Source organism: Platalea leucorodia, assembly GCF_965183815.1.
Source record: "Platalea leucorodia genome assembly, chromosome: 5".
Classification (NCBI taxonomy): Eukaryota; Metazoa; Chordata; class Aves; order Pelecaniformes; family Threskiornithidae; genus Platalea; species Platalea leucorodia.
In genome coordinates this window covers 2,488,113-2,723,499 of record NC_138827.1, presented here as the reverse complement: position 1 = coordinate 2,723,499, position 235,387 = coordinate 2,488,113, and the positions used below count along the sequence as shown (strand labels likewise).

The window sequence follows — 235,387 nt, the reverse complement described above, 5'->3', positions numbered from 1 at the left end:
GGGGCCGAGCCGGAGAGGCTGCCTGGCTCCGCGGTGCCAGCACGGCGCGAGCAGGTACGGAGAGCACCCCGTGCCTGCCAGCCTGCTGGGTTGAGGACCCTCTCTGATTTTCCCAGGGCGCACCGTGCTCGTGTGCCCGGCTTTGCCGACAAGCCCCCTCCCTGGCAGAGCTTTAGCACTTAGCTCCGACCGGGTACGGCTTGCACCCTGCCCCAGTGCCGGGAGCAAAGGAGCAACGAGAGCATCGGGGATCGACTAGGTGAGCAAGTACCCGGAGCACAGCCCTGGCTTTGGCCGGAGCTGGGGCTGCAGCTGCAGCTGACGCGCAATTTCCATCGGCTGCGATGGGTCAGAGGCAGCTGGGGCTCCTTTCCTCCCCGCTCGAGCCCGCGCCGTCAGGAGCTGTGGGCAGGATTAAGGAGAAAAAGCAACGTATGGGTCATGGGAAGAGGGAAAACAGAAGCAGCTCGGCCACCGAAGAGGAAACGGTGGGACACAGATGTCGGTGGAAAGCTGAAGCCACTTACAGAGGATGCATTTACTCTTATTTCCTTCCACTACGGTTTAATTGCAATGTTTTTAATGACAGATAGGACAGGAGCTGGGCTTCTGCCTAAACACTTCTCCGTCCTGCATAAAAACGCTGAATTTAATATTAACAACAATAAATCACAGCTACCGGGAAGCACCCAGCAGCGTTCCCCATCCCTGGGACCGCTCGGTTCGCATGCTCAGCCCCATTAATCCCCACCTCCAGGCAAACAGCACTGGAGAGTCGCCGGGAAGCAAGGAGCTTCCCCATCCTGAATTTAGACCCAGAGTTTAAGTTGTAGCGGCACCGGCAGCCCCTTCCCATCCCCTCTGACAGCCTTTGCTCTGAATACGGGGTGGTTTCGGATGCCCCTGGGTAGGAAATGGCCGCTCGCCATCAGCTCACCCACTCGCGTCTCATTTTCTCTCCCTGCGCCCCGAAAAGCCGCTGGGATAATTCCAGGTCACGGCGGGCTGGCTGGGCTAGGTTGGATCTCAGGTTTGCTGGGACGTTGCTGTATTTTTCCTGTTGTCGCTGCCACGACTCCCTCTCTCATGAGTAGCACTAATTGCTCATTGCATATTTTGCATATGTATATTAGTCTTTCGGAACAGCTCATTTTTGCATCCTGTAATTAAATGACCACTAATGAACGCGTTAGAAAAGGAACGGCCAAATGAAATACCGCGTGCGGGAGAGCTGGGCATATGTATAATAATTGCCTGGGAATGACTGTAACGTAGCATCTCGTCTTGGCCGGGAGAAAGCAGTGTGTGAGCACCCTGCAATCCCTCCGGGCTCTCCTCGGCTTCAGTGGACCCCCCCAGGTCCTGGCCCACCTCCCTTCTACCTCTCGTTTCCAGCATCCACGTGAGCGTCTTGGTTGAACCACTCACCACCAGCCCTCCGTCCCCCCATTTTGCAGGGGTTGCGCTTGCTGGACACCCCGTGGGGTGAAAATAACCTTCCCAGGGCTCCGAGCTGCCCTGGCTCCTCCGCCTCGTGCCCTGAACGTCACCCAGGCTTCCTAAAGCAAACGGTGACCTGTTGGGGCCAACATCCAGGCTTTTCCCATCTCTCTCAAGGTGTTGATCCTCTAGGGCATCGCTGGTCACCCAGCTCCAGGCTCTTCCCAAGGCAGGCATCCCGAGCGGTGGGCTTGCTCCCCATCCTTCACCTCATCTCCACCGGGAAGGGCCAATGGCACGTGCAAACCCCAATTCTGGATCCCAATTCAGCCTGCAAATGGGCGATCCTCCTGCCGTGGGTACTGACCGAGGGAAGTGTCCCCAAAGCACCCGCACGCCCTTCAGGACAAGGCGTCACTTGCCCTCACGATTCAGTGTCCGGCACATACACGTGTTGGGCAAAATATATTGATTTTGGGGCTCTCCACAGATGTAGTGCTCTGGCTTGAGACGGGGGGGCGTTCAGCTGATGTGACCTGAAGCCACACGCTGCTCATCAGCGCTTTGATGTCGAAACTCTTCTGACTTCGAGCAGTGAAGTGGTGATGAAATCTAAACCTGGCCCCTGCCACGACGCCCCAGGGAGGGGACACCCCAAAGGCTGGGGATGGTGTGAGCCAGGGCGCCCTTCGGGCTGCAGAAAGTCCCGAAAAGGAGGGATTTGCATGGAAAGGCTGTTTCGTTTGCTCTGGGGCCCGTAAGTGGCGGCTTGAGCCGATCGGGCAAGCTGCCACCGGCAGGGTGTGTGCAGCGGGGAGGGCAGCGGCCCCAGCTCCGTGGTGGACAACCGGGCTGGCAGATTTTGGGGACCACCTGGGAAGGGAGCGAGAGGTTTGGTAAACATGCCGTGTCCCCAGGGATCTTGTGATTGCATTTCAGGGGCAGGGTTTGGTGGGGTTTTGGCCCCCGCGGGTGCTGGGTGTGCTCCCCGCCACCCATCAGGTGTGTGGGGACAGCAGGGGACAGGCTGGACGGGGATGGTGGCACCGGGGCTCCCCCACAGTTCCCGTCAGACCTTTCCAAAGGTTTTAGGTTCTTTTCCGATGAGAGGGGCAATGAATCCCCACGTTCCCTGTGCGTGGTCAAAGGCAGGTGCTCTGCCACGGGGCGGTGATGGCTGGAGAGGTGCGGAGTTCGGCTCATTCCCGCAAGAAGCTCTGGCCTTGAGCTCACAGTGAGAAAAATCAATCTGCTCAGCATCCCCTCCTCGTCTCTCCCTGCAACATCTAATGCGGTGCCTATAAAAAACCAGAAATCGAATCGACATCGTCGCAAACGAGCCGCTGGGATATGGGATATTTTCATCTCTGAAATGCAGAGATGCTGCCGAGGGGTTGAGGCTGTGGAGGGCAACCAAAGCAGCGGGGACCATAAACCCCTTGGCTTGTGTTTGAATCTTGGCAATGCCACCGCCGGGCTTTGGGAGACCTTTGCGAAACCTGCTCGAGGTTCCCCTTGGCGGGAGCACCCCGGGCGCAGGCAGGATCTGGCCGCTGCAGGGCTCTTGGCAGCACCGGCGGCTCTTCCCCAGCGATGCCTCTAAGATAAATGTTTGTCTTTTCCGTCCAAGAGATACGGCAGCGCCGCTGCCGGCACCGCGTCTCAGTGGAATCAGTTTTCGTTCTGCCAGGAGCGTTACCAGCTCATGATTCACATCTTTACAGCAGCTTTGGAAGCAAAATGTGCTTCTCGCTAGGCAGACCTTCACGCACGGCGAGATGCCACAGTTTTTCCAGACTTTCCAAAGGAAGCCACGGCCGAGTGAGACATTCCTTCTCCTCTTCCAGCTTTCTTGGAACAACCTCTTTTGATTAGCGAGACAGATAGTTGGAAAGACAGACAGACAGACAGGCCAGGCAGTAGGGTTATAATAAGCAGTTTGCATGAGCCCCAGCCTCTGGTGGGATGGTGCCTCCATCCGCCTCTCGCTGGGTGGCTGGCGAGAGCCCCTGGGGTTTGCCGTGGTCCCAAACCCCCTGCCCTCCTCCGTGGTCCTCCACCCCCCGCCCTGTGCCGTGGTCCTTAACCCCCTTCCCTCTGCCATGGTCCCCAGCCCCCTGCCCTCCTCCGTGGTCCTCCATGGCTGCGGGTGCTTTTGCCAGCACGAGAGGACAGAGGCCGCACCCGGCACCCGCAGGGCTCGGCCAGGGCATCCCCGCGGGGCTCTCCCGAGGCAGCAGCCAGGGCAGGCACGATGCGAACGTGATGCCGGAGGGGGAGAAGCAGCCGCCGCGCAGAGCATCCCTGCGGGCTACCAGCCCACCGAGGCGGGCGAGCCGTGCGCGGTGCTGCCGGCGAGGCTGAGTCACGGGGCGGCCTGCCTGCCGCGGCACGTGTGGGCCCACGGCCGTGACTCAGCCCCGCAGCTGCCAGCGCTCGCCGCCGGCCCCGTGGCTCCTGCTTCTCCCTGGGGCTTTTTGCCGAAGCCCCCGCGGGTGAATCAGAGCCAGCTTCGTGCCGGGCCCCGGGGGACCGTGGTCCCCGAGCGGAGGGAGGGTTGGCTTTTCTCTCCGAGCACTCAGCATGGGGGGGCCTCTGCGAGGGGAGGAGGAGGAGGAGGGGGACCACACACAAAGGGGGGTTAAGAGGCATCTCCTGGTGCGGGTGGGAGCAAGGATCTGTCCCACCAGGGAGGATCGCGCTGCCCTGAAGCACAAAGCAAAGGAGCTGGGGTTCGCTTTGCCGGTTTGTATCTACGGCACGGGAAGCCAGGTTGGAAAAAGCAACCAAATGGCTCAGGCGTGGCCGGCGGGTCCCGCGCGAGGGCCGGGTACGAGGCTGGGGTGCGGGGAAGGAGATGGGAGCTCCTGCCTCGCTCTCTGCAGCCGCAGCCCCAGGGCCACCCCAGCCCCGGCGCTCGCACCGCACCGGCAGGAGAAACAAACCAAGCATCTCCAGGGAGTCTGTTTGGAAAATACCAGGTTTTATTAGACAGGCTGGTGTTCAAGCTGACAGTTTTATCCCAATGCACATGATCACGGGCATCTGCGTGGGCCTGTGTCCCAGCTCCCTCCCTCCTGCGATGCTCTCGGGCGAGATGCTCACCCCCCCGGCGCCGCGGCCGCGGGAGCTTGGGGTTTCTTGGCAAAACGAAAAGGTCTCCCTGCTCCCCATTTCCACCCCCAGGTTCCCAGAGCTCTCCTAAGAAAGCTGGGAGAGAGCTGGGCTGGGGACCGCAGTCCTCTTGGGACCGACAGCCACATGGATCCATGGGAGAGGAAGCACCTCCGTGTCGGCATCTCCCTGAGCCAGCACGGAGCGGAGTCAGCGCACGTCACAGGCAGCAGAAAACCCAGCTTCGGACCACGCTGCCATCGCTTTGGAAAGAGAACCCTAACGTACGATATCGGGGAAGGAAAAAAGGTTTTGGCTGTCACAGAGGAGCCCCATCCGGGACACCCAGGGCTTTGCACAGGGCGTGCGGGTGCTGAAGGGAAGAGAAAGGGAGGAGAGGAGGCAACGAGTGCTGGAGAATAAAGCAAAAGAAAAGGAAAACAGAGAAGGGATGGGGCGAACGATGGGAGCGGCCTGAGAGCAGAGCGATGGTGCCTTCGGGTTCAAGGCCATAAGGGAGGGTCAGAGCTCCTTCCTGGGACAGGGACCTTACCCTGGGTACCCCAGAGCCCACGGGCTTTGGGGGGACGGGGCAGCAAGGAAAGAGATGGTGCGATACGGTGCTTGCAAATAGGAACGTTTGATGGCCGTGACAGTGACACACAGCGTGACGGCAGGAACAGTGACAATATTAGCCCGTTTCTGTCGGCGTTTCTATTCCATTAGCTCTTAAGAAAACCATGCAGACTAGCCCGGCGGCGAAGAGTGAGAGGCGAGGAGGAGCGGGTGAGCCAGAGAGGGACGCCGATGAGCAGCGGGATCACGTACAAGAAGGAAGAAGGAGCGGCAGCGGAGCGGGGCAGCGGCTCTGGGGCAGGTTTGAAACCTCGCAGCGCTGACTCATGAGCACATCACTTCTCTCCGGGCTGTTCTGGCTGCTGCTGGCAGGCCCCAAGTTGCCCCCGACGCTCTGCTTGCCTTCATCGTACCACCGGTCCCCTCTGCGCTGTGGGCAAAATCCCCCTGTATGAGCCATGCCCCTTCCCATGCTTGGACGTAGATTTGGGTCTCATCTTCATTAGCTCAAAGGTAGGGTCCTACCACGAAGCAGAGGCAAGGAGCATGGAAGTCCCTTGGCGTTCCCCCAAACTCACCTGGACTCGAGGGGACCTCTTCTTCGCAGCACCTGGCCTCAGTGCCGGGGACATGGAGCTCCCTTGGACCTTCTGCCTTAGCCCACATCCCGTTGGGCACATGGAGACGATGGGTGCTGCCCTTCACACCCTTCCCATCGCAACAGAGCCTTCCATTCCCAGCTTTCTCTTTCCCTCTTTCATTCCTTTTGCCTTTTTCTTGCCTCACGGCACCTCCACGCCTTCTCGTTCCTGTCAAAGGTAAGTCCCTCTGCTCCAGAGGTTTCCTGGAGAGCAGCGCTGGCTGTGGTCGTTTGGCATGTTGTTGGTGGGCTTGAAGGCACCGGTCTCCATCCAGGACAACGTTTAGCTCTTGGTTGGTTTGTGCTTGGCTCGGCAGCCGTGCTGGCCATGAGGGCCAAGTGATGAGGCCACCCCTAATCCCCCGGCTTTTGCTGCCAGGTTTCAAGGTCAGCTGTCCATGGGGAACCTCACCCTGCTCGGGTGCTTCCAAAGCAATATTCCTTCTCCTCCCAGGACTGAGCACCGATGCACAGAGACGAGCCAACCAAATCATGGCTAAAATGGGGGAAGTTTGGCGAACAAGCCGGACGAACCTGTCTGGGTTGTCCTAGGGAGAACAGATCAGCCCATGGGCAAAAAGCATGCGGCTAGGGACCCCCCCGTTCCTGCCTCCCTCCACAGAGCACAAAAACACGGGGGTCTGACTGAGAAATCAGCAACACGGCCTTGAACAAGGTCAAACTGCCAAACCCTTCACCCTCGGAGCCCTGCTGATCCTCAGGCTTGACTTGCCAGCGTGGGCTTTTGAGGTTGGTGGCACACGCGGGCACCAAATGCCCTGTCCCTGTGCTGGCCCAGGGGGAGGAAAACCTGCTCATGGCTCCTTGTGGGACTCTGTGATTTGGGGTGCTGGCCCTCCTCCTCCAGCACAGCCCAGCCAGTGCCGGCAGCTCCTTTCCAGCCCACTTCTTCCTCTGACATGGACTTGCGAATTCCATCATAGCTACCTGTCTGGAGCTACAAACGCCCCTGCGAAAGCCCCTTCTTAAGGCGAACACCCAGGTGAAGGCTGCAGAAGCTCAGCTCAGCTGTTATGCAAAAGGAGAACTCACCAGGCGACCTAAAAGCCTCGGAAAGAAAAATAAGAACAATTTTTTGTAGGATGTTTGTGCCTGAAAACAGCAGCCGGGACCTGGCCTCTCTTTCCCTGCCCAGCGCTTTGCCCCCGGGGCTGCCGGTGATGCCCCGGGTTAGCGTGTCACCGCTCTCCCCTGTGCTCACACGTCGAGCCCTCGGTCTCGCTCCCTGCCGGCTTCGGGGATGCAGAGGTTGAAATTCCTGTTCACGCATTCTTGGCACCAGTGAAAAAGCAGCTACAGTTCTAGCTCACCGTGCATTGCTCATACTTACAGCTTAAACATTGCCTTCTACTCGAAAGAACAAAGATAAAATGTCAGGAATTCACAGTTTTTATTCTCTTTCTTATGCCCACCCATCTTCCCCTGCCATCGATGTCAATGACTCAAAGTCCTCATCGTACAGTAGCCTTTGCCAGTGTGGCACTCAAAGGGTTAACAAACCGTGGCTTCTTGGACAGATAAGACATAAGCTCATTCACCGGTAGGAACATGTGGATGGTTATATTACAGAACACCTTAGGGCTTCCTGTAGCGATTCTTTGGGGTTTCGCCACAGCCAGTGATGTCGCAGGAGAGAACGTTGGGCTTCTTCCCCAAGCCGATGCTTCCCAAGAGATCGGGAAGCTCGCGAGTGATGGCCTTCTCGATCTTCTCTAGGAAACACCCTCCCATGTAGGAACACTGCTGAGACAGCAGCTTAAAACTGGTGATGGGGTTGATGCCAAAGAAGTCCTTGTAAGCCTCGCGGTTGGGGAGGTCAAATTTGCTGACATTGGTCTTTGCCAGAATGGACTTAAAGATAAAGAACTTGTCAGGATCTTCCACAATGTCCCTGAACACCAGTTCTCCATCGCTAAAGAAGGTCATTTTGTCCTTGTAGGTCTGTAGATAGCGATCGACCAAAAGGGCGTGGATGCGCACCCGGATGGCGTGCTGGCGTATGAAGGCGATCTTATTCTCCATCCTGTTCTCGATCACCTGGTTGAGATCTTCCAGGAGCGATATCTCTTCTTTGAGGAACAGGTCTTTGTGGGTATCCGGATGGTACTCCTGGGGCCAGAAGGAGCTAACGTACACCCTGGGTGGCTCCGTGACATTGATGAGAGGAGCCAGGCTCCAGAATAAGGCACCGTAGACTCTCATGAGCTCCTGGGTGGCCAGGCTGTCAGCTTTGTTCAAGATGATTCGGATCTGAGACTCGCGGCCCTTCAGCTGGCGAAACAGCATCTCCAGCTCCAAGCCCACATCCAGCTTCGTAGGGTCAAAGACAACGAAGATGAGATCAGCTCTGTCAATGAACCATTGGCACACGTCGTTGAACGGGTAACCTTGAGGAGAGGAAAGAGAGAAATCCAGCAGAAATGGCCAGCACAGGATGAGTCCCTTCAGGTCAAGGCATAGATAAACCTTGAGCCTGCCAGGTCTCACGCCCCGTCTGGGTTGGACAGGGTGTGAGACACAACGGACTTCCCATGCAGCCCAGAACCTGTTTCTCATGTGCTGAAAGCACTTCAGAATTTCTTGGCATGAAAACCCATCCCTGTGTGGCTGGGCCCGCGTGTCTCCCTCAACCTCACCTCCAAACCTTCCTTCTCCCTGCTGCTGGCCACAGATTCCCGCTGCTCCTGTGAGCAGATATCGGCCCCATCATTGCTTTCCCCAGTGAGCACCAAGTGGGTCAAGAAGCCCAGCTGATCTGTCCTGGCATCCCAGGTGCTGTGGGGATGGTGCTTTAGCACCAGCCATCGGCAAAGCCTGGCTCCAAGGGTGACAAACAGGGCATTAAATGCTGAGCCAAGGCAGGCAATCAACAGCCCGAGGAGTCCCCAGGAAACACCTTGCCAAAACGCCTGACTGTCACACCTCCAACAGCAGAAACGGCTGCTCTAGCTGATGACAGTCGGGTATGTTCCCCAGGCCCCAGCTGCTGCCATGGGCCATGGGCAGACGAACGTCACCATCCCCTCCAACGCAAGACCCCTTTTGTAGCCCTACTTCCCCGTTGTGCTTCAGCCATCTTTGTCATCTCACATCGTTATGACACGTTTTCTGGAGTCCCTTAGGTGAACCCAGGAAACCCCTACCTCGTTCTTGCTGCTTGCGGTTTTCAATGATGCCTGGCGTATCCACGAAGGTGACTCGCTCCAGCAGTTTGTGGGGCACCTCGATCCCTATCAGCTTCTCCAAGAAGTTCTGCCCAAACTTCTCCAGGGGTGAGAAGGAGCGGGCGCTGTCAGCAGCCATCACGATGCCCTCGATGGTCTTCAGCTTGGGGCCATGCATGATGACGGTGAATTCGGAGGTGGTGGGTTCTGCCCCTGCCCAGCAACGAGAGGAGCAGCAGAGCTGTGAAATCCATGCCGGGCAATGGACATGACAGGGCTGGCCTGGGACTAGCCGGGGAGCTCAGGAGCATCACTCGCTTGCCAAGAGATGCCAGGGGAAGGCAATCAGCGGGGCCATGAAATTCTTGCCAAACCTCTTGAGAACATGCTAGCAGGGCTGTTTTCTGCGGGGACTGGTTGTTCTGGAAGTGGCCTGACTGCACAAGGCGCCCTGGAGAACCACCTCCCGGGAGCCCTCGTTACCCCGGCACAGAGCTGGCCACGGACATCTGCCCTCAGCTGCAAGATGACATCCATAGGAGCAGGGAGGAGGGAAGGGGAATGGCTTTTCTCCTGGGAGGGTGAATTAATTGGCTCCACGTGAGGAGAGGAGGTGAGAATACAGGGGTGAGTTGCCCTTGCGACGTGATCGCTGCTCTCGTGGTCGGGGTCAGAGGCGGTGAGCCCTGTGCTGCGGGATGGGGATGATGCAGGGTGAGATGCCCTCCTCCTCCCCAGGGAGGGCGGACAGGCCCTGTGCCACGGCAGGGAACCTCTCCCTCCATGTGGCACCGCAGCTGGGCGGCATGGACCCCAATCACAACCTCAGAGAATCATAGAATCATAGAATCGTCAAGGCTGGAAAAGACCCTTAAGATCATCGAGTCCAACCGTTAACCTGTCACTGCCAAGTCTTCACTATACCATGTCCTCGAGCACCACATCTATCCATTCTTTAAATCCCTCCAGGGATGGAGACTCAACCACTTCCCCGGGCAGCCTGTTCCAATGCTTGACCACCCTTTCGGTGAAGACGTTTTTCCTAATATCCAACCTAAACCTCCCCTGGCGCAGCTTGAGGCCGTTCCCTCTCATCCCATCGCTTGTTACTGGGGAGAAGAGACCAACCCCCACCTCGCTACAACCTCCTTTCAGGTAGTTGTAGAGAGCAATAAGGTCTCCCCTCAGCCTCCTCTTCTCCAGACTAAACAACCCCAGCTCCCCCAGCCGCTCCTCCCCAGCCTTGTGCTCTAGACCCTTCACCAACTTCGTTGCCCTGCTCTGGCCACGCTCCAGCCCCTCGATGTCCTTCTTGTAGTGAGGGGCCCAAAACTGAACACAGTACTCGAGGGGCGGCCTCACCAGCGCCGAGTACAGGGGGACGATCCCTGCCCTGGTCCTGCTGGCCATGCTATTCTTGATACAAGCCAGGATGCCACTGGCCCTCTTGGCCACCTGAGCACAACCTCCCTGCCGTAATGGGGAGGGATCGAAGAGATGCGGCCAGGAATTGCTGACCGCGCGGGTGCAGAAATGCAGGTGCCAGCACACCTTCGGTGGAGCAGGGAGGGAGCGGCGAGCGTGGTACCTGTGTAGAGCTGGTAGGGAGTGTCGTCCAGCCCAAGGAGGTAGTTTATCATGGAGGATTTGCCGACGCTCCACGGTCCCAGGAATAGCACCATTGGCTTGGAAGTGATCTCCCCATCTGCGGAGAGGGGAAATAACAAGAGGAAGTGAAGAAACAATAGCCGTCGCCGCCGCGCGATTAACTCCCGGCTGTAACGAGCATCCCATCTGAGCGGCACGGTGATGCTGCCGGGGAAACAGCCACCCTTTTGGGGCCACCAGCCATTCGCGAGCCAAGGCATCGCCCAGCGACCGGCCCCGGTGTCTGCAGGAGCGGGACGTCACCATGCTCTGCAGGAGACCCCATTTCGCTGCAGCAAGAGCAAACCTTGTCTGACCTTCTCTGAGGTTTAGTCTTCCTTAGACTACAGAATGATTTGAAGGTCTTTTAAACCTTGTCTTGGTTCGGTTCTGGTTTAGCCAAAGTGAGTTTGGGGCTGGCTGGGGGGGGAGTGTTGTTCGAAGGCAGCCGCCGCAAAGCACGGGACATGCGAAGGAGGTGGCCATGCTGCAACCGGGCGAATGCCTCGTGCAAAGGGAGCTGGCGTGGTTTAAGGAGCAACACTGTGGCGCGGTGCTTGGTAAGCGCGGTGCGAGCCTTGGGCCGGCTGCCTGCGTTGCATTTCCACCATACCCTCACAGGGATCTGCCCCTCAGGTCGTGGCTCCCAGCCCTCCGGTCGAGCAGAGGGTCCCTGCTTTGGGCTTGGGGAAAGGCAGGAGGAGAATGAACTACAGTCCCCATCCCACGCTCTGCAGGTCCTGCAGTTTGCTAAGGGGCTCAAGGACGCTGGCGATGGGCCCGTAAGGACCTGTCCTGACGCCACGCTATCGGTCTGGGAGCTCGGAGGTTGCCGGACACACGCGGCCACTGCCCCAGGAGCAATCCCTGCTCGAGCAGGACTCGTGCAATCAGCCTGTGCCCACACTGCTGGACCTCCCCAGCCCCCAGGCCACGGGGCAGGCAGCCGGCAGAGCCAGAGGAGCCCCCGGCCTGTGCCAGCCCCCAAGCCGTGCCCAGGATGGCCGGGAGCCTGCTAGTCAGCTCAAGCCCAAGTCAGGCCAGAAATAGAAGTAAAAACGGGATGAGTGAGTTCCCGTTGGTGGGAACCTTCCCCGTCCCCGTTCATGTACCAGCACTGATGTAGCCAGATGAAGCCGGTGCCAGGAGAACCGCGGTGGCAGACGGCAGAGGGCAGAGCAAGCTGCAGCCACCCTGCCACGACATCAACCCAGCAGAGCCCCCGGGGCGTCTGCCCTAGGCGGGGACGTGCCCGGCAGCAGGGGCTTGCTAGCTTCCCCCCGTCCCCATCCTGTGCTCAGGGTGGGAGAGGCTCCGTCCCGCTGCTGCCGGCAGGAGTCCAGGCAGAGGAGGGGCTGGATGCCACTGGAGGAGCTGGGAGCTGCTGTCCCTCAGCCAGAGCTGAGCCTTCCCCTGTGGCCCAGGGTCCCCTGGGGGACCCATGCGGCCCTCGGTACCCTCCCTTTGGCCCCACTCCTAAAGCAGAGCTATTTTCCCCGCGGTGGCTGGGAGACCCTGCTGCTCCGTGGCTGCTGCCCACACAGGAGCCAGCAGCTTTCCAGCAAGCTGGGGATCCATCTCCAAGGCAGGGGAGCCGCAAAGCCCATGTGGCGCTGAGCTCCTGCTCCCAAGGGTGCTGGAGAGCACTGCATGGCAGGTCCGCACCGAACCCATCTGTGCATGGGTGCAGGAGTCGGGCAGGGCGTGCCAGCCTCCTCCTGCCTGCATCTCCCCATCGCAGGGCCACCATGTCACGGCTGGGGACGGGAATGGCCCGGGGACATCTCTCCATGGGGCACAGCTGCGGCTCAACCCTCCTCCCCAAAGCAGGGCAGCCACATGCGAACTGGGGGACGGCCCTGCTCCCTGCCTGCTCCCTGCCTGCTCCCTGCCTGCGAGCCACGGGGATCCAACGTCGTCTTCTCACACGGTACAAAAACAAATGTTGAAACCTCGGACTTTTGTTATTAATCATTCCTCTGTGCCACTCTATCGCTGCTGCTCTGTTCGCTCGCCGGCTTTAATTGGGTTTCGGATGATTATGATGATGATGATCCCCTGTGATGTTGTGCCAGAGGGTTGAGGCGGGTCCCCGCGTGCTCTTTCGTAACAGGTTCCTGGCCAGGCGTGGCTGTGTGAACGCAGGCAGCCCGCGCGCCCCAGCTCCACTTCGCATCCCCACCTCTGCCCCGCTGTGCCGAGGCAGGCAGCGACGCCGGCAGCCCCCCTGCCGCGTCACCGACAGCTCGCCGAGCCCATCTCCACCCCTTGCTTTGGGAACGGGGTGCTGGCACCCCACGGGCTTTGCGGGCAGTGCCAAGCACGGGATCCTTGCAGCTCTCTGGGTAGCACAGCAGCTCCAAGGATGTGAGGCCATGCATGGGCCCTCCTTGCTGCTGCCCGGGGCATGGGGCTGGGGGACGAGAGAGCATCTCCCACCCAGGAGGGTGACATCTGTCCCTGCTATGTCCCTCCGCTCTGTCTGTTCAGCACCGATATGGGTCACCTTGATGGTCTGGCCAGGGGTAAAAAGAGCCGGTCCTTGCCTGCTGCAGGGCAGGGGTGGCAGCGGCTCCATCACAGCAGCTCCATCACAGCAGCTCTCTCCAGCCACCCTGTGGCTGCTCGCTCCCAGCCCAGCCTGCCTCGCTCCCAGCTCAAGCTCACCCCAGCTCAAGCTCATCCCAGCTCAAGCCAGGCACGTCCCAGTGGCATTCGCAGAAGCGGTCGCATGCTGGTGCATGATCAGACCCTGCCTGCAAGCCGGGGAGGTCCTCAAACCTTGCACCCCTTCATCGGTGGTCCTGCTTAAAACACAGCAGCTTAAAACACAGCTTCTCTAAGCTGCCAGGTTTGCAGGGAAAAGAGCATGCTGTGATCCCGCAAAGCACCTGGCAAACAAGGCCAGGAAGGTCACGTCTCCCTCCGCAGAGCCGGCATTTGTCTTGGACTGTTCAGCTCTGAGCTAGGAGCAATTTGGATGCCCAAAAAGGTTTTTTTTTCCTAGAGCAGCGGCTTTCTGGGAGGTTTTTCCATGCTGCTTGCAACGCCAGGCTGCCCTTGGATGGGAGCACTGCTGCTCTGGGCTGGGATTAACGCTGGGCCGGGTATTCTCCCTCCTTGTCCTCAAGGCCGGCAGAATTGCCTGGTGTCGGCTCACCCCCCGTTGTGCCAGTCTGTCCTGAGGACGCTAGGCAAAGTGGAGGACGCGGAAAAACCTCCTTCTTCTCCTTGTTCAGACTGAGGCACGGACACAAAGGTCTTGCTCTGTCCTCAACTGACCCGGGAAGGCTAAAACACCTGGGGAGACTCTTCCAGCATTGCCCACGCTGCCACCCCGTCCCTGTACGCCAAACACCGCCGGCCGCTCTGCCTACGGCATGGATGCGCTGCCCGGCGGCCCTTGGAGGGCTGGCCAGCTTGCTCGCGAAAAGCCGCGAGTATCCGCACAGCACGTGTGCCCGCAGACGGAGGGACAAGCCACACGTGGCTGCAGACCGCCTGCGCCTGCCTCCGCGTCGTGCTCCCCGCGCGCGTACGCCCACGCAAGCAGCACGCGCGCACGCGTGTGTGCGCCTGCAGCTAGAGATGCAGATAAGACAGCTATCGAAATACGCTATATATATCTACAACCCTCTCCGCTGCCGGCACGCTGGCGTGACAGGGAGCCAGAGGCCCTCCAGGCACTGGCAGGGCTCTGCCGCGTTCAGGACCGGGGTGTGGAGGAGCCCGTTTTGGCAGGATCCGGCAGCGGGGCCGTGGGGTAGGACAGAAGGGCCAGAAGATGGGATTTCCCTGCCTCATATCGCAGCAGGGACATTGTCCCCACGGCCCAGCACCGGACCCGGGGGAAGGGCTGGGTGTTCGCTGGTGCTTCTTGGCCCGTCTCCCATCTCCTGATTCTCCGGGGGGGACCTGGCAGCGCACCCCGAGCAGGACAGGCAGGGAGAGGAGCCAGCTCTGGCTCCCGAGGGGGCTGAGGCCGCCGCGCAGGGGCCAGCCTGTGTTACCGGGACAGCTGCTGCGGGCTCATCGGCTTAAACTGCAGCCAGGGAGGATCAAGGGTGGACGTTCGGGAAAGTTTCTGCATGTAGGAGGGTGAAGGGTGGGAAGAGCTCCCCTGCAGGGTGGGCTATCTGCTGGGCTCCTCCGGTTCACGCCGTGGGTGGGAGATCGACCCACAGGTCCACCACAAACGCCTTTGAACCATCGCTAGAGGAATACGCAGCCTCTTGAGTCTTAACCCAAGAGGGAAAGGTGTCAAAGCCTGGGGGAGCTGGGGTGCACAGAGTCAGGCTGGGGACAGACGAGTGAAGCGACACGTGCCGAGCTCTGGTAGGGCCAGGGACGCCGGCTCCAGCGGGTGCCACGGGATGCCGATAACCGGGGTCTGCTCAGTGCCTGGGACGTGTGAATAGGTGAATAGGAAAGCTTGAGGCCAGCAAAGAGCTCAGGCAGCGCTGGCAGCATGCAGGTAGCAGGCAGCGATACCAACCTGTGGCAGAGGAGCCCAGGGTGCGTCCAGGGTAAGCTGTTAGCAGGGGACACGGGGAGAGAGAAAAGGTACCGTGAGTCGAAGGAGGGATGCGGCTGCCTGGGTCTGGCCCAGGCCGAGGAGGGAGCTGAAGACTGGCCCTGGCCTTCTCGTGGGCAGGAAAAGCCAGCGACGGCCACATTCCCAGCAGGAGAGAAGGAGTTACAATCTGTGAGCAACGAGACCTGCAGCTACCAGGACAAGCGCTAAACCCCAGTCTGCCCTGCACACCGGGAATGCGGCTTGGGGGAGCAGCCCCAGGAGAGCTGCCGCATCTGACACAGCGCCCCAACCCTCCTGCCCCGCTTAGCAGAGTTATTGCCTTCCCCAGCAACATTCACCGAGCAAACAGAGCCCAACAAGCTGTGGTTAAGGCAGCAACCAACCCCGACAAGTGTCCTGACCACCCCAGTGGTGTGGTTACCCGTATCCAGCCATAGGGTGGCTGGTGATGGCAACTGGGAAGTCATTCCCTATACGGACATGCTAATCAGCGCATTTACGGTAATTAAGGCCACCAGCATACACCACAAACAGGCACGACTTCAAAGCAAGCTTCCCATCACCAGACCGGGAAAGTCCCTCACCCCTGAGCTAGGGACGGTCCCTATGGGGTGACCAAGCAGACAGGCGGACCCAGCCGGAGCGCGCACGCACCCAGGTGGGATGGCAGAGCGGAGACACGGGAGGGCGGCAGGCGGGGAAAAGGGGATGGCACCTGCCAGGCTTGAACACGCTGTAAGCAGGGGGTGTGGGGTGAGTTTTCTGGGATGCACCCCAACAATTCAGGGTCTTAGGTTGACGGTGGCGGTCGCAGCTCCCCCGGGACAGGTGGCACTCATCTCCCCGGGTGTTTTTGCGAGCTGCGGGGAGCAGAGGGGCTCCTTGGATTACACCGGCTGGTGCGCGCGAGCGGAGCCGATGGGAAGGGAGACAAAATGGAGGGCTGCCGTGTAATGGAGGGGCGAAGGTGCTTGCGACGGCACCCCTCTATATTGGCTTACACCTCCAAAGGTCATACATATTCCATGACAGGCCTGCCCTGCCGCTCTCCCAGCTGTCCCGCTCCTCCCGGCCAGCTGAGCCGGCAGCTCTGCACCCTCCAGCCTCCCCGCTGCCACGGCGGTGGGCACAGGGGGAGAGGTTGGGGGCATCTCCCGGCTTGCAGGGGCACCACCGATGTGATGAACCCGCTCAGGACAGGGCCACCATGCAGAGGAAGCGGCTGAGAAGGCTCCCTCAGCCCCACCATATCCTCACCTTGTAAAGTCAAAGGGGATCCCTGGGTCAACCCTCTAACTAATTTGCAGGTTTCTCTAATTACACTGCTAATGAGGGATTGGGAAAAGCTGGATCTGTGATTATTAAAGGCAAACTGCCGGGCTTTAGATCTCCAGGCTGAGGTTGTATGTGCCAGGGTATGGTTGGGGTGGCAGAGGTGCTTCAAGGAGTTTGGTGGTAGGAGAAACATCTCTGATGAGAGTATGACCAGGGCCTCTTGTGGTTGAGACAAGGGCTGCAGGCAACGCGGTGTCCGTGTGCCCTTCCCTGGTCTGTAGGGTGTGTGCTGGGAAGCTGCGACCATGGGTTACCAGCTCTGGGATTGCATTTGTGCTGCTGGGAGGGTGCCGTGTGGGACACCACAGGGTGAGCTGGGTGCTCATGCTGGGAGCTGGCCTGGGGGACTGTCAGTGAGGGATGGTTGTTCCTTGGGGTGAAGGAGAACAGGCTGCGGAGAGTTGTGAGGTGAGGCTGAGGAACAGCGGGAGCTGCTGTCTGTGGTGAGTCCTGCTCAGGAGCTGGGTTTGAGAGTGGCCTTGGGTTGGGAGAACACAAGGGTTGGTGGCTGTTCCTCAGGAGCTGGGCGGGAGGAAGGCAGCAGGGGCCTGAGGAAGGCTTGCTTCCTCCCAAAAAGGGAGCAGGGAGGTGGCTGCTCGGGTATGGGATGGCCGAAGGGCAGGGTGGGATGTCCTGAGCACAGAAGTGTGCTGGGAGCTGCATCTGGCACTGAATGGCGAAGCGAGCGTTAGAGGCTGGGAGCTCACCAGCTGCCCCTGTAACCCCAAATGTTCTCCTAAGCAGCATCCCAGGATGAGCTGACAGTAAATGCTGATGCTTGCACTGCCACCAACATGGACCAAAGCAGCTTGGGGAGGAGGTCAGGGTGTTGCTGAATCTGTGAGCTCCAGGATGGGGACAGCTGGCACAGGGCATGGCTGGGCCCTCCTCGCTGCACGGTGCCGCTGCCGAAGAGGCTGTGGGGCTGCGCACCGGGGTGCTGGCCCTACAGCTCACGGTGCTCCGTCCCATGGCACGTGGCTGTGCCGTGCTGGCTGCGTGAGGGAGGGGGCAGGCCGGCACACGGGGTGGGTGACAGCAGCTGGGGGGTGAGGGTCCGTGGCGCACCCCTCCTGTGCTGGCTGCAGCATGGCGTGTTGCTGTGACCCTCCCAGTTGCTCTCCCCCATGGCAAGCAGATCGTGGTCCCCAGCTGCTGGCAAGCAGCACAGAGCGAGGCAGGCACAGGCAGCGACACGGGGCTGGTGTGGGAGGCAGCTGGGCATGGCTCGTGTTCAATGGGACCTACAAACGCCCCCTCCAGAACCCCTGCGGGTGGGTGGTGGATGATGTCCAGGGTGCTCTGTGTCTTGAGAGGACAGGATCTGGACTGGTGCTGAGGACTCTACAGCCTTGTCCCTGCCTCATGGGTCCCCTGTTCTCCCCACTGGCCTTGAGCTGGAGATGGGCCGGCTGGGTATGGAGATGTTCAAGCCTGCTTACAAAATGTCTGATGCTAATTTAGGAGTTGCAATGGGGGTGTCTAGAAAACAGGGGTCCTGCTCTAAGGGGATTTGTCCCAGGGGTTTGCCCAAATGAACGTAGGACCCATGTGCTGGTGGAGCAGAGGAGCCCAGCTGCAAAGAGAAGGTCTGTGTGGTGCGGAGGGTGTAACTGGGTCCTGCCTCACCAAGAGGGAGGCCATGGCCGCAGGGGGTGCGAGGCCAAAGCCCAGAGGACGCCTGGGGAGAGAGGCAGAACTTAGGACAAGGAGGGGCCCTGGCAGGACGCTGATGTGGGCATACAGCCCACAGGCAGCAGGGACTCGGGCATCCCCTGCCTGCCCAGCCAAGGCACAGGGGGCATCTGGCCCTGGCTCAGGACAGGGCTGGAGTCGGGGCTCACAGGGGAGTTACCCTGGTGAACAGGGACCTCAGACTTGGCCTTGAGCCACCTGTGCTGGGAAAATGGGTCTGCTTGTGTCATATGGGTCACAAGAGCTTCCTGTAGCTTGCGAGCATCTTTGAGGCCAGGGCTGCACTTTCTTCTTCTGGAGGGACACATGTACTGCTGGGGCTCAGCCCAAGCCAATGTCCGTGGCCACGGGGACCTGCTCACCTGGTCCAATGTGTCTGTAATTGCCAAGGGGTGGCAACTCTAACTGCCAGGGTGAGTGAAGGCTGCCGAGCTTGAGGGATGCCCTGCCCGCATGGCTGTGTCCTGTACTGAGCAGGAAGGGTGCCAGCTCCAGCCACCCCCAGGAAGCTCATCCCCAGCCTTGAGAGGTCCTAAGCTTCCTTGCCAAGCCTGTTTCGTTGGGTCATGATCTCTGCTTGGCAGGGGTACAGGGCATTGATGTTGAGCAGGTGGAGGACCCGAAGCAGGCAGGGTTCAATGCTCAGCCTACGCAGATGATCCTGACAGCAGATGGGCTAAGGCAGATGCAGGAATGCCTGCCGCTGGGTTCACTAGGGCACGGCCTCTAAGCCCAGCATGTTCGTGGCCTTCTTGGGAAGCTGCAAAGGAAGACGAACTACCCGAGCCTTTCCACGATCTGCTCTCTGCGCTGTTATCTGCATCCCAATGACCTGATGGTGCTGGAGACCCCGGTGCCCGTGGCATTACCTGTGATTTCGTGCTGCCTCAGCTCGTTGTATCTGTAGGACTGCTCCAGGGGCTTGATGGAGGAGTGGTAGATCTTCCTCAGCCGCTGCAGTATTCCTGCAAGGGCAGAAGCATGCGGACGGGTGAAAGGCAAACCCCACCACCTTGGTTGAGTCCCTCCTAGGTAAGCTGCCGGGCATTTGCTGCAGATCTTGAGGGTGACTCAGCTGTGGATCAAGGGACTTGGCTCACACTTGAAATCTTGGCCAAACTGATCCCAGTCACGCATTTTGATGCCCCTCCCCTGCTGGGCACTGTCCCCATCTGCTGCCAGACTTGCACGTGCCAGCAGCTGATGGAAGGAACATCTCTCGTTAATGCGGTTTAGCACTCAACACCCGTGATCCCAAAAAGCCCTCCACCCCGATGCCAGGGACCCCTGGCACAACCCCTAAGCTGCTTGCTAGAAGAAAGAAGGAGCTTTTTCCACAGATGGCTTTTATTGCTTTCTTTCCTGTCCAGACTGCCTGTGGGGCCAGCAGAAGCAAGCCTTATAATAGCAAAACCCAATAAATAATTGGAATAAAAATCCCAACCCATTATTACAAGTTGCCCCAGGCTTCTTTGGGCAGGGATGTGTCTGGCTTGGGCTGATTCACCATCCGCATCTTGTAGCCTCCTAATTCTTGTACACCTTTGGGGCTGTCTTTAAAATACCTGAAATACGTTAACCCAAGAGCAGCAAAAGGCCTCTTATTGAAGATATGGTTTTGCTGGACCTACGAGAAGTAAGATTAAAACCGAAACACTCTAGGGAAGGAAAAACCCATCCGTGCTCTTGGTGCAGCAGAATGGTGAGGAACCTGTTCTACAGGGATCGCGTGGATTGAAGGAGAAAGGCATACGTGGCTCAGTGCCACCCAGGCCCCCTCACCTGAGAAATCATCGGCAGGTTTGTCCTCGTTCAGCTTGAGGGTGCTCTCCAAGTGGGACCGGTCGCGCTTGGTCGGCTCGCTGGCATCTTCAACCTCTTCTGCAGGAAAAAGGCAAGGAGACCTGTTACGGCTGGAGGGGGGAATCCACACGGGAGCTCACACAAGCGACTGCCAGGGAGAGGGCATGGGGGAGCACGCACCCCCCGAGCCCACGGACCCACCGGGTGCCTCAGCAGCTGCCGTTGCCTTTGGCGTGCCGCACGGTTTCTCTTTTGCAAAGGCTCCTGGAGGCTTGGTGGAGGCTGCCAGGGCTGTGGCTGCTGGGGGAAGCATCGTGGGCAACTGCTTGGCTCCGAGGAGGGGCCGGCGAGGGAGGCACGCCGTGTCTCTGGGGGGAGCGAGGGCTGGCCGCTCGCGGGGAATGCGAAGGACGTGCCTGGAAGGGGCTCCAGGGCTGGGGCGTAGTGCGAGCACGCACGGCACCTGCTGCCCGATGGGGCCCCTGCCTGCCCCGGCGCTTCCCCCGGCAGCTGCAGCTCCTCCAGGGCTAAGCCTCGACTGCGGGCGCACTCTGCTCTGCCTCTCCATCTGCCCACTCCCCCCAAAAACTGCACATTGAGCCAGAGACATGAGGATGTGCAAGGCTAGGGCTGGCTCTTGAGAGACTGGCCAGTTTGACCCATCCCAGCTGCCTCGCCTTTGCCAGCGGGATCGTTCCCCCCTGCTTCTCCCACCTCTGCCCCTATATCAGGCTGGAGCCCTCTGCGTGGGGCCCTGGCTCGGGGTGGCACTGGGGACCCCATGGCTCTGTGCCAGGCCCTGGGAGCTTGAGGCAACTGCTTCTGCCTGGGGTAGGCACCCCGGTGTCCCCAAGACAGGGAGACAGAGGTGTCCTCGCCCTGGAGGTGCTGGCACACCAAGGGCCCCATGCAGCTCCAAGTCCTTTTTGATATCGGGAGCTGGATCAGGCTTCAGTGGGGGTTTGGGGACAGGTCTGGGGACAGAAGTGTGCTGCCTGGCTGGGCTGGGGATGCCTGGGCCAAGCGGGACACCGCCAAGCCCTGGGACTGTGTTGAGTGTCTACCGAGCGTTGGGCTGAGGAAGACCTTTTGACTTGCCAAGTAAAGCCACAGAGACCAAACTGGGTTTCCCTTTCGGCACAAATGGGAACTTTTTGAGCTGGGACGTTACAGATGAAAGCAGAAAAAGACTCAGCTGGGTCCAAAGGTCGCTGCCCAACCCGTGGGCCAAAGTCCACAAGCGTTTCTAGGAAATCGTGGGGGGGGGTGTCCCTTTTCCTTAGCTAGCCTTTCACTGACCGAACGTGGCCAGAGACAGTGCTTCGGCAACTCATCGGTCTGAATTAGCTCTTCACGTCTTCCCTACAAGGCAAGGGCTGGTGGACAAGAGACCCACCAGCCCAGGCAGCACGCACCAAGAGAGACAGGGGTCTGGAGGACTCTGAGGGTGGAGGATAAAGAGCCTTTAAGAGGTCTGTGGGTGCTGAAAGGGGCCTGGGTGTTAAAAATCTTATCCGTGTCCACAGCCCAGAGAAGAAATCATGGGCTTAAAGTGCAGCGAGGGAAATGTCGGCCAGCTTTGGTATCTCTGCGATGAGCGCTTGCATCGCAGGCGTCCACAGGCTCCTGCCTGCACCCTCGATGCCCGTGGCCGGCCCAGCTGTGCAGCAGTTAGGGGCAGGCATAGGAAGCACAAGCGTTAGGAGAGGGCCATGCACTAGGCGCGGTTTAATGTGCCAAGCTCAGCTCCGCCGGGGGTTGATAGTAGGTCACTCTCGCTGCTACAGCACACCGACAAGAAAAGACTCCAACCTATCTGGCTGTGCCGGGGCTCGGCAGCAGCAGGGTGGGTGCTGTGGCCAGGTGGGCTCTCTGTTTCTGCCAGTGATGGCTTGTCTGCAGGGGGGTCTTCTGCTGCAGGGGGGTCTTCCACCACTGCCGGTGGGTCTTCTCCTGCCGGCAGGTCTTCCACCGCTGCCGGCGGGTCTTCTGCTGCTGGTGGATCTTCTGCTGCTGGTGGGTCTTCCACCACTGCTGATGGGTCTTCTGCTGCCGGTGGGTCTTCCACCGCTGCTGCGGGGTCTTCTGCATCCCCGCAGGGTGGGTGATGGCAGCTGGCAGGGCCATCCCTGGCTTCTCCCTTGCCGGCAGCTGCTGGTTTGCCACGGCCATTTTTGCCCGAAGGGCCGGCCGCCTCCTTGTCAATCCCTTCAGCTCTGTCCTCTGGCCCCGCTGGCCCAGCACCATCTTCCTCAGTCTCTTCCTCCTCCTTAGACTCTCCCTCCTCCTCGGACTCTTCCTCACCTCCATCTTCCTCAGACTCGCCATGTTCATCTTCCTCAGACTCCTCCTGCTCATCATCTTCCTCTGAGCTCTGCTCACCCCCTTCTTCTCCCCCCTCAGGAGCAGACACTGCTCTTGGCTCCTCCGTTTTCTCTTCCCCAGGCTGCCCTTCCTCCTCAGAGGCTCCTTCCTTGCTGCTGGGCTCCTCATCCTCCTGGGCATGGAAGCCATCTTGAGGGCCAGGCCGGTGGTTCCCTTCATGATGTGCTGCCTCAGGGGTGCCCAGCATGGCATCCTCACCGGGCCCTTCCTGGCCCTTCTGCATGGTGGTCTCCTCCAGCTGGCCATCCCCTGGCCCCAGGTCCCCACTCAGGCCACCCGCTGGCTCTTCCTCCCCCTTGCCACGTCCCTCCTCAGCCATGCCAGGCAAGGAGGCGTTGGCAGGGCTGCCATCTTGGTCCTCCTCAGGGCTGCCGTCGGCTGCCTTCTCCTCCAGCCTGGGCTCTGCGGCTGGCAAGGGGCTTTCGGCAGCACCGCCGACATGGTCCGTGCCGGGGCCGTGTGGCTCTAAACGATGAGAACAGCTCAGTCAGTCTTACCCGCGCCGGCGCGTGGCTACCGGGGCACCCGCCAGCCCCCCGTCAGCACCGGGGGGGGCCCTGAGGGAAGATTTGTGGCTGTTACCAAGAGGTTTAAATTCTTTCCTAAACTTTCTCTAGTTCCAGCTCAATTTTCTGGCCCTGTCGCAAGAAGCTGGGTGCAAAGAGGTGTTTGGGGGGGGGGGGGGGGCAGAGCCGATGCTAGCAGGGGCCCTATGGCCGCGCTGGCCATGGCTGCCCAGGGCTGTGGCTGCCGCCCGCCGTGAAGCGCTGCAGGAAGGAGGCAAAGCAGCCCTAAAAAATGGGGGGGAAAAGGAATAACGGAAAGCGTAGCTTGAGGGGCTGCGGGCACTTGGCAGGTTAAAAGGGTCCTTCCCCAGCCCTGCCTCGGGAGAGCATCACCAGCACCGGCCACGGCGGGTGGCTAGGCGAGAGGGAGGAGGAGGAAGGGGCGATGGGGAGGAAGGTGCGAGGGGCTCCCCGGCGCAGGGCCCTGCCTTTCCGCAGGCAGACGGGCGCAGGCAGGGCCTGACCCCAGCAGCAGGGCTCAGGAGCTATTTATTGTGAGCATCCCTTCACTAGGAAAGCATTTGCCGCGCTGTGCGGCTGGCGGGGACACAATGAGTTTGTTCTGCAGCCCGGGAGAAGCCATCCGTATTTTCCATAGGCCTCCGACTGCAATTTAACATTAGTCAACGGGTGCCAAAAATAAAAGATCACCAGCTATACTGTCTCCGTTACAAACAGTTGCTGCTAGTCTAAATAATCCCCCAAAACGTCTAATGCCTGCATACCAGGGAAGCATTTCAGAGGAAAATAATTCCTTTGTACTCCAGCTGGCAAGCAGATGCCAACCGGGAAAAAAATGCCACCTCCACCCAGGCTGCGGGGCGGAGAGCGGGCAGCGCTGGGCACGGGCAGCGCGGGGCATGGCCCACTGGCTGGCAGCCAGCCCTCTCCTCCGGCTCCTGCACCGCATCCATGCCGGGGAGCCGTGGGGCCATGTGTCCTGCAGAGAATTGGCAGGGCCTTGGCAAAACCACGGCGCTGGGGCTCGTTGGGCTTGGCCATGGGGGACCGCGGTGGCCGAGCACAGGAGCGGAGCCAAGGTCGGCGCGGTGCCAGGCCCAGGCCACTCAGCCCACTGCAAGCCAGTTTACTGTGGCTGGGGATGCGGGCAAGGGGTTGCATCTCTATCCGTGCCGGGGCCGGCAGTGCTGTTAGCCGGGAGTCAGGCGGCAGCGGCGGGCTCGCACCGGGGGACGAGCCGTGCCAGCGGCAGGCAGCTGGGAGGGACGGGGCACGCCTCAGCCTGCCAGGGTTTCCAGTCACTCTCATGTGCAGCCTGGCACGGCGGAGCCGCCGCCGTCCCCGCGGCCCTTCGCCCTGCCGAAACCGGATGCGCAGGTCACCCTTGCTCTGCCCTCGCCGACCTCCTCCGTCCCTTGCTGGCCCGCAGCTCGCAGGTGCCTCCGGGCTCCAAATTCAGCTCCCAGCAGAGGGAGATGGGTTCCACGCAGCTCCCGCCCACCTCCCTCCCACCCAGAGCACCCCTCTCCTATGGGTCCCCTTCCCCTGGGACCCCTCAGGGTGCCCAGCTTGCCAGGTGCTACGTCTGACCTGCAAAGCCCCAAGTGGCCGGGGGCCAGCGTTCCCCTGCCTGGCCCTGGAGACCAGCCTGGGTCTCCTGAGGGTCCCCTCGACTGACAGGGATGGGGATATTCTCAGTTTGGCCCCAAAATATCCGGTGACGTGGAGGGCTGGGAGGGGAGTGCAGCTCCTCGGGCGGGCGTTTGGGGAGGGTCAAGGCGGGTGGGGGGTGAGCAGGACCAGGCAGAGGAGACCCCGCGCATCCCGAGGGCTTTGTCCGGGCTCTGCCTGTCCCCTCTGACCCGATGCAGGGGGACAGAGGGGCCGTCACCCACCGTGGCCAGACACAACGGCCACCCCAGCACCCACCGTGAGCCATCCCTCATGGGAGAAGGGAAATATTCCCCAGGCGCTCCGACTGGGATGTTCCTGCCGATGTGCTGGTCACGGGCTTTATTTTGTGTGACCTTCAAGGTCTTATATAAAGTCCCTCTCCCCTCTCCACCTCCTTCTCCCTCCTGTTTCCCCTACATGGTCTCCAAATCCATCACAAGGCAAATTGTGCTGATCTGCAGATGGCCGGCCGATGAGCAGCGAAATGGGCCGAAGGTTACGGGCTTAACACCCTCCGCGCGTCCGCCGGAGGCTAAAAATACGGCCCAGCAACTGTACGGGGGAATCAGAAGGAGCAGCTCAGTGGGGTGCAGACGGCGAAGCCCCAGCCCCCTCGGCCAATGGCCCCAGCCCCTCGCCCCGCTGCCAGCCGAGGGTGATGGCCGCACCTGGGACCCGTCCTGCGGGTCCCTGTGGACTCCGGGAGGGAGTGGAGACAGCCACGGTGTAAAGTGACACCGGGGCTCCCCTTGTTCACACCCTGCATTGTGCCAAGCAGCCCGGTGGCATCGGAGAGGAGCCCTTGCCCCTCTCCTCTTGGGGACCTGACCTCCCAGCAGGTCCCTGACTTGCGCTGGCCCCAAATCTCACGCCCATCTACAGGGGCTGGGGGGGCTGTCAGGACCTGGGGACCCTTTCCCCCGCGGTGCCAGCACCCTGGGGCACAGCTGTGGTGATGGAGAGCTCACGGCGGGGCTCTGCGTGCCACAGGATGCCACAGCTGGTTTGCACCCAGGAAAAGCCCGTGCGGAAAGGATGGAGATGGCTGCCGGAGGCTGAACGTGACCCTGCCACGGTGTCCCCTCCATCCCTGCACGGGAACGGCAACACCCCAGTGCCAAAATGGGTCCTCCAGGAGGGACAGCCCCCGAGGACGGCGCCAGGGCAGGGGCCGGCTAGGAGGGACAGATGGGCACAGGTGGCCCTGGGAGGGACGCTCTCCCCCTCCAGCAGAAATAGGAGCCCCGAGCGTGGGGCCGGCGATGCGCAGCGCTGCGGGGATGGCTTTTCGCACGCCCCCTTCCCCTGCCCGGATCCCAACCCCTGCAGCGCGGAGTTATCCACCATCTCCTGCAAGTCCTGCTCTCCCCTTGTCCTCCTGGTGGGGTTTTGGGGGGAACTCGCACCCCAAACCTGTCTATCCCTTCCTTTTCAGGGAAAGGCAAGGCTGAAGGAAGCCCGAAGGCTGTGCTTTGTTCTGATGAAGCCCTTTAAAACCTCAGGGAAAGCGGCTGGACCCAAAGGAGCTGCAGCCCCGTGACACTTGGCCCTTGCCGGCCCCGGCCATGGGCTGCCGTGCAGGGGTCTGCCAGGGAGGGGGTGCAGCACCCCGGGATTACGATGCTCTGTGCTGCTGCCAGCCAGCAGCCTGGCTGCTGGAAAAAGTAAGTCAAGGCGGATTAGCCCCGTGAGCCTGACCTTTCTGCAGCCGGTAACCCTTCCCAGGCGGGAGGCAGAGCCCAAAGCAGCGGCCGTGCCCCTCACCCAGGCTCAGGCCTGGGCACCCCAGCCTTGCAGCCCACCCACTCGGCCGGCGCATGGCAGAGGACGGCATCTCCTCCCTGCTCTTCCCGTGCCTCAGTTTCCCACTCTGCACCATCCCGGCAGAGCCCGGTGCCGCTGCCGAGCCCCGCGGAGGAAGCGCCGGTGTTTTATGGCCCACACGTTTCACACGGCAGCTCTTTGGCAGGCAGGAGCCTGGCTCCAGCACCAGTTTGGAGCCAGCCAGGCCAACACCTTCCCTGACTGGGAGAGGAAAGCGTCCCAAAGTGGCTCAAGCAGCCCAAAGGACACAAGCACGAGCACGGCCAAGGATGGGGTTGGCTCTCCAGACCCTTGTGCACACCAAAGCCCAGGACACCCGGTCACAGCATCCCAGCCCAGAGGCTTCGTGATCCCAAGGCACCAGCAAAAACCAAATATTTTCCAGTTTTTCAGTGCGGAGCCCAGCAGGGGTATAGGAAACAGCTTTGTCAGACTAACTTGAGCTCATTTGTAGGGGAGATCTTAAGTTTAATTAAAAAAAAATAAATAAATTGATTTGATTCCTGTAAATAGTCGGCTAGAACTGCATGATATTTTGATTAAGAAAGGGTAAAGAAGCCTCACCAGGAGGCACCAAAGGGATTAAAACCAGGCTTGGAGCTTTCTAAATTGAGAGATGAAAACGGGGAATCACTTCTGCGGGGTGTTTTTTCGCCTGTCTCCCCACAGGGCACCCACCCTAAAGATCTGGAAGAAAACCCGAACTCCTGACTTGCAGAAGACACGAAGATCAGGGCGGTGGAAGATGAAGCACTCGTCACTCCCTGGCCAAGGGAGATCTGGGGCCGTAAGGGAGCAGACAGCAAGAAAACACCGTGTATTTTGGCACAGGTAGATGTCACGCTGTACATCGAGGAACATCTACCCACGGTGTCCCTTGGGGGGGGTCTGCAGCCCGGGGGGATGCTGACGGACATGAGGGAAGCGTGGTGCCATGGCTGGGGCTGTAGGAGCCCCTTCCCCCAGAGGAGGGACTCCTGAGAGGTCACACTGGTCCTGTCCCTGGGCCTCCAGCGATGGGAGGCTTCACCAACCCACCCAGGGCTTCCCGGTGGCCCCAAGGGACATCCTCCATGTGCTCAGTGAGAGTCTTCCCGGGTGAAGACTCCCCATCCCTCTTCTTTGGTCATCCCAAGGATTCCTGGTCACCTGGGCAGGACAGGGAGACCCCTTGGACTTGTCAATGCCTGATAATCCGTTGTCCCACAAGATCCTCAAATCCTTGGGAATGGCCAAGCAGAGGTGCTGCCTGACCATGCCAAGCAGCGGTACCCAGCCCCGGGGGGGTCTCAGCCGTACCCCCAGCAGCAGGACGGGGGATCCCAGCTCAGCCGGCGCACAGGGATGGGGCCACGCAGCTCCGAGCCCTTTTCCACGACGTGCCCCCACGAGCTGGGAGGTGGGCAGGGTCGAGCCACGCGCCCGGCTGGCACCGGGGCCGTGCTGCCGCTGCCAACACCCCAGCCTGGCTCGGGGTGCCCGGCTGGAGACTCCCCGGCCCCTCCGCCAGCCCCCACCGGCACACGAGCTCGCAGGCTTCCTTGGGCTATCACTTACAAGGGAAATGTCCCCGCGAGCTGAAAATAGCCCGGCGGAGGCCTGCCAAGGCACCAGGGCCTGCTGCTATTCCTGCAGTGCCGGGGGAACGGGCGATTTTATGAGCGATTCGGTCACCCTTGGACCCGCCGGCCGGGCTGGGGTTTCGGCACCCCGGTGAGCCCGTGCTCCCAGCGCAGGGAGCTGGCGCCTGCGTGGGGCTGGCGGATCAGCGAGCAGGGACACGGCAGGGACGTGGCAAGAGTGCAGCCCGCTGAGTGTTGTCCCCGGACACAGTGCAGCCGTCCCAGCCCAGTGCTGTCTCGTGGGGACCTATTGGTGCCCCTGTGCCACTGGGGCCATGCACATGCAAGGTGTCCCGGCCGTCATGCCCTGCTGGCTGTCACCTACACACCGGGACAAGGATGGCTGATGGGGGAGGGTGTCACAGAGCAGCCAACCTCCCCAACACCTGCCTTGCTTTACTCAGCCAACAGGAGAGAGATGGGGCACCCACGGGGGCCGGGGTCTCCTCCAGGCAAGGTACCAGGGGTGTGGCAGGGATGTAGGTGGCACAAGCAACCAAGATCCATGGGTGCCTGCGGCACCCCAAGCCCCTTGCCTCACTGTGGCCACCCCCGCACCCAACGGCAGCGGTGCCCGTGGTTGTGCCGATGCTGGGGCGGGGTGGAGTGAGTCCAGTGGGGTGGGATGGGGACACAGAGGTTCCCCCACCTCTGGGGAAGCTGGTTACCCTGGGGGGCATTTGCCTGGGATGGTGAGGGTGGGGAGTCCCCATGGCTGCTGGGTCCTGGGTCCTGAGCCCACCCGAGGTGACACAACTCCGGTGGTGGAGCCCACCCCAAGGTGTTCTGTCCTGGGTGAGGGGGAACACCCCAAGATGCCATGAGGACATGGTGACGGAGCCCATCCCGAGGTGGCACCTCCCAGGCTGAGGCAGGATGAGGAGTCCTGGGGACGGTGGCCTGCGCTCGCTGTCACCAGGAGAGGTCTGTGCCAGCCCCGTGGTGCCCTCTGCGCTTGCTGCAGGAGGATGCCAGCGTGCCAGGGCTTTCCTCGACTCCTCACCCAGCTCAGAGGTGGTGCCGGCACAGCCTGGCACAGCCCTCCCACCCAAATCCGTGATCATAGAATCATAAAATCGTTAAGGTTGGAAAAGACCCTTAAGATCATTGAGTCCAACCGTTAACCTATCACTGCCAAGTCCATCACTAACCCATGTCCTCGAGCACCACATCTATCTGTCCTTTAAATACCTCCAGGGGTAGAGACTCAACCACTTCCCTGGGCAGCCTGTTCCAATGCCTGACCACCCTTTCGGTGAAGACGTTTTTCCTAATATCTAACCTAAATCTCCCCTGGTGCAGCTTGAGGCCGTTCCCTCTCGTCCTAATGGCTCAAGGAGGCCAAGGGCTCCCCAGGGCAAAGCTGTCGAGTGCGGTGGCTGGGCACTGCCCCACCAGTGTGCCCATGGCCCATTCCTGGTGGCCACAGGGACTCACTACGGCCACCCAGCCTGGAAGGGATGGCCGGGCTCTGCCCGAGGTGCAAGTGCAGGGAGAAGGAGACCTTCCCCTGGGCAGGAGCAGGGATGGAGTGCCCTCACCCTGAGCCATCGCCCAGCCCCGTGTTGGGTGCTGGCCCCCGCCAGGGCTCCCAGCCGTGCCAGGGAGCTTTGCCAGCCCCAGCCACGTGGGCCATGGGCCGTTTTGGCGGGGCTGCATGAGTGTGGGCGCAGGGCACTTCCCACCCCTGACGTCTGGGAGTGGTGACAGGATCCCAGCAGCCCCAGGCATCACCAAACCCTCCAGGCGCTGCGGCCCTGGCAGCATGTCCTGGCGCTGTGGTGCATGGCAGAGGGGACGGTGCCTCAGCCGGGGAGCCAGGGGACTCTGCACCCTCACAGCCAGCCACAGGGACCCCTGGGGACCCGACTTTCCCCCAGCCAGGGACATTGCTGCTGGAGGGGGGATCCAGCTTTGCACAGCCCCGTGTGTCCCTGTCCTCCCTCCCCGGAGGGACACCGTGGCCAGAAACCCGGCTGGGCTCAAGCAAACGCCAGCTGCAGCCACTCTGCCATGCGGGGCGGTGACCCTCCACTTCCATGCTTGGCCAGTAGCCACAAAAAAAGAGCAGCTTTACCCCGGAGATCCCCCGCTGGGCCGAGGTGGAGGTCGGGATGGTTAACCCGGCCATGCTCCCGCGCGCTGGAGGAGCCACCCCAAATCCTGCCCTTGCCCCCAGGACTGAACCCCTCCACGATGCATTGGTGAAGCTCCCGGTTCGCCACTGGACTCCCCCAGCCTTCTCCTCACCAAAGCGGAGTTAAATGGGAAGACAAGGCCCAAAAATGGGAAAACATCCCCCCCCAAGCCACCTCCTGCACCCCAAAGGAGCCCGGGTCCGAGAGCCCAGCTTGGTACCAAAGGAAAAGCAAAACTTATCATGCAAACGGCACCAGTCCCCATGGAGCAGAACCACGGGCGGGAGGTGTGCCACTGCTTTTTCCCAAACCTACAGGACCGGGGTGAAATACGGGACCCCCCGATAAGCAGGAGACACCGAAGGTGGGGACCTGGGGGGCTCCAGCTGCCCTTTGGAGCCGGTGCCGGGGCTGCAGACCCCAATGCGACTCCTGGCCCTGGAGCCTCCTCCAAGGCGGGGACATCCCGGCCCTGGGCTGAGCAGGGTGCTGGTGACCAGGTGCCCAACGCCGTGCCCAGTCCCACGGCATCACCCAGGCTGCTCCCTCACTGTCAGCCGGAGCTTGGGCTATGCCAGTCTGCATGCCGGCCTCAGCACAACCAAGAGCTGGGCCAGTGATCACCCACCATGGTGACAAGCCCCTGATGACCCACAGGGTCACCAGCCCAGCCTAGGGTGGCACTAGCCACCAGCCATGCCTGTAGAGGACCTTCCCATCCCGCCTCATCCCCAGACCCAACCCACGGCCCCGCAAAGGTCACCCCATCACCGGTGGGATGCGTCGGTGGCCCCAAACCCCTTTTATTCACAAGAATGGTCCAAGATGCCCTTAAAAGGCCAAAACTCGGCGGGGCTGGGGGTGCCGGGTGCTGGAAGGCGGCAGCTGCGGGTGCCCGCGCGCGGGGCCGCGGCGGCGCAGCGCAGGGGGGCCAGCGGCCGGGGGGGGCCAGGCCGGCTGCAGGGAGCACAGTGTCCCCTTACACGGCTGTTTCCATACTTAGCCACCCCGCTCCCAGCAGCGCGGCCGCCGGAGCCTGGCCAGGCAGAGAACCGGCCCAAATTAACTCAAGGGCAAGCAAGGGTACCGATGATGCCGCCCCACCGTGCGGCCCCAAGGGACGCCCGGCTGGGGACAGGGGTGCTCAGCAGGGACAGGACGGCTTGGGGAAGGGGTCCGGGGCCACCCAAAGTGCTATCTTGCTTGGGAGGTCCTTGGGTGGGGGGGAGACCCCCAGGGCAAACAGCCCACCCCATCCTGCTCCAACTACGGGGTGCCCCGGCAGCCCCCCCAAGTCCCCGCAGCCCAAAACCAAGCCACCTCAGCACCTATGGGTGACAGTGACCCCAGGTATGTTGGCGGCAGCACAGCCCCTGTGCCCACCCTGGCTCCGGAGGGGGACCCCAGCCCGTGACCCCCTCCAGCCCCTCCTGGCCACGGCCCCCCACTGTGTTTCTCTGCACATTGTGGGGTGACTGCAGCCCTAGCAGAGCTGCCGGGGAGCCTGGACGGCTGTACCCCTGCCACCCCGTCCTGCTCCTCCTGGCACCCACCCAGCCCTGGGGTGCCGGCTGGGCTCAGCAGGCACCCCAGAGCCTCACTGGCACCCGCAGCCCCGCAGGCACCCGCAGCCCCATGGGCACCCACAGCCCCAATGAGCACCCGCAGCCCTGTGGGCACCTGCAGCCCCATGGGCACCCCAGCCCCAACGAGCACCCCCAGCCCCACAGGCACCCCCAGCTCCATGGGTGCCCACGGCCTTGCTGGGTGCCCATACCCCACAGGCACCCACAGCTCCATGGGCACCTGCAGCCCCACTGGGCACCCACAACCCCATGGGGACCCGCAGCCCCACGGGTACCCACAGCCCCAGTGAGCACCCATAGCCCCAGTGGTCACCCGCAGCCCCGTGGGGACCCCGCAGCCCCGTGGGGACCCCGCAGCCCGGCGAGCAGCCATACCTGCAGTGCCGAGGAGCAGGAGCGAGGCCACGCAGCAGCAGAACAGGTTGAGGCCCTTCATGGTGGCTGCCAGGAGCTCCCTGCCGCTCGCTGCCTCTATTTATACGGCGGCGGCGGGCGCGGGGCAGGGCAGGCAGGCAGGCAGCTGCCGGCACAGATGCTGCCTACGCCACTTGCCTGCTCCTGGGGGGCCCCGGGGACGGGGCTCGATGGCACTGCTGCTGCAGCAGCGGCAAGGCTTGTGATGGCGTGGGCCACCTCCTGGTGTGGGGTCCCTGGGGTGGCACTGCCCACGCGGGGTCACCGTCCCCGTCATGGCATCCCGTTGGCACGGGGTCGGTGCCCGCGAGCTCCTGCAGCCCCTCGGGGCTGTCCCCAGCCCCTGGCAGCCCCTTTTTGGCAGGAGCAGGATTTCATAGGGGAGGGAAAGCCGAGCATTGTGGGACTGCGGTGTCCCCAATCTGTCCCCAAGGGCAGGTGGCCCCTAGCATCTTGTCCTGGGCTGATTTGGGGCACCCTTGAGCCACCATGGGATACCAACCCCGGGTGTGCCACGTACCCTATAGACAAGGGGACACGTCCCCTCCATGCTGGTGGTGTCCCCAACATCACCAGCACCGCGCTGGCAGCATGGCACAGGGGATGGTGGCAGCCGGAGGCGCAGGGTCGCCAGCTCCCGTCACCCTCGCTTGCGGGGGATGGCCACCCAGCGCTGTCCCCAAAGCCCGGCCATGGTGGAGGACGCGTCCTCAGCACTGGAGGGTGCCCCCCCCCCAAAAAGCCATGGGGAGAGATGGGTGCCCCCATGGCTGGGTGCCATCCTCAGGGTCGGGGGGACACAAAGCCTGACCCCGGCCCCCCGCGGCCAAGCGGCCTCCCTAAAACCATTCCCAAATCCCCCATCTCAGCGGTGAGCTGAGCCCCGACGCGCTCGTAGCACATGCAGGCAGGGCTGAGCCTTTAAATATAGCCCAGCCGCTCAGCGGGAAACCTCGCCAGGGCCAGCATCCTTCTGCCTTTGCCTCCTGCCTGCTCCCTGCCTGCAATTCCCAGTGCAGGCAGCACTCCCCTGCCCACCCCGCAAGTCCCAGGTTCCCCGAGAGGGTCCAGTGGCCCGCAGGGGCCGGATCCAGCCCCGTCCCCGTCCCCCCCCCTCAGACGTTAATGCCGGGACCAAGCTTCTAAAAAACCAAGTACAAACTTTATTTTGTTTCTTTACAAAGGCACGAGCCTCTTTTTTTTTTTTCCACTTTCTTAACAAAATAGAATAGCTTCTCAATCAACACAAAGACCTGAAAATCGTAAAAAAAATACAAAAAAAAAAAAAAATGGGAAAGGAACCGAGAAACAGCTGCGGCTGGGGGGGAACCTACCAAATACCACCGAGGCTCTACACACGACTGGCCTAAAACCCTACAGCCGGGCGGGGGGGCGGCGGGGGCGAGGGGGGGGGGACGCACAAAATGGGGACCCCCCCGCCCGCCACGACAGACCCAAGCGACACAATCACAAAATAGAAAAGCTCTTCGGAGCTGACAGACCCCGCAAACCGGATTAAGTGCTTAAAGGAGGGATGGGAGCGGGATGGGGGGGGGGACAGGGATCGGGAAGGGACGGGGACAGGGATGGGGGTGTAAAATCAGCCCCCAAACCACAATCCCCGTGCTGGGGAGGCAGGCGTTGGAAATGCCGGGCAGGTGACACGTGCCGGCCCTCCTGCCTGTGCTCCGATGGGCATAATCCCGGGATTTTTTTACTCTCCAAAGGGGTTTTCCCTGCCCCATGTGGGGTGCGGGAGCCGTGGTGGGGCTGGTTGTACCCTGAAGCCGGGGGTCCCTGTCCCACCTTTGCTGCCGTGTCACTTGGCATCTCCCCCCTGCTTAAAAACGAACATTTAATTAAAAAAAAAAACAACAACACAAAAAAGGAAAAAAATGAAATTAAGATCCCAACCGAAGGCCCCGGCCCAAGGGAACATCATCGGGAACGCCGGGGCTGCTGCCGGCTTGGCAGGATTCCCCGTGGGTCGGCGGGGGGGGGTGGGGGTGGTGATAAAACGGGGTGGGTGGCTGCGACCCCCCCATCCCCAACACCCCCCCGCCGCCATCCCACTGCGCCCCGAGCCCCCCGCGTCCCGTTGTGGCCCCCCTCGAGCGCCCGCCCCCCCACCGAGCCGCCCCCCCGGGAGCTGAAGGGTGACCTTTGCCTGCTTCTAGCACTCTGCTTTACAGTATTGGAAAAAGGTCATAAAAGAGACCCAAATCGCGTTGTATTTTTTAAAAATTTCAGCATATTCTCTGACGTTTCCCCCCCCCCGCCCCGGCTCCCCTCCCCGGCTGCCGGCCAGGGGGTGTCAGGGCAGCTCCCCGTCCCCCGAGGGCTCTTCTTTGCTCTGGTCCATGGAGTCACTGTCGTTGCCCTCGGTGTCGGAGGCGGTGTCGGAGGCGGAGGGCTCGGGGCAGGCGCGCGCCGGCGTCACGATGACAGCGCGTCTCTGCTCCTCTTCCTGCAGCTGCTTCTCCTGCGTCCCCTCGATGTGCTGGATCGCCTGCCGAGGGCAACCACCGGCCGTCAGGACATCGCATCCCCCCCTCCGACGCACGCAAGGGGGGTTATGGACCCCCTAAAGCCCCCCTGCCACCATCCTCCTCGGTCCCCCCCTTACCTGAACGATGGTGTCCAGGTTTTGCCGGGACGTGGAGACTGTGTTGATGACCGAGGACGGGCCCATGGTGACCACGGTGACGTGATGGGAGGGAGGCGGCGCTGGAACGATCACAGTGGGGTGGTGGGTGGGCGCTGGGGGAGCGTGTGATGGCAGGAGCTGGGGAGAGAAGCAAAACCCCCCCTGGTCAGCTTGATCACGCTTGTTTACGGAGCCCAAACTCCTTCCAGAGCCCATAAAAGCTGAAGCAGCAGCTCGGCTGCTCCAGTTCACCCATCCCAGATGGACGCGAGAGGATGCCAGCTGAGAGTGCCATCACCTTAGCTTTGGCAGAGCGGAACGTGAAGCATTCCCCGTATCCCGAAGGGGGAAAGATTTGGGCTTTTAAGCCAGGAGAGGCAAGTGCCAGCCCTCCCCCCTGACCTGCGCAGCCGGGAACCCGCCGCACCCCTTGGAGATCCTCATTAAAAGAGCGGATGGGAAGATCCGCCCTAGCAGGAGGCTAAGGAGAGTTCACCTAAAAATAGGCTGAACTTCCCCGGGAGGCGGCCGGCGGGGATCCTGCGGGGACACAGCTCCGCAGAAGCCAAAGGAGGGAGGAAGCTCGTTCTTCTCCCTCCCTTTGAAGCTCCCCAGGCCGGCGTCCCCCCGGGCTGAGCTTGAGGGCGGCAGCGAGCAAGGACCGGGTGCCGGCACCGCGCTCGCCTCCAGCACCAGGTTGGCGTAAGGCTCCCCCCACCGTCAGCAAATCCAACTGTGCCGGGGGGAAAGGCTGAAGGCTCCCATCCCCACAGTCCTGCCCGGCAGCGCTGCCTGCCAGCTCGCCTGCTCCCCTTTCCCAGCCTGGAGGGTGGCAGGGAGGAGTTTGGGGGTCCCCAAAACTCAGCGGGAGTCACCCAGCGAGAGGTGAACCCCCAGGGATGGGGTTGGCATCCACGCCACTGCAAACCACTCACTCCGGCACAGGGAGCACGAGCTGCATCAACCGCTGGCGGTGGTGCCGTTGTGACTGCTGGCATCACCTGCGGACGCGAAGGATGCCCGTTCATCGCCCGAGGGCGAGGAAACGTGGCCAGCGGGAGCTGGAGCAGGACTACAGCTCACCGGAGCGGGAGCTGCTCTCCACCCGTGCCCAGAGCCTAGCAGGGAGGGATGTGGCACCATGGAGGGCGAGTTGGGGGCGGACAGACCCGGCACCTCCCGGCACAGCCTTGGAAAGCTGCGGGCTCGCTAATGCCAAGCTGAATCCCTGCCCACCAGAAAGCAACCTTCCACGTACAAAGCCCTCCGTGTCAGGGAATGGAGCCGCTTGGAAGCCGCCACAGCATGGTCCAAGCCATGATCCCCCCACAACACATGGGGTGCCCATGAGCGCAGACCCCTTGAGGGCAAGGGCCCAATTCCCTGAGGGTGAGAGCTTTGCCGGGACACCGGTGTCCATCCCAGCCAGCCCTAAGGGACGGAAGGTGCCAGGCACATCACCAAACCGCCCTGAACCCCTGTATTTCACCACCCACTGCGCCTGGCTGCACTGCTCGGGGGGCGGGAGGCTACCGTGTCCCCACGGGTGGGCTACGGCCAGGGTGGGTTGGGGCGGCGTCCGCGCACTCACCTGGGTTCGGATCTGCTGCTCGCGCTCTAGCTTCTCCTGGTGCAGCAACCTCACCTGTTCCTGCTGCTGCTGGAGCTGCACTTGCTGAGCGATCACCTTCAGCTTCTCGGGGTACATGTGGGCCTCCAGGGAGCGAACCTGCCGGCCGAGAGAGCCCTGATGTCGGTGGGGAGCCCAGCCTGCTCCCGGCACGGCACCCCCTGAGCCCCACCGGGCAGGGTCCCCGTGGGGTGGACGCAGCAGAGCCGGAGAGCCCATGGCCAAGCATGGAGCTGAGGTAGCCAGAGCAGATGGCCCGTGACACCGCGACAGCGCCAGTGTCCCCAGGGGGCTCCAGCACGGCTGTGGCACAGCCCGCTAGAGGGCGAGCCTGCCCTGTGCACAGCCAGCGCGGTGCCGCACAGGCGGCAGTGCCGCAGCCGGATCCGGCCCCGCGTGGTCTCACCTGCTCCTCCAGCATCATGCGGACCGAACGCTCCTTGTCCAGTTGCTGTCGGAGCTCGATCATCTCCCGCCGCAGATCTTCGGCCTTCTCATCCTCCCAGATGTCCGGCGAACCGATCCCCTCGTCTTTGTCCTCCGCCCGTCGCCGTTTCGGGGAGGAGCCGCTGAACTCCTGCCGTGGGGATGCAGCGTCAGGGGACGGGGGACCGGCCCTGATGCTCTCCCCACCATCCAGACCACGTCTGGGTGATGCCACCCCCTCGGCCACCCCCCAACACAGCTCCCTGCAGGGAAGGGACTCCCTGGGGACACGGGCAGCACAAGGGGTCGATGCCTTCATCTATAGGGGCGGCACAGCCTGGGGGTGAGCAGGCTCCTGCACCCTGTGCGTGCCCACCCTCCTGGTCCTCACGCCCCGCCAGCCTTGTGCAGACCCGCTTCTCACACCGTGGCACCCAGGGCGGTTCAACCAGGCCACCCCAGAGCCAGAGATGCCACCGGGCCGTACCCTGATATCCCAAATAGAAAATGGGACCCCAGCCCTTCTCTCCCTGCCAGGTAAGGGATGCCGGGTTGAACAGGGCTCCCCTGCCCTGCCAGGAGGGTGTGAAACATCTCCATTTCCCGGCTTTAGGGCAGAGGGTCTCACTCTGACCCCAAGGAACAGCGATGACATCTCCTCCCTGGCCAGCTGGGACTGTCCCGTCCCCTCCCGTCCCGTCCCGTCCCCGGGGCGCGCCAGCAGGCCCTACCTGGATGAACCGCTTGAGCTGGGTGTTCTGCTGCAGTAGCCGAGTCTTTTCCTGCTCCAGGGAGAAGATGTACTCGGCCGTCTGCTGGAGGATGGCTGCCTGCGGGAGAGCCGGGAGGGGCACGCTGAGGCAGGACAGACCCCGGTGTCCCCCCAAGCCCCGCTCCTACCGAGCTCCCTCCCTGCCTGGAAGGCAGCAGCACTGCTCCTTGCCTGGCCCCCGCATCTCCATCCAGGGTCTGCTTCACCCCCGGGTCTCCCCTGGGATTTCCACCACGGTGAACCTCCAGTTCACGCATCTCGGGAACCCGATCGGCTGCCGAGTGCCACCTCCTCACCCCGCTCCCCTCCGCAGTGGGGCCACCTTGTCACCCAGGCACAGGCCACCCTGCTCCCGGGGTGCTGTGACACGCACCCAGCCCGCTCCAGGACGCCAGGTTTGCGATGCACACCCACTCCCACCGAGGAAACCTCCTCAGGACAGACCTCCATCGCTGAATTAACATATGCAAATACCCCCAATTACTCTTACAGCCCTGTCCTGCCCAACAAGCAACACCGAAAACCTCCACATGCAGGACCGGCATCCGCATCACCGCAGCCCCGGTGACGTCCCGCTCACCTTGCTGAGCTTCTCCCCGTCCGTGTGTGGGATGAGGGTTTTCAGAGACTGGAAGCCAGCATTGATGCTCTGCATCCGCCGTCTCTCGTTGCTGTTCGCGATTTCCCTGCGTATCCGCCGCTCCTGGTCCCGCTGGGTCTCCGGAGTCAACGGGATGTTGGCCAAGCTGCGAGAGAGGCACGGGGTTAGGGAGGAGGGGGCTGCACCCCTGCCGCCGGCTCGCCCCCGATGTGTCCCCCCTCGTTTTGCAATGACGATGCCAAGCCACCACGAGAAACACGGAGGGGACGATGGCCGCGGCACTGGCGAGCACAAAAGCAGGTGGGTGGGTTTCTCCAGCCCTGTATCCAAAGCTCTGGGGGATGCATCGACCTAATGGTGGCCCCGCTGCACCCCCCGGCTCCACCGGGCTCGGACACGAGCGCCGGCGGCAAGCCTGAGCAAGGGGAGCCGAGGGGAAGGCAGGGCACGGCGGGGACCCCCGGGCAGGCGAGGGAGGCTGCGGGCCAGCCGGCCGCGTCCCCGCGGGGCCAGCCGGTGTGTGTGGCCCCGGGAAGGCGGCTCCCTCCCTCCCGCCCCGCTGATGGCTTCCAGATGACAGCTCCCAGCAGAGAAGCCCCCGTCCCACCCCAAGCCGCAGCTCCTGCCTGCTTCCTGCCGCCGCCGCCTCCTCGCCCCCCGCGCCCTCGCCCCGCAGATGGGCCGGGAAATGCCTCCCAGAGCCGGCGACGCCGCCGGCAGCAAGCGGGGATGGCGGCGGGGAGGGCTCCGGCCGGCCAAGGCCAGCGCCTGTGGGTCCAGGGCACAGGGCCCCCCAAGCACAGCCCACCGCTGTGGGGGTCCAGCTTCTTCACCCACACCCCGCTTTTGCCCCGAGACAGCCCAAGGAGAAGGGTGACCGAATCTTGGCAAGGGTTTTGGATCATGGGGATGGCGAGCCCGCCAGGCAGTGGCCAGCGCCGGCAATTAGTAAGCCAAGCACCGGGGCAATAGCTGGCCATTACGCCGAACTGACGCGACCGGCAGCCCCTGCCACGCCGCCGGCCATTTCGCCTCCCCGCTGCTGCCAGCGGCAGCATTCTCTGGGGTGCACGCAAGCACCCAGCACCCACCGGCTGCAAGTCAGGCCGCCGGCGCCAGGGATGCCGCGAGGCACCGAAGACTAAACACAAGAGCCGGGCTGCCGGCGCGAGGCGAGATAAGATGGGCTTCGGCCTCCCGCCCAGGTGCCCGGCGGCTCCGGGATGGGGAGACAGGACCGTCCTACCCAGCGCCTTGCCAGCACTGGGCTGGAAAGCAAAGCCTGGTGTCCTGCCCTCCCTGCCGTCCTGGCGAGGCCATGGAGGAACGGCGGAGGTTTGGGAGGTCTAAGGTGCAAAGCCAAGCCCTGCTCGCAGCACCGCCGTGTGCCCAGGCAGCGCCCGGGGGCTCCCAGGCCACCCCATCACCTGATGCGACCACGGAACGCACCGCAACTCCTCCGAGATACACGGGGACGGGGAAAGATCCCAGCTCATCCTGGAGGGATGGGGACGGATCCCGGCTCATCCTGGAGGGATGGGGACGGATCCTGGCTCAGCCCGGAGGGATGGGGACAGAGAAGGATCCCGGCTCAGCCCAAGGGGGACGGGGAAGGATCCCGGCTCAGCCCAAGGGGGACGGGGAATACATCTATCCCCAGCCGCCAAGGCAGTGTCCCAGTGCAGGCTGGCACCGGGTGCCAAGCACCCGCTGCACTGGATCCCTCCCGTGCAGCTCCCAGTGGGTGTCCAGGGGGGTGCGGAGCTGGGATGGGTGCCTGGGGGTCTGCCCCACTCGCGAGGAGCAGCCGTCTGCCGCGTGGACCAAGAGCTGCCTGCGGTGGGATGGAGGCACAGGGCTCCCATCCGGTGGTGGCCGTCCCCGGCCAAAAACCAGCCCCAAACTCATCCCCAAAACATGCTAAACCCCGGCAGGTCTCGGGGACGTCGTCCCTTCATACAGGCAGGATCTGTCCCCCGTCTCCCTGCAGTGGTGCCTGCTGGGGCTGGGGAGGTGGCCGGAGCACCGCTCCGGGATGTCGGACCGCCAGCCGTGGCCGTGCGAGGGGAATGGGACGGAGAGGCCCAGGACCGGGCAGCGCGGAAGTGGTTTCTTAAATACCGGGGAAGGAGGAAGAGCCTGCTTCCTCGCCGGCAGACCTCCCGCAACCTGCCTCAGCTGCTCTTCCTGGGAAGAGACCTGAGAAGTGACAGCGAAATACGGAAAGGGGGAAAAAAACCATGGATTCAGAAGCTGGCGTGGCACTCAGCACCGCCAGGGATGGGGCAGGACAGAGGCAGGGGGAGCGGGTGGCACCCATCGGAGCCCTGGCACAGGAGAGAAGCCCCCAGGCCAGTGCCGGTGCTGCGGGGTTTGGGTTGGGTGAGTAGAATTTGGTCCTTCCCGCCCCGGCACAGCCGGCGGGGACGTCACGCTCGCCTGGACCTGGATGGAAACAAACCCACGGTGGTGTCAGAGCCGCCGCTGCCTGGCGAGGAGGCTGGGGGCTCGGCAGGCCCGTGGCAGACGCCTGCTCTGCCCGCTGCTGCCCACAACTACCGCTCTGGTTTGCGCTGGTGGGCAGGGGAGGCACGGCCGCGCAGGTAGCGTGTCCCCAAGCTTGCAGGCAGGGTTCCCCGAGCATCTTGAGGTGACAGGCAGGACGTCCCCAAGCTCACAAGCAGGGTATCCCCGAGCTCGCAGGCAGGGCGTCCCCACGCTTGCACAAAGGGCAATCCCCAAGCTCACTAAGCTTGCAGGCAGGCTGTCCCCGAGCTCGCGGGCAGGGTATACCCAAGTTCACAGGCAGGGTGTCCTCCAGCACCCCGGGCTCGCAGGCAGGGCAGCCCCCAGCTCCGGGGGCTCGCAGGCAGGGTGTCCCCACGCTCAGGGGCAGGGTGTCCCTGAGCTCCCACAGCTCCAGGCAGGGCGTCCCCGGGGCTCGGGGCGGTGGAAAGGCAGTGAGGCTCCCCCCCCCCCGAGCTCTGCCCCACACCGGTGGGGCCACGGAGCCCCCCAGCCCTGGGCAGGATGGCGCCCCATTTCCCCGCCCCAGGCGGTTGCCCTCCCACCCAGGCTACGAGCCCACCGCAGTGACTAACGTGGGGGGACCCCGCCGAAGCCGCCCCGCGTCCCTGCCCCACAGCTGCACCCACCGGGGGCCCTCAGGCGTGGGCACCCCGAGGCGGGGAGGTGGGGCAGGGCCGCGGGGGGGGGGGGGGCCCGTGGGGCAGGGCCGGCCCCACGGAGGAGCCTGTGGGCTGGGCCTGGAGGGGCCTGGGCCACCCCACACGTGGAGCGGGGCCTGGCTGCTGGGGGCTGCCCCACACCGGGCCCCGAGCTGCCCCACGGCGACCCCACGGGGACCGCACGGGCCTGGGCTGCCCCACGGGGCGTGGGCCTGCCCCCCCCCCCCCCCCGCCCAGGCGCGGCAGGGCCCGGCCGCTCGGGGCCCCCCCCGGCGGGGCAGGGCGCGGAGCGGGGCCGGGGGGGATCCTCGGCCGCCCCGCGGGGCCCGCAGCACCGGGGGCCGCCCCCCACGCGTGGCCGGGGCCCGCCCGCCGCCGCCTCCCCGCCAGGCCCCGCGCAGCCCCGTGGCTCCAACCCCGTCCCCGGGGCCGGGGTGTCCGTGTGTGTACGGGGGGGGGGGGGGGGGGAGTCCCCCGCTCCAGCGGGGCTCCCCCGCTCCCTCTCCCCGGGCTTTGTGCCGCCGCCTCCCCGCACTACATGTCCCGGCAGCCCCGGCCGCGACCCGCCTCCTCCGGGAGGGCTGCAGAGTCACGGCCAGGCCCGGCAGTAAACACACACCCCCCCCACCCCACGCACGCCCCGCCGGACCCCCCCCCCCTCCATTCAACACCCCTTCCCCCCCTCCCGGGGCCCACCCGCCCCCCGCGGGGGCCGCGGGCCCGGCCCCGCTCCCCCCGGCCCGGCGCGGCCGCCCGGCCCCATGTGCGCGGCCGGGACCACGTGCGGGCGGCGGGGCTGCGGCGGCCGCGCCGCTCCCCCCGCGCCCCCACCGCCATCACCCCACCCCTTCCAAACCCTCCCAAAAATCCCGTTTTTAAGCCCTTTTCCCCCCCCCCCAAGCCGGGGGTGTCCCCCCCCCCCCCCGTCTCCCCCGCTCCCCCACCTGCAGAGCCCGCCGATGACCTCCTTCTCGGATTTCCTGAAGTGCTGCAGGGAGGGCACCTTCTGGGCCGGCACCATGAAGTACTCCATACCGGGGAGGAAGGGGAGGGGAGGGGAGGGGGGGGAAAGAAGCAACCGGGCCCGGCTCCGGTTCCTCCGGCTCCGGCGGCCTCTGCCTGCGGCTCAAGGCGGGAAACAGCTGGTGCGAGCGCGGCGGCTCCCGCCCGCCCGCCGCCGCCTCCCCCCGCCCCCGGCGGCGCCGCCTCCGCCAGCACCGGCCCATGTAAACAAAGGAGGGCGCGGGGAGGGGGAGGGGGGCGGGGAGGGAGCGATCCCGGCACCGCCACCCCCCACCCCGGGCACGGGGGGGGCTCCCGTCCCGTCCTGCCTCCTCCCAGCCCGCCCCGACCTCTCCTCTCCCCGTCCCGTCCCATCCGACCCCAACCTGTCCTGTCCCCATAACGTCCTATACCCATCCCACCTCACCCCATCCTGCCCCGGCTCCATCCCGTCCTGTCCCAGCTCATACTATCCCATCCCATCCCGTCCTGTCCTGTCCCCATCCCATCCTATCCTACCCTATCCCGTCCTATCCTATCCCCATCCAATCCCATCCTGTTCTGTCCCTATACTGCTCCATCCTGTCCTACCTTATCCTATCCTGACCTGTCCTGTCCCCATCCCGTCCTGTCCTGTCCCCATCCCATCCTATCCTACCCTATCCCATCCTATCCTATCCCCATCCAATCCCATCCTGTTCTGTCCCTATACTGCTCCATCCTGTCCTACCTTATCCTATCCTGACCTGTCCTGTCCCCATCCCATTCTATCCTGTCCCATCCCATCCCATCCTGTCCCCATCCTGTCCTATCCTACCCTATCCTATCCTATCCTGTCCCATCCTGCCCTATCCCCATCCAATCCCATCCTGTCCTGTCCCTATCCCATTCTGTCCTGTCCCTATCCCATCCCTATCCTATCCCATTGCTATCCTATCCTATCCTACCCTACCCTATCCTATCCTATCCTATCCTGTCCCATCCTGTCCTGTCCCTATCTCATCCCATTCTGTCCTGTCCCTATCCTATCCTATCCCATCCTATCCTATCCCATCCTGTCCCTATCCCATCCCATCCTGCCCTAACACCATCCAATCCCATCCTGTCCTGACCCTATCCCATCCCTATCCCATCCCTATCCCATCCTGTCCTGTCCCCATCCCATCCTATCCTGCCCTATCCCCATCCAATCCTATCCTATCCTATCCTATCCTATCCTATCCTATCCTGACCTGTCTTGTCCCTATCCCATCCCCATCCTATCCCTATCCTATCTTATCCTGACCTGTCTTGTCCCCATCCCATCGTATCCCATCCTGTCATGTCCCCATGCCATCCCATTCCATCCTGACCAACCTCATCCTACCCTGTCCCATCCCATCCTATCCCATCGTGTTCTGTCCCCATCCCGTCCTATCCTACTCTATCCCATCCTATCCTAACCCGTCCTATCCCATCCTGTCCCCATCCAATCCCATCCTGTCCCTATCCTATCCCATTCTGTCCTGTCCCTATCCTGTCCTATGCCGTCCTGTCATGTCCCCATGCCATCCCATTCCATCCTGTCCAACCTCATCCGAACCTGTCCCATTCCATCCTGTCCTATCCTGTCCTATCCCTATCCTGTCCTATGCTATCTCATCCTATCTGATCCCATCCCATCCTGCCCTATTCCCATCCAATCCTGTCCTATCCCATACCATCCTATCCTGATCTGTCTTGTCCCCATCCCATCCTGTTCCGTCCTGTCCAGCCCTATGCTATCCTATCCCAACCTGTCCCATCTCATCCTGCCCTATCCCATCCTATCCCATCCTGTCCTATCCCTAAGCTATCCTATCCCATCCTATCCCATCCTGCCCCATCCTATCCCTGTACCATCTTATCCTATCCTATCCTATCCTATCCTATCCTATCCTATCCTATCCTATCCTATCCTATCCTATCCTATCCTATCCCCATCTCATCCATCCTATCCCCATCCCATCCTGTCCCATTCCATCCTGCCCTATTCCCATCCTGTCCCATCCCATCCTAGCCCTTTCCACCCCATCCCACCCCACCCCACCCCACCCCATCCTGGCCTGTCCTATCCCCATCCCACCTGATCCCATTCCATCCCATCCCATCCTATCCCATTCCAGCCCAGCCCAGCCCAGGCACCCTGCCCAGCGCTGCCTGCGCCCTGGGGCTGCCATGGGGCTCAGGGGTTTGGGGTGACAGGGGTGACGTGGCTGGCAGGGACTGGGGGGGCTGGCAGGGACCGGGGGGGCTGGCGGGGAACAGGGGGCTGGTGGGGGGCTGGCAGGAGCCATGCGGGACCTCGGGGACCCCCCGGGCCTTGCAGGGGGCTGGGCAATCCCTGCTCCCCCCCTGCCCAAATCCCCCCCCCCAGCACTGCCTGCGTGGGGCCAGGGCCACCGGAGCGAGGACACGGGGAGCCACCGAGGGGGGGGGTGGGGGTCCCGGAGCCGGCCTGGCCCCCTGGGTGGGCAGGATCGGGCCCTGCAGCGCAGGGTGGGCTCAGCACCCCCCCCCGAGCCCCCCCGGCCCAGCCCCGCTCCGGAGCTGGCAGGACAGGTTCTGCCTGGTCCCTGCCCGTCCCCATCCCGCTGGGCCCCTGCCCGTCCCCTCCGTGGGAGGCCTCGCCGTGGGGGGCTGGGGTGTCCCCCCACGGTGCGGGGACACCCGTGTGTGTCCCCCCCCCGCCGTGTCTCCCCCAGGCTGGCCGGGGGCCAGGCGTTGGCAGCCAGCGTTCCGGCAGGATCCGGCCAGGCCGCGGCATCGCCCGGCTGCTCGGCGCGGGCAGTGGGCCACCATCCGGAGCTGGGGGGCACGAAGGGACCCCCGCCCTCCGCCATGGCCCCCTGCCACCCCCTGTGGCCTCCTGCCACCCCTGGACCCCCCCCCACCGCTGCCAAGCAGCCGGAGGGGTCTCCAAAACCGTGCCGGCGGCCATCCCTGCCCTTGTGCGGCGGGGGACGGGGGTGTCCCCGGGGTGCCCCCCACCCGGGGGGGCTTTGGGACGGGGGGAGCGCGGTGATGCTGGCGCCCGGTGGAGGGGCACCGGTGGCCCGAAGGGAAGGGGACACCGAGCCACCCTGTCACCGCCGCATGTCCCCGTCCCCACCGGGGCCACCGCCGCCGTGGGTGGCATCCAAGCCCCCCCTGCACGCACCCCCCAAACCCCACCTCAGCCCGGGGGCAGAGACATGGGGGTTCACCCCCCCCCTCCATTTTGGGGGAAAAAAAACTTAAAAAGAGGAATAAAGGATGAAAACGTGGTGGCAGCGGCCCGCAGCCGCCGGCCCGGGGAGGAGGGGTCACTGCTGGGGACACAGCAGCTCCCCCCCCGCAAAAAACCCAAACACGAGTGGGTTCAGCTCCCCCCCGCGTCGGCCAGCGCCGCCCCCGCCGTGTGTCCCCCCCCATTTTGCGGCGGGGCTGTTGGGGGGCCATAGCCCCCCCCCCCCCCTCGGGTGGGGCGTGCCCCCGGCCACCCGCGTGGGCCAGCGTCCCCCCGCCCCCGCGGGCCCCGGGGAGGGAGTTCCCCCCGCCGGGGCGGGCTGCAGCATCCGGGCCGGCCCCGCCACATCCTGCCGCCGGAAGGAGCCGCGGCCCCGCCGCCCCGGGACACCCCCCCCCCTCCTCCCCGTCACCCCCCCCGGGTGACGTCATGCAGGGAGGCCCCCGCCAGGCGTGACGCCAGCCGCGCTCTGTGACGTCACGCGGCGGGCGCCGCTCTTGCGGGGAGGGGGATCCCCCCCCTCCGGTGTGACCACCCCCGCACCCCCCCGCCGCCGGCCCCGGCCGCTCCGGTGGGCGCCGCGCCCGCCCCCCCACCCCGCCACGTCCCCGGGGGGGGGACACACGGACACACCCGGGGGGGGGGCACCGGCTCTGCCGCAGCGCCGGGGTGACCTTGGGGGGGGGGGGTGTCCCCGCGTGTCCGTGCGCGCCCCCCCCCCCCCCACGGGGCGGGGTGTCCCCCCCCCTCCCCTCCACCGTGCCCCCCGGTGCCCCCCGCGGCGGGGAGGGGCCGGCCCCGGCCCCCGCCCAACTCCCGCCCGCAGCCGGGGCCGGGCCGGTCGGTGCGGAGCGGCCATAAATCACGGCGGGCAGAGCCCCCGCCCCGCCGCCGCCGCCCTCCGCCGCCGCCGCCGCCACCCGGGGGGGGGGGAACCGGGGGGGGGGGGGGCAGGCAGAGCCCCGCTGCCGCCGCCCCCAGCCCCTGCAGATGTGGCGGAGCGGCCCGGCGGCCCGGCAGCGGGGGGGCCCGCTCCGCCAAGCCCCGCTCCCCGCCCCGCTCCCCGCCCGCCGCCGGCGTTGAGCCCCCGCCGCAGGTACGATCGCGCACCGGGGCCCGGCGCTTTGTCGCGCCGCCGCGCCCGTGGGGAGGGGGGGGAGAGGAGGAGGAGGAGGGGGGGGTGATGATGATGATGATGGTGATGATGATGATGCCGCCGCCGCCACCACCGGGGGTGGGGGGGACACCCGGGGACCGCCGGGACCCTGCCCCGGGGGGAGCGGGGGTCCCTGGCCGGGCACCTGCAGCCCCCCCGCCATAGGGGGGGTTTGGGGGGGACATGGGGACGTGGCCCCGCTGCAGCCCCGGGGCACCGGGGGGAGGCGGTGGGGGCCCCCGGGGGGGGGGGTGCAAAGAGGGGGACCCCCCCCTGCTGCCCACTGGTGACAGGGGGGTGGCTGTCACCCGCCGTCCCCCCCGTGCCCAGGGCGGGTGTCCTGACCTTGGCCGCGGGGCGGGGGCTGCGGCGGGGACGTGCTCGGTGGCTTTGCCCCCGGTGACGGCCACCCCTGGGGACCCACCCGTGTCCCCGCCGTGTCGGGAGGGCGAAGGGGTCCCCGTCACCGGGGGCTGCCGGTCCCACGGCCTCGTGGGGCGGAGGTGTGGGGTGGCTGAGCGAGGGTACGCTGGCACGGGGGGGTTTTGGGGGACCTGGCTGGGGTGACCCCCTCCCTGAGGCACCAGCAGCGGGGGCCAAGGGCTGCCACTGATCGTCCCCAACGTCCCCGAGCGCTGCTGCAGGGGCTCGTCCCCTGCCCCGTGTGGAGAAACCGCTCCGCAAGCGGCCACCTCCCCTTCCCTCTGCCTTTGTGTCACCCTGCTGTGACCGCAGACCCCCACCCGGCGTCCCCCTGTCCCCCCAACCCGGGCCTGTCCGAAGGTCTGATCTGTCGGGTGACTGGGGACCCGTCCCCGTGCCGTCCGGCCGTGTCCCCGCGCGGAGGTGACAGGGTGTGTGACACTGGTGGCACCGCTGTGGGGCCGCTCCCCGGGGAGCGGGCTGGTCTCGGCCCCCCGCCAGGGTCCCCATGGCCGCCACGTGCCTGGGAAGGGGGGACCGTGGCACCGGCCTCGGCTTGGGGACCAGGGGACAGAGCCACGGCCGCTCCTGGGGACGCCTTTGGGGGCTGCCATCAGCGTGGGTGGCGGGTGCCGGGGGGACGGTGACAAGCTGGAGCCACCAGCAGGATGTGGCCCCCCAGCCCCGGCGGGCACCGGTGGGCTCCGGTGAGGAGCAGCAGTGCCAGTGCCACCGGCGGTGGGACGAGATGGGGCGGCGGGTCCCGCGGTGACCGTGTCCTGCCAGCGGCCGTGGGGACGGTGACCCGGGCAGCGGCGATGGCGCAGACCCAGGCAGCAGGGCCGGATCCTGCGAACCCACCCATGCCACCCCGGCACGGGGGGCTCCCGGTGCTGCCCGACCTTCGTGGCGGTGCCAGCCTGCCGCTGCCAGCCCTGCCAAGTGCCGGCAGAGCCGTGCCGCCACGGCGAGGGGGGGGCCGAGCCCTGCCTGCCTGCCCGCAGCACTGGCACCGCTCCCGGCTTGCCAAGCCCTGGGGTCACCGTCCCCTCTCGGGGCGACGCGGGCCTGGCGTTGGCATCCCTCGCCGCTGCCGTCCCCGAGCCCACCGTGCCGCTGGGACGTCTCTGTCCCGTGGCCGCCCGCGCTATTCCTGGCGGGTTTTGTGCCGCAGCTGGGGCCGAGGAGGGGGGACACCCCGGCCATGCCAGCAGCAGGGTGGCCCGGAGACCTGGCACCCTGCCGGCTGCACCGGGGTCACCCCAGGTCCCCCGGCCACGCCGGCTGGCCGGGCAGCGTGGGGGGCCTGAGGGACCCCAGCCTGGTCGGTGGAGCCGAGGGGGCTCCCCCCACGCCCGGGCTCCGTCCCAGTGGCACCCGCCTGGACTGGGAAGCCCCTGGGCCCAGCACCACGCTGGACTGGTTTGAACTGGCGCGGCAGGGGGGGCTCGCTGGGCGGCCGGAGGGGAAGCTGGGCCGGGGCCGGGCTGGCAGCGCCTGGCGCAGGCAGGAGAGGCCTTGGGGCGGGGGGGAAAAAGCAGGCAGGAGCAGGCAGGGGCCTCGTGCGGGGGCCGCAGGTGCTGGGGCGTCCGGCCAAGCCACCGCGGGGCTTGTCCCCGTCCCCATCCCGGCGGGGCCCCCGCGACGCCCCGGTCCTTGAGCAGGGCTGGTTCCCAGGAGCGCCGGCGGCGGCGGGGCCGCGTGGTTTGGCAGCTGCCTGCTTGCCCGCCCGCGGCCGCGCTGGGAGCCGTGGCGTCAGCGGCTGGAGGCCCCTTTCCCACCCGCCCCACCCGGGGCTGGCCGTGGCCCCCCACCCGGCACCGCCCGTCCCGGGACCCCCCAAACTCCATCCCTTGGGGATGTGGGGACACGGCCGCCGTGGTGGGACCAGCCCTGACGCCTTGCCTGGCCCCCCCGTGGGACCCCCGTCTCTGGGGGGCTGCCGGAGCCCTGTCCCGCTTCCTCGGCTGGGGGTGCCGCTCCGACACCCCAGCTGTGGGGTGCTGCCGTCCGTCCGTCTGTCTGTCCTCGAGCTGTGCCACCAGGCTGTGGGGCGCATGGGGGGTGGCTGGAGCCTGAGAAGCACGGGGGGCTCGGGGTGGGGACCCCTTATGGGGCAGGGAACCCTGCTGTGGGGCGCGGGTGAGGCCCCCCTGGAGGGCAGGGCCCCTGCTGTGGGGCAGGCCCCATAGCCGTGGGGGGCTCGGGAGGGCGGCTCTGCCACAAGGGCTGGGCCCCTGCTATGGGGCAGCTCCTCCCGCCATGGCAGCTTGGACCAGGGACCCCCCCATGGGGCCAGCCCCACGGCCGGGACGGGGGCACCGCTGCTGGGGGTGGAGGGGTGCAAGCGGGGGGTCCCCAGCCCCGCCGGCCGGGCCCCACGCCCCCCGCGGCTCCTCCGCATTCCTCAGCGTCTGAGCCGGGCTGGACCCCCGCCAGCGCAGGGGGGCCCCGCCGGCAGGGCAGGGCGGGGGCCGGGGCCCCCCGGGGCGGGGTGGGGATGGGGGGGGGGGGGGTGTCCCCCGCTGCCACGTGTGCTGGGTGCGCCGTGCCCCCCGACACGGCCCCTCGGGTGCCCCCACCCTGCCCCGGGCATGCGGGTGGCCGGGGGGGGGTGGGGGGGGGGACTGGATCAGCGCTGCCGCGGGTTGGGCTTGGGCGCTCACTCCTGCACCGAGCTGCCCGTTCTCAGCCGCCTGCCGGATGTGTGGCGGCCGAGCCATGGCGGTGGCGGTTTTGAGGGGGGCGGGGGGCAGCCTAGCACTGCGGAGCTGTCACCCTGGGGACAGTGGCATGGGGGCGTCGGGGTCCCCCACCATGTCCTGGGAAGTGGGGGTTGCTTGCAGGCAGCAGTCGCGCCACGCCGTGCCGTGCCGTGCCGCGCTGTGCCGCAGGCAGCCCCTGCCCGGCCCCGGCAGGCAGCGGCGTTGGCCGGCGGGGAAGGGGCCCCGGCGGGGGAGGAAGCTCTGCCGCCTCCGGGGCTGGGGCCAGCGGGCTCGGCCGCCCGGGTCACCGCCGGGCTGGTGGCCGCCACCGCCCTCCTCTGCTGCTGGGAAAGGCCTCGCTGGGGCAGGCCCGCAGGGACGGACAGACAGACCGACGGACGGGGCGGGGGGGGGGCAGAACGGGGACACTGCAGCTCCAGGGCCGTGGGTGCCCGGGGGATTTGGCAATCCCAGGCAAAGTTTGGTAATGGGCCAAGGGGCTGTGCTGGCCCTGGGGCTTGGCGACACGGAGGGGACACGCTGGGGACACCGAGGGGCCGGTGGGGGGGCCCCCGGTGCTGTGCCCTGCCCTTTGCCCGCCGCGGGAGGGGGCCGCGGCAGGGTGGCCGGAAGGGACGGCACCGTCCCCGTGCCAGCGCCGTGGCCGCCAGCACCCACTCGGCCTCCGGCCCAGAGCAGAGACGGGCATTGCCACCCACGGGACAGGGCTGGGGTGATGCTTCGGGTGGCACTGGTGCCCCCCATCCCCGTGGTGACCCTCGCGTGTCCCCCGCAGCGCCCGCCCCGGCACCATGCATTCGCTGGAGGAGCCGCTGGACCTCAAGCTGAGCATCTCCAAGCTGCGAGCCGCCCGGGAGAAGCGGGGTCCCCCCGGTCCCCGACCCCGCGGTCCCCAGCGCCTGGACGCCCCGCCGGCCGGGGATGGCCGAGGAGGGAGCCGGGGGGGTCGCCGTGCCGTGCCGGCCTCGCCGTCCCCCGGCCTCCTGGCACACTCCAGGCTGGTGGAGCCGCGGGACGGACACTTCCCCGCTGTGCCGGTGGTGGACCTCAGCCTCTCGCCCCGCTCCGGTGGGGAGTCTCCGGCTGGCAGTGCCTCGCTCTCCCCCGAGCGCCAGGGCAGCGGGGACCTGCCCGGACCCCTCACCCCCCATGTAAGTATGGCTGTGTCCCCCCCCCCCGCGTTGTCCCCAGCGGTGGGGACTGTGCCCAGGATGGGTGCTCCCGACCTCGGCGGCATGCCCGGTGCTGCCGGTGACACAGCCCCGCTGCAGTGTGTACACACACCCTGGGGTCAGTGTCCTGCCTGGCCCCCCCATGCACCCCGATCCCAGTCGCATCCCTGGGGGGGGGAGTTGTGGGGGGAAAAGGGGGGGGGCTCTGGGGGTCTCCATCCGGCTTGGCCCCATCCCCCACCGCCCTCCCTGGGCTCTGCTCCAGGATTTCCAGTCCCTGCGCTACATCGACGGCCTTCCCAGCTCCTTCCAGTTCTTCCTGCCGCTGGGAGCAGGGGGGGCCCTGCACCTGCCCCCCGCCGCCTTCCTACCCCCCAGCAAGGAGAAACGTCTCCCCCCCGAGCTGCCCCTGCCCAAGCAGCTCGTCTGCCGCTGGTCCAAGGTCAGCAGGGAGGGCTGGGGGGGGCAATGGGGGGGCTGGAGGGGCTGGGGGGTGAGAGGGAGGGGTTATGGGGCGGGGGGGTTCCATGCAAATGCTTTATAGGGCTGGGGGTGGTGATAGGGGGACTGGGAGACCGCGCAGGGGAATTGTGAGGATGGGGGGGACACGTAGGGCCATTTTAGGGCTGGGGAGGGAATGGGGGGCTGGAAGGCCAGGGCAGAGCTCTATGGGGCTTGGGGGGGGATATGGGGCTGAGGGGGGTGATGGGGGCCATGTAGGGGGGCTGGCGGGGGTGATAAAGGGCTGGGAGACCACGCAGGGGCACTGCGAGGATGGCAGGGGGTGGGAATGGGGGGGACACGTGGGGGCATTTTGGGGCTGGGGAGGGGATGTGGGGCTGGAAGGCCACGGCAGAGCTCTATGGGGCTTGTGGGGGGCAATGTGGGGCTGGAGGGGGGGTGATATGGGGTTGGGGGAGTGTGCAAAGGGCCATTCCCATCTCCCCAGATGCTGCTGCTGCGGGTGGGGTATGGGGAGGAGCTGGGGGGGTGAGGGGCAGGGGCTGGCCCTGGTGGGGGTCCCGGCCCCCCCCCATGCTCACCCCCCGCCTCCCACCCACAGTGCAACCAGTTCTTTGACCTCCTGCAAGACCTGGTGGACCACGTCAATGACTTCCACGTCAAACCCGAGAAGGACGCGGGGTACTGCTGCCACTGGGAGGGCTGCGCCCGCCACGGCAGGGGCTTCAATGCCAGGTGGGCGGGGGGGGCTCCAGGCACCGGGGGGGGGGGGGGTCTGGGGTCCCTGGGGGGCTGCTCTGAGTCGCTGTGGGGAGACAGGAGCCCAGCACTGGGGGCTGTGCAGGTCTCCATCCATCCAGCCCTCCGGTGCGGGGTGCGAGGTCCCTGGGGGGGCTGGATGACTGCGCTGGCCTGGATGTCCCTGTCCCCTCACCCCGTAGCCAGGGCACGGGGACAAGAAGATGCCCTGGGGGCTGGGGCCATCCCTGGTGACGTCCCCCCCCCGGACCCTGGCAGGTACAAGATGCTGATCCACATCCGGACGCACACCAACGAGAAGCCGCATCGCTGCCCCACCTGCAACAAGAGCTTCTCCCGCCTGGAGAACCTGAAAATCCACAACCGCTCGCACACAGGTCGGTGCCGGCCACCGCGCTCGCCTGGGGGGAGCGGGGAGGCTCAGGGGGGGACACGGGGGACCTGGCAGGGCCGGCCATGCCCCTGGCAGACCCGGCGCTGTGCCATCCCGCAGGCGAGAAGCCCTACATCTGCCCCTACGAAGGCTGCAACAAGCGTTACTCCAACTCCAGCGACCGCTTCAAGCACACCCGCACCCACTACGTGGAGAAGCCCTACTCCTGCAAGATGCCGGGCTGCCACAAGCGCTACACCGACCCCAGCTCCCTCCGCAAGCACATCAAAGCCCACGGCCATTTCGTCTCTCCCGAGCACCCGGAGATGCTCAAGGTCCACCCGCCTCCCAAAACGCCCCTGGGTTCGGCGGAGGTGCCCTACGTTAACGGGGCGCAGCTCGTGATCCCCAACCCCGCCGCCCTCTTCGCTCCCCCGGGGCTGCCGGCGTTGCCCATCCCTTTGGCGCCGGCACCGCTCGACCTCAGCGCTTTGGGCTGCGGGGCTGCCGGTGCCCTGCCAGCCCTGCCGGGCCCCATCCTGCCCCTCAACGGCGGCCCCTTGAACTTGGCCAAGAGCCCGTTGCTGCCCTCGCCCTTCCCGGCGGGGCTGGGGCTACCCGTCATGTCGCTGCTGGCCGGTGGGGCCAAGGCCGAGGGGGAGAAGGGCAGCGGGGCCGAGGGGCGGCCACCCAAGGCGGGCAAAGGGCCGGAGAGTCGGAAGGAGAGGTGCGAAAGGACGGAGCCGGGGCGGCCACGGGCACCCCCCGAGAGCCTGGCGCTGCTGCCGGGGGCCGTGCTCGACCTCTCGGCCGGCGTCAGCTCGGGGGGCAGCCCCGAGGCGCTGCCGCCTGGCTGGGTGCTCATCCCCCCCGGCTCCCTGCTGCTCAAACCCGCCGCCGTCAATTGAGGGGGTCCGACGATGCCCGGGGCCGGCTGCCGGCCTGGCGGGCAGATCCCGCTCCCCGGGGGTGGGGGTATCGCCCCCTCCTCCCCCCAGCAGCCCCCCAGCCCCGGCGGGGCTTCGCTCGTGCTTTTAACCGTCACGAAAGAAGAACGGACTCTTCTGAGAAAAGCAATAATCCCTCGGTGGCCGGAGCCGGCCGTGACCCCACGCCGGGGGCAGCCCCGGGGGTACGGGGGGGTCCCCTGCTCCCCCCCAGCCTGGGCAGCTGGAGACGCCGCTATTTATTTCTCGACCAGCCCCCTGCTCCGACAGGGCCCCAGTTGGGCTCATCCACTGCCGCCGACTCGGCGTCTCCCTGCCCGAGGCCTCGGCACCGCCGGTGCCGGCATGGGGGGCTGCAGCCCCCAGCCTCCCGCCGTGGGGACGGTGGGGTGACAGCGCGGGGGGTGACCGCTCCTGCAGCCCCGAGCTGTGCCCGGCCGTGCCGTCCGACCCCACCTGGCCGGCATGGCTGCGGGCAGTGCCATGGCCGCGGCACCTTGGCGTGGTCCCTGCCGTGCCAGGCCCAGCTGGCTGGGCACACGCCGGCCCGGTGCCCGCCCGCATCCCTCCGGCCACCCTCGTCCCCCCACCGCCTCCCCGGCCCTCCCCGTGACAAGGCACACGGCCGCGTGTGCCGCTCGCCGCGCCGGCTCCGCGCCGGGGCAGAGCCACCCTGTTTAGCTACGTTCATACCTAACCATGTACCGCAAGCGCATGCAGGCAGCGGGCAGCGCGGGCGGGACTCCAGGTGCCGGCAGGGCTGCTGCCGGCGGCACGTTGGCACCGGCTGGCGGGGCACACGCTCCTCGGGCTGCGCCGGCCCCCCGGCGAGGTTCCCCGATGAGCCCCCCCGGGCCACCGGGCAGCACCGGGGCGGGCAGGATGCTGCCACAGTGCCAGAAGCAGGCAGCGTGCACGGGCAGAGCCCCCCCGGCGCACGCTGGGGGTCCCGCGTACCTCCCGCTGCCGCCCACGGCTTTCTCCGAACCGGGGCGTGGGGTCTCCCCGATCCTGCCCCCCTCCCCGCTGGAAGGAGCCCCCCCCGGCCATGCGCGCCCCGCGGGGAGCCGGTCTCCCTGCCCTCACCCTCCTGGGGCCGGGGCGCGGCGGCCGCCCGGCGCTGCCACAGCCCCGGCATGGCCGCGGGCCATCGACCAGGCCGCCCCGGCCGGTGTACGGTGTACGTCTCCTCGCTCCTTCGTCGGTTTGTTGTTGCACATTCCAGGACATCAGTATTTTAACGGTCTCGAAGTGCCTTTCTATCGTAGTTTCTGGGTTGTTTTTATTTTCCTCCTGTTGGGCTCCATCGCTGTTAGCATAGCGTTTAAGGACTGCAGAAGTAAGAGATAAGCTAACGACTATAACACTATATTCCTCCAGGGGAGAGGAAGTTTATTAAGAAAACAATAAAGTGCAGTTGAAGTAAGTTCCTGTTTCAGTCCGCGATGATGGCGAGGGCCACGCTGAGGGGGATAAAGCCAGGGGACGGAGGGGTGCTAGGTGTGATCTGGGGGCACGGCTGGCTCTGCCTGACCCCCCGGTGGGTCCCCACGCTCCCGGTTGGGCAGCCCCGGTGCTGGTGAAGCCCTGCCAGGGTCTGCGGGATGAGCCGTGGGTGGGGACAGCTCGGTGTGTTCCCTCCACGGCCCCTCACACCGACCCAGCTGCCGTCCCAGCTGCCCACCCGCGGTGGGAGAAAGGTAATGGCGTTCCCGGCGTTCCCGTGGTACGGAGCCAGAGGTATCCGTGCGCTCGGGCCAAGAGCATCCGAACCCACCACAAAAATAGCTCCCGCAGCCTCCCCAGGTGCCATTTGAGCCCTGGCAGCCCTGGGTGCCCCAGGGACACCCCTTTTTCCCCAGCCACCTCCCTCCTCCTCCTCCCCAGGGCAAATCCCGGCCCCGCCAGCCGCTCATGGGGCCGATCCCCTCCGGGGCGGAGGTGGGGAAGTCCCCTCTCCCTCCCCGGGGCGCAGAGCAGCCAGGCCAGGCGCTGGAGGACACGGTATTTATTGGCTACCTATAAGTTAAGGGTGAGGGACACGGGGTGTGGGGACAGCGGGAGTCACGTCTCGGCTTTCCACCCCTTCTCTTTCTCGTCCTTGGCCTGGATGCGGAGCTCCTCGTCCAGCCGCTCCTTGGCTCTCACCACCTGTGGGACACGGGGATGGGGTGACAGGGTGACATGGAGGGACGGGGCCGTCCCCTCCCCGCCTCAACCGCGGCAACGCTCAGGCTCCGCTCTCTCCCAAATCCCAGGCAGGGGAAGGTGCTGGGGGCCAGCGCAGCCCCCCTCCTCTCCTCCCTTTGCTCACCTTGGACTGCAGGTAGAAGGAGCCTCCCACCGATTTGTCGTTCACCTTGAACAAGTGGTCGTAGTTCTGCCAAAGAGAAGCTCCCTGTCAGATTCATCTCCTCCGCCCTCACCAGCCCTGAACCCCGGCAGCCTCCTGCTCCCCCCGGTGGTGCTGGAGGTGACGAGCGCGATCTCGGGGACGTGGCTGGCTCTGCCCGACCCCCACGCTCCTGGTCAGGCACCTCCGGGGAGCCCACGGCCCCTTCCCTGAGCAGCACCGCCAGGCACACGCAGGGGCCGAACCTGGCAGGCTGCTAACGCCCGCAAGCTGCTGGCACGCTCCTCCAGCTGGGGCAGGGAAACCTCAGACTGGGATTAACTGGGCCCAGGACAGCAGCCACGCTCCCTCCGGGGACCAGCCATCAGCCCTACGCCAGGCAGCGGCCGCGGGGAGGGCAGGGCCCTGCCAGCACCGTCTCTCCCCAGCTCCAAGGGAGCCTCTACCTTCTGGATCTCCTCCGGGTTGAGGTTCGAGACGTTGAGGATCTGCTGGGCTTCCTGGAGGCTGATGCCGATGATCCTGGAGGCTGCGGCGGACTGGGGCCTCTCCGAGCGCCCTCGCGCATCTGCCGCCGCTCGGCTCGCTGCCCGGAGACACCCAGAGCGTGAGTCCCCGCAACACAGCCCCCCCGGGACCTCCAGGCCTCGGGCAGGGGCCGGGTGACAAAGCCCGTGGGCTCCAAGGTGCTCAGATCCCGGTTCCACCCCTCTGCCCTCCTCACGCTGCCTTCAGCCCGCGGGGGTCACCCGGACGAGGTCCCCATGGTGGGAACCGGGGGGAGGTGGCCACTCGTTCGCTGTCGGTGCCCACAGCAAGGCAGGCTGCGGGCAGGCAGAAGCAGGCAGGGCAGGGTCCTAGGGGACCACCCCGCTCTGCCCTTTGGGGCTGCCGGGATGTCTCGGAGCCCGGCAGCGGTGCCAGGTCCGCGCTGGCGCCTGGGATGGCTGCTGGGAGCTCAAACGCTGTTAGGCTGGCACCAGGATGCGGGCTCTGACTGTCACCCTGCGACAAGCCTGGGGGGGACGGGGGGGTGCCGGGGTGCCCTGGGGAAGGGGGTGGGGAAGGGGGGGTACGGCCGTGTCCCGGGCCGGGCTGTGGGGACGCCGTGCGGTGCCCAGCGCCGTGGGACGGCAGCTCGGCTCCTACCTGCGAACTCCTGGCGCAGCGCCCGCATGAAGGCCCGTCCGACCACCTGGGCCCCCACCAGGATGATCTGCGCCAGGTACTTGGCCTGCGGGGACACCCTGCTGTCACAGCCGCCACGGGGCCCCGTCCCCTCTCCCCGAGCCCCCCGGGGCCCTGCCCTGTCCCCCCCCGGCCCTGTCCCCTCTCCCCAGGCCCCGTCCCCGGCTTTCTCGCACCTCCCCGGGCCCTGCCGTGTCCCCGGGCCCTGCTCAGCATCATCCCCCGCCTCTCCGGACCCTGTCCCGCCGTCGCCGGGCCATGCCCAGGCGGTCCCCCGCTCCCCGGGCCATGTCCCCCCCACCCCGGGCCCTGTTCCCCCTCCCCGGGCCCGGTCCCTCCCTCCCCGGGCCACGTCCCTCCCTCCCCGGGCCCGGTCCCCGCTGCCGGCCCGGCCCCGGCCCCGCCGCCTCTCACCATGGCCCCGCCGCCGCTTCCGCCCCCGCCGGTCACGGGGTCAAGGAGCGAAGGTCGCAGAGACCACCGAGGTAGCGGCAACGCGGGACAGAGCGCCGCCTCCACCGGGACAGAGCGCCCCCTGGCGGCCGCGCCGTCCCGCATGTCCCGCCGGTAGCTGCGCATGCGCAGAGGGCGGGCGAGGCCGAGGCCTAGGCCGCGGCCTACCCCCGGGCCGGTCCCCTGTGTCCCCGTCCCCCGGTCCCCCCCCCCCCCCCGGCCCGCAATCACGGCAGGAGACGGGTGGTGGTGCAGCGGCTTTAATAGCGGGGCCTGCCCGCGCTGGGTGTGGGGTCCAACGCCGCTGCCCGGCCCGCTGCGGGGCGCGGCCCTCGGCCCTGCCGCGCCTCCCCTCAGCCGAGCCGGGCCCCGCCGCGCCCCCCCCCCTCCTCCTCTTCCTCCTCTTCATCGTCCCCGCCGGGCCCGGGCGGGTTTGGGGGTCCCCGGCGTGGTCCTCGGGGTGCCGGGGTCTGGCCTAGTCCTGCGGGAGGCCCGGTGGGGGTGAGGGAGGCGGCCCCGGCCCCGGGGGTCGTCGTGTCCCCCCCCCAGCACCTACCCACTCGTCCTCGTCCACCCCCTCGAAGGAGTCCTGAGGCAGCGGGTCATCCCGGTTGCCAAGCCGGGCCACCATGGCGCTCAGGAGCTGCAGGGAGGAAGGGCAGAGCCGTAGGGCCCGGGGCATTGCCCCCAGCCCTGGCCCCCCGCGGCAGGGTGGTGGTCCCGGGGTGCCCCAGCACTCACCTCTTCCTTCTTCTGCTCGTCAGACTTCTCCTCCAGGTAGACGGACGCAGGGACGAACTTGCGCGCCGGAGCCTCCTTCGGGGCCTCGCTCACTGGGAGAGCGGCGGCGTTGTGGGGCAGGAGGGCTTCGCTCCGCGGCTGACCCGCACCCACGCACCCCACGGCCATCCCTGTGGGCCCGGGGTCCTCGCCCCTGCCCCTCCGCACCCACCTGGCGTCATGTCGGCCGGCCGCAGGCTGGCGCGGCGCTGCTGCCCGTCCTGCCCCGCCAGCCAGGCGCTGCCGCTGAGGGCCGGCTCCCACCACACGCGGGTCGGCGGGTAGATATCGTCCTGGAAGTACTCCTTCTGTGGGGGCAAGGGGCACTGAGGGGGGGTCCCCTGCCTCCTACGTCCCCCCCAAACACGGCTGGGTCTCCGCCGCTTACCTTGACACGTGGCACGTGGAAAGCCACCGGTTCGAGGGTGCTCTGCCCCAGGCGCAGCGCCCGGGCGAACTCCACCTCCCGCACCTCGCACGCCGTTTTGGGCAAGAAGACGAAGCCCTGATGGGGCGGAGGCGTGAGCGGGGCCTGCCGCGGGTCTGGCAGCGCAGGCAGGGGGGTCAGGGACAGGCAGTGTGGCCCCAGCAGGCCCCCCCTTTACCTTGTGGGGTTCGTTGGAGGTGAAGCTGTTGCACTCAAGGAAATAGGGGGGCTCAGGTGTCACCTCGTAGAGGAAGACTCTGGTGTCACCCTGGGGATGGAGAGAGATGGGGGCTGGCAGGGGGTGCACAGAGGGTCCCTCAGCACTGTTGGGGTGCTGTAGGCAGGTAGCCCCCCCAGTTTTTTGGGAGGGCAAAGCCTCACCTTGCCGGTGAGGAAGACAACACTGGTATCCTCATCGTAGAAGGGCAGGAGGGTGGAAGGAGCCACGTCGAGGCCGAGCACGGACAAGGGTCCCTCAGGCAGAGCCTGCGCCCGGTAGAGGAGGATCCTCCTCTCGCTGCGGCTGCAGGGAGGTGACAATATGGGGGGGAGGGGGCACGGTGTCCCTTGGGGACCCCTGCCCCGGTGTGTGTCCCCCTCTTTACCTATCGAAGCCGGACACCAGGAGGTAGTCGCCACCGCAAACCCAAACCAGGCGTGCTCCACGGCCCCCCTCGGGACCCGGACCCTCCTGTGTGGGGTGAAGGTCACCCTGCCTGCTCAGAGAGAGCTGGGGGTGCGGGCAGGTGCCCGCGGCGGGGGTTCCCCCCGCCGCGGGCACCTGCCCGCACCCCCAGCTCTCCATCCCGTCCCCGCCGCCGCGATCGTACCTGTTGAGGCTGAGGGCTGCGCCGGGGTTCATAGAGCCGTAAACGGCTGTCTTTGCTCACCGTCGCCAGCTTCTTCCCATCGGGGCTCCAAGCCAGGCTGAAGATCTGGGGGGATGGATGGGGTGTCCCCCTCATGTCCCCTGCCTGGCCAAACACGTCCCTTGGGTGTCCCCAAGTGTGTCATCCCTTACCTGATCGGTGTGTCCCCGCAGGCACAAGGCTTCCCGACTGGTGCTCAACTCCCAGATCCTCACCGTCATGTCGTAGGAGGAGGAGACCAGGAGATCGGATGCCACGGGATGGAAGCGGATGGAGTAAATCTTCTCCGTGTGACCTGGTAAGGGTGAGTTGTGTGTGGCCGTCCCCATCTGCACGAGGATGGGGATACCGCCGGGGTGGCTTGTCCCCGATGTTGGGTGCTCGTGTGCCTCCCTGCACACCCCTCACCTCGGAGAACAGCTTCGGGCTCCTGCAGCGTCTCCCGCAGCCCTCCCTCAGGGATCCGCCACAGCCGGATCTTGGCGTCTTCACCCGCTGCGGCACCGAAATGGATGGGCAGTGGTTAAGCCAGTGATCTGGTGTGCCTGGTGCCAGGGAATAGCCCGGTGCCCTGCCCCAGGGACGGCGTGCGTACCGACAGCGAGGCGCCGCGGGTCGAAGGGGTCCCAGGAGAGGTCGGCCACCGCCGCGCCGTTCTGGATGGTGGGCATGGCCGCATCGGGGAGGCGGCCCGGCTTGGAGAGCTGGGGGAGAGAGCCAGGGGGTCACCCGCGCTGCACCCACCGGTGCCGTGCCAGCCGCCGCGCCGCGCCGGGGGTACCTCAAGGATGGCGATCTGGCCGCCGGCGGAGAGCAGGGGGAGGGCGACGCGCTGGTGGTTGGCGCAGAAGCCGTCGCACTCGCCCGGCGTGGTGAGGCTGAGCCCCCGCAGGTTGGTGAGGTGGGTGTCGCGGTGCAGCACCCTGCCCTGCGTATGTCGGAAGCGGGAGCTGGGCCCTGGGGCAGGCGGGGGACGGGTGAGCGCCCCGGGTGTCCCCACCGCGGCATGGACCCAGCTGGGGGGACACCGAGCCTGCCCCACCGCCCGCTCACCCAAAATGCTCTGCAGCGACTTCTGGCTGGGGCTGCTGGCAAAGCCGCTGGAGGGGCCGGTGCTGGCCGAGAGGGAGGTGGCGGTGCTGCTCGGCGAGGCCAGCGAGGAGGGTGAGGAGTAGCCGCTGCCCTCCTATGGGAGAGAGAGTGGGTGAGCAGGGGGAACCGGTGTCCCAGCCCTCCCCTTCCCTGTGGGACAAGAGCAGCGGGGACCCCCCGACCCCTTGGCACCCCAGTGCGCTCCCCGGGGCCCCGTGCTCACACTCCGGTCGGCGTCAGTGGAGCTGGTGTCGGCTGCCTGGAGCTGGGTGCTGGCGATGACAGGGGAGCTGAAGGTCTCCGTGGGTCTCCGCGCGGGGTGCAGGCTCACCCTCCTCACCTGCCGGCGGGCAGAGCGGTGGGCAGGGGCCAGTGGCAGCCCCGGGCCATGCCACTGGCTGGGACGCCCCCCTGGGTGACACTGACCTGCTGGCTGTCCCCTGCCCACCAGGCCTGGGCACCGGTGGCCGGCAGCGTCCCGGTGCAGTCAGGGAACAGATCCTCGTGGAAGTCCTGGACGGACTGCAGAAGAGGGGACGGGGCAAGGTGGGTGTCCCCAAAACCCTGTAGCCCCCATCCTGCTGCCAGCTGGCACCGCCTGGCCCAAGGCACCCCTGGACACCCCCTGGCACCCCCAGGGACCCCTGGGCACCCCAGCCCCTCCGACCACGGAGCCCCGTCCCCACGAGCTGTGCACCGAAGCCTGTAGGTGTCAGACACTGCCTGGCGCTGGGCTGCCTTGCGCACCCCTGAACACAGCCAGCCTCCAAAACAGCACCCAGCATCACATCTTGCAGAACCCAGTGCCCGTGTTTCAGCACCCAGCACCCAGCTTTAAGCACCCAGCATTCAGGATCTGACACCCAGGATCCTCCCTCCAGCACCCAGACGCTGCTACCCAGCACCCAAATCTCAAACGCTTTAAAGCTGCTTTAACCACCCGGCATTCAGGATCTGGCACCCAGCACCCACTGCACAACAGCACCCAGCAGGTAGCACCCTGCTGTCAGGAACCACTCTCTAGCACCCGGCATCTTGCACGCAGCACCCAGCTTCCCAAATCCAGCACCCGGCAAACCCAGCCTCCGTTACCCACCCAGATTTCAGCACCCAGAACCCAGCACCCACCTTCCAGTCACCACTACCCGCCATCAGCACCCAGATCTCAGCCTCCAGCACCCAGCACCCACCCTCCTGCTCCATTACCCACCATCGGCACCCTGGTTTCAGCCTCCAGCACCCAGGTTTCCCTCCTCTCCCGCTCCCCTCAGGCTGGGGACCGGGGTCCCCCTGCACCTGGGAACTCTTTGTCACCCAGCGCCATTGAGGTGGCACCCATGAGATGTCACCAGGCACCCGTGACGCAGTGCCTCCCTTACCTTGCGTGGTACCACGTAGCTGACGGGGACGAGGGCGGTGTCGGTGAGCTGCAGGATGCGGAGCACCTCGCAGGCCATGACGTCCAGGGCCAGGCGTGGCACGGCGGCCAGGCCCCGCGTGCTGCCCTCCGTCCGGCACTGGGTCACTGGGGGACGGGCAGGGCAGGCGTGGAGCAGGCAGCGCGGGCAGCAGCGAGGCCCTTGGGGCTGCCGGCAGCGCGGGACGTGTCCTGCTTACCTTGGGTGAGCGCCGGCTGCGCGGGTGCCACCTCGAAGCAGTACAGGAGGTTTTCTCCCTGGAAGAGAGGCGGAGGGGACAGGGCATGAGCGGGGCTGCGGGGAGCACCCCACTGCACCCACATGCACCCCGTGGCCGTGGGACCTCACCTTCCCCGCCAACACCAGCAGCCCCGTATCGGCGTCGTACAGCGGGACGGCCGCCCTGCAAGAGAAGAAGGGTGCTGAGCCGGGGGCACCCATTGGCGCAGCACCCTGAGGGCCGCGGGGCCGGATCCCGCACCTTCCCCCACTGGCGCACACCCCAAACCCCGTCCTGGGGAAGCGCGGGGCAGGATCAGGCCCTTCCTACGGCAGCGCCGGTGCCGGGGGGTACCCTCGGCGTGCCAGGCTGCTCCCCTGACTTACAGCTCCCCATGGCACCACCCTCACCGTCCCGCCCCATGGTGACGGGTGTGCAGCAGGACGGCACCGCCGGCACCACCGGTTGCTTCCAGCCCCGGCTGCGTGGTGCCTGCCGCGAAGCCGTGCCCAGCCGCGGGGCATCTCGCTCCCAGCCCTGTGCCCTGCGCCCAGCGATGGCACTCAGCCCCGCTTGGGGAAGCCACCGGCACCCGCAGGGGAGCCCCTGGGCTGGCTGGGCCGGCTCGGCCAGTTTGGGGCGGGCGCGTGGCACACCCCGGCACGCCGCCCGCCTCGCCCGGCACCTGCCGTGCCAGCCAGCCCCGGGAGCGCCCCGTGGCCAGGGCTGCGCCAGCTGGAGCGCGTCCCTGCTCCTTGTCCTGTGCCCTGGCCCAGCCTGTGGCCGGCGGGTGCTCGGTGGCCGCAGGGGACCGTGGCTGGGGGGGGGACGCTCGGTGACCGGAGGGGACGATGACCACGGGGATGCTCGGTGGCCAGAGGTGGCCACGACCAGGGCAGCGCTCGGTGGCTGGAGGGGACAGCGGTGACGAGGAGCACGGAGCCACCTCGCTGCCTTCCCTCGGCAGGGGCGGAGGAGGGAGCTCCGCAGGCCGCTCTGCGCGGAACAAAGGGACAATCTGTTACTTTCGAGTTGACATTTCTGTGGCTGTGCCGAGGGCAGGGAGCCGTGCCGTGCCGTGCCGTGCCGGTGTTTTACGCCAAACGACTTTGAGGAAATACGGGAAAACAAAGGCTGTGCTGCGCTCCTGCCCCAGCCCCGGCAGCTCCCCACGGCAGGGGTGCCCGCGGCAGGGACACCCCGGTGCTGCCGTGGGTGGCTGGGTGGCACGGTTCTGCCCCAGGACTGTTGGCACAATGTAGGCAAACACCACTGGTGTGGCTGTGGCAGGCACCGGGGTCACCTGCCCGGCTGTGGTCACCGTCACCAGCACTGCCGCCGCCACCGGGGCCCAGGGTTGGGACAAGGGCACCCTGGGTTGTCCCAGCCCGGCCCGTGCCATCCTCCCGGTGCCGAACGGCAAGCGTTGTCCTGCGGTGCTCGGCACAGCTCTGCCGTCACCGGGACACGGGGGCAGCCATGGCAAGGGCCACCCACTGCTCCCCTGTCCCCCAGCAGACGGTGGCAGGGGCATGGGGGTGCTGGGGTCCCTGGGGTGCCAAGGACACCCAGCCCCTGACGTTAACAGGGGTGCTGGGGGCCTAGGGGTGCTGGAGGTGCCAGGGATGCCAGGGACATGAGGGAGGCACCTATACCTGCACCTATACCTGCACCTATACCTGCACCTACCCCTATACACACCAGGGATGCTGGGATCCCAGGTACCCTGGCCCCAGGGATGCTGGAGGTCCTGGGGGGCCCTGGAGGGTTCTGGGGGTCCTGGAGCTGCCAGGGGTCCAGGGGGTCCCGGTGACCCTGGGTGCTCCTGGAGCTGCTGGGGGTCCGGGGGGTCCTGGGGGTCCCGGTGACCGTGGGGCTCCTGGAGCTCCCGGGAGTCCAGGGGGTTCTGGGGGGTCCCTGTAACCCTGGGGCTCCTGGAGCTGCTGGGGGTCCAGGGGGCTCTGGGGGTCCCGGTGACCCCGGGGGTCCTGGAGCTCCCAGGGCTCCAGGGGTCCCGGTGACCCTGGGGCTCCTGGAGCTGCCAGAGGTCCGGGGGGTCCCTGTGACCCTGGGGGTCCCGGAGCTGCCGGGGGTCCCGGGGGGTTCCGGGGGTCCGGGGGGTCCCGGTGACCCTGGGGCTCCCGGAGCTGCCGGGGGTCCGGGGGGTCCGGGGGGTCCCGCCCCGTGCCGGGCCCCAGGTGCGCAGTGGGCGGAGCCTTGGGGGGGGCAGCGCGTGCCCCACCCCTCCTCCCCTGTCCCCCCCAGCCAATGGGAAGGCGGCGGGAGGGCAGGCTCCGCCCCCCCGCGGTTTTAAAGCCGCCCCCCGCGCCCGGCGCCGCCAGAGAGGGGAGCGCCCGCCCGGCCGCCGGCCGCTGCCGCCGCCATGGACTGACCGCCCCGGCCCGCGCCGCCCCGGTGAGTCCCGCGTCCTCGGCGCCGCTGCCCCGGCCCTCCCCTCGCCACCGGGCCGGGGCATCGCGGGGCGGCGGCCCGCCGGCGGGAGGGGGCTCTGCTGGGCGGCCGGGGGGCTCGGGGTGGGGCGGGCGGCGGGGCTGAGGGGGCCCGGTGGGCCTCGGCCGGGCTACGGGGCACCCAGGGCCGGCTGCCCTCCGCGGGTGACAGGGTGTCACCCGGGCCTCGGCTGCAGGCAGGGCACACGGGGCCAGCACCTCGCTCCAGGCCTCGGCTGGGGGTCGGCATGCCTGGCTCCCCCCAAGGCCTCGGCCGAGCTGGGGGGCACCGGGCCATCCCCCACCTGGGCCGGTGACGAGGCCTCGGCCGGGCTGGGGTGGCGGCACTGCAGCGGGCAGGGATGAGGGTGCAGGCAGGGTCCCAGGTCCCCTGTGCCTGCCTGCGCCTGTCCTGCTGGGATGCACCGGGGTCTGGCCTGGGGACCTTGGCCTGGTGCTGCTCCCATCCCAGAGATGTGGCCATGGGTAACGTGGAGCCCAGCTCCCTCCAGCTGTGGCTGGGTGGCTGCAACCCACCCTGCCAGCAGAAGGACTCCAGGACCCACATGGGACCGGCACACTCCTGGGCTGATCCCATGCTCGCCCTGTCCCCGCAGACGTGGCAGCAGGACTCGCCCTCTGGGGTCAGGCAGAGGTGGGAGCTGCTGGCAGCCGTGTCCACCACCACCACCACCACCCTCCTCAGCAGAGGGCTCGGCTGGGGTGGGGTTTGGCTGCCCTGGCCCTGCCTGTCCTCAGGGGCCAGCGTCCTGGGTTGCTGACCCGCTGTGGGGCCGAGCGGGGTCCTCGGGCAGTGCTGGCGAGGGTTCCCCCTTGGCTGGTGCAGAGGGACGCGTGCCAGCAGGGCCACCGGCCAGCCTGGCTGGCGGGGATGCCCCACTGCCTCTCCTGCTGCCAGCTCCCTGCGTGCTTCATCGTCACCCGGCATGCGTCAGGGGAGGCTGGCCCCCGCCACCCTGTCCAGGTGTGACTTTGGGCCACCGTGGGCTAAGTGTCCCTTGCCTGGCTCCCTTGGCTGGCAGCTGCCACGAGAGCCAGTGCATCCCAGCAAGGATGATGCTCCAGTTCCAAGACCCCTCTTCCCAACCAAAAAACCCCACTCGTGTCCCTCCCACACCCACTCCAGCCGACGTGCCCCATGCCAACAGGTCTCATCCTGCCACGACCGGGGCGGCCGGACTGGCCTGACCCAGCCGGGGCCGTGCCGCTGCCCACACGGCGCTGGGCAGTGCCGCCGTCAAGGATGACACTAATTACTATTTTTCCCCGCACCACGCCAAGGCCGGGTGGCCTCACCGGGTGGCCCTGACGCAAGCGCTGCCTGCCCGGCTGGCTCTGCCGGCGGGACGCGGCAGGAGGAAACGCTCGGGGACAGCCACGGCCGCCCCAGTCACGCCGTAGGAATCTGCCCGTGCTGCCGGGGCCGCGCGTGGCAGCATCGCCGCCCTCCTCCCAACCTCTGCCGGTGTTTGGCCTCCTCCGGAGGCGGTTTGGCTGCCAGGAAAGCGGCTCTGCTGGTTTTTCTCCTTGCCTGCACCTGAGTCGGGGAGCGCGGCTGGGTCAAAGGGGCAGAAGCGGGACCGAGGGGCCGGCGAGAGCCCTGGGGAATGCAATAACCAGGCCTGCATTCCTCTGGGGCTGCTGCGGAAACTTTAATTAAATAGGGAGGGGAGCCCGGGAGGAGGTGGGAGCTGCGGCGGCGCAGGGTGGGTTGAAGGGGAGGAGGATTAAGGGTTTAATCCTGCATCTCCCCCCCGGCTGGGTCTCGGGAGGGGGCACGTGCCGACATGGGCTTGTTTTGGGGGGGCGTAAGGGAGGGGAGCAGTGCCTGCGTCCTGCCTGGCACTGCATCCCTCCCTGCGGTGACGGGGACAGAGCCCAGGGCCTGGCTTCGTGCAGGGCCCCCATCCTGCCTGCGCCGGTGCCCGCCAGCCGAGGAGGCAGCCCACCGGCTTGGCTGCCTGCCGGCAACAACGGTGGCTTTGTTCGGTCGCGGGGCCTCGCTCGCCGGTGCGGGAAGGGACATCCTGGCTGTGCCCGGGTCCCCGGGGAGAACAGCCGTGTCCCCGAGCTGCGGGGAGAGGCAGGGACCCCCAGGAGGGCTCCTCCGGCCCTTCCTGTGCAGGTGTCACCCCGCGGTGCGGTGACGGCATCGGCCTCGTCCTTAAAACACGTGGCGGGTGCGAAGCAGGGCGTCCCTTGCCGAGTCCCTTGCCCTGGGCAGGCAGCTGGACGGCCCGGCCCGGGGGGCTGCAGGCGGGGAGGGGGGACACGGCGCTCCCACCCCAGCAGGCTGGCAGGGAAAGGCTGAGCCGGGACTGGGGGAATCTGAGCCCAGATCCTCCCTGCAGCCGGAAAATATGAATAATTCGGCAAATATCTGCGGTGCAGGCGCAGGGGAGCCCAGCCAAGGCAGCAGCAGGCCGCTGGCAGGGCGGTCCTAACACCTCCAGCAGAACCGGGGCCCCCTCTCCGTGTTGGGGACCCCCCCGGGGCCTGGGGGGGCTGTTCCCCTGCCTCCCTGTTTCGGAGGGGTGAGCACCCCAGCGAGCCTGGGCCAGGTTAACCCCTCACTGCCTTGAAAAATAGCATCAGGGCGCGAGGGCGGGATGCCGGCGCGTGCCGGCGGAGCGGGGTGATGCCGAAGGAGAGGCGGTGGAGGCGTGCGGGTGGAGCAACCCTGCCGGCCTGCCCGGCGCCCATGGCGAGGCGGGGATGTGTGGCCGTGGCCGCAGCCAGGCCAGCCGAACCTGCCTGGAGCGGGGAGCCTGGCAGGCGGGGAGGGAAGGAAATGCCAGCGTAATTAAAGGGACGAGAGAGACTTGGAGTCAGCAGCTGGTTGCAGTACCGACACGTCAGCGAAACCCGACCCTGGCATTGCAAAACCAACCCTGGCCTGGCTGGGCTCCGGCGCTGCCCACCCGGGCGGCCTGGCACGGTGGTGGCACCGCAGGCGTGCCCGGCACCCTGCGCCAGGGCTTTGCCCGCCAACCAGCACCCTCAGGCTGCTGGAGCCACCTCGAGGGTCATGGCGGCGGTGAGGGGTGCCGGGCCTGCCCCCAGCCCCCATAGCCCCCAAAAGTGCTTCACGAGGCCTCCATGATGCTTTTTCGGCTCTGCTCGGTCCTCGTGCCAAGCACCAACGGCTTGGCCATAATGTTGGGGTGCGGTGGGACCTGGCAGCGGCATCAGCGAAGGGGCTGGGGGCTGTGCCGGGGAGGGTACTCGGTGACGGTGACCCCCTGGATGGGGCACAGCTCCTCCCTGGCGTCGGGGGGCTGACGGCACGGGTCACGGCGGGGCAGGGCCAGTTGGGCCAAGTGACTCAGGCAGCTTGCGGTGACCCTGCCCAGCGGCGCGGGCGCACCCCACCCTCGGGTGCACCCCACCCGGGGAGGAGGCCAGGACAGAGCCAGCCACCCCGTTAACCCCGTCCGGCTGCGGGCGAGCGCCGGTGCCTCTGCGGCACGGGTGGCTCCGCTGGCCGGGGACACAGCATGGGTCCAGTCCCTCCCACAGCCACCGGTGCAGGATGTGGTGTCCCTGCACCGGACAGGGCCCCCCACGGTGGAGGGGCGGCCGGGGCAGGCGGCACGTGCTGCTGCGTGACCCGACAGCCCCCCGCACACGGCGGGGGCCCCTTGCGAGCCGCAGGGGGGGTTTGCCTGGAGCTGTGAGCGGCTCGGAGCAGGCGATGGCCGGGGAAGGGGCTGGCAGGACAGGGTGCTGGTGGCACCCTCACCTCCAGCAGCCTGGTGGGGTTCGCCTCTGCCCCTGAGATGGGGTGGCAGGAGGCATCGGGTCCCTGCTGCCACCCCCCTCACCCGTGCTAATTAGGAGTGTCATTAAAAGGGCTGAAAGACGAGGTTGAGAGAGGAAGCAGTCGCCTGTGAAGCAAGGACACCGGCTGGGGCACCTGTGGGGGGCTGGGGCAGGGGGAGTTACACCCCAAGAGCATTGTCCCCTCCATCCCTGACCCCGTCCCTGAGGGACGAGGATGCAGCCCAGGGTGCCGCGCTGGGTCCCTGGGGTGCCAGCAGGAAGGGGAACAGCAAGGTGACCCGTGGCCCCCAGGGGACAGGAGCCAGCTTGGGGGTGAGTTCGAGCCCCAGGACTCTGTGGGGATGCAGCCGGCTCTGAAGGGCACAGGAGGGACCTGTGGCGCAAGGGAGCACCTGGTCCTTCGGCCCCACAGCCTGTGCCCAGGCCACCCCACAGTGGGGGCCACCTCTGCGTGCCCCTGTCCCTGAGGGGATTGCTGCCGCTGGCGATCTGGGCAGGAGCAAACCCCGCGGGTGCAGCCGCCGGGACGGCGGCACAAGCAAAGGGTTAAGCGGTGCTCGGTGTGCCGGGAAAGCCAGCCAGGCTCCCACCCCCTCCCCTGGCTCCCAAGCCAGGCTGCTCCTCATCCCCCATGTTTGATTTGCACCCTGCTGAGAGCAGCCGGGGAGGTAGGGGCCCTTGCCCTGCCACGTACCGGGGGTCTCGGTGCCCCACCGGAGACGGTACCAAGATGCCAGGCCAAGGCCGGTGGGACGCGTCTCATGGTAGAGCCCGGGGTGCACAAGGGTGCTGTGTTCCTAAATCCTGGGGGTCCGGGGAGGGGGAGAGCGTGGGGCTGGGGTGGTGCCGCTTCGCTCTCGCCAGCTCTGTCCCGGGCCAGAGCAGCACAGAGGAGGAGGCAGGAGCCTGGCGGGGACTTTCCCCGCTCCCTCCGTGGTCCCTTTGGGGCCGGAGGGTCCCAGGCAGGGCACGGGCAGACGGCTCTCACACCCCAGCAGCGGTGCGGGGGCAGCAGCGGGGGGTCTGAGGCACCCCACCGCCCTGCCAGCTCGGGGTTCCCCCCCCCCGGCAGGGCCTGGCCCCTAACCTTGGCTGGGTTTCTCTCTCCCGCAGAGCTGACACCATGAACCAGCTGATCCTTTGCACGCTGCTTCTCTTGGCCCTCGGGGAGCTGGCTGGGGCATGTCCCGCGGGCTGCCAGTGCCAAGACCCCAAGACCATCCTCTGCGCGGCCAGACGGGGCCAGACCGTGCCCCGGGGACTGCCCCCCAACACCCTCTCCCTCTACGTCTTTGAGAACGGCATCACGATGCTCAGCGAGGACAGCTTCGCCGGGCTGCCCGCCCTCCAGCTCTTGGACCTCTCGCAAAATAAGATCACCAGCATCCAGAAAAACATCTTCCAGCCCCTGACAGAGCTCGTCAACTTGGACCTGTCCTCCAACCAGCTGCAGGAGATCACCAATGAGACCTTCCACGGGCTGCGGCTGCTGGAGCGGCTCTACCTGCAGAGGAACAGGATCCAGCACATCCACGCTGCTGCCTTCGACACACTGGAGAACCTGCTGGAGCTGAAGCTGCAGAACAACCAGCTCTGGGCCGTGCCCCCCCTCAACCTGCCCAACCTCCTGCTGCTGGACATCAGCTGGAACAAGATCCCCGCCATCGCACCGGGGGCCTTCCACGCCGTCAACATCGAGTCCCTGAAGATCGCGGGGCTGGGCCTGACGAGCTTAAACGAGGAGCTCTTCCAGGCCCAGAACAACCTCCACGAGCTGGACGTCTCCGACAACCTGCTGGAGCGCGTCCCGGCGGTGCTGCGGCGGCTGGGGAGCCTCACCAAGCTCAGCCTGGCTGGCAACGCCCGCATCTCCCAGCTGCCGGCAGAGGACTTCCACAACCTTCACAACCTCCAGGAGCTGGATATCAGCAACCTCAACATCAACACCATCCCTCGGGATTTCTCCAGCTTCTTCCCCAGGCTGCGGGCCGTGACGGCCGCCGGCAACCCCTTCAACTGCATCTGCCAGATGAGCTGGCTGGTGCAGTGGGTGAACGCCAGCAGCGTGGTCCTCCGGCGGCCCGAGGAGACACGCTGCCACTTCCCCCCCAAAAACTCCGGCAAGCTCCTCCACCACCTGCAGTACGCCGACTTCGGCTGCCCCACTACCACCACCACCACCACCCCCACCACCCCACGCACCACCACGCTGCCGCCGCCTGCGCCGCTCCCCACCAGCGGCCGCCCGGCGCCACAGCCCAGCACCGCCGCTCCCACCCCGGGGGCCAGGCCCCCCCAAGGCAGCTCCACGCCGGTGCCCTTCAGCGGCCCCCCGGCCCCCACCAGCCCCCCGCCGCCCATCTGTCCCCCTCGCACGTGTCTGAACGGTGGCACCTGCCACCTGGGTGCCCAAAACCACCTGGAGTGCCTGTGCCCGGAGGGTTTCGCCGGGGCGTACTGCCAGGTGGAGGTGAAGGGGACGACGCCGTCCCCGGCCACGCAGGCCCCGCCGCCCGGCCGGCGGATCAGCATCACGCAGGTCAGCAGCACCTCCCTCAAAGTGGACTTGCAGAACTACGTCCAGTCCAAAGCGCAGCTGAAGGGGATCCGCTTGAGCTACCGAAATCTCTCCGGGCCGGACAAGCGACCGGTGATGCTGCGTTTGCCGGCTTCGCTCTCGGAGTACACGGTGCGGGCGCTGAAGCCCAACTGCACCTACCGCGTCTGCATCGGGCCCCTGGGGGAGGTCTCCAAGGAGGAGCACTGTGCCGAGGCGCAGACCTTGCCGGTCAGCCACCAGCAGCACTCGCCCGTCACCCAGAGCAAGGACAGCAACCTGACCCTGATGATCGTCCCCGCGCTGGCCGCCGTGCTGCTGCTGGTGGTGGTGGTGACTGCCGCTACCTACTACCGCCGGCACCGCCGGGCGAAGGCGCACGCCGGCGCCGGAGTGGACGCCAGCCCGCTGGAGCTGGAAGGGGTGAAAGCCTGCTTGGAAAATGGGGATTTGAGCAGCCACGGCTGCAAGGTGCCGGAGGCGGCGATGCTTTCCGGCAGCTCCGAGTGCGAGGTCCCGCTCATGCAGTCGCACTACCCCAGCAACAACAACACCCCGGGGCTCAAACCCTCCTATTTCTGAGCCGGGCGGGACGGGGCTGCCGGGCGAGGGGAGCCCCGGACAGACGAGGGATGAGCTCCAGCGGCGGCACCCGGCTGCGTCCCGCCGGGGTGAGGACCGGCGAGGAGTTAACTGAACTAAGGCAGAAAAACCCCAAACCCATAACGTGCAATTTCCGAGAGGCGGCTGCGCTTCGGAAGGAGACACTAATTTTACCGCTCGGTGCCTTGATTTCTGTGCCTCTACGTAGAACGTGGGTAGCGAAAGAGAGGGGGGTTTTTAATTTGGGGTTTGGGTGGGCTTTTTTTTAGCTACTGCTAAAAAGAAAGCTGCCGGTGACTCGGCTAAGGGACATCCACGTGCTGGTAACAAGGGTCCTTTAGCGGAGCACGGCCCGTGACTCTCAACTCCCGGGAAGCTGATGTGAGCAATAAGGCCCGGCCGAGGTGCTGGGACCCTCGGGATCCCCGGGCCAAAGGAAGCGCCGAGCAGGCAAACTGGGAATTGAAGCTTTAAGAACTCGGAGAGAGTATTTATACACGGTTATTTCCCATTTCTTCTGGGAAAACACTTTTTTTTTTTTTTTCTAGTACAGGTTTGTGTACATCTCTTTTGTAAGGCAGATCAGAAGGGTGTCTTTTTGTAAAAAAAAAAAAAATTAAAATAACAACAGCGAAAACCTCTTGCAGAGCCCTCAGCGCTTTTGCAGGTGCTGCCAATCTCCCCCCAGCTTGCGGGCAGCGGTGCGGGCAGCATGACGCGTCCCCCGCGGAGGAGCGGGAAGGTCGGCCGCGTCCTCCCGTTGTTGTTGGCGTGTGCCGGGATGAGTCAGGGTGAGGGAGGTGGGAGTTTTCCCGGCTCTGGGCGGCGGCGCTGGGGAGGCTTCACCCCCACGGCGCTGCCCCCCACCGCAGGCGCTGAGGAGGTGTTCCCAAAACAGAGGCCACGAGTTTCGAATCAGCCCCTGCCCTGCGCATCATCCAGCCTTACTTCATCCCTCCCCGCCTGCCAGATGGCTCCGGGGCCGGCTGCGGGACAAACAGCCCAGCCCAACCTCCTGACGTCACCCCCGGCGGCACCGGGACCCCCAAAGCGCCCGTGACGAGCGTCAGCCTGCTCGGTTCCCCCCCAAACCGGGGGGCTGCAGCCCGAGCCAAGGCTCGGAGCCCCCCGTGGTGAGCCCCCGGCCCCAGGAACAGCCGGTTTCGTGTGCTGGCCCCGGTGGGGCGGGCTGCGAGCCGGCGCTCGGCAGGTTCCCGCTGCCAAGTGGTTTCTGCTCCAACCCTCTGGTTTTAATCGTTTTCCAATCCTTTATCTTTCGAGCTGGAATTTTCCAGGTTGGGGCCCTGCCTGCCGAGGTGTGTTTGATTTGGAGAGAATGAGCAAAAAGCGGGCTGAAACGCCGCGGCTGCCGCCAGCGGAACCGAGGGTCACCGCCGTGCCGCGCGAGCTGTCGGCCGCACCGGGGACCGGCGGCTCTTCGGGAGGCACCGCTTTGCCGCGGGATACGGCCCTGACCCCGCAACCGCCCCGGTCCCGCTCGCCCGGGGCCGACGGCGGGAGGGAGCGGCTCTGGATGCAATTAGGGGCGCGGGGCGGCGGCGGGGGCGGCTGGCGGGGCCCCCCTGGCTCCCAGGTGGGCTTCCGGCAGGGCTGGCTCCCATTAGGGCCGGCGCAGCGGCAGGAGGGGCCCCTCGCCGGCGCGGGCAGGCCGGTGCGATGGCCACGCTCGCCCGCTCAAAGGGCCCATTGTGGTCCTCTCCCCACAGATTTTTCAAATTAACATCCCAAATTCCTCTGAAAATTGCTGCTGTGTAAATATTTTCACTGCGAGCTTTGTATATTTTCCAGCCCCGTGAGGAGGAGAGAAGAAAAATCCCCGGCGGAGCCGCGGCCTCGCGCTGGGTGCCTCTGGCCAGCCGCCGCCGCAGCCCCCCGAGCCCGGCCGGGCGCAGGGTGGGTCCCAGCGTGTCCCCTCGCCCCCCCAGGCTGCAGGGGACCGGCAGCGGGGACCTCGCAGGGGCCCTCGAGCCCTCCTGGCCCTTTGCCTTCCCTCCTGCTGCTTGCCTTCACAATGTGCCCTTCCCCTAACGAAGCTGCTTTCCCTGTTTGCAATTAGCTGGAGGTTTGCGGGGGACCCCCGCATGCCAGGTGGGTGCCGGGGACCCCCACGATTCCTTGGCAGGTCCCGTTGCTCCTGGGGGACTTCCAGCAGCTCCAAAGCAACCACCGTCTGCGTCGGGGATGCCACAGCGGCTGCGCCGGCACGGCAGGAGCAAAGCGGGGGCTCAGCTTTGGCAGGTGCAGCGCAGCGGGGAAGCCCCGAGCCGAGGTTATCGGTGCCAGCCGGGAGGTGCGGGCGACGGCGGCCAGGAGGGAACAGCGGGGCTCGGCCTCGGCACAGAGGGGTACGGGGATGCCGCGGCCAGGACAGGGCTCAGTGCCCCGTGGGCCTCAGACCCCACCCCGACACCCACATCTGCACCCAGGCGGCTCTGCAGGAGCTCGGCAGCACCCAAAACGTGCCCTTGCAGCCCCCGAGCCCCCGTGGCTTCCCGAACCCCGGCGCAAAAGTCCCCCTGGCCACTGCCAGCCCTGGCGTGCGCCAGGAGCGACTCGGAGCGGCACAGCGTGCAGCGCTGCTAATTCCTCCGAGCTGAATCAGCACCGGGGAAGGATTGCAAAACCCCCTGAAATGAACCCAAAAAAAAAAACCCAATCCCTCTCGCTATGCGATCCAGCGGGGCCGGTAACCGAGAGCTCCAGCCAGAAGCCACCGGCAGGACGGGGATGAGCCACAACTGGAGGAGCCACTGGCTTCACCGGGGCGAGTCCCGCTGGCCTCGGTGCTGGCCCAGCCCTGCCCGGCTCCCGCCTGCACCCCGATGGCTGCAAGCCTGGAGGTCTCCGGCCTCCAGAGAAACGGCCCTGTGGAAACCAAAGCCTGGTCCCCTGGGCCCCCCAGGCCCCCACAGCCGGAGCAGAGCCCCGGGGACACATGCTGCCTCGGTGCAGGGTGCCGGGGGTCCCCGCTCCCGTGGGGCGAGGGCAGGCGTGCGGCTGTCCCACAGCCCGACGCGTTGCCGCAAAGCGTCGGCTGCCAGGAAGGGTTTGCGGAGAGGCAGAAATCCCGCCGGCTTCCTGGAAAGCTGGGGAGGCCGGGGCCGGGGAGCACCGGTCGGCCGCGGAGGCGGCAGTGGGCTGAGGCTGTGGCCCATCTGGGAGCGATTTCGGCGCTGCCGCCGCTTGCTGCCTTCCCGCCTGAGCGGCCCCACCAGCGGCATGGGCTATTTTTACACACCGTAATTACCGGGGCAGGCGACAGAGCCGGGCGGCCGCCCCGGCATTAACCCCTTCGTGCGGCCGCCCAGGAGCGTCTCGCCCCCGCGGGGAGGGGTCCCACTGGGGTGGCACCTGATGGGGTGGCCTCTCCCTGCTCCTCGTGTCAGGTTGGCAGCCAAGCGGGAGCAGAAGGACAAAGCCCCTTCCCCGCTGATGGCCGCCAGCCCAGGCACCCGTGGGAGGAGGGGGCGAGGGCAGGGGTCTGCAGGGGGGATGGCAATGGGGACAGGGATGGGGACAGGGATGGACCTGTCCTGCTCAGGGCTCTGCCACCAAGACCTGACCACTGGGGTGGGTGTTGCCAGAGCCCCCCAAAACGCCCAGCACGACCCAAAAGGGCTCCTAAGTCCCAGGAAAAAGCGTTGGGGCCAGGCGGGGTGGGAGCAGGAACAGCCACCAAGGTGCCATTACTGCTGGTGACCGGGGAGAGGTGGCAGGGGGACGGTGGGGACACGTGCCTCGGTGGGGTCATGAGCCTTGGTGCACACGAGGGCTGAAGCTGGGAGATGCCGGGGCTGCAAGCCCAGCCCCCAAGAGCCGGCTCAGCCGCAGGCTTTGGCCAGGGCAGGGGCAGCGGGCGGGTGCTGGGGGCTGAGCATCCCCAGGCAGCGTCCCCCAGGAACCGTCCAGGCCCCTCCGTGTCCTGCTCCAGTGCTGGGGGAGCCAAACAACCCCAAATCCCTCCGCAAACATCCTGCCGTGCCGGCTCCCCGCCGCGGGCAGGTCCTGGCTCCAGCACCTCCCAGCTCTGGCGGACTTTGCACCGTGAAGGGCGGTGGGGGTCCAGCCATGCCCGTCTCTCAGCCCCCACCACCGTCCTGCCCGGTGGGGATCTGCCCAGTGCCGGCACACACCATGGGGACACGGCTCGCCGGGACCTTTGCTGAGCTGGTCCCTCGGCCCTACCGACCCAGCCACAGCCCCGAGCCGGCCACGCTGTGGGCACCCCGAGCCCTGCTCGGCAAGCGGGCACCTCCCAGCCTCCCAGGGGGCATTTTTGGGACACCAAAAGATGCGGCGACACAAGGGAGCCGCTGTTCTCGCCGGCCCCGACGCGGTGACGGCACCGTCCCCGGGCAGCGCTGCGCCGGCCGCCGGGCGCGCGGCAGCGGGGTCTGGTCGCTGACCCCGAGTCGGAGCCGGTAACCCAACCCCGCCGGTGCTGGTTACAATTTAGGGCAACAATAACCTATTGAGGCCCCTTCCTGGCTCCTGCCCTGCTGCTCCTTGATCTAATTAAATGGGGCCGGGGGGGGGGAAGACAAAACCCGAGTCGAAGGGAGCGGCGGGTACGCGAAGGCGGCACGTTGAGGGCCACGGCACGGAGAGGGGCCGGGGCCACGCCTGCCTCCCGCCACCAGCTCCCTCGGGGGTCTGGGCATCGCTGCGGGGGGTCACCTCCCGAGCACGGCCCCGGCACAGCCAAGATGCTTTGAAAATGAGGTTTATGCGGTCGCAATGATCTCGACTGCTCAGGATTTGGGATGGGCGACCCCCAAAACGCATTTGCTGATGTGGGGGTGAATGGCGCCGGTGCCCCCCCACTCTCTGCCCTCTTCCCCTGTGGATGCTGGGCAGGGGCACAGCCACCCCGCGGGGTCCGGTGCGGCTGTGGGCATTGGGGTGGACGTGCCGGGGGTGTCCCCCACCTTGGGGCACGCCATGGCCCCGCTTTGGGGTGCCCACAGGGTGCCTGGGACGCACGATGGCGGCTCAGCGGGCACGGGCCCCCGTGGCAGGGTGCAGTGGGGACGCGGTGGGGACGCGGTCTCCCCTTCCTGCCGGCCCGGCGTCAGTAATGAATGGTATGAGTTTCCTGCCCGCCCACTGATTGCTTCCTCAAAGAGCCTCAATGAGCTGCTGCTGCTGCGCCCGGCTCCTCACGCCTGGCTCACGGCATGGCTGGCATCGCCGCGCTGCCGGACGGTCCTCGGTGCCCCACGCTGGGCACCCACGGCCACGCTGGCGATCCACAACGGGCACCCCAGCCCCGCGGCGGCTCCGCCATCCCCGGCGTGCCGAGTTGCCGTCCCTGGAGCAGCAGCAGCCTGTTTGGGCAGCTCCCCTGTTGGGGCACTGCCGCCGGAGGGGACCCGGTGACCCCCAAACCCTCCACCCGCTGCCCTAGCCACGGCTCCAGGACTCCCCAGCATCACACCCCGACGGCCCCCGATCAGGACGGCTCTGCCGGAGGGAGAGCGCGGCCCCCTCTCAGCGGCTCTGCCGGGAGCCAGCCCAAATCCCCCTCCGCCATTTGTCATCTCTGCGAGATTTACAGGCGGGGAGCGGTTGGGGCTGGAAGCGCGGCCGGCCCCGGCGCGGCTGCCTAAAAAAAGCACCTCCCGCTCCTTGGCGGCTCCCCGGCACGGCGGGGGGGTCCCTGCTCGCCCCCACCACCCCCAGCCCCTCTCCGTATCACCCCGCCACGCAGCCGCAACCCGGCAGAGCCCCGGCATGACGCGCAGGCAGCGCCCGCCAGCCGCATTCCTGACGGCCGATAAACCCGGCAGCCAAAATAACTCCAGCCTGCGCAAAGGGGGCTGAGCGCAGCCTGGCGTCTGCATCCAATTTAGCCGGGCTGGCTCGCCCCGGCCCAGCGCCGGCAGGGAGGCCCACGCGCGCAGGGTGCGAGAAGCAGCGGGATTTGGGGTAATTCCCACTGGATTCTTTGCCAGCAGCAATAAAGGACCCCAAAGCGTCCCCTTGCAGCATGCTGTGTGCCCCGGCCTCCCTCAGGAGTGTTCACTCTGGACACTAATGATGGCCGGTCATGTAGGCTGGATGTGGCAACCCCATGGCTGCCTTTGCCCATTGTGCTGGCAGAGCTGGGGAGCAGGAGAGCCGCTCACCGCTCACCCCGGGAGCTCGCAGGAGGGCGAGGGATGCTCCATCCGCCTCCTCGCCTGCTCCCACCTGGGGCTGCTCCCCCAGCCACCGTGCCAGCACCTCCTCACCGTGCCCGCGACCGATCCTCTCCCCTCCTGTCGGTCCCGCCTGCCGTCAGCACCGGCTTGGAGCTGACACCTCAGTGTGGGGGATGCCGGCAGGGCAGCCAAGGGCCAGCCCCGCTGTCACGGCTCACTCAGCTCCTTGCCAGAGGCCCCATATCGGCAACCGGCGGCTGCCGACCACCCAGCCTGCTCCGGCATCCTGGCCCGCCACGGAGGCAGCCCAGTGTGCGGCGAGGGTCCCGGCGTCCCTGTGCTTTGCCAGCAGCTCTGGGGAGAGCCGGCAGCTTCCAGTGCAGCCCGGCAAGGACCTTGCCCCAAATCCCCGTCACCCTGGTGGGATGAAGGCGCTGCCTCCTCCTCCTTCTCTCCCGTTTCCTCACCCGCATGGTGACACCGGGCCAGCTCACCGGGCGGTGTGGGAGAGGCCAGGCTGGGTCTAACCAGAGTGTTCCTCGCCTCAGCGGTGCCCGGCAGACAGGAGACGGCTCCATCACACCTTGACAAGGGGCGCTGACCCCTTACGGCCACGAAAGCTCCTCTTCCACTTCCCCACGGGATGCCCGGTGAGCACGGCTCTGCCGCCGGCCTGGCCACGGCTGGCTGGGCAGCCACCATGGCACCATGGCACAAAGCACCACGGCCCCACCATGAGCAGGGGGTCGGGGCCGAGCCGCTCCGGTGCGTGGGCAGCACCAAAGGGATTCGCTCGCCCGCAGCATCTTGTCGTGCTGCTCCAGCGCACATGCCCACCCAGCTCACCACCACCACAGACACTGCCGGCGCTGTCCGCAGCAGTGCCACCACCCACCACAGTGCCACGGAGCACCCGTCCCACCCCAGCGCTGCTGGGGACGCCTCCGCGCCATCCCCAGCACTGCCACCACCCTCCCATCCCACCCAAATGGTGCTGGGGACGTGACCGTGCCGTCCCCAGCTTTGTGGCTGAGTGCTGCCGGTGCCAGGAGCTCTGTGCCACCTCCTGCTCCGCCACCGCGCTCCCCACGGTTCTCTGACCATGGCATCCCCGCCGCGCTGCCCTGCGTCCCCACCGCCCGCCCTCCCGCCCCGCAGCGAGTCCCCGTCCCTACCCGGGCGAGGTGTCCAGTGCCACGGTGAGCATCGCCCCGCTGAACCGCCGCGTGTCCCACAGCTTCACCTCCCGCTCCCGCATCTGCAGGGGCACAGACATGGCGTCGGTGGGCACCGGGGCTGCCCAGCTGGGCCCGTGGCACCACCTCCCTCACCAGCCAGCCTCCCTCCATCCCCAGCAAGGGCCAGGTCACCTGGGGAGGGGACCTCCAGCTTTCATGGGGGACAGGCCACCCAAAAAGCACCTGGGCCCCCAGCACAGCCGCCGCAGGGAGCAGGGCTGGACATCCCGGTAGTGCCGGGGCCACCTTCGCGGCGAGGACCGTACCTGGCTGAACCCGACGGAGATGAGGTAATCGCTGGAGCCCATCCAGAGCAGCCGGGAGTCCTTGTTGTTCTCATGTCCCAAGACACTCTGCAAGGCACAGGAGACACGGCCGTCGGTATCACCGCCGGGCACACCGCGCGGGACGCGTGCTTCACCGGCGGTGGCCGTGAACCGCCCCGGAGCTGAGCACATGGAGCCGAGTGCTGGCTCCCGACTCTGCTGAGAGATGCCCATGGTGACAGTGCAGTGGGGACAGCCTGCAAGCGGTGACAGTCCAGAGCCCCCACCCTGTGCCGGTGCCGGCGTGGTTGCTTTGTGCAGCGGCTGGCCTGGCTCCCGGCGAGGAGCGGAGGGTGGCAGCAGGTAACGTGAGCGTGAGGGGGCACAGGACGGCTCCCTGCCCCCCCGAGACTCTCCTCACACCCGGCGAGGGGGCTCAGGGGCCAGCGTGCTGCGAGGAAGCTGCCGGCAGGCACGAGAAGAGGCTTGGCCACAGCCATGGTGACAGAGGGACTTACTTCCCTGGCTGCATCCCTGGGCTCTTGATCCGTGCTGAATCCCGGCTGCAGGAGCTGGGTACCCCGTGTGTGTCTGGATGCTACCGAAACACACGGCAAACTAAGCCCAGCCGCGCTCCCCACACCGCCCTAAGCCCCTGCAGCCCTGCTCCGCCTCTCCCCTGGGCTCCCTGTGGGGCTGGGACCCCCAGCCCATGCCACCGCCTCGTCCTGCCCACCAGCCCCAGCCCGGTGTCCCCGCTCTGCCAAGGACGGGAGGGGAAGAGTTACTGCGGGGCCGGCGGCGGCTGCTTGCCGGCTCCCATGTGGCCCCCAGATGGGTCCTGCGGTTCCCGGCATCCCAGCGGGAGCCGGCAGCCAGCACTCGCCCCACAGCGCAGGCAGCGCTCGCAGCCCCCTCACTCTCATTTGCGAAGCGCTAATAAAAGACTGCTAACGATTTCAGAGCTGGCATGGAAAAGCAGAGGGTTTTGCCAGAGCTAAACCCAGCGCGGCGCTTCCGGCAACTCCGCGCAGGGCAGGGGGGACCCGGCGTGGGGGCAGGAGGGATGGGGTGGGCACAGGAGGGTGCCCACACATCCACAGCCCCAGGTGGGTGCTGGAGGAGCCACGTCCCGTGAGCTGCATCCCCCTCGGTGTGAGAACCGTGCACCACCGGCCACGGCCGCACTGTGACGGCCAGCGAGGCTCTGCCACTGGCAGGGGTGCACAGAGGTGCCGTATCTCCCACTCCACCACCAGAGAAGCCCTGCTGGGAGCAGCCTCCTCCAGTCCCAGCCACCGGCCCCAGAGGGATGCCCACTCTCTGGAGAGACCCGCAGCTGGGGTGGGAGAAGGCAGGCGGTGCCAAGCTCATCCTCCCCCTGGCTCCGGCACGCGAGCCTCCTTGCCAGCACAAACACGGCGCTCGCCAGCCAGCGCGGCTCACTTGGAAGAGGCAGCGTTGGCCAAGCCGAGCCCGGCGCTCCCAGCCGCGGGGGCAGGATGTGGGACAGGAGGGGCCCGTCCCCCACCTCCGACACGCTGGCACCGGAGCCAGCTCCTGAGGAGGGGAGAAGGGCCTGGAGAAGGGAACACGTCCCAGGATCGGTGCCGAGAGGGATGGAAACCCCGGGAGCCAGGGCCAGCCCGCTCGTCGGCTGGGAGAGCACTTCGGCACCTGAGCCGTGCGGCTGTGGCAGCCAAAACACAACAGCTGGAGATTCGATAGCCGACCACGCCAGCTCTGCTGGCTCCTGCGCACCGCTGGTCCCCCGGACCATCCAGCACAGCACCCGAGAGACGGCGGTGGGTGGCAGCCCCCCGGGGCGGGCGGCAGGGCTGGCAGAGGGCAGGGCGATGCCGCTGCCGCTCCCAGCCCACGTTGCGCCGGCTGCAGTGCGGGGCCATGTTTTCTGCATTAGTTCCATCCCGGCTGAGCAGTACGTATGGCAGCAAGTATGCGGGGAGGCCGGGGCCAGGGCACTCCGCTTTCGGTGGTGGCTCAGACACCCGGCTGTGCAGATGTTGCCAGAGGTGAGCGTGCGGAGCCGGATGGCAGTCAGTCCCATGAGGGGGGTCCCTGGGGACCCCCCACCCCCCGTTCTCTCCCCTGGTGCTGAGGGTTTTGGCAGGGATGGGGTGGCGTGACCTGGCACCGACACTGGTGTGGTTCGGTCAGCGGAGAGCCCTGGGGCTGGCAGAGCTGGGCAGAGACCCTGGCACCCAGCCCGGGGTGATGCTGGGACAACCCTGTGTCCCCAGAGCAGGGGACCAGCCGCTGCCCAAGGGATGGGCATCCCTCCTGAGCTGCTCAGCCCCCCAGCAGGCTGAGAGGAGCCCACCAGCTCCGGGCCGGCACACAGGGAGCAGAGGAGGCTTCCCAGCTCCCCGGCCACGCCAGCACCGAGGCAGCCCAGCCTCCTCCAGCCCATTGTGTGGGTCCAGCCCAGCTGGTTTTAGGCAGCCCAGGCTGGGGAGAGCTTGCGCTCCCTTCTCAGAGCCGGATCAGCCACATGGGGAGGGTTTCCCAGCACCATCCCTCTCCCCATCTCAACCCATCCCTCCCAGCACAGGCTGGGGTATGGTGCCGGTACCCACGGGGGTCCCCAGCCCTGCTCCCTGTGCAGCCCCGGAGCGCTCTGCTGCGGGATGCGAGGGGCTGCCGGGGGCCAGCGCCGGGGAGCAGGGCCGGCGTGTCGGATGCAGCTGTTGGCAGCAATGCCGCGGCGGGGCCGGGTGACCTGGTAACAGCTGCCCACAGGGAGCGACCGCCTTCGGCTCCTCGGCTGCCTGGGAGAGCCCGACACAAAGCAAACGCTGCTCTGGCACCGGGGCGATCCCTGCGGTGATCCCTGCCTCCGCGGGGAGCATTACCCTCAGCCGGGATGCAGGGCAGGGAGAGCCGGGGATGGGGAGCCCAGGGCAGAGCCGTGGGGCTGGATGGGCAGGAGGTAGCTGGGGGGGTCACAGCTCTGCCCTTGGCAGAGACCCTGTGGCTGGCAGGGGCCAGGATGGCTCAGCCCTGCCCGTACCCGTGGCTGGCAGAGCGTGGGCATGGCTAGTAGACCGCGGGCATCTGATCCCCGTGGGAAACAACCCTGGTGGAGGGAGCTGAGTGGGCGCAGAGGCACCAGAGCTGGGCTCAGCCACCCCTTTGCCAGCGGGTGCCAGGGCAGGAGGGGTCCCCACAGGCCAGGGTGCCATGGTGGGCTCTGGGGACAGACCCCTTCTGTCCATAGAAGAAGGATGGGTCCACTCATGTGGGGAAAGCCATCGCTCCCTCCAAAACCCCAGGACCCGAGGCAGTGGGGGGCAGGAGGAGCGGCTTCCTGGGGAGCGAGGGGGTTAACCACAGCATCCTCCTCCCAGCACAAGAATGTGAGTGATCTCCCTCCCTTGCCAAATCCCAGTTACTCCAGAGGTGGCCAGGAGAGCAGAGCAGCCTCTCCCAGGCCAGCCCTGCTCCTGGTCTCTGCCCAGAGCTTGGGGAGACCCTGAGCTGTCACCTGCCCCCGGGGAAGCGCAGGGATCCCAGCCACCACCGCGCACGGCACGCTGGCCCCTGCGTCTGGGTCATGGTGGGGAGGGAGCGGGGTGAGCCCCCTCCTGCCCACGCCGCCTCCCCGATCCCGCCGGCCAGGGCAGCATCGCTGCCACCTCTCCCACCCCGCTGCCAGCACAGCCCCCTGCCTCCGTCCAGCCCATCCAGCCCCTCCTGCCCTCGCTGAGGCCAACGCAACGTCCCCGAGGATGCTGCCGGCCCAGCAAGGGCAGGAAGGCGAGCGGGCTCCCACCGGGACAGCCCACGCAGCTGCGGAGGCTCCCACCTCAGCACGGATGCTTAGGCTTGGGGCTGGGCAGACCACAGCACCCATCCCTCCTCTCCCACGTCTCATCTCCTCTTGCAGCCACCGGCCCCGCCAAGGCCTGCTATGAGGCTGTTATCAAAGCCCCAAAACACCTTCACCCTCTTGAGTACGAGCCTGCCAGGAGCCCCGGCCCGGGCAGCAAGCTGGGGGGCTCCTGAAATGCCGTGCCCAAGCCCCAGCCCCAGGTAAGCGAGGCACCGACCTGAGCCCTCGTGCCTGCACCCTGCCGAGCCGGCGAGGCCAGCCCCAGCAGGAGGGAAGGGCACCCAGGCGAGGACGAGCCGGTGCCCCCCGCATCCCTCATGATGCCGCTGGCTCATCCCGCATCCTCCTCGACTTCCCCATGTCTGCAATACCAAGCGGCATTCCTGGGAAGGACGGCCGAGGGGGAAGCAGAGCAGAGGAAATATAAACAGTCCCGTGCAGCTACGCTGGGGAACAGAAGCATGAGAGCGCCGAGCGCGCGGTGCTATAAATAGGCAGCCCAGAGCCAGGCCAACTTTTTCAAAGCTTCCCACGGTCTCCTTGGGAATGTGGGATGCTGCGGACCTTCCCCCAGCCCGGAGGAAGCCGCTGCCGAGGCTGGGAGTCAGGTACCCCCGGGGTGACCCTGGCGTGGGATACCGCGCCGATGGGGTTGGGGGGAGGAAGGCTGAAAGTCTCTCTATGTCCTGATGCTCCTTCCCCCGGTGAGCGGTCCCCAACCGGCCCCGGGCTAATCCTGGGCAGGGGTGACACGTTGGGGTCCGTGGCGTCCTGGCTGTGGGCACGACTGGGTTACCCCAGCCTGGATCTCTGCCTCGCCACGGCATCGCCCTGCCGCCACAGCCATGCCGCCCATGGAGACCCTCTCCTTGCCGTGCTCTCCCACCATGGCAGGGGCTGACGTGGCCCATGGGATGGTGGCCATGGTTTGGGAGAGGGGCTGGAGAGAGAGAGTCCCTCTGCCACCCCTGGGGCCATGGGAAGCGGTGCGGCACCCCGGCTGCGGCGGGGACAGCACGGTCCTGCCCCACACCAGGCAGGGTGCTGCAAGCCCCGGGTGCTCCCAGGCACCGAGCTCTGCCCCTGACGTGGCCTACAAGGTGGGGGGACAAACCCACGGTGGGGACAAACCCACGGGGACACTCTCCGAGCTGTCCCCAGCCGCCCTCAGCCCCGGTCCTGCTCATTACAACAGAGCTCATTAAAACGTGAGCAGGAGCGTGCGCTCACCCGGCGCACACAGCCGTTCCCTCGCCCCCGGTCCTGCTGAAACGCCGGCGGGGGAAGTTTCTCGTGAGAACGAAGCCGGCTCCTCTCCATCCCACACTGGCCGCGCTCCGCAGCGGCCCCGCAACCCAGCACCGGTGGCGCCCGCCCCGGCCCCATAATGGGAGCCAGGTGCCGGCCAGATGCGTGCAGCCCCTCGCAGGAGTGCGCGGCGTGCGGGGGTGGGATGCGGCCCATCGGCTCCGCACGTCGCTGGCCCGGAGCGCTGCTGTGTCCAGCAGACGAGGCTCTGCCGCGCCAAATCCACGCACCGGCTCACGTGCGGCCACACTGCCCACACGGTGCGGGACGGTCCCCACCATATAGCAGCTTTCTGCTCCCGGGACCCACCTCCCTTCTTTCCAGCAGTGTCTCCCACTGTTTTTGATTGCACACCCCTGTCAGTAAATATTTTTGAGGATGCACCCCCGTATATTGATGGATGTATAAATGATTTGCCTGTACAGCTGAAGGTCTAATATTTTCTCCCTCCCCCGCCACGGATTGCCCTGTGCACCCGGCTTTGGAGAGCGCTGCTTTAGAGGACAGGCAAGACCCCAGCCCGCCGTGCAGGCAGGGTGCTGCGTGCCCGTCTTGCCCCCGCCAGCCCCAGGGACCCAGCCTGGGGCCCCAGGGCCTGCCAGGACCCAGAGGAAAGGGCGGCCGGGGGAGCAGGCGAGCAGAGATGCCACCTTAGTACCCCACGCCATAGCCAAATTGCTGCCCTGGTGCTGGTGACCCACCCTGGGCATCTGCCAGGGTACGGGCACCCTCCTGGTGCTCCGACCCGCCAGTCAGCACTGGGTCCCGCATCCCGCCACACTGGTGCACGATGCACCCCATGGGCAGGTCCCAGGGGGACATGGGAAGGACGTTTGGGGACCCAGGCATTGTGGGGTGGGCGAGGGCGGGAGCGGCGAAGCGCTGACCCCCGGCAGAGCCGAAGCCGCGCGGGAGAGGATGTGACGCGCTTCCAGCGAGAGGGTCAAGGCGAGGAGGGCGACCACCAGCGCCCGTGGGAGGGGAGGGCGGGCTGCGGCCGGGGCAGCGTGGCCTTGGGAGGGGATGAGGCAGAGGACGGGACGCACGGGACGGCTCCAGAAGGACAGCGGCGCTCGGACCCAGCCCCAGCCAGGCAGGGGGAGCGCAGCCGTACGGAGAAGCACGGCCGCACGGAGAAGCACGGCAGGACCCGCTGCAGCAAAGGGGTGGCCCTGGCATCTCCGCTGCCAGTTTAGGGGCCCCGAGGAGGCACGCTGAGCAGCAACGGGGTGCAAGCACAGCCCTAATGCTCACCAAGGGGCCGCTGCAGTTGCAGCTCCCTGCTTCCCTAGGCGCAGTAAGGAGGGGCTGGGTATCCAGCAGGATGAGGTCACTGCTCTCCCATGGGAAATCACGGCCTTGGGTACGTACTGGGCACCCGGCGGGGTCACCCAGACCCCGGCCACGCCGCTCTCGCTGCGTCACACGCTCCTGCCCGCTGCTGGGACGTGCCCAAAATAGCTGCCTGGACGTAGCCAGGAATGATGTGGGTCAGGCCCCCGCTGGGGCACGGCCGCGGGGTGCGGGCAGCCTGCCACTCACCCTCCTCGCCAGCCATCCTCGGTCCCCAGCCCTGCGTGTGCTGCATCTGCGAGACCCGAGAGCACCGTCGGGCATCACGGCACCACGGCGGAGACCCCTCCTCCCCGCTCCTGAGGCTCTTATTTGAGCTCCTTCTCATCCTTTTCCCCTGCTCTAAAAAATGGAACGGTTTAATGAGGCAAGCTTGGCAAATTAAGAAAACCAGCCGGAGGAGCAGCCCTCTGCCGAGGCCAGCTTCGGCACAGCGTGCCGCAAAGGGCCCAGGGTGAGCCGGCAGCGGTGCCGAGCCCGAGCCCTTCGCCTGCTGTGGAGGAAACCCAGCCCAGGGCGCCGCAGGGGCCAGCCCAGCTGGAAAACCCATCGTGCCGCTCACCTCGCTCACCGCTGTGAAAAACCGGGCGACTTCAAAGCCGGGAGCTTGCGAGGTGCTGGCACCGCATGGCGGCCCCGGCATCACCCGGTTTCGTAACCGTGCTGGCCCTGGGGAGAAGGAGCCTTTCCAAATAACCCAGCCCTCCAGCAACCGGGTAAAAAAGAAAAAACAAAACACAGGAGTGTTATTCCCCTTGGCTAAGTAAGCCCTGTGCAAACTTCCAGAGGATTTATGGCATTTTAAAGTTTTCCCCTTCAGCACAGTACTTCTCCAAGACTAAACATCTTCATCAATTCTCAGCCGGCCGGGGTTAGAGCTGCGGCGCGGCAGCGCTCGGCCGCGGCAGCGAAGGTGCATATTTCTCTTGGCAAAGCCCGAGCGCCGGCCCCGGGCTGGATCAGACAGCAGCGGAGGGAAGTGAGCTGCCTGCTTTGAACAGCCACCATCATTCACACGTTATTTTTAATAGCTCAGCGAGACAGAGTCCACCCTCCCCAGGAGACTTGGCTCGAGCCCATCGCGCTCACGGCTTCGCCGAAACGCCGTTATACAAGCAGACAGGTCTGGCAGGGGGGGAAGCGAGGGGCAGGCAGGGAGGGAAGCAGCGGCCGGGGCCATCGGTGGATAGATGCAGGATGAATTTGGGAGCAGAGACTGGTAACTTCGAGCCACGCTGAGCGGCACCCGGAGCAGGAGAGCGTCACGGGGGCCGCTTGAGGGTGGGTTCACTTTGCCCTGGCTCGCTTACACGCGTAACCGCTGGGTGTATATTTATATATTGTGGCGTTGTATTTTATAAGGCTGCCTGAAGGGTCAGGGCACTGCTCGTACCCGCAGAAAGCACCCAGGGGCCTTACGGGAGCTCAGCACCCGGGCTCCGCGTAGGGGCAGCCGGCGGCAGGACAGTCCTGGTGCAGCGCAGCGCCGGAGCACCAGCTCCCTCCGGTCGGTGCCCGGGGTTACCGCCAGGCCCAAGCACAGGCACCGGAGACCATCGGCCTCCCAAGCTCATGGGCACACGTGCACCGGTGGCAGGAGAGGCGCAAGGAGCGGCAGAGCCCGCTGCGGCCATCGCACCCTGCTCTCCACTGCATCCCTCCCCTCCCAAAGGCTTCCAGCCCCTTCTGCAGTGAGGGACGGTGGCCGCCAGCAGCCAGAGCCCCCAAGCCACAGGAAACCTCTAATAAGAGGCTGTTTAAACGCGACGTCAAGGCTTAAGTCCTCTACTTATTTCCTAATCGCTGTTATTTGCTGAGCTGTGCGGATCCAGCTGCCCAGCCCTCACCCTTGGCAGGTCCTCATCCCTGAGAGCCTTTCGCTCAGCTCCCGCACGGCGGCACAGAGCCTGGGAGCTCGCAGCCCGTCCGCAGGGCTCGGGATCGCTGCCTGCAGGGCTCGGGATCGCTGCCCGCAGGCAGACAGCCCCAGCAGCAGCGTGCCGGTGCACAGGGGGAGCTTGCCAGCCCTGGCGGGAGGCCTGGGGTCCCCTGTGCCGAACCCCACCGGGCCCGAGGAGGAGGCTTCCCATTCCCCCTGCCCTCAGCCCCTGCCGTCGCGTTGCCTCTCCCAAGCTGTGCCAGGGCTGGGACAGTTTGGGGCACCAAGCCCACCCTGCGGCAGGCAGCGGGCACCCTGGTCGGGCAGGGCTGCCTGCACCACGTCGCTCAGCACACCCGGGAGGGGCAGTACCTGGGAGGCAGCTGGGCTGGCTCGGGGGTCAAAGATCCGCAGTTTCTTGTCCTGTTGAGATAAAAAGAAAACAGAGGAGGGTTAAGGACCCCAGGGCCAGTGGGATGTCAGGCCATATTAGGCAGAAGGCTGGAGCGAGCAGCCCCCCTCCTTCCTGCCCATCACTCTCCTGCCTGCAGTGCCTGCCGCCGTGGATGGTCGCACAGCATCCTCCAGGGCCTGCCCCACACCACGGGCAGGGGCGCACCCCCAGGACCCCCACAGCATCCCCCAACACCATCAAAACTGCTCCCAGAGAAGGGGGGATCCTCCAAAGCAGAGCCAGGGCTGGATCCCAACCTCCTGGATGCCACCCTGCCCGCGAGCGCTCCCCAGCATCCTGCAGGCAGGGGAGCGAGCCCTCCCCTGCCCGGCACCCCACAGCCAAACGGGGCGCGGGATGCCCCTCGGAAAGGGCTGGCTGGGGCGCAGAGGCAGCAGGGAGGTGCCCCAGTGCCAGCCTTGCTGCCAGGGTGCTATCTGGGGAGCACACACTGTGCCAGCCAGACCCATATGGCACAGCACGGTGGTGCCGCGGGCCTTGGGGGCCACACGGCATGGCTCGGGGGCTGACCCACACCCCACAGCCCACCCGGGGGTCTTAGCCTCCATGCTCAGCTTGCTCGCTTGGTACGGGGCTCCAACTGCTTGCTCAGCCTGCACACTCGTTCTGCACGCTTGGCCGGCCTCCATGCTCCATCCTGGGCCCACCTGCTCGCTCAGCCTGCACGCTTAGCTTCTACCCTCGGCACAGGGGGGCTGACTGCTCGCTCGGCCTGCAGGCTTGGTCTGCACGCTCAGCTGGGCTTGCACGCTCGGTCCTGCTCACCCGGCCTCTGTGCATGGCCTGGGGCCCTGGCAGCTTGCTTGGCCTGCACGCTTAGCCTCCACGCCGGGCCTGCACGCTTAGCGCAGAGGGGAGGCTGCTCACTCGGGCCATATGCTTGCTCTGCCTGCACGCTTAGCATGAAAGCCGTCCCGCTCGCTCTGCCTGCACGCTCAGTCTGTGTGCTCAGCTGGCCTGGGAGCCTGCCCGCTCGCTCGGCCTGCACGCTTGGCCTCCATGCAGGCCTTGCGCGCAACCCGTGCGCTAGCGTGTCTGGCAGCGCGCGGGCAGCGAGCAGCAGGCGCCATCTAGTGCTCCCGTCCTCCTCGGCTCTGGTGCTGCTAGCTGACCCCATTTTTGCCCCTTTCTCCCCAAAACAGGATCACTGTGTGCCCCCCAGGACCAGGGTGCAGCCGGCAGCCAGCCCGGCCGTGCTGTGCCGCAGGGAGGTCGCCCATGCGAGCCGCTCACCTTGCAGGAGGTGCCGAGGAGGCGGCCGTCTCGCTTCCAGGCCAGGCTCTGCAGCTGGTCCCCGTGGGAGTCCAGGGCTGTGGGAGGAAAGCAAGGCTCAGGACCCGGGATCAAGCAGGGTTCCTCCTGCGGAGGAGGCAGGCGTATGGGCAGGAGCCATCGCTCTCCCACCCGTCAGCACCGGAGCGCTTCCCAGGGGAAATGAGCTGGGCTTTCCGAAGGGTTGGTGGCAGCCAGAGCAGGGGCCAGGACCCAGCAGGACACTGCCGTATCCAGGCAGGGAGCATCCCCATGCCGCTGGCAGCTCGATCCGAAGGGCAGGAGCCCTGGGGGAGCCGCAGGGCACTTACACCCCCGCGCTGCCGCCCAGCCTCCTCTCCCCATCAGGTTAGCTGAGGTCTGGGCAAGGCTGGTCAGCAACGGCCCACAGCACCCACGTCTGCCCACGCACTGGGACATGCAGGGAGAGGGACCTGTCATCCCAGGGGATCCCCAGCAAAGCTGCTGCAGACACCCTGCGCAGTCCAGGAGCCTCTTACACCCCTACATCAGAGCGTAGGGGAGCCTGTGCACATGCACGAGGGGCTGCGGTGCTCCCTGCCCAAAAAGCCACCCGTGCTGCCTGTTCGGTGACACTGAGGTCTGGACTTGAGCCCATTTCTTGAGCCCAGGCACCAGCACGGTGGAGATAAGCATTGCGGGCAGGAGCTGGCAGGCACAGCCATGCCTACCTGTCAGCGGCTGCTGCTGCCCCACGTCCCAAACGGTGACTCGCTTCCCTGCGCCGCTGGCCAGGACGCCATCCGCCGTGGGGTGGAACTGCAGCACGTCCAGCGGGCCCCCCCCGGGCCCCAGGGTCAGCCCCGCAGCACCGGGCAAGTCCTGGCCGCTCTCGGGCAGGCGCCACACCTTCACCTGCAGCCCCAGGGAGAGGTGGGTCAGTCCCCAGGCAGGCGAGCTGGACCTGGGCTTGCTGCTTTTCCAGGCTTTGGTCCCTGAGGACACCAGGTGACCCCTCATGGCAGCTCGGTGGGATCAGAGCTGGGGGCATCCCAGGTGGGAGAGGGCTGATCCCTGGCTGACACCATCTGCCCTGTCCCCCACAATCTGGGGACATCCCACGCCGCTCCCCAGGGCTGGCACCCTCCACCCCAGGCTCCTCTTACTCCCATCGCTCCGGCTCCAGCTCCTCCGGGCTCTACAGTGAATCCCAGTGACACGCCGGGGGACACAGGGTGCCCTCTCAGGACCCGTGGCACCGAGCACTCACCGTCTCGTCAGCAGAGCCCGTAGCCAGCAGGAGCTGATCGAAGGGCGAGAAGTCAAAGTCCGTCACCACATCTGGAAGGAGAAGGGCAGGGGTTCGTCCTCACCTTACCCCTGCGGACAGCGCGTCTGCCCACCTTTGCTCTTCCCCAGCCTCAGACCCTTTTCATACACACACGTGCAGGCAGGAGCGGGCAGCCAGGGTCAGATCCAGCCCCACCGAGGCATTTTGGAGCAGCTCAGCTTTGCTGCGAGAGCCTGAGCCCCTCCACGCTGTCCGTCAGGGTCTCGCACCCCTTCCTGGGGGGACGGGAGCCCTGAAGGGCAGCACCACGCAATTGCATCTCCTCGTCTAACCCACCGCCACCCAGGTTTGGCTCTCATTTCGGGACGGCCATCCCCAGGAGGCACAGGGAGAAGCACGAACAGCACAAGGGTGTTTGTGCCGGCCCGGATGCCGGTGAGGGAGGCCGCGGCCAGCTGGGGCCGTGCTGGTAACAAGGCTCCTTTTGTAACGCCCCGGCTTGGCGCGCCGGCAGCAGGGACGCTCCTCGCGGCTCCGGCAGCAGGGCCCCGCAGGAGAAAGGCTGGCACCATCAGCAGCAGCCCCTCGGATGCATTTGGCACGCTCGGGAAAGTAGGTCACTGTGTACTTTTCTGCTTCCAGGAGGCTGCAGAGAGACAGGCCCAGGAGGCACGAAAAGCGAGCAGCTCGCTCTGCTGCATTTTCCCCGGGAGGAGAGAAAAATCCTTTTCCTGCTTTGGAGGCGTTGCTCTGGCACGGCCGGCATCAAAGGGCTCATGCTAAATCTCATTAAGAAGCCGTTAACGTTGTGCTGGCTCCCCGTGCGCCCCTCCAGCGCTCCCCTGGGAGCAGCAGAGCTCGCTGGCCCGCTTGCGAGGGCGGTGCAGCTCACCGTGCCCAGCCCTGCGCTGCTGGGGCAGGGACGGAGCCGGGCGGAGGCAGCACAGGCTGGGCACGCTGCGCCGTACTGCAGCGATGCCAAGGCACCGCACGCAGGAAGGCGGCGCTGGGACTGGCTCCCGTCCTGCTGCTCTGGTGCAATTTTTTGGGGAAATGGGTGGTCAGTGCCCCCCGGGCACTGCTCCGACACCAGGAGAGGGGTACCCTGAGCTCCCCACCGCTCCTTCCCCATGCCCAGGCAGGAGGCACAACCCTCCGCCTCCGTGGCGTGTGCTGCTCTGCCAGCGACAATGCTGCCAGCTGCCTCTTCCCCTGCGGCACTCGCTCTGCCCACATCAGAGCTGCTCAGGGCCATGTAGCCGCCGGTCCAGCCTGTTCCTCCCATCGCTGGAGCCGGGTACAGCCACGGTGATGCCATCCCCAGCTCCTCCGCCAGCCTGGCACTGGGTGTACTGGGAATTTTGGGGCGTGCAATGAGTAACATGGGAAGGGTGTGCTAGAGGAAGAGCGTGAGCAAGAGCTACGTGTCCAGACCTCGCTGCAGCTCAAGAGATGAAGGGACACGGATCAATTTGGCTCCTTAGCAAAAGCCCAGCCTGGCAGAGCCCCGCGTGGTCAGCGTGCCTGCAGTCAGCTCATGCCTCGCACGCAAGTGAGACTTGTCAGGGTCACCCTGCCCGTGGGTGATGGTCCCTGGGGACTCCAGCTCCAACACGACATCCCAGGCTGGGACTCAGCCCCTGAGCCCCTCCGCGCAGCCCACGCAGGGCCAAACGTGTCCTGTGGATGTAGGAGTTGGTACCCGACCCTTGGTGCCCCAGTGCAGAGCGCGGCAGAGGCACGGGACAAGCTGGACCCCGGCCAGCAGACACCCAACTCACCCGAGTGGCAGCAGAGCTGAGACACGGTCCTCTTGCCTCCATCCTTGCACTCCAGCGGCACGATGCCCAGCACACCTGCAGGAGAGGACACAGGAGCAGGTTATCAGCCTGTCCATCACCCCCACGGCGTTCCCAGGAATTCCCCCAGCCTGGGACACGGAGGGGCCACCCAGCTTTGCAATGCAAGCCAAGAGGTGCGGGACTGTCAGCACCTTCGGGGGAACTCGGGGAAAGCCTCCTCCACTCGCCCTCGTGCCTCCTGGGGTCCGTGGGGCTGACCTGGCAATGAGCCCCGCAGGAACCACAGGGGCAAATCCATCCCATGCCCCCCGCCGCGCCTGGCACACCTTCCCTTGTGCCTCACCTGCTGCCTCGGCATTGAACGCGATCCAGCGGCAGCTGGCCTTCACATGGTTCCCGCAGGATGCAACGGAGCCAGCCCGGATACCCCCAATCCAGGCCTGGGATGGAGAGAGAAAACCCACGTCAAAAGATGCCTCTGGTTCGGAGGAACCCGATGCCATGGCCGGATCACGGCTGGAGGGGAGACAACGAAGCATCGGCGCAGCATTGCTAGGGACCCTCAGCCCCAACGGAGCTCCCACACCGACGGACCTGGCACTACTGGAGGCTGCCGACACCAACGGAGTCGTGCTGGAGGCACTTTATAGGGCCCCGTCCTCTGGAAGGGCCGGGCCAACGTGGCTGCTCATGCTGCCTGCATAAAAGCGCAGCCCCTCGCTGGGGCTGGGGCTTTGAGGTCAGCTTTGCCAGGAATGGGAGGCAGGAGCATCCCGGCTCCCAGCGCTGCCTCTCCCCAAAACTGTCCCAGCCCTGGGCTCTCGCACGGTGGGAAGGGCTCAGAGGACTTTGCGATAAACTGCTGTCAGGGAATTTGGGATGGGACAAAGGCTCTCGGGCTGCAAAGCACCACGAGGTTGGGCTGTGGCTGACCGAGACAGATAAATGCCTCTGGTAGCGTGCTTCCCACATGGACAAGGAACTTCATTACAGCTCCAAAACCAAAATCCCACTTTGCAGTGTTTCTCACCGCTACTCCACGGCTGAGCACTGGCCCTGCGGGGCACCGGGATGCCCTGCGTCAGCCGGACCCGCTCCAGGTGACACGGACACTCAGCCTCAAGTGGCCACCAGGACCAGGAGCTCCCCGGCACACCCAGGGCCAAGTCCAACCCTGGAGCAAAGGCGGGTGTTTTACGGCCGCCACCATGCCTGCACGCCCGCCGGCGGCTGCTGGCATCTCAGCGAGCTGCAGCAGGTGGCCGGAGCGGCGGATACTTTGCGAGCAGTGCAGAGCCCTTCGCAGGGAAGGGAGCTGCGTACGCAGCCCCAAAAGGACCGAGCCCCGGGTTTCCTCTCCTTGCACGGCTTCCTTTTGAGGCCTGACAGCAGCAGTTCCTGCAGCACTTCCTCCGGTCCTTGTCACAGCAGCCTGCTCGGTGGCAGGCCTGTTAACCCTTCTCCTGCTGAAGGGAGGTTCCTCTCCCCGCACCCAGCAGCCGGGCCGGGGGCCGCAGCGGTGACGGGGAACCGGTCTGGAGCATGAGCAAGACCTGGGAGGAAGGGTCCCACAGTCTGCGCCCCATCACCCTGCACCGGTCCCTCGGTGAGGGGGTCACCGGCCACATCTGGCCCCCAGCATCCAGGGGTACCACGCAGGATCCCTGCAGCGAGGTTTCGCAGAGGGACCACTGAGCTGGTCCATCCCGGCCCCGCAACATCCCTGCACGCAGGCGGGAGCCCTTGGGGAAGCGATCCTTCCCGCAGCGTGCCAGGACGGCTGGTAAAGCATACGGTAGCAATTCTGGCTACATCCCTAAAACAAACCGCAACCTTTCAGGGTGCCTCTGCCAGCAGAGCTCTGCAGACGCTGCCTGAAGGGGAGAAGCAACTCAGATGTGATCCTTCGTGTTTACGCTGCGCTTCCTGATCCGGCCAGGTCAAGTGTCTGCCTTCGCCTCTGTAAACAAGCTGCTCTGCTCGGCCGGGGACACAAACAGCATTTCCCACTGTGACACCCGAGATGAGTTCGGAGACGAGACATCCATCTCCCACCTCCTGCCCCACAGAGCTGGGTGACGTGGCATCGCTTCCCGGGGACACGTTTCACGCCTGGATGGGAAATGCCTCTCGGAAAGGCCACCTCCCGTGTGCCGAGCCCGGTGCGGGCTGCTGGAGGCAGAGCAGATGCGTCTGGCAAGAGCACGCCGTTCCTCGGTGTCCCACAGAGCTCGCCCGCCGTGGGAACCAACACCAGGGTAGTGGTGACGGGGACGTCCCTGCCTAGAGGATGCCATAACCCTGCCCCGGCCAGGCGTCCCAGCACCCACACCACACAGACACACACGCTCCCCGGGCCGGCCGTTGGCAGCAGCTCATCCGCACCCTGAGGTTCGCAGCCAAACGCTCGGCCGGCTGAGATTTCGGCGCCCTGCCACCTGCTCTGCAGATGCACCGAGGCTGGCACACCACGGGGACGGTGGGATGCTCGAGGGCAGGGGCCACCGTGTCCCCTCCTGGAGCTGAAGCGCAGGGGGATGTTTCGGGTGCTCGCCGGGTCTGCGGAGGCACGCGAGCACAGGACGGGCCAGCCTGGCGCAAGGACGGCTTGGCCGGGAAGTTACGGGGAAGGAGAGTGCTGAAGTCCAAGGGCTGGGAGATGAACGTTTCGGTGGCCCTGGGGGCCCCCAAATTCTTTGCAAAGGCAGCAAGACGCAATGATTTTTAGCAGCATCACCCGTCCAGCCTGAGCCCTCCCCTTCTAGCTAAATGCGCTATGCCGAAGGGTACCAGCTTCCCGCACCTGCGTGCCACCCCGGCATGACTGGTAACCAGAGCAGCCTGTGCCACGCAACTGGCCCATGCTGTCCCTTCCCCATGTGGGACCGTCCCTGGCGGGGACCCTGCTCCCGCTGTGCCAGCTCCTGTCTGCCCCAGGGGCTGGGAGCCACCCGGGCAGGATCCCACCACCCACCTCCTCTGTGGCAGAGCAGCGGCAGCCTCGCCCACGGCCACGGTGCTGCGGAGATGCTGGGTGAAGGGTGTCCAGCTCGGGGAGCCCCCAGAAGGGTTAGGTGTCCTGATAAGGCTCCCCGATGTGGCTCACCCAGCACAATCCACCCCTGACCCAGCATCTCTTCATGAGCCAAGACGGATGACGATGCTCGGCACGGTTGGGGCTGGTTATTCATGGGGCAGAGGCTGGAGCTGGGCACCCCCTGGCTCCATGCTGCCCGGCGAGACCCACCAGACCTGCCCGACCTCGGCGGTACCGAGCTCCGCAGCTCGCGATCAGGGTGACGGAGCTCAGCGCCGTCCTGCGGGGCCCCAGCGCTTCCTCTTTGCCTGCGGAAGCGGGGTGGCAGGAGCGGGGCCCAGCATTTCACGCTCAGGGTGCGTGTTTCCCCAGGCGGCACGGGCAGGCCAGCGCTGCCCGGGAAGGGCCGAGCACAGGCGAGGTACCAAGCCGAGCCGGGACGGCCGACGGCACGAACCGGGGGCCTGTGCCAGCCGTGCCCAGCCAGGGTGTCACGGCAGGAGGGGTGCAGCCTGGCTCCCTGCCGCCATGGGATGGGTACCCCAAGCCAGCGGCAGCCGGTGGGGCTGCACCGTCCCGGGACGGGGCTGGGGTTCCCCGCCCCGTGGCTCGGAGCCTCGGCGGAGGCCGGGGCGGGAAGCGACGGGTGCCAAGGAGGGGCCGCCCGGACGACGCTGCCGCACCGTGGCTGGGCATCGGGACCTGGGCACAGCCCCGCCATACCGGCGGTGCCGCAGCGGCGGGACCCGGAGCCGCGCCTTGCCGGTACCGCCCCATCCCTGCCCACCGGGACCCCCGCAACGCCCCCCCCCCCGGCCCCGGCCCCGGCGCTCACCTCCCTGCGGGGCAGCCTGGCCTCGGTGTGCCGGAACTTGGACGCCTTGAAGCGGTTCATGGCGCTCCGGTCGCACCGAGCCGCACCGAGCCCAGCCCAGCCGCTCCGCTCCGCCCCGCGGCCGCCGCCGCGCCACGCCCCGGGCCACGCCCTTGCCCCTTAGCCCCGCCCCCCCGCGCTGGGCACGCCCCCTCGCCCCACGCGTGTCCGTGTCCCCGTCTGCCTCGGCGGGGGCAGCGTGAGCGGGGCAGGGACCCCCCCGCCCCGGCGCCGGAGCCGCCCCCGGGGTCGCAGCCCCGCGGAGACTCGGGGTGGCGGCGCCACGGGCCGCGACCCCCTGCTGTCACCCCCACTGCCCCCCGGAGGCAGGGGCGGGGGTTCCCCCGGGCTCCGCACGGGGGACAACGGGAGGTCTCCGGTCCCGCGGGCTCAGCGCCCTCGTCCCCTCCCTGGCCCGGCAGCTGCCGGGGGCGGAGCGGGATCGGGGCCCGCCGAGCCTCACCCACGCCCGGCGGGGCCCAGCTCCCCTTCCCCGCCGGGCGAGGGCGGCCGGGGCCTGACGCGACCCCTCGCCGCCGCGGCCTCCCGCGCTGGGCCGAGCCCCTCTGCCGCCCAACGCCGGCTTCGTTACCAGCACCTCACCTCCCGGTAACGAAGGCGGGAGAGCAAGGCGCTCGGCGTGCATCCACCCGCCCCTCTAGAGACGAGCTCCTGCCCTCGGCGCGGCTACCCCGGCTGCGGGAAAGGCTTTATTTCGGTTCTCCCGCCACGGTTTGCCCGTGGAGGCAGGAGGGAGCCCCGCTGCTGTGTGTCGGTCGCGGGGTCCGGCCGGGCCCGGCTCCCCCGGAGCGGCCCGCAGGCTCCCCTCAGCACGGAGCTGCCGCTGCCCCTCGCCTCCCCCCCCCCCGGGGCACCACTCGCAGGGGCTCTGCTGAAGGAAACCCCCTCCGCGGCAGCTAAAATAAACACCGCCGTCGCCCGCAGCGGCCCGGGCCCGAGGCCGGGGCTGACGGAGCCGCTTCCCGGCGGCCGCACCGCGCATGGGCAGCAAGGGGCGTCCGGTACCGGCGGCGGAGGCGGCGTGGAGCTCCCGCGCAGGCGCAGCGCTGCGCGCCCGGGCCAAGATGGCGGCCGGGAGGGCTCCGCGCTGGTTCGGGGCCGGGGCCGCCGCCGTCAGGAGCCGCGGGCCGGGGGACGGGCGGCTGCCGCTCGTCTGGCTCCTCCGGGCGCTCAGCGTCCCGCCGCCGCCCGCCGCCTCAGCCCGCGCCGCCCGCCGCCTCCTCCTGCCGCTGTGCGCCGCGGGTGAGCGGGGCCGGGGGCGGCGGGGCCTGGGCGGGCCGCGGGCTGTCGTGGCGGGGCCGGGGGCCCCTCTCCCGCCTCCTGCCCTTGGCGGCGCCGGCCCGGCCCTCACCCCGCTCCCTCTGCCCTCCTCTCCCGCAGGGACGAAACGCGCTGCCGCCTCGGCCGCCTCCTTCCACAGCAGCGCGGCGGCCCGCTCCAAGGAGGACTACTACCAGGTGCTGGGGGTGCCCCGCACCGCCAGCCAGAAGGAGATCAAGAAGGCCTACTACCAGGCACGTCCTACCGCGGGGTCCCGCCGGGGCAGGCGGGCGACCACCGGGCCGTGGCCGAGGGCCGGTAGCCCGCTGGAGGGGTGGTAGCCGCCCGCAGCCCCTCTTGTACGGGAAAGAACCAAAAAGGCTTTGAGATCCCCGTGTTTGGACCCGCTGGAGGCAAGGGGGGGGGGGGGGGTAGCGGTGGGGACGCTCAGCTCGTGGGTTTGGGGAGCTCCTCCGAAGCGTGGTCCGGCTGCGCTGTCACCTCGGGTCGCTTTCCAGAGGGTCCTGGGATTGCTGAGAGATTCAGGGGCAGCTCTTCTATCTCCTTATATTGGGATGGTAACGGAAAATGAAGGCTTTTAGTTCCCTAAAATACCGATAGCGACCGCCCGGCCTCGCCTAATGTGTTTTTCCTGACGTGTGAGATATGCTAAAGTCAATTACTTCTGTCTGTCTCTAATAGTTTGATTTTTGTTGTTTAGCTGGCAAAGAAATACCACCCTGATACAAATAAGGATGACCCTAAAGCTAAAGAGAAGTTCTCTCAGCTGGCAGAAGCCTATGAGGTAACGTGCATGATTTTATCATCATGAAAAGGAGGAAAGACTGGAGGGTAGATGAGGCGAAACATTTCTTCGTCTTGTGTGCATTTCCTGGAAAACCATGGCTATTTTTTAATTCCTTGTACTTCAGGCGTGTGCGCCTCTGTCCTAACGGTGTCTCCGGGAAATTTTTGAGCCCAAATACCTGATTTAGCTGGAAACGTGTTGGGCTGTTTGAATTTGTGCTTGCTCTTAGCAGTGAGTGACTGGCATGGATGCTGTGGTCGCTGCGGTGGAATTCTTGGTCAGCTTAAATAATCAAACAACAAACCCTGTCAGCAGTTCCTAGTTTTTTTGAGACCAAGGCATCTTCCACTGCGCTGCACCCCAGCCCTGTTTCTTCCCACTCTTCAGCTCGTCCGGAATGTCTTTTGTGCTGATTTTTGCTCGTGGGTTTTCAAATTGACCCCAGCTTTCGCACGATATTTTAATGATGGAATATATAATAAGTTGTCCTTGCTTATGATGAATTAGTAAGATTTTGTCATTTTCCCGATGACAAGCTGAGCGATACCAGGGAAGAAGCGGCTGGTCGGTAATTCTACGCTGCTGAGAGCTGCCATAGCTCTCCTGGTGACAAGGTTTGTGGCGGTAATGCCAGGAGCCGTGAATTCCCCCGAGAGACGCTGCTCTGCAGTTGGAAGCGGTCCGGTTGCTCGGGATCTGTGCGCTGTCCTGACGACGTCCTTCTTTTGCCCCAAAGGTATTAAGCGATGAAGTGAAGCGGAAACAATACGACGCGTACGGCACGGCTAGTTTCGATGCTGGCGCGGCAGGTGCCGGCGCTGGGCGGCAGTACTGGAGCAGCGGTCCATCGATTGATCCGGAAGAGCTTTTCCGAAAAATCTTTGGAGAGTTTTCCGGATCCCCTTTCGGCGATTTTCAGAACGTCTTTGACCAGCCACAGGAGGTAGGAAGCGTGTTTATTTTCTCAGTAATGAAATGAAAATGAGAAATGAAAAACAACAGCTGGAGAGGGACACTGGCCTGTCACGGATCGCTCCGGGAGCAAGCTTAAGCAAGGAATTTGTTCTGGGAATGCCAGCACGTGAGGGTCCCAGCGTACGGGTGGGAGAGTCGCGTGGTTTTGGTAAGCCACGTGGATACATTCTCCACACGTTCAGACATGGTATTTTTTTTTCTGGACTTCAGCTACTTCATCTGGTGTTTACTGACACCAGTTGGTGCCGCCAAACAATTGCACTGTTGTAGAGGCATCTCTTCTGCTGTACGTTGATTTACATATGTCTGCTTTGATCTAGAATGCTAAAAAACCACAAAATACCTTTTAACTATAAAACAAGCCTTCCAGCATTAGGTTTCTCTGCTTAATTGGCTTAATTTTGCAATGGAGCCCATAAACAAAACCAAACCTATGTCTTGTTCTTCGTACGGCAGCTAAAGGCTCTTTTTAAGTACTGACAGTGTTGGTTCATGTGCTGCCTTCAGAAATGCGTGGCGTTCCGTACTTCTGGCTTTGCTAAAAATGACCTTTTTATTAGAAACAGCATTTCCTATTTTGTGAAGTCATCTTTGCTGATGACTTCCCTTGGTAAGTAAAGAGTTTATTGAGGAAGAGCAGGTACCGTCGTTGGGATTGAAAGCCTTCGCCCTCACCTGGTGCTGCATTCCTGTTAAACAAAACCTTTAGAAATATTCAGCGTTTTCCTGAGAGCAGAAAACTGCTTGACTTCTATTTTTACTTCCTTCTTTTCTATATTTAAATCTCATTTCTGGTACACAACGGCTTCTCAGACTGGTGTAATCATCACGCCTGTAATATTTGCTGTCCTTTTCTACCCCTTTTTATTTATATGAGACAGATTATTGCTTCCTCAAATGAGGCAGAACCCTTCGGAGTCCATCCATCCGTTTCTCCCCCCCCCCCCGTTACCTGGATGTATTTTAAGCATGGTTTGATATTTGGCCAAAACCAATTTCAGTCTGCTTAAGACCCCGTGGCACCTCAGCTGTAGCTCGATGTCCGTGTTTCCTGTACAGTATATCATGGAGCTGACATTCACCCAAGCTGCAAAAGGTGTGAACAAGGAGATTGTGGTGAACATCAACGACTCCTGCGAGCGATGCAATGGTAAAGGACACGAACCCGGTACCAAAGCGCAGCGCTGTCACTACTGCAATGGCACTGGCATGGTAAGTGCTTTTTAAGACACAGGTTCTGCTGTGCTTTTCCTTGTTGGAGCAAGTCAGTCCCTTCCCTGGTGAAAAATTCTCACTACAAGCATCAGCTTACTTTGGGTGAAGCCAAGTAAACGGGGACTCGATGTTAATAGAATAATAGAATCATAGAATCGTTAAGGTTGGAAAAGACCCTTAAGATCATCGAGTCCAACCGTTAACCCAGCACTGCCAAGCCCATCACTAAACCATGTCTTCGAGCACCATATCTGTCCGTTCTTTAAATACCTCCAGGGATGGGGACTCAACCGCTTCCCTGGGCAGCCTGGGCCAATGCTTGACCACCCTCTCGGTGAAGATTTTCCTAATATCCAACCTAAACCTCCCCTGGCGCAGCTTGAGGCCGTTCCCTCTCGTCCCATCGCTTGTTACTGGGGAGAAGAGACCGACCCCAACCTCGCTACAGCCTCCTTTCAGGCAGTTGCAGAGAGCGATGAGGGCTCCCCTCAGCCTCCTCTTCTCCAGACTAAACAACCCCAGCTCCCCCAGCCGCTCCTCCCCAGCCTTGTGCTCTAGAACCTTCACCAACTTCGCTGCCCTGCTCTGGCCACGCTCCAGCCCCTCCATGGCCGCCTTGGGGTGAGGGGCCCAGCGCTGAACACAGCAGTCGAGGGGCGGCCTCACCAGTGCCCAGCGCAGGGGCACCATCGCCTCCCTGCTCCTGCTGGCCACACTGTTCCTGATACAAGCCAGGATGCCATTGGCACCAGGCACCAGGAAGATTTTCTTTGTATTAAAGAAGTGCTCTGCCCAGCTAAAAGCACTAGCCTTCAGGGCTAGATCATCTATCTTACATCCAGCAAACCATGTTTGTGTAACGTAACAGGTCTGAAGTTACTTAACCATATTTATATAATGTAACAATGCTGAAATTAGTTGGGCATTAAATGGGATACTTTGAATTGAGGGGTGGAGGGAGGTGGTGATAGCCTAAGGTTATAAGGAAATAAGACGTGTGCTGCTTACAGTAAGTAAAGAAAGGAACAGCCCTGCTGTGAGGGCAGGCTGAGAGCTGGGGGGGTTCAGCCTGGGGAGGAGGAGGCTGCGGGGAGACCTCACTGCGGCCTTGCCGTGCTTAAAGGGGGCCGACAAGAAAGGGGGGGACAGGCTTTTTAGCAGGGCCTGTAGCGACAGGACCCGGGGGGAGGGTTTGAAAGTGAAGGAGGGGAGATTCAGCCTGGATAGAAGGAAGAAATTGTTTACGCTGAGGGTGGTGAGGCACTGGCAGGGGTTGCCCAGAGCGGTGGGAGATGCCCCATCCCTGGCAACCTTCAAGGCCAGGCTGGCCGGGGCTCTGAGCACCCTGATCTGGGTGAAGCTGTCCCTGCCCCTGGCAGGGGGATGGACGGGATGGCCTGGGAAGGGCCCTGCCAGCCCAAAGCGCTCTGTGGTTCTGTGATCAAGCTTCTTTCCACACGTCAAAATGGGTACCGGCAATCGGTCTGTGACCAGAGTACCTTTCTGCCCAGCACAGCTGTAGTTGGTCAGAGGAGACCACAAGCTCTTCCCAGCATTTCCTCATGTGCTTCAATCTGATGGGTGGCTTCCAGAGTTCAGCCCATAGCTTAGTCTCCATAATGTTTTCCTGGACACCGGCAATAATTCATGCAAGTGGATCGTCCTTGGATTCCTCAAAATACAGATGGTTGTAGTTCTTTGTGAAATAGCACTGCAAGGGGCTTTGTTCCTGCTTGCGCATTAAAGCCTAGAGATGGAAAGTGTTGTGCTTTCCTTCCCCTCGCCATGAGACGCTTGCTCATGGTGATGGTTTTCAGTGGAAATCGGAATGCGATGGCAATTGGATCCCATCCAGCTTCTCACAAGCAGCACAATCCTCTTTGGATTTCCGAGCCAGTTTTCTGCTCCGCCCCTTGCCAAGGGTATCGCTGTCCTGTCAGGTTGCACGTGCAATTAGAGGGACTTGGATGCCCTGGGCCAGTCACTGGCGGTGTTTTGTGGAAGTGAAAAGTACCATCGGTACCGAATATTTGTACGATCTGTGCTTTCTTCACTAGGAGACAATAAATACCGGCCCTTTTGTAATGCGATCTACGTGCCGACGATGTGGCGGCCGTGGTTCCATCATAACAACGCCGTGCGTGGTATGTCGAGGAACGGGGCAAACCAAACAAAAGAAGACAGTGATGGTTCCCGTGCCAGCTGGTTAGTGTCGTACTTGCGCGCTGCTCTCTGTTAAATAACCGTAGTTACTTGCTTCCACTTGGCCAACAGCAAGGCGCTTGCCTCCGCAGCGTGGCTGCTCCCTGCCAGGTACGAATGCGAGAGCAGCGTAAGAAGTTTTGCTGCAGAGAAGTTCTCTTAAGAGCAAAGCAGGTTGATAGCTTGGCAATTGAAAGGGTTAGTAATGAGGTGAACTTTCTGGCCGTGGATATAAATGTTTGCTTTGCTCTTCCTGAGCTGAGGTTTTGGTTCTTGCATGGATCCTTCTAGGCAGCTTTTGAAGAGTGAAACTCAAAAGGTTTTGTTGCCTTGGGTCTTTTCGTTTATCCTTGATGAAGCTTGCGGGGAGGGTGGGAATCTTGAAAGCTTGGCTCGGAAAAGAGTGCTGATGTTCCTCCTCGCCAACGAGGACAAAACGAGTGGTGGGGCTGAAGACTTGCTGCTTCGAGATCGCCCTGGGTGAGCAGCCTGCAATTTTCCTGCAGCTCGTGGAGGCTGCCCAGTATTCCTTAGTCTGATGCATTTCCCTAAAGAATTCTGTAAGGGATTGAAGTACCGAGCCCGCTTGGCGCGTAGCGATCACCGCAGAGGTGTGCACGCGTGCCGACACCTCCTTCCTTTGGCTGCGGCTCCTGTGGAGAGTGTTACCGTGCTGCCCGCTGGTCCGTCTTGTGCCTCCCGCTCCTGGATGCGCAGGTGCTGCTGCGGTGGCAGGCTTTTGGGGACGGCAAGAGATCTGAAGAGAAAAGCTGTAGGTATTCAAGTAACCCGTGGATTATAATGCAAGGTAACGTTCCCTCTTTTTTTTTTTTTTTCTGATTGCAGGCGTTGAGGATGGGCAGACAGTTCGGATGCCTGTGGGGAAGAAGGAAATTTTCATTACGTTCAGGGTACGTATCGTTGTATCGTTGGCTGTTTTCGTTATTTAAGTTGGTTGCTTGTTCCCTTTGCAATTGCCTGACCTGACTGAATGGGGGACGGAGGAGGAAGAGCGAGTGATCCTTTGAAACAGCTGAGGTAACGTGATCCACGTGAACTTTCTGAGATAGCAGAAGATCCGCATTGTAACAAGCGGCGTAACGTTAAGTCTGCCCACGAAGAATTGCGCTGCTTGTTCCAGGACGAGGCCCTTACGGTAGCGTGCATCAAAATGCAGAGTAGGTTCGCGATGCCTCGAGTCTTTGGCTTGGAGATGCGAAGGAGCTGTCTGCTTGCAGCGGCGGGAGCGCTGAGGAGGGCTGGGGGAACGCCGGGAGAGGCTGGCTGGTCCCGCTTCCCTTTGCAGATACACGTTAAGTGCTGCTTTGCGCATGTTTTGTAGCTGGGGCCCTCTCCTCCTGTCACACACATCTCTCTCAAGACGAAAACTTTTTTTTTCAGCACCTTTTTTGTGGTGCAGGGGGATTTAATTCTCTTCCAGCTTGTGAGGCTGCTGCAAAGGTGCTCGCCTCCTTCTTTTCTGGCTTTCTCCTGTCGAGGGTACTGGACAAGGCAGCGTCTTCTCTGTCTCCGCAAAATCATCCTGACACCGATAAATTAACAACAGGATTAGGGGAGGGAGTTGCCGAGATAGGAAGCAGGCATCCGCCTAAGCCTCTGGCTAATTATGGTTATGTCAAGATCTGTGTTTTTCTAAAAGACTGAACATTCATTTAGGCTTCTTAGCCGTGCAGTTTGTGAACAGTAAAGGGTCTGACTACAGCATTCTGCTATGTTTTCTTCCGAGAACTTTCAAAGCAGTTTACCGTGAGAACTTCAGGGTGTTGTGCTCACTTCTCTTTGGAACTGCCTGCCTTTTAGGTTCAAAAAAGTTCTGTGTTCAGAAGAAATGGAGCAGATATCCATTCGGACCTCCTTATTTCAATAGCACAGGCTGTTCTGGGAGGCACAGCCAGGTGTCAAGGCTTGTACGAGACAATCAATATCGCAGTAAGTACGGTACTGTGGAAGAGCTTGGGCTTAAATCGATGTGGGGCAGCAGAGACTTCTCCTTTGCTGCAGAGGTGGTGCGAATCTCTGAAGTCTGCCAGTATCGCGTTTCGGACTTCTTCGGGATTGTGCGTCGGGTAGTTTGTGACCTGCTTGGTCACGCCTCCTTTCCTATCGCCGTGTAGGGACAGGGAAAGGAAGGGCCGGGTGGATTGCTGGACAAATCCCATCCAGGGTCTACAAACCGTGCCAGGTTCTTTACTCCTTCCTTCAAAAGCTTTTCCGTCATCACTGTCAGCTTCTGAATGTGTCCAGATGCATGAACATACCAGATCTCTCCCATCCTACTTCGAAGGTTGCTGGAGAAGTAGTTAATTGTTGTAGACGTGTAATGTAATTACTGTAAAATGGTTAAACTAGAGTAATAAGCGTGAGCCCTCTGTGTTCATAGATACCCCCTGGTATCCAGCCAGACCAGAAAATTCGAATGAGCGGGAAGGGTATTCCCAAGGTTAACAGCTACGGCTACGGAGACCACTACATTCACATAAAGATAAAAGTTCCTCAGTAAGTAGAGCTAACGCAAGTTTCTGTGAAATCCTGAACTTTTTGCAAAAAACGTTCAGAAAGATTTTGTGAAAATTCCTTACTGCTTTATCAAGATCGTTAATTTCTCACTCTGCTTTTAATTCTGACGTGTGGTTGGGTTTTTTTCAGTTTTGGGGGTTTTTTTGGTTTTTTAATACCATTTGGCAACCCAGCTCTAAAAATCCTAAACCCTAGAAATACATAATTAGTTCTTTACCTGCCTATTTGCCTGGCTGTCTGCGATTCTGTCTGGATCCCGGTTACGTAAATTCAGTGTTGCGGCTTATACCACGTCTGTGCTCTCACACCTACAGCTTAAAGGATCTGAAGTCCTCGGTGGTTGCTTTTCAGACTGCTCAGCCACTCCCTGCTCCTGTGTTGAAGGAAACTTTTGAGCTTGTACTGCTGCACTTGGCAAGGGAGTTAATTTCCTGAGGTCTCCCCACCAGATGTGTGTTCTGTCGCAGCTCCACACGGTTCTTAGCGCTTGTTTTTTTCACTGCAGTTTGGTGAAATGCAGTGGGTCATCTCTCTTCTCTTCCCCTGAGGCTTATTCTTTATAGATTGCTCATTTTAAGAGCACCGTAGGGATTCGCAGTGTATGCCGGGTGTATTAATCCTCTGCTTCCAGTAGCTGGTTCTCGTGCGTGCTACTGGAGGGGGTTAAGGAGGTCTGTAGATACATCTGTCCCTAAAGACAGCCGTAACCCACACCTCTGTCTTCGACCTGCAGGAGGCTGACGGATCGCCAGAGAGCCTTAATGATGAGCTACGCCGAGGACGAGGCAGATGTGGACGGCACGGTGAACGGAGTCACGAATACAGCATCAGGTGAGCGGTGGGAATTGGCGCTTCTTCCTCACGGAGCTGGCGTGGGAGCACGGAGTGCTTCCTCAGGGTTCTCGGGGAGGAAGGCGAGCCAAGGTCACCTTGAGACAGCGCCTCAGCGCAACCTGCCAAGCACGTTGTGTCGGAAATAGTTGTAGTGTGATGTTAATAGGCTGTAGCACAAAGCAAGGAGGTAGCCTCTTCCCAGAAAGCTTCACTCTGTAATACTTACTGGGCACATCCGTGCATGAACAGAGAGCAGGTATTGAGATGCTCCAGGGTCCTGACAAGTTGTGGTGAGCTCGCTGTGGTGATGAGAGCCTTCCCCTCCCCGCTTCTGCCCCTGTGCCAGAAGTAACTTGTCTTAGTGGCAGGGGTAGAAAAAGAGAATGTGCTTCAGGCCAGTTTTCTGTGTGAGTTAATCTCTTGTGCTTCTGACCGCAGCGGGGACGTTTCTCCTTGAAAGCTGAAGGGGAGTACCGCTGTCAAGGTCGCTCTAAGCCGTATTCTGCGCACGCGGGGGAATCTTGGATAGAAACGTTCACTGGTGCCGAGCGGTGGCTCCGCTCAGTAGACGGTGTCCAGCGTGATGGAGGGAGGGAAGCCAGCTGGGAGCTTTGTAAAGCTGCTCTTTCAGCTCCAGATTAAAAATTGTGATCCAGCAATTCTGTGTTTTAAGTTTCAGCGGTGAGGTACCTGGCAGGAATAGCAGCTACAGAAAAAACCCATATGGTAGCACAGTAAGGCAAGAGCTTTGTCTTGTGCTGTTGGGAAACAATTTTTTCTTTGCTTGTATTGGAACGATGAACTTCAATCTGGTTGGATTGTGATTTCTTTCTACGTTTGAAACAAAAAAGGGCCTTTATGACTGCATACAGCTAGGCAAAGGTGAGAGTCTTTCAAAGCTGCTAAATGATCCCAGGAACTCGGGTCCTCTCTACTACATGTGCCAAAGCCTGAGGAATATAGGCTGAAGTTCAGGATATCGGAAGGCAGTGTCCGCCAAATACTGATGTTATGTTTTATAGTGCTTTCATAACACAGAAATTATGTCTTTTCCACTGAGGGTAAGCATTAAAGGTCAGCCTTGAGGGGAAGGGGAGAGATCTCTGAGCACAAAACTTTCATTCCAGCTTTTTAAAGAAGTTTATGTGCCAAAGGAGAAAAATGCTCCCAAACTTAATTTATAAAAAAGCAAGTTTTTAGCACAATTAAGCAGCAAGGTGGATTAAAAACAACGCCAGTAGCTTGCGGAGTAGAGACGGGCTGTTGCTGAAAGCGTGTCCTTGCTCTGGGAAGCAGAAATACCCCGAGTGGATGGAGGCGTGTTCTGCCGCAGGCCTCAGGATTTCACACCATTGCATCAGGCTGAGCTCGGCAGTCAGCTGTGGGAGGACAGGCAGGACTGGACTTTGTGTTCTCTGTGTGCAAAGAAAGCTCGAGGAGGATTTGGGGGTCTTGTTATCGACTGTTTTATTGTAGAAAAAGCAGATTAGCAAAGAGGTCTCCTTTTGTTCTTGCTGTAGCCACTTCTCAGAGACAAACAACTTCTCAGGACCTGTTTATATAGGAAAATTATGCTCCTTGCTGCCAGAAAGATTCCTTATTTGGACACTTGTTCTGAAATACTTGTAGTCTTTTTCATTCTAGCCTGAGTTCATTTTCTCCTTGATGCTGTTTGTCTGAGCATTGCATGAGGATTACTTGGGGCAGGCTCCTGGTATGGTTTCGCACTGCTTTGCTCTAAAGCGTCACGACACGACCATGAAACGGGAAGACAGATTGTTCCAGGAACCACCAAGATCGCATTTTTGTTGTGCTGTAAAGTCATGGCTGGCGGTGGTCAAGTTGACAACTTGGTTTTAGTGGCAGACTCGCAATTCCAAGCGCTTGTTCCCAAAGCCTGTGGGGTCCCTGACTTGATTCTGCAGCATGAGAGTTCCCTCGCCAGTCGGAGGGCTGGGGAGAGGGGAAGGGAATGGCGTTACCTGGGCTCACGGTTGTCTCTTCCACTTCTGGGGTCCGGGCTTTCCAGTGCTTTCACTACAAGTGGTTCAGCACTGTGGCTCGCTGCTGGGCGCAGCCCTGTATGTGAGGACGCAGGCAAAACCAGCTGCCTTGACTTGACCATTCCCCGTCTAAAATAACCCTCTCGCTTTGTCAGGGGTGCTGGCTACTGGGGGGAGATCTATCTGACTGCAGCCCTTTGCTGTTTGTGTCCAGGTGGCAGGGCCACGGCTAGCGCTGACGCAGGCGGGGATAGGCCTGAGGCTGAGGAGAACAAGGAGGGATTCCTTTCCAAACTTAAGAAAATGTTTAGCTCCTGACACCCCATCCGAGGTAGGAGGCCTCTTGTGTTTTCTTGTCGTCTTTCCTCCGCACTAAGCAGAATTTGCACTTTTTGGGAGGTAGAAGCAGCAAAAGCACAGCATTGCTTCTCACTTAGCCTCAGGCCTTCCAGCCACTGGTGTGAAAAGCCCTAGCTGTCCCCTGTGACCTGGAGCAAAAAGCCAGGGACTAAACTGCATTGTCGCTGCAGCAAAAATGCCGAGTACATCTTCAGGGAGGTTGCTGGCCTCCCCTGCAGCTCTGCTTCCTTGTCCACTCGGTGGCTGTACCCGATTCAAAGCACCCAGGGTGTTCCCATTAGCTGGTAAAGCCGGCACCGGGCAGTTCTGCGGCCACCGCAAAGCCCGGGCTTGCCGGGAGGTGCAGGTGGGCCTGCAGAGCCTCCGGTGCCGGTACGCTCAGGCTAGACTCGCCCCTACCGCGGGCTTACAGCACCAGGAAGGAATCGATCTTTGTCGTAAAGCACAGCAAAGCCCCTGCCACACAAACGAGTACAGCGTTATAACTCAGGGTGCCGTTTAGTTGGTGTTGGCCGGCTGTGAGGGAGCGCCGCAGACTTGAAATCATCTATGGCAGACGCTGGCGTCTTGGATTCCAGGGGCTCGGCTTCCCCCGGGCTTCAAATTTGTCTCTGTCCCGCGTGGCTGACAAAGCGTGGTGGCAGGTCAGGCGGGAAGCAAAGCAGGGCTGCTGCCTTAGGCCGATTCGGTCAGGAAACGCTGAATTTTTCTCTCGCTTCAACCACAGGGAAGCGTTCTACTGGAAACTAAGAGCCAGCAGCAGCAGATCATCTTTGCAGTCGGGGATGAATCTTTCTGGCAGCGGGCTCTGGAGAGCGAAGGATGTCGGTCAGCAGCACAGGGAGAATCCCAGCTGGAGAGGCTACAAACCACTGAGGCACCAACAATCATCAAGACAGAAAACCCACCCGCCGTCCTAGGAAATGGTAATGAAGGAAAACGGCAGCTTTGCAGAAATGCGGCCCTCTCTCGAGGTTGCTTCACAGTCCCTACTGCTGCTGGAAGCTTATTTGATAAAAATTAAAGTTGAAATATTATTTAGAATCCAAAACAGTGGAAATGTGAAATAAAACTTGTCCTTCCAGCACAGAGCGGAGCAGTTTGCTGTCTGGAGGCCAAGATGGCTGCTGCTCACTCCGCTGCCCTTCCGAATGCTAGATGTGCTCGGTGAACTTGTCACTGCTGCTTTTCTCCTAGGAGACTTGGGGGGTCAGGGAGTTTGAACCCTGTCTTCACGACAGCCCTCCGAGCTGTCCTGCACGTCTCCGAGGGGGAAGTCTCCCTGTGGCTGGGGCTCGCCAGAGCCCCGCTCTCGGGTTTCTTAGTCCTGCTGATTTCCTGCACAAAGAGCAGTGATGGAATCTGCGCTTTGCCTCAGGTTTCCCTTTCCCCCTCCGATAACTAAAGTTACAACACAAACGCTGCCGCTTCTGAATGGGTACGAGTTTATCACCAAGCCCTTTGCCAGATTGGGACAAAAGTTTTTTTTTTTTTTTATTACATTATCGCAACACCCGTAGCATCAATGATTGGTCAAAGAGTCATTGTTCCTACATGTGTGAGAATACAAGTGAAGTGGATCGCTCCTTCCAGGTGGAGTCGAGCTCTTGCAGTGAGTATTTTCATGGTTACTGTAGCCCGCCGTTGTTAGTTATACCGTGCAGGCATCATCTGCCCACGTGCTAATCGACCAGTTAACCAAGGACATGTCGTAGTCTCGCCCTTCTTAATTTGCTGAAATAAAGCACGCGTTGCCTCCCGATTAAACTGTCTGTAAAGTGATTCTGTATCCATGTAAATAAGATTGACTTGATAAAAAGATATTTAACACGTGCTGTGCCTTGCTGCCTTGTCTGCTCTTCCAACCTTGTCTGTCACCCCCTTTTTCTCCCCCAGTATCGAAGGTCTTCTCTCGGGCGAGGAGAAGATGGGGCTGGATGGCCTGAGCATCTCGCTGGTGGCTGCGATTGACTTTAAGCACAGGCAAAGACTGCCCTTATCCCAGCGCTACCTTAAGCATACGGTGGTGTGGGGAGCTTTTTAAGTCCTAAATCCTAAGGTTGGACAGTCTTGCAAAGGTTTCACTCGGCTCACGGCGGCAGCCACTGAAATTAGCTCTAGGAGCCCGAAGGCCAGGCCGCAGCCGAGAGCTGTCTGACTTGAGGAATTAGGCTCAGCTTTCATGTTACACAGCACGGGCAGCCACTGCGCAGTCCCCTTTTGCCAGGGTTAGGGTTTTCCTGGGAGAAACAAGCCGCTGCCACCCTACAGCCGCGAAAACACCCAGACTGGCTAAACAAACACCTCCCTGAAGACAGCGCGTAAAGGTAGCGCTTCTCCCACCTGTCTGCCTGCAGTCTTGCCTCTTTTTTTCTACTTGTGCTGGTCTAAACAGTCTCAACGAAGTCGCAGGAGAGCCCTGGAGCGCACGCGTGGCCCAAAGCTCTTCCCGGCTCCAGCAGGGTCAGCCTTTCACTAGTGGAAAGGCAGCGTGCCTCACCTCCTTGGCCAGTTCCCTGCTGCAGAAGCTCGGGTGGAAGAGGAGGGAAGGAACTGTCAGAAGGCGGCTTTATCATCTGCCGCCCACTGACGGAAGGTGGGGGCCTTGGGGGTGAGTTTCATGGTCAGGTCCACGTTGTGGTCTGGCTGCAGGGCATAGAAATGGAACCTAGCGGCCGTTTCCTTGGCCCCAGCGGAGCCACGTTTCTCATACGCCTCTGGTGAGATCTGTAAAAAAGAATCGGGGAAAAAAAACCAGTGTTGTCACAGGGCAGAGGCTGCAACCCACTCTCTGCAGCGGCTGAGGCCTGGAGCAGCCTTTCCCTGCACTGGGGTACGAGCCGTGGCTGAGGGGGGCTAGAAACACGGGCTTGGGGGACACAGGAGAGCTCTGGAGAGCCCGGGCAACCCAGGCTGCCCTTGGTAGCCCAGCACCTGCCCTCCCTGCCTGAATCGAAGGGTGGACCACCGTGCTCCTGCCCTGTGCTGGGGCCCTGGGAAGAAGAGAGCTGCTGATTTGTCCCTGGCAGAGAGCATCAGAGGTGCTTTGTTTCTGCTGAAACGTGCTTTGTTCTCAAAGCAGAGAGCCACCGCACCCCTCCTCTGTTGTACTGGCTGCCGGAGGGGAGCAGCACAGCCAAAGCATAAACAAAAAAAAAAAATAAAAAGTCCCAGGGCACGGAGAGGCCAGGAGCGTGGTAAGGGTGACACAGCAAGGCCTGGTGACACAGCCAGGCCCTTGGGGAAGGCCTGCTGAAGGCAGGGGCACGCAGCAAGGACCTGTTCACTAGCCACTGCCCGCTCCCTGGCTCTGCTGGAGACCTCCCGCTTCGGTTATCCCTCAGAGCCAGGCACGGACCTGCCCGGGCGCGCCCGCACGCTCCACGAGCACGAGTCGTCTCCGTGACAATCCCAACAAGGTGGTTTTGGTGCCAACGCGTGCTCCAGCCGCACGCAGGGGCAGTGGGACTGATCCTGGACACCAGCGCTAGGTTGTACCAAAGCCGTACACCAAGCTACGAGGGCCCTCCACCCCGGCAGCTCCTGACCTTGCTGCTGGGGCAGGACAGCACTCATCGGTGACGCTCTCTACCTTGACAGCTTCCACGGTCTTGCCCGTCTGCTGGGAGAGGACAGCGGCGTACTCTGCCTCGGTGAGCTTGCCGGTGCTGAGCTCGATCACTTGGCTTATGCACTCCTCCGGGGACTTCAGCAAGCAAAGCACAACAGGCCCAACATCCTCCACCGCCATCCCATCCATGGGGGTGACCCTCGCGGGCAGCGCTGTATGGGAGAGATTGACCCTGGTCAGAGTGCAGCCCAGCTGGGAGGAGGTACGGCTGGAGTTTTCGGCACCCAGCCTCTGAACACGAGGTGACGAAGAGCTGAGAGCAGTGCATCAGCGTGGCAAGCCACAAGAGCACCTGTAGGGCTCAGCTAAGAGACCACGAGTGGCCAGAGCAGCACCGTGACTCGCCTGGATCTGCAGCCCCACCTCCGACATCCCAACTGCAGGGAGCTGAGGTGTCCAGAGACACTCTGGGATCTGCAGAGCAGCCCTCAGCACCAGAAACAGGACTGGGATCTCACTTATTTCTTGCAGGCCACCAACCAGGTTTGGAGGACCAGAATGCAGCTGCAGCTTGCTGTGGTCAAGCTGGCACAGGCCCCTTTTCCCCATCTGTCTGCAGCCCTGGGGGCTTCCCCATCAGACCGAGGGGTTTCACCACCCCTCAGTGAGCCTCTGCACAGCGGAGGAGATGAGAACTACAGGATGGTGACCTGGAGAGCGAGAGGTCCTGTCTTACCCTGGACAAAGGTATCTCCCTGCGGGACCTTCTGCAGCTTGAAGATGGAGAGAAGTTCTTGAAGTAGAACGGCAGTCAGATGGTCATGGTGGGAACACCAGCTTCCTGGAAGCACTCCTCCACCGCGCCTTTGCCATCAAAGTGGAACACCTCTCCAGCCGGCCCCCCATCAGCTGCTTCACGTTCTCCAGGCTGCTATACACGATACGGTGCAGACCGAGGCGCTTTGGCAGGTCAGCAAGCCGCTTTCCCTGGGTGAAGCCAGCCACCAAGAGGGGAATGGCTCCCTTGGGACATGCGGGGGCTCTCGTCATCCCCACACAACCCCCTTCCCCTCTGTTGCGCGGGGCAGGATCCAACACACGCCAGCTGAGGAAGCTCCTCAGCGTCTGGCACCCCGAGCCCTCAGCTGGAAGCAGGGCTGAGTGGACCCAGCGAGCCCTGCGAGTTGCCGGGGTGGAGCCGAGTCCTCTGCTTACACCATCCTACACCCTCCAGCTTTGGTGCTACTCCTCCACCAAGCACACAAACACCAGCCCTAAAGATCTGCCAGGGCCAACATACCTGCCCTAACATATCTTTTGTTTGCTGCCCTCCAGGCAGGGCAATCGTGCCACCGTGTGAAATCTGTCCTGGGGTGAACACTGCCCTCAGGGAAGGCCCTGGGATTTCTGATACCGCAGCACATTTTGGCCCCAAAGCTGCAAGTGCAGAGAACTACAGGACTGCAGGCAGCGACAGTGCTCTGCCGAGCTGAGTCTTCCCGCTCCAGTTACTCTGCCTCCCAGGCAGTGCTGTTCGCCATGCCAAGTCTCGAGGCATTTAACCACTCCCTGAAGGCACCAGATCCTGGAGCCACCCGACTGTGAGGGAACAGGGAACAAGCTCTGGCTTTGCAAGAACTGGGACCCGGCTTGTTTGCGAGGCCTTGGGACTTTCCTGGGCTGGCTGCTTGAACCACCAGGGCTGGCAAGGCTGCACCGAGAGCTATCCCATGACCCCCACCCCGATGCCACACAGCTGTCCCTCGATCCCCTCCTCCCAGTCCATTCCGCATGCGATCCCAGTTAAAGCAAGCGCCAGTACCTGCGCGATTTCTTTCTCTTTGCTGCAGTGCTCCCAGACGTTGGTTACAACAAAGGCTCCGTAAGCACCCGCCAAGGCCAGCTCCAGCGATGGCTCATCGTCCTGATCCTCAGCTTCAGCTCCTCGGCCTCCTTCTTCATGGGGCTCTCCGTCACCACGCGAACCTCGACGGTCCCATCTTCCAGCAGAGCCCGGGCCGCGTATCCCGCCGAGCCCCTGCAGGTGCAGGGCTGCTCAGAGCCCCGGCTCTGCTCACGAAGGAGCTGCGACCCCGAGACGGAGCTGCCTACGACACAAGGACCCAGCCCCTTCAACCCACCCTCCTGCCAGCGCCTGAGCCTCCCCGGGACCCCACAGCCCGGCTGTTCCGGCAGCTACCGGTACCCCTGCCCCTTGCTGCGGGGCTCCGAGCCCCTCTCCCCCTCCACAGCAGCGGGGCAGGTCCCGATGCCGCGGCCCAGCCCTCGCCCTCCCGCCGGCCTGGGCCAGAGCCCGGCAGCCCCTCGGAGCTGCGGCAGCAACCCCCGGGCAGGGGCCGGGCCTTTCCCCGGGCACTCACCGGTCGCCTCCAACACCACCACCGGTTTCTTCCCAGCCATGAGGAAACGCGGGCGGACCCGGGGCTCTGCCGGGGCGAGAAACGGAGAGGTGGCACCGCCGTGCGGGCTTCCCCGGGCACGGGAGGAGGGCGGCGAGGGCCCACGGCCGGTGCCCAGGGCGGCGCGGAGCCGCGGCCCCTCACAGGGGCGGGCGGCGTCGCGGCTTCCTCCTCACCGCGGTTCGGCTCCGTTCGGTTCGGCTCGGCTGGACCCGACTGCGTTCGGCTCTGTTCGGCTCGGCTCGGCTGGACCCGACTGCATTCGGCTCGGTTCGGCTCTGTTCGGTTTGGTCCGATTCTGTTCGGCTCCCTTCGGTTCGGCTCGGCTGGGCCCGACTGCGTTCGGCTCGGTTCGGCTTGGTCCGATTCTATTCGGCTCCCTTAGGTTCGGCTCGGCTGGGCCCGACTGCGTTCGGCTCGGTTCGGCTCTGTTCGGCGTGGTCCGATTCTGTTCGGCTCCCTTCGGTTCGGCTCGGTTGGACCCGACTGCGTTCGGCTCGGTTCGGCTCTGTTCGGCGTGGTCCGATTCTGTTCGGCTCCCTTCGGTTCGGCTCGGTTGGACCCGACTGCGTTCGGCTCAGTTCGGCTCGGTTCGGCTTGGTCCGATTCTGTTCGGCTCCCTTCGGTTCGGCTCGGCTGTGTCCGGCTGGGCGGGCTTCACTTGTCCATCCCTCTCCCGGCCCCGCCCACCGCCGCCTGGCCCCGCCCACCCCGGCGGGCAGCGGGGCCACGTGCTGCCTGCAGCCGGCGGCAGGCAGCGGGCGTCTGCCGGGGAGGGCGGTGCAGCCATCGCCCGGGCCGCCGGCTTCGTCCTTAAAAGTCTGAAAGCAGCAGCGTGTCCCCCCCCCGGGAGGCCATTTAGGGGTTGTCCCCCTCCTGCCCCGGGGACCTGGGGGCCTCCCGAGGCTCGTAGACCCCGCGCCGCAACAGCGGGAGGCTCGCGGGTCCTCCGGTAACCTGCTTTGCGCCTTTCCTCGCTGTGGAAACCCGGCTGTCCCCAAGGAGCGTCCCCCTGCTCCCTCCAGCGATGGGGCCGTTCGTTATCCCCAGCCGAATGACGCCTGCGTGGGGCTGAGCTCGGGGACCGGTCCCCGATCCCCCCCTCGCCCAGAAACCCGGGCGACCCAAAATAAGCGGAGTGGTCTCCGGGGCTTTCTTGGCCACCCCTGGGGGTCGTGGGCCACCTCCCGAGCGTCGCCGGCCCGCTCGGAGACGCTGCGCTGGCGGAGGGACGGGTCAAACTCAACCTGCTGGGAAGTCCGTAGGCAGAACTCAGTAAATGTGTTGGGAAATTTGGGTTTGACTCAAGTAAACAGCCTGGAAAATACGAGAGAGACATTATATACATTTGCAAATTCATTCAGATGCATTAATTAACATAAATGAATAATTGTGAAAGCTGTGGTACAGCCCCGACTGCCTGCACAGTCATTTTTGGGGTGAGGGATCTTTACCGACAGCTTATCGGGACGGTGGCAGCCGATGGGACTTCCCAGAGGCCATCTCCGCTTGACACCAGCCTCCTGCCGGGGTGGGAATTCACCAACAGAGCTCACACTTGGGAGAGGAAAGGTTTTATCCCCTCACCAGGAGCAGCCCTAGGACCGGCGGAGAGCATCCCTGGGAGATGCACAGCCCAGAGCAGTGGCTGGAGGGCCAAACTCCTGCTTGCCCCCACCTCTCCTCCCCAGACACCGTTCACCACGTGCAGATGATCGGGCTGTGAGCCCACCCTGTCCCCCAGCAGCTCTCCACCGTGAGAGCTCCATCATCTCCACCACCATCTCCACCATCATTTCTGAACATGAGCCAGCAGGGTGCCCAGGTGGCCAAGAGGGCCAATGGCATCCTGGCCTGTATCAGGCACGGTGTGGCCAGCAGGAGCAGGGAGGTGATGGTGCCCCTGCGCTGGGCACTGGTGAGGCCGCCCCTCGAATGCTGTGCTCAGCGCTGGGCCCCGCACCCCAAGGCGGCCATGGAGGGGCTGGAGCGTGGCCAGAGCAGGGCAGCGAGGCTGGGGCAGGGGCTGGAGCACAAGGCTGGGGAGGAGCGGCTGGGGGAGCTGGGGGGGCTCAGCCTGGAGAAGAGGAGGCTGAGGGGAGCCCTCATCGCTCTCTGCAACGGCCTGAAAGGAGGCTGGAGCCGGCGGGGTCGGTCTCTGCTCCCCAGGAACAAGCGATGGGACCAGAGGGAACGGCCTCAAGCTGCGCCAGGGCAGGGTTGGGTTGGGTATTGGGAAAAACTTCTTCCCCCAAAGGGCTGTCAGGGCCTGGCCCAGGCTGCCCAGGGCAGGGGCTGAGTCCCCATCCCTGGGGGGATTTAAAAGCCGGGGAGATGTGGTGCTGAGGGACATGGGTTAGTGGTGGGCTTGGCAGTGCTGGGTTAACGGTTGGACTCGATGATCTTAAGGGTCTTTCCAACCTTAACAATTCTATGATTCTACGATTATCATCTCCACCACCGTCTCCACCACCGTCTCCACCACCGTCTCCACCACCATCCATCGACCCCCTCTCAGCTGGACTTGATGAAGGGACAGATGTGTAATTACAGTTTTAGATGCAGCTTCATTAGAACCACCTGCTAGATCCCACCAGGGCAGGTCTCCTAACAGGACGTGCTATTTTCATCTGTTTTCATCCCTCACTTCTGATTCCTCTGAACTTCTCCCAAACCACCCCAGCGGTGGGAGCTTTTGGCCCAAAAAATGAGCCGCTGGGTATAAACCGGGATGGCAGCAAACCCCACCGTGGCGTGTGATTATCTCGTTATTTTGGTGCTTGCCCGTCTTCCCTGGGCTCTGCCCCGGGGCTCGTGGAAAGCCGAGTTATTTGCCACAGTGCTGCTGTGCCACCCTGCCCACCTGCCTTCAGGGGACTTCTCTGCCCAGCATCTCAGAATTAAGAGGATTTGCCTAAATACCAGCAAAACCTGTCATAGGATTTACAAATTAAGGTTTTTTTGTAGAACAAAACCACAACATAACGATCAACCCCACTTGCCTGAGCGGAGCTGGGGAGGGAGATCCTGCCGGTCCCGCCGCTGCCGGCGGCTCTGGCTCCTCGGCTGCGGGCGCCGCGTTCCTTGGTGCCGCGCGATCCGTCTCTTTAGAGAGAAACTCACAATTCAAGAAGACATTCAGCGCTGGCAGAAAAATAGCTTTGGAGGAAGGGGAGTTTATCCCTGCCCCTTTATTCTGCTCTTTCAAGATACAACTTGAATTTACTCGTGGAAACGTTGCCACGCATGGCCCGGCGAAAGGCAGAGCTGCTGCGACGCCAGCCTCTTCCATGGCATCTCCTCAGCGTTCCTGGCTAGCGAGGAGGGTACGTAGCAAAAACCTTCGGCTCTCCCAGGCCGGGGTGAGCTCTTGGCTTTGCTTCAAGGGAATTCGGTGTAATTTGGACGTTGGTCAGTCTGGTTTTGTGGCTCTCCCAGGAGAAAGCGGCCGCGGCCGGGGAATTGGCCGTGCACCGAGCATCCCGCCGGGCCAGACCCCGCGCCACCGCTGTCGGGGGCTCGTACAGGCTACGGGCAGTTACCATGCGCTGCTGTTTTTCAGCAGATAACGCACATTGATTTGCATAGGCGGCAGCCCTGCGCTGACAGGAAGGAAGATCGAGCGAGACCCGCGGCGCAGGAAGGGGCGAGGAGCAAACTGAAAGACAGAAAAAAACCACCGGGCTGGAAACGGCGGCGGTGGGCGGCTGGGGAAACCGGACCCACCTTCCTCAGGTGCTACCCCGAGCATCGCCCCAGCTGCCAGGTCCCATTGCCTCCACGGGTCCCCCAGGGGCAGGAGCCGCCGACTGGAGGGGCTTCCATTTTCTACCTTGAACTTGAGCATCCAGGCGAGGAGGAGGAAGCAAAGCTCTGGGGATAAAGGCCCGAGCGGGGGCACGGAGGGGCTGCATCCTCCCGCCGCGACGAGGATGCCCTCTCTGCTCTCCTGCTCCCACGCAGACCTGGGGAAGGTGGCACAAGGCCGAGGTAAGGTTTTGGTGGGGCTGGTTTTGCTTTGGAGGCGTACGGGGAGAAGGGGAGGCATCGCCCAGCCCTCCCGCACGGGGGTGAGCTGCTGCGGACCTTTCGCTGCGACGGCCATGCGAAATGTAGTGGTTGGGCCAACACGTGGCAGGGCCGGGAGCCGTTGGGCAGAGGTCCCTGGGATGGGGAAGATGTGACCAACCGCCAGCGGCACCCGGCAGAGCAGCGCGGCACGGCACAGCCACCGGTGCTGGCAGCAGTGGGGCACGGCGCTGAGCCCTGAGTGATGGAGATGAGCACGGGGGACCTGGCATTTGTCACAAATTCTGTCCCCTTGCTTGCTACCGCCTGCCCAGACACGAAGGCAGCCGCAGCCAGGCCGCCCTGCCCGCCCAGAGCCTCTCCGCCTTGTGCAGCAGCAGCTTTTGCCTCCACGTTAATGTCATTTACTGAATTCATTCTACTTCAAAACCATCCAAAGCAATGCCCAATACGTACCACAAATAGAAAAGGATGAGATTAGTGATATAGTCGCCCGTGGCACGGTGCAAAATTGCACCAAAGAGCAAGGCAGGGTCCTGGGTCTGTCGGCAGCCCAAGGCCGATGGAGCTTGAAGCCCAGAGCTGCACCACCGTGCGCCCCATCGGGAAACGGGCTCAGCACGCCTTCCCGGAGCTCAGCCGGAGGGAACAGCAACCCCGAGGTCTCCAAAGCTGCAGCTGGTGCCTCCTTCAGCCCTTTTCACTGCAGGGGATCCCCCAACGCTGCGTAGGGCCCAGAGGCGCAGGGAGCGGGTCAATGGAGCTCGGCAGGGGACATGTGGCCATGCACCCGGACACCTGCGTGGGCACGGAGCCTGAGGCACGCTGGACCGCGTCAGCGCGTTAGGCTTAATCCTGCTGTTATTTAGGCTCTCTAAGGTCTTTAGGGGCACTACATATCCTATAGGTATGGGGAGAGGACCAGCTGGGGCACCAGCTGGGTGCTGTCACCCACTGAGACACCACCGGCGTCCAGGATTTGGCCGCCGCGTGGAAGGGTCACCCGAGACCAGACACTGGGGGCAGCCTGGGCAAAGCTCGGCACAAAGGATGCCCACGTCGCATGAAGGTTTCTTTCTGGAGAACTCACGGCCGCCTTTGGCGGTCCGAGGCTGCGGCTTCAGAGGGATGCTCTGCAATCCCGGAAAGCTGGGGCTGACCCCGAGCGCCAAGCCCCGGCGGGGTGCCGGGCTGTGTCCCGCGCCGCGTCCCTCGACTCCGCATCCTCTCTGAGGCTGGCGGATGGGGCTGGCGTCGGCGACCGAGGCGGGCTGGCCTCTTTTCATGCTGATGTCCTGAGATCCCGCAGGCGAGAAGGGCAGAAGCTGTTTGCGGGGAGAGGATCTGCTTTTCAATCAGCTGCGTGCACGTCCATGGCAGTGTCCTGGGGGCACGATCAGCTCAGTAAACGCAGCATTCTTCATTTTGCAGCTTTCAAGGTGTAGCAGTACCCTGCAAGAGACCTTCTTTCTGAAATTAGCTTCATTTTTATCCACTTGGAATTACCCGTAGGTTGATCTTTGCTTTTTCCTGGTGAGATTTGGTGTTGGGACTGCTGGTATTCAGCCTGGGGGTCCTTCACGGCTCCTCGCCTCTATTTAACTCCCGCTGTGTCTGGGTCTTGTTGTTCTGGTTGGGGTTTTGGGAAAAAAAACCAAACCTGGTAGGGGTGAGATTTGGCATAGGGGGTCACTCTGTAATCGCAATAAATTTTGCTAGCATTAAATCCAGACCAAAAGCAAAAATGAGACTATGTCTGAAAGTCGTATGTAAGCTTAGATAAGTGAATTATATGCAAGTTTCATAATTGGGTATAATTCAGAAGCTACTTCATCGCTGTGCTTAGTTAACATAAATTAATAATATGAAATCTTTTTGGTTCTGGCCAAAAGGTGGCAGCCTGCATCCTGGCTTCGGATGCCACCCAGTTCAGGGGGAATGGCTGGAGATGTTGGCTTGGCCAATGTTTCTGTGTGCGGCTCACCGACGTCCGAACCAGGATCGGTTCAGGCTGGATATATGGCAGGAGAAAGAATAAATAAGAGCTCGGAGGGTGTGATGGTGAGGGAGCTTGAGATTTGCCGGAGGAAACCCAGCTGCCAGGAAGTGGTGGGAAGGTCTCGTGGGGCTGGTTTCTCTCCGTTCCCGTGTCTGGGGGAGGGAGAGCCGCGGTGAGATGGGTGCTGTGCTGCTGGGGTTCGAGCTGCACCGAGACATGTCACCCCAAACCGGAGACCTTTGGGGAACTGGCTGCACGGGCAAACCCCGCGGTGATGGGACGGGGAGAAGGCAACGGCTGGGCTGAGGGTTTCTGCGTGTTTGGGGGCACAGAGCCGCGCTGGAACGGGCATTTCTCGGCTCCTTCAGGTGCCTGGTTAATGATGCAATTATGAGGTCATATAAAAAGCTTTATAACATACCTAAATACAGCAGATCAGCCCATTTTCTGCTGTTTTCCATATGTGGAAATGCTTTCCATAGGCTCCTGCAGCCATCCAGGAGCTTTTGCCCAGCACTTTGGTGCCCATCCAGACTAGACACCCTTCAGCCCTGTCCCCAGCCCACCGCAGCAGGTCAGGTCCCCAGGGCTCTGCCGGCCGGAGAGCCCCGCTCAAGGTGCCAACCACGACGCTGCCGGTGAACCTGCCCACGAGCACCCGCGTGGCGACGACCACAGATTTCCGACTGCTGAGCGTCGCGGTCCGACATGGCAGCGATGCTGCTGGCGGCCGCTGCCACAGCTCCTGGCGCAGGACAGTCCCGGCTCCTCAGCAGATTCCCGAAGCACAGGGCGATGGATCTGCCTGGTGGGGAACGGCTGCCGTATGAAAACCAAAGCCACCTCCTGGCAGGAGGAAGATCTGAGAGGCCAGGTAGAGCAGAGAGGCAGTAAATACCTGCTATCTCCAGCCACCTTCATGCTGTGGCCATCCTGGGACTGTCCCTTCATCTCAGATCCCCTGGCAAGCTTCTTTTGGTCCATGCTGGATTTCCAGGAGCAAAACCGCGTGTACGTAATTAGAGCCAGAGATGAGCAGAAGCAGCTATGTCTAGGTCCGTGTTTTCCAGTGTTGATGCCAGGCAGTTTGGATTTTGGAGCAGGACACACGGTGATGAAAAACGCAGCGGCTGTTTGGTAGCGGGTTGGCTGTGCGCATGGTCAGGGACCTTCCAGTACGGCGGTTGTGGCTCCCAGGCACTGACGGGTGTTGGGCATGGACCCTCTGCTAACAGGCGTGGTGGGAACTGGGGATGGTGGGAACTGGGGATGGTGGGACGTTGGATTGAAGCTGCTAGAAGGACACGCTGCACGTCCTTAGATGGGATTTTCCCCTGGGCTGGGCTCTTGGACCACACCAGGCAAAACAAGCGTTAACGCCAAGTTCTTGACAATAAAATCCCCCATTTCCCTCCCTGGGGCTTGCAGACACGTTCATCAGTTCGGCTGGGCAGCCTCCCACCCTCCAGCTTCTTATCCCAGTGCCCTGGAGACGCAGCAAGGCAGGGCGGACACAAACCATGGCTGGCTCACTGCTTCTCCGGCTGCTGGTGGAGCAGGGACGAGCACTTGTCCCTGCTTGATCCTGGCCAAGCGATAGCTGCAAACCCGGGCTGAGCTCCGCGCACGCAGGATGGATGCGGACGCCGCTTTCCAGTCTCGGGCACAGGGGAGCGCGGCACTGCCAGAAAACGACTCATCGCAGCAGCCTCGGGACGGGCTGGGTCGCATCCTGGAAACACCTTGGATCTCCGTAGGGGTTATAGAGATTGGCTTTGACTGGCCTCTGCCCTCCAGACAGCTCGTGTAAGAGCGGATAACGCCCTTCCCCCTCCTAGCACGCAGCCTCCAGCATCGCTGGGTGGTCCTAGCGCTGCACCTGAAGCTTTTCTATGGGCAGCAGAAAAAAATCGCAGCTATTGCATTATTTCTTCTGTTGCTTTACGTCTTCTGCTGCTTTATGCTTCTGGTCAGATGCCTTTGCACGAGCTGACCCACGGCTCCTGGTTTCCAGCAGCAGGATCACATTTTGAAGGAGCACCAGAGGACACCATTAAATAATCTCTGGCATGAGAGCAGGCTTCCCCCCCATCAAAGGGCTTTTTCTCGGTAGCTGTGTTGCAGAGGAAGGGCTGCGGGGAACAGCGCTGCAAGCAGCAAAACCCCCTTGCATTTTGGCTGTGTTCTTGGTTGCACGGCAAAGATGAGACACCCAGGGACTGTTGTGTGCAAAGACTTAATTGAACTTTCCTGGCCAGTTAGAGAGAAGACGACATCAAAGGGTGAAAATTTTGCTGTGAATTCCTCACGGAGCTCCTTTAATTTATGGTATCTTAATTGACCAAGCTACTGCCTGGGGTGTGAAGAGCAAGGTGAGCTGCTGGCGGTGCTTGGTCACTCAGTGCTTCTCGGACACTTACCCCGCTCCGTAGGATGTGCTGTGAAGGGGTCGCGATGGAAGATCCAGCCAGCGGGGTCTGTGAGGGACTCGGCTCTGGGAGATGTCGGGGTCCTCCCTCTGCCGGGTCCTCCCTCCTGCAGCCCGGCCACCATCCGCACGGCCGGTGGGAGAAATAAACCTCAGCCTAGAGCTCCTGGCAGGAGGATGAAGGGAAGAGTCTGCAAAGGGGCTGTCCCAAGCACCTTAACCATGCACCATGGACCTAACCACGGACCAGAGACTCTACCAAGTTTCCCTGGTCGATCTACATTTGTGCTTTGGAAAGCACAACCTGGAACCTTGAAAGCAAACCCTGGAAGAGGTTGGGTTTGACCAAAGCAAGCAAGCGTTACCTGTACCTGTTGGCTAGGCTGCAACGAAGCCCCCGCGATGCCCACATCCCACTCAGGAGTGGGTTTGGGCAAAGGCAACGCTGCCTGCGGGCAGGGACCTCCTTGCAATGCCTCTGACCGGCACGCATGGGGGTGATCGCACGGATCTAGAGCGTCTTGTAAGCCAGATGGAGGTGAGGAAAGGATGCCGTGCCAGGACACTGGGACTGGGACACTGCGTTTGCATCGCTGCCGAGATCAGACAGCCCCTGGGGCTGAGAAGTTCCCATCTGGACATGGCCAGCTCCTGGAGATGACTTTGGGGCTGGTGGAGAGGCCATAGCACAGTGCCGTCTGCTAACGTAGGTGAAGCTGGGAGCGCTCTCAGGCGTGGAGGGATTTCCCTCTCCACCTCTGCTCTGAAAACAATTGGACTCAGTGAGTGGATACACTTAAAAATAAAACACTAAACCCTCAGCGTGGTTTGGCAGCAGCTGAGGGGAAGGGAGCAGGTAGGTGCTCCTTCTCCGAGTGATGATTCACCATCGCTGCTGAAAGTGGAGCATCTACAGAGCTCTGCAACAGGATGTGGTGTTGGCCACGCTCGGCGAGCCCTGACGGAGCCTCTGGACGGCAGCGAGGTGGGTTCGAAACTGAAACGGGCCCTTTGTCGCTCTGCCTGCTGCCCCACGACTTCCTTCACAACATGGCGAAGGAAACCGCGAGCGGTTCGCAGCCCTGCCGTCCCTCCGGTGACAGTGGTGGCACTCAGGCGCTCACCGGGTGGGCTGCGGGTGGCATCATCTGGGCAATTAATGCAATCACTGCCTGCCCGAGAAAGGCTCCGGCATAAGTCGTGGTGATAAAGGCACCAAATTTGTGGCACACGAGGTCTGGACAAAGATGCTGCAGTGTGATGGCCCCTGCCAGGCCCACAGCACCAGAGACTCTGATCTTAGCCAAAAGCTGATGAACGGACCCTTGGTTCAACCACAGTCAGTATCACATTAGCTCAAGGTGGGCTCCCTCCCATGCTGCTCCTGATGCTTCTCCTCTTCTTCCACCAGGAACATGGATAAAGGCTGAGGAGCCTCGACTGATGCTGTGAGCTGGCCGGGGGAACACGGAGCGGTCCATGGGACAGCCGTGCTGCTGCCAACACAGCGCTCCTCGCCCAGGCATCGCCCATGTCACGGGAGGCCTCTGATGGAAGGTGAGTGGTGGCAGGGCAGCCCGAGATCCATCATCTCGGTGGAGTTTTGGATTCAGAAATGGGACGAGGTGGGGCACCAAGGTGTGAGGATTGACAGCGGTTCCTGGTCCAAGGGCTTGGGGACCGCTCTGCTGGCACAGGGGGAATGGCTGTCTCCAAAGATAAATGATCTTGCTCCGATTTTTGTCTCTGCATGGGCTTGGTTTCCAGGAGGAAATGTCATTTCATGATTGTGTTCTTCACTTTCTTTCACTCCAATTTTGACAGCTGCTGCCTTGACCAAGCAGCTCCTAACAAAACAGCCTGCCCTGACGTTGGGATGGCATCATCTCAAGGAGGAATCTGGCAGGTTGCTCAGAGGGCTGTGGTTGACCCCCTGCTACCTTCAGAGTCAGATGGACTCCTCCACTGCTACCTTTCCCCATCACCCCTGAGTAACGTGCCCAGGGCTTGCACAAGACCCAACTCTCCTGCTCTCCTCTCCTGCAGAGGCTTGGATCAATCGCTACCGCAAGCAGCTGGTGAGGTCCATCTCGCCGCAGTTCCTGGAGGAGATCATCCGCTACCTGCGGAAGCTGGACCTCCTCACGGCGGAGGAGGCCGGCCGGGCACAGGAGGCGAGCTCCCTGTCCGAGCAGGTGAGGGCAGTGGTGGACGTCCTGGCTGGCAAGGGCAGCTACGCCTCCCAGTCCCTGCAGACCTTCATCGAGACCACCAATTCCCAGCTCTACCTTCACATCACTGACTATGGTAGGCAGCCCACTTCGGACCCGATGAGGGGTGTCTGCACACATGTCCTGACTGTGGGCGCTTGCTGGAGCACCCCAAGATGTGCACAGAGCTGGGCAGCGCTGGCAGCTCCGATGGGAGTGCCCGTGCAAGGGACGGTGCCATCTCAGGATCTCCGCTGGGGAAGGACACAGCCAGGGGGTGACAAGGGCTCTCTGCCAGATCTGAGGGACCTTCCTCCAGGCCCTCAGCACACCTCTCTGGACTAGAGGCCCGAGGGGTCTCTAGTGTCCTCAATATCCAGATCACACCAGTCACTCCCAGCAGCTGGGCTGGGAAGAGGGGGGCGGCAGGAGGAGGATGGCTGGGCATCCCTGACCCCATCTGTTGGTGGCTGCCCCAACTTCAGGCTCTCCTTCCAATCCTCTTGCCAGGAGAGGTTTTCCCTCCTGGTTGGAAGGCTCCAACCTTGGCTGGTGTCTGCCCTGAAGCTCTTGCAGCCCCATCCCCTGCTTCTCCAGCCTTTGCTGGAGGGTTTAATACGCTGTACGAGGGGCCATGGTACCTGAGCCAGGTGAGCAGGACAGGTCCAGAGATGGTCACCAGGTTCAGCCAAGAGTCCAACTCATCAGACAAGTCCGTGGCGATGAGGCAGGGCTGAGGTCAAGCCGGGAAGTCAATCTGGAGGTCAGGATCAGGTCCAGCGAGGGCAACCAGGTTCAGACACAGTCCAGTGGTCACCAGGCAAATGCAGAGTGATGAGGTCCAAGATCAAGGTCCAGATCAACAAGGTCCATAGCAGGCACAGGCGTGATGGCGCTGTAGACAAGTGCTCCTACAACATAGCTTAGGCAGGGGCTGAAGGCCCAGGGCTGAGCTTAAATGGGCTGCTGGGCCGATGGGTGAGGCTGGTCAGGGCCATTTAAGCCCATTAACGCCCTCCGGGCCCTGGCACATACCTTCCTGCCCGGACGTAAGGGCTCCGTGCGGTTTCCCCTCTGCGTGGGCATGGGAGAAAAGTGAAGCAGCATCTCTCATTTGCATTTGTGGTTACCACCTCCTCCTTACCCCCCCCATTTCATTTCTCTCGGTGCAGAACCCATGGTGCAGAAGCACCTGGAGAGCCTTCAAAGCTACTATGGGAATGGCTTGGAGACGGGTCCCCTCCAGCGACTCACGAACCTGCTGCTGGTGGAAGGCTTGACTGATATCCAGCAGAAGGAGCATGACATCCTGCAGATTGAGGCCACCAAAGGCCTACGAAATGTATCCAAGAGCATCCCTCTAGAGAAGCTCTTCCTGCCTCTCTCCAAGGTCAGCATCCCACCTCGGATCTCTGTCACCATCGGAGTGGCCGGGATTGGCAAAAGCACACTGGTGAAGCTGTTTGTCTACACCTGGGCAAAGGGGGAGATCAACAGGGACATCATCTTTGTGCTGCCCCTCACCTTCCGGGAGCTCAACACCTACGAGAAGCTCTCTGCCGAGAGGCTCATCTGCTCGGCGTTCCCCCACATCACCGAGCCGAACTGCATCTCGGCGGGAGCCGCCAGGACCCTGCTGATCCTCGACGGCTTGGATGAGTTCAAGACTCCTTTGGATTTTTCCAACACGGTAGTATGCACCGATCCCAAAAAGGAGATCCAAGTGGACAACCTGATCACCAACATTATACGCGGCAACCTGCTGCAGGAGGCTTCTGTCTGGGTCACGTCGCGGCCAACAGCAGCCAGCCAAATCCCTGGCGGGCTTGTTGACCGGATGACGGAAATACGAGGTTTCAGAGCTGCGGAGATGAAGGACTTCTTGGACGAGATGTTCCTCGACAACAAAGACCTATCCAGCCAAGTCCTGCATCACATCAGGGCTAACAGGTCACTACACGTCATGTGCACCGTTCCTGGCTTTTGCTGGATTTCTGGCTCCTCAATTGGTTATTACCTAAAAACCAGCACTGATCAATCCCAAGAAACAACCGTCGCCCCCAAGACCCTATCAGAAATCTACTCCTATTATTTTAAAATGGCTCTGAGCAGTGACTGGCCAGAAAAGCCAAGAGAAACACTCAGGATCGAGCAGGCTGTGAACAACAGCAAGAAGATAGTGGGCAGCCTGGGGAGACTGGCCTTCTACGGGCTGCTCAAAAAGAAATACGTGTTTTATGAGCAGGACATGAAGGCGTACGGCATCGACCTTTCCTTGCTGCAGAGCAGCTTGTGCAGTCGACTCCTACTCAAAGAAGAGATGCAGTCCTTCACAGCCTACTACTTCTTCCACTTAACCATACAGGAGTTTCTAGCGGCTATTTATTATTACACGGCTGCAAAGCGGGCAATATTTGACCTCTTCACGGAAAGCGGGATGTCCTGGCCCAAGCTGGGTTTCCTCAACCACTTCAAGAGTGCTGTTCAGAGGTCGCTGCAGGCAGAGGACAGGCAGCTGGACATCTTTGTGCGTTTTCTCTCTGGGCTCCTCTCCCCGCAGGTGAACAAACTGCTCTCTGGGTGGCTGCTGGTGAAGGATGAGCACAACAGCTTCAGGAGCCAAGCGATCAGCTTCCTCCAGGGCTGCCTGAACACCGACTACGTCATCTCCTCGCGGGCAGTGAACACCATGCACTGCCTGCACGAAATTCAGCACACGGAGATCGCTAAGACTGTGGAAGAAGCAATGAAGAACGAGAGCTTGGCTGGGATGCTCACCCCCGTGAACTGCTCTGCCCTGGCTTATCTCCTGCAGGTCTCCGATGTCTGCATGGAGGAGACGAACCTCTCCAACTGCCTCACCTACAACGTCTGTAAGAGCCTGCTCTCCCAGCTCCTCTTCTGCCACAACCTCAGGTGAGTCCTGGTCGGATCCCACCGGGAGAAGCAAGCAGGGACGCCGGGCTGTGACTCAAAATCCTGGGTGTCAATGGGAGACGTGGGCCCACCAACATTGTCCAGCAGCAGAGAGCTGCCCTGGGGATGGCACTGCGTCAGCTCTGCTTCTGCACTTGAGTTTCTCCTCCTGTGATGGGCAGATGTCATGGGAGGGTCGTCCTTCCTCCACTTTGTTCTCCAAATGCTTGCTTTTGCTCTTTCCTTCTGTCTTCTCCAGGCTGGACAATAACCAGTTTAAGGACAATGTGATGGAGCTGCTGGGCAGTGTGCTGAGCGTGAAGGACTGCCAGATCCAGAAGCTCAGGTAGGACCTGGCCCAGGGCAGACAGGCTGTTCCTGGGGATGCGGAGCGGAGCTGGGGGCACCTCAAAACCAGGGTGAGGGTCCTCCAGGAACGTCTCTCCCACGGGCTCCCCAGGGTGCCTCGTGACAAGGACAGCCCCCCACGATCTCCTGCACCCAGGCACAGTGACCTGACCCGCTGTGTCCTTGTGGTGGCTGGGCAGGCTCTCTTGCTCAGCCTTCCTGGGACTGCCGCCTCCTCACTGTTCCTAAAAATTTGTGTAGAAATTCATGGGTTATCCCAACAAAGTGTTTCCCAAGGTCACAGCTGTTTGCTGGACACCTGAGGCTCCACACGGAGCATCTGCTCCATGGAGGGGATGGGCTCCCGACCCCTGCGCAGGGAGGTGCCTCACCCCAGACAGACAGGTCCCCACGTTCCCCACCTCCCTGCCCTTCTTCGTGGCTGCACAGAGTCCCCCATGCTGCGATCTGAGCTCCCTTTTCACAACATGAATGAATTTTAAGTCTAGAAACCCCCCTTCCACCCTGTCCTCGCAATCCCCTGCGTGGTGTCCACCCAAGGGGAGCAGACCTCAGAGCATCCACCACTTCGCATGGTTGTACCACAAACCAAACGCTCCCCATGGCTCACCGGTCCCAGCTGCGTCCTGGGACACGCCAGGGGCTGTGAAAGCCTCTTTCTCCCCCTGAAAAACACCCAATTTTTCTTTTTCTGGGCAGCTTGGCAGAAAATCAGATCAGCAATAAGGGAGCCAAAGCGCTGGCCAGGTCGTTGATGGTGAACAGGAGCCTGACGACGCTGGAGTAAGTGTTCCCCTTTACCAGCTCCTGCCACGCACGTGTTCCCCACCGGGAACCATTCCCATGGCCGCAGCGGGGCCGGATCCCACCCGGCCTGACCGAGTGGGGAAGGTCTCCAGCCCCAAAAGCCACCACCGCTCCAGAGGTGAACGTAACTCTTGCGAGCTGCCGGCCTGATGTCCCACCTCAGCAGTGCCTGAGATTGGGCCACGTGGAGGCATTTGGCTTACACTGGCCACGTGCCACTCTGGCTTTGCTAACCTTGGCTTTTCTGCCCGTCTCGCCCCAGCCTGCGGAGCAACTCCATCGGCCCCACCGGAGCAAAAGCACTGGCTGATGCGCTGAAAAAAAATCAAATCCTGCTCTCCCTGAAGTAAGTCTCAACTTCTGCAGCACCTCCAGGAGCAGATCCCCAGGACAAGCCCCCTCCAGCCCTCTCCTGTCCCATCGAGGTTTTTCCCACCTCAAGGTCCAGCAGGTGGGGACACCCTGGGCACAACCTGCTTTGGTTGTAGCGGGCAGCGAGCATGAGTGCAGCCGGCAGAGGCCCGGTGACCGGGGCAGCCCTGGGCCAGAGATTTTGGGACCCTCCTGCCTCTCAGCTTCAGTGGGTTGAGGTTGAGGCTGAGGTTGAGGCTGAGGTTGAGGCTGAGGTCCAGGTCCAGGTCCAGGTCCAGGTCCAGGTCCATCCCTCACGTGGGAGCTCACAGGGTGCTGGCGCACAGAAGGAGGCATCTCCTATGGGAAAGGAGGGAGGAGACCCCCAGGCAGGGATGCTCGGGGGCCAGATGCCCTTCTCACACCAGGGACGGGGGCAAGGAAATGCCAGGGCAGGCAACCACCACCCTGCATGGCCCCTTGCCCCACTGCAGTGGCTGCCGTGCACGGCTTTGCTCCTCTCTCCTTGCAGCCTGCAGCACAACGCCATCAAGGAGGACGGTGCCACCTTCCTGGCCGAGGCCCTGTTGACCAACCGCAGGCTGATGACCCTGCAGTGAGTGAGCGGGACCCTGCTGTCCCCCCTCCCAGCCATCCAGCAGACCGAGGTGCCACTGATGGGGACGTGGCACCCGATATTCACGGGTGCCTTCCTCACCTTTGCAGCCTGCAGAAAAACGCCATCGGAGCCCACGGTGCCAGGAAAATAGCAGAGGCCCTGAAGCAGAACTGCAGCCTGAAGGAGCTGATGTAAGAGCAGCACGAGGCGGAGGGATGGCGATGCTGACGCTGCGTCTCCCGGGATCTGCGGGCAGGAGCGGTGGGCAGGGGGCTGGGCCGTGCCGCGCGGGCAGGACGGACCCTGCTAGCTTTGCCCAAGGGGGCTGGCGTGGGCGGAGGGGGGCAAGGATGGCAGCGCTGCTGTCGGACCCTGTGGTTATCGCTGGAGCAGAAAGAGCCCGGGGGAGATGAATCCTTTGCCGGCAGATCTAAGCTGGTTGCAGCGCGGCTGCCGGTAACGCCTGCTCTTCCTCTTGTGTCTTAGACTCTCCAGCAACTCGGTAGGAGACAACGGCTCGGTTGCCTTGGCCGAAGCTCTGAAGGTGAACCACAGTCTGCAAAGCCTTGAGTAAGTCTCCCCCCTCCACGCCTGGTCTCCTGCTTGCCCAACAGAGCCCAGTCCAGCCTCCTCACTCCACCAGCACCTCCCACCCTCTCCAGGCTCCTTCCCCTGCCCCCAGAGCCCCTCGTACCATCCCAGATCCTCCTATCTCTTCCACTCCACATCCCCTGGAGCGGCACGGGGCCAGGCGTGCTCCCTGCAGGCTGGAGCACCATGCGGCAGCCCCAGGCAGCGCCGGCAGCAGCCGGGCTGGCCCTGCCTTCACCAAGGGAGCACTGGAGGAGTTAATCCTCAACCCAGATGATGATTTTTTTTCTGCTTTTGGAGGATACTAGCAGCTTCGGGCCTTCTCTCTCTCTCAAATGGGATGGGAAATGGCTAATGAGGAAGGTAACAGGCTGGGGCCTGGCAGACTCAGGGTGGGATGGTGCAACCTTCATCCCCCTTGGGAATGGCAGCCAGAGAGGACCGTTCCTCTTGCCTGGCCGGAGCAGAGGGCTGATGGCTCCTGCAGAAAAGCTGCTGTGCCCTGGGTTCGTCACCGGCTTCCCATGGTGTGACAAGGACCCAAAGATGCAGGACCGCATCCCCAGCTGAGCTGGCAGCCGCGGTGGCAGCCGGCCGGGGACACGGCTGCCCCGAAGTGCCGGCAAACCCCAACACCTCTGCTCGGTGGGACCGGTGCTGCCGTGGTGAGCAGGAGATGCTGATCCCGGCCTGGCTGCTCCTGAAGTTGGTCCTTTAGCCTTGGCTCCCCCCTGTTTCCCATAGCTGGGAGATGCCCGTTTCTCAGTGAAATGGGCCAACGGGCACTTTTCACCCCAAACCCGACCCCACAGCCTACCTGTGATGCCAAGACTGGCCCGTCCTCACGCCTCTCCCTGTTTGTCTCAGTCTCCAGAGCAACTCCATCAGCAGCGCTGGGGTCACCGCGCTGACAGCGGCTCTCTGCTCCAACAAGGGACTCATCAACCTCAAGTAAGTGACAGTCCCTCCGGCCACCCTGGCCAAAAGCTGCTGCCGGGACACGGGATGCGAGAACTTCTCCTTGTGCCTGGTTGTTCCCACAAGTGCTCTGGGGTGCTGAAAGCAGCCTCTCTCCCTCCTCTGGCTGCGAGCATCTTCTCTCCATCGTTAGCTTTCTCCCCTTGGGAGATATCGGTTGAATGAAACGATGGCAGATGGGATGGGAGGCTGGGAAAAAGCTCCGGTGGCATCGGTGCTCACAGCTGTAGGATGCACAGGGAATGGGGATACAGGGAATGGAGATGCAGATGCTGATGGGGATGCAGATGCTGATGGGGATGCAGGGAATGAAGATGCAGATGCAGGGAATGGGGATGCAGATGCCAATGGGGATGCAGATGCCGATGGGGATGCAGATGCCGATGGGGATGCAGGGAACAGAGATGCAGATGCCGATGGGGATGCAGGGAACAGAGATGCAGATGCCGATGGGGATGCAGATGCCGATGGGGATGCAGGGAATAGAGATGCAGATGCCGATGGGGATGCAGGGAATAGAGATGCAGATGCCAATGGGGATGCAGGGAATGGAGATGCACATGCCGATGGGGATACAGATGCCGATGGGGATGCAGGGAATAGAGATGCAGATGCCGATGGGGATGCAGATGCCGATGGGGATGCAGGAACTGAAGATGCAGATGCCGATGGGGATGCAAGTCAGACAGGCTGCCCCTTCCAAGAGATGGTCTCAGCCCCGTGTCTTTCCCCAGCCTGCGGGAGAACTCCATCAGCAAGGAGGGGGGCCCCGCCATCGCCCGTGCCCTGAGGACCAACAGCACCCTCAGGAAGCTGGAGTAAGTCCCACGGGCCCCAGGAAGGCACCCACGCTGCTGCGCGGTGTCGCTGGAGTTGTCCCAAACTCTGTGTGCCTGACTTGCGTCCTCTGTCCCCTGCCTCTAGCTTAGCGGCGAACCTGCTGCACGACGAAGGTGGCAAGGCCATCGCTTTAGCGATGAAAGAGAACCGGGCGCTGATGTCCCTCCAGTGAGTTTCCCCTTGGACCTGGCTGGTTTTGAAGCCCCTTGCATGGACGCGGGGCAGGGACACTGCTCGTGGGAGATGAGCGGGTGGGTGCTGAGCCCGCAGGGATTGGGGCGGCCTCGCAGACCCGGACTTCACCTCCTGTTCTCTCCTGTTTGCAGCTTGCAGTGGAACTTCATCCAGGCAAAAGCTGCTACGGCCCTGGCACAAGCACTACAGTCCAACGGCAGCCTGGCCAGCCTCGAGTAAGTGGGGACGTGGGCGGGCAGGTCCTGGGCAGCGTCTTCCTACTGGGACCTGCCCAAGGTCTCTGCCCTCACGCTGCGCCAGGGGAGGTGGCTTCGCCTGCTGCCTCCTCCAGTCCATCCTGTGTCCCCATCTCATGTCCCTGGCTGGGGACGGTGGCCCGGGGGCCCCACAAGCCATTTGGGAAAGCCCGGCGCACTGCACCCTGTGCCCGCTGCCCCTCGCTGTCCGTCTCCCTGCTCCTGGGTGCCCGGGCCGTGGGCAGACGCAGCACTTGTGTGTCTTAGCTTGCAGGAGAACGCCATTGGAGACGAGGGAATGGCCGCCCTCTCCGCTGCGCTGAAGGTCAACACAACCCTGGCAGATCTCCAGTGAGTATCCAGGCTGCGGCGGGGCCCTGGCATTGCAGCCTGTCTAATTAGCTTCTCTAATTAGCTTCTCTAATTAGCACACCACGGTCACTTCACGACATGCACCGAAGGGTCCCTGTTCTCTTGCAGCCTGCAGGTGGCTTCAGTTGGTGCGGCTGGTGCCCAAGCCCTGGCAGAAGCCTTGGTGGTCAACAAGAGCCTCAAGATCCTGGAGTAAGTGCTTGGTGGGGCCACCAAGTCCCCATGGCTGCGGCACCGCTCCCTGGGGGTGTCCGAGACCCTGATCCTTAGCTCAGCACCACTTCCACCCTTGCATCGTGTCCTACCAGACTTGGCTTGCCTGTCTCTTGACTCGCTGGTGTAGGGCCACCTCTCCTACCTCCTCCTCTTGCCCACGGAGAGCACGGGGCCGTCCCGGGCTGTCCTTCCTCACCGCCTGCCTTCCTCCGCAGCTTGCGGGGAAACTCCATCGGCATGGCAGGGGCCAAGGCGATGGCCAACGCGCTGAAGGTGAACCGCAGCCTCCGCCGGCTCAAGTAAGTACCCTGCTCCCCGGGGCGGGAACCAAAAAGAGCCTTTCCAGGCCTTCCTGGAGGGAGCAGGGAGGGGAAGGCCAGGCCAGCAGCTCTCAGTGGGACAAACCCCCTGAGCTGGTGGCTTTTCCCAACGCCCACGCACGTGGCCGGTGCTTTCTGACCCTCCCGCTTCCCACAGCCTGCAGGAAAACTCCCTGGGCATGGACGGAGCCATCTGCATCGCCACTGCTCTGAAGGGCAACCACGGCCTCACCTACGTGAAGTAAGTGGCTGCTGAGGTGGACGGTAAGGCAGGGATGGGGGAGACCACGGGAACCAGCAAGGGACCTTCCCCACCACTGCCACTGCCCGCACCCGGCTGCCCTACAGGGACCTCCCCAAAATGGGGCAGGGGACAAGGGCGCCCTGTGCTCCTCCTGGCGGGACAGCCACCATCCCTGCACAGCTCCAGGCCCCGCAGCTCCTCTCTGGGGATGCTCCTGGGGTGAAGAACCACCCCAAAAGCCAAATACTCCAAAATATCACAGGGACAGGCTGGCTCAGCCCCTCCAGCTCCCTGGGGGCTTCCTCCAGCTTCTCACCTCGCTGCCTCTGCGCTCTCAAACCCGGAGTCCCCTGTGACCGGGGTCCCAGCAAAGGCTCCTGGATGGTGCAGGGAGGGCGCAGATGATGCTGGATGCTGGCACAAAGCTGGGGAGCATCTCTCTTACCCACCAAGGATCCTGCTCCGCCCTGTGTCCAAGCCTGAACTCCTCTTCTCTTTGCTCCCAGCCTGCAGGGGAACTGCATCGGGCAGTCGGGAGCCAAGATGATCTCTGATGCTATCCGGACAAACTCACCCGACTGCGTCGTGGACGTGTGAGGGTGCCTGGCCGCAGCAAGGAGGTGGCCTGGTGGGTCCCTTTTTGGCCAGCGTGCCTCCGCAGGGAGCTGCTCGGCCCTTTGCCCGCCCGTCCCAGGGAGGAGAGCTGGGGCAAGGAGAGCTCCCGAGCTCCCCAGCACAGCCCAGGAGGACCTGGGGCCCCCGGATCAGCAGCGCAGGAGGGTCAAGACTCGCTAGCGTTGAAAGCTGAGGGATGTGCGACCATGTGCCTGCTCATCCAGGCCCTGGGGGAGCTTCAAGGAATGGGTGAAATGCAAAAAGGAGGGAGGAGGGGGCAGATCCCACGTGCCAGCCCTTCTTCTTTTCGTGGGTGACTTCCCTGCCACCGCCGGCGGCAGCAGCCCCCTCCCGTGATCTCCCCGGGGTTACAGCGCTGTGCTCAGACCCTGCCCCAGACCGGGCGCATCCCGACCGCCCCGCAGCTCTGCCCTTGTCCCAGCCCGAGTCGCTGCGGGCGAACGTTGCCGCAGCCCAGCCGGGGCTCCAGGGCTCTGCTCCCAGCGCCAGCTCTTCTCCCTCTAGTTCTGGCAGGGATCCCGGGAGAAGTAGGTGAAACACGGGCAGGATTCACAGCAGCCCCTTCTCACCTGGCTACGTACAGCTCAGTCCTGCAGGCTCCCCTTGAAATCCCAGCGAGAGATGAGGGGTTTGCAGCCTCCTGGCTCAGATGAGAGCGGTGCTTTGGCCCGGGGCACTTCAGAGCAGGGTCCTAGGCAGCGAGCGCAGCCTCTGTGTTCGCCATGCCCTCAGTAACAGGTTGGTGCTGGCCGAGCGTGACTGAAGCATTTTATTAGTGCTGTTCTCTATCGAAGCCTCTCGGAAGAGACAGGCATCCCAAGGCGCAGGAGTGGAACCATCTAGAAAGACCTCGGGAAATAAAGAGCCCTGAGGATAACGGGAGGAGGAGCGGGAGGGTGGACGTAAGAGGAACAGCCCTGCGCGAGGATGGGCCGGCTTCAGCGCGCGCGTCTCGGTGCTGCACCAGGACTGCCTGGTGACGTCCTGCCTCTCGAGTTGAGGCTGGGCTTCGTGGGTCTCCTGCTGTTGTCATCGGTGACAGGCTGTGTGACCGTGGGATGCGTCTTCCCGACGTCCCAGCTGCAGGCAGGGTCCTCCCCTGGCAGGGCGCCTTTCGGGCAGGCAGCTGCCGAAGGCAGAGGTGCCAGGCGATGCCCTCCTGTGTGTGGCAGAGACCCAGTGACTCTCCAGAAGGTGCCAGGTTTGCAGGTGGACCAGTAGCCAAACTACGTAGCCCCCCGAGAGCCCCCCTCCAGCCACTGTCCCCTCTCCACCCCAGCCAGGGCCCACCCTGAGCCACGCCGCTGCTGCGGCCAGGGCAGCGAGCAACTGCTTCAGGGACCTCCGTGGGCTGATCCCGGAGACACGCTGGGCTGAGCCGTGCGATACGTACGTTCTTGGAAATAAATCAGTTCCTAGCTGAGAAGATGCATTGTGCTGCCGTCCTCTCTTGGCTGTGGATCATTACGTGTGGCATTCGGGGTGCACCGTGCTCCGCTGCCCCGGCTGGAGACCCCGCACCCCGTACTGGTGCGACACGAGGGCTTTTCCATGAGGTGTCAGGGGCTGGCGTGCGCTCTCCAACACGGTACAGCGACGCTGAGTGATTTAAGTCCTGCCTCTTTCACCGGTATTTCCCGGCAGATGGAAGCTCAGGTCCAGCTCTGCCCAAAGCCTGAGCTGAAACGTTACCTGAAACGCCAACGGAGAGAGCGATCCACAACCCTGAGACAGCTCCCGTGCCCTGCAGCTGCAGGAAACAGGGGGTTAACAACAATTTGAAATATATTTAATCGATCTGTCCGCATATGCACATACCTAGCGATACGCAAACACTTCTGAGCCGAAAGAGTCAAGCGCTCAGGGGGTGCATTTCCACTGGCACCGGGGGTGGCTGCTAACTGCGCTGCTCTTCAAGCCTGGTGCGAGAAGGCTAGCCTAAAACCTGGCCGGCTGCGCCGAAAGGCCACCAAAAGGCTGCCGAAAGGCCACCAAAAGGCCACCGAAAGGCCAGGCGGCAGCGCTGCCTGAAGAGACCCTGGTTCTGTGAGCACAAGGTATTAAATCGGCTTTCCATTTGGGCCTACGCTATAGGAAATAACATAGGAAACTGTAACTCCGAAACTGCAGCCCAGACGGGGAGACTGGTCCCAGTCTCGCGGGAAATCTCTCTCACGGGTCGGATGTAGCGCAGCACACAGGACCAGAACGGATTCCCTGCGTCACACGGAAAAATGTTTTCGGAACAGGTCCTAAAATCGGGACGTTCTCGTCCCTTGGGAGCGGGATGCGGCGAGCACGCGTGCTTTCTCGCTGGCGGTCACGGGATGGCCCCGATGGCTTCGCAGCAGGCGCCTAACACCAAGAACACCATCTTCTGCGCCTGCTTTCTTTGAAGCGAGGTGCAAAATGCCAATTAACTCTGCAGGGTGCAAAGAGGTGTCCCAAGCGTCAGCCGGTTCAGCTCGAGCCCGTACGATCGCGTGCGTTTCAGCACATCGCTGCACCCACCTATCTCCCGTTCCTACGCGAAACCTGCATTTACCCGTGAACTCGTGTCCCGCCTTGACGTGACGTTTCGAGCTCGGAGCTCTGCTGATGGGGAACCACCTTGGGTGTGAAGGTTCCACCCCTGGGGCCAGAGACACGGAGAGAGGAAAAAGCTCTTAATTTTTCACGTAACTCACGTGTAGTCCTTCCTTCAGCACAAAAATGGAGGGGTTGGCCCTGACTCCGGACTTCAGATGGGGGGGAAAGCGAAGTAATTTGGTGATATAAAAAAAGGGAAGGGCAGGAAAACCGCCTGGGCTCTTGTCTGCCCTGATGAACCCACGCCAAAATGAACTCCTCTAATCAAGCACTGATTTCTGCTCCCGTGAAGACAAATTGTGATGCTGAAGCAGAGCAAAAAGTAAAGAGGCAACGCACTGGGCAAACTCCAGCTTTTGCGTTCTCCTGAATACACTTTCGCTGATGGCGTCAGCATAACTCGCTGAACAAAAACCCGGCTTTCGGTCCATTTGAGTGCTGAAATCTCAGTCTGCCCCAGAAGTACCGGTATAATTAAAGGGCTAATTTCATACGGATTTAGTTTCGGTGCCGTCTCGCACGGCTGCTCTCGGAACACTCAAGCGGAGCCCACTGAAGTCTGAGAACAATTCCCACCGACGCAGCTGGAATACGAAGAGACGCCGCGCCGAAGGCGGCGTTTGAGGACCCCTTCACCAGTTGCCCGCTCCCTCAGTGCAACTGGTGCTGCTCTTCGTGGAGGCAAGCCCTTGATTAAGTAAAGGATATGTTTAGGATAAATAGATTTAAGTCAGATTTAAAATCAATTTAAGTGTGTTCCCAGAGCAGCTTTTCATCCGGTTTTATTAAGCCAAAAAAATCTGTTTGGACATAACAAAACGCAGGGAAATCAAGCACGCGATGCTCACTGGAGTGCGACTTTTGGCACTGCAGCGCTTGAGGGCCAGTTCTAATGCAATTATGGAAATAACCACACTCCACATTACCGTGATTCTCATTACGGATAAACTGCTCACGCTTTGAGAGTCACAAGACTGGCAATCCAAGTTTAATTTTCAAGTTTAATGAACATTATTTACTGACTCCTGAATTCATGCTGACAAGCGCTTTTCAAACGGCAGCTCCCGGCCTGCGTGCTCTCCAAATTGATGTTTCCAGATGCCTCCTGGTCCTGCTACTAAAGGGTCAGAAGTCGTTATCGCTTTCCTCTAGCGGCTCTGGCTTTCTTGCTCGGTGACTGGATTTGCTCGGGGAGATTTCCACGCTGTCGTCTTCCATATCATCCTCCTCCTCATCTTCATCCAGGTCAATCTCGCTATCCCCCGAGTCCTCCTGCAGGAAAGCAAAGAGAATTCATGACCGGTTCAGTTCTCAGATGGCAAGGCATCTTGGCCAACTCAAAAGTAAAGGCCGGCACCGCTGGCTGAGGTTACGTCGCGTCCTCCCCTGCGCTCTGTGCAGTCGCACACCTGGGGGCTACGGGGCTTCGTTGCGCTGGGATGGATCCAGATTTGGACTTGCTCCGGGGAGCAGCAGCAGATTCTACAAGAGGTTTTGTTCCAGCTCAGGCTGCTGGCCTTCCAAAATAATGAAAAGCCAGAGCTCAGCTGCTTCTGGGAGCTAACGGCCCATGGGGCTTTCACCAGCAGCTCCCCACTTTGCTAGGCAGCGGCTGCTCCGTTCAATTTATTGCGAACCTCCTTCCCCGCTTCATGGGGCTGACAAAACCAAACTCCCTGACTTCTGCTGAATCTGTGGTATTAAAAACCTTGCAGGTGTTTAACTTTAAAGTGATACCTATTGCGAGACCAAAGAATGAAGGCGTAGCGGAAGAAAATGAACGGCAGGAGAGAAACCCACCTGCGCCTTGGTGACGGTCCTGCGCGTGCCTGGCCGTGCTGGGGCAGATCTCCCCTTGGAGAACCAGAGTGGAAAGAACAGGAGAGGCAGAGCAGGCAAAAAAAAAAGTACAAGAACATAAAAAGAAAACAGAAAGTAACCAGAACGGGAGCGGGGGAGAAGGCAGCAAAGCCAGGCAGAGCTCAGGCATCGTGTGCCACACCAGCAAGTGACAGGGGCTGGGCGTGCAGCTGCTGGCTCTTGGGCAGGCTGAAGCCTGCTCTCTTCTCAACTCCATAACCCCATTAACTCTCTGAGGGGTTCAAACCAGCCTCACTGGTTTCCTTCCCTGATCTCAGTCACGTCGAGGCCTGCCAGGGACCCTAAGCCAGCCTCTCAGCCCTGGTGCCTGCTGAGATGGGGTATTAAGAGGGCAGAGCCATGAGGCAACCAAAGTGGCTGCAGCTGAGGGCAATATGAGGCTGAAGGCCTTGGCTTTCCACACCTGGATGCTTTGGGGTTGTGCCAACAGGGAGACATGGGAGAAAGCTGTGAACGGGCAAGTCCAAGGGAAGGAGAATTTGCAGAGAATGACTATCCAAAGCTGGCAAGAACGTAGTCAAGGACAATCAGGCCGCACCGTGACTAAGGCCACAACATCCTCACCTACAGCACTGGCATTCCTGACCCTACCCAGAAATGTTTCTGAATGCCAATGGCATAAATCAATCCCAGGGGAAGTTTAGGTTGGATGTTAGGGAAAACTTCTTCCCCCAAAGGGCTGTCAGGGCCTGGCCCAGGCTGCCCAGGGCAGGGGCTGAGTCCCCACCCCTGGGGGGATTTAAAAGCCGGGGAGATGTGGTGCTGAGGGACATGGGTTAGTGGTGGCCTTGGCAGTGCTGGGTTAACGGTTGGACTCGATGATCTTAAATGTCTTGTCCAACCTTAACGATTCTGTGATTCTATGATTCTAAACCTGCCGTGGCGCAGCTTGAGGCCGTTCCCTCTCGTCCCATCGCTTGTTCCTGGGGAGCAGAGACCGACCCCCCCGGCTCCAGCCTCCTTTCAGGCCGTTGCAGAGAGCGATGAGGGCTCCCCTCAGCCTCCTCTTCTCCAGGCTGAGCCCCCCCAGCTCCCCCAGCCGCTCCTCCCCAGCCTTGTGCTCCAGCCCCTGCCCCAGCCTCGCTGCCCTGCTCTGGCCACGCTCCAGCCCCTCCATGGCCGCCTTGGGGTGCGGGGCCCAGCGCTGAGCACAGCATTCGAGGGGCGGCCTCACCAGTGCCCAGCGCAGGGGCACCATCACCTCCCTGCTCCTGCTGGCCACACCGTTCCTGATACAAGCCAGGGTGCCACTGGCCCTCTTGGCCACCTGGGCACACTGCTGGCTCGTGTTCAGCGGCTGTTGACCAGCACCCCCAGGCCCTTTCCCGCCGGGCAGCTCCCAGCCGCTCCTCCCCACGCCTGCAGCGGTGCCTGGGGTTGTTGTGCCCCCAGGGCAGGACCCGGCCCTGAGCCTTGCTGACCCTCACCCAGGGGCCTGGGCCCATCCATCCAGCCTGGCCCTATGCCAAAGGCTGAGCACAGCAGTCAGAATAAGTGCCTGCTGTACAAACCTGTGTGTACCTGTTTAGCCACTGTCCCCTCACCAGGTCAACCATAAGCAGATGCAAAGCCAGTAGGCACGGGACAGCTTTATCTACAAGGCAGGGATCCCAAGGGGCACAGCTCACAGTTCTGCTCTCACCCCTGTCCCGTCATCTGGAGGACTGAAGGACTGACGCTGTTAGTACAGCCCACTGAGAGGGCTCCAAGGAGCGTGTTTTTAGAGCAAGGTATGGGATTTAGACCCACGCATTTAACTCCTGCTACACTGATCCTCTCTTCCCAGCAATCTGCCGCAGCAGTTTAACAAAACAGCATTCCTGCAGCCCGTGTGCACTGCACCAGTTATGCGCTGCAGGCTGAGGCTAAAGCACAGGGCAGTGCAGAGAGACTCCAAGAGCAAAAGAAAAATAGGAAAATATATGTCTATGCAGATGAGAGAGCAATCAGCTGGAGGAAAGGAGGGGGAAAGCAGGCCTGGGGCATTCAGCGGGTAAAAAGGTGTTTCTCTAGCCGAGGAGAGGGCTGTCATTCTAAAGCACTGTCAGAGAAGCTCTACAGGCACACGCGATGGTTACTTACGTCGTCCTCCGTGTCTCCACCTTGCATGGTTCCCACGATCCGTGTGCCAGCTCTTCCTGCAAGAGCAAAGAGAACCACCGTAAAGCCTGGCTCATGGTTAACGCTGATGGAGCGTGAAAGATAAAGCTCAGAGTTTACATTTTAGAGGACTAGTTAAATGGGAGTGAGAGGATGAGAGCCCAATGCATGTAAGGTTAACCCCCCCCTTTGTTAAGCCTCAGAGCTCAGGAGAAGGTAGAAGAGGGTAGGCTGACAGTAATTCCAGTCAGGATGGTATTTCCAGAGCTACCTTATGCCAGTATGACAGTTCTGACAGGACGAGAAGCAATGGACACATTAAGAAACAGAAAATTCTATCGGAAGACAAGAAACCACTTTTTTTTACTGTGAGGGTGGTCAAACACTGGAACAAGGTTTCCAAGAGAAGTTGTGGAGTCTCCATCCCTGGAGATATTCAAAACCCAACTGGATGTGGTCCTGGACAACCTGCTCAGACCTCCTGTTTGAGCAGAGGGGTTGGACCAGATGATCTCAAGATGTCCCTTCCGACCTAAACAATTCTGTGAACTGGCATATTCCTTCCTCTGCTTTGGTACACAGAGAAGAATAGCCCGTTTTTTCCATGTGGTAAGCCTTCTGTCCTTTAGAGACCTCACTGTGCTCAGATCCTCTCTGATGTTCCAGCAGGGACGGACATCTCACAGGAATCCTAGGCAGTGCCAAGGCAAACCTCAAGAATTTCTTGTTGAGAGCTGGATGTGTAAGTCTGAAGAGGGAGGTGGAGATCTCAGGGTTGTAGGGAGTTCACCGAAAAGGGAGAACACGCTTGCGCCTTGCTTGGTTACTTTTGGCTGTGTAGAGGCCATATGAAATGGGGAAGATGCTAGCGTGGTTTCTCTTGCTGGTCTCTTCTCCCCAGTAACAAGCGATAGGACAAGAGGAAATGGGCTCCAGTTGCGCCAGGGGAGATTTAAATTAGATATTAGGAAAAATTTCTTCCCGGAGAGAGCGGTCAGGCCCTGGCCCAGGCTGCCCAGGGCAGGGGTGCAATCACAGTCCCTGGAAGCGTTCAAACCGTGTGGATGTGGTGCTTAGGGACAGGGTTTAGAGGTGGCCTGGCAGTTAGGTTAACGGTTGGACTCGATCTCAGAGGTCCTTTCCAACCTTAACGATTCTGTGATTCTGTCATTCTATGGTCTCCTTTGCTAGGAAGGGAGCTGGAAGGTGTTGGGAATGGGTATAGCGGAGTTGTGACTGGGGAAATCCTGCGTGTGGGCTGAGCGGGTGACTCAGCCCCGGTGCCTGCAGCCACCAGAAGCCACTCGGCGCTAACCGGCTGCCTATTTAACACTCCTGCTGTGACCATCGCATTTCACCAGCTGTTTATCTCCTCTCATCACTCGGTTTCTCTATGCCAAATATGGATTTTTCCAATCTAGACAAAACCTAGTTAATTTTTTTTTAGCATGAAAACAAAGCGACTTTAAAATATATCCTGTCAAACCCCTTTTATACCCCCCAAAGTACAAAAGAAGACAGGTCCCTTTTGTCCCTTTTGCAGATTGATTTGGGTTAGTTGTAGCAAAAAGCTAGCTAACTCATCCAGAAGTCCCCAAAAAACCCTTGTTGCGCCAAGGCAGATAATTTAAAGGCTGTTAAGTCTTTAAATAACAAGCGGTGTCCTCTGTCCATGGGGTTGCTGATAACACAGGCAGTGGAGATGGAAGATTCCTCGACAGAAGATCTCTCTTCAAGCTTTAGAGACTTTTGCTCTAATTTACGCTAGACTAAACTGTGTAAACTTGGAGATGATTACAACTGATATCATTAGATGGCAACGGAACCACATTTTTGCCCAGCCTACAGCTGGCTCCAAGAGTTTAACTGCAATTTTGCTAGGTAGAAGACTCAGCATAAAGTGTTAGATAGGGAAATACTACCTCAAAAGGAGAAAGCAGCAGGGAGCTCCTAAAATTTACTGCTAAGACAAAGCTAAGAGAGATCCGGAATATAAAAGAGAATCAAGATATCACATAGGGAGAGCGGATGAAACAGGACAGTTGAAAAATGCCAAGGGAAGAGCTCAGAGAATGCTAACAGAAGGCCTGCTGGATGCTGCTCTTCCATCACTGGAAACAGTAAGGATATCTTACGGGCATCCAACTGCTTATATTTGGAGGAAGACGAGAATCAGGTATTGCCCAGACTCTGATCCCTAAGTCGTTTAAGCCAGGAACACCTCTTTGAACTAGCGACTGCGGGATCAGCAGGATTATGCCCTGTAGCCCATCCCTGGGACGCTCCCAGGAGACACCCCGGGATGCCGAGGGCCTGGAGCTTCAGCTTCTGCACTATGCTGTAGATAAACAGGAGAGAAAGCAGATTTTCCACATCGGTAGAAGAGCTTCCGTGACAAAGGCGGGAGTTTAACTTTCAGATCGTAAACCCCCAAGTTTCCGTGTGTGGGAGCGGGAGGAGCGACAGACGGACGTGGTGCATTTCCGTGTGTACTGGGGGGAGGCGGGAAACACAGGACAGGGAGAGCTGGCAGGTCCGGGGGTGTTTGTCACTTAAAATTTCCTGGGTTCAATTGAGCTGGGCTCAGCTTGCTGCGGCATTAGTGCTGCACCACTCTGGCCACAGAGGCTCACGCAGCTTCTAAGCAGGCGAGAGCCTGTTACGTTTACTTACAGATAATGTGAATTCAGCCGGGACAGGCTGTACAAAGTGGTAATTAGGTAAAACGTTAGTAATGAACAGACTGTAATTCACTGCACCTTTGGATTCAAATCTAATCTCCGTGCATCACCATGGTTTATAGCCACTGAGCTATCAAAGATCAGAAGTGAACATGCATCCACGATTTTAAGCCGATGAGCATTTGCCATTTTTTCCTCTGCGTGTGATGCTCGCCATTGTATAACCCGTGCCGCTGCCTACAATGGATCCACAGGACTAGAATGATTTACGTCTTCCTACCCAGCAGTGGGTATACGTTAACCCTGTGCCTGACAGCAAGAAGCAACACTTAATCGGAGAGGTTAGGACAACCTACCATGAGGGGAAGGTAGATTTGCAGCTGAAACATTTTGCTCCCAGTTTGGAGATCCATGTTCAGTCTCCAGCTCTTAATGCAAATTCACAGCGTGAGCTCAGGTAAGACGCCTCCCTTCCCTCCGCATCACCTCCGCACACAGAAAATTGGGATAAATCTTTTGCCTGATCCTTCTGATCTGCGCGCCCTTTGGGCTCTCCGTTCTTAAGTGCGAGTGTAGCCCTTTGCACAAGGCCCTGATCTCAGCAGCATTTTCTAGGCATTGCCGAAGTACAATGATTAATTAAGCACACTACAGCTGCTGCCCAGGATGAGCACACTTCTATTTATTTCTTACACCCTCCACGAAAAGGAAATTTGCTCGGAAGTAAGTCACGTGTCTCAGTCCCACCATTTCAGACCTACAACTTCTCCGGGGTCCTCAGCGCGGGAAGGACATGGAGCTGTGGGAGCGGGGCCAGGGGAGGCCACCGAAATGCTCCGAGGGTGGCCCAGCTCTGCTGTGAGGGCAGGCTGAGAGCTGGGGGGGTTCAGCCTGGGGAGGAGGGGGCTGCGGGGAGACCTCACTGCGGCCTTGCCGTGCTTAAAGGGGGCCGACAAGAAAGGGGGGGACAGGCTTTTTAGCAGGGCCTGTAGCGACAGGACACGGGGGGAGGGTTTGAAAGTGAAGGAGGGGAGATTCAGACTGGATAGAAGGAAGAAATTGTTTACGCTGAGGGTGGTGAGGCACTGGCAGGGGTTGCCCAGAGCGGTGGGAGATGCCCCATCCCTGGCAACCTTCAAGGCCAGGCTGGCCGGGGCTCTGAGCACCCTGATCTGGGTGAAGCTGTCCCTGCCCCTGGCAGGGGGATGGACGGGATGGGCTGGGAAGGGCCCTGCCAGCCCAAAGCGCTCTGTGGTTCTCTCCTCCTTCTCCACTCGGCCCAGGGTCACAATGGCCATAATACAGGCTGCAAGCGTACAGAAACACCTCCTCCCTCCCGGGGAGCACTTTGCTGACACAAAGCACACAGCCAAAGACGGCTCTGTTGGGAGCAGATGCCGAGATGATGGGAGGAAGCTCTATTTCAAATTAAGACGAATTCATTTCTGTGAATTCCGAACTGCAGCCCCTTTTTGGTGTTTCCAAACACACTTGATTGCCCCCCTTTCCCCAGCTACATGAGCTGCTATATCAGGAAACTAAAGACTTTGCAAATTTTTATCTGGGGGACAGGAATCTGCAGAGATCCACACAGAAATACATGAAAATGAGAAGAGCGGTTTTGTATCAGCTTTCTCCCTCCCCAGATGAGTTTCCTCCAAGCACTGGCAGTCAGACCCAGTGGCTCAAACACTTAGTCTTGACTGTTTTTTCCCCTCCCACTTGACCTGAAGAGGCAAGGCAGAGACTAATCTGACTCTCCAAAATTCTTTTATAAGTTTTCTAATTAGAACTTGATCTGCTTTACTAGAAAAGTATATTCACTCCAGGAGCATAGTCACAACGACCCACTGTATGCCATGCGTACAAAGCCTCAGTCGGGATAAAACTGCACTTTGTCAAGTTCACAAGGAAGGAATTTATTTTTAAAAGTTCACGGAGAGCAATACCAGTTTGGCAGAGTCCTCTGAGAGCAGGTGCCTTTATGAAAATTGTTCCCCTTGACTTCATATGTTATCAAACAGCTGGAGAACTTGAATCCTGCTAATGCACAGCCAAATACCATCCTGCCAGACCCATCCTTTATGCCTCAGCCTTCTCCCTCTGCCACCACCGCGGTACGTGCCAAATCCAGACCCACTCGTCTCCTCACTTCATAGACTTTGACTCGAGGCAAACACATGCAACGAGATGCCTGCGAACACCAGGGCTCATGAAGAACCATCATAGAATCACAGAATCCTTTAGGGTGGAAAAGACCCTTAAGATCATCAAGTCCAACTGTTAACCCAGCACTGCCAAGTCCATCACTAACCCATGTCCCTAAGCACCACGTCTGTCCGTTCTTTAAATCCCCCCAGGGATGGGGACTCAGCCCCTGCCCTGGGCAGCCTGGGCCAGGCCCTGACAGCCCTTTGGGGGAAGAAGTTTTTCCCAATATCCAACCCAAACCTGCCCTGGCGCAGCTTGAGGCCGTTCCCTCTCGTCCCATCGCTTGTTCCTGGGGAGAAGAGACCGACCCCCCCGGCTCCAGCCTCCTTTCAGGCCATTGCAGAGAGCGATGAGGGCTCCCCTCAGCCTCCTCTTCTCCAGGCTGAGCCCCCCCAGCTCCCCCAGCCGCTCCTCCCCAGCCTTGTGCTCCAGCCCCTGCCCCAGCCTCGCTGCCCTGCTCTGGCCACGCTCCAGCCCCTCCATGGCCGCCTTGGGGTGCGGGGCCCAGCGCTGAGCACAGCATTCGAGGGGCGGCCTCACCAGTGCCCAGCGCAGGGGCACCATCACCTCCCTGCTCCTGCTGGCCACACTATACCACACTATTCAGGAAGAGAGCAGCCTGGCCAGGTTAGAGGAGATTTTGGTTTCCGTTGCTCTGTACTTTTTGTTAACTGCCAAGAAATGAGGTGGGGATTTTCAAAGGAGCTCTGGGGTTACAAACAATAATCACAAATCCCACGCGGACGGGAAAGGTGAGAAGGGTTCAGCGCCCAGCAGAGCCTGTGTCAAGGCTGCTGCTCATATCTGACTCACCTCTGCCCACTTGACGCCATATCAGGTCTAAAGCTCTCCCTTCTGTGCAGACATCAGAATCTATTTTGGCCTCTGAAAGCATGAGATGCAGAGCACCTGCAAGCCCCACGGGGTACGTGAACTGCAGGTTCCTGGTATTTTTGAGACTCAGGCTTTGCCATGCTGGAACTGCTGGGACATCAGGAGGACACTGGCAGTTTCTTGAGTCAGCGGCTGAAGTTTGCACGTGCGACACCCTTGGCAAATCCTCCCTAGTGGCACTTGAGTTATCAAGTGTGGCATGACTCGGAACAAGACATTTTCTTCCGTTTTTTTTTTGTTTTTTTCAAAAACACACGCTCCAGGTATCTGACTGCAGCAGTGGGGAGGCCCTGATCGCTGTTTCTTAAGGGTTTCTGGACAGACTGATTGCGGGGAATGACTTGGGAACAGTAAAGAGGGAGACCACATCCCGCACTAAGCTGCACGCCGGTAAGAGGCAGTGTCCCTACGGATGAAGCTGAGATCGGGGATGGGATCACACAGCATTTGAATGACGCCGAGACAACTGCTGCTTCAGCATGCTTTCCTTATCAAGACTCATTTCCACAACAGAGAAGAATGCAACATTTTGAGAAAACCTGTTATCATCTTGTATTTGTACAGAGAAATGCACTTGCATATGTTTCTTGGTCTTGGACTCAGAGATGTAATTTCCTTTAGGAAGCAGAGAGAAGGGAAGAAGTAGACTAGTTAGTTAACGTGTTTTTAAAAATTAGGCAGGTGACAGCCAGAGGAACTCAGTGTGAACAAGACATCCAACAAGGAGCAGGCAGCTACTGCACACTCCTAATTGAATCCCTCCACTCCGCTGCATCTTGATGGCATACCTGTGGTTTCTACACACCTGGGGAGGTCAGGGGGAAGGAAAACATTCTGGAAATTCAGTAGCAGAAATCTAAACGTGGCCACAAGCTGGAGAGAGAATTTCCACAAGCGGAGTCTGACCATTTCCACTGAGGACAGGACTTTCCTACTTTTCAGCTTGCGTGCTGTATGGAGGGATTTGGAAACAGGACTGTGTAGGCTCACCTGAGATTTCTTGCTACTATGTCAAAGCTCCCATTCTCCCTACAGGATTGAAAAAACGAGGGCTAATTCAGCCTCCGCAGCCTTCCCCCCAGCAAGCAGGGTACCTTTGGCTCTTTCCCAATGTCTGCTAGCCAGCTCCTACTTAATAATCAGAAGCTGAAGTTTAAGAAGAAAACCAAGACAGGGAGGCTAAACATCATCATCCCAAAACAGCCACAACAGCATCATCAGCATGCGTTGGATATGTGCTGCCTCTGTGAGATACAGGCCTGGCGATCCCTGCAGGCCTGGCTACGGCACGGGAACAGCTGGCGCCGGCAAGCCAGCCCATGGCTACTGAGACGCGGGACCGCGCTCTCCGTCTGCCCCTGCGCTCGCCTCCGGTTTGATTGCCGCATGCTTGATTCCACTTCCTCCAATGAAGTACACTTTGCTGTCTTAATAAAACCCCTTTATTCTCATCTGCTGCATTCAGAGACTTCTTTGTTCTTGCTATGTTAAACAGTGCAGGTTTTCACAAAGGTTTTGTCCATTCGGTAGCAAGCACACTCGCTGACCCGGCTGCCAGCACATCATTACCGCATTGATCCTCTGGGTCAGGTCTGCAAAGGTAAGAGGCTTCAAGAGAGCTGCTCTCTCACTGTTTGACCTTGGACTGATTGTTTCCTGAAAAACATTCAGAGTTTTAGAAAGCCGTCTTCTTACAATAAAAACCAAATGGGGCTGAAGTTGTTACTGTCTTCAGTAGTGAAATGGTCTCTGTGGTCCAAACAGGACAAGAACGCCCCTTAACACCGACATTACAGAAGGAAACGTAAGAGCTAAAGCGTTCGGATAATTGGTTTACGGGAGCTGAAAGATCCTGGCAGTGTGGAATAGAGGGTGGTTTACTAGAGACAGGCACAGTCCCACAGTTCTGCAAGCGCGGATCATTTCTGCTTCATTCAGCAGCATTTCCACTGCCTACCTTGTTGCAAGCACAGCGTGTGCCGGTCTGCCACGGCCTACGCCATCAGCCGGTGCCACTGCTGAGAAGAGGAGAGATCCTGAATTTGCTCATGATTCCAAAATGCATTTCAGAACTCTGGTCTGAATGAGACTGGAAAGATGGATCTGCGCATGTAATCACAACATCGCTTTAAAATCTGCCACTTTTGAGAGTGCGGATGAAAAAAATCCACTTTAGCTCAAGGGGAAACTGGAAAGGTTCTTAGGAAAAAAAAAAAATCTACTGAGGGTTGTGCTAAATTCATGGAAACCACATCCAGCTCAGGAAATCCTGATGGGGGTTAAAACAGTTGGGGAGCGGGAGGGAACCTGAGGGAAGTTCCTACACTCTTCCCCAGGGATTTTCTTTCAGCCAGTGCTGGAGACAGGAGACCAGGCTAGAGGGACCTCATGTCTGACCTGGCGTGGCAGCTCCTACGTTGCTAGGACAAGGCTTTGCATTCTTCACCCTGAAGTCCACCCTGTCTGCACGTGAACAACCATCCTGCTGCAGACTGCTGGTTTACGGCCTGTTTCAGGCAAGAGGTTTCTCTACGCTGCAGATGGTTAAGACCTTCAACACTCCAAGACTTTGTCTTTCTTTGGTTCTCTGACAAAGCAAGAGTCTTATTCCAAACGCCCTCACTAACTCATGGTTTGACCTCAGGGAAGTCCATGCATCTCTTTGCTTTGTAACAGCCTCACTTATCTATTGCCAGAGAGAATAAAGTGGATGTGAATTTTTATTCGCACTGGCAACGTTCAAATTAAAAGTTACAGACAATAAATCAATGTATTCTCTTAGATACAAAAGCAAATGATTCGTGACACATGGATTTATTATAATAAGCCTCATCAAGGAGGAGACTTGCCTGTAATTGTGATAACAAAACCGGTTGTAGTTCCACAAACCCAGTAAGCCGGCATCTGTCAGTTTGGCGACTGTCTTCCTAGCCATTTATTTTCACCCCATGCCCGCTCCCTCCTTGTCCAGAAGCCTTCCCGGCTTCCTAAAGCTGGCTTTGCTGTGCTGTTGAAGGACAGAACCACTGACCTGAATGGAGATACGAGCTGCATAGCGCATTACAGCTTCCTTCTTAACCTGCTACTGCCTATTCCTCTTCCTACGTGGGGAATAAGGGTTCGATTTTCTCGCTGTACCACAGGAGCTAGCAGCCTGTCATGTCTCCCCCAGCTAACACTCTTTTCTGCTCCATGGGAGGCTAAATCCTATACCTTCAAGTCTTTTAATTGGCTAAAGAAATAGAACCAGGAGCAATAGCCAAAGCTGCGTTTAGTTTGAATTTTGCTGCATCTAGACAAACCTGATGAAAGGATTCTTGAGGGTTAAAGTGTTGATTTTTCTCAATTATACCAAGTGGCCTAATAGGAGAGATTATCTCTCCCTGAGAATCTTGCCTCTATAATGGCAAAACACACTGGAATACCTGCCCACCTATTACAGACAGAGGGAAGAAGTCTTGTCTTACAATCCTAATAACCTGGAAATTAGAGATGTAAAACTGCATCACAGCAGCTACAGGAACTGACCACAGTGGATCATTTCTCCTTAGTTTGAGAACAAACATGGCTGAGAAGCACCATGTAAGAAGACACAAAGCTTCAAAAGGAAGTGATTGAAATATCTTGAATTGAGTCAAGGAAAAAAACCGTAATTCATACAAATAATGTTTTTTGTTATGCTGCTTTAATAATTAAGTATATTTTAAATGCAAACTACCTGTGCTGAAGAACATGTACAGATTCTTAGTGTGACAAATAGACAGTGAATGTTCAGGCCTGGTTTTCTAAAGAAGCTGACGCACCTAACGTTAATCTCAGGTCTTGGCATGTCTCTGGCACTTCAGTTGGCGAGGGTCACGCAGTCAAACATATAACCTTGCTATCGATGAGGGACCTGGACCAAAGGGGCCCGTTTACACAGACAGAGGTGCAGATCTGAGCCTGTTCTCAAGGCTAGAACTGCTTGTCACTTAAGCACGCGCTCTGGATCAGGCTGGAGCTCCCAAAGGAAAGCTTTGGCCTGACTGGTGTCTTGATACAGTCCAAGCTTTTGTTTGTATAGAATCATGGAATCACAGGATGCTTTGGGCTGGCAGGGCCCTTCCCAGGCCATCCCGTCCATCCCCCTGCCAGGGGCAGGGACAGCTTCACCCAGATCAGGGTGCTCAGAGCCCCGGCCAGCCTGGCCTTGAAGGTTGCCAGGGATGGGGCATCTCCCACCGCTCTGGGCAACCCCTGCCAGTGCCTCACCACCCTCAGCGTAAACAATTTCTTCCTTCTATCCAGTCTGCATCTCCCCTCTTTCACTTTCAAACCATCCCCCCTTGTCCTGTCTCTACAGGCCCTGCTAAGAAGTTTGTCCCCATCTTTCTTCTAAGCCCCCTTTAAGTATTGAAAGGCCGTGTATGTTCTGGACAGATAAGAATGGGCAGGACTGAGCAAGCTCACTCTAACACCAGAAGCCGAGATATCCCAAGGTTGAGTTTTCCTAAACAATAAGTGTAGGCATTTTGAACCAAAGCCGGCAGTACGGACAGAGTGCTCGCTATTAATCTCATGGGGTAGCTACAGCTAGAGCAACTGGGCGACTTGCCCAAGACGATGAGGAGTAACCTTAGCAAAGTGAGCCAGCCATCCTTCCCTGAAGTCTAACAATGTTTGTATCCATCTCTGCCAGCAGAGATTGCACTGGAGCACTGTAGGACTGAAGCGGTGTGAGTTAGAGTGGGGGAACATAACCCTACTCTTCTGGAGGACCTGTAGGAAAGGCATCTCAGGAGCCATTTAACGTACCTGGAGCTGCTTCAATACTTCACAGCAGGTCAGAGGCAAAAAGAGGACAGAGAGCTAAGGGAGGCTTCCAACTCACACATACATAAGATACTTACACATATATAAGATACACATATATAAGATACTTACACGTATATAAGATAAGGAGAGTAAAGATTGGGATGGTGACCGTGTAGTCAGCAAACAGCATGCTCAGAGTATGCAAAAGTCAGAGGATACTTATCTGTCAGAAGTCGTTTACTAAACACTAGGAAAAAACCTACAAAAGCACAGAAAGCAATCTAAACAGCACAGCAGAGAGAACACCTCAGGGATTTGAACTGCTTGCTTTAAGCCTGACAAGCTAATGCTGAGTCTCCAGTAAGCGTAATTAATGATAACAAAGCTCTTCCTAGAAAAAATTCTGCTTGCAACAAAATCTACAACTTTTATAATAAAGCTTTTCGCTCCTAAAACTGGTATTAAGAGCTGACTCTGGCTGCAGCCAGTTCCCACATCGCCAGGTTACGACGTCCTCCGAGATGAGGCATCACAGACAGTTACATAGTCACCTCCAAAGCTCTAAAAACTGCAAACAAACCTTTCCTTGAGAATCTGCAATGTAAAAATCCTTAGTGAATCTTAGTGTTTCTAGTGCTTTTCAAGAATTTTCAAGTTTTATGAAAAACAGAGGAACTGAGGATAAAAATGCTTGAATTATATTGACTTGAGAACTTCAGCTTCTTGCTCCAGTCTCAGTCAGAGGGGGGAAGCAGAATTCAACTCAGAAAAAAACACATATTTGCAGTTTCTCTAAGTAACAGGTTCCAGCAGAGGTACTGGCATATGAAATTACCCACCCAGGCACTTCATCCCGATCCCAGAGAGGCTTTTGCTGACGGTCAGAATCACTCACTGCTAACAAGAACGCCAGGGAGAACTAACCTGATTTTCTGGTTTCATTTTGCTTGCTGTAGACTAAGCAGAACATTTCTTTTTCCATCTCAGTGAAACACAGACCCTCAGACAGTAATTTCTCTGAGTTGCTTCTGACCAGGGCTCTGGTGGAATCAGCAGCCAGAGGCTGCAGTTCCACTCCACATGGACGGTGGCAGAAGCCAGACATCCTTCCCTGCAGGTAATAACTCAGGTGTGTTGCACCCCTGACTGTGTCAGTGCAAGGTGGCTTTATGGCCAACAAGGTGGCTTTATGGTTCAACAAGGCTCAGGGCCGGGTCCTGCCCTGGGGGCACAGCAACCCCAGGCACCGCTGCAGGCGTGGGGAGGAGCGGCTGGGAGCTGCCTGGCGGGAAAGGGCCTGGGGGTGCTGGTCGACAGCCGCTGGACATGAGCCAGCAGGGTGCCCAGGTGGCCAAGAGGGCCAGTGGCACCCTGGCTTGTGTCAGGAACGGTGTGGCCAGCAGGAGCAGGGAGGTGATGGTGCCCCTGCGCTGGGCACTGGTGAGGCCGCCCCTCGAACGCTGTGCTCAGCGCTGGGCCCCGCACCCCAAGGCGGCCATGGAGGGGCTGGAGCGTGGCCAGAGCAGGGCAGCGAGGCTGGGGCAGGGGCTGGAGCACAAGGCTGGGGAGGAGCGGCTGGGGGAGCTGGGGGGGCTCAGCCTGGAGAAGAGGAGGCTGAGGGGAGACCTTATTGCTCTCTACAACTGCCTGCAAGGAGGTTGTAGTGAGGTGGGGGTCGGTCTCTTCTCCCAAGTAACGAGTAATAGGATGAGAGGTAAACGGCCTCAAGCTGCGCCAGGGGAAGTTTAGGTTGGATATTAGGAAAAACTTCTTCACCGAAAGGGTGGTCAAGCATTGGCCCAGGCTGCCCAGGGAAGTGGTTGAGTCCCCATCCCTGGAGGGATTTAAAGAACAGATAGATGTGGTGCTCGAGGACATGGTATAGATGGGCTTGGCAGTGCTGGGTTAACGGTTGGACTCGATGATCTTAAGGGTCTTTTCCAACCTGAACGATTCTATGATTCTATGATTCTATGGACTCGCTAAAGGTCTCCTTTTGAAGAAGACTCTACTAGACGAAGTGTCAACAGCTGAAGGGAAATAAATGCTTTGCAATGAGAAATAGTGTTACTTTTCTAAGGCTTTGTATAAAGCTACTTCAGAATCTGCAAGGCAATACCAAGAAAGGATTTCCCTCACATGGTACTTTTTTCAGTAAATACTCCTTAATTTGCTCCCCTGAAAGCACTATGTTTTCTCCATAAGACACTGTCCTCTTACAGGTCACAAGAACTGAGCAGTGCCAATGTCCTTGAACGATAACAGGGTCTTCTTACATTTAAGGTTACTCAAATAATTCCAGCATATCATTCTGAATAAAGGCAACTAAGGAAAGGTTAAGATACCTTGCAGTAGTGCTTCTGTGCCGGTGCGCTGCTTCATGATCTGCCTGTCTTCCACTTCACTATCGGATCCTTCATCCTCTTGAATCTCTATGTCGGAATCATCGTTATCTGGTTAAAACAAAAGCAGTTGATAAATATCACTCAAACCAACCCACAACTCAGAACAGCAGCGGGATGCAAGAGATGCTGGCGGTTTCTACCTTTGTTCAAGTCCAAGATTAATTAAAAATGCGGTTGCAGACAGAGCACTGGCTCTACTGACGAGCACAGGGAAACAGCCGACGTCCACATCCTTCGGAAGGCACCCGTCTACGTGTAAGTGCCACAGCAGCACACAACATAAACAGTTGCCTTGGGACAAGCCTCAGATTGTACCGTAAAGGCGCTGTTCTAAATACCCTCTCTGGGTACGAAGCATACCTACAGTCAGAAGGTGCTAGTTCAGCAACTGAGTTACAGATAAAAATGTTTTAAAAGCATTTGGAAAGTGTGGGCTTATTAATACATCTCCTAGTCTTTTACCCTGACATAAGCAATATCAAAATCCATCCCTTTAGACTCTTTGCCTTTCATTCAATCATGGGTTAGAAAAGCATAATGAGACAGGTAAATGAAAGCAGTTACAGCCAAACCCACGATGGCTGGAGAGGCAGGAAAGCTTCCCAAGGTGCAGGAACTTCTTCCAATATTTTCATAATCTGCCTTTGTTTTCTTCTTCCTATCCAAATCAAAGCCTACTTAGTCCCTTACTGCCGGTTCCCCAGTCACCAAACTGGAACAAAACTAAAGGACTTAGATTAAATTGTCCTTCAGATGTTTGAAAGGACGACAAAAGTCTTCAGATACTAAAAGTGCCTGCAAAGAAAAGAGCAGACTGTTCTCCATGTCCTACCTTGAGGTTCCCGTGCACGGTCAACCAAACTGGTTCTCCTCTGGGCCTATTCTGAAGCAAAGCAGTGGGTGGAAAGTTGGTGTAGAAGCGTGTGGAAAGTCTGGAGCAAGCTCTGCTCCATTTAAGTCTCCTTCTGTCTCGTGAGCTTCTTCCCTCTCTCCTTGTTCACGCTAGCCTGCTTGTGCAAGCTCCTTGGCTCATGAAGACCAAGCTCTGCTTTCCAGCTACTGCCCACTTGTGATTATTGACTTTTCCAATATTCAATCCATGAGCCAGACCCTCAGCTCCCATCACCTACAAACCCTTCTCCCTCCTGTAGAGATGAGCCCCTCTGCCCCGGCTGATCCTACAGCTCGGAGCCGATGCTGGCTGCTGGCCTGCCTGCAGGAGCGGAGGGAATTAGCAGTGCTATGACCCCGTGTGAGGTCAGCACCCGGCACCGCAACAATAGCTGTTAATTATTGCAATAAAATAGGCAATTCTTTCCCAGGTACATTTAATTACACACATGTCTGAGCTGAAAATGGAAATAACTACTTTAATTATGATTAGTAATGAGCTGACGCATCTTTGCAACATTTAATTATCAGACAACATACAAATATTGGACACTTTTCCATAATCTTTTTCATTGCAATATGAAGTTAATGACAAAATATAATGGCGAGGGAGGTATTTGATACCCTGGTAAGATTATGAGGCTCCAGCAATGTTAGCTACAATTTCTATTTGTGTTGCGCTTTCTTTTTTGGCAAGTGAAGGAATCGCTCGCTGCTGTGTGACCTGAATACTGTTTCTGTTTACCTGGTACGCAGGAAAGCGAGGTGGTGTTCAGCCCTTGCCCAGGCTACCTCCTTGGGAAGAGCCGCGGGGAGCCTAAAAGGATTCAGGTTCGTGCTCTGTATGTTAAAGAGTGAGACTCTCTCATCTGCGGTGGCTCTCACCGCTACTACTAAAATGTCCTCATTCTTATTTTTGTTTTCTTTTTCTTCCTTTTGTTTTTTTTGAGCAGCAATTCCTCCCTTTCAGGTTTTGTCATTTGTGCTCCTCCTGTTACGCAGCACCTCTGGCCAGAGCTGAGGATGCTGCAGAGAGCCCTTACGATTCCCTTGCCAAACCACTTCCATTCCCTCCCCATTAGCACTTTCTGCTTCTCGCTGGGATCTCCTGAGCGCGAGCTGCCAGCTGAGATGGGGACTAATGGAGCCAGTGCTCTCTGGTGACAACCCGAAGCGGCAAACCCAGCTAACACCACTCTGGGGACAGGACTGACCGCAGAGAGGGGCAGCGACGCGATTCTGCTCTGGTTGGGGGCACGGCTGTAACAACACGGGGCTTTAATTTTACATTTCGCTTTTCTGGAAAGCGTTTTTTTTAAACCTTTTGTGGTAACGGACTTCAGATATATCACATAAAATATATTTCCTTTGGGACATAGCAGCAGTAAGAAGAGAAGAATAAACAGGAATGAATCTGCCATCTTCTTCTGCTGTACATAGAAGTGCTCTTTCCTAAATACCCACGCTGATGCCTTAATGCTCTCCTGAACCACGTGAACCCTTCCAGCTCCCTGCAGCACTCCAGCCATTTCTGACCCATTTCAGCTTGCAAAAAGGAAGCTCATTTCATCATATAATTCCCCACAGCATCTTTCTGTGGGAAAGTGGGACTTGCAGGAAGATCCCACGGTGAATAAGTGCCCTGGAATGGAAGTGGTATCTACTGTGGAGAGAGCATCAGTGGCTGGAGGGCCCCAAGCTGCTGCTTTATGAAAGAAAATGGTTTAAACACGGCTTTTTTTCCCCCCTCACCCAGCCCTTTTCTTCTTTCCCTCAGGTTCTCTGCTATTCTTCAATCGCCTCTTTCTCACGCTATGTCTTTTATCCTTCTCCCCCACTAACTCAGATGTTGTAACTCTCGCCTGTCAGTGATGAAGTCGCAGTTTTCTGCTGTCCAGCCCCAGGACACCTCTGGCAAGCCCCAGAAAAGCAGGCCTTGTGCCCCAGCAATACCTCTTGTCTTTCACAGCGTGCTCGACAAGCCAAGCCAGCAGCAACCGAAAGCCTAGCCTTCATTTACGCCTTTAAAAATCCTGGATTACTTTTCAATACAAATGAAGAGAAGATTAATCAGGTGAATTATCAGCATATAAGCTGATGATTTTTCCTACCAAGTTGTGACTTTGAAACACATCTCATTACGGATCTACGGCAAGAGTTTGGATTTTCTTTGAACAGCCGAGCTGGAATTGGGATGCTCAGAACCCAACACGAAGCGTCCCTGTGCTGCTGCAGTGAACGCACGCCGAGGAGCAGAAAAGTGGCAGCTGCAAATGCAAATTCAGCAACAGCAAAATCTGTGCCTCCGAGCCTCCTGCTCACCGCTTGGAAAGACATCGAGCACCTTTTTCATTCACCAAAAAAAATAAATGTATTGCTCTAACTCAGCTCAGTGGCTGCTGTCACCAAGCCCGGCTCTGTCCAGTATACAATCCCAGTTAGCATCAGCTGAGCAGAATTGTGCTGGGCCAAAATCCCAAGGACACAGAAGCAGAGCATATTCCTGAAAATTTATTTAAATACACAAGATAAAGACAAGCTGAGTACAGGCTTTTTAGCGGGATTAAATGGCAGACTAGACTAACGCTGTGCGGGACCCGTCCTAGCACTACAGGGTTCCACCATCCTACATCCCTCGTTGTACATGCCCAGTGTGTCCAGTTTCCAACAAAATATTCTTGGTATTCATAGAAAGGTGACAATTCAGAAAGTTTCATTTAATAACATATAGAAAGAAACTACTTCTTGCCCTAGGAGAAGTCACAACCACGGCTGTGTAATACTGCGTAACAGAAATTACAATGCATCAATTCCGGGGAGACAAGGAATATTCTTTATGGAGAAAATGTAGATTTTTCTTAGTACCAGCATAAAGCAACGAAGATAATAAAGCATCCTACTACAAATTCCCACATACTGGTACATGGAGTACAGAGCACATTCTAATGGAGCTGGCTTATGAGATTTGCATGGGCGTACATGAAGATTATTTGACTTTTCACAATAAACTGCTATTCAGCAAGCCACGTGCCCAAATTTAGGCCAACGCTGGCAGCTTACCGGAGCTTAAGGCTGGTATTTTAACAGGCTCCTGGATTTTTACTACGAAAAGGTAATCAACAGAACAACTCTATCAACTGCGTTTGGCCCATTTCCCCACTGCTGTGATTTACTCTACCGCACGGAGAATACCGCCAAAACATCAGACTACCTGAGAGAGAATATACCGGGATTTTAAACTCCGCTTGCCTTACATTTCAACGTTTCCATTTCGTAAAGGTGGGTTTCAGTCACCTACATCATTAGTTTTATTTAAAGCAGTCCAGCCACAAAAAGTGCATCCTGGTTACAACCAAAAAACGCTGCTCTCCGAAGATGCGTTATTTGTTCCAAAGCACACCTACTGTGTCCAGAAAAAGCCAGAGCAGATACCTGGACGGATAATACTATATTTAAATGAGTTAATTTTTGGTAATTTGCAATGCTTGAAGGAAAACCAGCATGATTTAATAACTTAACAGTGATTTCATTACAGATTGGTTAGTTTGCATAAATATTCAAGTAAACGTATCCAACTGTAAAATAAGAAGGTACTGTGGTGAAGATAATGAGCACAAAGGACATCGTTTATTGATATGCTTTAGAATTAGGTGTAAGTGTTGTTTAGCATTTCAATTTCATAATAAAAATCACTGCTTTGAAAACACAGGCACTGGCTCCACAGCAATTACTGGATTCAGCAGGATGTTGATTTTGGTGAAAAAACATCATGAGAAAATCAAGTGGGCAGCAGACAGCCACTTGATCCAAAACAAAATCCATTTAATGAATAGCATGAGCTTTTAGAACACCAAAAAAACCATGAAAATCCTACGGATTGGGATTTTACTCTGGCCAAAGGGAGACTGAAGTTCAGTGCCCACTTGAAAGCCTTGGTTCTGCCAAACCCATGCTCATCTCTCATCAAACTCAGAGACGCTACGTGCGTACATCAGCCTGAACACTTACCGATTTGCAGCTCTGCAATTTGAACAGGAAGAAATGCTTTGATATAGAAAATTCAGCTGGGAACATCCTTTGTCCTTAGCACAAAACTGAGATCCTTCGTCTGATCTCTGAGAAAAGGCTGAGGGTCAGCAAGGCTCAGGGCCGGGTCCTGCCCTGGGGGCACAGCAACCCCAGGCACCGCTGCAGGCGTGGGGAGGAGCGGCTGGGAGCTGCCCGGCGGGAAAGGGCCTGGGGGTGCTGGTCGACAGCCGCTGAACACGAGCCAGCAGTGTGCCCAGGTGGCCAAGAGGGCCAGTGGCACCCTGGCTTGTATCAGGACCGGTGTGGCCAGCAGGAGCAGGGAGGTGATGGTGCCCCTGCGCTGGGCACTGGTGAGGCCGCCCCTCGAATGCTGTGCTCAGCGCTGGGCCCTGCACCCCAAGGCGGCCATGGAGGGGCTGGAGCGTGGCCAGAGCAGGGCAGCGAGGCTGGGGCAGGGGCTGGAGCACAAGGCTGGGGAGGAGCGGCTGGGGGAGCTGGGGGGGCTCAGCCTGGGGAAGAGGAGGCTGAGGGGAGCCCTCCTCGCTCTCTGCAACGGCCTGAAAGGAGGCTGGAGCCGGGGGGGTCGGTCTCTGCTCCCCAGGAACAAGCGATGGGACGAGAGGGAACGGCCTCAAGCTGCGCCAGGGCAGGGTTGGGTTGGGTATTGGGAAAAACTTCTTCCCCCAAAGGGCTGTCAGGGCCTGGCCCAGGCTGCCCAGGGCAGGGGCTGAGTCCCCATCCCTGGGGGGATTTAAAAGCCGGGGAGATGTGGTGCTGAGGGACATGGGTTAGTGGTGGGCTTGGCAGTGCTGGGTTAACGGTTGGACTCGATGATCTTAAGGGTCTTTTCCAACCTTAACGATTCTATGATTCTATTCTATGAAAGGTTCATCCTGGTACAGAGAGCTTGGATCAAGGTCCAAACACCTGTGGCTCCTACCAACTTCAGCAGAAAGCTTGGATGCTCAGACCTGCGTACACTAAAACCGGGCAATAACACACCAACACAGACCAAGCAGAAGGCTGCAGAGGCACTTTCTTACCTCACTTGGTCGTTTTAAAATGGTCAATTGCTACAATATCCAAACTTCCATTTTTAACAGTAAGGATGATTAACTACTGCCCAGGGAAGCAATAGGTCTCTGTCACTTGAAATAATTAAAAATAACTCTCGATGACAAGCCCCATTTAAACTGGGATTTGTAGTTTTGGCACAGGAATAGGTAGCTAAGATATTTTTTGGCCCATTTTACAGAGAGGTCTTATTCAGTGACCATAACTCTTTCTAATGATCTTAAAAGCCAAGAATCCATCAAAGTACTATTAAATTAGAATATGAATCTGCAATTATTTAACAAGCAAAACACAAGCCTATTGTGGATAAATTCCAAGTATCTGTTACAAGAAGACGGATGGACTGAGCATCCTGCTGCTGACGGTGCTGAGCATTAGCAATATCATCCAGGCATCTTGTGGGAATTACCCAGGGACTCATTGCTCCACTTCAAACGCCGCAATTGTCGCGATGGGGCTTTTTGTTTATCTGCTGTCAGATTTTAAAGCATCAGTTCTGGAGTAGAAAGGGTACAAGAGATTCAGTGCAGCACCAAGCTGTAACAGCGTCATGCGATTTGCTATCTAAAGCACAACATCTATTTGCTCTGTTTAATTGAGCGAGACGATAGAGCTAAGCACATTTTGTTTGGCTGTCAGAAAATGCAAAAGTTAGCTTGGCGAGTAGAACTGGCCAAGGAAACACTTTGGTGGTGTATCGAGCAGAACTGAAGCTCTCCAGGAGCATCAGTTAATCCTGTTGCTATTGCTGAACAATATTGAAGTAGTGCAAATTTCAAAATGCTGTGTAACACGGAGGGTTATTCATTCTACGGACCAAGCAAGAGTAGGCAGGGTGGGCTGGGTGGAGCGGCACACCAGAAAGTGGTACAGTCAATGAAAAATGCAGTTTCGCACACTGAAATCAAATCAAATGAATTTTTTTTTGCAAATCAAATGAATTTTTTGCAAACTGAAATCAAATCCTGGGCATACCGTTACCCAAAAGAAATATAGGAAATATTCTGAAAAAATTCAAAGGGTTTATTTCTGTATTAAAAAAAAAAAATATTTTTTAAACTATAGTTTATATAGCCTGCTTTTAAATTGACAAAAAAATCTTAGAAAGAACGCGAGAAAATGCACATGAAAAAGTGAGAAAGAAAGATCAGTAAATGTAGTAAGCTGATTAGTCTGAAAAAACGTCTTTCAGTCTTGTTACTTTTTGCTCAGCAAACATGTTTTTTCAACCTTGGATGAACCCGAAAAAACATCTTGAATTTCTGCTGTGGTCAGTGACCTTCCTAGCCCTCTCCTCTCACACCAACCCATTACCGGAGCAACTCTTCACCTATCTACACCCGACAATAGTTCTATCAACAGCCTCCACCGTGCTCATCCGAGCAGTGTCTAATGTAATGTTTTAAGAGTCCTTGTGCCGTTAACCACAAGGAAACCAAGCCCTGACTTTCAGTCAATTGGCATTTGTCACTTTGCACCAACCCTGGATGCGCCACAAGGGCAGCGCGCCATGTGAAAACCACCACAACGTATATTGGTTTCTCTAAGAGCCGCTTATGTGAAATCAAGATCACAAAAATAACAGCAATTTACTTACCACTCATCACAAAGAACATTTCTGCTCTGCTGCAACTACTTAATTGCATATATTTTCATCATGCAAATAATACTCGAAGCCTGATCTGTATCTAGAGTTCAACATCTTTTTGTAATTTTAGAGCGGGTTTTTGTATAACTTCGTGTTAGCTTTTCTTTTTTTTTTTAGTGCAGTGGTTTTATGGAGATGCTCTGCCAGAAAGAAAAGATGATTTGCAATGTATGCTAGCAAACGAAAAAAAAGAACCAGGCTGTTTCTGAATTATGCTAAACATTTTTGCAAATTTTACGCAAGTACGCATCCATTGGCTTTCTATATTCTTGACACAGGCCGGCACAATTTAAACTACGTTCCACAGCTCTTCTTTACAAGAAATATGATGTAGGTTTCTCTGGCGTTAGTTCAGCCTGCAACTCAACTGAGAGCTGGCCGGAACTCCTGCAACTTCTGCTGCAGGGAAATGAACGGTTAATTTGCAACCCTTCTTACCAAAGGAGCGGGAGATAAGGTCAAAGGATCCAGACAATGAGAGAACCGCATCAATGACACAGGGACCCAAAGGTAAGGGCTTACAGGGGCAGAATGGATGCTGACTTTTATCGGTTAATGGTAACAAATTTATCACCAGATTCCAGCCTACGCTGTTAGAAGAGCCTCATTCAGGGTTTTGCAGCTCTCGGGGGCAAAGCGTAATGGGAGTCAGAGAACCTTCCCTTTCCCTTGCAGGAGGCACCGGCCCCGCGCTACCCCTCTGCGTAGGAAAGCAATGGGTCGGTTCAAACGAAGCTCGCCCCACCACCCCAGACCTTCCAGATTCAGGCAGAGAGTCGTGGGATCGGGGGAGACGTCAGGCCAGCCTGCCCACCTTCCACTGAGCGGAGCCGCGAGGGGAAGAAGCTAACCCATCTCTAGAACCTGTTGCATGAGCAAGACCAAGTCAGGGCAGGGTCTAATTTAACAGTCTGGCGAGCAGGCACAATGTATTTTTTGGGTTCAAGGCCCAAGCAACAAAGTCCTAAATTTTTTGACAAACTGAAGATGGAAGAAACCTTAGGATAAAAGCACTTTGCTTTGCGTGGGTGGCTTTACTCAAAAATGCAAGTGGAATAAGGAAGTATTTTTTCCTCCCAAAACCGACGTTAGAAAGATGTTTCTGACGGTGAAGAAAAGCCCTTCTTTAATCTTCCTCGCGTCTGTCTCATTAACGGGGCACGTCCTGTCTTAGAAGGAGGGACGTAGCATGCAGCATCTCCAAACGTAGGTGAAAGAAGGTGGAAGTGCTCATGCCTGCAGCGCTTTACGCCCCTTCCCCACAACACACGCAATGTACTCACTGATAAAATCGCTAACCGCCAGACCAAGGTTGTAGGCGCTCGGGAATCCTCTACGGCAGAAACTCCATCCCTTATCGTGCTTCCTATCTCCAGTGGGAATTTCACTATTAACCTTTGGAGGGGGTTTGGGCAGGCAGAGGTCTTCAGTGAGGCTGCACCGGTTCTGCTGCTGCTTTGTTTCCTCTTGTGCAAAAAATGTGTTTTTCTTGTGACTACGATCCTGGGATTAACGTACCCGTTCCGTAACCATAGCCCTAATGGGGCACTATGCCATTTAAGACACCAACCTCTGCATTCTCTTATCAAAGCAAATCTCTTGGTTTTGGATCGTATAAAGGGCAACATTTAAGTAATAACGAGAGGAGGAGAGCGGGGTCTGCTCTAAGGGGAAAGCACAGCCTGGCACCTGATCGTTTTATGTTAGCAAACTGTGGTCTCCAAGAGCTTTACAACAGTCAATAAATTAACCTTACAGCACCCAGTAATGAAGCCGCGCTCGTGACTGGGGAAACAGCCTCCAAGAGCCAATTTATTTTCTCGGTTACAGCTCTGCAGCTCGGCAGACTTCCACTCCGTGTGCAGATAAAGGCAGGCTGGAGCTGACAAAGATGCCTTGATTTTCCAAGGTTATGGGACAGACAATAGATGAGCCAGCACTGAAAATGAGGATCCTGGTGCTCTTATCACTAGAATAAATACTAATTATGACAATTAAGTACTGGAATAAAGATGTATTATGGTTATATTTTTAGGTCATTAAAAGTCATGATCATACGTTGTTAGGTGGCAGTTAAATCGCTCACTAAAAGGCAAGGTTCATATTATTTCAGAGATGCAAAATGACTAATAGTTTTCCAAGTGAAAAATCCACAGATGAGGAGAAAGCAGGTCAGCAAATTTTCACATTATATTCCATAATTAAAAATCATATTAATTCATAATATATTAATTACTGATGATAGATGTTCTTCTCCTCTTGAACTTATTTACCCTGGGAACTGCCAGATAGCAGGACCTGGACTTTTTCACTCGAGTAAATACCTGAAACAATTCCACATTCTTGTAATTTATATTACAAATCCTATATTTCAGCTAAAACGTCTTCACTTTTTACTGCATTGCCGTAAGAGGACGAGATCAAAGATGGGCAGAAATGAGTGGCTTTCCTCTTTCATGATCTTGCTCTGATAATCTCTGCCAGCAAACAAACTGTGAAGCGCAATTTTGATGTCCTTTCTCAATTTCAGCCTTCATGAACTCTCCCTCTGATCCTGAGAATTAACTTCCCTTCTATTTTCCCCCACAACCATATAAAAATGCACATATTGCAATATTAAATTCACAGGGGTAATTAATGAGGAGGTTCTTGCTGACGCTTGGCTCAAAAGGAGCAAAATAGGGTTTGTTAGCTTTCTACAAAATCTCAAGAGGTTATTATTCTCTTCTGATCCTCAGCTAGAATTCTAATTAATTAAGAGTAAGTTCAGGAAAAAAGAAAAAAACCCAAATTTTAATTGCATTCGCATTTTGCAGGTACACTAAAATCAAGGAAATTCAAGCAGGCAAACGTGGACCCCACTTTGAAGATGAATGATATTAAAGAGGATTTCAAACCGAGAGTTTTTCATCTGTGAAAGTTACGATGTGATAGACACATCACAAAGAATTAGTCCAAACACATAACCAAGCTCCACGGCACGCAGTGTGGCAGGCTAACTGCTGAGGACAGAAATTATACTCCCGTTGTGCAAGGCACAGCAGCACGTGTGCGATACGAGGCAGCCAAGCAGGCCCACAAACCAACGAGACTACTCACCTACACACAAGCATCTTGCTGAGTAGAACCACCTCACCGAGTTTGTTTGCAAACCAACCTTTCACCAGCAATCCCATCGTGCTGGGACCAGTGCTGTCTCCACAGCTAGCCTGTATGGGCTTGGATAACAGCAAAGCGAAGCCTAAAATCTGCTCACTGCAACTGCACAGCATGTTTAGAGGATGACTGTTTTCACCCCTCAGCACTGCAGGTATGTCCTGGTTTCAGCTGGGATCGAGTTAATTTTCTTCCCAGTAGCTGGTACAGAGGTTTGGATTTAGGATGGGAATAATGCTGATCACACACTGACGGTTTAGTTGTGGCTGAGCAGTGCTCACACCAGTCAAGGCCTTTCCAGCTTCCCCTGCTCTGCCTGTGCACGAGGAGCTGGGAGGGGGCAGGGCCAGGCCGGCTGGCCCAGACTGGCCCAAGGGCTATTCCATACCATATGACGTCGTGCCCAGTACAGAAACTGGGGGAGTTGGCTGGGAGGCAGCGATCGCTGCTTGGGGACGGGCTGGGCATCAGTCGGCGCGTGGTGAGCAATTGCACAGTGTATCACTTGCTTTGTGTATTATTATTGTATATTATTATTACTACTACTACTACTACTACTACGACTACGACTACTATTACTACTATTCTATTTCATTTTACTTCAATTATTAAACTGTTCTTATCTCAACCCACGAGTTTTCTTACTTTCACCCTTCCAATTCTCTCCCCCATCCCACCAGCGAGCAGCTGGGTGGTGCTTAGTTGCTGGCTGGGGTTAAATCACAACAAGGTAGAATTTACAAGGCAGAGGAGCAGTTCACAGAGGTTAGGTTCCCTATTTCACTGTTATCCTTTCACACTTATTATCATTCCACTTTTTCTAATACAGCCTGTTGACTCTGTCATCTATCCCACGTCCCCTCTGCTTGTAAGTGGATACTTACACATAAAGTAGCCAGGACTGAACAATTTTTCTGCTAACAGAAGCGGTGAAGAAATCCCACTTACTTCCACTCTTCAGCAGGTGCTGCTCCTCTTCCTTCAGCCTGTTCTGCATAAGACGCAGCATGTTTGCCGCTTCCTGCAAGAGGTGAAAACAACTGCATTAGAAAAGCTGCCCCATTACCCAGTCGGGGAACTAATTGGATTGGTCCTACCACAACAGTTAAGGGCACTCACAGGTCGAATGAGAAGAGAAAATTTCAGCATTGAAAATATTTTAGGAAAAAAAGGTCGCAGTTGAAACATGGGAGCTCCTACTTACTTTGCCCATGAGGGCCAGGATATAAAGCATGTACCCAGGTAAAACAGCGCACTGCAAATCAACCCCATGTTCCCAGTGGCTGAAACCTCACTTATCACATTGAAAATGAGTTCGCTTGTCTTCGTCCCACAGGAAATTACTGCCGTTACAGAACAAAAGGGGCTTTCTTTGTGGTAGTTGTTTTCAACCAATACTCCTTTAAACACCAGAAGTGGTTTGTGAAATGGCTGCAGCTTCATAACACACAAACCAAACCAGAATAAATTCACACATTTCGACATGTGCAAACAAAATGGCAGCAAAAAGCCCTATCAATAAGCTGGAGAAGTATAGCCAAATACCATACTATTCGGGTGCAAAGGAGAACCATGACAGTAAGACTGCACAAGGTGGTTCGTTGATTTTCCTTTTTGCATATAGCAAGTTGTTAGATAAAAATATTCTGAGCAGCACTATTGTAATGACAGTATGATAAAGTTGTGACAAATGCAGTTATGGAAAAAGGTAGGTAGAACAGTGGTTGCTGCGCTGAGGAAGAGAAGCAGATCACGAGTCTCAACCCATTCCAACGAAGGCCAAGGATAACGGAAAATCTTACCAAAAAGGCGCACAAGGACTTACAAAACCTCAGTCTTGCACCGTCAACCGAGTAAGAAACGCGACGGCCCAGAAGGGAAGAAGCGGGCTGACGGTAGCGGGGCAGCGGCAGACAAGACATTCTCATTCCAGCGTTATGGATTAGCAAGAAAACATGGCTGGCTCTGCGGACAGTAACTGATGAGTGTAATTTTCATCTCCTAGGACGCATGCGCTTGCAGAACATCACAGACCAGGTAAACTAAAGGGACTATTTGCTTGCTGAAAACCAGAAAGCAATTGGAGGAGGTGGTGTTGCGTTCCTGAAGTCCTCCATCCAGTTAGGACTAAAATCTAGCAAAGATAGCGAAAGATTGAATTTTAGGAACTAAGGTTCACTATTCCAATAGCAGCATCAGACAGAAAAATATATTTTTAATGACACCTAGTTTAAATTTGGGTAATGTTAATGGCGAATAGCAAACTAAACGTGATAAAGTAGGTAAGATACGAATCATACAATCAGATTCAGATAGAACCTACAATACTAAACAGGTGGCAAACAACTGATGGAAGGATTTAGCCATGAATTTTGCTAATTTTAGTCTCTTCAATTCCACTCAAGCAAGACAAGAAGATGGGAAAGCTAATTAACTGTGGATTGAGCTAAGATTTTTCTGAGTCTTTGATTTTTCTACGCAAAATACGCATGTAATTAAAAACACCAGTTGCTTTGATATGGTCAAATCTGCACATTTACAGTGCATTTGCGGAAAGGAACCACAGACTCGAGTGGAATATCTATGGGGCAGAGGGAAGAAAGTAAGCAGGGCATCTGAACATGGCTGAATGGTGGGGAACCGTTTTACGTTTTCAGATGGACATGTGTATCCATCCGTATGGCAATAGTTTGCTAGCTCAGAAAGGAAAACCTCCTCCCGCCAACCTCTAGGCAGCAGCAAACGACCAGGTCCCACTCAGCACAGAAGGAAGTGGCTGGAAACAGAGGCCTGGGGACTGGCTGGCATGATGTGTGGGTGGCCGGTCACCAGTGGTGTTCCCCAGGGCTCGGTATTGGGGCCAGTTCTGTTTAATATCTTTATCAACAATCTGGATGAGGGGATCGAGGGCACCCTCAGTCAGTTTGCAGATGACACCCAGTTGGGTGGGAGTGTCGATCTGCTGGAGGGCAGGGAGGCTCTGCAGAGGGCCCTGGCCAGGCTGGGGCGATGGGCCCAGGCCCCGGGGTGGGGGTCAGCAAGGCTCAGGGCCGGGTCCTGCCCTGGGGGCACAGCAACCCCAGGCACCGCTGCAGGCGTGGGGAGGAGCGGCTGGGAGCTGCCCGGCGGGAAAGGGCCTGGGGGTGCTGGTCGACAGCCGCTGGACATGAGCCAGCAGGGTGCCCAGGTGGCCAAGAGGGCCAATGGCATCCTGGCTTGTATCAGGAACGGTGTGGCCAGCAGGAGCAGGGAGGTGATGGTGCCCCTGCGCTGGGCACTGGTGAGGCCGCCCCTCGAATGCTGTGCTCAGCGCTGGGCCCCGCACCCCAAGGCGGCCATGGAGGGGCTGGAGCGTGGCCAGAGCAGGGCAGCGAGGCTGGGGCAGGGGCTGGAGCACAAGGCTGGGGAGGAGTGGCTGGGGGAGCTGGGGGGGCTCAGCCTGGAGAAGAGGAGGCTGAGGGGAGCCCTCCTCGCTCTCTGCAACGGCCTGAAAGGAGGCTGGAGCCGGGGGGGTCGGTCTCTGCTCCCCAGGAACAAGCGATGGGACGAGAGGGAACGGCCTCAAGCTGCGCCAGGGCAGGGTTGGGTTGGGTATGGGGAAAAACTTCTTCCCCCAAAGGGCTGTCAGGGCCTGGCCCAGGCTGCCCAGGGCAGGGGCTGAGTCCCCATCCCTGGGGGGATTTAAAAGCCGGGGAGATGTGGTGCTGAGGGACATGGGTTAGTGGTGGGCTTGGCAGTGCTGGGTTAACAGTTGGACTTGATGATCTTAAGGGTCTTTTCCAACCTAAATGATTCTGTGATTCTATGCATCAGAACTCGGCATAAACATCTGTGTCTTGTGAGTTGAAATTCATGCTAAAAAAGCTTGCAGGGAAGGTGCTTACAGGTGGTAAGGGGAATTGATGTACATCACCTGTACCTGGTGAGAAACCCAGGTCAGTGCCTCTCTCAAGACCTCAGAGGGAATAAATTCTGATCCAAAAATCTCCTTTGGACAACTACGCACAGTGTCTGCTGTACAAACTCTCCCGTACTAATAGAGACGATGGTCCCACAGAAGGTAGGAAGACTGCTAATGATTGCTTGGGATTGTAGAAATAACACTGCAAAACATATAGAAAATAACATAAATAACAGGAATAACACAGCAGGCATGACAGCTTCCAGGGCTATAAAGCAGAAAGGTCATGATCCGAAATCATTCAGTATGAGACACTCCAGCAGCAACTCGCAACAATATAAACTACTGAAACCTCTGAAGTGATGGATATATATTCTGCAGGGAGAAGCTAATTCCATCTGCAAGAATAAGGAAGGAAAAGACACAAGCATATTTTTATAACTTGTTTCATGGAGACTCAGAACATTTTAAATACCCTGTTTAGGAAACCGCTCTTCTTTATGAATTCTTTCTGTGAGGAAAAAATGACCGGTGAGGACAGAAGAGCGTGACCGAAGATTAAAGGAAAGGGAAGATGCAAGGATGCTGTGGATGGTGCGGTTATGGTAAGCAGGCCAATAAAGGTTACCCGCCTCCTCTTGATCCGTGCCGCTGACCACGATACAAGTGACCTCCGCGTAGCAGCAACACATCCGCACGCTGCCCGCAAACCGGCCCGGCTCAGGCCCGCTGAGAAGGGTAAGCACTGCAGCGATTACCATTTTCCATCCCCCTCAGCGTTAGCAAAGCCTTTTTAAAGACTGATGAAAGTCGCAATGAATGTGGACGTGAGGCAAAATTTTCAGAGCTTTCTAGGTACCAGTGTTTCCTTCGGTCTCTGTAGCACATGCCCGTACCAAGACCTCCCTCTGCAACAGTGGGTCCCAACATTTTCTGACCGAGCCTCACAGTTGCTATCTTCTTTCCCTACCTCCTCCTCCCTATCTGGTTTCTCCCAGTCACTCGTAAGATTTAAAGACAGTGATTTAAGCAAGTCTTGCCCCTGCCCCAGCAAACATTTACAATACAGCCTCCCCGTTGTCTTTGGGACAAACGGAGTAAGTGAGGGATCCCTCAGCCCCCCGAATCTCAACCCCGCGGGCTGTTGCAGCCTGCACAGCGCACATGGCAAAGCCAATCTATAGGGAGGAAAAAAAAGACGGGACATTTCCGAAATGTCACGGAGAGAAATTCATAAACCCAGAAAACATTTTAAAAATGTTCACGGACCAGTGAAATACCGGGTGCAGATATAATCATTGCCTAATACTGCAATTCCAGGCACACGTTAAGAGAGCTGAAGCTGGCAATCCCAACCCAGTCAAACAAGCAGCCACCCTCCCCTGCACCCTGGGCCGCTCGCTCCTTCCCTCTTCTCACCCTGCTGGCTCTGGTGCAAGCAGTTGTGCAGCAACACAAAAGAAACCTGGGGAAAACTAATCCATCGAAACAAAATCAAGCCAGGCAAATTCTCTACTGCAGTTCAGCACATGGCTACGCAAATTCTTGAGTGGCACAACGGTGGACGGGAGTACTGCAGTAGTAGGAAAAACAGCAGGGGTAAGAAGATGGGGTACTGTTTGTTTTGGCTTCAGTGCTGGTTTATGGACATAAATACAAAAGAAATGAAGTCTAAGAAAACAGTTTAACCATACGGATGAGCCACTTCTCCCTCTTTCCTCTTGCGCTGTTGCTGGCGGCTCAGCTGACCTCGTACCAAGGCAGCCCAGAGTTAACTGGCAGGAAAAATGTTGATTTTCTACTGCTTTAGATTTCTGAGTAGCTCAATGCACGGTCGGTCAAATGCCGCTGTCAGCCCAAGGGAGCTGCTGAGACTACACCACCGTCCCTCCCAACAGCAGCCCATCGCTGCATCAGTTCAGCTGTGCTGCCAGACTACACCCTGCAAGAGCTTATCAAAAACTGCAGCAATAAAAACCGTTTCAAAAGGGCAGCCTCAAACCAGTCGGAACCAGGACAGCATCAGTTAAGTGCTGTTCACAGTCCGTAACAAGTGGGATCTTCAAAGGAGGGGGCAGAAGCGATGGCGGATCATATATCTAGAAAGTAAACAAAATTTATCATATAATTTTTTGAAGTTACATACTCATTTAAAAGAATCTGCAGAGAAATCTTAGATCTGTTAAATTAGTGAAAGAATTACAACAGCTTCGTTGGTTTAAGATTTTGGGTTTAAAAACAATAACAGCTTTTAAACAGCTGAGTCAGTGGCAGCTTCAGCTTCTCTTTCTCCCTGCTGCTTTTAACGACTGCAATCATCAGGCTTCATTTTTTGGCCTGACCGGCTTCCACCTTCACTGCAGACCCCACTCCCCACACTTCCCATGATCTTAACAAACAGCGAAGACGAGACCGTGCAAATCGGAGATGGTTTTCTGGTTTAGGCTGGTCACTTCTGTGTGACTCAGGGCTTCTGAAATGTGATAAAGGAGAAAAGCTGAGGGCATGACGACCATAACGCCATAGATGCTCTTTCAACACATAATGTTGTACAACGGACTTTAGCACTCCGCACAGGACAGCGGGCAGGCAAACACTGCACGGATCTGATGCTACAAGCAAACTTTACCCAAATTCAGTGGCAGAATAGGCTGCAGAACCACAGTGTCAAATTAACACAATTAAAGTGCCAATTAACACAAAATCAGAGCCAGCCAGCCCTGTCAGAGGGGGTTCCCAGGCCTTTCAGGACACCAGAGATTATTGAGGCTGAAAATCCTGCTTTAGAATCATAGAATCACAGAATCGTTAAGGTTGGAAAAGACCCTTAAGATCATCGAGTCCAACCGTTAACCCAGCACTGCCAAGCCCACCACTAAACCATGTCCCTCAGCACCACATCTCCCCGGCTTTTAAATCCCCCCAGGGATGGGGACTCAGCCCCTGCCCTGGGCAGCCTGGGCCAGGCCCTGACAGCCCTTTGGGGGAAGAAGTTTTTCCCAATACCCAACCCAAACCTGCCCTGGCGCAGCTTGAGGCCGTTCCCTCTCGTCCCATCGCTTGTTCCTGGGGAGCAGAGACCGACCCCCCCCGGCTCCAGCCTCCTTTCAGGCCGTTGCAGAGAGCGAGGAGGGCTCCCCTCAGCCTCCTCTTCTCCAGGCTGAGCCCCCCCAGCTCCCCCAGCCGCTCCTCCCCAGCCTTGTGCTCCAGCCCCTGCCCCAGCCTCGCTGCCCTGCTCTGGCCACGCTCCAGCCCCTCCATGGCCGCCTTGGGGTGCGGGGCCCAGCGCTGAGCACAGCATTCGAGGGACGGCCTCACCGGTGCCCAGCACAGGGGCACCATCACCTCCCTGCTCCTGCTGGCCACACCGTGCCTGACACAGGCCAGGATGCCACTGGCCCTCTTGGCCACCTGGGCACCCTGCTGGCTCATGTCCAGCGGCTGTCGACCAGCACCCCCAGGCCCTTTCCCGCCGGGCAGCTCCCAGCCGCTCCTCCCCACGCCTGCAGCGGTGCCTGGGGTTGTTGTGCCCCCAGGGCAGGACCCAGCCCTGAGCCTTGCTGACCCTCACCCCGGGGCCTGGGCCCATCGCCCCAGCCTGGCCAGGGCCCTCTGCAGGGCCTCCTGCCCTCCAGCAGATCAGCGCTCCCACCCAGCTTGGTGTCACCTGCAAACTCAGAGGCAGACAGATCTCTGCTGAGATGGAACTTAGACTCCTCCGTCTCATATATTACGCAGCCTTTCCTAGGTGTAAATCCGCCCTTTAAAGAGCAATCAAATCAATGCCTTTGCCAACTCCGAGCAGCCAGCCTAGTGAAATGGGCAGCAGGGCAGGACTTCGTTGCTAAGCTCAGACCCACCAAACCACCCGGGCTGCAAGGGACCTTCAGAAGTCCCCAGCCCAACCTCCGGCTTAAAGCAGGATCAGGAACGGGATCAGACCACAGCGCTCAGGGCTCCAGCTAGTTCGGTCTTAAAAACCTCCAAGGAGAGGGACCGATCAACCTGCCTGGGCAACGTGTTCCGATACCGGACTATCCAAACAGTGAAAAAGTTTCCTTATATCATCAAGTCAGAACTATTTTTCATCGCTAGCAATTTGCCCATGTCTTTTAGCACACAAGAGTTCCCCTTAGTCACCGGTTCTGTCACCAGCTTTCCATAGCAGGCACCTTATCTTGTGACAGAGAAACAAATGGTCTCTATACAGGCAATAGGAAAGAAAGAATCCTTTTGTTGACATACTAGGACAAACAAAGGCTTTTAAAACAAACAAGTTTCACTTATGTTTACAATCAACTGTGCCCAATTCAGCGAGAATGTTACCCGTCCTCTACAGCACACTGAAAGCAGCGAAGGCAAATGTATATTTATTTGTAGAGTGGAGTTTGAATGAGCACAATACAGATTTTCTGTATCTCAATCTACTTTAACTGGCAAAGCAGATGACTTGCCATCTCATATCTGACTGTGAAAGTCTTTGGAAAACCGCAATAAAGCAAAACACATGGCTGTTTGGCAGAATGTTTTAACATAATCTAACCGATCGCTCTACAGACAAGTAAAACGTCAACGGTGAGTTCCTACAGCAGGGCGAAGGGGAGTCGGCTTTGAGATTTTTTTTTACAGAAAGCTATACGAAAGCAGAGCCTGAGAAACGCGTTTTCATTTATTGGCTTTTTACTTAATACGCATTATAACTTCTTGACGAGAAGGATGATTAAACAGCGTGCAATTACAGCTACACACAACGATGTGCAGGGTCTGGGGTGGGGGGGGGTTTGGTTGGGGTGGGTTTTTTTTTGTTTTTAAAACAGAGGCCAATATGCCACCGTGGAGAATATCCTCCAGCCGCCGACCCACAGGCAACGAGCTCTGCCACTGACTCAGTGTTTGCCTTAGGGCAAGGGATCCAGGATTTGAACAAGCCCCCTGATTTCTCGACTGCCAGCCCTTTGCGATATACCTAATGCTGCTGAGTATTGTTTTAAACGATAAAATCAAATCGCTGAAATCACGACGTCCAAGACAACTCTGTGCCCCTGCAGACTGCAAAGCAGCCAGTCTAAAAAGGCCCCAAAAGAGAAAGAACAAAAATGATGCGGTATTTGATAATTTAAAATGTCTTTTTCTTTTTTTTTTAAATTAACCTCAAAAGTTTTGTTGGGAAAGTTGTGGAGAAAAGACTAACGGGATTTTGAATACAAAGGATTTGTACCCTGGAGCCAGCTGGCAGACAACATGGTTACCACTAAGTAGAAAGAAAAGGAAAAGAAACTGGGAAAATAGGAAGGCGATAAGTGTGGAAGAACAACAGGACAACAACTGGAGCTTGCTGACTTTTTTTTTTGTTCAAACGGTAACATTTCAATTTTTGCCTAAGCTATTTCTTCTGTTCTCAGACATCCAATCCCACAAATCTCTCTAGCCATCTCTCTCTCTGTCTAACCTTTTCATCTTAGCAAGGGAAAACAATGTTTCCTTCTGGTTTTTTTTCCTAGTGATTTGCTAGGGAATAGCAGTAATCCTACCGCTCTGTAGTGCACTTAAAGTGAACCAATTTGATGATGGATTGAACCCCCTCATCGTCACCTTGCCTATTAATCTCAGCAGCTGTTTCTTGCTTTGTTATAGAACAAAGCAGCTGAGATTAGCTCTTGCCACACGCGTACAAGGGGATTTGTTTTTCATAATAGAGTGTTGCCACTCATTCAGCAGGGGTGAGATATAAAGACGACGCAAAATTGTGCGGTGCCTGAACAGAGAATGTGACGGTACTCTTAATAAGAGGAAGCCTGCTAGGTACAACAGAAAGGTACGTGAACGCAACACTGAGGTCGCGCGGTTAAAGTTCATGATGGCACGGGGGGCCAACCTACCGAGCAATCGCGGCCCCCAGTTTCTGTACTGGGCACGACGCCATGCGGTATGGAATAGCCCTTGGGCCAGTCAGCCTGGCTGTGCCCCCTCCCAGCTCCTCGTGCACGGGCAGAGCAGGGGAAGCTGGAAAGTCCTTGACCAGTGTAAACACAACGTAGCAACAACCAAAACATCAGCGTGTTATCATCTGCGAGCAAACTTCATCAGGCTACGGGATCAAGTGTAGCCTGATGACGTTTGCAGATGACACCAAACTGAGTGGGGAAGCAGACGCTCTGGAAAGGAGAGCCACCCTGCAGGAAGGTCTGGACAGGCTGGAAGTGGGCTAACAAGAGCCTTAGGAAGTTTAACAAGGACAAGCGTAAGGTCTTGCACCTGGGAAAACGTAATCCAGGAGCGCAGCACGGACTGGGATCCACCTGGCTGGAGAGCAGCTCCGTGGAGAGGGACCTGGGGGTCCCGGTGGGCAGGAGGCTCAACGTGAGCGAGCAGGGTGCTGCTGCGGCCAAGGAGGCCACGAGGAGGCTGGGCTGCATCGAGAAGGGCATCACCAGCAGAGAGAAAGAAGTCGTGATCCCGCTCTATTCGGCGCTTGTCAGGCCACACCTGGAACGCTGCGCACAGTTCTGGTCCCCGCTGCACACAAAAGGTGTGGGCGGGCTGGCGGGGTCCAGAGAAGGGCCACCAGGATGATCCGGGGTCTGGGCAGCCGCCGCGTGAGGCCAGGCTGAGGGAGCTGGGCTTGGTCAGCCTGGAGAAAAGGAGGCTTCGAGGTGCTCTCACCACCACGGACCAGTGCTTAAAGGGGAGCTACAAAGAAGATGGAGGCTCCCTTTTTACAAGGAGTCCCATGGTGAGGACAAGGGGTAACGGGTACAGGTTACTCCCAGGGAAATCCCGATGGGACACGAGAGGAAAATTTTTCACAATGGGAACAGTCAACCGTTGGAATCATCTCCCCAGGGAAGGGGTCGACTCTGCTACGCTGAACACGTTTAAGACTCAGCTGGATGCGGTGCTGGGCCATCTCGTCTAGGCTGTGCTAGAAAGGTTGGAGCAGATGATCCCTGAGGTCCCTTCCAACCTGGGATTCTAGGATTATCAACATTATTCTCATACTAAATCCAAACCACAGCACTATACCAGCTCCTAGGAAGAAAATTAACTTTATCCCAGCTGAAACCAGGACACCAGAGCTGTTCTTTAAAAATTGAAGATGATGCTTCATATCACAGTGAACTACTATTAAATACCTCACCCTTAATTCATGTCCAGTTTTATGATTTGAACTGGAACATGGCTGTAGTTATGCTTGACTAAAAGCGACTGCAATGCTACGGGGTTTTCTTTACCTTTTTATTTTGTTGAGGAATGAAGACTACGGGAGATAGATAAGACCCATCTGAAAAAGCAGGGCAGAAAAATCTTTACCAACAGGCTTGCTATCCTACGATAGGGCTTCAAACTAGGTCTGTCAGGGAACGATGACGATGACGGCGCGACGAGAAGCGGAGGCACTGGGAACAGCGAAGGGGAGGCTCTGGGACGTTCCTTGTGAAGGCACCACAAGCGGGCTCCCCATCTCAAGTGCCTGTGCACAAGGACAAACATCATAGGAAACAAAATAGGAGGAATGAGAAGGTGCATGGGTGCGTAGCTTTGGTTCCTCCAGGATTACAGAAATACGGTGAAGCAGTTTCCATGTTTGGAGGGTTGCACTAGGTGGATGTAGGCGCTCTGGAAAGGACAGGCTGGGAGGACAGGGCTCCCTCTGCAAAGGAGCAGCCTGAATGCGCTGAACATTGCTTTGTGAGAGGTGATGAGCCCTCTGAGAGTTTATGGTTAAGGATCAGAGGACAAATTGCTGACCTGTAAAACAACACAGATCACGCCGCATAAACTAATAGTCATTTTAACCTTGAACTTTTAGATGCTTATTGGTAACGGATCATCTCACTTCAGTAAAAAACCAAAACTAAAAGTCACAGCTGGCAGTACTACCAGAGGGGTCCTTTGGTTTCCCATCTCTTGTCTATAATCATTTGATCAGGACTTTCATTTTCCTACAAAATTTACCAAAACTGAAAATTAAAAAATTCCTTTCCGTATCCCACAATGTTGCGCTCAGCAAACAGTGCAGAACCACAGCAAAGCTGGCTCATGGCTGCGTAGAGCCAGCAATAAAGCAGGACCCTGGCTTTCTGGCACAGAGATAGATTTTGCATCTAGAGGTTATTCTTCTTTGACTGATGATGCCACCTCAGTCATTATGAAATGCTGCCGCTGTGCTAGAGCTTTCTGACGAACACAGGAGCAGCGACCTGCCCACCTCCCAATATCAGATCAAGTACAAAGCTTTGCAGAATGTGGTCTCGGGCAAACGAGCCACTGCTCCAAATACAGAGTTCTGCACCAGAAAAGAAAATGTGAACCTGTTCTAACAGATTCTCTGGATGCCTCATCAAGGTTCACACTAACAAATACTTAGCTTTTACAGACATTTATACATCTTTACTCTTTTGGCCTGAGGAGCATCTGAAAGCCATCACCACTGGCCATTTAAACTTTTTTAGAGGTCATCCTTCCAGTGGATGAGCACACATTGAACGAATCGAAAATCATCAGCCCCTATTATAAGACCATCTGTCTCCTCCTTATTCTCGTTATTCCCATCTTCTCCCTCGCTTTCATGTGCTGAAACCGTCATCGTCTCTCATCATTAATAGCCATTTTACAGCAATCATTTCTACTGAAACACATATAAAGCATACTTGAGAGTATTTTATACACTTAACTGATACTCACCACAAATTCACCACCTGTTATCATAATACTGGCACCCCCAGTGTTGGTGGAAGGGGACGGGGATTCATTTCTGCTGCAGTGTCATTATTTCAAATTATTAATTTGATTCATTGTCCTCCTTCAGAGAAAGTTTGTTATCCTGAAAGTCATCTTCTGTTCCAGCTAGCCATTACCTGTCATTGACGGACCTGTCTAGAATCAAATTCTACTGAAAACCAGCAAATCTTATGCTACTTTACAACATGACTCAGTCTTTCTAGGTTATTCTTTTCCCGTGTTAAACCCTGCTAACCTTGCGTTTTGCTGCTTCTTGCGGGAGAAGCGTTCACTGAGAATACTGTAATAGATAAAGTAAAAGTACTTCAATAAATGGGGCATAAGAGATTTAGTCATTCAGGCTGACAGAACAGCGCTGTTCTGTGAAACAGAACAAGTGAAAGTGAAGTGAAAAAAAGTGAAAGTGAAACACCAAGTCTGACTTAGCAGGCTCAGCAGGAGACCAAACGGCGTTCACGTTGGGCAGGTCACAGTACACAGGTGCCACGGGACGTAGCATCCTCCTCCAATAAATTCCGACACACCAACTCCAGGATCGCATTTATCAAAATAAACCGTTAGATCTGTTAGATCACTACTGAAGTGCACTTTCATCAGCAAAAGTCACAAAAATGATTCGAGAGTGGAACAGCTCTGCTGTGAGGACAGGCTGAGAGCTGGGGGGGTTCAGCCTGGGGAGGAGGGGGCTGCGGGGAGACCTCACTGCGGCCTTGCCGTGCTTAAAGGGGGCCGACAAGAAAGGGGGGGACAGGCTTTTTAGCAGGGCCTGTAGCGACAGGACACGGGGGGAGGGTTTGAAAGTGAAAGAGGGGAGATGCAGACTGGATAGAAGGAAGAAATTGTTTACGCTGAGGGTGGTGAGGCACTGGCAGGGGTTGCCCAGAGCGGTGGGAGATGCCCCATCCCTGGCAACCTTCAAGGCCAGGCTGGCCGGGGCTCTGAGCACCCTGATCTGGGTGAAGCTGTCCCTGCCCCTGGCAGGGGGATGGACGGGATGGGCTGGGAAGGGCCCTGCCAGCCCAAAGCGCTCTGTGGTTCCATGATTCTATGAAAATACCTCGAAAGTTTCTTGAAAGGTTTATCTTTTCAAGGAAATACATGATATTTAACCGAACTTCATTTATGCTATCGTGAAAATTAGGAAAAAAGCTAAAATATTTTCTAATGTAAGAGAAATGTATCATAAAGGAAAGATATCGTAGTAAAAAAAAATCTAGTGCAGGCTCTTATGATGACTTTGGTTTGGGGAAAGGTCTTTAGGAAGGTAAACTGCTATCAGGGATCTGTGGGAAAGAGGGGCGAGGAAGAGGGTGCCAGGCTGAGCCTTTGCAAGGCGTCACGCGAGCAGCGGAAGGCAGAGACTGGAAAAGGTGCAATTTATGGACTAGGATACCTACACCGATGCTTTTCTAACATAGCAGCTCTTCATGATACCACGCTCAGGCTACGTGAAGCCAGACAGTGAAGCGTATTCAAAAAACGCACTTCAAGTAACAGGATGCAACACAATCCACAGCAAATATTTTAAAATTAGATTGGTTTAACGTTTCTCACATACAATTCTTCCTAAAGCTTCCATAATTACTTAGCAAGTTCTGACTTCAGTACCTCCAGCTCAAACACTGCAATAACCACTTTTCGCAGAACAGATAAACTGGAGTTGGAAGTGGACAGCTGTGGTGGCTTGACCCTGGCTGGACACCAAGCACCCACCAAAGCCGCTCTATCCCTCCCCTCCTCAGCTGGACAGGGGAGGGAAAATATAACGAAAGGCTCGTGGGTCGAGGTAAGGGCAGGGAGAGATCACTCACCAATTACCGTCACGGGCAAAACAGACTTGACTTGGGGAAATCTGTTTAATTTATTACCAAATCAGAGTAGCATAATGAGAAATAAAATCAAATCTTAAAACCACTTTCCCCCCACCCCTCCCTCCTTCCCAGGCTCAGCTTTACTCCCAAATTCTCTACCTCCTCCCCCCAGGCAGTGCAGGGGGACGGGGAATGGGGGTTGCGGTCAGTTCATCCCACGCTGTCTCTGCCGCTCCTTCCTCCTCACACTCCTCCCCTGCTCCAGCGTGGGGTCCCTCCCACGGCAGAGAGTCCTCCACAAACCTCTCCATTCTGAGTCCTTCCCACGGGCTGCAGTTCTTCATGAACTGCTCCGGCGTGGGTCCCTTCCATGCGGTGCAGTCCTCAGGAACAGACTGCTCCAGCGAGGGTCCTGTTGCTTGCTGCCTGGGAGCAGAGACCGACCCCCCCGGCTCCAGCCTCCTTTCAGGCCGTTGCAGAGAGCGAGGAGGGCTCCCCTCAGCCTCCTCTTCCCCAGGCTGAGCCCCCCCAGCTCCCCCAGCCGCTCCTCCCCAGCCTTGTGCTCCAGCCCCTGCCCCAGCCTCGCTGCCCTGCTCTGGCCACGCTCCAGCCCCTCCATGGCCGCCTTGGGGTGCGGGGCCCAGCGCTGAGCACAGCATTCGAGGGGCGGCCTCACCAGTGCCCAGCGCAGGGGCACCATCACCTCCCTGCTCCTGCTGGCCACACCGTGCCTGATACAGGCCAGGATGCCATTGGCCCTCTTGGCCACCTGGGCACCCTGCTGGCTCATGTCCAGCGGCTGTCGACCAGCACCCCCAGGCCCTTTCCCGCCGGGCAGCTCCCAGCCGCTCCTCCCCACGCCTGCAGCGGTGCCTGGGGTTGGTGTGACCGAACATAAGCTACATGAAAGCTCCCAGAGAGGATACCCAGTCCAGCTCTGTGCAACCTTACCCCCTTCATCATGAGCTCTGCCAGTTCTGGAGTCAACTCTGGCTCTGATGAGCTTGAGGCTTCAAGTCTTGCTTTACTCCATGACCTTCCCTCCCCTCTCTGAAGCTCCGATGATTAGGATCCCCTCTGGCATGCACACATGCACCCTATTTTCATTAATTCCTGGGCCAGCCAGTTCTCCCCCACACCTGTGTGTGCATTTTGCACAGTATGGATCACTTCTTTTCAGATTGATGTAACTCATCCCTTGACTATCTCCATTCATTCAACAATAATGGGAAAGAGGCGCCATAAATATGGAGAAGCCTTCATAAAACCAGATGACGTGTATCAAATGCTTCTGCTGAACTGCTTTTCCAGCACTGCTCCTACAGCACACTTCGCTGTGCCACCACCAAGAGCCGTCTCGTTATTCACATAAATCGGGCCATTTGGAGAGGGAGGAGTTTTGCGCTGTCATGATTCACCAAAACAAGCACCAGCATAAATGCCTTTTTCAGTTGGTTAAAGCAGCATGAGGATCCTGCCTACGTCTACATCTAGCATGTTAGCACTAGGTTAAGGTTTTCCTTTCAGATCCAGCAAGATCCAGATTCAGTAAAGCTGGCTAGAGGCTTGAAGTCAAAGGCCCCGAGACGACGTAAGAAATATTCCTGAACCATCCGGGAACCACAGGTCAGAGCCAAGGGAGCACAACGTCAGAGGTAACGCAGCACTCGCCGCACCGCTGAGGATTAATGTGCCTGTCTCCGACAGGGCATGGCTCGAGGGGATTGGGAAGAGACAGAAGAGAAGAGGATGGGTAAGGCACCGGCACAGATTGCAACATGCGACTAGTCGAGATCACAGGCCTTTAAATCATCCCCAGAACTAAGAAAAAAAAAAAAAAAAAGACCCAGACTAATTTTCTGCCCAGAATTTTCCAGTTAAAATGCTTTCATGCAAGTCAGCACTAATGCTCAGAAATTCACTACTGCCTAAAATAACGTGACAGAGGATGGACTTTATCCTGTGAATCAAATGTATTCATCACTAGATATAATGCAAGTTTACCATAACGACAACTCCTCTCCATTTTTCCTATTTGCTTTTGTGGAAGATATGAATTATAATGACTCAATAACAGCTCATTCCGCCTTCCCTTCATGTATTACATTTTTATTGTACCAAGCTTACAAGCGATATTGGTTGGATGTGTGATTTATTTGAATTAATGTACAATTCTGTAATGTAAACCTGAGGTCAGTTTGCAGTGTCTGAAGAAATTATCATCGAAATTAATATTGATTGGAAGTTAGTAGTCACAGCTGTGTCTTGTTCACCACCATAAAGCAGTCGCTGTCACATCACTGCTAGAATCTAACATCAGAATTATCCTGTCCCTGTGTCCCAGGTAGCCCAAACCCTTAAGCGTTCGAAGGGGAGCGAGGATTATTCGCTCTTTTCAAGGAAAGCGTTTATTATATTAAAGAGTAGTTGTTCTTGGTGAACTTGATTGTTCCAGGAATTGATAATGGAATCTGCTGCCTTCCATCTTAAGATCAATTAGCTCCAATACAGCCCACGTTTCTTGTAGCGGAGAATCTCTTCCACAGGTGGCTGACACGCACTTCAGTTTATTTGTTATTTCCCACCAGTCAAGTCCCAAATTAAGAGGCAGCACCAGCAAGCCTCTCTCTAACAGTGGTGTTAGAGCCCTAGCATAGGAATTACAGACCTGTTTTTTTATGATTTCTCCAGCCTGAAAACATTTGCACTCCCAGATCCTGCTTGCCAGGACCGTGCTCCAGCTACTAGCTCAGAAGACCAGGATAAAACTATTTTAAAATATCTCATTATGGTGGGTTAGAGAAGAAGGTAAAGAGGACTAATGATGCAGACAAATCTCTCTTTTAAAAGGGAACGGCAAGCACTGTTTAACTGTTCACATGCCTCAGGCTATGATTCTTTAACACAAAACGAGTAGGCAATACTCGCTGGGCAACCTCTGATCTACAACAGCAGGTTTCACCTCACACATCCTTCTTCTCTAGTTTCAATAATTCTGTGTTCTTCTCCACATAATCCCCCAGCTTAAGGAGCAGGGACACAGGGTAGCTTAATTCCAGCCTACTCTACAGATTAAGAAACAGAAGCTGTTGGTTTAAAAATCCTTGTGGCTGAGGAGGAACTGAGATGTAGGACGCGCTATATGAACGCCTCGCTTCTTGGCAGAAGACGGCCACCACCAGATATTTAAAGTGAATGCAGCACTGCCAAAGTGAGTTAGACTCTGCTTAATAGCCTGGGCTCTGATCAAGTCAGGTTTCTCATCAGTCCTTTCAAAGATGCAAAGCTTGAGTAGGCAACAGGCGTAGAGCTCTCCAGGTCAACAAATTTTAGAAAAGCAGGGTCTGAGAGAGCCTAGTGGCCTGAAACAGAGGTTCCCATTGATTTCAGGACTACATTGTGCTCAAGATAAGCCTAAATGATAATGTAAACGGAATTCTAGCAAAACAAATATGACCCACAGTCCCTGGGCAGAAAGGTGTACTGTTTGCCCCAGGATTTCTTAATTTTCCTTAGTCCTGATGTTTGACCTTGCTGCAATGCTTCGGAAATGGGACGGCTGACAATTTGGCCCCCTGGTATCTCCATCTCAGAATCACCTTCAAAGAATCCCGACAGCATTCTGGAGCTCTCAGAGGAGGCGGCAACGACTGTGCAAGGTGCAGCAACTCAGGCTCAACGTGCGCTAGGTGGGTGTTAGACAAGGGTTCTGCCAGAACACCTATCCTAGAGGTCTGCCGTTCATACGTACATGGTGTTTCATTTTCATATGCTTCACAGAACTGAACTAGAAATTCACAGAATCATAGAGTACCAGGTTGGAAGGGACCTCCAGGATCATCTGGTCCAACCTTTCTAGGCAAGAAATTGTTTCTACGCAGCTAGAAAATGGAGAACTATTTTACTATTTAACATTTAAAAACTCAAACCTTACGGTTTTTCACATTATGGGATTAGGCATGCTTGTGCAAATCAAAATGCTAGTCTCATAGCTACTTTTCTCTGCTGCTAAGTACCTTGTGCAGTAGCAGAGCATAAACCTCCTAAATTTCACATACCTCATTTTAACATTACCTACTTATGCCATTTGGTACAAACCACTTGCAAAACATCAGTCCCCAAACAAGAGTTATTTTAACTTTTTTTCTTGCAATCAATTCCTTAGTTTTTCATCACCTAGTAAAAGGTTTCTCATAATGATTTTTATGTGTTGATCTCTGGGGGGATGACACTGATCTGCTTGATCAGCGTTGCTTCAAGTGATCGGATGGTCTCCTACTTGGAGTGAATTTTGAGCATTCACACATCTAAAGTAATTGTGAACATTCAAAAGCATAATGCAGGCCGACAGGAAAGGCAGAAAGACTGTAATATGAACAATCCACTTATTCCATCTTCTTACCAAATAAAACCGGACAAAGAGGATACTTAAACCCTAAAAGGCAGTACCTTCAGAATGCACTAAATAGAGACTGTTTTCATGCCATGTCTCTTCTGGAGGGGAGTCACTGCAGAAGAAATTCAGTGAGACAACTTAAGAACTGAAAATATGAGAGATCAGAAACTCTCTGATCTCTGTTCATGAAAATTCATGGATTTCCAAGCTAGTGTTGATAGTGTTATCAATGAGAGCCATTACACCTCATACTTCACAGAAGCAACCGCTGGCAAGACAGAGAAACTCACTCTGACTTAGTACACGGCAAAACTCAGCAGCTACTCTCCCCGGGTTCCTTCCCCAACTGCAGAGTATTTCATATACAACAGAATTAGCCCAGTTTTACAACAGCAGCAAGAAAGAACTAGACTGAGTGGCCTATGCAGGGGGTTCATACCTAGGCACAGCAACAAGCCCTGATGCAGAAGGAACCTCTTTACCTCTTCTGCTGAGGAGTCCATGGGCTGCCGAAGGCAGAAGATGAATGTTTCCATTGGTCCGAAAAACTCACGAGTGATGATTAGAGTTTGAATCGATTCTTGTTTGAGCTCTAGGTCTGTGAAAAAATGAGTTCTAGGTCTGTTGGACACGAAGAACTTGAAGCTGCGAGTCAAATGACCCCAAATTTGGGATCCTAAGGGAAGCTTGCTCACCCATCTGGCACATCCGATGTCAAGATAATCCTGACAAATACGTGGATATTTGAGCACGGAGCTGATGGATCTGATTGAGATCAATTGAGCTGATCTCAATTGTTTTCATTTCCCAAAAAGTTTTCCTACAGCTTTTAATGGGAGCCAGTATCAATAAAGCACCAGGAGCCGGCACGGCCACAACTACTGCAAGGCATTTACAGGCGCCTTTGAGATCTAGTTGCCATGGCATTGGTAGGGGATTGCAGATTTTTGTTTCAGTGGAATGAATGCACGCAGCAACACTTCGTCTTTTCTAACACGCTCTTCACATGCCCTCCCACCTTTTCTCTATCTCCATCTTCTCCTTTGGTGTGACCGTCGTTTCTCAGGCCAGCAATTTCCTCCGTCCTTTTCTCCTACGCTCCATTGCCCCCACCCTCTCCCTCTGCATTCCCTTCCTCCTCCTCTATTTTTTTTCCCCACATTTCTCCATTATGGGATTTGCATGTCTCAGCGCACCGATACTGTCAGACTTGTACACCGGCCTAAATGCCAAAATAGAAGCAATCAACAATTAAGATGCCTGTGCTTACTTTTACATCTGATATTCAATATAATTCAGCAACACTGGACCAGGAGTGCTCTCCTGGTACCTATAAAAATGTTACCAAACAGCCATAATTCAAACGTACATTAGCTAGAAGATTAAAGACTGTAACCAACCGCTTTTCATATTAACCTTCTGTCTGGCTATTTCAGTAAGCAGACAGCGCAATGGGAACGTCTAGATTTAATATTGCAAATGGGATAGCTCCACGTAAAAGGACACGAAAAGCAGCAGAACCAAGGAGTATCTCAGAGCGCAGCAGAACTCGGATCTCTCTCTTATGTGCATATTCAGAATAAAGCATCTGCTTCAGGTATGGAGCTCTGATAAAAAAACATTAGGTTAATGAAGAGGGGATTTTATTTGGGGAGCGTGGGTTGCAAAGGGAAAGTCACGATAAAGTCTGTTTATTTGGCTTTGCCTTGCTTACTCATGATGGACTGCGTACTGATAGTAACATCATAACGATGAAAAGAAAAATGGTTTAGGCAATCCCAAACCAAAGATAATGACCGAGTGGCTTAGAACATCCTCTTCCACGTACCCACCACTTCGGGGTATTCCTTAGCTGAGATTTCACAGCACCAGCATAAAAGCAGCCTTAAAATACCTTAGAAGAAAGCAGATGAAGAAGAAAGTACTTCAGGGACGTCCTCTGAGAAGCACAAGAAAGAATAAGCGTATTCTGTCTAGAGAAAAGGCAAATGCTAAAGGATATTGCCAAGTTATTCTGGCATTACACACGCTAGTTTTAAAAACACCTTTTTTGAACTGTATTAGTCTGTGTTGTCCTTTAAAAGAGAGACATTCATTTATAGTCCATAAAAAATTTCAGCCCCTAAATCTGAAAACCCCTGAAACTTTGCTTTTTAGAGCAGCCAAAGTTCTAATAGCTTTCATGTCTAAACATCAGAAACAATTTCATCTTAAAAACAGGGTAAAAATTAATGAAGCATGCCGAATCTTTTTACAAAGTAGAAAACCAAGAAGAAATCTTTGCGGAGACATGGCACATAAATCCCCGCTTCTGCATGGAAATGCAAGAAGATGGATTAATTCCACAAGCAGCACAAGAGAACAGAAACAGAATAAAAGAGGTGACTGAAAATGAAAAAAGGCTAAGGAAACTGCAAAGACAAAAGACCCTTTATAAACTCCTCGGATCCAATAATAAGTAGCGCATGACAGTTTGTCAATAAGTGTGAGAAACTCGCTCAAAGGAAGAGTCGTGTGAGGACTTCTGACATCTCCACAAATGAGAGTTGATACCAGACAAAGAATTTCATCTTTTCCATACATTTCAAAGGGCTTCCACATCAAACGGGCAGGTGGCAATTTCATCATCAATTAACTGTTCAGTTCTGGCAATTCATTCGGGTCAGACTCAACACCGACCCTTTAAATTCCTTTGAACACAAAGTGAGATTTCTCGGTCCAGTGTCCGGCAGGAGACTCCTGCCGATCGCTCTCCGACCACCGCTCCGTATTATTACGGACACCGGGAGGCAAACGGAACAGAAAGCTTAAGGCAACAACAGGAGCTACAGCGCGCTCCTCTCCATGCCACCGTACCCCTACCACGTGGAAGAACAAACCAAAAAAATCCAGGCAAACCACCAGCACCGCAGCCCGGAAAGGCTGGAGTGCTTCAACCGCTCAATGTCACTTAATTAAAATTGTGCGCTTGGGTACAATCTTTAAATCACTTTTCTAATTAGGAAATGCACTCTGGCCCAGGTCATTAGCTGTGCAACGTCAGCAGGGTACCAAAACAGCTTTGAGTCTAAGTGCACTACAGATTAGTCTCGTTATTCAGCAACGGTCTCTCAATCAGAACAAAAATTCCTCCTAAAAACAAGCACCCAGTCAAGGAAAGGGGTCCGGGAATCAGTCCTCAGTACTGAACAGCACACGGAGTGCTGGGTTAATCTAATTACATTGCCGTTGCTTTTTTCTGGCAAGCTATTTAACAAAATACACAGCGATGATAAAAGAATCGACTCTCACTTCTACTACAGAAGATAATTAAGATTTGTTTGGTGGAACAAAAGACAAATCAACATAATTTTCAGTGTTTTTTGACAGTTGGAGAGAGTGCGTATTAAAATGGATTAAATGTAATTATCCTCATTACTTTTTCCTCTGTTGATTCTGAAAATGACGAGATGATAAACTTTAGGACAACGTGCAGCATCATTTCAGAGCAAACGGCTTTTTTTCAAGCATGTAATAAACGACCCACAGTTTTGCTTCACCAACAAGTAGCCAAAGGCGATGAAGCACCACCTGAGAAGCAGATCAAGACTGATAGAAGTGAGAGAAATACCCTGGTGTTCCAGGTTGGCAGGAGACTAATCTGAAATGGATTAAACACTGCACCATCTTTTTTAAAACAAAAAATAATAAAGCCCCCCCACTGGTTTGGAAAGAGGAGTGCACCAGCAAGTCTCTGGGTTTAGTTGGGACGCAGCTTCTTCATCCTCTTTCGGTTACCAAGTCCCGGAGCCTGATTTTGAGCACTGACGGCTCATAATGACTTCAAATAATAGTTTGGACTCCAGCACTCCTGAAAACGTGGCTGTAAGAGAGACGCACGCATAGCCTCCTCTTCTACCAAAGCAACAGCTTCTACAACAAAGCAGTCGTGGCTACTTGACTCACTGTATTGCTGCCCACAAAGAGATGGTTAGAGTCTCATCCTTTCAATATTCTAAGTATTTTTAGGTGCTCCAATTCTCTGTTCTTGATCCCCACGCTCCTCTCTCCAGTTCTGAAGAACAACCGTTAAATGTACCTTTTTTTCCCCCTTTTTATTTTTCGTCTTCCCAAACACTCCCTAGTGAAAAGATTCAACCGACAGAATGAGCTGATCTCGGGGTACCTTCAGGGTTAAGCTCCAGCTATAGAACTAGACTGGACAGGTAAACTTCACGCTGGTTTAAGCTAACACAACGTATTTAACAGATAAAGGGTTCAGCCCCAGTAACTTGATCACTGGAGGTCATCGTTAGAGACACCCAAGCACAGGCCACCGGACGTGGCAAGAACGCATTCCAAACGCAGAAGACCCGATGGCATTTTGCTTTTAGCATAAAATAACATCTTAAAGATGTTTCCAGTTCCGATGCCTGCTAACGCATACTGCATGTAACATATAACAAGCGACAGAGGCGTGCAGAGAAAAACCACATCTTTTTGTCACAAGCTTTTATACTCTTTAATTCTGCACAATGCTGAAGCATTGTTACCTGCTTATCCTAATAAATGAAAAGCCAAACCATATGGGTACATTTCCAGATGTCTCACAGAAAGAAGGAGAAAAATAAAAAGTGTTCTCCATATTCTAAGCACAGGCACAGCCCTGAATGACAAAGGCTTTTTCTTCGTCTTATTATCTTTCAACAAAAATCCCCTGAAGAGCTGTACGCCAACTCATTACTAACTTCTGTGCATGAATTTATAAACAGCTTCAGGTAGCTCAGTTCAAAACATTTCTACTTTTGGTATTAAGTCTCAATGGCATTTGAACAGAAGGGAAAAAAAACCAGATTTTAGGCTTCATTTCAAGGTCATGATTTAATTGAGGACTTTTTTTTTTTTGGCCAAAGATATGGGGAAGAACTAGAACATTATAAAACAAGACACATGAAAATACCAAGCTGACTACAGATTAGAAATACGTGAAATAACATCTACAGAGACAGTGCTTATAAAAAGGGAGGTTAATGGGAAATTGGTTCACGACGATCAACAAGTTGTTAAATGCCCATGTTATCTTTTAAAAGGCGGGTTATTTTATCCCTCAAGCAAATAATGCAGCAAAATATTTGAGCCTTCTCAACAGAAAACAGCATGCCTTTTCCTGTGTCCCAAAGGTGATGGAAATTCCCATATTTTCTGCAGACTGCAGGAAGGCCTGAAGCCTGGTTATGAAGCCCCCTGCACATTGTACACGCAGGAACAGAGCGCAGGCGATCATCAAAGGAGAGGCTTCTCGGCACAATCAGTTCCATAGAATGACAAAGCTTTCCAAAAAGAGATCTCACAGATGCAAGAGAGGCAGATTATAGGAGAAGGGGAACTATAAAGTCACTGAGCCTTATTTGCAGCCTAAGCACAGGCCACAAAATTTTACTAAACACAGGTATGAATACTTTAATGGAAAAGACTAAAAAATTTGGGGTCAAACTACTTTGTTTTCACATCAGTAGACACACACAGACACGGCAAAAGCAAAACATGCAGTCATAGCCAGACAGAAGGAACATGACGCACAGCTCTCCCATTTTTCTGCCAGGAAGAAGAGTAAGTTGTGTTGACAAAATAAAACATGATCTGCTTACAAAAGACAGGACGATCCAGAACGAGGAAGCATCAGTTAACTCAAGGTATAGCACACCCACCAGTATTAAGGTCCAAGGGGAGATCATTCACTGAAACATGTTTTCCGTGAAGAACAGAAGATACACCGGGTCATGACTGCGAGAAGGATGAAAAGCCAAACAAGTAAAACATGAAGCTATAGAAAGCAGAATGAAAGATTGGCTGAAAGTGCTGCAGTCCAAGAAACACCCAAAGAAATGTATGGAGCAAGGCGAGATACGGATGAAGATTATCCAGCAGGATACAAAACAGAGAATCGCACTGAACTGATACAATTCAGCAAGTCAACAGAAAACAGAATTTCTGGCAAACAAAACTGGTCTATGTGAGAGAGGATTCCAGCATATCTGATCTTTTCACTGATATTATTTGCTGTTTTCATTGAAGAGGACTACTATGAGGAAACTGAAGAACCTTGTGCTGAGAAACCCTTATACATCAGTTGTTGGCAGTAAACAAGCACCTAAGCACATATGTTGCATGTAGCAAAGGAAGATTAGAAATGCTAAAAAAATTCTTCGTGAACAAAAAGCATCAACTGAAAACGAGTCGGGGGGAGTCAGAGACTGGAAAGGGCCATCGCTACACTGGTTTAACTTCACTAACTCAAAAAATAAAGCTGTATTATCATGCTTGTCCAAGAGCAGTCGCGCTTACTGGATTGTCAGTAAACTGCCAGTCACTCAGAGCTGGCTCTGCAACGAGTGATGCGCCGCTTCGACAAAGGAGTATTAAAACATTTTCTGTTATAAAGCCAAGAACTACAGGACATAGCGTCTTGCTGAGAATTCCAAGCTGTCTTACCTCAAACATCTCTTGCTCTGCCCGTCGATGATCATCCAGGAGCTGCTCCATGTAGGTCAGATTACGGAATTTTTCTAGGTAACTGCTGTATTGTTTCTGCAGTTGCTCCTCCATCTTCTCATACTCATCCATAAAAGCAGGACTGGAGAGAACAAGCACAAACTACTCAGTGAAATACTGACCTGTACATGCAGATTTCTGAAATAAACATTTTTGGGTTTGCAGCTACCTTTCCGTGTATACTAAACCAATCTAAAAGGACCTTTTGTTTTTCAGGTTCCACACTACTTCAGAGACTAAAAGCATAAGACAAAAAACCCCCACTAACCTATCCTCCAAAAATTATAGAATCATAGAATCACAGAATCGTTAAGGTTGGAAAAGACCTTTAAGATCATCGAGTCCAACCGTTAACCCAGCACTGCCAAGCCCACCACTAACCCATGTCCCTCAGCACCACATCTCCCCGGCTTTTAAATCCCCCCAGGGATGGGGACTCAGCCCCTGCCCTGGGCAGCCTGGGCCAGGGCCTGACAGCCCTTTGGGGGAAGAAGTTTTTCCCAATACCCAACCCAACCCTGCCCTGGCGCAGCTTGAGGCCGTTCCCTCTCGTCCCATCGCTTGTTCCTGGGGAGCAGAGACCGACCCCCCCGGCTCCAGCCTCCTTTCAGGCCGTTGCAGAGAGCGAGGAGGGCTCCCCTCAGCCTCCTCTTCTCCAGGCTGAGCCCCCCCAGCTCCCCCAGCCGCTCCTCCCCAGCCTTGTGCTCCAGCCCCTGCCCCAGCCTCGCTGCCCTGCTCTGGCCACGCTCCAGCCCCTCCATGGCCGCCTTGGGGTGCGGGGCCCAGCGCTGAGCACAGCATTCGAGGGGCGGCCTCACCAGTGCCCAGCGCAGGGGCACCATCACCTCCCTGCTCCTGCTGGCCACACTGTTCCTGACACAGGCCAGGGTGCCATTGGCCCTCTTGGCCACCTGGGCACCCTGCTGGCTCATGTTCAGCGGCTGTCGACCAGCACCCCCAGGCCCTTTCCCGCCGGGCAGCTCCCAGCCGCTCCTCCCCACGCCTGCAGCGGTGCCTGGGGTTGTATACATATCACAAAGGACAGGTTTTTGTGTACCCACTACCATTCCCTCCCTAACAGGCAGATAGGCAGCACTTTGGCCGCTCTGGCAGACAAATCTAAGTTAATTATCCCGCTGTTCCATGGCTCCAAAAAACTAGCTTGTAGCATGGCTAGTAAATCACCTACTTTGCTGGAGACTTATTTGTTACAAAACTGTGCTGGGTCATTGCAAGCGTAACTCGACTCGACACCAATAGGTGATGATGTCCTTGTATTACAGAGCCAACTCTTGTGCCCCAAAGGACACGACCGCTGTTTGATGCTTCACATCTACCCAGTACGCTTCCTCCAGACTGTTACTGATCACAACATGTATATGAATCAATGCCATTCCTTCCACCACTCATTTTTCCAATATTTCCTTTTTTTTTTTTTTAATATGAGGTCAAAAATAGAGCATGATCTTGTCAATTGTATAAACCTGCAGTTTAATTAAGGGCAAGAAATCAACCCAAACTGTGAATCCGAACATCTTGATTTTACGGCAGGCTGTATCACCGCCTAGAGGAACCGATCCTAATAAGGGATGCATAATGAACTTTTTTTATTGGCGGCTGAGAACGCTAGAAGCCTCTGGGAACAGAAGGAATGTTTGCACCGCTTGCCATCTTCAGAACTACCTGACAGCATCTCTGTTTCATGACAAAGGAAAAGACATGCTACCGGACCATTTCGTACAGCGCAAGCAGCAATTAAGCAACCCCACCAAATAATATTCTGGCCACTTTTAATAGCCCTGAAATTCTGATTTGGAATACATGGTAACAGAAAAATGAACAATTACAATCCAGACTGGGAATTTCTAGAGAAGAGAATCTCGCTCTTCCACAGGCCACCATCTCGGTCTCATTACAGACTTCACTCCTCGCTGCTCTAAGCATTGACGACGCACAGTTCCATCATTTACGCTAACACTCATTCATGCAGTAGATAATCAGTTCATAATCTTTACCGAACACTTTGTAGAGTCTGTAGCCTCTTCTGGCTTCTTTCCAGTTCCAGTTTTCGTTTTTCAATCTTGGCTTCCAAATTGGCTTCATCCAAAGCCACATTATTCAACATGTCTTTAGTCTTTTGGACTTCTTCCTAAAAAAGAAGGATGCGTGGTTTGCACTGGAATAATTAGAATTACCTTTCAGATGCTGACCGTTCTTCTGTACAATCTCACCTCTCAGGTTATCAAATAACTTTGTAACAATGAGCTAGAATATAAACTGGCCGGGCAATGCAAAAGTTCTTTGTGGCCAGGAGAATGAACTAACTGGACATTTACAAATTTTAACTACCTGATTTTTTTTCACAGGCATTCTTAAAGAAGAAAAAAACCCTACAACTTGCCCTGGGCTTTATTTTTCCTTCTCACTGAAAAAGCAGTAAAAGATAGCAAGAAAAAAAGCCTCCTCAAAATATCTGACAGGATACATAAAGACATCTCTCGATGTGTAAGCATCTGCATAAACACAGGTGAGAAATGCCTTTATTTCTTGGTACTATTTTAGAGAATTTTTAGGCTTCCATCAATTTTTTTTTTCTTCAAGATAAAGGTCACTTTTGTAAAGAACATACTCTGAATATCTTCATCCTTTCCTAAGCCTTGCTTTATCCATCTTTTCAAAATCTGGGAAGCATCCTAAACATTACAACACGCACTACAGGAATCAGGAGAGGGAATGGGAATATTCTAGCTTATTAAAATGAGCTGAGTACATTCAGTGTGCTCGTGCTCAGGAAACCATGAGCAGCTTTGGAGTGAGAGAGAGAGGCCTTCACGCTTGCTGAAATTCCAGCAGTAACTGGTAGGTGCTGCTGAGCTATAATTCCGTTATAGTTATGGTCATTTCGTTAACTGGTCCAGAACTAAACCAGCTGAGCTACGTGTTATTGATATTTCCCAAGAAGCCAATTGCTCTCCTACGCTGCTGTTAGTGTATTAGCACTACTGCCTAGAACAGCAATGCAAATTAACAACATTCAGAATTCATATAGACTGCGGGTAGCAGCAGAAACATAAGGAAAGATCGCCCGGAGTATCTATTGATTATGCATTGGCTGTTTAAATCTCAAACTCCACTCCTTGTAATTATACAATTGGATCGGCTACAGGTTGCAGTTAAATAACTTATGGTAATCACTAGGATTTAATTAACTACCGTACTTGCACAGTGGCTGTGAGTGCAGCTAATGGTTCAGAAATAGAGGAACCCAAGCACTGGAGCAAGGACAGCGCTGCCAAGACTGGGACAGACAAAAGGCCCTCTGAAACGAGAGCCAGAACGACGCGCTGGCATGGCACTCATTAGCACAGTGCCAGTTCTTCTCGCCCCTTGGCCAGTTCAACCATCCTGCTTCCAGAGCCCAACTTCACAGCTCCTGCGGTACCAGCATATTTTGAGTACCAAGTACACCCCTTGCAGTCCTGACTCTGCAAAGTTTACACGGCTTAGAGAACGTAGGTGGGATCACAGAATCATAGAAAGGCTTGGGTTGGAAAGGACCTTAAAGATCATCTAGTTCCAACCCCCCTGCCATGGGCAGGGACAGCTTTCACTAGACCAGGTTGCTCCAAGCCCCATCCAACCTGGCCTTGAACATTTCCAGGGAGGGGGCGTCCACAACTTCTCTGGGCAACCTGCGCCAGTGCCTCACCACCCTCATAGTAAAGAGCTTCTTCCTTATAGCTAATCTAAATCTACCCTCTTTCCGTTTATAGCCATTACCCCTTGTCCTGTCACTATGCCCCCTTGTAAAAAGTCCCTCTCCAGCTTTCCTGTAGGCCCCCTTCAGGTACTGGAAGGCCGCAATGAGGTCTTCCCGCAGCCTTCTCTTCTCCAGGCTCAACAACCCCAACTCTCTCAGCCTGTCCTCAAAGGAGAGGTGCTCCAGCCCACTGATCATCTCTGTGGCCCTCCTCTGGACTCGCTCCAGCAGGACTACGTAGATTTCTGTGCTGATTTAGGCAATTTTTATCCCTCTGTAGAGCTTCGGGGCTACTACTGAGCTCCTAACAGTGGCAGGGAATATGACTAAAATGTGTTTTCTCCCAAGGGAGGCCAAGTGCAGTTCTTTGATGCATCAACTGGAGGAATGTTTCTGCATATTGAACCAACACGGTCACACAGTGCAACAGTCTGACAGCAGCGGGTCTTAACATGTTCTCCTAGGTGCTGCTTAATGTCATTTACCTTTTCTGCTGCAGGCTGTGATTTCTGACTGCCAGCTCACAACCATCCCTGGGCCGACACCTCATTCACTCTGCCAGGAAGGCTATCCGTTTCAATTAACACACTTGTTCGCCTTGAACACAACAGATTTCCCAAATAAACCCTAAGGATCATCGGTGACCGTATTCATTACGACGACACAAGGAGTCATCACAGGCTGATCTCTGCCTTGATGAACTTCTGTTCGCACATCTGATGTTACCTAAAGACCAAAGTCTGCATTAGCCATTAACTGAAGTTCAAGAGTAGCTATTAACTAACCAGGTGCAGCACTACTTGGTCCAGTCGGCTGAAGGTGACGCGTGCTTTGGCACTCTTAACCCTAGGCTGTTCATGAAAAGAGCTCTGTTCTTCTTGCAGGAGAGAAATGATAATTTTGCAATTAAATAAATATCATTTTGCTTACCAGAACACAGTCAATGGCAACTTTCATCATCTTCTCAGCCTCATTTATCTCCAAAGGTCTGGCAATAGATTCTGTTCTTGCTTCCTACGAAATAAAAATGCACCAATATATTTAAACACTGCACAAAGGAACTAATATATGCAGAACTGAAGGTGGCCAACCAACAACGATGTGATCATCTGCATAATAAATGGAGTAGGATTTAGTATTTATTCACCAAGGCTCAGATGATTTAAAGAACAGGAGATGATGAAAAAGTCAGCTAAGTGAGGCTGAGATTAACACGGAGCAATTAAGGTATCTTTTCAAAACAAGGTAAGTGCTACTGTCTGAACTGCAAGTATTCTTGAATGCGGATTTTTGGAAACTGCACTGGTTATTACACGTGGAGAAAGGTACACAACACAGCACAGAAGATTTCATCATCTTTACAGCACAACCCATGCAAACAATAGTGCCGGTAGATGAGCACAGTGCCACACAAATTTTGGAGAAACAGGCACCATGAACCCATCTAACTCCGCCAGGCAGCTGGGACTCAGCAGGTGCCTCCTACGCCCATATGAAAATCAGGTGATGCAGATGTCTGGGCTTCTCCAATTCTGATAACCAAGTGGTTCAGACTCCTCAAAAAAACCCCAGCGATCCTTGTTTAGATTCCAAAGGATGAAAAAACCTCTTCCGCTCTCAGCTGTTTTGGGGACAGATGGGCTTAGGGGCATTCACCGTGCAGTTGTTTGTATGATGTCTTACAACACTGACCTGGTCGTTACATGAAAACTCTGGATTACTTGTTTGCTACTGGGAGGAGAGGAGGGAGATTTTTCCAGCTGAATGTCCTTAAAAAAATCATCTTATGTTGGCAAACCATTTGGTAACAGGTGGATAAAGATGGAAATAGCATCTCTCTAGAGAACATCTGACTAAGAATCTAAAAATGCTTTATAAACATCGCAACAGGCTGTACCCAGCCTACTACAAGATAAATGCTGGAAGCAGATACAATTCCTTTGTCAAGTCCCCATGCCAGACACTCCAGGTTGTGTAGGCAAGGACCAGCGGAGGCAGCCTCGCTCCCTCCCCAGCAATTCAAGTTCAGGGAGCTGCATGGAGAACGCAATCAGGGAGCTCATCCAGCCAAAAAATCAGCTTTTTGTGCTGAGCTTATTCCTCTGCTGGATCAGCTCCCCGAACGAGCCTGCCACATGCTGCACGAAGGCTTTTTTTCTGGCACAAGAAAAGAAGTAGAAGAAATATTATGTTGGGGATAGTGACAGGAGCTGTCTGTTAGTGGCAGTGACAGCTTACGCTGCCTTAAGCGCCTGCAAACATTCCCCTGTCCACACAGAAACACAAGCTCCAAGCAGCAGCAAGTTAATTTGGATGAAAATAAGATACAAAGAGTCTGCGCAATACATATTCCTGAATAACTCCACAGGTAGACACTTCTGGAGGAAGACTGGACGAGAATAATGTAGCTCAGTAGTATTCTGAGAACATTATGCATTTAACAAGCTCAACAGAATGCCTGTTTATTTGTGAAGACTTTGCCTGAACTGAAACGGCAGCCGGGATCAGGCTGGTGAAGACGCTGCCCTGCCAACTGTACTCGCTTCTTCCGATGGCAACAGCGAGATCTCTGCTAGAGAGAGAACATATTTCAAACAAAATAGTTTATCACTCAGCAGGGGGAAGGAAATTATTTTCCTCCCCACTTTCAAAGGAGATAAAAGAAACAGCAAGGACCTTAGTTTTTAATTATAAGCAACTCCCTTACCAATTTCCTTTCAGCAGCCTGGGAAAACACCCACAGAAGAAGCGCAAGTCACCGCAGCGTGTGTTGGGTCAGGGTAACTGATGGGTTTTAGATCTACTTCTGAGGATCTACCCTTTTAAGCTGGAATAACTTATACAAGTTTAATGCCTTTTCTTCTTCTACCTTCCCTGTACTACCCATGGAAATTTCACGTACAGACCACAGTCTTCATGCAGACATCCACGTAATTTTCTAGAACAAGGTTCAGTCCTTCAGTCATGCCTGCTTGGAAAAACGTGTAGGCCTGGGGAAGAGTAGTGTAAAAGCAGAAATTTGTATTTTCAGACTGGTGAATCAGGGCTAAACTGGAAAAGGAGGAGGTCAGGACAATTAACCGCCTCGCAGCCCAACAGACCGAGAGGAGATTCCAAGTGGACCACGACAGCTTCCATTACAGTGGACCATTATATTAATATATAATGGAAATATATTTGAAAAATAAATATATGTTGAGGGTATCAAAGCTGTTGACAAATTTTGAATGGATGTTTGTAACAGCTTCCCCAGGTATCCGTCACTGGGCCATTTCTTGTTATCCTACGACAATTCGCAAAGAGAAGACTTATTTTCAATATCTCTTTTCAGGAAAGACCCTGCAACTGGCCATACAGAAGAGGATTAAAAGGAAGGCAGATCACATTAGAAAAATAAATACCCTATGAAGATTATGAAGACATTAGGAAAAACATTTACTTTAAAATACCAGAGTTGGTCAATTTAAACATTGTTAAGTCAATTTAAACATTGTTAAGCCATTAGCAAATTAAAGAAAATGAATTTAACAAAACCACTTTGACTATCTCTGACTCCCCACATGAGCAAATAAAGCACATTTTTCCTCCAGCCCAACTCATCCTCACTAGTATTTCTTACCCAATATAATATATGCAGTAACATGGCAACCGAGATTTTTAAAACCTGGCTTTACCCAAAGGCTCTTCTATTCGTGCTTAAATCTGTGGATACAAATAGGCTCTATCCTTGAAGGCAAAACCAATTTTCTAAATTTGTCCAAATACCAGGTATTGCGTTGCCACTGGCTGTACAATTCCTTGTGCTCAAGAAAAGTGTGCAAATGAAACTGAGCTGAAAAATAGGGCTTCATTCATTTTCTTTTAAAGTAATGTACTCTTTGCAATTAGGTGTACTAATCAGAATACACATTATAATACCCAAGAGGTTTCCTTTAAATTAACCATTAAAAATAGAGTTCTCGGGAGAGATGAAAAATATAGAAAAAATTATGAAGGCAAGAGGAGGTAAGCAGCAGAACAATCTAGGACTATGCCTGGCAATTACAACTGGAGGAAAAAAAACCCGCATGCAAAAACAGAGAGGTATTCATGAAGAAGCTGATTGTTTACCACTTACCAGTGCTTTCGGTTCAAAGTGTCCGAGAGCTCCCTGGCTATAGCTTTACATGATAAATACTAATTAAAAATCAGGGAAGCCAAGTGTAAAATTATTTTTGATGAACTAAAGCCGACAATTATTAAAGAAAACACACGAAGGCACACAAGAGAGACCATTTGCTGGCATTATTTATCCTCCCTGGTTGGCCTAACATTTGGTGCTGCATGGAAGGGCTGAGACTTTAATTCTTCAAGTTTTGAATCTCACTTTGGACAAAGCCAATTGGAAGTACTAACAAATCAGTTGGCTGGTTGAGACTTGAAACCTCCGTTTTCTTTGGAAATGAGAATTTCATTACAAAGTAAGGAAGGTTTCTAATCAAAGACTAGCTGGCTGCCCAATCAAGCAGAACAGAGCACAGCCTGGCAGGACGTTCCCCACAGGCCATGGAAAGTTAGCACTGAAGCCAGCTCTGCCCAAATTGCACCAGTTTTGGCATCAAAAGTGAAGATAAATTTCCCTGGAGCAAAGCTGTACTGCAGTCGTGTCAGGAAATAACACCGATCTTAAAGCCTTCAAAACTCCATCTGTCTAAAGAATTCGCTCGTCTCAAATCTGCATCCCCGCTGAGCGACGCTCCCCTGGGTCAAACACCAGCGAGGGAGAAGGTCACAGCAGATCTTCAGGGCAGGAGCCCGAGGTTCTGTCCACAGGAATCAGATCAGCAGCCAGCCTTCTGCAAGAGGCAACGAGCTGCGGTTCTGGCCCTTCGCTGCTGCAATTACTTTTTGGTCTCTTCTCCCCAGTAACAAGCAATAGGACGAGGGGAAACGGCCTCAAGCTGCGCCAGGGGAGGTTTAGGTTGTTTTTTTTTTTTTAATTCTCTCAGTGCCAGGAGGCACACAAGGCGCGAACATCGTTCTTCCACTTCGATCGGTCTGCGGCTGCGTGCCGTGCCGCTTCCCAAGAGTTCCAGCCTGCACCATTCCTCTCAACCTCCACCATCCGACGCCAGGTCGTTTTTGGACGACCCCGCTTTCTCCTTCCCTCTGGAGTCCACCCAAGGGCCACAGCGCAGTCTTCTGTCGGTTTTTTCCTCAGGACACGACCGATCCAGCTCCATCTCCTCCTCCTCACTTCGTTACTGATTTTCTCCATCCCCGCCATTTCTGATGCTCGTCGTTTCTGCAACTTTTTTTTTTTTTTTTTTTTCCGGGAGGAGGTGGTTGGCCTCCTGCCCAACCCCCATGACTTGGAGGGCCAGTGGTTTTTCTGTCAGGGTGGCCTTCCCTTAGGCTGCGTTGGTTCGCGGCACCTTCTTCAATTTTATCCGGTGCACCCTCCAGAGAGGGATCCCCTATCCACCACCCAGGGGACGCGCCTTCCAGCCGTGCAGCCCCAGCCGAAGGGGGTTTAGGTTGGACATTAGGAAAAATTTCTTCCCGGAGAGAGCGGTCAGGCCCTGGCCCAGGCTGCCCAGGGCAGGGGTGCAATCACAGTCCCTGGAAGCGTTCAACCCGTGTGGATGTGGTGCTTAGGGACAGGGTTTAGAGGTGGATCTGGCAGTTAGGTTAACGGTTGGACTCGATCTCAGAGGTCCTTTCCAACCTTAACGATTCTGTGATTCTAAGTCAGCCTGCCACAGCACCACAAGTTACCACGATTCTCGCAACACTCAGTTTAGTGTCGCACTACAGCTTCTTTCTGCCAAAAGCTAACGAAGCAAATGGTTCACCTAACCTTTTTTGCTCAGCAAAAAAGCATCCTGTAGGATACAAATACAGACCTAGTAACCTTATCAAACCCTCTTACAGCTTCACTGCCAAACACCCAGCTAAACATAAAAAGGCCGGTTGAAATATAAAATGCAGAAAAGCAGCACGGGACTTGCCTTTCCTGTCACTAAAGACCTGTCCCACAAAGCTCTGCAGCCTTAAGTTTCCTGGATGTGGAAACACGTGGATCTCTGCCTCGCCAGGATCATCAGGGAATACCTATCTTTTATTGAAAGTATAGTAACTTTTAGGGTATGAACCCAATCTCCAAAATGCATGGTAACATTTGGAACAAACGTCTCCACTGTCACCTTCCATGTATGCCCTAAGTCCTGTATTAGATCTGCCAGCCCTCTTCGAATGTCTTGGACACCCTCAGACATCTGAAGTGAGACTAGATGCCTATATTGCACCTGTATTGCAGATTTAAAAAGCACAGTAAGGCTTTGTCATCTTCCTGGCTGGAAAAAAGAAAAAAAAAAGAAAAAAAAGAGGCAACTCACCACCACCAAAAAAAAAAACCAACCAAACAACCAAAAAAACCAGATAAAAGCTCCTGAAAGTTTGGATTTCAGCCCACTTGCATGTCAAATATCATAGAATCATAGAATTGTTAAGGTTGGAAAAGACCCTTAAGATCACTGAGTCCAACCGTTAACCCAGCACTGCCAAGGCCACCACTAAGCCATGTCCTCAAGACCAGAATTATTCTATACTGACAATTAAAATTGTTGAGAAGACAAAACTCTCCAAACACATCAAGAATTGGCAGTAAACACCACAGAAGGACCGGGTATGTCGTCAGGTATCATATGAGCTGCCTTGCTGCACAGTAATGTCACCATGCAGACAGCCACATGCATTTACTGGCCACAAAAAGCAGGGGCAGGAGGATGATACCATCGCCGCAAATGCACCCCACCACTTCCCTTACTGAGAATTTCCCCCCAGGAGCTTTATACTTGGTTAACAATGAAGAGCCACTATTGCAAAAACCATTTTGCAAATATGCCCTGTGAAGCATTTTCAACTGGCAATGGTTTTCCAGCATTATGCATCAAAACCTGATAAACCAGCTTGCTGCAGGCTGGATGTCTGGATATATGGATGCACATATCTCCTGAACTGCAGTGAGGAACCAAGGCAAGTAATGAAGCATGACCAGCGCACAGGTCACTCACGATAAACGACTGCAGATGACACCCAGTTGGGTGGGAGCGTTGATCTGCTGGAGGGCAGGAGGCTCTGCAGAGGGCCCTGGCCAGGCCGGGGCGATGGGCCCAGGCCCCGGGGTGAGGGTCAGCAAGGCTCAGGGCCGGGTCCTGCCCTGGGGGCACAGCAACCCCAGGCACCGCTGCAGGCGTGGGGAGGAGCGGCTGGGAGCTGCCCGGCGGGAAAGGGCCTGGGGGTGCTGGTCGACAGCCGCTGGACAAAAGCCAGCAGTGTGCCCAGGTGGCCAAGAGGGCCAGTGGCATCCTGGCTTGTATCAGGCACGGTGTGGCCAGCAGGAGCAGGGAGGTGATGGTGCCCCTGTGCTGGGCACTGGTGAGGCCGCCCCTCGAATGCTGTGCTCAGCGCTGGGCCCCGCACCCCAAGGCGGCCATGGAGGGGCTGGAGCGTGGCCAGAGCAGGGCAGCGAGGCTGGGGCAGGGGCTGGAGCACAAGGCTGGGGAGGAGCGGCTGGGGGAGCTGGGGGGGCTCAGCCTGGAGAAGAGGAGGCTGAGGGGAGCCCTCCTCGCTCTCTGCAACGGCCTGAAAGGAGGCTGGAGCCGGGGGGGTCGGTCTCTGCTCCCCAGGAACAAGCGATGGGACGAGAGGGAACGGCCTCAAGCTGCGCCAGGGCAGGGTTGGGTTGGGTATTGGAAAAACTTCTTCCCCCAAAGGGCTGTCAGGGCCTGGCCCAGGCTGCCCAGGGCAGGGGCTGAGTCCCCATCCCTGGGGGGATTTAAAAGCCGGGGAGATGTGGTGCTGAGGGACATGGGTTAGTGGTGGGCTTGGCAGTGCTGGGTTAACGGTTGGACTCGATGATCTTAAGGATCTTTTCCAACCTTGACGATTCTGTGATTCTATGAAATGTGGTGTAATATACGTGTATATTGATGTGCCCAAGGTCTAGCAGAGGTTTCTAAACACCTTTTTTGTGATAAGGACCAGAAACGAAAGCTTTTTTCTAACACACTGATCTTGCACCAAACATTTTTTGACCGCAGGTTAAATCCTTCCTCATTTTTGGGGAGTTCGTAAGCCTGATGCATACAAAAGTTCCCTCCTCACTGCCACTGTTGCCTTCGGTCTTAGTCTGGGAAGCATCACATCCCCTGCTCCTTGCAAACAGGGGTTGCAGCTACCACCATCTACGCATGCAGTAAAGCTCTCCTTTTGAAGAGTTTATTATTCAGGGAGTTTACTAGCACACACTACGCTCACATCTCGCCAATATAGGGAATGGATCATTAGGCATCGTTATATATGAAGAGGAAGGTACAGGAGGGACATTAAAAATAATCCAGACCTTCTGAAGGAATCCGATACTTCCTAGCAGCCTATTTTTCTCCTCAAGAGATTAAAGCTCAAGACAACTGAGAATTTTGCTGCTTCCAGGCTATGCTGCTTTCTTGTATGCTCGTCTCAGCAGTCCACAAAGGGAATCCACAGAGACATTTCCCTACTCAGCAACGCAGAGCCCTCAATCAAAGACAGCGCCCGAAACCCGCCGGCTGTCCCGATGCGTAAAAAGCATGCCACAAGGAGATCTGAGACAGAGAACCAACTGGAAAGCGTAATTTTTCTGCAGACCAAAAAGAATCAGGAGGCCTGCTTAGCCAGATAAGAAATAATCTGAACATATGCTTTATGTCAGGAGAAACCCCTTACAAATGCTGGCATACAGACTGCTGAGGCAAGAAAGGGAATTTTAAACCCGACAGGCACGAAGTTACGCCGCTCTGTTCCCTCCCCACACCCCTCTCCAGGTCCATCAGCCTTCTGGTTCCAGAGCCGATTCCACTGAATCACCCTCAGCTCACAAACCCCAGCAAAGTGCTTACTGTTATCTTCCCACGTCCCTAAAAACCTCACCTTTCGTTTACTCCATGTAAGGATTCGTGGCACGCTGCGTTGCTAAAGCCTGGATTAGTCCACAGGACTACAGGGTGTCACTGAATGGGTCCTTAACCAGGAGGTGGCTTGTGAGTCTGAAAAAATGATGAGGAACATATCTCTTCTAGCAGAGCAAAAGCTAGTTTTGCGAGTAAACTTCCTAATATAAATGGGTAGAAATGTCCTTGGGCAGCATGGACGGGTGGGAGCTTGCGTTTTGTTTTTTAAAGGGAAAAAGAGCGGGATCATCCAAAAGGCAAGACACCCAGTCAGGCAAAAATGTTTTCAGTTTCTCCTTTTATCCATATTCTTCTGTAACAAAATTAGAATTTCCTTTCCTTCTAGATAACATAGAAGAAAACTTCAGGAAGGGTTATGATTTTCTTAGGAGGAAAAGCAACAAAAAGGAGCGTATTTTTCAGCAGCCTCTTTCAGACCTCAAAGATCCATGAAGACACCGTGCAAAGTAGCAGCAAGGGTAGGAACAGGCATTGTGTATGCAGCAATACCACCCAAAGAGATAGTTTAAACTTTTAATTCACATCCAGCCTTCGACTTCAGTAAACATTGCCGTACAACTCGGGTTTCCGTTCTCAGCAAAGCTTAACCAGCGGTAAGTGGAATGGCTGTTGTATTCCAGCAACAGAAATACCGGGTGGCACTCTTCCGGCAGGAACAAAGGCATTTCAAATAGCTAAAAATACCTAAAATCATTGTCCTTGTGTTTAAGCCACCACATTTTTCTCCTATATATTTAAAATTTTGACACGGCTATGCTTTGTCTCTCACGAAGGAAGGTTAGGAATAATGAACAACCAAAACCTCACCAGATATTCAGAAGAGAGTGTTTCTGATTCAGCCCAATTAAGTGGAACTTCTTGCAGACTCATACAGGTTTTGACAAATGCTGACATTAAAAAACAATGGTTCAAATGCGATTTTCTTCCCCGCCAAACTAGAATGGTTTTTCAAACCAGTCTAGAACTGAGCTACAAGAGTTCAGATCTTCCAACTAGCTGACAAAATTGTCAATGCACTGACATAACCGGGCCCCGAACTGCAAGAAGAAATGTGCCACCCATCAATTTATAGCTGATGCTATGTCTTCAAGCTAAATACTCCTGGGAAGTTCACTACAAAATCATTTCTTATATAAAACACATCCCACAAATGTTATACCCACGTCGCATATAAGCACGGTTATGGTTAAAGCAATCTAAAATATAGGATGGTATTGATTCAACTATATCTTCCAGTTGCGAGGTTTAATTTTGGCTTCCCACTTTGTAATAAGTCCTTTTCCTCAAAACGGATAGGTTCGGTTTTGGTTAGAAGCAGGACAGTTCAAAAAAATTGAAGCAAACTAGGTAATTCTCCAGAGTTCTGGCAATTTCAAGTTATAAATTCCCACTAGAAATGGTATGTGTGGCAACTCTGTAACCAAAGCACAGGAAATAAGAGAAATTTTTCAGCCTCCCCCAGGCAGTCTCTCGTACCCAGAACTACCATTTGGCAGATGGAAAATGTTTCCAACGTTACAAATAAAATAATTTTTTGTAGTTGCCTTTCAAAGGGCACTGAATAATGCAGCCGTCGCTCAAATCAGATCTACCTCTCTCCAGAAAGAGCAGGCGGCAAGCTACAACGGTGCGAGCGGGGGGAGGAAGGGTTCTTTAATCAAAAAGCTGCAAATAAAGAGATCCAAGTTCAACGTCCTCAGTGGCAACTCTTTTCATCGTCACTAATACCGTCTCGGTTCCACAGCTGGATCTAAACGCCTTTGGCTCTCCTAAGAATTTAATTCAAGCGTGTTTCACAAACTGAAGTCAGTAAAGAGATTCTCAATGACTTCCATCGGTTTTGGAACAAGCTTATACTGTGTGCGTACGTAACAACAGCACTCGTAGCAATACCCTGTACTTACTTAGAAATTTATCCTCCGTGGATTGGGAAACACTCTATCTGGCTGTTAAAAGCTTTAATCTACAAAATTACAGAAATGACTTTATTTACACAAGAGGATACACAGGGAATAAACAGTTTGTTCAAGGTCACAGGCAGAGTAAGTGCCAAGAGGAGCATTAGAAAACAGACCCACTGCGCTGCCCGTCTTCAGCACCGGCTAAGTACATTAAAAAAAAAAGATTACTTTCATCCTTCTTCAGTGTTACATGGCTTAGAGCTAATTAAGAGGTAAATAAAATGAAAACAACCTTCAGAAGGTCAGAAACCTTTATGCCTGCCACCAGCACAGAGGCAGTTTTATTCTAGAATTTTTTTGCTTCGTTATCTTACCGCGTCTAATAATAATTCAGCAAGCCTAAGCAAGGCAGCTTCTTGACAGGCTCCTGCTAATGTGGCCGCAGGACCTCTGGCAGCTGCAAAGTGGCAGGCACTCAGAGGCAGTCAGCTTCGCTGAGGTGTTACAAATAGCCGTGCATTTTTCCTTTGGGATTTCGGATGTTCAATGTATGATAACTCAGGAGCGTCCTTTCTCAACGGATCACAACGGACCTTGAAAGTCATTGCTGCTTTGTTTTGTGCTAAAGAATTATTTGGATCACCTCACCACCCCTCCCTCCCCCCAAAGATTCATCTTGCTTTCTTCTCCATGAACGACCGATCACCGGCTCTTAGAGAGTCTAGAGGACCACTGACTTTTCCAACTTCTGGCCACTTACAAGACAGCAGCAGTTAGCTGTCTAGGTCCAGAGGCAGCCACCACACGCGAAACCCAAACCGAACGCACAGCGAAGCGGTGCCGCGTTTTGCCCGAGTACTGACATTAATGCTATTGCTGCTTTTCTTGATTTTGAGCTTGACAGGCTTAATCACAGCACTGGTATTTTCAACTTTTACTTCTTTTAATCGTCCTAAGCATTTAGTATAGCGTATGCAGAGAGAGAAAGGAATCCAAACAAAGTCTCCCATCCCCACCTCAAATCCAAATCAACCTCCACCTTCCCCATCCAAAAAAAAACCAAAACCAGCTAGAAAACAGATTAAAGAAAACCAGAACTCAAAGTGTCTAGTTATGCTTCCAAAGCTAGTTGTAAATATTCTGAAAGTTAAGGCTACATAGTAATGCAATGCAGGGAAAGTCCCCCTGGCAGGAAAGGAAACAATGAAGGTGAAGACATACGTCTCCGTGCAGAGAATTTGCTTGTCATCTAGAGATCTCACTGTGTTGTACCAAAATTCATTCACCATCTCCACTACACTCAACGAATTCCAACTTTGCAATTTCTGTGCTCTAACTTGGACCAGTAAGACTGGAAACAGCAAACTATCTTGCAAATGTAAGGCTTAAATGTGCTTTAAAATAAAAATTGTGTCTCCCCACCACTGCGCTGCCACAGGTCACCAATAACCCTAGACTGTGCTTATCCACAGTTGGCCTAGAAACAACGCAGCTCCGATGGAATTCAACGTTTAACTCCAAAGATCCTCTGATCAAGTAAGGCTTTTCATCCCTTTCCCCCTTAGTGCTGAATTGCTCCTGAAAGTTAACGGGGCCAAGCTCCCGTTTCACAGTTACCCGACGGTGCAGGTGACACGGCCGTAGCAACACACGCGCGTCGCCTGTACCTCTCCCCCGCCACACCTGGTGCTCCACAACCCGCCGCGCCAGCTGGGATCCGCTGACAGCGGGAAAGGAAATCCCTTCACCTCTCGGCAGGGCTGGAACCCAACGGCGCCTCTTCACATTTAAGCTTTCTGCTGCTTTAGGATTGCTAATCAGGAAATGCCTTCCTCTTCTTTTTCAAATATAAAGCCTAATTTCTTTTTTAAACCAAAAATGACATTTGTGATTTTTGTGATGAGAAAAGTATAGCCTTCAGTATTTTTTTTTTTTTAAATCTTAACTAACAGCATCATAGTGTGAATTCAGCAAAGGAATACCTGTAGGTTTCGGTTCTCCCTCTGTTCTTAAAGGCTTTTTTACATTCTAGATTAACTTTGAAAGCAGTTCACATACACATAAGAACTATATATTCAATCAGAAATAAGGTATTTGCAAAGGCATCAGAAAGGCGCAGTACCACATTTCCAAGAAAACAAATACAGACTTAAACCCTTCCCAATAAATACGCACACACATTTACATCACTGTGTATCTACAATATATCTAACAGAACCATTCCCTTAATAAACTCTTCCCTAGCTGAAATTTGTTTTCATTCGGAAAGTAATTTATTTAAAAAAGCATTCCATGACTCGGAGCAATAAAACTTATCTAAAGTATAAGGCTTTTCTATACAAATTATATGCAAAAGAACTCCAATAAAGAAAGTAAAGGTTGTGACACAAATTAGAGTCAACATTTCTAAAGGAAATAATGAGGTTTACTTCACTTTTTCCCAATAATCTTTCCCCAAAAGCTGCTCAGACTATGACAACAGACCTAGTCAACCCATTAGTGCCAAATGCTGGCATTTCTTTTACAGTTACTGGAAAATGAAGCAGTCTTCACTCAGGATAGAAACAAGATACATCATCAGTCTGTCTAAGCCTAGGTAGGAAGATCCTTCACTTAAATATTTGGAAATGGATGGATTGGAAAGAGAAGGAAAAAAAAAAAAAAAAAGAGGTTCAGGGAACATAAAACCACCATGTTTTCAAATTCATTAAAACCGTTTCACAGCTGTTGCTGCATTTGAGTATATGCAACAGGTTTCAGGACATAAAATGTAATGAAAAAATAAACCATGCTGCTCTTCTACCGCCCTTTAATAGTGCCATCCCTCTGCCAGTGCAGTTTCTTGTGTGCGTTACTTAGCCGTGCAACGTCAAAAGAAAATAAGCAAGGGAAATCAATAATCTTCACATTAAAAAAAAAGTAACCTTAGATTAATGGCAACTAATTTGATATCTACAGACAAAGCTCTCATTCCCCACAGGAAGCCAGAATTAACTGCACTTCTACTTCTGCCCACCTGGAATCGGGTGGGAAGGGCAGGCAGAGGATGCCATCCCTGTGATCTTCTGAATTCCTCACCAAGGATCCAGGGAAGATCCGCGAAAGGAAGAAGGGCAATTCCTTACTGCCCTCAACACTGGCTACTTAGCAAGAACGGCAGCTCCGCTGACTTCCGCGGGCATTATCAGACCTAACAGCGCTGGAAGAAAACAGGAGTATTTGGCTCTAAGCCTCTCATTTGATGAGCAAGTTTCATACTTCAGGTGAAAGGCAGAGTTGGGTGCTTATCGTTAAAAAAGGAAAACTTGTCAAATTCCTCGGAACAACTGGTTACTGCAACCTCATGGCTTTTAACCTGAAACCAATTTGCTTTGCTACAGGCTCCAGTCTCAAACTTGTCACACGCTTGCATACTGAACTTGGCATTTAACACACCAGCCAAAAATGGGTTCTTCAGGTTTAACAAATCACTGAAGGAGGCTGGAACCAGTCACAAATCATAAGGAACAGAGCATGAAAGTCTCTTCTGCTGCTCTCTGGAGGTTCTCACTGTGCTGTCAGTCTCGCCTTGTGCTTTTACGATAGAAACTCACAGCTAATGAGACAGAAGCAAAGGTCATCTTCCCTAAGACAGGATTTCTTAAAGACTACAAGTTCAATCTGTCAAACCTTTTTGGGAAATATAGACCGCATACCGATATAGGATCAGTTATCTCCATCTTGGGCACTCCGTCATTACGCCACGAGAAACACGTGCTCGCTACTGTACGTAAGAAATACCGCCCTTTTAGAAACTGCACCTTTAAATAGTCTTCCGTCGAAGATTTCCTAATGGACCCAACGAGAAGTGGCTGCACTGAAGCACTTACTCATCTCTTGATTTTTCATTTCATGCTTTCAGCACACTGCACTTGTGCAAGTCCCTTTTTTCTAGGGCCCAGTTCTAAAGTCAGTTGGACTCCTAAAAGCCTTGATTTAAAGTGATTAAACAGTGCCCAATTTCAAACCCATGCTTGAGTACTTTTTAAAAATGTTGCCTCATACTGACCTATACTTGACTTTTCAGCGGCGTTCTTAGGGATGCTGTACACAGAAAAAAGGATTTAATGCCCCGAAGGAAATATTAACACATTAGGTAGCATTCATGTGAAAACTATTTCAAAGTCATGAAATTAAGGAAAGAATGCAAGACGAGAAGTGACTGATTAATGGTTTTGTGACAATCGTGTATGTTGAATTAAACTGGCTTATCACTTCTCTCTCCCTTCTGAAACATTAATGCCTTTCACACCGCTGCATACCATGCTGATTTACGTATCTAGCAGAAAAGGCAGTGTTCCACAGATAATCTTCCCTGTCCATCACCTACCCTTTGAAACACTTGTGCTCCATCAAACAAGGATCTGGGAGCATTAATCGTCAAGGCACAGAGTCTACGGCTCTTACAGGGTGCACTTCCTACAGCCCAGATATTGCAAATCTGGAGATCACCAAAAGCAGTACTAGAACATTCAGGGCTTCCCTTCTTTAAATGTCTATTTTCAGACAATGAATAACCTCCAGCATTGCAGATAAATGCATTTAAGAAAATAATTGAAAGGCTTATTGGCAGTGTGTCAGGATACTTCCGTGACTTCACGCAACAGCTTGTGATTTTACAACTAAGCTGAAGAATATGTACCCTGCAGGCTTGCGAGGCCTTCAATTACTGCAACTGAAATAATGAGCCTTGCACTTGGAAAACTGATGGCATTAATCATTTATCTTTCGGAACATATCTATCCCCACCGCTAAAACGTAGATATAAAGTTAAGATTTCCAAACAGTTCTACAGAGAGCATTTCAGTTTCCTGCTAAAGAGAAAACGCCGAACTGTTCTCTCAGGCTTACTGCAATCCAAGTATGAATACGAGCGGGGAGGAAATGCAAACTTTCAGACCCATTCCTTCAAACTCACAGAACATTCATTTTAGATGCAGCCGTTAAGAAGAACTACTGCTACTTTTTTCACCTTTTTCCTTTGTAGCACCCAGTGAACACAAGTTCTTATACACTCTCCAGTGTGTACTTACCCTTAGTTCAACTTCTTTGCCGAGTAAGTCATACAGGCTTGCTCCTTTGGAGGTAATTTCGGAAGCGAGCTGTCTAGCTGCCTTCAAGTCAGCAATCTGGAAACACAGCAACAGCACTGAATAGCAAAAAAGAATCCCCACTATCACAAAGAAAATAAACGGAAAAAAAAACCTCCTCAAAACTGTAACTCGGCCAGTTGTTGGTTCATGTGCTGCCCAGGGCAAAGGGAAACATCACCTTTTTCACATGCAAAAGTAAAAAGTATCTATACCAAAAGGTATACGACTAGGACATTGCATAGGTAACGAATACTGATCATCTACAAATGTTTTTTCATTAGTTCTTCTGGTGCTTTCTTCAGAGAGAAACACCAGACTTGCAGAGAGGAAAAATCACCTGTGGTTCTGCCATTTTTTTCACGAATGGTAGTATTATTGCCTCACAAGCAGGCATGACATAGTACAGCTATAAAAGAATCAAAGACTAAAAATATTAGAATATAGAAGAGGTGCTAAAACTAACAAAAAGCACTAACAGGAATTCCTCTCATTTAACAAAGTGTTGGGTTTTTTTAATATCTAGAGATGGCATTTATTTTCAGGGCTTGAACAGCTTTGATGTCTGTTAGGGTAACATGAAGATTTCCCTTTCCTTCAACACAAACGGGCTGAAAACCAACTTTCAGTCAGTATTGTGCAAACTCCTCCTGTTGCAACAAGGTTAGCAGATAGAAAAGAGCTTTTATCCTGGCCTACTCCAATATTTCTATGATTTCAATAGCAGTCCAAACCAGAGATAACCAGTTTTGTGCCACTGTTGCCTTGTATTATGCTTCTGGTTGAGAATTCACAGAGATTAAAAGAAATCAGAGCATATAACCTCAACTACAGAAAGTATGAGTTGAAACCACACCCGCTCCATTGCGAGAACATTCTCTACTTCAGTTTCAGCTAGAAAATGGATTTGGTTTTCGTAAGTGAACACAAAACCCCTGCCCAAAAGAAGAGTACGAGTTTTCCTTACTTTTGAGCCAAGATCGAACTTGAACTTGCTGCTGTCTTCCTCGCTCACGTCTGCACGTTCCACTCCCTTAGTATTCATAGCACCATAAAGCACAGAGGTGACCTTTAGCAGTTCCTTCACTGCGTAGCCATCTGCCTGGTAAAGCTTCTTAGTGTTGAGCTTTATGTGAGCTTTGGTAGCCTTTGGGAAGAAAGAATGAATTCACTGCGTCACAAAGAACAAAAACCTCATTTACCTCTTCACACTTCACTCGAAAGCTCTTTTTGGGGGCGCCGTGCTCTGCTCTACAGAAATAAATCTCCCTGTTTGGAAACACAAGTTTGCCTCATCATATTACTGGTGTTTCTAGAAGAAATTTTTCTGAAACACGTGCACTTTCTGCGTGTCAGAACATTTGCAGGTAATTGCCAGAATGAAAAAACTCAAACTATCCATTAATTCTTCCCTGCATGAAGATCAGCAAAAACCCTGCGCGCCACTTAAATTCAAATTAAGTTTAAGTGGAATCCAAGTGCTGCCCAGGTCTTGTGATGATGATGCAGAGAGGTAAATTTCACCCTTAATGAGTTACAAGAATAAGATCAATTATCCTAATTTAACTGTCTTCTCTTCCAGCAGTGCCTTCAGAATATTTTGTTTCTCTCGATTTTTTTCCTGCTACGATATTAGTGATTTTATTCCCTTGTCTTCCATCTCTGAAAAGTACAGACAGACCAGTAAGGAAAAAAACATTAAAAATGACAATAACTTTTTATACTTCAAAATAATAACGGGGGGAAAAAGAGCGTAATAGAAATGATACATCTGTCACAGAAAGGACACAAATGTTGTTCTTGAAATTCCTGACAGGATTATATTATAAATGAATAGCCACAAGCAGCCAACACCAAACTTCAGGTAAAACCCTGAGGAAGTCTTCCTGATGGCACAGCTAAACGAGCAAGCAAACAAAAATTGATCACTGGTTACGAATACAAAAACTAGCGCCCAAATGACTTAACGTCTTCTTTTCAGTATCTTTTAAAGATGAAACTTCTGCTAAAATGTTTATCCTTTGGGAATACCGTGGGGTAGAAAGAATCTATCCATGATTCACTTGTGGTATGACATGACTTTGGTATTACAGTGTTACCGTAAGCAGTTCACACCCCCCTCGGGCTCTGACCGTGCAAGACCTTCCGTCTGGGATAAAAGACTCCAACATTAAAAGGGTTGGTACAAGTTTTGCCCGCTCTGCACTGAGCTTCACTCAATAATTGACTGCAGGACAATTTCCTGTGAAACTGAAGAAAGGAGCACATCTCAGACCACGGATTTAGCTCCAACTTTTCAAAGAACAAAGGAAACAAAGCAAACAGTCGTTGGCCCGTGTTTCTTCATACGCATCTTGCCAAACCTGATGACTTCACAATCAGATTTCCATTTCCAGGAAATGTTTACCTCTTGCCTCTCTCGTCCCAAAATCTCAACCCAGCAGAGGGAACTGACTCTACATCTGCTTCCTGCCGGCAGGAACTGAGCTGAAAAGTGAAGTCAGAACTTCCAGAACAGGTTGCTGATGTTGTACACCCTGAGCTGGGGGAATGAGAGACTTACGGTACAAAAAACCCTAATTGCTTTTGAAAATTTTGACCAGCGTGACCTCAAACGAGCCAATACACGAAGTGGAAAGCCAGATATGTTCTCCTTCCTCCCCTTTCAGTAGAAGGAATCTAAAAACCTAATTGTAGAAACAGCAGGTATTAAATTTTAAAAGAAGCAGGTCATTAAATTGACAGAATCTGTTAAACATCCCCTACCCAAAGAAGATGAATGCACCACATCATAAAGGATGTTGTTAAAGACAGGAATTCCAATTTCAGTTCCATTCAACCCCAAGAGAAAAAAAAAAAACAGTGTCTAGTAAAAGAAAAAAAAAAAAAGTTTTTTCACTCAAAGACTACTTAAAAAGAGGAAAAAAAAGTACAGAGACAAGTACATATATTTTTCAGATTGGCATAATGGCATTGCTTACTCAAGAAGGTAACTTCACGTTTGGAAAGCTTGAGACAGTCACCTATTTTATAACACCTCGAAATAGTTTTAAAGTATCATTAAAAATCACCTCCATCTATTCTGAAGATCAGATTATTACAATGCAATAGAAAAATACTGCAAGGATGGCATCAACTGCCAGAAAGTTTGCTTTACTTTAAAATCTGCTTTGTTATTACCATAGAGCCAAATTTTGACAGCGTGATGGAAATGCAAAAACAGCCCAGGGAAGAAGCAGAACTCCCAGCTGAGTCCTCCAGCCGTTCGCTTGCAGCGTCGTGGTCTTTAGCCTGTCTAGCCCAAACATTTTGCATTCTTTCCTGTACAACGGCACGTTCTCGATAGGAAGAATGAGGATTGCTCTCATCTCCCTGTCTTGTTTAATACTTCGGATGGTCTCCTGGGTACTGAAGTAGTGGCTCTAAATCTCCACAGGCTGAAATGGGAATGGGACACACGATACTTCCCGGAAAGCACTCGGGAAGATTATTAGCAGACATCGCATCAACTGCTTCTCCCATCACTTTTTAAAAACCAAATACGCCTGCCTTTTGCAAAAGGTTTGGTACCTTAGTGTGCCAAGTATGTTTTCAGGAAGGCATTTCTATGAGACTAAACTCATCGGAGGCTTTCTGCTGCACTCCACCTCAAACTGGGATCCAAGTGGGCTCGAGCAGGAGCCCGGTATTGAGCTACACAGACTAGGGCAGTTCTAGGTGGGAAAATGATTGAAAAAACACGTAAGACAATGCTGCAGACACTTCAGGCACTTTTGGGTCCAAAAAATGAGACATTTGATAAGTTCTCAAACTACCAGTAACACAGAGCAATACATAATTTGTGTAAAAAATTAATGCATCTTTACTCTTTGTTCAGTAAAGGAGAGCAATACTCTAGTTATATTTCATGATGATTAATCTCTCCTGATATTCTCTTCTGAGACAAATCTGTCTCCATCAAATCTCACATCTGGCCACGGATGCATAAAGCTATTAGCTCCTGGAGAAGACAACTGTGGATTCCATGGACAGTGAATTATTAAGGAAATGTCTCCAAGCTTTTCTCATTCTGAAAATGCTGAAAACCTACAATAATCCCCGTATTATCTTGTAATATTAACTGAGACCAAGTACAGGATGATTAAAGAAATTTCCATTCATTTCATTTTCTGAATCATGTTATGTAATTCTGCAAAACCCTTGGGATTTCTTACATGAAGTCAGCTATTAAAAGGAAAATGTACACATAACATTATTTCTGCTTCCATACTTGTCATTTTAAAACATGCTTGATTGGGAGGGGGGAAATCCCTCCAAAGAAAATAGATCTGTTCACTACCTCTTACGATGCTCCAGGGCTCAAAAGTGCATTCTGGTATCTACGGAAGTGTATCGTGCTCTGAACATAGCAACACCAAGAATTAAGAAAATTTATGGTGGGCATCATCACAAACCAGAAGGGAAAAGCTGTCTTGGTTTTAATGTCATTTTAATATATTTTAAAAATTCAAGAAAGTATTATAAGAAATTAATCTTTGGTATTAGCATAAAGACTTCCACTGCTTCCAGACCCACCCGCAGCCCCATTAAGTTTTTTCCACCTAATTAAGAGCGCTATGTAAGTATGTCACAACAGCAAAGGCTCATGCTGCATCAAAATAACAAGAATGATATGAAGGACAATGTTATTTTATTCCACGAGACTGAAAGAGTTGATGGCCCAATTCAAGTATGCTCATGCATAACATGATAAAAGATTTGATCCGAGAAAAATATGGCTTGATCAGGTACGTGAGAAGGCTCTGACAACAGAATACCAATATATGATTCTATATCATAATGAAAACATCAGGAGTTATGAGTATTCAAGCATACAAAAGAATCAGGCATCCAAAGTTAGCAATAAATATGACGGGATCTCTTCTGAACTCGTTTAAATGGCTTCAAAAAATTTCATCTCTACAGCTATATCTTCCACCGTTACCTTTTTATAAGTGATACGAAGTGATAAGAATGGATATTGTTTTAGCGTTAGGTGTTTAGATCCCAATTCTGCAAAGAGATGTACATAACTACGCGATTTCAGTAACAGCACGCCCTGGCCCGGTCAAGTTTGTAACAGCACAAGACATACAATACAGCACAAGAATACAATACGTACTCAGCCACCCATGGCAAGGAAATTGTGAGGGGTTAAGAGAGAAGGCATTAAAGCGAATATGGAACCAGTATTTCAATGTGCTTAAGCGTGACTCCTTAGGCAGACTTACCATGAACTGAGCCACTGCCTTAATGAAGAAAACCCGGTCCTGTTCTGTCTCCACGTCAGGAGGAATATCAGTCTGGGGTTCATACCTGTGGAAAGCAGCATGCGTAGATTCTGATGAGAAATACATGTGCAACATTAAAGAGAGTGGTTCATTTGTGAGGCAAAAATCAAACAAAACAAGCATGTACGAGACTGGAAAAGAAGTCTTTAGCTCCTACTACAGACTGGAGTATCCAGACCCTGGAATGCATACCATGGGTTTGTGTACAAACTGCAAAAGCTGTAAAACCTGAGAATTCTCCAGAAGGAATTGTTACCCTGGGGTCCTGAACACATCTTTTCAGTCAGTTTTGCAAAGGAGCAAAATTTAGCTGGCTCAATCAAGTCTGTGAAATACTTATTTTCAGAATTAATTTACTACCTAAATCACAAGCTGCTTATATAAATCAAACTCAACCACTTGTGGCTTCACCCTTTCAAACACCAGGCATACGACTGACTTAATACTCCTAGTCTTGTACCAGATTACTATTGTTGGTAATAACAAAACCAGCCACCTTGTCTTTTAAAATGTTATGACGCTTTTCCACACTCTCAAAATACAGAAGTTCACACTCAGACATCATTTCAAACATACTACTTTGAAAAGTAAAGGAAACTTATGGAAAAGCAAATTGAAAGGTTGTGAAATGCCTTAAAAAAAAGAAACACTAGTGAAATGCAAAAACTTCTAGAAGCCACCAGCCTACAGGAACCAGGGAGGGAAAAAAGTAAACACCCAGTCTTCTAAAAGGCTTCGAGATTTTCAGCATTCAGACAGGCAAAAAATCATCTTCGTTTTCACATCACAGCTGAAATTTTGAGCAAGGAACGTGCAAAGCAGCCTCTCTGCCTTAAAGTGTAATTAAAAGGCTTCTAGAAGCTGGAAAAGCTGTCTGCCTGTGTCAGGTTTAATTCTGACCCGTCACAGAAAAGGAGACCAGTGTTCGGTTGCTATTTGGTATGAAAGTGAAGCACTTTACTATTAGGCATAGGGTTCCCTGTAACACAGGAGTTTAAGCTTTTAGAAGTGTTCAGATTCATTAGAGAAACATTTTTAAAACAATATTTTTGTTTTCTTTCAATTCCTCTGTTATTTTACAGTTACGTACTACGGGGGACAGGGATTTATGTTTTTACATGTGAGCTGAAAACAACCAGTAATTTAGACCCTCAGTGTAACAGCAGTATTTTAAAGAATATTTAGGTAACTTAATCCAAGTAATTTTGCATAGTTGTAAGCATTTCCCTATTTTATTACAATTACAACAGTATTCAGCAAATTTCTAACAGCTCTGTAATTAAACTTAATGGATACTAATTATGAATCCAGGCCAAAAAATAGCAATCAGGCAAATGGGTCACTGTCATATTTTCGATTGTAATATTCTACCTTATGAGTAGCTTAAAAAACTTGGTTTATTTTTTCAGTTACATGGGAGAAAGAAGATCACGTGTAATTTGATTAGCACCTGAATTTTCATAAATATTTAACCAAAGTCTGTCAATGGGTTAAGTGGGTGTAAAACTACAACTGGAGAGTAGTAGATTAGTACGGAAGCATTTTATTTTTTTTGCACATGGCATGGATGCTAGACAATACCAGGTTGAACCAATAACAATTGTAGCACCAAGGTAAGAGCTAACAGTATCTTAAGTTCTCACTATATATCGTCCTGTTTGGGGCACAAGGTCAGATACAAGCAGAATGGTAATGGAGTTTGTAGAATATGTGAAAGAGAGATGGCTACTTCTGAATAAGTATGTCCACCTGCGGGATGCAATCTCTGCCAGGACCGAGTCGTATTTTCTACTTCAGCTACTAAAACACTTTTTTTTTTGGTTGTATAATTAAACTAAAAACCTGCAAACTTAACTACCACATTTCCTATCTGATATTTAGAAGAGTAGATCTCAAAGAATGACTAAATACGTTCCTCTTTAAACTTCTTCATACAGTTTGATGCCAAAACATCAGCTCCAAGCATGCATACCACGCCCCAGCATCAGCCCCAGCATTCGTTAGCCCAACCACCAACCTTTTCACTAGCCAGAGAAGCACTTCTGAAACAAGCATGAAGTTTGGGGTATGGAAATTCTCCATAGATATGAGCCGGGGATACCCCAGTGCCCTCATCATCTCAGTAAAATCTGAAAAACAAGCAAGAGCAGGGATTCCTTCTTACATAGCCAACATCACCAAGAACTCCGGTTCCCACAGCATGCTGCTTGTTTACTGCTAGATATGCCCTGTTCAAAGTACTGTTAAAAAAAAAATAAATCCTGAATGCATTAATTAAAAGAAATACTACTATTTCAATAGAAAACACGCCTGAGCAAAAAGGTGATTTTTTAGAAGAGATTCACTGGGTAGAAACAATGTTAAAACAGCTTCTCTCTACAAAACACGCTATTTAAATGAAGTTAACTGTGGGCTGCGGTGATCACCACCACGCAGACCTGTGCTACCCCAGTCCTCTGCCTTTATCATGCCCTGTTAAAGCACAGCCCATCAGCCAATTTAAAGAAAGGCTCCAACCCCGCAGCAGGCTTTCCTGCAGCCCTCGTCCGAGGCACCGGTTAGACCCCAAGCTCCCCTCACCCCCCTGCCGTGCCTCTAAGTGAAACTACGGGGCAAAACTTCAAGGAAAAGCGGGAGCCGCTGGGCTGCTGAGGCGCCCAACGGGGGCCGGAGCTGCTCTGCAGGCCCCAGCGAGCCGCGGCAGCCCGGGGAGGGGGACGACGCCGAGACCGGGGGGCTGCCGCGTCCCGCCCCAGACCCCGCTCCCCTCAGCGAGGCTCCTCACTCCTGAGGTCGCGGAACGACATCGCCGGGGCAGCCCGCGGGCCTGCGCCTGCCGCCGCGCTAGGCCGCGCCGCTCGTCTCCATGGCAACCCCGCCTACGGCGCAGCGGCCGGGCCAAACTCCTGCGGAAAGCGAAGCGCCATGGCGGCGGGGCAGGCCCCGGATCCGCCCCGGCAGCCCCTCACCAGCCGGGGAGGCGAAAGCCAGCGGCTCCGTGGGGTAGCCGGCCTCCCCTTTGCTCTGGTGGGGCCTGCTGGTGAGATGGCTGCCCCTGAGGTGCAGGCTGTCCCCCCTGCCCAGGCCAAATCTGGGACGCCCTGTGTGTCATGGCTGTTCCCTCCGTGCTGGCTCTGGGACTGCACAGCTCCCTCCCACCTACCCTGAGGCAACATCCACTCGGGACAGGAGCTTTGCTCAGCCTCTCTTAAATGTGTTATTCAGGGAGCAGGGAGGGAGGGCTAAGAGCCATCATCAGTTGTTTTCAGAGAACCACAGAGCGCTTTGGGCTGGCAGGGCCCTTCCCAGGCCATCCCGTCCATCCCCCTGCCAGGGGCAGGGACAGCTTCACCCAGATCAGGGTGCTCAGAGCCCCGGCCAGCCTGGCCTTGAAGGTTGCCAGGGATGGGGCATCTCCCACCGCTCTGGGCAACCCCTGCCAGTGCCTCACCACCCTCAGCGTAAACAATTTCTTCCTTCTATCCAGGCTGAATCTCCCCTCCTTCACTTTCAAACCCTCCCCCCGGGTCCTGTCGCTACAGGCCCTGCTAAAAAGCCTGTCCCCCCCTTTCTTGTCGGCCCCCTTTAAGCACGGCAAGGCCGCAGTGAGGTCTCCCCGCAGCCCCCTCCTCCCCAGGCTGAACCCCCCCAGCTCTCAGCCTGCCCTCACAGCAGAGCTGGGCCACCCTCGGAGCATTGCGGTGGCCTCCCCTGGCCCCGCTCCCACAGCTCCATGTCCTTCCCGTGCTGAGGACCCCCGAGCTGGACGCGGGGCTCCAGGGGGTCTCCCCAGAGGGGGCAGAGGGGCAGAATCCCCTCCCTCGCCCCGCTGCCCACGCAGCGGGGGATGCAGCCCAGGAGACGCTTGGCTTTCTGGGCTGCCAGAGCACATTGCCAGCCCATGGCCAGCTTTCCATCCCCCAGCACCCCCAAGTCCTTCTCGGCAGGGCTGCTCTCCACCCCTCCATCCCGCAGCCTGTGCTGACACCGGGGGTTGCCCCCACCCAGGTGCAGGACCCTGCCCTTGGCCTTGTTGAACCCCACGAGGTTCACCCAGGCCCCCCTCTCCAGCCGGCCCAGGTCCCTCTGGATGCCATCCCGTCCCTCAGGCGTGTCCGCTGCACCCCTCAGCTTGGTGCCATCTGCAAACCTGCCGAGGGTGCACTCGATCCCGCTGTCTGTGTCACTGATGAAGATACTGAACAGCACTGGCCCCAGTACGGACCCCTGAGGGACACCGCTCATCACTGGTCTCCATCTGGACACTGAGCCATTGACCACTGCCCTCTGGATGCGACCATCCAGCCAATTCCCTATCCACCAAACAGTCCACCCATCAAATCCCTATCCTTCCAATTTAGAGAGAAGGATATTGTGGGGGACCATGTCAAAGGCCTTACAGATGTCCAGAGAGATGGCATCCGTAAATAAATCCATAAAATAAATCCAGATAAATGACATCTTTTCAGAGAAGACCCAACAGTACCTGTGCCACGTTAAACCGTGGCTGCTGTGGTTTGAGGAGCAGGCTGTGCTTCCTCACGGGACAGCACAGCGGACACCAGGGATACGAAAACCCACGTCCTCACCTCACCGGAGCGGACACAAACCCACGGCTGCCACATCCCGATGGGCTGAGCCCATGGCTCTCAGTCCTGTTGGAGTCAGCATGTTGGAGATATGCAAGAAATAAGACAAAGGATGTTAAGGTAGAGGACGTTCATCAACCTCTGTAAACAGTTAACGAGACCTGGCCTGAGAGAAGAAACAGGAGGACACCACAAAACAGTCTAGCAAGGAAATACCAAGATAAGGACAAGAAAACAAGGCCGCTGATAAAGCTGAAGTGAGAATCACTTGCACCATGGGTGAACTATCCTAATTAACATAGTAAAAACCACACCTCCATCAATGAAGCCCCCGGCCCAAGCAAAGACCCCTACCCACTGAGCATGCTCTGGAAATTTAAAACACACTGTACCTTTAAGTGGAGACGAGGTTTGTGAGAACCAATAGAAGCAAGGATGAATAAGTGGAATTGTGAAAATACTGATAACAGCTACTCAGAATGTATAAAATGTCACGGCATGTTAACCAAGGGGTACTGGCTTTGGGGAGCTACCACCTAGCACCCATCTCTGTGCAGACATGATATAAACATCTCGACTCTGTGTGTTATTTGGCTTTTTTGCACACCGGGTAAAAGAACCCTGCTTTTTGGGACAACAAGCGCATCCACCTTCCACCCGCTCTGCAGAGGAGGGCTCGGATCTCTCCGAGGACAGGAGCCCGGCACACAGCTCTGCCCGGCTGCTCCGGCATCGCAGGGCTGAGCTCGAGGGGCAGCGGAGGATGACGACCAGCAGGAAAGCAGGCGGGAACACCTTCCTCTACGGTCACACATTTTGGATGGGCATCCAAGGTGCCACAACCACTGCCGTACGTGGAGCGCTCGCTGAAATGCAGAAGTCGTCTTTGGCACAGCCCAGACCGCACATGGCTGCCCGGCGGCAGAGCCAGACCCCTGCGCATTCATTGTCCATCCTCAGAGACACCCACAGAAACCCGTGTCGCCGGGCCAGCCAACGCGGCTTCTTGCCACCTCAGCTCCTACCCGCAACCGACACTGACCGATCCTGTCAGCAGTTTCATAACAAACTTCTTAAAGGCTCTTGATGTCCTGAGTTTGCCCCGACAGACATAACCGACAGCAGTTTTCATGTTGATGCATCAAGTAAGAACAGTATGACAGCTTCTCCGCTAACACTTGGTGGTTTCAGATGTCCTGAAGGGACAGGAGCTCTGACCACGAGACTCTGCAGAAACACCGGACGGAGCGGCCGCAGCTCTTACTGACAGGGTTATCAATATCACGGGGTGGAATGAGCTGAAAATAATCTAGATGTCAGGCTGATCTATGGGTGTCTCAGGACATTTTGCGGAGCAGTCCGCAGTTTTCCAGTTCTAACTGCCCGAGCATATATAAGACATGCACACATGGGCTCTATATTGAGCAGTACCCTGTCCACATGATTGAAAGAGTAATCAAAAGCAAGGAAATAGCAATAAATCCTAGAAAGAATAAATATTGAAATGAAGCCGTTACATTAGAAAATAGGAGACACGATTAGAGGCTGGGTTTCTTATGCCAGAAAGCCATGAGATAGCAAACCTTAAACGATTCCCTGGTTCAAGAGTGTATCGGCCATCCAATAACTTGGGCAGGGGGACCAGAGAAGGAAGAAAACCTTCCCCTGCTCCACTGCTGTGTTACATTGCCTAGCAGGCGAAAGGCAGGTGGGATGAAACACGTGGGGGAAAGCCAAAGCTGTAAAATAAATGAAATAAATTGTCAGTGTACTGTTTACCTCAGCTTTTCACTTTATATTAATATCGTTAATATTTATATATTAATATTAGGCAGCACAAATGTGCTGCTGGAGATTGAGTGGATGTAGCGTTGCACTAAATAGGAGGAAACTGCATCTATAGAACCGTGGCAGGAGCTCACACCGCATCCGCGAGGGCTAAGCCTCTCTCCCTGCCGCCTCCCCATCTCTAGAAACCCACACCCAAAGGAGAAAACGCTACACATCTCTACTCATTCCCTAGACACGTGAACTAACCTCCATGGAAACAGCTCCCCATTCCACAGCCCAGTTCACGCTTTTGAGGGACGGGGTTTGTTTTCCCCCCTTCATCACTACCAAAGCTGGAAATTTTGTTGGAAAGGAAAGAAAATCTGAAATTTTGGCGCAGGTTTCTGTGGCAATGGGTGAGCTATCAGATGACATTGCGGCTTCTGAGTGCAGATGGTAATATCTTCGCTGCACATCTGCAGTGCCTGGTCTCCATCCAAACCTCTAATTTTATTTAGATGAAATTTCATTTCTGTAGGGCTGTAGGAAACCACAACTGCTGCTGGGGGCCTGGTAGAGGTATAGGAAGAACCCAGCCGGGGGTAGCGAACACCGTCCAAGCGGCGTGTAAGCACCCAGCAGCACTGACTGCCACTCAGGCTGGTTTCTATCAGAAGGTGGTGACCCCATCTTGCAGCCTGAACCGCTCGTGACAAGGAATTAGCAGCCCCTGAGGCGACCAGCTTTGCTCTGAAATGCGGCTGGGATGGCAAGAGACCACTAGCAACAGCTTTTATTTAACACCTCATGGAAAATGATATCCTTCTCTGCCTGTCTCATGTGCTGTGCATGTGAATTTTGGGGCTCCCCAAATCACTTTAGGGCTGACAAGTGCTATGCATGCTGCAAGTGGGGCCAGGCAAACCCTTCCACACCCCAGGCTGTTGGCATCATCTCACCCTATTTACTGCCTCCATTCTGGTTTCAGGACTCTGCCAACACCTTTTAGCCCCTCTCTCTGGCTCCCACCCATCCTCTCGACTGAAGTCGAGTCATCCTTTGGCTCATGAGCATCCATTAATCAAAGATTTCACTGAATAACCATTGACCTGGGCAGCTGAACATCATTGATCCAGGCTACATGCCATCGGGTCCCTTTTGGCTGCTGCAAGCATGGTTAGCACAGTGTGCTTTTAAATACTCCATCATTCAAATACCCCGTCAGCCTGATGTCTCTGTGTCAGCTCCCAATTTAGCAAGAACAGCGCCCAAGTTCGCTGTGCACGGCCTCTCCGTGTCTGGAGCAAGGCAGGAGATGAGCTCTTCAATCAAAGAGAGATGGGAAGGAGAAGCCATCTCACTGCAAGGATGGTTAGACCTTGTGGCACCCCACCAGTCTCCTCTGCTTCTTTTTCAGAGCTGCTTTCACAGCCCTTGGGGAAAAAGAACAATTTTTAGCCACATCTGCCCATACAGGATCCCTCGCCTCCATTCACGGAGCTAAAACATACAGCCTCCGTTGATATTTTTTGCTGCTTCACCCCATTATTGCCATTTTAGGACCAGATAAATAAATCTTATGATTTGCCGGTTGAGACCCCTTTCCTCCCTGTGTTCACCAAACACTCTTTACATCTAAAACAGCATTATTGATCTCGCGGTCAGAGTCTCCTGGCCATCAGCCAGCGTTTTTTCATTTCTCCCCATCTCGGCAGTGCTGGTTGCACCCTTCAGCAGCTGCTCCCCATCTCGGGCTCAACCCCATCCCTTCAGGACATCCCCCCCCGGGATCTGTCAGGTTCTCAACATATCAATAACCAGCTCTATTGATCTTTCCCTGCACTGATCCTTTCAGCCATCTGTACCCCTGTTGTCATCTTCCTGCAGATAAATCTTGTTGGGCTTCTTTGCAGTAATATATATATATATATATATATGTATTTATTTTTAGTGTTCTACTGTTCTTTCCCCAGGTTGATTTTTTGGCAGAGCTTGGTGTTAAAGTTGCTATCACAGGTTTTTAAGTCAAATTCTCACATCCTTACATTACAGTACCTGGCAGATTGGCCTAAACCATTTTTTTCCTCCAGTAACAAGGAGTTATGCTTCATGAAGTGTTTGATGCTATTCCCATGGGGCAAACAGTTACGTTGGGTCAGGCTGACCTGGACCACACTCTCCAAGAGTCTGTGCTTGGGGACAGAATCACAGAATCGTTAAGGTTGGACAAGACCCTTAAGATCATCGAGTCCAACCGTTAACCCAGCACTGCCAAGGCCACCACTAACCCATGTCCCTCAGCACCACATCTCCCCGGCTTTTAAATCCCCCCAGGGATGGGGACTCAGCCCCTGCCCTGGGCAGCCTGGGCCAGGCCCTGACAGCCCTTTGGGGGAAGAAGTTTTTCCCAATACCCAACCCAACCCTGCCCTGGCGCAGCTTGAGGCCGTTCCCTCTCGTCCCATCGCTTGTTCCTGGGGAGCAGAGACCGACCCCCCCGGCTCCAGCCTCCTTTCAGGCCGTTGCAGAGAGCGAGGAGGGCTCCCCTCAGCCTCCTCTTCTCCAGGCTGAGCCCCCCCAGCTCCCCCAGCCGCTCCTCCCCAGCCTTGTGCTCCAGCCCCTGCCCCAGCCTCGCTGCCCTGCTCTGGCCACGCTCCAGCCCCTCCATGGCCGCCTTGGGGTGCGGGGCCCAGCGCTGAGCACAGCATTCGAGGGGCGGCCTCACCAGTGCCCAGCACAGGGGCACCATCACCTCCCTGCTCCTGCTGGCCACACCGTTCCTGACACAAGCCAGGGTGCCACTGGCCCTCTTGGCCACCTGGGCACCCTGCTGGCTCATGTCCAGCGGCTGTCGACCAGCACCCCCAGGCCCTTTCCCGCCGGGCAGCTCCCAGCCGCTCCTCCCCACGCCTGCAGCGGTGCCTGGGGTCGTTGTGCCCCCAGGGCAGGACCCGGCCCTGAGCCTTGTTGATGTGGCAGGCAGATGAGTTTCCTGGACCAGTTGTGAAGATGGGACTTGTTGCAGCTCACAGACAGCCCCAAGGAGCAGCTGTGGTGCCTCTGCCACTTAATTGGAGAGTTTTTCATGCCTTAAATTTCAGAAAGAAACAGCGCAGCGGCCGGGCGAGCCATGCTGGCGAGGAGTTTGGGAAGAGGGAGTGCAAGGGCAGGTAGCAGCATCACTGCTGCGGCCAAAACACCTTCCCAGGGACAGGCTGAACCACAGGAGCAGGAGGAAAACTGCATCCATGTCTCACGTCTGACACTCATCTGTGACCCTGCTCCTGCTGCATGCCTCCAGCAACGGCTCTGCTACAGTCATGTCGCAAATAAACTGCTCTTCTTCCCCCTTCCCACCACCTGGTTTCCCCGTGGAGAGCAGCTACGTTGGATTTTGCCCTCAAAGATGCAGAATGACCCAGTTTCTAACAGGACCACACAACAGGGCGGATAACCAGGCTTTTCTGAGACTGGGCTTTGTCCCCAAGCCAGTGTCACAGGCACGAGGCTGCCCATCTCTCCTGGGTCAGGCTGCACGCCGATTCCTGCTGGGGTACTTGAACAGCCTCTACGCCCGTTTCATTGAAAATTGTGCCCTGGTATCTGTCTAGAAATCCACATGTCAAACCAAAAAAAGGGCTTTTTCTAGCTAAAACAAGCTTCTGGCAGCCTGAGCGCAGCCCCTGCAGCAGCACTGCCCCAGGGGCCGGGGAAGGCTGCGCTGGAGGGAGGTCTGGCCAGCAGACGGGAGCTCCCGGCATGGTCAAACCTCCCTCCAGCAGCACATAGTCCCCTCATTGCCCAGGGCCCTTCTGTAAAATGACTTGCAAAGCAAAGAAAAAGACCTTCAGGGTTTTCCTGCTCTTTTTCTGATGTTGTCTTACCTGGTTATTCTTGCATTACAAATTCAGTCCTCCATCCCAGGACTGTAGCTCTTGGCAGGGATAGGACATAATCAGCTGTTGAAAATAGGATCAAATGAGAAAGCAAGTCACTTCTCCTCTGATTTCTTCAATGTTTTTTAAACTGTGAATATAAAAAATTGAGCTGATCAGGCGTTCTTGAGATTCCTCAAGCACAAAATAACAAAACACTCATCTGTGCCCTCCCTGTTGGGAAAAGGGGGTAAAAAGGCCTCAAGCTTCTGTTGCATCCCAGGAGACCCTCGCGTGAAGTCCCTCTATGCTTCAGTATACTCCGCGTCACCTTTCACGCGCTGTGAAAAAAAAAAAAGAGAATGTGGTTCTCTTGATGGTGGAGAAAATAAAACCTGTTTCTGCTGGGTCGTTTCCCAAGCTACCCGTTAGATAAATGCTGCAGGAGGGTGTTAGCTTTACAAATAGACCCTTTATAGCTTGAGAGACTGGGAAGGGAATCTGCCAGAGTGATTCGCTCAGAGAGGGGCTGGTGCAAAATAAAAAAAGGCAGGGTAGGAAATTATGAGGTTTTCATTTGGCTGGTGTGTGGAAGTGTCACACAGACACTCCCTGATCAGTTTTTTGCATCCCCTTTCTGCTTTTACTTGCAAGTTGGGCATCAATTTTTGCTCCTCTAATCAGAGCCTCCCCCATTACCCAGCTGGGACAGAATAATTTTCACCTAAAGGCTGTTTTGAAGCCTGGCCTGTAACATTTGCTGCCCCCATCCACACAATCCAAGGTTTCTGTGTGCTGCTGAGGGCTGGCTCAGCTTGCAAACTCCTTGGTGTTGGCATGGAAGAGAATTTCATGAGCAGCCTTCTTCCTTCCCACTTTATTTAATATTAATCTCATCACTCCAGAAGCGAGGAAGGGAAGATAACCGCTACCAGGAGGAGGAGAAATGGTTGGGGATCGCTGGTGGAAGGTGAAGTGCTCTTTGTGCCGAGGAACCCGGGGAAATCGGGAGCCTTTGTGTCTAGTGAAGGAAAATATCCAGGAATGTCACGTTCCCCGTAATTACATTGCAGAGCAGCTCCCTCCCTGTTAATGCGCTGGCATTAAAGAGCTCTGCGAGCCGAGTGCGGTACCCAGGATAAGCAGCAGCCCATGTATCAAGCAGAAGGGGTAATAAATCAACAGCCTCCCTTTGATCACTTAGCAGATAAGCAAGAGAAGCTACTTAGGATGAAAAAACATCCCCAAGCAAGTAGGTTTCCAGATCTATCTCAGACTTTGTCTGACAGGTCAGGAGAGGAGAGACTGGGTTCTCATTTATATGCAGTGAAAAACAAGATTATATTTCCACTCTGCATTAGCTCCCTCCAAAGCAGAGTGCCATTTGGCCCGCCTGAAGCCAGTGCTAAGTGCTGATTTCCCAGAATCCACCTTATTTCTGGGTGTCCGATTAAAGATGGCACGGCACAGCTTGATTTATAGACAACACGGCACTCCCTATGTCCCTGGGACCTGAAAGTCCAGATCATCTTCGCTACAAGGCAAAGGCACGCAAAAATCTTTGTTTCCTCATGAAAACTTTTGGTGTGTTTTTCTGCAGCACCAACATTTTGGCCCTTGACCTACCTGGAGAGCAGGGTATGGAGAACAGCCAGCCAAGGTGACAAGGAGAAAGAGTCAAAGTAGGCTTGGAAGGACACTATCACCAGTTACCCCATTTGCACTTTTTGATGAAGGTCACCAACCAAAAGGCTGCTTTCACAGGTGAGGAGTACAAGCCCTGCACGGTTCAGGGGTGAAGCAAGCCCTCCTGGGCAAGGTCCTCTTCTCCAGGCCCCGGATTTAACTAATTGCAGTCATCATTTGGACACTGCCATCAAAACTAGGGACATGATGAGTGGAAATGAGAGCTCTTCCAGGATTATCCCCAGTACTCCTTACCTCTGGAGGTGCCACCTTTGCCCAGTTTTCAACCCAAGGGTGGCTTTCCATCCTCCCCTGTTGCTGTCAGGGTGCTGCTTTCTGGCAGCAGCTGGTGGGATCATGGAAGCCTGTGCCCTCAGCCCCCACCACGCAGCCTCGGGTGGCCTTGGGGACCACCACGGCTGGGGAAGCCACACGATGGAGAGCCCAGTGGCTGCTCAGCCAGCAACAAGGCAGCAGGAGCCCCGACGACGGCTGCGGTGGGATGGGGACGGAGCCCTGTCCTCTGAAAAAGAGAGAGAAAGAGCTCAAAGGGAAACACAGAAATAATACTAGCATTTAAACAGCAAGCAGCACCTTCAGTGCACAACCTTTTATGCTGCCAGGAGAAGAAACAGCTTGCTTCAAAACCTTTTGGACTTATCAAACTGCAATGAAAGTCCTGAAGCACTGGGAGCTTGGTTTGTCTTCTGTTCCCAAGTCTGCTTTGGTGTTAAACCATCGTCGGCTGAAACAGCCTCTCCATGAGTCCCAGCTCGCAGGGGGAGTTGGGATCTTGGATAAATGGACCTTGGGGCTGAGCCAGTCTGGCTGGTTTATGTCCCTGTGCTGGCAGAAACCTGCGAGCTCAACAGCAGAATTAAGTAAGCGTTGCTCTGTTAGAAGGTGAGGGCAGCTAGTTTATGTTCGATACATCTAAAAATAGGTTTGTGATAAGGAAATGTTTGGAGTGGAAGCAACGGAGGGGCTTCAGGGGCTGGGGCGCAGCCGGAGAGGTGCAAGAAGCAGCGGGAGATCACTGGGGTGGCACTGGGCACAGCTGGGGTGACAGAAGAGTCTGCATTTTCCATTACCTGCAGACGGGTGGGTGACAGTGCCCGGGGAGGGGCTGGCACTGCCGAGCCCTGCCGTGGGACCTCGGCTCTCCGCTCTCAGCAAAGCCGAAGGGATCCCGACGCCCATCTTCCTCACCCGGCGGGAACCCCAGCCAGACCAAGCCAGGCACAAGGAGAAGAGGAGCAATAGCAGGGACATGCCTCATCTGGAAATAACCCCTTTCTTGCAACTACCTTTTTCTATTGCAAAAATACACTCAACTGTGAAATTGAGCCTAGAGGAAGCTATTCCTCCTAGATGGATTCAGCATCGCTCCCAGCAGCTATCTGCGCTGCGGCTGTGTCGCCTGCCTCTGTCCGGAGCGTACGGTGGATGTAGGGAGTCCTTATAACCTCTTTGCTGTTAAAGCAAAAGCTATTGCACTGCAGATATTATGGGATTTGGGGAATTATTATCCCTCCTCAGTTAGGTAACGAGGATCTCTGGCTCCCTGGGCAAGAGACAGATTGTTTTCTCTGCAGGCTGGGTGCCTTCATCAGCCATTAAGCCGTTGGAAGATCTCATAAGATCAAACTCATCAGACAAACTCAAAAATAATGAGGATGTCTGCGCCTCTTTATGAGCAGAGGTGATACATACATCCAAAATTCTCTTTACTGGGGCTCCAGAAAGTACATCACATTGCCAGTGAAGTCAGGACCCAGCTTCAGGTTTCATTAACTAAAAGAGAAGTGAATACCCCTCGAAATGTAGTCCAAAGCCACAGGAGGATGGCCGCCAGGGTGGGAAAGCTGCAGAGCAGGACTCTGGGGTCATGTCTGCCTGCACCTCATCAGTAAATGGGTTTCCATCACTGCACGTGGATGCTCCGCTGCGTGCGGCACCCTCCGAGCGAGGCGTGCAAGGCCCTGGTGCTGGTGATGCCCAGCAGAAAGGAGCCCAGACGGTATCCGAGTGCTAAAAATCTTCTCTGTTCTTCCATGGGGAAGCAAAGCTCCTCGAGGACAGAAATCGCCGAGGCGGAAGGCGTGGAGTCCATACTGCTGCTCCTGGAGAGCTTCCCTGCGACAGCAGAAATGGGAGTGAGGGGGGAAGGAGCAATAACCGGGGGGCTACGCAGCCTCGATGCTTTATACCGATTAATTGGCCCTTCTGTCGTCAGAGGGAAAGTCACACGCAAGCAGCCCTGGATAACACATAAAAATCCAAGGGGCTGTTTTAAGCCCAGCTCATGGCATCTTTTGATACCTTTAGATACACACAGTCTGTGAAGATTTCGTACATACGCAGAAATCCGATGCCAGAAAGAGCCCAGAACAGCGGCGTGTGCCAAGCTGCCCAGGCTCTTCATGTTTGAGCCTCGAAGGAGAGCTGCGTTTGAGCAGAGGAGCCATCTCCCTGCAAACAGCAAGAGAAGCGAAGCACAGCGAACGGCAGCCGCTCCACTAACGCCAGCCTCAGATCTGCCCGCTCCACCAGCTAACCGGGAAGCTCACGCAGTAACACATGCAAGGAACCGCTAAGAAGCCAGCAAGTCGCTTTCTTACTTTATTTTCCCCAAAGCGAGGAGAAAGGGGGAGTTTTCCCAGCAAGCTGCAATTAAACAGCCACGCGTGCTGCGATGCAGCGCCGTGCCCGGCAGGCTGCGGCCTCAGAAACCTGGGGGCTTCGGTTGGGATGCTGGAGGAGATGCTGGGGTTCCAGGGTCCATCAGCCCCACCTCAAGTGACCTGCCCCATGGCACAACACAGCTTTAACAGGCTCAGAGCCTGTTTCCCCAGCGATAAGCTCTCTTACCTATCACAAGTGGGGTTGGCAGCCGTGCGTTATGGTTTTAAAGTCCCTTCAGATCTGCTGGCAAGAAGGAAATGCAGAGCACGCCTCACCTGCGGGTCCAAGTGACTTGAACCCTTGTCTGACCATAACAGAGCCATGCAGATTACAGTCCTGAGTAAAAATACATTTTCTTCCATCACACTATACCATAAACCGGCAAAGACCCAACACCTGGGACAGCTGAAAGGCTGGGAAGGGCCCAGAACACATTGCAAGACAAGGCAGCTTCTTAAGCCCCTAGTTATTTGTCTCCGTTTTGCAAAATAGGATGTCAAAGCTATAGAAAACACCTCTGTCCTCCAAACAGCTGCGGGCCAGCACCCCTTTGGGGCAGGCACAGGTCACCCTGCCGCAGCAGCCCCTGCGGCACAGAATGGCTTCACGGGCAGGACTGAGGCGCTTATTCCTCAGAGCGACGGCAAACGTGAGTTTTGGCAAGCAGCGAAGGAGATCTTCCAGTCCCTTCAGCTTCCCCGTGAACATTTCGGAGAACAACCTACCTCCTCCTGTCTTCCTGATCTGGCAAAGCGTTGCTTTACCCCTGCAAAGCACAGAAGTAGTGGGTGGGAGGCTCTGCTGAAGATGCCCTTAAGAGATGACACCTGGGGTTAGCCCAGACCCTACCCAGCTTAACTACAACTAAGCTTAAAGACATTTAGCAGTGGTTTCAGGTGGAGCGGGGTCCGTAGGGATGGAGGTTGAAGACCCAGGTGATTGCTATGCCCAGGACCAGTGGTGGCTGCAGGGGCCGGTCCCTGGTAGAGCCCCTGATGCGAGGAGCACAGCTTCATCCTCCTTCATCCAAGTCCCCGAATTGGTATCTCTCTCTGTTGGGAAATGCCAGAAATTGTCAATTTTCATCCCAGCTGGGTAAAAAGATGAAATAACATCATTTGGGAGTATACAAAAATGTCAATGCTAAGATGTTTGGGAGAAAACCACTCAGACACAGTATTTGTGGAGTGCTTTGAACCACGCGCTTCTCCAGGAGGACTGCCAGGACATGACCCGTGCCATCCGCTTATTACTGGTGTCCTTGCAGAGGCAGGCGTTCCCGCGGCGAGCACCGCCGCCCCGCAGCGCGGGTATCCGCCGGTACCGGCTGCCTCTTTTAGGGCTGGACCTGGCCTTTGTAGGAACTGGAAAAAGCAATCAGAAAAAGCCAGATGATGATGTGAACACGGGTCTATGGAAAGATCTTGAAACCAGTCCAAGCTGCGGGTTGGAGGAGATGATCTGGGAGAGATGTGCTCAGAGGGAGGCTGGTCGCTGCCCTTTCCACTTCATCCACGTTGTCTCGGCTACTCCGAAACACATTTTCATGCAACTGGCTGAAGAATTTGCATTTGATTTAAAATTGGCTCATTGGGAGAAAACTTCTGAGTTTGCCTTTCCTGTGTGTCACTGGGACAAAAATGAAACTTGGGGAGAGCTGACCCAGAGCCCAAGGGCTGCTGATGTTTCAGAAAACAGCCTTAGCCTTTGCTGGTGCTGCAGCTCTTTGCAATTTGGCCATGAAGGCACACAAAACCTCCCGAGAGGAGCGGGGCGATGGGGAGCCTGCTGTTTTGCAGACCACAGAGACCCAGCAAATCCAGGCGTGATGGAGGGAGAGGCTTTTAGAGGTCAAATCCAGCCATTGATGAAAGAAGTGGCTTTGGTGCAGGACGCCCATACAGGAGCATCACCAACCTGGCTTTGCTCCAGCGGCCGATGGAGAGGACAAGCATGCAAAGGGATTTTTTTTTTTTCCCCAAAGGGATTTTTCCAAAGTCACTTTCAGGGCTGTGTTTCACCTTTGGGAAAAAAATCACCTGAATTTCTGCCCCCAGAGCTGTAAATGCAGCTGGGTGCAGAGCAAAGCACAGCTCCATCCCCAGCCCCTGGTACATCACGCCCACGCAGGAAGGTGTCAACCGCCCTTATTTCCACGCCGGCCGGTGAAAAGGAGACGCTGCTTCCCCTGGATGTGGCTACACCACCAGTCCGGCCAGAAAGAGAAGACAGGCAAGTGATAGATCAGGCACAACTCTGCTTCCATAGGTGGTAATAGAAGAAGTTGCAACCAGGCTGCTAATAGGCAAGAAGGAAATAAAAGATGCAGCCTCGTATCTCCTCGAATTCCTGATGCCGGGGGTAGAGCGACCCCGACGTGGAATATGGATGCTGCGCTGCCTGCCAAGGCTTTACATATGGAGGAGAGCAAGCCGTGCCCTTCAGCAGAGGACGGGTACAAAGAGTCCAGCTCCGGGGCAAGATGTGAATATAGATGATTTTCAGAGAAGTTCTTGATCTTATCGTTTAAGCCTTCCTGCTTGAATAAGGTGAGAAACACAACGGAAACTAAAGGGACTTGGTCAGCTTTGAATACAGACCCGGCAACCAGGGACTCTCTGGAAGGATGGCATCTGCTGAGGGTTTCTCGGAGTAAGTGCCAAATTCAATAGTGCCTTTATGAGCTGGGAACAGTCATTTATCACGAGCGTGTGGCAACGCTGCGCTGAAGCACCGGCTTGGAAGTGACCTTTGCTGCGAAACGGTGTGGATGGAGTGGGATCCCTGGGCTGTCGCTGCCCGAGGGGGTGGAAAGGGGGTGGAAATGGGATGGAAACGCTGTGCAGAACCCCGAGCTCAGAGCTCCAGGTCCCGTACGACCCCTGCAAGGTGCTGGATTGGGGCACCCTCCAAGGCATCTCGTAGGACATGACTTGCAAGCTCCTTCCTTCTCTACTCCAAAGAGCATCTCTCCCTGTCCCTCCAAAGTCCTTTGTCCCCCAGTATCTCTTGAAACCAGCATTTACTGGGAATAAATGTCCGAGCAGCTGATTCTCTACAAATCTCCTAACTGGTCATACATGGGTGGGATGGCAGCGGTGTTTGTTGATTTCTGGCTATGGACAGGTTGACATATTATCAATCTCTTTATAATCGTATTGTAACAGAGACTGTAGCCAACAGGCAAATGCTCAAGCGTATAATATAGCATTAAACGTTACATTTCTCATGGTCTTTGCAGGAATAAGCCCCAAAGCAGCAAATCTCCCAGAGGTGAGGTGTGATGGTCCAACCCCACGGTGATGCTCTCGCTGGCCGGAGTGACTCGATGTCTCCCAGACGGTAAATTAAGCTGTTGCCCTGTGGCAGAGAGGTCAGACCCACCCCAAACCACTGCCCTGCAGAAGCGCTCTGTGGCTGGGCAAAGCTCGGGGTTGTTTCTCTCCTGCATCCGAGAGGTTCAAGCAAGAAACAGCTTTTGCTCGGATGGAGGCAACAGCGTCCGAAAAGAGCAAACCCCGGGGCAAGCGGCTCCACGTTCGCGTGGGTCTGCCTCTGCGTCTCATCGGGCTGCGCTTTTGCAGCTATCTTTAATAGCACCATCTGCTGATATTAAAAATACTTGGCTTTTTAGCATATACAAAAGCCTTTGGTGCACCTGAGCTTACAGCAGCCTCCCAAGTCCAGCAGCCAGCGGTGCAGAATCGATCAGCTGCAATGAGTAACGTCCCTCCTCACGTGGGTCTGTGGGCATTCACATGCTGATGAATTTGTCTACCTGGTAATGGTCCGGCAGGCTTTTCTGAGAAGTTCACTGAATAATTGCAAGTTGGGATGTGTTGATTAGCATTTCTGTCCTGCGAATTACTTCTGTATGGGAAGCAAAGCAGCATAATTAGCAAAGCCTGCAATAATACACATGTATGAATTTCCCTGTCAATCATGGCTAGATGAAATGAAACCTGCTTTCAGGATGTGTTTCTGCTGGTAAACCTGGTAACGGTCCCTGGAGAAAGGGACTTTGCCCTGGGCGGTTGTCTGGTTCGGCATCCGGCCCGTGGTGACACTGATGGAGGATGCTGGAGGATGCTCTCCTCTTCCTGAGCACCCCTGCAGCTCTCAGGTTGCCCAAGAGGCACCAACACCTTCAATGCAGGAGACAATTTTCCCATCTCTAACAGCAAATCCTGTCTGTAACATATACATTTATCAACCTTGTCTCCTTGGTGACAGCCATACAGCACAGCCAGCATCCCAAAACCCGCCCCGGCAGGACAGCGGCTGTTGGAGAGCGGGTTGGTGGTGGTCTCATAGGGTCTCACCCATCACGCAAGGAATTGGGAAGGTGTTTCAAGCAGCTGTGTCTCTTGCAGAGCTGCTGGGGCCTGGCCGAGCGCAGATCGAGGTGCTAAAATCGCCACCGCGTGCTGATGGGCTGCCAGGATCGCAGCCAAGAGGACGATGCCGATGCACGTGGTCTGACTGCAAAACTGCCGATGGGAGATGCCCATGCGTCTCCCCTAAATGCAGGGCAGCAGTGAGGGGTTGTCCCATGCGCAGGGACAGGGAGGGATACGGCTGTCCTGAGGGTGGGCAGCTCAGTCCTGGGGGATAAAGCACCAGGCTCCAGCACCACATCCATCCCAGCAATGCTTGGATCTAGATACTGTCCCAGCCACCCTCCCCATGTCTACGACCGGCTCTGCAGCACC

At 57.0% G+C, this 235,387-nt stretch overlaps 10 protein-coding genes across 14 annotated transcripts; 4 read left to right on the top strand and 6 right to left on the bottom strand.

Moving 5' to 3' along the window:
- Nucleotides 1-7,175: 7,175 nt before the first annotated feature.
- Nucleotides 7,176-32,164, bottom strand: SRL (sarcalumenin; the record flags this gene model as incomplete). 2 transcript variants are annotated; one of them, XM_082312129.1, is made up of 7 exons in its annotated part: nucleotides 7,176-8,178; nucleotides 8,935-9,168; nucleotides 10,544-10,660; nucleotides 15,098-15,133; nucleotides 19,039-19,134; nucleotides 19,952-20,050; nucleotides 32,104-32,164. In XM_082312129.1, 7 exons carry the CDS (start codon nucleotides 32,162-32,164, stop codon nucleotides 7,367-7,369), a joined length of 1,455 nt encoding a protein of 484 aa, XP_082168255.1. In that variant the 3' UTR covers nucleotides 7,176-7,366. The 2 variants fall into 2 exon arrangements, with proteins under 2 accessions (XP_082168255.1, XP_082168256.1); XM_082312130.1 differs by lacking the exon at nucleotides 15,098-15,133.
- Nucleotides 32,165-34,434: 2,270 nt separating this feature from the next.
- On the bottom strand, nucleotides 34,435-42,464 carry TFAP4 (transcription factor AP-4). Its single transcript, XM_082312154.1, has 7 exons — nucleotides 42,351-42,464; nucleotides 38,198-38,363; nucleotides 37,577-37,675; nucleotides 36,826-36,996; nucleotides 36,381-36,518; nucleotides 34,769-34,927; nucleotides 34,435-34,651 (listed from the first exon to the last, which is right to left on the bottom strand). Exons 1-7 carry the CDS (start codon nucleotides 42,437-42,439, stop codon nucleotides 34,457-34,459), a joined length of 1,017 nt encoding a protein of 338 aa, XP_082168280.1. The 5' UTR covers nucleotides 42,440-42,464; the 3' UTR covers nucleotides 34,435-34,456.
- A 4,155-nt stretch (nucleotides 42,465-46,619) lies between these two features.
- GLIS2 (GLIS family zinc finger 2) lies at nucleotides 46,620-55,415 on the top strand. The gene is made up of 6 exons (XM_082314078.1): nucleotides 46,620-46,751; nucleotides 50,736-51,111; nucleotides 51,398-51,574; nucleotides 52,196-52,329; nucleotides 52,612-52,730; nucleotides 52,847-55,415. Exons 2-6 carry the CDS (start codon nucleotides 50,752-50,754, stop codon nucleotides 53,632-53,634), a joined length of 1,578 nt encoding a protein of 525 aa, XP_082170204.1. The 5' UTR covers nucleotides 46,620-46,751; nucleotides 50,736-50,751; the 3' UTR covers nucleotides 53,635-55,415.
- A 171-nt stretch (nucleotides 55,416-55,586) lies between these two features.
- PAM16 (presequence translocase associated motor 16) lies at nucleotides 55,587-57,734 on the bottom strand. Its single transcript, XM_082314081.1, has 5 exons — nucleotides 57,629-57,734; nucleotides 57,176-57,260; nucleotides 56,473-56,612; nucleotides 55,988-56,053; nucleotides 55,587-55,824 (listed from the first exon to the last, which is right to left on the bottom strand). Exons 1-5 carry the CDS (start codon nucleotides 57,629-57,631, stop codon nucleotides 55,738-55,740), a joined length of 381 nt encoding a protein of 126 aa, XP_082170207.1. The 5' UTR covers nucleotides 57,632-57,734; the 3' UTR covers nucleotides 55,587-55,737.
- A 273-nt stretch (nucleotides 57,735-58,007) lies between these two features.
- Nucleotides 58,008-96,730, bottom strand: LOC309591557 (coronin-7-like). 2 transcript variants are annotated; one of them, XM_082314077.1, is made up of 28 exons: nucleotides 96,622-96,730; nucleotides 93,093-93,189; nucleotides 92,729-92,803; nucleotides 90,927-90,997; nucleotides 90,388-90,571; nucleotides 89,657-89,733; nucleotides 88,321-88,371; nucleotides 79,556-79,642; nucleotides 79,227-79,309; nucleotides 62,602-62,656; nucleotides 62,453-62,510; nucleotides 62,215-62,360; nucleotides 61,262-61,357; nucleotides 61,059-61,175; nucleotides 60,797-60,929; nucleotides 60,525-60,700; nucleotides 60,339-60,447; nucleotides 60,152-60,238; nucleotides 59,896-60,038; nucleotides 59,705-59,809; nucleotides 59,480-59,565; nucleotides 59,256-59,397; nucleotides 59,053-59,142; nucleotides 58,836-58,952; nucleotides 58,620-58,755; nucleotides 58,409-58,500; nucleotides 58,224-58,310; nucleotides 58,008-58,148 (listed from the first exon to the last, which is right to left on the bottom strand). In XM_082314077.1, the coding sequence occupies exons 1-28, from the start codon at nucleotides 96,679-96,681 to the stop codon at nucleotides 58,143-58,145; spliced, it is 2,766 nt and encodes a 921-aa protein (XP_082170203.1). In that variant the 5' UTR covers nucleotides 96,682-96,730; the 3' UTR covers nucleotides 58,008-58,142. The 2 variants fall into 2 exon arrangements, 1 of the variants encoding a protein (XP_082170203.1); XR_014228379.1 differs by lacking the exons at nucleotides 58,008-58,148; nucleotides 58,224-58,310; nucleotides 58,409-58,500; nucleotides 58,620-58,755 and having other exon boundaries at nucleotides 58,848-58,952; nucleotides 59,053-59,165.
- On the top strand, nucleotides 69,841-72,077 carry VASN (vasorin). Its single transcript, XM_082314079.1, has one exon. The coding sequence runs from the start codon at nucleotides 69,851-69,853 to the stop codon at nucleotides 71,864-71,866; it is 2,016 nt and encodes a 671-aa protein (XP_082170205.1). The 5' UTR covers nucleotides 69,841-69,850; the 3' UTR covers nucleotides 71,867-72,077.
- Nucleotides 96,731-97,731: 1,001 nt separating the features above from the next.
- Nucleotides 97,732-110,709, top strand: DNAJA3 (DnaJ heat shock protein family (Hsp40) member A3). 2 transcript variants are annotated; one of them, XM_082312381.1, is made up of 12 exons: nucleotides 97,732-97,923; nucleotides 98,062-98,195; nucleotides 98,663-98,746; nucleotides 99,486-99,692; nucleotides 100,784-100,936; nucleotides 102,997-103,144; nucleotides 103,988-104,052; nucleotides 104,963-105,091; nucleotides 105,543-105,658; nucleotides 106,413-106,510; nucleotides 108,731-108,847; nucleotides 109,604-110,709. In XM_082312381.1, exons 1-11 carry the CDS (start codon nucleotides 97,746-97,748, stop codon nucleotides 108,832-108,834), a joined length of 1,416 nt encoding a protein of 471 aa, XP_082168507.1. In that variant the 5' UTR covers nucleotides 97,732-97,745; the 3' UTR covers nucleotides 108,835-108,847; nucleotides 109,604-110,709. The 2 variants fall into 2 exon arrangements, with proteins under 2 accessions (XP_082168507.1, XP_082168508.1); XM_082312382.1 differs by lacking the exon at nucleotides 108,731-108,847.
- Nucleotides 110,710-111,432: 723 nt separating this feature from the next.
- On the bottom strand, nucleotides 111,433-117,367 carry NMRAL1 (NmrA like redox sensor 1; the record flags this gene model as incomplete). The annotated part of the gene is given in 11 exon segments (XM_082313716.1): nucleotides 111,433-111,603; nucleotides 112,469-112,659; nucleotides 113,184-113,234; nucleotides 113,237-113,258; nucleotides 113,262-113,336; nucleotides 113,339-113,434; nucleotides 114,270-114,380; nucleotides 114,383-114,485; nucleotides 114,829-114,894; nucleotides 116,032-116,114; nucleotides 117,311-117,367. Coding segments are annotated over 11 exon segments (1,026 nt in total).
- Nucleotides 117,368-118,525: 1,158 nt separating this feature from the next.
- Nucleotides 118,526-135,659, top strand: NLRC3 (NLR family CARD domain containing 3). Of its 2 annotated transcripts, none has more exons than XM_082313213.1 (19): nucleotides 118,526-118,857; nucleotides 124,735-124,880; nucleotides 125,370-125,518; nucleotides 126,706-128,449; nucleotides 128,709-128,795; nucleotides 129,518-129,601; nucleotides 129,888-129,971; nucleotides 130,509-130,592; nucleotides 130,703-130,786; nucleotides 131,082-131,165; nucleotides 132,054-132,137; nucleotides 132,899-132,982; nucleotides 133,089-133,172; nucleotides 133,331-133,414; nucleotides 133,703-133,786; nucleotides 133,916-133,999; nucleotides 134,239-134,322; nucleotides 134,501-134,584; nucleotides 135,094-135,659. In XM_082313213.1, exons 2-19 carry the CDS (start codon nucleotides 124,855-124,857, stop codon nucleotides 135,182-135,184), a joined length of 3,189 nt encoding a protein of 1,062 aa, XP_082169339.1. In that variant the 5' UTR covers nucleotides 118,526-118,857; nucleotides 124,735-124,854; the 3' UTR covers nucleotides 135,185-135,659. The 2 variants fall into 2 exon arrangements, with proteins under 2 accessions (XP_082169339.1, XP_082169338.1); XM_082313212.1 differs by having other exon boundaries at nucleotides 125,370-125,630.
- Nucleotides 135,660-138,884: 3,225 nt separating this feature from the next.
- Nucleotides 138,885-218,877, bottom strand: CLUAP1 (clusterin associated protein 1; the record flags this gene model as incomplete). Its single annotated transcript, XM_082313238.1, has 12 exons — nucleotides 138,885-139,084; nucleotides 141,776-141,831; nucleotides 154,719-154,826; nucleotides 166,525-166,597; nucleotides 190,898-191,039; nucleotides 192,973-193,106; nucleotides 195,648-195,731; nucleotides 210,684-210,779; nucleotides 211,708-211,887; nucleotides 216,011-216,095; nucleotides 218,088-218,199; nucleotides 218,856-218,877. 12 exons carry the CDS (start codon nucleotides 218,875-218,877, stop codon nucleotides 138,938-138,940), a joined length of 1,239 nt encoding a protein of 412 aa, XP_082169364.1. The 3' UTR covers nucleotides 138,885-138,937.
- Nucleotides 218,878-235,387: the final 16,510 nt, after the last annotated feature.

What these genes read in the sequence shown, in the direction of transcription:
- LOC309591557 (XM_082314077.1), bottom strand. Translation starts at nt 96,681, where the DNA reads ATGAACCGCTTCAAGGCGTCCAAGTTCCGGCACACCGAGGCCAGGCTG. An exon ending in TCAGCTCTGCTGCCACTCGG is followed by an intron (nt 90,998 to 92,728) that starts GTGAGTTGGGTG and finishes TTCTCCTTCCAG; the next exon opens with ATGTGGTGACGGACTTTGAC. An exon ending in ACGAGCAGAAGAAGGAAGAG is followed by an intron (nt 58,311 to 58,408) that starts GTGAGTGCTGGG and finishes TCCTCCCTGCAG; the next exon opens with CTCCTGAGCGCCATGGTGGC.
- NLRC3 (XM_082313212.1), top strand. An exon ending in CGCAGGCTGATGACCCTGCA is followed by an intron (nt 130,593 to 130,702) that starts GTGAGTGAGCGG and finishes TCACCTTTGCAG; the next exon opens with CCTGCAGAAAAACGCCATCG. An exon ending in ACAACCCTGGCAGATCTCCA is followed by an intron (nt 133,787 to 133,915) that starts GTGAGTATCCAG and finishes GTTCTCTTGCAG; the next exon opens with CCTGCAGGTGGCTTCAGTTG.
- TFAP4 (XM_082312154.1), bottom strand. Translation starts at nt 42,439, where the DNA reads ATGGAGTACTTCATGGTGCCGGCCCAGAAGGTGCCCTCCCTGCAGCAC. An exon ending in GTCATCGGCGGGCTCTGCAG is followed by an intron (nt 38,364 to 42,350) that starts GTGGGGGAGCGG and finishes CCTCTCTCGCAG; the next exon opens with CTTGGCCAACATCCCGTTGA. An exon ending in GCATGATGCTGGAGGAGCAG is followed by an intron (nt 36,519 to 36,825) that starts GTGAGACCACGC and finishes CTCGGCCGGCAG; the next exon opens with GTTCGCTCCCTGGAGGCCCA.
- DNAJA3 (XM_082312381.1), top strand. Translation starts at nt 97,746, where the DNA reads ATGGCGGCCGGGAGGGCTCCGCGCTGGTTCGGGGCCGGGGCCGCCGCC. An exon ending in CCTGCCGCTGTGCGCCGCGG is followed by an intron (nt 97,924 to 98,061) that starts GTGAGCGGGGCC and finishes CCTCTCCCGCAG; the next exon opens with GGACGAAACGCGCTGCCGCC. An exon ending in AGCTGGCAGAAGCCTATGAG is followed by an intron (nt 98,747 to 99,485) that starts GTAACGTGCATG and finishes TTTGCCCCAAAG; the next exon opens with GTATTAAGCGATGAAGTGAA.
- GLIS2 (XM_082314078.1), top strand. Translation starts at nt 50,752, where the DNA reads ATGCATTCGCTGGAGGAGCCGCTGGACCTCAAGCTGAGCATCTCCAAG. An exon ending in TCGTCTGCCGCTGGTCCAAG is followed by an intron (nt 51,575 to 52,195) that starts GTCAGCAGGGAG and finishes TCCCACCCACAG; the next exon opens with TGCAACCAGTTCTTTGACCT. An exon ending in GGCAGGGGCTTCAATGCCAG is followed by an intron (nt 52,330 to 52,611) that starts GTGGGCGGGGGG and finishes GGACCCTGGCAG; the next exon opens with GTACAAGATGCTGATCCACA.
- VASN (XM_082314079.1), top strand. Translation starts at nt 69,851, where the DNA reads ATGAACCAGCTGATCCTTTGCACGCTGCTTCTCTTGGCCCTCGGGGAG.
- PAM16 (XM_082314081.1), bottom strand. An exon ending in GCTGCGCCAGGAGTTCGCAG is followed by an intron (nt 56,613 to 57,175) that starts GTAGGAGCCGAG and finishes GTCTCCGGGCAG; the next exon opens with CGAGCCGAGCGGCGGCAGAT. An exon ending in CCTTCTACCTGCAGTCCAAG is followed by an intron (nt 55,825 to 55,987) that starts GTGAGCAAAGGG and finishes CGTGTCCCACAG; the next exon opens with GTGGTGAGAGCCAAGGAGCG.